At 38.4% G+C, this 288,358-nt stretch overlaps 8 protein-coding genes, 1 long non-coding RNA gene and 3 other non-coding genes across 18 annotated transcripts; 5 read left to right on the forward strand and 7 right to left on the reverse strand.

Annotated features, from left to right (window-relative positions):
- Positions 1-8,778: 8,778 nt before the first annotated feature.
- LOC125236908 lies at positions 8,779-56,262 on the reverse strand. Its single transcript, XM_048143828.1, has 13 exons — positions 56,217-56,262; positions 42,500-42,636; positions 40,772-40,918; positions 28,460-28,546; positions 27,309-27,414; positions 25,645-25,755; positions 24,954-25,127; positions 24,283-24,378; positions 23,187-23,309; positions 22,971-23,046; positions 21,826-21,998; positions 13,509-13,645; positions 8,779-10,779 (listed from the first exon to the last, which is right to left on the reverse strand). Exons 2-13 carry the CDS (start codon positions 42,634-42,636, stop codon positions 10,761-10,763), a joined length of 1,386 nt encoding a protein of 461 aa, XP_047999785.1. The 5' UTR covers positions 56,217-56,262; the 3' UTR covers positions 8,779-10,760.
- LOC125236903 lies at positions 13,988-21,396 on the reverse strand. Its single transcript, XM_048143822.1, has 2 exons — positions 20,955-21,396; positions 13,988-15,960 (listed from the first exon to the last, which is right to left on the reverse strand). The coding sequence occupies exons 1-2, from the start codon at positions 20,963-20,965 to the stop codon at positions 14,244-14,246; spliced, it is 1,728 nt and encodes a 575-aa protein (XP_047999779.1). The 5' UTR covers positions 20,966-21,396; the 3' UTR covers positions 13,988-14,243.
- On the reverse strand, positions 48,396-50,830 carry LOC125236914. Its single transcript, XM_048143834.1, has 2 exons — positions 50,751-50,830; positions 48,396-50,657 (listed from the first exon to the last, which is right to left on the reverse strand). Exon 2 carries the CDS (start codon positions 50,632-50,634, stop codon positions 50,167-50,169), a length of 468 nt encoding a protein of 155 aa, XP_047999791.1. The 5' UTR covers positions 50,635-50,657; positions 50,751-50,830; the 3' UTR covers positions 48,396-50,166.
- Positions 56,263-58,538: 2,276 nt separating the features above from the next.
- LOC125237484 (anoctamin-8) lies at positions 58,539-115,556 on the forward strand. Of its 4 annotated transcripts, XM_048144619.1 has the most exons (24): positions 58,539-58,953; positions 59,864-59,992; positions 74,565-74,694; positions 75,286-75,391; positions 78,217-78,355; positions 88,843-88,959; positions 89,846-89,952; positions 90,544-90,647; positions 90,946-91,027; positions 92,090-92,242; positions 92,895-93,012; positions 95,195-95,250; positions 97,186-97,260; positions 97,733-97,865; positions 98,172-98,329; positions 100,136-100,333; positions 104,457-104,588; positions 105,018-105,149; positions 105,550-105,695; positions 109,279-109,372; positions 109,756-109,884; positions 112,977-113,097; positions 114,506-114,654; positions 115,428-115,556. In XM_048144619.1, the coding sequence occupies exons 1-24, from the start codon at positions 58,836-58,838 to the stop codon at positions 115,515-115,517; spliced, it is 2,916 nt and encodes a 971-aa protein (XP_048000576.1). In that variant the 5' UTR covers positions 58,539-58,835; the 3' UTR covers positions 115,518-115,556. The 4 variants fall into 4 exon arrangements, with proteins under 4 accessions (XP_048000576.1, XP_048000559.1, XP_048000553.1 ...); XM_048144602.1 differs by lacking the exons at positions 109,279-109,372; positions 109,756-109,884; positions 112,977-113,097; positions 114,506-114,654; positions 115,428-115,556 and adding an exon at positions 107,906-108,061 and having other exon boundaries at positions 58,545-58,953; positions 105,550-105,708; XM_048144596.1 differs by lacking the exons at positions 109,279-109,372; positions 109,756-109,884; positions 112,977-113,097; positions 114,506-114,654; positions 115,428-115,556 and adding an exon at positions 107,906-108,061 and having other exon boundaries at positions 58,545-58,953; positions 105,550-105,704.
- Positions 115,557-118,756: 3,200 nt separating this feature from the next.
- Positions 118,757-118,827, reverse strand: Trnat-ggu. Its single transcript has one exon. It is a non-coding gene; the product is annotated as a tRNA-Thr (tRNA).
- An 8,955-nt stretch (positions 118,828-127,782) lies between these two features.
- Positions 127,783-149,768, forward strand: LOC125240716 (formin-like protein 3). Of its 2 annotated transcripts, XM_048148746.1 has the most exons (15): positions 127,783-128,431; positions 128,847-128,994; positions 129,350-129,479; positions 133,417-133,607; positions 134,416-134,587; positions 135,229-135,372; positions 137,030-137,146; positions 137,994-138,110; positions 138,656-138,726; positions 142,908-143,004; positions 144,276-144,365; positions 145,163-145,216; positions 146,602-146,693; positions 147,437-147,518; positions 147,633-149,768. In XM_048148746.1, exons 1-15 carry the CDS (start codon positions 128,145-128,147, stop codon positions 148,184-148,186), a joined length of 2,346 nt encoding a protein of 781 aa, XP_048004703.1. In that variant the 5' UTR covers positions 127,783-128,144; the 3' UTR covers positions 148,187-149,768. The 2 variants fall into 2 exon arrangements, with proteins under 2 accessions (XP_048004703.1, XP_048004711.1); XM_048148754.1 differs by lacking the exon at positions 145,163-145,216.
- A 4,202-nt stretch (positions 149,769-153,970) lies between these two features.
- LOC125242387 lies at positions 153,971-158,148 on the forward strand. The gene is made up of 2 exons (XM_048151191.1): positions 153,971-154,064; positions 154,335-158,148. The coding sequence occupies exon 2, from the start codon at positions 154,352-154,354 to the stop codon at positions 157,880-157,882; it is 3,531 nt and encodes a 1,176-aa protein (XP_048007148.1). The 5' UTR covers positions 153,971-154,064; positions 154,335-154,351; the 3' UTR covers positions 157,883-158,148.
- Positions 158,149-191,845: 33,697 nt separating this feature from the next.
- Positions 191,846-191,918, reverse strand: Trnad-auc. The gene has a single exon. It is a non-coding gene; the product is annotated as a tRNA-Asp (tRNA).
- Positions 191,919-232,087: 40,169 nt separating this feature from the next.
- Positions 232,088-232,161, forward strand: Trnas-cga. Its single transcript has one exon. It is a non-coding gene; the product is annotated as a tRNA-Ser (tRNA).
- A 10,161-nt stretch (positions 232,162-242,322) lies between these two features.
- On the forward strand, positions 242,323-248,427 carry LOC125242210. Of its 3 annotated transcripts, none has more exons than XM_048150936.1 (3): positions 242,323-242,449; positions 243,244-243,365; positions 244,645-248,427. In XM_048150936.1, the coding sequence occupies exon 3, from the start codon at positions 244,795-244,797 to the stop codon at positions 248,425-248,427; it is 3,633 nt and encodes a 1,210-aa protein (XP_048006893.1). In that variant the 5' UTR covers positions 242,323-242,449; positions 243,244-243,365; positions 244,645-244,794. The 3 variants fall into 3 exon arrangements, with proteins under 3 accessions (XP_048006893.1, XP_048006891.1, XP_048006892.1); XM_048150934.1 differs by having other exon boundaries at positions 242,330-242,701; XM_048150935.1 differs by lacking the exon at positions 242,323-242,449 and adding an exon at positions 242,748-243,081.
- A 13,844-nt stretch (positions 248,428-262,271) lies between these two features.
- Positions 262,272-268,042, reverse strand: LOC125234243. Its single transcript, XM_048140454.1, has 8 exons — positions 267,952-268,042; positions 266,953-267,009; positions 266,507-266,594; positions 266,006-266,071; positions 264,346-264,402; positions 263,616-263,771; positions 262,801-263,020; positions 262,272-262,430 (listed from the first exon to the last, which is right to left on the reverse strand). The coding sequence occupies exons 1-7, from the start codon at positions 268,020-268,022 to the stop codon at positions 262,868-262,870; spliced, it is 648 nt and encodes a 215-aa protein (XP_047996411.1). The 5' UTR covers positions 268,023-268,042; the 3' UTR covers positions 262,272-262,430; positions 262,801-262,867.
- Positions 268,043-277,602: 9,560 nt separating this feature from the next.
- On the reverse strand, positions 277,603-279,684 carry LOC125237534. The gene is made up of 3 exons (XR_007178342.1): positions 279,577-279,684; positions 278,968-279,024; positions 277,603-277,645 (listed from the first exon to the last, which is right to left on the reverse strand). It is a non-coding gene; the product is annotated as an uncharacterized LOC125237534 (long non-coding RNA).
- Between the last annotated feature and the right edge of the window lie 8,674 nt (positions 279,685-288,358).

Here is a 288,358-nt window from a genome sequence, read left to right on the forward strand (position 1 = left end):
CGTAGAGGATTGGCAATTTGGCATCCGCTAAATCGCAAAATATACCGCCGGATCAGCATCTCAATGTCACAGTATAAAGCAGTAATAACTCTTCTAACAAACTTCACTCCGCGCGGTGTGTCGAAAACTACTCTCCATATGCACCGAATACATGCGAAACTGGTAAGTATTGGGCTGGACAGTCGGGGCCGCGTTCGCGCGCTGTGTTGACGTGTTGAGTTCGGGAGAAAATGACGTCAGCACCGAAGACATATTTTCGTTACTGTAGTGTTTATGGGTGTATGGAGAACAGTTCTCAAAATGCGGAAATGTCAGAATGTTCTTTAGAATTCCTAGACACCCAGAAAAGTAAGTGGTTGTTATATTTTTGCAGTGTTAGGTACATTATTGCTTACGTAAATGGCGTAAAAGTGAGATTTAAAGCTAGAATGACACATTAAAATCAATAAGGATTTAATCTGTAACGACATTTAGGTAGATGCTGCGATCTATCTAGCTTGAAAGTTTGGTACCTACTTAAATATTATGCAAACATCTATTCAAACATTTTATGTAAATACGATTTCGTCAGTATTTAAGAAACAAACGCGTACTTGAATCTTTATTAGATAAAAAGGTAGAAAGAGCGTTGGTACTAGCATAGCGCCATACACAGTTACTACGAGTAGGACAGTAGCACAGGGTACAACCCTGCGTGACCTTGCGCAGTAGTTACGACCGCGTCGCCGCTGCCGGAGATTAACTACTGATTTATCCTTATACTGTGTCAATGTGCTGACCGCGATCATCGAACACATTGGAGCCCCTAGATGGGGGCAATAACTAAGATTCCTGACCTTTAGCACAACTTGCCTTATCGCGCGCGAGTCCATACATCAAGCGCGACTTCAAGTATGGACTCGCGCGCGACAAGGCAAGTTGTGCTAGAGGGTCCTGCTGGTTTCAGAACCTGTCCTATACCTAGTTAAAGATTTCAATTGTTGATGTTTCATGGTTCATAATGAAAAATAAGCAACAGTTTGACTGTCTGTGTCACACCTATACAGAAGAGCGATAGAGAGGGATAATTGCACTACGGAGAGTCAACGATTGTTATTCTTGGCTAGAGGGCCCGTAGTAAGAGCTAGTCAAGGGCGTCATCAGGAGGCGCAGCTGGATTATAAAACATTGCAAAACTATATGACCTTCGTCCTCCCCTCCGCTAGGCCTTCAGCGAAACCAACTTGCCCCGTCTGGCCCATCGACTGCTGCATCCTTTCAGGAATTTAGAAGTATCTACAATCCACAAAATTCCAACAAGAATAGTTTCATAGGGTTAGGTACTTTGACTTAGTTAACACCATATCGGTATAAATATTTACAATTAAGTATTTCGCATAAGAAAATCAAAATGCTTCGCCTATTGTTTTATCCAATGACACATGAAAGTTTTAAGGACGCATATTATGCGCGTTGACTCATGATGACTCAGGCAGGCTTCTACCTACCTAGGTAGGAATCTGCGTGATGGCACCCACAATTTGCGAAGCAGGTGAAGGTTCGGAAGATTGATAGTCTGATTAATTACATCGCGTAGGCTAGGTAAGGCCGGGAAATGGTATAATTAGGTATAGTGTGCTTGCATCGCTGGTAATAGCCGTTATTGTGATGTTGTGACCCTGATTATGCATGTAGGTTTTTACTTGTAGCATGCTAAGTATATTTTTTTAATCTGATACCATATAGTGGACCTAGTGCCTTGATCAATTTGGTAGGAAGAAACCTGAAAGGTGACAGCCTCAATCGTGCCGTCGGAAACTTTTTAAATTGTCAAATTTTCATTTAGGTAGAACATTTTTGAAGTAAAACGACACTGCAGGAACCTAAAATTTCCTTCAATAAAAAATGTGGTTATTTTGAGCGCCAGCGAACGTTACGTGTGTGTTATTTAGTGGTAGTTTCTACCTACTTATGTTGGGTCGAATGGAACGTGACAAAATGTCACCGGTAGCGTACTGTAGTTATTATATGATATGTGCCAGAGAACCGACGACCACGTAAGCTTAACTCATATTAGGGTTCCGTAGTCAACTAGGAACCCTTATTATAGTTTCGCCATGTCTGTCTGTCTGTCTGTCCGTCCGTCCGTCCGTCCGCGGATAATCTGTGACCCCCCCCTTTTTTTTCATTCCAACCCCAACGTGTGATATATTGTTGGATAGGTATTTAAAAATGAATAAGGGTTTACTAAAATCGTTTTTTGATAATATTAATATTTTCGGAAATAATCGCTCATAAAGGAAAAAAAAGTGTGGGGGCCCTCTAACTTTTGAACCATATGTTGAAAAAATATGAAAAAAATCACAGAAGTAGAACTTTATAGGTTTAGTAGTTTTTGAGAAAAAAAATACGGAAAATTACGGAACCCTACACTGAGCGTGTCCCGACACGCTCTTGGCCGGTTTATATTTTTTTATGCAGGAGCATAAAAACCAGAAAATATTGGGATCTTTTAGAAAAATAGTAGCCGTATTTTCTGAAATTATAGGTTGTTTAAAAATAGTTAGACGTATAATTTAAGTAAGGCATTCAAACAGTCAAGTCAACGCAAGCTAAAAGATGTCTACTTTTGAACTAAAATTCAACTTGAATGTACATACATACATATAATCACGCCTGTATCCCATAAAGGGGTAGGCAGAGCACATGAACTACTAAGTCTCAGTGCCACTCTTGGCAAAAAGGGGTTGAAAGAAATCCAAATTGTGACATTGCAGTGACAGGTTGCCACTTTTTCACCCATATGGGTGAAATTGTGGCGTAAAACTGTGGGATATCCCACAGTCGACTTCTACGACACCCACATGAAGAAAGGGGGTGGTGAAATTCTTAACCCGTCACCACACAGGCAGGCTACTTGAATGTGTTGGGAAGAATAATATTATAATTAGGTACACTAATCTAATATGAAGATAAAATAAAACAAATTTTGCTACACAGAAGAATATATTTAGTCATAACATACATATTATTTTAAGTAATGTCATATTCACGAAATACATCGAACAGTAACAAGAGAAGCTGGTATCGAATTAAAAATATCCAAATACATAACAGCATATATTAAAATCTAACGCTAAAATTAAGCGGAGTCAGACATATTTAAACAAGATATTTTTAAAGTTTTTTTCAATTTTTTTGAATACTTCGTCAATAATACTAACTATGAAACTATACTGAAGGCTGATATTACATTCTTCCTCATAAATTGCTCTAAATACATAAATAAAGTTTAGATATGAAACTGAGAACTATTATATATCGTGAAGCTAATTATTTTTTGTCTTTTTCACGCAAAATGAAAACAAAAAAAGAAAACAAATGCCAATGAGTACAATATGGATCAATTTATCTGGGACTGAGGCACTGGTCCCACCGCGAGCTAGTAAGCTATGAGCTATCGGCTATAAAAACGAACAAAAGATAAGCACTCCCTCGTAAATAAAAGAGACACGGCGATGTTTATAGTTACTCGCCCAGCGGTGAGCTATCAATATCGCCGTGTCTCTTTTATTTGCACGGGAGTGCTTATCTTTTGTTCGTTTTTATAGCCGATAGCTCATAACTTACTAGCTCGCGGTGGGACCAGTGCCTGAGGCTGGTCCATCAAATGCAAGTAAGCGACGGGCTATCGGTGATAGAACGAACAAGAGTAATTTATAGTTCATCGCTCAGCGACGAACTACAACTCGCTCGCGCTCTGATCGGGTCTCTTTTACTTACACGGAAGCGACTATCTTTTGCTCGTTTGTAACGCCGATAGCTTAGCTTACTCGTGTTTTCATTAATATTATGTATTTCGATAAGATACATACACCGTATAGACAAATACTAGCTCCACGACATAAATGTTATTTTTTCTAATATGTATCTAAAAGCATTGATATTTAATAACAAGATCTTACCTATAATGATACAAATTTCGTGAAAAAGATCTGTTTTTAACATAGTTGCCGTACTTAAGAATATGTCAAGGCAAGGATTGTACATGGTGAGAAACGCTGTCAAAAGATACTTTTATATCTATTACACTTATACGTTATACATATAGGACATAATATAGTGATTCTAGTACACGAAGCGAGATATACTGAATTGCGTCTTGTATAGATATAATTCAAGTAGATACAGTACAATCAGCAGCTAAAGCGCCAATATATTTATATACCACATATTTTTTGTTGCTGTACGTAGGCGGTTGTTGACTAACATATTTTGTATCTGCAGAATAACTTTGCATATCTTTGTTAGGTTGGCAGTTGGCACTAGGTGACTAGATACACGTCAGTTACTATATGACTTAGTTTGTTTAATTCTGTGTGCTTACTGTATGTAAAACATATGAACCGATTTCAATATAGTAATCATAAAACTATTAAAGGCGCAATCCAGCATTTTCTTCTCGTGCTATATCTATACTACTATAATAAATAATCATGAACGTCACATTTAAAACAACAAATTTTGACACATTTAAAACTCTTTAACATTTGAAAACAATACGTATTTTAAGATCTTTCAAACAAAATAAACTCTCAAAAAATATAAAACCCGCTTGGCTCAAAGGAACTCAAGGGTCGTCGCAAACACGTGTGTGTCGACAATAACAATTTTATTTCGCCTCCTTCTAGAACTTGTCAAAAAAGAGTAGAAACGGAACGCCATCTTTTATCATAGCAACACTTACAGTTGTAGTGCGAAGAGGGTTTCCTTCGTATTTTTCCGGAAACGTTCGTATTTGTCATGCTAGTTTAGGTTTTTTTTCTTCTATTTGTGTATGCATTGTATAACTGTGTTTTTATACTGAAATAAATCCTATTCTATTTTATACATATTGTACTGAGACTGCCTGAAATAGCATGACACGTTCGTACGTTTCCGTCACAATACGAAGGCAAATCTTTTCGCACTACATCTGTACTTATTCTCAAGTATACAAGTGACTCAATACTTGCTACATGCAAATTGATTTTCATAGCCGGTGGTGCCCCTCCACTGCACTCTTTTTTGCCAAGCTCTCTAACTCTTCACATTCCCAATATCACTATGTGATGATAAGTACGTTGATTTTACACTAGGCGATCAGGTGTAGCAATGCGGTTAAATGGAAGACAGAAATCATAAAGGTAGATGGGCATTTTCAGCACTTGGATCCCCCCAATTAGCGTAAGTTGTTAACAAAAATTAACACGCTGTCAGCTTTGTGACGACAACTAAGTATAAAATCTGTCTAAAAATTTGATTTTTCACATTCTGAATGTAGATTATCGCTTAAAGTTTATGTAATTAACACAAAACCAATATTTTTATACAAATTTCATGCTTAATTATCGTCACAAAACTGACAGTGAGTTAATTTTAAATTTGCATGTTTTTGATGTATACCCTACTTTTTAAAACATTTATGAACCTCCTCCAGGTCTTTTATCCCTTATACATGTTTACTACCTATGTTATTTGATATATGATTGTGTGTGTTCTGAACAATAAATAAATAAATAAATTTTTGTTAACAACTTACGCTAATCGGGGGGTCCCAAATTCTGAAAATTCCCATATATGTTTTTTATTCGAGATAATATATATGCCCGGTAGATACTTAATTTTTAACTGACCGAGCATTAGCGAAGGTCTCCGATTCAGCGTAGACAAAAATGTATGCGAGGGATGATCCTTAATCGCGTGTGATTCTAGTGAAATTTTCTGAACAGGGCACATGTATTTTCAGTATGGGTAGATGATGTATGTGAAGTAGGGTTATTTAATAGTCAGTATTTTAAGGTTCAAATATAGTTATTTTTTCAAATTAGCATTTTTATTGCCCGAATCTTCTCTAGCGCGGATTCTATTAATACCTAATTTATTATTAAATAATTTTATTTTTCAGAGATTCATTTTCTCATATTTCAATTTCGTTGTATGCTGGCGCCGTGCTACTTGGCATACCTAATTAATTACTAATAATGTCATCCAAATCACCAATCATTAAAATTACATTAGTTATACATAATAGTTTGCTTTTAAAAAGCGATACAAGTGAAATGAAGTTAAAAATATATAATTTTAACAGGTATATGTATTCATCATTGCCTCATTGGTAGCAAACAAGCCTACACTACAGCCTGCCTGATGATATCACATTGCCAAACCTGATCAGTTGTGTCACAGCCTTCCTGAAGTCTTGATGGTAATAAAATTTGCCATGATTCTCTGTCCTGGTAAATAATCTGCGTATTCGTCAAATATTATACATTCAAATTATCTTTACTAGAATAGATTACAGTAAGAAACTTTTTGTTGCCTACTAGTAATCAATGTAAGTGTTCATAAAGTTTCAACTTCTGACTACTTTCGCGATAACAGAAAAAAAATCACGTTATATTTTAAATGTCAAATTTCTGATTGACCTTATTATCTTGAAACTCAGTGATTAAAATACCAGGACAGAGCAAAGCGTGAAAGGTGATAAAACTAAGAGGCGGGAATGATGGTCTCACTATAAGATACGATGGAATACATATCATAGAGGTTTGCTATAGTTTGCTCTTAATACTATATGCCTGCGTTCGCGTTGAAAAATAGTTGCAAATATAATGGAAATTAAAAATATGTCATTTGTAACCTTGAGAGGAAATCGAGATATGTAATACTATGAAAGGGATTAAATAAGAACTCATTTTTAAAATAAACTCATAAATATCAATTTTGTGCCATTGTGTGATGTGATGATGCATTTTATTAGCCGGGTTTACACTGTAGTAGTATTTTAAACAGCTGACTGAGGGCCGCCATTTTGCCGGGCAAATTGGCTCGGGCAAGGTAAACGTGCGCATGGGATGTTTTGCCTCGCGAGGGTGGTTACTCAGTGTGGACCCGGCTATTACTTTAAATATTTAAAAAATAAAAATATGTACTTTTCTGAACGCGAACGCAGTTCAACAATTTATTTAGTTGTTATAAGTTAGCCTCTTCTATTCGTTTCTCAGTCTCAGGGAATGTTTGTTGGTAAGTCTCTTCGTTGCCTTACAAAATATATTGTTTTTTCCACGACAAACTTTTATAAAGATTCATAAAAAATATTTAAAGAAATTATTTTCTTCCAATTCTCTTTCCAGAGTATTTTCCAACACCCATAATTATTATCATATTTACTTATAGCTATACGAAGCATTTAAATTTAAATAAATTGGCCCTAAGAGTCACATATCTAAAAGAATAATTTTTATTACAATAAGATTCCGTAGTATGGAAATTTTAATAAGGAATAACAGGATAATTTCGAATTTACAATAATTTAATTAAGGAAAGTCGAAATACGTTTCGATCGATATAAGTACCCCTTATCGTTTGATAATCTTTGATCACATCGTTTGTGCGTCACTATCATGAGTAGTGTTTTAATTAATTATTTAATACTCATTTAAATGGACAACAATTTAAATGTTCTTTGAGCTATGCTTTCCCAGTTTCTGCATTGGTTAGGTAACAAGCATCTTCAGTCTATAAAGGGTTATTTATTAGTTACGTTCCAACAAAACTCACTTACATTTTAATTCAGCATTGCGTATCATTTATTGCTGTATAGATATTTACGAGACTCGATACATTTCGTTGTGCGCAATGAAGGCGGCACAGAAGGTCCCAGCTCAGTAAAACACCTAATAAAATCTGAAATTACTCACATTGAGTCCCAAGACACCTATATTATAACTAGGTATTAACATTACACCAATAATGACAACCTTTATCTGGTGACTTAATTCTTTCCAGTTTTGAAGGAACTCAACTAAAAATAAAAATTCGTTTACAAATGCACGCAAGTTTAGGGACGGATGTTTATTCATATATTTTATTGAAAGTAATCTCTAATAAATAAAATGTTGTATTGCTTTTCGCAGTTCGATTTGATTGGTTAGAACAGCGCTTCTAATGCAAGTAAAATTGAGCTTTTATAAATACAAACGTGATATTTTTTTTGTTTTATTGTAGCGTAAACCGAGGATACTATGATTGACGGTATTGAGTGGTGGTTCCAAGCTGACAGTCGAGCAATTTGAATCCTAGACCACTATAGAACCTTTTCTCAGTAAGCGTCAAAGTGACGTCTATGGTAAATAAAGCACAGTGTCATTAAGATATGGTTCTAGTATGGCTTTGGCGTAACGTTTTCGGATGAATTACACTTACAATGGGGCTCTTTTCAAACAACAATTTTTGCTTCTTCTGTAACCACTTTCTTACAAATTAATTTTCTAGTTTCATTTCATACCAGAAGGGCCAACATTTAAAACTAGTCGAAGTAACCTTGGTTTACGGCATTAATAAAACTTTTACACCAGAAAGATAAACGTTAACACGAACATTGCTACTCTTTACTAATAATCAATGACATTTTTAAGCTTTTATAGCCCCTAATTATGCACTCTTGTCATGATTTCAATGTGTCTAATACATATGTTTTTTAAGTGCTATGATATCGAGGCTCTTATCATAAGGACGTGCTTGCGAATAATAATTTAAATTATAAACTCCTGTAGTCAATCTTTATATATTTGTTTTTAACATCAAATTGTATCAGCTGTTTTACACAAATAAATATAACGAATTTTTACACAGTCAGAACAATAAATAAAGTTATTTAATAAATTTAATAATACTTAAGTCGCAGATATTTTGTAAAAATATGATTATTGACGTTTAAAATACATACATACATACATACATACAATCACGCCTGTATCCCATAAAGGGGTAGGCAGAACACATGAAACTACTAAAGCTTCAGTGCCACTCTTGGCAAATAAGGGGTTGAAAGAAAACGAAACTGTGACGTTTAAAATAAGATGTTAAAAAATAAATCAGGTACGTAGTACTCAACGCAAGCACGTCCATGCCAGATGAAATGTCACTGATCAACCAATGATAAATGCTGCCACATGATCTTCTATTCTACCTGCATTTATTAAAAAGTTTACACTAAAATATTAATAGATACCTAAAACAGGGCTCATTTGCAATTTTGGAAATTCATGATCCTCTTTGCAATAGCAGTGGCACTTGTGTATAATAAAATAACTGTATTTAATACAGTCATGAGATTTTTTCTCTTAAAGCTACACAGTTGATATATTTTATATGTATTTGTAATACTTTTGTTTTGCGCAATGTTGGGCCCGCTGTGGTATTAATGTGTAGATATTTACAATATGCAGGCCTTTGACTAGATGTTTAGCCACACCAAAAGATTTAACAACAGTTTTATAAACATATACATTCACGTCGCTTTGGCTAATATGCGACCCCAATCTTACTTCATTTGCTTAATGATATCACAATCTGTTATTATCACACAACTCACCGAATCGTCTCGGTTGTTTGGGCAAGTCGGAGTTTGGCCCCTTTTGGCGTGATATCTCAATGTTAACATTGCATTATTACAACTACATGATAAATTCGCTATTTTGAGAGATGTTGCCAGTAAACATATCATTCGGCTTTTCTCAATGTTCTCTAAAACATGGTGAGAAGAGAAAAGTAGGTCTCGACAAAAATTGCGTCATGACGCTCTTATCTTTTGTATATATGCAGTGACAGTATTGAGCGTCCTTCCATCGATGCCTTGCGATTCTATCCCGACATTCCCGATTCGTATTATGAACATCGCATAGAATAACAACATTTAAGAATTGTTTCACAATTCGTGAACTAAACGTAGCAAATAAATAAGATACAAGAGTAGCTACGAAATATTAGTTTTAAAAGTAAACCGCAAATGCCACTGAAGAGAGCCGTACTTTTCCCTTTCCATCATGTCTAATAATTACGCTACAATTTCTAGAAACCTCTTTTGTTATAGAAATTACGAAAACTGTATTCAAAACTCGTCATTTTAAAGCTTTTGTTTCCTTTAGTCGAGGTGGGGACTGCTGCATGAATATGAAATGATCTCGAAAAATCAACCCTACATGGTGACTTTGAAGTTTATTCTTCGAGTATCTATTAAAGTTAGTGCATACCAATATTCACACAGCTTATACTTATTTTTATATACTTTCTATCACACATAAATTCGATTCTTAGGACCAGTGATTGAATACAGTTTATTATGTAAGTAGTTTGGTGACAATTGACTTTGTTCTTCTTATTCCTAAGTCATTTCGTATGTTAAACGCGTAATTTTCATTGAAAATCTAAGCTGTGTTGAATTTTCTCAGAAATTATACTAGTTATAAAAAGAAAATGTATCAGGAACTTTGTTTCATTTTCTAACTATGCAAAGATTGCTTTGTCTATGATTTTAAAGCGATTATCGATAATTTGTCCCTTTATAAGAGGTACATTTAAAGGACTGATTTAGGCCCTTGAGTATTAAGTATAAATTTCTTTATAAGACATTTAAATTTCAAAGCGCTCAGGAGAGCTTTTATACAGGTTGCATTTTTATTCACCACTATTTTTATTTTCATTTATTACAGGTACAAGTTGATGAAGCCCGCTCACACCGGATGCGTATGCGTTGACGTGAGTGCGCGTTGTGATATACATAATCTTATAAGAGATGGCACACCGCCTGCGTGACGTGTGCGTGGAGTCTATGCACACGCAGCTGGTGTGATGGCATTGAACAAATACCTTTAGTAATTTTCGTCGATCGCCAATATTCGAATTTTCGTCATTTTTGCTCACATTGCCAGGCTTCGATGTCACGTTGTTTGGCACTCTCATTTGTGAGAATGCAACCTGTATAAAATTATAAATAATAAGAAAAATAAAAACAAAACAGTGCACATGATATTAGAGTGGGTGAAATAATAGTTTATCATTTTTTGTTTATTTTTTAAGAGATAATACTAAAATATTGTTACATATATAAGCATAAATATATATAATTACGTTGATTCTATAACACTATACCTATAATAATGATTTATTTTATGTCCAAAATACATGGCATTGCCTCCCCTACATGATTTCATCATAATTTAAAAGGATTAAATGTACAGCGGGGCAAATCTTGACTGGGGGGGGGGGCATTATTACACTATGATGATGAGTTGTACAGTCAACTAATTGGAAAATAATGCAAACATAGTAAAACATGGAAAAACTGGACCAGTTACATTTGCCCCCACTAGATTTTGCCCCGCTGTACCTTATTAATTTTTTTATAACCTATTTTCGTGCAAAAGGAATGAAATACACATGATACATGCAACCTAATGGGGTCCTGTACAATACTGAATACATTACAGTAATAGTGACAGTCGAAACACCTATTTTGCACCTTAAATTTGTGGTAAAAAATGTGTGCCATTGTTAAGCTGCGTTTTCACTTAGTGTTGTGAACAGTTCTGTTCGAACATTCGTTCGTCCGTGCGCAGATGAAAACACTTGACTTCCATACATTTCGGTGCGCTAACAAACGAATGCTCGCTCAGAACTGTTCAGAACACTAAGTGAAAACACAGCTTTATAAAAACTTAGCCATCTAGACCGTCATTGATGTAATGCTGGGTTTACATATTAATAGAATTATTTATTAATATTTACATACTTTCAGAACGATGTTATCATAGGACCCCAGGAGGGAAAAGTACACAAATTCGTTATAATAAAATAAGTCTATGCTTATACTAAAGCTATTAATTTTAAGACAATATATTCGTTTATACTTTATAAGTTTTATAACTGATATATTGCTTGACCATTTTATATGTTTTTACCAAGATTGAATATTACGAGTAGATACTATTGACATTTGTGTCAATTGATGTAAAAAAAAAATACTGTAGCAACCCAATATTATATATCTGTGGCAATTTTGATAGAGTTAATTGTTATGAATATTACACAAATTTAAATCTATTTGATTTACACGTGATTTTTATATGAAGCTGATTTTAAGCTCTATTTCTTTGAAATCTATTTTAATTAAATAATATAGTTTTCATCACACACGCACTTTAAATGTGCTATTGCACGCAGGCGGAGCGTGAGTTATAGAAAAATCGTTCTCCCAAGGGAATAATGAAATTCTTTGTACCGTACTTAACTTTTTTACATCTATTTACATATTTATTACATTGCGAGTGTGATGAAAAACATTGTGTGTACTCGTAACTCGGGGAGTATGAATATTACTAACTCGAGTCTTTAAATCGCTCCGGCAAGCCGTCGCGATTTAACTTACTCTCGTTAGTAATATTCAACTTCCTCCCCTTGTTGCACAATGTACTATTATCATCCGTATCACTAAAAAATAAAGTAATCCATGAACGAAATACGTCCTTTCACGGCTTCAAATTTTTTAAAGTAAAATCATATTTTCGTGCCGTTTTGTTTATTCTAAGACATTGTATCTGAATGCACAAAGATTGAGCCAAAATTTTTATAGGTGTAGCGATCTTACTTTTTTTAAGTCAAAAAATTGGTGCAAATATCCATATTCACGGTACTGTGTGCTGAACGTGGTCTTCAAAAATATACGAGTAAGTAACGGGAGATTCCACACTAAACTGTTTAAAGCGCTTTATAAGGAAGGAGTATAGACTCAGTAATCTAACTTCGAATATTATACAATAGGTGCTCGTTTCAAATTTAAAACCATTAACGAACGCTCCATAATAAACATGCTTTATTTATAAAGTGCATTTTTTTGTTCGAAGTTGGATTACACAGTAAAAGTCGCAATGAAGCCCTATAATGCTGACAAGTAGCTTATACTGGCTATACGCTATAAGCCGAGACCTATATCGATATTTCTTTATATGTATAGTAGAGATGGGCCGAATACGGATATTCGGCCGAACATTCGGTTCAGCTGTTACCGAACCGAACATTCGGTTCCGTCATATTTTAAATCCTGGCTTAGAGTTAAAAACTTTTCAATGATTGGTAATGGGTACTAAGGCTCTTAATTTTCCTACAATTTAGTGCATAAGAAAATTTTGGCTTTTGTTTCTTAAGCTACGTTATTTTTATTTTTTTACATAATTATTGTAGGTACTTATATTTGAATTCGAATGCATTTTTAACTCCCTTCGGTGGTTCCTTAGAATGCTGAAATAGGATGTCATTATCCAATGAATTACGAAACAACTTACGCTATTTATTTACTTTGTTTATTAGGCAAATATTCGGCAATGTAACCGAACTATTCGGCCGAATACGAACATTGAAAAACTTAACGAATATGCCGGATACCGAATATTTACCGAATATTCGGCCCATCTCTAATGTATAGGTATACGTACTACTCGCGTTTAGGTCTCGCTTCGGTCGGTGAAAGACAACGGGAAACTGATAACGCGAGCTCAAGGGTTTTCGTCTCATCAGTTCGGTCGAGGGCAAAGTGTAGTGTGGGGTCTCCGGACGCGGTCACAGTAGAGCGAGACAATATATATGGTAGAACGAGACAGTAGTGATCGCTACACCTCCTTGTCGTATAGATAGGACAGAAGGCAGCTTACGTGACGCCGAGCGGGCGGCGCGCCTCGCGCAGCACGTAGGCGGCGCGCGCGGCCGGCGCGGCGCGCGCGCGCAGCGCGGGGTGCAGGCGCGCCCACGAGCACGGCTTCCACAGGAACTCCGTGTACTCGTTCACTTGCTGTGCAGAATACGAGACCGTTACGAGTTACATTATGTTTTCGGGAATATGTCAGTAAGGGATAAATTAAAGGTAAATAACCTAACCACAACATTAACATTTTGAAAAAAAAAACCCCGACATAGTGAACCGCTTTTCATGAAACATGGCTAAGAACACTTCCGACTAATTCAGCTTTCAAAACAAAAAAAAAACTACATCTAAATCGAATCATCCGTTCGGGAGCTATGATACCACAGACAGACACAGACACAGACAGAGAGACACGTCAAACTTATAACACCCCGTCGTTTTTGCGTCGGGGGTTAAAAATACGGACGACACGAATTACGATAGCTACAATCGGAGGTCCGAAAAAAAACCAAAAACTTTTATTACTAATTTAATTAAAATCAAAGATACAAAAATTATAGCCTAAGTGCGATGACAATTGTTCGAAGTCTGAATCAAGAGTGCGTGCTAATAGAATTGCATTAGTTAGGTAAAGTCGTGTTATGCTGATCTTGCGCCTCGTGCGGCAGGTCGGTGAACGTGCGCAGCTGACTCGGTGGTTGTCCTTATGGTGCAATATGTAATTCCTCCATCCACAGATCGGCGATTATTTTCCCACGTTTAGTGAAAATATCGACGGGAGTTTATCCTGTGTTCGGTGTGTCTCTAAGTTTACTGAGGCTCCTTCGTTGAGTGTTCTGCTACTTGGCTCTGGTTTTGGTGAGATTTCAGTTGAACGGTGCCTGTAGAATTTTCTTAAGATTGCGAACGTAAGTGCGCCTGCACCTAGTATTAGGGTGACGTACAGCGGTATAGTTGTGTGGTATAACGTGTTTGACGGACTCGCATCCAACTGGAGAGGAGTCTCGAATATGAGGTTACTCTCGGCGTCGTGTAGTCCTTTGAGGTCCATGGATTTCAGACTGATGTGAGGATGTACCGTATTAGCTTGATCGTTAGCTTCGCGGGGGATGTCGGCTAGTTTTATAGGATGTCCTTTTATTACATCCTTGTCGTTGGTGATTGTAAACTCCGCTGTTCGTAGATAACATTTCAGTGGGATAGTAACTAGATAGCTTCCTTGTAGTGTAGTGAAATCTTCTCTGTTGCAGGATAACTGTATTTTCGTTGGTCGCGGAAGTGAGATGATATAATGTTGACCATCCAGTTCCTCCATGGCTGGCCTTGACAGGGATACTGTAGCGGGATGGCAGGATCCTTCCGTGTCTTCATTCTTGATCAATCTGTTGATGCAGTCTGGTGATGTCCGAAGTTGAAGGCTAGCTCCTTTCTCGCAGACATAGTGGTGGTTAAACTTCGGGCATTCTGCCTCCATGTACATGAATGAATCCTCATGTGTTGCTAGGAAGGGATATGGTGGGATGAGGACTTCTTGGTTTCGATTGGGTACAATGGACAGTCTAAATAGGTCGAAAACCTCCGACGCTATTATAGGAAATTGAAATGTAATTACTATTTCGCTATCGGTGTAATAGGATCCCGGGCGTATTATGTCATAATATTCTCGCAACTCTAAGTCTAGGACTCTATCGCTACCGTATAATAATTTTAACTTGTCTAACATGCTTCTTAGAACGCTAATCTCTATCATAGAATGATGAGCACTAGAACTACGGATAAATGCTAAACTATTTTCTATTCTTAAAAGCTCCTGGCTCAAATCTTCCACGTTTTCGCTTAAAATTATTAAAAGTTGGGCAAATTTTGCATATTTAATTAAACTATTTTCTCTGTAAGCATTACTATCTAAAATTACCTCTAAGGTGGCGTTAATTTTCTTTTGATTTTCCACCAGGGTGTCTAATATACTGCCTTGGCGACTTGCCCAATCCTTGCTTAGGCTCACGTGACTATTTAACTCTGAAACTATTTTATTCTGGTTCAGTTGTAAGTTTTTGATAAGGTTATTATAGTTAATGGCATCCGACTGGTCTAGGTTTCCGCTGATGCTTTTAATTACTGTCCCCAGTCCGTTCACGAGACCTCTCTTAACTCGTGCCGGTTCTAAGGTTTCAAGCTGACTTGCCACTTTCTGTAATTTATTTACTAGATATATTATTTGATTTTCATATAAAAGGTACGTGTCGTTAACTAGTCTAGCTTTGCATATCTGTAGCTGTCCAAAGGTTAAACTAATTTTATCTTTTATTTCGTCAAGTTGTATATATTGCAGGTAGGTATGGTAATGAGTCGTAAGTCGCATGGGTCCAAGTTTGTAGGGCAGAACTCCGGGTCCATCATCTAGGCTCTCAAGTTTTATCTCCGAGCCCTGCATCAGGGGAATTGTCAGCAGCAAAAGAACTCTGTAACAAGGGATGATCTCCTTTAGGGACGCGTTTTATGCGTGATTTAGCTACGGGTCCTCGTTTTTTGAGGTATAAATGTGTATTGGGAGATCGGCTAGTACTGTATCTTGGGTATAACGAGGGGCGGTTTTCTGTCGGCTTGCTAGGGGGTTTTTTATAAATACTTGTTGCTGCGGGGTATATTCTGGTTCGGGTTCGCGGCTTTTATTCCTACTCTCTATTAGGGAGGTTCGATTTGAAAGGGATGTATCATTAATTATATCATAAACTTGTTTCATTTGCATCTTATGGTTTTGGACATACTGTTGCAAGAGTCGTTCGGTTATGTCAGTGTCGAGAGGGTTTCTGGGGTCGAAATGACCTGTCAATAAGTCGAATGGTCTGCACTTAGTGAAGCTGTGAATAGAACTATTATAGGCTATGATAGCATAGGGCATAAGGTTGATAATAGGTTCATCCTTCTGTTTTAATTTTAGTATGCGGAGATGTTCGAGAAGCGTAGAATGGTAACGTTCTATGATACCGTTATCATTTGGGGAATGAGCCAAAATTTTATGGTGATTTATCTTGTGGAACCTGACAAATTCGGCAAAGAGCTGGTTAGTGAACTCAGTTCCGTTGTCAGTAATTATAGTGATGGGAACTCCATGATGCGTGCAATATTTCAAAAGGGCTTGAAGGATACTAACTGCGGTTCCGTCTCGTAAATGATATGCTTGACCATACTTGGTGAAAACATCCATGAAAGTTACGTATTTTTCATTGTGAACTGTAAATAGGTCCATATGAACTGTCTCAAAAGGCTTAGTCGCGGGGGGTACGATATTGAATTTAGGTCTTACCGAATTTCGGTCATATTTAGCCTGACCGCAAGTAGTGCATTCGTTAATGAATTTCGTGATTTGATCTTTCATTTTAGGCCAATAGAATTTCCGGGAGAGTGCTAGGTAGCATTCGGCAATGCCACGGTGATTGGTTTTCCCATCGTGGTAGTTATTAATGATTTCCTGTTGTCTAAGATAATCCTTTACATTTTCCAATTCTACTTTGGAAAGCACAATATTCATAGTGGAGCTTTTGAAACTGCTCTGGATGATGGGGATGATTTTATACATGGCGAGTGGGGGCTGTATAAGCAGGGCGGTTTTGACCTTCGGGTTGACGTACTCTTTGATAGCGTTAACAACGTCTGTCTCTAAATTGAAATTTGATACTTGGACGGATGCGCGGGTGTGAGTGTCGAAAGGTTTAGTCACGGTCGGTTTCCTTTTTACATCATCTACGACTGTAAGCACGATCTGTCTGTGAAACTTGTTGAGTGGCTCATCGGTAATTGGTACTTCCAATATGGGGCTCTCTTCGCTGGTATGCACAGTTTCTGTGGAAGAATTGCCTAACGTCTCCGGTATTTCTGTAGGGTTGGGTAGTATTGAGCAAAGCTCGTCGGCTACGATGGATTCGATTTCCTCATTGTGGATTTCCACTCTGGATAGGGCATCGGCGTTTGTGTTGGATTTACCTTTTTTATATACGACTGTGTAATCATATTCACTTAGCCTCAGTCTCCATCTGGTGAGACGTGAGTTTGGTTCCTTTATATTCATGATCCACTGCAAGGGCTTGTGATCAGTTAGAATTTTGAATTTACGTCCAAAAAGGTAGGGTCGGAAGTACTTTGTGGCCCAAACTATAGCGAGTAACTCCTTTTCAATCGTACTATAGTTAAGCTCACTCTCGTTAAGGGTTCGGGAAGCATAACATACTGGTCTATCAGACCCTATTGGGCCTTGGGATAAGACAGCGCCCAAAGCGACATTAGAAGCGTCTGTTGTCAGGATAAATTCTCTGGTAAAATCGGGGTATTGTAGCACAGGATCATTTGTAAGGAGAGTTTTGCATTTTTCAAAACAGTTAACATAGTCAGAGTTAAGAGTAATTTTGTTTCCTTTCTTTAGGCAAATAGTAAGGGGCTTAGTAGTATGGGCAAAGTCAGGGATGAATTTTCGGTAATACCCAAGGAGGCCTAAAAATTGCTTAATTTCCTTTGGTGTCTTAGGTATCGGGTAGTTTTGTATCGCAGAGATTTTCTCAGGGTTCGGCTTTATGCCGTCCTTGCTTATTATATGTCCAAGGTAAGGTGTTTCAAGTTTCAGGAATTCGGACTTATCCATCTGGATCTTAAAATTTGATTCTCTTAACCTCTGGAAAACCTTTTCAAGATTGGTCATATGTTCCTGTAACGATGTACTGAAAACAATTATGTCGTCGAGATACACGAGGCAAATTTCGTTTTGGAGGCCTCTCAGCACGTTGTCCATGACCCTCTGGAAAGTGCTGGGTGAATTACGGAGGCCCATCGGCATCCTGAGATACTCAAAATGACCTTGCTCTACGTTGAAGGCTGTCTTTGGTATGTCCTGGGGGTCCATCTCAACTTGATAAAACCCGCTGGCTAGATCCAGTGTGGTAAAATAGTGACATTTTCCCAACTTATCTAGCACATCCGCGATGTTTGGAATCGGGTACTTGTCCTCAATTGTTTTATCATTTAACTTGCGGAAATCGACCACAAGGCGCCATTTTTGCTTCCCTGAAGCATCCACCTTTTTGGGTACAATCCAGATAGGGGAGCTCCAAGCAGAGTCGGAGGGTTGAATTATTCCTTGCTCGAGCATCTTAGCTATCTGATCTCGAACCTCCTGTCTGTGTATAAATGGATACCGATAACTTTTCGTATAAACTGGTACCTCGTCGGTAGTCCTAATTCGGTGTTTAATTTTATTGGTAAATGTAAGGGCTTCTCCCTCAATATAGAAAACGTCGGCATATTGGGAACAAAGTAATTTTAAATTAGTCGCCTCTTCCTCGTTCAAATGTTCCGTGCGCAGGCGCGATACTACGTCCTCCGCGCGTGTACTAGGGCACAGTTCGGTGCGCATGCACTCGATACTATGGAGGTCAGCTTGAGCTGGCTGGTCGAGCGAGAAAATGACGTCATTCGGGGATTGGTTTTCAACCTCTATATATCCACGGCTGTTTTTAACCACTGTAAAACAGGCATGAATCATGCAATTGCTAATTATCTGGTCTCTTACTAAGACCTCACCGTCTGCGGTGTTAATCGGGGCTTTTATTATTTTCGACGTGCCTGCCGGGATTATTTCCTCGAAGTAATTATTTGCTTGGCTCGAGTGATATACTCGTATCGGATTGCTTGAAGTGCGGGTGAATAAAGTGTGTGTTTTAAAGTCAACATTAGCTTCCCAACTCGTTAATAAATTATATCCTATCAGACCATCAAAATAGTCGTGAAAACGATATAAAAATAGTTTTATATCACCAGTGTCATTAAGATCCGGGAAACAGGGTATCGTTAGCGAATAATCATTTCGGCTCACGGCGTGAACGTTGGTGACCTCGAAAGGGTCGTACTTAAGGGGAAAATTTGGGAAATAGCGTTGTACTGCCTCGGGGCTAATAAAGGACTCGTTAGCGCCAGTGTCTATTAAAAGTTTGAGTGGTGGGTCGCTGATCTGAATATAAGGCAGTTTCCTTTGAGACTGTAGATTTATCTCTATTTTGGCTCTCGTGAGCTGCTGTCCTTTTGAAAATTTGGCTGTTCACTAGTGCTGGCGGCAGGTAAAGTCTCGTTGCTGTACTGATAATCATAATACTCTGCTTCGACGTTGGGATCAACGGCGGGATCAGATTCCGTATAATCATCATATGTCACTGTGGTATCGTAACTATATTCCGGTTGCATGTAATAGTTATCATAGTATGAACCACCGGCATTGTATGAACATTCGTTCATGTGAATTTCGCGTGGTTTAAAAGAGGGCTGATTTGACATGGGCAATACCTTTGGAGAATAAGCCTGAACTCCACTCATAGGCTTAGGATTCGATCCGTACTGGGGGTTATTCCTAGGGGTAGTCGAAAAACGTTACTTTGAGGGTTGTAATTAGGGGGACGGGCGCCGAACATCTGTTGCGTCCTAGTGGGCATACGGTTTTGAGGGTACGCTTGCGTTGGGTTAAATTTAGGTGGTTGCGTAGCTTGTTGCGTCGGGCGCTGACCAAAAGGCAGTGACCAATTCGGTATCTGGGGCGAATGGAATGGACGTGGTGGCGTAAACCCTGCGGCTGGCGAGGGCAAAGCTACCCTATTAGGTTGATGCGCTTTAGCAGTATCTCCCCGCTGTTGCACATACATTACATTGAGTTCTTCCTGGACGAATTCTAGGGCCTTCTCAATCGTTTCTGGTCGCATGCACCTAATGCGTGATCCCAAGGGTTCCTTCAGGCCGCGTACAAAAGCTTGCATAGCTATCTTTTTATAAAGAGTCCGTTTAGCTTCTATAGTAGTGCCTAAAGTTTCGTGTAACGTAACATACGTCATCATTGTACTCAAAAGTGTCTGGCAATGGTCGTAAAACTCTTGGGGTGTCCTATTACCCTGGCTGGATATTGAGAGGTCATTGTATAACGCTGTCTCGTCACGTTGGTCAGAGAAATTGTTAACAAGGGCTGTCCTAATACCTAACCAGTTATCAGGAATGCCATTACTATTAATAATGCTTGCAGCAGTACCAGTTATTTTATTTAGTATTCCGTTAACAACAACATAGATTGAGCAATTCTCTTCCGGCTTCATTACGTACATAAGCGTCGACTACTTGATCACATATTTTAATGAATCGCGTAAGGATATTAGGATTGCCGTCAAATTCTGGGACTAGACGCAAGGTCTTGTAAACATCCTCTGGGGTCGCGGACATTACTGTATCGGACTCAAGTAAGGTTACTGAACTATCTAAGGGACTTCCTAACTCTAAGTTGTCTATATTCCTACGTAAATCTAGTGTTGCCCGTCGAACCTGACCCGGTGCAGGTTCTCGAGATCCCGATTTTTTGGGATGAAAAATTATGGAAAATAAGGATATACAGTATAGGGAAGCAAGCACACAAGAACAATTCAGGGGTACTCACATATGCTTCATTCTTGGTCCTTCACGGGAATCGATAGCTGGATTCGCCTCCGGTTTGCAGCTCGTAGATTCTGGATACTCGGCAGCGGTGCTTGATAGCCAACCCGGGTGGCTCGCGAACGCGCGGTCTCGATTTTTAGAAAACCCGAAATATTCGCGAAAACGACCCGCGAGTATCCTACCGACTGCGCCAATTACGATAGCTACAATCGGAGGTCCGAAAAAAAACCAAAAACTTTTATTACTAATTTAATTAAAATCAAAGATACAAAAATTATAGCCTAAGTGCGATGACAATTGTTCGAAGTCTGAATCAAGAGTGCGTGCTAATAGAATTGCATTAGTTAGGTAAAGTCGTGTTATGCTGATCTTGCGCCTCGTGCGGCAGGTCGGTGAACGTGCGCAGCTGACTCGGTGGTTGTCCTTATGGTGCAATATGTAATTCACGTCATCGGTTGTTTAGGTAAAGCGGAAGGAAGAAAGATGTTCCAAAATTTTCAGGCGCGTCCCCAACATGCACGCGCGCCATAGCCGCCTGCTGCGGACGCCGCTGTCGTCCATACACGGCAGATATTTCCAGCTCAGACAGCGATTTACGGTGATGTCAACACACGAGCGAGTCTAGCTGTAGAGACTTGTGTTAGATAAAGACAGAGATAGTGTATGACTCACTCTAACAAAGCTCGCGTCGACAGTATCAGGCGCGTCCTCAACATGCACGCGCGCCATAGCCGCCTGCTGCGGACGCCGCTGTCGTCCATACACGGCAGATATTTCCAGCTCAGACAGCGATTTACGGTGATGTCAACACACGAGCGAGTCTAGCTGTAGAGACTTGTGTTAGATAAAGACAGAGATAGTATATGACTCACTCTAACAAAGCTCGCGTCGAGAGTAGCAGGCGCGTCCCCAACATGCACGCGCGCCATATTAGCCGCCTGCTGCGGGCACCGCTGTCGTCTATACACGGCAGATATTTCCAGCTCACACAGCGATTTGCGGAGCCGCACGAAACCAAGTACGTCGTACTGCCATACCCAGTAGCCTGAAAGTTGAAAAACAAGATTTAGAACACAAATATACAAAGTCTAGGATTATTTCCGGGACCACAAACAATACGGCAATAGACCATATGCTAAACACCTTAACGAACAAAAGGTAATCGTAGTCTCTCCCGTGTAAAAACCGGCCAAGGGCGTGTCGGGCCACGCTCAGTGTAGGGTTCCGTAGTTTTCCGTATTTTTCTCAAAAACTACTGAACCTATCAAGTTCAAAACAATTTTCCTAGAAAGTCTTTATAAACTTCTACTTTTGTGATTTTTTTCATATTTTTTAAACATATGGTTCATAAGTTAGAGGGGGGGGGGACGCACTTTTTTTCCTTTAGGAGCGATTATTTCCGAATATTAATATTTTCAAAAAACGATCTTAGTAAACCCTTATTCATTTTTAAATACCTATCAAACAATATATCACACGTTGGGGTTGGAATGAAAAAAATATCAGCGCCCACTTTACATGTAGGGGGGGGGGTACCCTAATAAAATATTTTTTTCCATTTTTTTTTTGCACTTTGTTGGCGTGATTGATATACATATTGGTACCAAATTACTAGTTGACTACGGAACCCTAATAAAAGAGCTATCATCGCGTCTCTTTCATTTACACGGTAGCGACTGTCTTTTGTTCGTTTCTATTGCCGATAGCTCATCGCTTAGATACTCGCTTTTGACTAAACCAGCGCCTTAGTCCAGATTAAATCCTGTTAAACTTCTCTACCTGTCCTCACTAAAAGTCAAATGCCAAAAGAAGATGTTCATTGTTGCAAGCCATTGACGGTAGAATGTTTGACAGTTATCTATGTAGTGACAGAAGTCGTTAATATTTTTAACCCTTAAATGGATGACCTTGACAAGGATTTGTTCAAATTTCAATTTTGACATGTTGTCAATAGAAAAATACGTGATGCATATATACATCACTATGCATTTAAGGATTAATGACATTTTAAACTAACCATGTAACACAAGTCTTCTTAGTTGAGTACACTGCCAGCACATCAATATGATTGGATTCACGTTGCATGATTCATACTGAAAAATGTACAAATATATTAAACTATAAAAACCTTCAACTGTTATCAAATTAAAGAATCAGCAAAATCGTTAATGATTTATCAGTTCAGCCTTGGATTCAGCATGTGTTGCAAACATATGGTTTTTTCTGATCTTACCTCAGGAGCGCGCAGTGAACGTATGACGTGTGGGCACGACTCGTGAGGCGCGTCCACAACGACGAACTCGCGTAGCGAGTCCTTGTGAAGCCGCACCACATGCTTGATGAGGGGCGGGTGTAACTGCAGCAAAAAAAAAAAATAGGTAAAGCTAGGAACATACTACGCGGACGTCCGCGGTCGCGCGACCGCGACTGATCAGTATGCACGGTCTTCGGGACGTGGCTTCGGCTGACCAAAACATCCAGCGAGCCAGATTTCGATCGGACGTCCGTGCGCTCAAGGCCACGTCCACGACCGACGACCGATAGCGGTCGCGCGACGGCGGACGTCCGCGTAATATGTTCCTAGCTTAATGTAAGTTGATTGCTTGTGTCTTATCTTATTTATTTAATCGTATGGCAAATTATATCTAAAAGCAATCAGAGAGTAGCCTTCTCTTATCTTAGATGGCCTTCACAACTACAAAAGTTTTTGGCAAATATTTTGCCATTGCCAGCTTCATCAAGAAGTTAAGTGGTCAAATATAACTTGTAAGATTTTATGATAGCAATGGGACAGTGGGCTATTTCTCCACAGGGACATTGAGACTTGATACTGACAATTCTGTGCCTATTTCTGGGTTGATAAGTAACATTGTTACTCAGCGTCTTAAATATTTCCTTGTTGAAGAGGCAATGAACGGCGAAGTGTCACAGTCGGGCGACAATAGGCTAGTTTCCTATACTTGAAATAAAATATTTTATGCAGTGCACGAAATAAAGCACCACATAATTAGAAGAAAAATATGGACAGTAGTTATGTTTAAACATAATTTCTATTTAATAAGTCAAAGAGAAAGACAGAAAGTAATGAATTGACCGCGGCGTCACTCCTCAGTATTTCATAGTAATTCCATATTACCAAATCGTTTTGACAGTTCTTAAAAGAAGCTGATTTGACTAGTAGGAAACTAGCCTATTGTCACTATTCTGAAATAGGCCACATGTAGATGTAGCAGTAGATATAAAAGCTTGTAATAAATATCGCGGTACACGCGCACTGGAATATGAGCTGACATAGCTAAACTGTTCTTATAGATTGATTAAAAACTTACAGTTTTACAAAACAGCAGCTTGAGCGATGTGAGAGTCAGCCCCTCGACTAAAACTGTTTCCATGACTTCGTCGATCTTTTTCTCTGGCAATCCAATCTGAAATCATATTATACTGTAATAATAACCATAAATAAAATAAAAACGTTCCTTTGTGGATATTTTCCTACAGTAACGTAGAATTTATGTCAAATGCGGCCATACATTAAAAAATAAAAAATAAAAATAAAATAAATATTATAGGAGCGAGACACAGCGATGGGACTTTTATAATATATAAATACATTCGCACGTATAGCTGCTGTGCTCACACACAAATAAATGCTGTCGCGCTTAGACCAATGTCGTGGCCGGGCCGTTACGTTCTCGTGGTGAGCGAGCAACGAATGTTTCTACGAATTCCAGTACCAATATGCAGTGAAATCATGTGAAAATCACCAGTGTGGCAAGAAATTACTCAGGTCGCGGAGTGGAGCGACCACTTCATCAAAGGTTTTGGAATTGAATGGAGCTCCATAGCTACAATAAGTTTAATTCATTATACGCGATTTAATCCGTTTCCAGTTTTATTTCATGAGTTAGCTATCGCGGTAACCGAAGACAATATTATACAATAAGTTATTTAAAAAACCTTAAAAAGGAGTGTTTTTAGTATCGTGTATCGTGTGACTCACCAAGTTGACAGCGACGTCTAACCCGTTAGGGTAGAAGGTCTGAACCCGGCGCCAGTCCACGGAATGTGCTAGTTTCTTGTTGCATATGATGATGCTGAGCTGGCTGAATGATGTGAGCTGCGAGAGGGTTTCTAGAGTGTCTGTTGTCACGAGGTCGTAGTCCACTAGTATGTGCTGAAAAAAAAAAAATCATAATTAATTTCGAAGTTTACGCACATACAATACAGTCAACCAATTGGAACCCTAGGCCGCTCTACAACCATATCAAAATGACAAGCAGTAAGAGATTTCTTACAATCTGATTTATAACGCCACTATGACATAGTTCTACAGTGGTCTAGGGTTCCAATTGGTTGACTGTACAGTCGCCATTAGATGTATCGCATCGGCTAAGATATTCCCAAATATCTGAATACGCCTTCATTATCAAACCTTAAGTGTTCAGGTACTTTTGAGCATCTTGGGCGCTCCTATATGTCTGAGGAAGCCTACAATTCCTTCAAAAATGTACGTTGTTGGGCTTATAAGGTCAGTTATTTAACGTTAAGTTTCTAATGGATCGGCAACGCGCATGTGTCACCCCTTGAGTTGCAGGCGTCCATAGGTTGAGGTGACCATGTGCAGCAGATGAGGTGGTTTCCATCAGGCGGACCGTATGCTTGTTTGCCACCGACGTAATATAAAAAAATACCTGTAAGCTGGAAAACATCATCGCCTCAGCATTGAATCTGGATAAAACCGCGTCGGCAGGTGACGAGGGGTCAAAGCGAAGCCCGCGGGAGTATAGTTTCACATTGCCATGCTGCAAATAAGGTATAGGTACATTTCAATAATAGTCATGAGATTTTCAGGTGAAATCTGACGTTAACTGTAACATGGACACTGACCACAGACCAACCCCTATAGACATCTATTACAAGACGACTCGCGGTAGCCAGCCTTCCTAGTATTTGCACTGATATAAGCGCGGGCGCTCGCCGTGCCCGATCAGTATCGACCAAGTAACAGACCCGAAAGCAGCGCGTGTTTTTCGCACTAAAAAATTGGAAAAGGGTATTTTGATGCCTTAAAGATGTCCACCTGTAGTGTGAAATGGTGTGGAAAGGTAACAAGAAGCTCAAATTTAAAAACAGACGGCATTACATTCCACAAATAAGTCATATTTATAATTTATTCAGAGCCGGCATAGGTCAACTTACATTGGCCACTTACGCGTCAGTAGAGGGACGGTCATACTTCTGTCCCTTTTTATCTGGCGCGACTGCCCGCCGTCCTTGAAACGGCCAATCACAGCGCGCTTAACACATTCCCCGCCCGCTCCTCGCACCCCAAACACTGGTGACTCGTATCGCGAACAAAATATACAAGATTTCTACTCTATAGGAGGTTCTCTGTGACACTGACTGACTTGCCTAAGTACCGTATAATCGTTCTAAAATGCGGAGGGCCTTTTGAAACCTCTCGCACGGTATGTTTTAGTTTTGAGGCGTCCGCTAGCTGACTCGTGCAGCCAGTGGCGCCAGCAACGCTCTTAAACACATTTTTTAGTTTCTGTTCTATCATCGATTCTGAAGGGGCTTATAGTTTTATGTTTTTAATGGCAACTATCCGAATCATTACAAAGAAGCCATTGAGATATTAGGTTAAATCGGTGATCCATCTAAAATTCCGCGGTTGAATTTTTTTTCGGTGAAGTAACAGATGAAATATTTCAAGAATAAAGACTACCTAAAAAACCTCCATCTAGGCAAGCGAATATATCAGAATCCAAAGGTATAAATTAGATATGGGCCGAGGTTAGTTTTTCAATGTTCGTATTCGGCCGAATAATTCGGTTGCATTGCCGAATATTTACCGAATAAACAAAGTAAATAACTAATGAAGATCTTACGTATTCCATTGGATAAGAAACTCCTATTTTAGTAGCTTTCTAAGGAACTACTAAAAATAAATAATTGTCTATGCGTCAAAATATAAATACAAAGTTGAAAAAACCGTAGTTTAAGAGTTGAGAAGAGTTCAGAGTTGTTTTAACTAAGTTTAAAATAAATCCACTAAATCGTAAGAACATATGTAGTTCTAGTAACATATGTAAACATTATCAGTCATTTAATAGTTTTAATCTTAACATCCGCCTTCTAAATATGGCGTCACCGAATATTCGGCCGAATGTTTGGTTCGGTAAGAGCCGAATCGAATGTTCGGCAAAGTCCATATTCGGCCCATCTCTAGTATAAATCGCCTGGGGGTGTTCCTACACGCGCTTTTGAGCGGGGTTCCGAAACACGGCTATAGACGTCCCTTGCAAAACCTCCATCTAACCAATACCACACATTCAACAATATCTTTACTTACAATTTGTCTCGGCTTCTTGTCATCTACCGCGTCCATTTCGCAGTTGAGCAGCGCGAAGTTCCGTATGCTGTGGGAATGTTTGAATAGCAGGCTCTCTATCATTACTCTGGAACATAAAACACTTTCCTAAGTATTTATAAATGTATCCTAGAATACATTTTATAACCGTGTATTTTTTTATACTATGGACATTCTTACAAGGAAACTACTACTAGGTACTACTGTCCCCCTCCGATTTCATTAATTTTTATGTATGTTATAGAGTACTCAAAAATAACACATACGTATTTTTTTATAGCGGCCCAAACTAATTCTGTTGGGAGAAATTGTCCTTCAGAATCCTGAAAAGTGACAAAACCTTCTAATTTCTTCAAGGAGATTTGTTCAATCATATTTATATACGCAAAAATAAGGTACACGTATTTTGCGTTTTCATCTCAAACTCATATTTGATATAAAAAAGACATGTCAAAGTTTCATATTTTTCATTGTTTTACTCACCTCCTTTTTAGTACCACGATATCGTAAAATTATCAAACTCCTAACCACTTCTCATTAGTCCAGGCTCATCATCAAATCGGAGGGGGACAGTAGGGTACCTTTCCTTGTTAGTTCTTACACTGATCTACTAAGTCCCCGAAGTAAGTTCAAGAACTAGCCAAGTCAAATCCTGAACTTGAACTACTTTAAAAAAAAAAATTATTGATGTCAATTATTTTATCGGCGAAGTATATTGTTTAAAAAACTAGACTTTTTAAATTTATGTTTTTACGAGATTTAGCTTAACTGGAACCAATCATTTTATGATTTTTTTAATACATCATACAAATCACACACATATACTTTATAAACTTAAATAAGTATTAATCAATGAAAAAACGCCCAAGTCCACCGGTAGACGAGCCGGGAATTGAACCCGGGTCTTCAGCTTACGCGGCTAAGGATCAGATATGGTATTGCTCCGTAACCAGTGGCCCATTTCTCGAATCACCAAGTTACAAGTTAAAAAGAGATTCCGCTTATAACTTTTGACTTCGAGAAATGGGCCACTGGTTTTACTCTATGGAATTATGGTGCGATCGCCTGACGATTGATATATTTCGATAAGCGATTCACCCCGAGACTAGGCCGTGCCATATTAAATGTCATACCTGTCTAGTTTGACGTTGCTATGCGCCATCTGCACGCAGCCGGGTCCTATGAATACTATCTCTAGGAGCTTCAGTGTGTCGAAGAATCTGCAAAAAAAAACAATATTTTATTACAATTGTGCCCTATATAAAAATAGATTTAATATTTGAAGTTTTTATCGCTGACTGTATCCTTCAGACATTATTGCAATTTATGCAAGGGATTCGGCTTGGTGCCCATATCTAGTGATATTAAGGGTCGAAACGAGACGATGTCTTTGGACTTCCAAAGTTGTAGATCGCCCTTTTTAGGTTTGTTGCATGAAAAGCGTGTAAATAAATTAATCGATGAAGTTTTTTGCTCGATCCAACGAGACAATATATTTGATAGAGACATATCATGTATCTCCTGCAATTCATATTAAGCGAATACAAAATCACCATTTTTAGCCATCAGGTTCATTGATACTAGTCTTCTAATTTGTAATTCATCACGATACATTTAAATTTAGGTGCAAAGCATGCATATGAAACCGTAACGATGCAAATATATGTGCATACGTTCAGATACTTATCTGTATCATTGATCATATCGTTTTCTGCCACCATTTGAGACTTCTGTATGATACAAAAATGGATTTTATGAAGTTTAGCTTATGTTAAAAATTAGAAGTAGACAATGTACCTACACAAGGGGTGTTATAAGAAACTTAGTATTTGCATAATGTTCGATTGTGGGTAAAAAAAAATACATAAATCCATTTATAAGTGTAATCATTACGTGAGGAGGGAACATATTTCTTTTTGCTGGTTTCGATTTGCGTGCAAGTAAAAAAGTCGTGAAAGTTGGTGAATTTTTTAGGAAATTGCATAAACGGCTGTTAGTGGTTTAACTTAAAATATCCGTTTAATTAACTTTACGTAAATAACCACGATACAAAATTTAAATTTGAAATAGGGGACCGCTTTTCTGATGAAACTTTTTTGATTACATGGCTAAGAACACTCCCAACAAATTCAGGTTTCAAACAAAAAAAGAAACTAAATTGGTTCATCGGTTCGCAACAGACAGACAGAGTCTGTGACGTCTTTTCGCGTAGGGGACGGTAGATAGGTAAACTCGTTGGTCGATCGGTAATCAATAATTAGCACATTAGATACCTACGCAACTAGGTCAATAATTTAAAGGGTTATATGTTCTGTAAAACGTTGTACGATACATGTGCGAACCGCGATTACTGCGAATAGGTAATTCGCTATTCCTGTCGATTTAAAACTTATTTTATCGCTAATGTTGGAAAAGTTTAGTTTATATGATCACTTTGCAATTCTTTTGCCAGAAAGTCAGAAATAATCTATTTTTCTTAGACATAAAAGTACACAGTGACAGTACACATCAAAATAAAAGTTTTTTTCTCGAGGATGTCATAATTTAAGCCCTTAGAAGGACGAGCGTAGTGAGGACTATTAAAAACTGTTAAAAAAAATTCTATTATTTTTGTGCTTTGTCCGATTTTGACAAAAAATGTGTCAATTGAAAGGTATTGTTTAATGTAATCGAAAAAAAAATTTAAAAAAAAAATTGCTAAAAACGTGTAAGAAAAAATTAAAAAAACCTTAAATTTTCGTATCACGCTGAATAACTGCTAAGAACGACAGATAAGATATACAATATCGATATATGAGTTTTTAAAATCAAAGACAAATAAATTCATAATTATAAACTGAAAACCGAATCGAAATCGGATCAGTAGTTTTTAAGATACAAGTTGCCAAAGTTGGCTTAGTTTGTTTATATGGTCGCTTTTAAATTATTCAGCCAAAAAGTCAGAAATAATATATTTTTCTTACAGCTAAGAGTATGCATTGATAGAAGACATCATAATAAATGATTTTCGCTGAGGAATTGAATTTAGTATGCAAGGGCCAAAAACATGTTATTGTATGTGGAGATTTTAATGTTAACTTGCTCGAGTCATCTAGTAATACTGTTAAAATGTTCTGTTTGTTTAAATCATTTAATTTATTTAATTTATTTCTTGAACCTACCCGGGTAGGTGTGACTAGTGCAACATGCCTAGATAATATTTTTTGTAACTGTGAATGTATAGATAAGAAATTATTTAACTGTTTTCATTCCGATCACAGCGGCCAAAGGGCAGCTTTCTTAAACGTTATTCATGATACTCCACAAACAATAACATATAGACCCATTACTGGATCTCGCTTGGAATCATTCAAAAATTAAATTCTACATGGTTTGTCTATAATACCATTTTCGCATTATGACTGTAATCATTTGTATCAAGATGTTTTCAATGTAATTCTTAATCAATTTAATAACAATTTCAAAGTGAAATATATTAGTGGGTCAAAAGTTAAAACAAAGTTTAGTGAATGGGCTACTGTAGGTATTCACAAAAGTAGAAAAAGACTTTATGAACTTTATGGTGAGAGAGAGCTGAACAAGAATTCAGAATTCCTGGACTATGTAAGAAACTACTCAAGAATCTTCAAGAAAGTGTGTTTAACTGCCAAGAAAAACTTTATTAGTTCTAAATTGAAAGTGTCGGACAACAAAGTGAAAACAACTTGGAGTATTATAAATAAAGAAGCTGGTAAATGTAAATCACGCGATTGTCAAGTCAACATTGTATCAGATAATCAACAAATAGTGTCGAACAGCGATGTTGCCTCGGCATTCGAAGATTATTTCTCAAATATAGCCGTTAACACCACAAAATGTTTACATTCTTCTGCGGCTCAAGCCCATTCATTACTTTGTGCTAATGTTAAGAAATGTAATAATTCATTTGAATTTAGTCAAGTAGACTCTGTAAATATTGTTAAAACATTCAAGTCACTCAATTTAAAGAAAACGGAAGACTTATGGGGAACATCAGTTAAAGTAATTAGTCATGTCATAGATATAATAGCACCTTACTTGGCCGTAATATATAATATTTCAATTTCACAAGGCACCTTTCCAGATCTTATGAAATGTAGCAAAGTCATACCGCTTTTTAAATCGGGTGATTCGAGTGATATAACCAATTTCCGTCCCATATCAATACTTCCTGTACTAAGTAAAGTCTTTGAGAAGCTAATGTTAAATGATCTACTGGGACACTTCAACAGACATAGATTACTTACAAGCAAACAGTTCGGTTTCACAAGGGGCCGTTCCACGACCGATGCTGCTTCGGTACTCATTAAACATATATATAATTTTTGGGAAAATTCTTGTGATGCAATTGGCATATTTTGTGATCTTTCAAAAGCCTTTGATTGTGTGGATCATGGAACGCTCATTTTGAAATTAGAACACTATGGTTTGTCTATAAATGCCCTAAACTTTATGTCTTCTTACCTTAGCAATAGAACACAAACAGTAGTTGTTAACAAAACTCGCTCTAGCGGGACTGTAGTCCAATTAGGAGTGCCACAAGGCTCAATTTTAGGTCCATTCCTGTTTTTGGTTTATATAAATGATTTGCCATGTATAGTGAAAAACTTTTGTGAAATAGTACTTTTTGCTGATGATACATCACTGCTTTTTAATGTTGACCGAAAATCTACGGATTACAATGTAATTAATAGCACGTTAGCTGATGTACTGCAGTGGTTTACTGTCAACAATTTACTTCTTAATTCTAAGAAAACCAAATGTATTCGATTTTCTCTGCCGAATGTTAAACCAATCGATACAAAAATACTTTTGAATGATGAATGCTTAGAGATGGTAGATACAACACTGTTTCTTGGTTTAACATTGGACAAAAATCTACAATGGAGTCCTCATATAAAGAAACTAGCAAGCAAATTAAGTTCAGCCGCATACGCCGTTAGGAGAATCAGGCAACTGACTAATGTCGAGACAGCTCGCCTAGTGTATCATAGTTATTTTCACAGTGTAATGTCATACGGTATTCTGGTTTGGGGCAAAGCAGCTGACATACAGACTATCTTTGTATTACAAAAGAGAGCCATTCGTTCTATTTACAACTTAGGAACACGTGAATCAGTAAGAGAACTCTTCAAAGGAATTAATATCTTAACTGTAGCTTCCCAATACATTTATGATAGTATAATTTATGTTGTTAAGAATTTAGACTGTTTCACTAAGAATTCTGATATCCATAATTATAACACTAGAAACAAAAATAAGCTTGCCATAAAGAAGTTTCGTGTCCGTAAAGTACAGAAGTCATTTGTTGGGCAATGCATTAATTTTTATAATAAGTTACCTGACACTGCTTTGAGATTACCCCTCCCAGCTCTTAAGAACTACTTAAAAAAATCATTGATGTTAAAGGCTTATTACAGAGTCGAGGACTATTTGACAGACAAACATGCATGGCCCGAACCAGAAACTACAAAAAACGAATAGCAATTAAAATAATTGTATTATGTATAGAGGACACAGTTCAGATAAGAAAGCACATCAAATATTTTATATTTTATGTTGTGTAGGTAAATTACATATTTAATGATATTGAGATTCATATTATCTTTTTCTTCTATGACAATTTGATATGTTTTCTCTGAAGAAGAACGACGTATTATTAAGCAATAATATAATTGATTGAAATTGATTTCCATAGAGTACCTAGTCTGTTCATATTCTTTGATGAATACTTTTGCATGTTAAATTGTATGTTGTTATTTAATGCATGTTAATTATAAGATGTAATGTTTTGAAAAGAAGTTGCCCGCCGAGTTTCTTGCCGGTCCCATAGTGGATACCCCCCTCCCAACTGAGGGGGGACTGAAATCTTCTCGAGGCTGAGGCGTAGGGTTAGAGCCGGCGTAGCTTTATTTGACGTTCATATGCGCATTGTAATATGCCTACTTGAAAAATAAATATTTCATTTTCATTTTCATTTTTCAGGATATAAAAATTTCATCCCTTAGGAATCCGAGCGTAGCGAGGTCTGCAACGAAAAACAACAAAAAGCAAGTTTTTTTTTTATGTTACATAAATTAATTTCTTTCAACTGACACACGTTTTGTAAAAATCAGACCACCCAAAAAAAAAAACTTGTTTTTGTGTATCGACATTGTATATCTTATCTGTCGTTCTTAGCAGTTATTCAGCGTGATACGAAAATTTAAGTTTTTTTTTTAATTTTTTCTTACACGTTTTTAGCAATTTTTTTTTTATTTTTTTTTCGATTACATTAAACAATAACTTTCAATTGACACATTTTTTGTCAAAATCGGACAAAGCACAAAAATAATAGAATTTTTTTTAACAGTTTTTAATAGTCCTCACTACGCTTGATGTGTAGCTACTCGTTTCGAATTCTTATTTTTCCCCACTTGTAATGTAAGTGCGTTTTCACATTATCGTATCGGATGTCGGATGTATCGGATCATATCGGATGTAGGACCGATAACCGATATCCCATACTTTCAAGCCGGGGTCTTTAATTTTTGCCTTTGAAATCCTTCCGACGTCCCGATATCGGATCGGATAATGTAAAAACGGACTAATGTGCTACTTCCGAATTGCAAAACGGATACGCCATTCAAAGTAACAGTTGATAACGCTTAAAGGGAAAAACAAACTGAAACCCAAACATCCTATAGACTAAGAGCCCAGAGCCGCCAGCCTTTCCTCTTTTTCTCAAGGTTGAAATTTTGGGAAAATGAATAGTTAGTATCGACGATATTATAGCTAGTTCGGTCCAACGACCATCTTTTTGCTACAAGGTTTTTTTTAAACAATAACTTTACCTAAATTCTCAAGGCTGATTTTTATATGTGTTAGAACATACTGTTAGGAATTGATAATAAAAAAAATGGCCGCTGAGCTGAGCTAGCTAATACCTATGCACATATTAAACGTCGACAGATGTAGTGCAAAAAGATTTGCCTTCGTATTGTTACGGAAACGTAACTACGAACGTGTCACGCTATTTCAGTCAGTCTCAGTACAAGATGTACTGACATTGACTGAACTAGCATGACAAATACGAACGTTTCCGGAAAAATACGAAGGAAACCCTTTTCGCACTACATCTGTAACTCTTAAAGACTGTACACGATAAAATCCGGCCATGCATGATATGGGTTTTTTTTTTCCCCTCACTAGCTCGGAAACACGTGTTTTGTCCTTTAATACCAGCGGGTAAAAACGCATTTTATCCACTAGTGGGTAAAGTAATTTGACCTTGAATAACGTCAAATTAACTGCTTTAAAATTGATAAAAGTAGGTGAATCTAGTAATAAAGATGATTTACCACCTGTGGAACTACTGGAAACAGTGATAAACGCATTTTTTGCGTTGTAGTTTCCTCGTACACTCGGGTGCAAATGTATTTTACTTCTCGTGTGTTAAAAAACTCGCAAATTCTCGAACCACTCGCTTCGCTCGTGGTTCAACTATAGAATCCTTTTACTTGCTCGTTTTTCAATTCCACACTCGGCGTTAAAATACAACTTTGCCCCCTTGTATAACAAATAACTATTCCCGAATCCACATTTTGAAGTAATGTTTGTACTTTTATTAACCAGTATATCTTAAATTGTGTAATAATAGTAGCTATTCGTTGTAATGCATGAGTATGTGTGAGTTTTCGCCGAATACAGTCCATAGTAGATACATTTCATTTTTTGTCCAGCGTTTTTTGACACTCTTCACAGGCTTCCTATCCCACTTTTCACAATAGTAGATATATTTTTAAAAGCCGTTTTACACGCATTAGAATGTCCAGGCCCAAAAAAAAATAGTTATTGTAACTCATTTCGACATTTGGGAGTCAGGAAGGCTTTCTACTCCAAGCACTGAAAGTTGTTTTTGTATGGGTAAGCCAAAAAGTGTCAAAAAGTAGAACTCGGCAAAGTTAGGAAACCTCAGAACTTTCTTAATCTTATTACAACCAGAAAAATGTTTACTATTGTAGAATCAGTATATCATCAGGTATATTTTGGCTAATATAATTAAACATTAAAAAATCTTTTTAACATGAAAGTTTTGTAAAGTTTCCCAAAGTGTCATCTATCAAAAATGAGGAAGGTCTGACGGCTCTAGGCTTTTGCTCTACTATAACATTACTACGAAATGACTGAACAGTGCATTCATCTGCGCAACAATGATAGCGATTCATTACATAATGTTGCACAGTCACGTAGTTCAATAATTTTCAGTTTGATGCGTAATGGAGATAGTGTAGCGGATGAGGAAATCATAATAATTGTACTCATTGTTTTTAAATAACACAATTTATCAGATAATGATTGGATCTTGTGTTTATAAAGTTAGATTTATGTTTTCGACTTAGGTATTGGTTTACTGTCGATTTAGAGATTATAAATTGTCACTACTTTCAAAAAAACTTGTATCTTCGTCTGTCAATGAAAAGAAAATTGTAGTAAGAAATTACACTTAGAATAAATTTAATAGCGAAAAATCTTCGGTGAGACTTCAACTTACGATAGAATCGTTCGTAATGTCTGCCCGTTAAAAGAATTCGTCTACTGTAAGACCAAGTGTTCATAGTTATATTCGTTCCTACTAACCTAAAAACCGGCCAAGTACGAGTTGTACTCGCGTTGCAAGGGTTCCGTACACTACAAGAAGGGCTTAAGCGCCTCCTTTTTAGTAGGAACTTAAGTCATTTTTGCGAATAATCGATATTTCGAACAAAACGAAACAGAAATGAGTTTATATGCAGCGGCAGTGAGTGAAATTCGTAATTTGATTTTTTTTGTTTTAAGTCCGACTTACGCTTTACTGAAAAACTACAGACCCATCACGTGCTTGCCTACACTTTACAAGCTCCTTACATCCATTTTGAGAGCAAAAATTAACGCGCATATTGTCGCTAACAACATTCTGGCTCCCGCTCAAAATGGATGTAGGGTTGGGTCCCGTGGTACTAAAGAGCTCCTCCTCATAGACATGACCATCTGCCAACAAGTTCGGCGGAACAAGGGGGCCATTTCGGCCGCTTGGATTGACTATAAGAAGGCCTATGATTCGGTGCCTCATTCATGGCTGAGAAGGGTATTGGAGCTGTATAAACTTGATGCAGCTTTAATATCCTTCCTGGCTGCATGTATGAGGCAGTGGACCACAGTCCTTCGTCAACCAGGAGGCAGGGATGGCCCCCTGGCCCGCAGGACTTCATAAGGATTGAGCGAGGAATATTCCAGGGTGACAGTTTGAGTCCATTATGGTTCTGCCTAGCTCTGAATCCCCTCAGCACGCTGCTGAAGGATTCTGGGCTAGGTTGCCGGCTTCGGAGAGAGGGTGAAGTCATCTCTCACCTTCTGTACATGGACGATCTCAAACTATTTGCACCGAACACCCAAGACCTGATGGTGCTATTGAAAACCACAGAAGTTTTCAGTACTGCCATCAGAATGGAGTTTGGTGTCGATAAGTGTGCGGTCATGCATGTGCAGCGGGGGGAGGTTGTAAATTCAGAAAATTTACAACTTTCTGAGACGATGTCGTTCAGATCTATCTCTGAATCAGAAACCTATAAGTACCTTGGTATGTCACAGTCGTTGGGTATTGAGGATGTTGGCATTAGACGGTCGGTGAAGGAGCGCTTTTTCAGTCGGCTGACAAAAGTCCTTAACAGTCTTTTGTCAGGAGGCAACAAAGTGCGCGCCTTTAACGCCTGGGTAATGCCTCTACTCATATACTCCTTTGGCATACTACGGTGGACCCAGACTGAGCTGGACGCCCTGGATCGGAGGGTCCGCTCACTGCTTACCACACACCGTATGTTACACCCGCGCTCGTCTGTTATGAGATTGTACATCCCACGGAAGTGCGGAGGTCGAGGCTTCCTAAACGCCAAAGATCTCCACAACCGTGAGGTGTACAATCTCAGGAATTACTTCCTTAACAACGAGTGCGGGATGCATCGTGATGTGGTGGCAGTGGACGGAAACCTCACGCCGCTCTCCTTGGCGAAACAGAACTGGCGCAAACCTGTGGTACTAAGTACTGCGGACCGCAAGGCGGTATGGGAGAGCAAGCAGCTACACGGGCGGTTCTACAAGGCCCTCACGGGACCCGATGTAGATCTGCTCGCATCGGTGAACTGGTTACGATTCGGGGACCTCTTCGGAGAAACCGAGGGTTTTGCCTGTGCAATTGCGGACGAAGTTATGATGACGAACAACTACCGGAAATATATCCTGAAGGACGGTACGGTCGACATTTGTCGGGCATGCCGCCGTCCCGGAGAGTCACTCAGGCATATTATTTCCGGTTGTTCTCATCTTGCTAACGGCGAGTACTTGCACAGACATAATCTCGTAGCCAGGATTATTCACCAGCAACTTGCTCTTCAATACGGCCTTGTGGACCGCGAAGTACCGTACTACAAGTACTTACCTGCGCCAGTTCTCGAAAATGGTCGTGCCACGCTCTATTGGGATCGATCTATTATCACTGACAGGACTATTGTAGCCAATAAACCTGACATTGTGATAATAGATCGACTGCAACGCCGGGCAGTGCTCGTTGACATCACCATCCCCCATGATGAGAATCTCGTGAAAGCCGAGAAGGACAAGTCCAGTAAGTACCTAGACTTGGCTCACGAGATAACCGCCATGTGGGATGTTGAATCAACGATCATTGTTCCGATAGTCGTTTCAGCGAACGGTCTCATAGCGAAGAGTCTCGACCAACATCTTAAGAGACTCTCGCTAGGTGGCTGGATCAAGGGCCAGATGCAGAAGGCGGTGATCTTGGACACAGCACGGATAGTTCGACGGTTCCTCTCTCTGCAGCCCTAACCACCGGCAGCTTGGGCCCTGCCCCGCTGCTGGCGGCACCCTAGGTTAGGTTTTTTATAATGTGTTTATATGTGTTTTATATTGTTTTGTATGTGTTTTTGTATTTTACTTTTATATTCATATTATAAACAGCCTAGCCTAAGAAAGAAAATAAATAAAGAGTATAATAATAATAATAATTACGCTTTACTGTAGATTTCTAATAAGTTTTCCTGTAATCTATAGATTAAAAACTATTTCGTGTATTTTTTTGAAAATTTTACGCTTAGTAGTTTCAGAGATAAGGCCCGGGCCCCCTTGGTCATTTTTTGCCTATTTTCTTAAATTACATGAAAATTACTTTACTAAAAATGATTAAAAAAATATATTTGAAGTACTTATAAAAAACTCTTTCATTTGATATGTAACACAATATAGTTATAGAAACTTTGATTTTAAATTTTCACTTTTACACCCCAAAAGTGGCCCCTATAATTAAATTTTCTTAATTTAAATTACATGTCCCTTTGGGTCACAGGTTTACATATGTGTGCCAAATTTCAAGTTAATCGGTTCAGTTCAGTGGTTTCGGAGAAAATTGGCTGTGACGACGGACAGACAGACACACGAGTGATCCTATAAGGGTTCCGTTTTTCCTTTTTGAGGTACGGAACCCTAAAAAGCATATATTTTAATAATTAATCTTATATTTCGGACACTAAAGACACAATGCGAGAAAGTGGACCACATAAAACGTTTATACGCATACTTAACACTTGCGTAACATACGTAAAACTTGGCAGACTGTCGTGTTCTTTACTTAGTTTTATTTTTTCCGTCTGTTTCCTAAATAATCAATACGTGATATAAAACTTCATTACGCAAGGATTATAACATAACCAAATTAAAATTTTGAAAAAACCCCCGACCGCGACATAGTGGACCGGTTTTCATAAAACATGGCTAAGAACACTCCCGACTAACTCTGCTTTCAAACAAAAAAAAACGAAATCTAAATCGGTTCATCCGTTTGGGAGCTACGGTGCCACAGACAGACACACACACAGACAGACAAACAGACAGACAGACACGTCAAACTTATAACCGACGCAAAAACGACGGGGTGTTTTATAAGTTTGACGTGTCTGTCTGTCTGTCTATCTGTCTGTCTATTTGTCTGGCTGTGTGTGTGTCTGGCTGTGTGTGTGTCTGTCTGTGGCATCGTGGCTCCCAAACGGATGAACCCATTTAGATTTAGTTTTTTTTGTCTGAAAGCTGAGTTAGTCGGGAGTGTTCTTAGCCATGTTTCATGGAAATCGGTCCACTATGTCGTGGTCGGGGGTTTTTTCAAAATTGTAATGCTAGAACCGATTCAACGTTGATAGGTCTTGGGGAAACCCTAACAAGATTTTTCCGGTCGGAAAACGTCAATTTTCGGCGAGTTCTGCTGAATTTGCCGCTTTCCGGTTCCGTTGATTGAACAGAAAAACAAAATATCGGTAGCCGTTCTTCCTGTCAGACTTGTCAGCAATGTATGTATATTATAACCTACCTCAACCACTATTAATAGTACATTACTACAGAGGCCGGGACAAAGGGGGCGAGGCCGGATAGGTCTGAGGCGGGCAACCCCATTTCCCGCCGAGGTATGTATAGTGCTTTTCTCAAACATGGTATGAAATAAATAAAGTCTACTGAAAATAGTAACTTTGGATGGCTGTATCTCCTAAACGGTGCGTCGTAGCGCAAAAATAATCGAATTTTCGTTCCCCTTTGGTACCCCGTATACATACATACATACATACAATCACGCCTGTATCCCATAAAGGGTTAGGCAGAGCACATGAAACTACTAAAGCTTCAGTGCCACTCTTGGCAAATAAGGGGTCGAAAGGAAACGAAACTGTGACATTGCAGTGACAGGTTGCCAGCCTCTCGCCTACCCCGTATACGCTTATAAAAAAACAAAACGTTAAAAAAAACGAAAAAAATTTTTTTTGTATGAAAACGCACCCAAAATCAAATATTGTCTAGGGCCCGTACCAGTTGCAGTCGGCACGTCTATAAAGCCCCTTATAGTTTTTTTTTAATTGGCTAAATACCTGGATGTTATGTCACAATTATCTGTGTTTGGAAATTAAAAAAGAGGACTTTGCCGGCCTTGGCCTGCAAGGTTTGTATGAAATTCCATTATCTATCAATCGTCCTAGCCGCACCTGCAACGTCATACTTCGCTGCCAATTATAAGGCACATAACATCAATATTTCATACCATGTTTGAGAAAATGATTGTTATGCTATTAGTCAGCAAAATAACAAAATATATACACAGGACATGTTGACATGGTTCAATTATTAACTCTTGCATGCAGTCCGTGAAGTGTATTTGCAGTACATTTGTGTTTAATTCCCTTTTATACAGTCACCAGCATAAATAAGTGATGATTCCTGTACCTTGTCGCTTTTATTCCTTTGACAATTTCGTATGACATTTCAAACAAAACGTTAATGTGACAAGGTGTAGAAATCATCACATATTTATACTGGTAACTGTACAATAAAGTGCTATAAGTACAGATATTACTTACTGTGGCATTATTTTGTGCATGAACTGCGTGAGCTCGGCCCGACTGCAGTCCGCAACGTGTATTTGCAGTACGTTTGCGTGTTTCTTAAATATTCGCGCTAGGAACGCGCATTTGTCCAACTGCTTCGCGTTGAGTTTCAGAGTTTTCCTGTGGAAAAGATTTCGAATATTAATTGGGAAATAACTACAATTTGAAATATAGTTAAGCATGGATAACGGTACAAAAAAAAAAACCAAAACAGGAAAGATACTTTAACTTTGTTACTTAATTAGGATGTATTAAATAAATAATGATGACGAATTCAATTTAGAATTAAATTGATAATAATCAACTGCTTGCCACCCACATAAAACTTCATATTACAATAATTATAAAAGGTTTTCTGTGTTTTGAAACAGGAACACCAAAGGAATGTTGTACAATAAAATCAAAAACATAATAGAATAGAATAGAATAGAATAGAATAGAATAGAATAGAATAGAATAGTTTATTTTCTAAAAGTTTTACAATCTTTAGTTACCAGAGGCCCCCGCACTAGGTTACACCTGTATCGCGGGGAACCAATTACAATTTTGTATCTGAGTTTCGTTAGGTACATGCAAACTATATCTAAGTTAATACAAACATAATTATATTAAGGCTTATATTCAAATATTCTACACTAGAATTACAGATTGAAAGGTGAGTTGTTAAGTGACTCTATACAAAATTGCTTCTGTCTCTATGTAACTCAGTGACTGGAGTAGTTTAAAAGTCGTATATTTGGCCTCATTTACACTACTGCCTTTTATATCACAGTACTTGAGAATAGCGTTGTAGGCTGCTATCTTAATATAATCCCCAAATCGTCTAGCAAAAGCAGAGGATACCTTTGGAACCGGTAACGTAAATACTCGTTTCTTAAGGAGCGAATTGTAACAAGTCAAATGCTTGGAGGAGATATGTGCAAGCAGAACTACTTTATGCAGGAATAATTGACGGACGGTTAGAACTTTTGCTTCAGCATAAAGATCTGAAGTTGGGAATCGGAAGGATTTCTTTAACATTACCTTTAAGACGGAGCGCTGAGCTCTTTCAAGTTCTAGCATTGTTGTCTTAGGTGCTCCGCCCCAAACTGAGATGCAATAACTGATAATTGGTTGACACAGCGCGATGTAGACCATATAGAAACAGACACAGAATACAGAAACAGAAACAGATATAGAATAGAAACAGACAGCCTGGCGAAGGAAAAAAACAGGACTCGAACTTATTGACAGTAACCAAGGAGTGAATGGGTGACAACTCACCTCCGGCCCTCGTACATGAGCAGGCCACTGCGCCAGTGTCGGCTGGTGGACATGACTGCCAGAGCGTCCTCCAGGCTCAGGTGCTCCAGGATGCAGCCCAGAGGCAGCTTCATCCTACTGATAGCAGTAAACAGGAGACAACTCACCTCCGGCCCTCGTACATGAGCAGGCCACTGCGCCAGTGCCGGCTGGTGGACATGGCTGCCAGAGCGTCCTCCAGGCTCAGGTGCTCCAGGAGGCAGCCCAGAGGCAGCTTCATCCTACTGACAGCAGTAAACAGGAGACAACTCACCTCCGGCCCTCGTACATGAGCAGGCCACTGCGCCAGTGCCGGCTGGTGGACATGGCTGCCAGAGCGTCCTCCAGGCTCAGGTGCTCCAGGAGGCAGCCCAGAGGCAGCTTCATCCTACTGACAGCAGTAAACAGGAGACAACTCACCTCCGGCCCTCGTACATGAGCAGGCCACTGCGCCAGTGCCGGCTGGTGGACATGGCTGCCAGAGCGTCCTCCAGGCTCAGGTGCTCCAGGATGCAGCCCAGAGGCAGCAGCGGCAGGCAGCTCCATCCTACCGACATCTGCAAGGAGAACTTTCTTTCTTTGACAATGAAAATATGAACTGCCAGCGTATTATGCTTTCAATTTTATCACTTATCCACGTGGATAAGACATCTGTCACTCTTACACTGACATACTTGCCAAACCGTGACAGATGTCTTATCCACGTGGATAAGTGATAAAATTGGTAGCATGATACGCGGGCTGGACAAAATAATAGATCAATTTAACCCCAATTATTTTATTACCTAAGTAAAAACCTAATAAATAAGATTTGAAAATTAACATTGTCAATTTGTGTGTGTTGTTTACCTCTGTAATAATAGTTATTTGTTATACAAGGGGGCAAAGTTGTATTTTAACGCCGAGTGTGGAATTGAAAAACGAGCAAGTGAAAGGATTATATAGTTGAACCACGAGCGAAGCGAGTGGTTCAAGAATAGAATCCTGAACTTGCGAGTTTTTTAACACACGAGAAGTAAAATACATTTGCACCCGAGTGTAACACAAAACTTTTCCCCTCACTATAGCGAGAAAACTACAACGCAAAAAATGCGTTTATCACTGCTTCCAGTAATTCCACAGGTGGTAAATCATCTTTATTACTAGATTCACCTACGTTTATCAATTTTAAAGCAGTTAATTTGACTTTATTCAAGGTCAAATTACTTTACCCACTAGTGGATAAAATGCGTTTTTACCCGCTGGTATTAAAGGACAAAATACGTGTTTCCGAGCTAGTGAGGGGAAAAATTTATTGTAATGTATGTGTTCCTATGTACATTTCTGCGGTTGTGCAATAAAGTGGATTTGTATTGTATTGTACATAGCTCTAGTTTGGTACTTTGTAAATTTACTTGTCTCTCAGAGTGAAAGTCAGTGATGAGGTAATACAAAAAGAAAAAAATACTGTCACTATCTATCTGGTGAGTTTATAAGTATAATTTTAAATTATTCATTCATAAAATATATTATGCAAAATATTATGAAACTTTATTATTTTTTTCATGGAGTGGTTTTGTAACTGCAATAATTTGAATGCTGTAAAAAGGTGGAACTGAAAGTAATTTGACTATACTCATGTACTAGTTAAGTATAACTATGTGAAGAGAGGAGAAATAAAGATCAATAAAGGTATGGTACAATAAGGTAAAGGTAACTGGAGGGAGGTATACATAATCTTATGCAAATCAACCTGATCTTATAAATATACTAGCTTTTACCCGCGGCTTCGCCCGCGTAATAAAAGTATTCATTAAGATTTTCATTTGGATCCTTAGGTTTCTCTGGTATATTTATCTGCGATTATTTCGATTGCACATAATACTTTTGCTTGCAATGATTGTAGAAATATTACACATCGACCACAGCGTAGGTAATTCTATATACGCTGGGGAAACCTTTATAAACATCCCACATAGCCCGTATTTCGACACTATTAATCGGTGGGTAAAAAGTACTTTTTTCTATTATCCCTTACAATTTTTTACATTTTGCTTATACTTATCGCAAACGTAATCTTCAAGCAAGCAAATAACGATCGTCTTAGAGCACTTTGATTGTAAGAGACCGCCGACCGATTATCCGTATCCCTCTAACGATACCCATATTATCCGTATCCGTATCCGTTTCCGTATCCGTATCCCTATCTCTATCCCTATCGCTATCGCTATCGCTAACGCTATGGCTATCGCTATCCCTATCGCTATCCCTATCCCTTATCAAGATAACACTAAGTTCTCGCGCTTTGTACACATATTTAAAGTCACATACAGGTCGAAAGCGATTAAGAGCGTTATAACATTTCGGCGTCGGGCGAAATTAGGTATTTTACCCGCCGCGCGAGCCCAATATGCCGACCCTTTCTAGCACGTCTTATCACTCGCTCGCACTACAATAATGGACAAAACAATCTTGATCCTTTCTATGGAATTTTGATAACAACCACAATCTACTATCTCGATATAAACTTTTGGTTTCTAATAAACATTATTTTGTACGAAAATACGAGAATATAGCGCGAAATAATATCAATTATGTTAAAATTTATTTAAAAAATTAAAGTAATAATTATAAAAGTAGATCCCATCCCAAATATTTGCTTTTGTTATATGATAAATATTAGAGTAAAGTATAATTATATTAATATGATGATAAAATAAGACAAATACAATTCTAATTACTTCAAGGTGGTGCTCAGGGTCTGATGATGGAGCCAGATGGTGGTCACCAATACCAATGAACAATATGACTATACAACTTCGTGGTTTACATGTCATTCTAGCATTTTCACTTTCACATTTCAAGTGCATATACCACGAGTATAGGTTTTCGGGTGTGCTGATTTAAAAATTAATGACCGATTTGGAATCTGACATTGCTGACTGTCACTTTGACACAAAAGTCGTCATGGGTGTCGTAAAATAGGTTTTAGGGGTGCTGATTCCAAAATTAATGGCCAATGTGGAATCTGACATTGCTGACTGTCACTTTGACACAAAAGTCGTCATGGGTGTCGTCAAATAGGTTTGCGGGGGTGCTGATTCCAAAATTAATGAACAATGTGGAATCTGACATTGCTGACTGTCACTTTGACACAAAAGTCGTCATGGGTGTCGTAAAATAGGTTTTAGGGGTGCTGATTCCAAAATTAATGACCAATGTGGAATCTGACATTGCTGACTGTCACTTTGACACAAAAGTCGTCATGGGTGTCGTAAAATAGGTTTTAGGGGTGCTGATTCCAAAATTAATGGCCAATGTGGAATCTGACATTGCTGACTGTCACTTTGACACAAAAGTCGTCATGGGTGTCGTCAAATAGGTTTGCGGGGGTGCTGATTCCAAAATTAATGAACAATGTGGAATCTGACATTGCTGACTGTCACTTTGACACAAAAGTCGTCATGGGTGTCGTAAAATAGGTTTTAGGGGGTGCTGATTCCAAAATTAATGAACAATGTGGAATCTGACATTGCTGACTGTCACTTTGACACAAAAGTCGTCATGGGTGTCGTAAAATTGGTTTTAGGGGGTGCTGATTCCAAAATTAATGACCAATGTGGAATCTAACATTGCTGACTGCCACTTTGACACAAAAGTCATCATGGGTGTCGTAAAATAGGTTTTAGGGGGTGCTGATTCCAAAAATAATGACTAATGTGGAATCTAAGCGTGACCAGCTTCCTAATCATTTTAATGATCCCAATGTTATTAATGATAACTTTTTAAATGTGCCTGGTAGGGATAAGGTATCTTTGTCCACTATGTTGGACTTTGAACAACACCGCTTCAGTCAATCCATGTTCACATTGAAAACTGTCGACGAAGGTCAAGTGGGAAAATATATACTATCTGTTACCACAAATGCAGTTGGCGCAGACGGAATCAGTAGAGATATGGTGTTACTTACTCTCCCTCGTACTTTAACAGTATTAACAGCCATAATTAATCGTTCCATTATGACTGGTGAGGTGCCATCATTGTGGAAATATGCCCTAGTCACACCTCTGCCAAAGGTTGACAACCCAAGTGAGGTCAAAGATCTTCGGCCGATAAGTATTTTGCCTTTTCTTTCGAAACTACTCGAAAAAGCTGTTTATGAGCAGTTATACAAGTATATAGAGGAAAACAAAATCCTTCCTAAATTACAATCTGGATTTCGTAGGGGTATGGGGACTGTATCTGCTCTTATTGACGTAGTTGATAATATTATTTATGGTCAGGATTCAGGCAGGGGCACATGTTTAGTGTTGCTAGATTTTTCTCGAGCATTTGACTGCATAAATATCGACTTGCTTTTATCTAAGCTAATATATTATGGAGTAGATGTAGGGTCACTCTCGTGGTTTAAAAGTTACCTTTCTGGACGTATGCAATCTGTCAAGATATCAAAGTGTGATGGTACTTTATTGGTGTCTGATTCAAAACCTCTATATCGCGGAGTTCCACAGGGTTCCATTCTCGGTCCTCTGCTTTTCATTATATATAGCGCTGACATTGTTAACGTTATTGAGCATTGTCAATATCTTGTATGCTGATGATGTTCAGATGTATTACTCGGCCCGTCCTAGTGAATTTAGTGACTCAATTGAAAAAATCAATGAAGATCTCAACAGAATTTCTGTTTGGGCCGAAAAAAACAGTCTGCTGCTAAACCCTACGAAGTCCAAGTTCATGATTTTGGGAAGTAAAATTCAGATTTCGCGAGTATTAGATGGCAATCCTCAACTTAATATTAAAGGCTCACCAATTGAGCGAGTAGTAGAGGCCAGAAACTTGGGCATAATAATTGACAGTCAGTTAAAGTTTGAAAAACACGTCACACAATTGGTTAAATCATGTTTTTTTAGACTGAAGATATTGTACCGTGTGAGAAGCTTTTTAAATGAACAAGTTCGTCTGACATTATGTGAATCGCTCATACTGTCAAAGCTAAACTACGGCGATGTGGTGTACGGACCTCGTCTGCAGCAGAAAACTCGTAGATTAATTCAAAGAGTCCAAAACGCTTGTTATCGGTATTGCTACACAATTCCTCCAAGGAGCCATATCACGCCGTACTTGAACAAATGTTCGACTCTAAACATGGCATCACGAAGACATTTACACCTTGCTTGTCTTCTCTTCAGTGTTATAAATTGCAAATCACCTGAGTATCTATATTCTAAAATAAATAAATCTTCTTTTCATCATCGACACGGCACTAGATCCACTCGACGTTGCATTTTAGAAACACATCCTCATAGGACGATTGCTTTTACCGGTTGTTTCAGATATCTTGCGACCAAGTGCTGGAATGATATCCCCCACCTTTAAGAGAGCTTAAATCCAAAAAATCTTTTAATATTCGTTTTAAAAAATTCTCCTCGAAAAGCAAGCAAATGGTATTCCATTCGGGTACTTGGTTGCAGATTTCCGGATATGATTTGGTGGGAACAACGATAGTCTTAGGAGGCTTACAATCGGTCCACACGTGTGAAGTTACCTGCTACTTTACACCATACACATTTAACATTTACATCATTCAGAAAACAACTCATGATATGCACATAACACTTACACTATACACTATACATTTGTTCACATTTGTTTACGATTTAACGTTGGCAATAAAACTTAAATATAATTATACTCTGACGTGACCTAGGTTCCGGCAGAAAATCAGTGCTTTGGTCGAAAGAGCGAAGCGTATCACTGAGCCGAGACCCTTTTGTCCTGCTGCAACGCACACAGTTGTATTCTGTACTTTTATTTTTTACTATTGTTTGTTTGTTTTTTTCTGTCTTTTATTCATTTTATTGCTGTCTCTTTTTATTATGTTGCGATTAATTTGTGTGTCTCCTTTAATCTGTATATTGTGTGTGTTTGCAGTTTGCCAAATAAATGATTTATCTATCTATCTATCTATCTATCTAACATTGCTGACTGTCACTTTGACACAAAAGTCGTCATGGGTGTCTTCAAAAAGGTTTCCGGGGGTGCTGATTCCAAAATTAACGATTATTTTGGAATCTCACAGTGCTAATTGTAATTTTGACACAAAAGGAATCATGGGTGTAGTCAAATAGTTTTTAGGGGGCACTGATTCCAAAATTAATGAAATGATTTAAAAAGTAATGACCGATTTGGAACCTGACATTGCACATTACCCCTGGAAAGGAAACCTATTTGACGACACCCATAACGACTTTTATGTCAAAGTGACAGTCAGCAATGTCAGATTCCAAATTGATCATTAATATTGAGATCAGTGTTAGGCACTGAATAAAACATAAAATTATTATTGAATGAAGAACTGTATTTCCACTTTTCTAACTACTACAACTTTTATAAGCTTAATCTATTAAGTTCAACCGCTAGCACGCTGTGCTAGGTATGCGGTAAGTTCTGTACTGAACTCTTTGACAGATGTCATTACATATAATTATTATGTACCGTCTCGTACATATTCCCAACCGCAAAGGTTTTCTTATAATTAAAGGGCTATGTAATTAAACTTAATTAAATATCTATTGGCAGATCACAAACTATATATATGCTTGTACGTATGACAGACCCTTTAGGTGTCCTAAATTTCTTTTAATTATGATACTCTTCATTTTATTCAGACTTGCCGCAAACCTTTTCATCCCATCATTGAGGTGGTCGGGCAACTGAGAGTTCCAATCTAGTTTTTCCAACCATGTCTGCTGTAAGAGCAGCTTTGCATTAACTATGGCCGGCCCGACCAAGCCTAAAGGGTCAAAAAGTCTGCTGACAAATGATAATAAACCTCTTTTTGTGTAATTGTCACAAACATCATGTCTAGGGGCAACCATTATAATAGTGTCAGAAGCCAAGTCACATTGAATGCCTAAAGTTTTCACAATTGGGTCCTTTTCATTGGAAAAGTCTACTACTGCCTTAGTTCGTAAGCTAATTGGGATATCATCCAATAAACCATCAACATTTGAGCACCACTTGTGCAGTTCAAAGCCACCTAACTTTAGTAAGGCTATCAATTGTGTCTTGGCTGCCAAAATTTGGTTCATATCATTGGCTACCAGGTTGACATCGTCAACATATGTGTTATATAACAAGGCTTCTGCGGCCAGGGGATAAGCATCTTTATACCTATTTACTAACTCTAATAGGCACCTAGTGGCCAGAAACGATGAGCTTTTTAAACCATAACTTACAGTTTGTAGCTGAAGGCATTGTATGTCTGAATTCTTATCTTTACGCCACAAAATATTTTGTAAAGGCCTGTGCTCTGAAGTTAACGAGATAGCTCTGAACATCTTTTGTATATCACAATTCAAAATGAATTTATATAGTCGAAACAATACTATAATACTAAATAGATCATTTTGCACAACGGCGCCGTTTAATAAAACATCATTGAGTGAGATTTTAGCCAAAGTGGGCATTGACCCATCAAAAACAACCCTCAGAGCAGAAGTTTTGCTGGAGGGGTTAAAAACAGGGTGATGAGCTAGGAAGTAAACTGCTTGACTATCCAAGTTATACTGTGAAAGGTCAATATATTTTGCGTGACCTAATCGCACATACTCATCTATGAAAGCTTTATATTTTAAATACAACTCATCATCTTTTTTAAATCGCAACTCTAAATTCAAAAATCGTTTCAGAGCACATGACAGTGAATTGCCTAAGTACAAGTCTTTAATATCTTGCTTAAGGGGCAACGCCACTTCAAATTTATTATCATTTAAGACTACAGTGTCTTGAAATATTTTTTCAGCTAACTCTTGTTCAGAGCTGGCCTCTGTGAATGTCTCTGGGACCTTTTCAGTAGACCAAAATTGAGATACAATATTATCTAATTTACCTATGTCACTGTTGTGTGTTAGCTGTTGACAGCAATAATTTGATACTAAGTTGAATACCGGGGCTGTGTCGGAAGCACCAGCCAATCCAGCAACGTTAAACCCAAAGCGTGTATTCTGCAGGATCAGCTTGCTAGGCAGGGCTGGCAGCTGCTCCGGCAAAAGCGCATTTGTTTATACCCGACTTAAGCGGCTTGGCCACTTTAACACTACTCGCAACTAAACTAGACCGGCGCCCTGAAGGCGTCCGCTCTCCCAGGGACTCCAAGGCAGCAGCCCGTTGCTCTCTCCCGCGAACACTTTCAGATTTATTGGAGGCAGCCTAAATGGCGAGGCATTACAGCCTCCAGGAGACGAAAAGGATGGTTGCGGTGAGACGCTCGACGTAGAGGCGTCCAATGCCTTGTTTACTACACCCGCATAGAACGATTTGAGCAGATCATATTTCTCCTCGAAGTCCTCAACACGTTCGGAATCCGCAGGGTCCAACAATGAAATTTCAAGGTTGAGTTCCTTATATTCTTGAAAAGTCTTTTCAAGCCTATCATTCTTCTGCTGGTATAGCAGAGGGTCCGCATCGCTGCTAGAAGCAGCCTCCGCTGTCGCCTTAAAGGCCATCATCCTTGTAATGGCCGCCTTTGATTGTCCCCTGGCCGCTCTTAACCTTTTGAGATCGTCGTCGGCCATATTGTGACACACAACACGACTTCCTGAAAATTGTTAGTAAAAGCTCGAAACACTGTGCAAACAAAATGGCGAAGATGCAAAGCTAAAGAGAAACACAAGAGTTTATTTATAATAACTTCTATGGCGTCGCCGAATGAACGATGCGGAAGTGAAGTGAATGAGCTCAGGAACAATCCCCGCCCGGCTGCTATTGGAACGGAACGGGTGAGCTGCGTTGCGCAGAGCCAATGAGCGCACGCGCTTTCCACACGAAGTTGGCCGCAGACCGGCCGCTGGCACCTGCGTTTCGTTCTTGCAAATTATGCGCACCGGAATGAACCTTAACTGCTCCGGTTAATTTTCGTGCACCACACTTGCTAGCAAATAATTTTGCATAACCGAAACGCAATATCGTGAAGTTGCATGAAGTCAATCACCATTGGTTCATTTCCACCGGAAACGTATATACGGAAGTGAATTAAATTTAAGCACTTAAGATAAGAGTTCTCAACGAGCACTCAATAGTCCCAATACACTTGGTACCAATATTCATTCAATATGGCGCATATGGAAGCCAGAATGACTTGTAACACAAAATTGTCTATATAGATAGTCTTACACTGAGACCAATGTTAACGCAACTTGCGCTGAACACGAAGTGGTAGTCCATAAAGTTCACTGAACTATGAAAACACTAAAATGTAACTAAACAAAGTTAGTTCATACGCGCACTGCACGTTTGAAACACGCTGTTCATTGAACACGCCCCGAAAATCGCATTCGGTATTAAATTTAAGTCCCATGGAGCATCGCAACCGGGAAGAGTCTGATGACAACTTGCCACCAGTATATAACTACGTGTACACGCACTGCGGTTAACGTAGATGTATTTGCAACTTGCAAAAAAGTTTGAGCACAGAACACCACATACACGCATCAGTCCAGAAAGTTCGCGCACTGCACGATGTCGACAATATTGAGTCAACCGCTGACACTTGCACAGTCACTGGCCACGTACATAGTTCGCAGACAGCCTATTGAGTGCTAACGGCCCTTCGAAGGACCAATTTATGTTAGGCACTGAATAAAACATAAAATTATTATTGAATGAAGAACTGTATTTCCACTTTTCTAACTACTACAACTTTTATAAGCTTAATCTATTAAGTTCAACCGCTAGCACGCTGTGCTAGGTATGCGGTAAGTTCTGTACTGAACTCTTTGACAGATGTCATTACATATAATTATTATGTACCGTCTCGTACAATCAGTACCCATGAAAACCTATTTGAAGACACCCATGATCACTTTTGTGTCAAAGTGACAGTCAACAGTGTCAGATTCCAAATTGGTCATTAGTTTTCAAACACCTCCGGATACCTATTTGACGACACCCATGACGACTTTTGTGTCAAAGTGACAGTCAGCAATGTCAGATTCCAAATTGGTCACTAATTTTGGAATCAGCACCCCCTAAAACCTATTTTACGACACCCATGACGACTTTTGTGTCAAAGTGACAGTCAGCAATGTCAGATTGAACATTGGTCATTAATTTTGGAATCAGCACCCCCTAAAACCTATTTTACGACACCCATGACGACTTTTGTGTCAGAGTGACAGTCAGCAATGTCAGATTGAACATTGGTCATTAATTTTGGAATCAGCACCCCCTAAAACCTATTTTACGACACCCATGACGACTTTTGTGTCAGAGTGACAGTCAGCAATGTCAATTGAACATTGGTCATTAATTTTGGAATCAGCACCCCCTAAAACCTATTTTACGACACCCATGACGACTTTTGTGTCAAAGTGACAGTCAGCAATGTCAGATTCCACATTGGTCATTAATTTTGGAATCAGCACCCCCTAAAACCTATTTTACGACACCCATGACGACTTTTGTGTCAGAGTGACAGTCAGCAATGTCAGATTGAACATTGGTCATTAATTTTGGAATCAGCACCCCCTAAAACCTATTTTACGACACCCATGACGACTTTTGTTTCAGAGTGACAGTCAGCAATGTCAGATTGAACATTGGTCATTAATTTTGGAATCAGCACCCCCTAAAACCTATTTTACGACACCCATGACGACTTTTGTGTCAAAGTGACAGTCAGCAATGTCAGATTCCACATTGGTCATTAATTTTGGAATCAGCACCCCTAAAACCTATTTTACGACACCCATGACGACTTTTGTGTCAAAGTGACAGTCAGCAATGTCAGATTCCAAATTGGTCATTAATTTTGGAATCAGCACCCCCTAAAACCTATTTTACGACACCCATGACGACTTTTGTGTCAGAGTGACAGTCAGCAATGTCAGATTGAACATTAGTCATTAATTTTGGAATCAGCACCCCCGCAAACCTATTTGACGACACCCATGACGACTTTTGTGTCAAAGTGACAGTCAGCAATGTCAGATTCCACATTGGTCATTAATTTTGGAATCAGCACCCCCTAAAACCTATTTTACGACACCCATGACGACTTTTGTGTCAAAGTGACAGTCAGCAATGTCAGATTCCAAATTGGTCATTCATTTTGGAATCAGCACCCCCTAAAACCTATTTTAGGACACCCATGACGACTTTTGTGTCAGAGTGACAGTCAGCAATGTCAGATTGAACATTAGTCATTAATTTTGGAATCAGCACCTCCTAAAACCTAAAATCAAGTAATCGTGTAATCCGGAATCGATTACGATTTCCCCATCTCTGGGTTTAGTTATATGGTTCATTGGTACTGGTGACCACCATCTGGCTCCATCATCAGACCCTGAGTACCACCTCTTGTCAAAGGTCTTGTTGAGACGAACCCAACGAGCCTAAACACGAAGTCGTTTACTTACATGGTTCACTGGTACTGGTGACCACCTTCTGGCTCCATCATCAGATCCCGAGTACCATCTTGATGTGTCTTATCATCTTGACCGTATTGTAATTTTCAAATTTTTATCATCACATCGTTGTAATACTTTAACATTTAAACATAACAAAGTATTACAAAAGCAAATATTTACGGATCTAGGATCAAATTCGTTGGTCGCTGTTTACACACACACAATGCGAGGATAGCCCGTGTAGAAACAAGGCGTCCGACCCACACAACAATAAATATTCTCGACGTTTGCGATGAAAACTCGGAGACCAAAGTGACATACGTCTTACCTCCTCGAGCTCCGGCGCGGCACTGAAATCGCAGGCGTCCGTCGCCGGTAAAATAGCGACAGGAAGGCTAGTTTTCAAAAAATTGGCAAAAAATCATGATAAAATATTATAACGACAAATGGATAACAGCAGTTTAAGCACATTGTGCAGATTATTTATATACTAAAATAACTTCGATAACATGTAGATTTTCGGAGAAATGATCACTTGTTTCGATGTATTTTCAAGACAAAATTGAGTTCGTTTTACTTTCAATTTCTCAATTTCAAAGGATTAAATGATAAATATTGTTTAATGGGCCTTAAGTACAAGATATTTGGAACTTAAATTTACCTCATTTATGAGAGTGATCTTATCAAATTGTACATAATAAGAGCTCCGAATTCTGTGCTTCACGCGGTTTTTCCTAAACGAGCATCAGAAAAACAATCATTACTAATTGAAAAAGCGTTTTTTTTCATATGTTTTTTATTTAACCGACAGTTAATAAGATGTTCTAACTGAAACAAGTACTTTCACTGTCTTTTAGTATGAGTAAAGTGTACAATTTTGTCGATAAATATTGTGCATTTTACAATATATCGCCTTTTTTTGTCATAGCGCTCTTAATTAACATTATTTTTACCTTTTTTCCCAACGTTTCGGCCAGGTTGCACTGGCCGTGGTCGCGGAAGACTGACGTCCCAGCAAAATGTCACCGGAGATGTAAACAACACAAAACTACCCGATATTAATTTATATAAATGTTCGGGGTAGACAAATAAATATAATCTACCCGCATGTAATTATTTACGACATCACATTAGAAACCTCAAAAATAACAGTACTTCTCCACTATTTAATGGATGTTATTATACATATAAACCTTCCTCTTGAATCACTCTATCTATTAAAAAAAACCACATCAAAATCCGTTGCGTAGTTTCAAAGATTTAAGCATACAAAGGGACATAGGGACAGAGAAAGCGACTTTGTTTTATACTATGTAGTGACATCGCTATCCCTATCGCTATCCCTATCATTCATTCATTCATTCATTCATTTATTCCTTTATCAAACATAGTTTTACATGTCAACAAAATTACATATAAATACAATTATTCTTCTTTGTTATTTTTTGTTATTAAGTGTCTACAGTCGGCACTTATAAGTTACATAGTTAATGCAAACATGCTGTCGAAGATACATTTCAATTTTATAATTCAAAATGGTTGGTATAGTGAACCAGTTCAAGAGTGCACGTCGTTGAAAAATTCGTCAACAGTGTAATACGCTTCAAGCATAAGTTTATTTTTAAGTTTATTTACGAATTTACGATTATCGCTATCCCTATCGCTATCCCTATCGCTATCCCTATCCCTTATCAAGATAACACTAAGTTCTCGCGCTTTGTACACATATTTAAAGTCACATACAGGTCGAATGCGATTAATTAACATTATTTTTACCTTTTTTCCCAACGTTTCGGCCAGGTTGCACTGGCCGTGGTCGCGGAAGACTGACGTCCCAGCAAAATGTCACCGGAGATGTAAACAACACAAAACTACCCGATATTAATTTATATAAATGTTCGGGGTAGACAAATAAATATAATCTACCCGCATGTAATTATTTACGACATCACATTAGAAACCTCAAAAATAACAGTACTTCTCCACTATTTAATGGATGTTATTATACATATAAACCTTCCTCTTGAATCACTCTATCTATTAAAAAAAACCGCATCAAAATCCGTTGCGTAGTTTCAAAGATTTAAGCATACAAAGGGACATAGGGACATAGGGACAGAAAAAGTGACTTTGTTTTATACTATGTAGTGATTACCCGCGGCTTCGCCCGCGTAATAAAAGTATTCATTAAGATTTTCATTTGGATCCTTAGGTTTCTCTGGTATATTTATCTGCGATTATTTCGATTGCACATAATACTTTTGCTTGCAATGATTGTAGAAATATTACACATCGACCACAGCGTAGGTAATTCTATATACGCTGGGGAAACCTTTATAAACATCCCACATAGCCCGTATTTCGACACTATTAATCGGTGGGTAAAAAGTACTTTTTTCTATTATCCCTTACAATTTTTTACATTTTGCTTATACTTATCGCAAACGTAATCTTCAAGCAAGCAAATAACGATCGTCTTAGAGCACTTTGATTGTAAGAGACCGCCGACCGATTATCCGTATCCCTCTAACGATACCCATATTATCCGTATCCGTATCCGTTTCCGTATCCGTATCCCTATCTCTATCCCTATCGCTATCGCTATCGCTAACGCTATGGCTATCGCTATCCCTATCGCTATCCCTATCGCTATCCCTATCCCTTATCAAGATAACACTAAGTTCTCGCGCTTTGTACACATATTTAAAGTCACATACAGGTCGAAAGCGATTAATTAACATTATTTTTACCTTTTTTCCCAACGTTTCGGCCAGGTTGCACTGGCCGTGGTCGCGGAAGACTGACGTCCCAGCAAAATGTCACCGGAGATGTAAACAACACAAAACTACCCGATATTAATTTATATAAATGTTCGGGGTAGACAAATAAATATAATCTACCCGCATGTAATTATTTACGACATCACATTAGAAACCTCAAAAATAACAGTACTTCTCCACTATTTAATGGATGTTATTATACATATAAACCTTCCTCTTGAATCACTCTATCTATTAAAAAAAACCACATCAAAATCCGTTGCGTAGTTTCAAAGATTTAAGCATACAAAGGGACATAGGGACAGAGAAAGCGACTTTGTTTTATACTATGTAGTGACATCGCTATCCCTATCGCTATCCCTATCATTCATTCATTCATTCATTCATTTATTCCTTTATCAAACATAGTTTTACATGTCAACAAAATTACATATAAATACAATTATTCTTCTTTGTTATTTTTTGTTATTAAGTGTCTACAGTCGGCACTTATAAGTTACATAGTTAATGCAAACATGCTGTCGAAGATACATTTCAATTTTATAATTCAAAATGGTTGGTATAGTGAACCAGTTCAAGAGTGCACGTCGTTGAAAAATTCGTCAACAGTGTAATACGCTTCAAGCATAAGTTTATTTTTAAGTTTATTTACGAATTTACGATTATCGCTATCCCTATCGCTATCCCTATCGCTATCCCTATCCCTTATCAAGATAACACTAAGTTCTCGCGCTTTGTACACATATTTAAAGTCACATACAGGTCGAATGCGATTAATTAACATTATTTTTACCTTTTTCCATATGAAATATAATATTCATCAGTACATAAAATCGTATTGCCATAATGTTGCAATGAAGACTCCAAGACTTTGGTATTGATAACAGACATATTTCATTGATCTACATTTGCTGGCATTGTCTGAGGCTAAAAATAGATTTACAAGGACACTCTGAAGGTTGTTAGCAAATGAAGAAGGAAATCAAGGACTTGATATACTTTTGATTTCCATCTCTTTAAAGAAGAGGATACGAAATCAAATATTCTTCTGCAGTTTTTTTTTATAAAAAAAAATATATTTCGCAACAAATCTGCATTCGAAATGTAAACAATATTAATGCAAAACGAGTAATAACGTCATATACCAATATAACTCGCGCGTAACTAACAAACCATAAAAAACTAGCACATTATAACTCTCAGCTGGCGGACAAGGTGTGACGACATAGAAACAGCTGTTTATGAAAATATGCCAATTATTACTCACAACAAAGCCAGAAACTGCGCACAAAACTATTTACGCCAAAGGAAGGAACCTAAAAAAGGTGTGTTAAGGCCAATAATGTGATATCCGTGAAATTAATTAATATTAACGAGAGAAATTGCGACGAATTAAATCGAGAACAAGAAAAGGTCAATAGTGGTACCTTGATTGTATGTGTTGTTTTCCTCCTGTCTTCGTTGGATACAAGCTTAAAACTGTATGACTATTCAATAAGAGAATGTTTCGATGGTTTTTACAAATTATACTTCACTCTTTAACGCGCAACGCAAAATAACGACCAAACTCGAACTCGAATGATATCAAATGCCTGGGAACATGGTAAGCGTTTTTTGTGTTCGCTACCAAGGTGAAGTTGCTATGTTAAATGCTGTTGTTTTCCGAGCAACTGAAGTTCATCGAAAAGTTATGCAAATAGTTCAAGAGAATAATGCTATAAACTAAAAATAGTTTTAATGTAGTATGTTTTGTATCACACTGTTATAATCAAAAAAATATTTTATTCAATCACTCGGCACTCCAAGCATGCTTTTCTTTGGTTATATATGAAAAACTCTTTACCAAATACTCGTTCGAATACCTAATTTGATTTTTTAGGACAGCAAATTTAAAACATAAGGTGCAGTAAATTTAGTAATAGCTCCTAAGTATACTAAAATTAGTAATTAAAATGTCATATTTATTGTTTTAGAATAGGTTGGCTTTTTTGCGTTATTAACTAAGTTGACTTAAGTATTCGGTAGTAAATTTAAAGTAAATTTCTGAACGCACTTTCAGACAGAAACTTCAAAGATGACAGCTGACTATAAATGTTGCAATGGTCAAAAATAAAAAATATAAAAAACATACAAAACTTTACATTATCAGGAAATGAATAAAAATAAGCAATATTTTATTAAGAGTTTATGATAACACATTGTAAAGGAAAACCATTGCAAATCTGATTATAATCTAAAACATTTTTATATAATATTTATTCAGTTATAGCAATACATGTAAAGACGTAATGGCGGCCAAAAATCAATTTTGAATGTGACATGACAGTCGAGGTCGAGGTTGCGGAGTTTTGTCGCAAAACAAAGCGAATAAATAATTTATCAAGTAAATAAAGCACATAACAATTTTTGTTTTGGACGATTACGGTGGCATGACAATCGATATCGTTTTATTATAATGTAATTGGTTTTTCCGTGTTAAATTCTTTCGATGGTGCATTTTCTATGTTAATCGATGATGTAAGAAACTGAAGGTCTCATTAGTGCGTACTTTGTTTTATTGTTTTGGGTGACTTGTGGTGAGTTTTCGAGATGGAGGGCGAGGATGGGGGGATGGGGAGCCCGGGAGACGATTACGAGAGCAGTTCCCATTCTACGCCTCAGGAACACAAGTCGTTTGCTGAATTCGCGAAAGATAAATTGGACAGTGGTGAGTGATTCCGGCTTATTGGATTGTTTTTACCCCTTTCTTTTGCCGGCATCCTGTGTTAGAGAGTTATTAATTGCCGGCTGGATGTAATGTTGAAATAAAGTCATTTCTTTGCTTTTTGTTGATATTTTGTAAATGTTTAAAATATTCTTGTAAGTTGCTTAACATACATACATACATACATATAATCACGCCTGTATCCCATAAAGGGGTAGGCAGAACACATGAAGCTACTAAAGCTTCAGTGCCACTCTTGGCAAGTTGCTTAAAGTTTTGCTTATCCTAATATTTATATTATGTATACTGGATGGAGAAACAAACACATTTTTATATGACTTATAAATAAAAATAACTTTTAAATTTAAAACAAAATCAAGTTTTAAATTTAAATAAAAATAAAATGGTGTGGAAGTTGATCAGAAGACATAACAATAGTATCAATGACCTGTATGACTTTTATGATTTTTGTTTTTCTTTTACTTAATGTTTATATTGACATTCAAATTAGAATTAGTTTAGAATTAATACTGACAATTAACGTTTAATAATGTTGTATAATTAATGTGTAAGTGTTTTGGTTCAGCGCTGTAAACTTGCATGTGATTTATAAATAAATAATAATAATAATAAATAATAATCAACTCCCACAAATAAAAAAAGTTTAATAAATCATTAAAAGGCTTATTTTTTTTGACAGTTTATCATTTCAATGACTGCTTTGGCGTAAAACACCTTTTTTTTTTGTCGGAGTAGGGAATGCATTCACGCACTGTCCCCCCGACTACGGGAAGGAATGGGGGGTGTGTGGGACTCCCAATTTCGGCCCCCTCTCCTATTGAGAGGGAGGGGGCATAAAACACCTGAAAGGAAACTATTACAACTGAGACCTAATTCTATTTGTCATTAACAGCCAGCAGGGAGCTCCGTCGCCGCCTCCCCATGGCGGGGCAACTGGGGGCCCATCTGATGCATCCCCGACGCCTGCTACTGCACTCCACCCCCACACAGCATACTGATGTGGTGCTCATTTTTCCTAAAGGTATGTTTTATATTCATGAAATGACTTGGATAGTCAGCTGCTAGAGCAGTGGTCGGCAAAATACGGCCTGCAAAACAATTACTAGCTAGGGTGGGTCATTTTCACTTTTTTTTTATTTTCTTAGGGGACACAGTCACAAAAAGGTGCCATTTTGTAATTAATTAGTGCACAATTTTTTTTTTAATTTTTATGTTTCATTTTTTGCCTCCGGATTTCAGTTGAAGTTTTTGTATTTTGTATGGAGTAGGGTGTAAAAAAGGTTTTAACTTTTGAGGTTTTTTTGTTCATTTATTTTCTTTGAACCTTTAGCATGCTATTACTATGCCAATAATGGTATACCTTTATAGCAAAATTTTAAATTAGAAGACAATACATAGATATACTCCGCACACCACACAAAATGTATTAAAAAATATATGAAAACTTCAAAGTGGATCCGGAGGCAGAAGATGAATTCCAATTCCAAAATAATTTGAAATACTGTTTATTTGCATTAGTTGGCAAGTTTTTGTAACTGTGCCCAATGAAAATATAATACTTTTTTTTTCTCCATACAAGAGTGACCCACCCTATTACTAGTCCCGATGCAGAAGAGTTCATCTAGTAATACAGAAATATTTTGTTTATTCTAATAACATTTACACATGTAGGTATATCACGACCCAGTAGTGAGAAGTGTTAAAGTACTCTAATATAGTTTATTTTGATTGTAAAATAAAGTTGCATGTCACTTTTATTGTTAAGAAAAAGAACTTTAAAAAATGTCTTAATCACATTCTCCTCTCCTATAGCAGTTCTGCACGCATAGGCTTTAAGATTTGTTTTTAGTTTATTAGCAGAACTTAGTTACTTTCCTTAGGCCACCTTACATCAGTCATGTCTTATAATACCCTTTGATAAAATATAAAATAAAAATCGTCATTTTCTTCCTTTCAGTATCAATAACATTTCTTGTATTTACATTTAGTTATTGTACAATACTGCCATAAAAAAAAAAACTAGATTAGTATTAGTATTAAACATTAATGATTTTTGAATTAAGACATTATTTTTGTACAAAAAGGAGAACCTCAAAAAACGGTCCGACTAGATGAAAACATATGCATCGGGGCTAGTATATCCAGAATGTGTGTGATAAAATTCCTTCATTTCTTCATTATTTTGGTCCTGAACGAAAAAAGTTTGCCCACCACTGTCAGTGCCGAGCCGTGCGCTCGATCAGAGTAGAGCGAGTTTGAGTTTCAGTGCTCAAGGTAAAAGTTGTCCTGTATAGAAAAAAAATCGCGAGCGCAGCGAGCTCGAAATTTTTTCCTTAGGCAGTTATTTCGGTGTTTTGTCAAGTATGAATGCCCTTCGGTTTCCAAGTGCTTTGAACTTTTCTCATGGTCACGCTCACGTTCCTTTGATTCATACAAAGTTGCGCATCTCTTTACGATTTTGGCGCCCCTTTACCATTTGGCGCTTAGAGCGGCCGCTCCACTCGCTTTACCCTTAATCCGGCCCTGACCACTGTACTTGAGTGTGTGTGGAAAGGAACATCACTGAATGTGTAGAGCCCCATACATTCCGTGACTTCTCATTCCAAACTAACTCTAACAGGAATGCTTTAACCCTTTGACTGATGTGCATGACAAGCAATGCACTCAATATTAACCATCATGTATTCTGACAAAGTTTATAATGATATGTTACACACTACAACTGCAATATCTGTTGGTGAGCCTTTTCTCTTTAAAATTATATAAATTAAGGATGATGTTGCAGATTCATTTTATTCTAATAGTATGGAAAGTAATTTGTAGCATAAAAAGTATTATATTAAACTGAAATATATACCATATACTAAAGAAAAGCGATTAAGCCCACTGGTGGCGAAGCCGGGAATCGAACCCGGGTCTCCAGCTATCGCGGCTGACATGCTCAAACGACTACACCATCAGCGTCAATTGATTAGACTTACTGAAATTGAATAGACCTTTGACCTTCGGTAGTTGTGTTCAATAAAATTGCCTTTTTCGTTAAACAGGAAACTTTTACGTTCTGAACAAATCCGAAGTTTGCCTTTTCAGCATAATGCTTTAAAAGTTTGCCAAAGAACACTGTTGCCAACAATTTGTCGATTCGGTAATACAATGCTAGTTTTAAAACATGAGATTACTTTGACTCTTGTTTTTCTTCCATTTGCGCTATGACATGGGGTTCTTCAAGAAGCAGGTATTTAGGGTTCTCAAAGGTTGGCAACGCATAAGTGGCTCCCCTGATGTTGCTTATGTCCATGGGCGGCGATGACTGCTTACCATTAGGCGGCTCGTCTGCTCGTTTGTTGCCTATTTCATAAAAAAAAAATGGCACTGGTCCCACCAAAAGCGAGTAAGCTATGAGCTATCGGCGATAGAAACGAACAAAAGATAATCGCTCCCGTGTAAGTAAAAAAGAGACAGCGAGCGATTTATATAGTTCATCGCTCGGCGACGAACTATAGCTCGTTAACGCAATCATCGCGTAGGGACTAAACTCTGTCAAACAAGTCTGTCAGTAAATAAGAACAAAGAAAACTATAGGTATCCTTTTCTTTAGCACCCTAAAGAGAAGGATGCATATAGTTTTCTTTGTTCTTATTTACTGGCAGACTTGTTTGACATAGTATATTATCTTTTTTAGGGTTCCGTAGCCAAAATGGCAAAAACGGAACCCTTATAGTTTCGTCATGTCCGTCTGTCCGTCTGTCCGTCTGTCCGTCTGTCCGTCTGTCACAGCCGATTTACTCGGAAACTATAAGTACTACAGTGATGAAATTTGATGGGAATATGTGTTGTATGAACCGCTACAAAATTATGACACTAAATAGTAAAAAAAAGAATTGGGGTGGGGCCCCCATACATGTAACTGAGGGATGAAAATTTTTTTTTCGATGTACATACCCGTGTGGGGTATCAATGGAAAGGTCTTTTAAAATGATATAAAGTTTTCTAAAAACATTTTTCTTAAAGTGAACGGTTTTTGAGATATCAGCTCTCAAAGTCGTAAAAAGTATGTCCCCCCCTCTATTTTTATAACTACGGGGTATAAAATTCTAAAAAAAATAGAGGTGATGCATGCTAATTAACTCTTTCAACGATTTTTGGTTTGATCAAAGTATCTCTTATAGTTTTTGAGATAGGTTGATTTAACTGTAATTTTTTTGCTGCTACGGAACCCTTTGTGCGCGAGCCCGACTCGCACTTGGCCGGTTTTGTTCGTTTCTAATAGCTCATAGCTAACTTGCTTTTGGTAGGATCAGTGCTTATAGCAGTCGCATTCGTAAGTCAATGCTTGCGCCAATTCCTTGAATTAGATTACCAAATGCGGACCCTAGCTCCTTTAGTATGCCACTGAGAAAGGCTTAAGGCGAGGAGGAAATTATATGTAGATGCAGCCATTACAATGAACGATAAAAGAGCAGCCTGGTTTTCGCAATTATATAAATTATACTATGAATAATAAGGCGGTGGACTGGATGCACGCGGCAGGCGGCGCGCCTCCATAACAGCTCCATTCTAGTTACATTTTGATCGTGCCGGTAACGGGCCGAGTGAGCGGTGGTTCGCGCGACACGGTCGAAATGTACCTATAGATAGACTTGTATGGAGCCGGGTTGTGAATGTTGTGATGTGGTTACCGGGTGCGTTAATCAAAAAGACATAATTGTATTATTGAGTTGATCTGATGCTGAAGACAGGAGATGGATTGGAAATTTGTGATTAAACTACGCAACCTTATTTAGTATGAAGCTGTTATGGAAATTTGTGATTAAACTACGCAACCTTATTTAGTATGAAGCTGTTAAAATTCTCTAGATGCGGAGTATTAGTTGTCCGTAAAAATTACAGGAGACAACATGACAAATTAATAATAGACATAGACTAACCAAACTTAGATGAATATTTATATTGAACTATATGTAACTATATGTAGTACTAGCCTATAAGGCTAATATGGCTAAATGAACAATAATACTTATAGTTCAATAACCACTACAATGCAGTACATACCTACAAGTAACACGCTTAGGTAACAAGAAGTTTATATCCTTACGGCTGAACTTTTCTTGGCATCGTACCAAACATAAGTGTAGGCGGCATGTCCAATTTGGTTGTGTAATAAATTTAGTGCTAAGACCTAATAAAAACTTATGTCCTCTTACTTAACCACTGTCCTTGTCTATTTAGGGTGAAGTCACATCTTACAATGCTTCAACATCATGAGAACGCTTACGCATCGGAAAGCTGAAAAGCATGCAACTAGCGATTTCTCAAACATAAAATGCGGCTCAATGCCCTTGGTGGAAACCCATTACACCATATCATGCTATGACCGTGCTATGAACGTGTCAGACAAAAAAATATTCTTTGTATTACAAAGTATGATGCTATGCATACTAGCCCGTTCCGTCACCGATCATACCCGTAGCGTGCCATGCACGGACCGTCAAATATTGTCGGCGAGGATATTTTGCCGGTGTCGAAACGCTCCGTGAATGGCACGCAACGGTGATTTGATTTGGAACTGCGTTGCTCCACCTAGCTCTTCTCAAACGTCCCCCCAAGTTCGGTTATGTCATTACCGACAAGTACTGATACGCCTATGCCAACAAGTCCGTACTGGAATGAGCCAACTAGCCTATCGAACAATCCTGACTGGAATGTTGATACTGAAGACTACAAAAGTTATATTATTTTTTTATTCGCTTTGTTTAGAATTTTTTTTTGTTTATAAAGTAAAATGTGATATATTATTTTTGGCTAATAAGCTGTAAACCGCTAAAATCAGTAGCTAAGTTACCAAAATAAAAGAAGTTGATTCTTTTTCAGCATTTCAATGTAATTTTGTGTTTCATCCCAAGTAGAACCTTTAAAAAAGAAGCCAAATTATAGTATAGTAGATTGTCACAAGGAAGCAAAATGAGATATTTCACTACACCTGTAACACCATTATTATTAATTAGTATTTTACTTACCGCAAACACACTGCTAGCTTTTCTCTTGATGTAAGACTTTCTCTAAATGTGGTGTTTCTTCTTTTGATAATATGTTACATTTGTTTAACAATTCATTAAATTGATATTGCGACATGCGAAAGTACATATAAAATTTTTCTTCGTCATCCACTAGGTGTTTAAATAATGTCCAATATTCTCCTTCGACTTTTCTTTTTTTCAAAGAGGTGTGGACCCAGTATCTTCGTTGTTGTCCTCTGTTGTTTTCTTGATCTTCTAAGTCTAATATAAAGGCTATCATTACTAACTCCCTCACGGTAAGTTTTCTAATGGGCATTGTAATTGATTGATCGGTAATTGATTTGTCAAAAGTATTCAATTGCTCTTCCAGATAGTCTCGATCGCACGAAAACACACATGAAACTACATAGATCTGTAACGCTGGGTATGAACGCTTATGCTACGGTGATGATACGCGGACACTACAGTCACTATACTCGCCTATGCTACGGGGATGATACGCGGACACTACGGTCACTATACTCGTCTATGCTACGGGGATGATACGCGGACACTACGGTCACTTAACTCGTTATGCCCGGATATGAAATGATGTGGACACGTTGTAGTGGGCATAGCCATCCGTGTCGCGTTACATTCCGTGCCTGACACGTTCATAGCACGGTCATAGCATGATATGGTGTAATGGGTTTCCACCTTAATGCGCAAACAAATAACCAGAAAAAGCTGGGGATTATAGTACACAGTGAAAACTGTTTGACTTATATTTTGGAAGCTCTATTGCCTATTATATCCGTTCGACATCGACACTAAACTTTGTTTTTATATCCCAGATAAATTGACAGTCGATTGCCCCAATTTGTCTACCCGATCCGTAATTTAAGGGCGAAACACGGGATCATTGGGTAGTAGATCGGCCAATCGAATTCGAATTACTTTTCGATAGAAAGCGAATGTATTCCAAGCTGCCTTAGAAAAGTCGCTTGCTTTTGTATGCCTGAAATGTTTTCGAGACTAGGTTTATAAAATCACGCATGCAGAACGTCCGAAAATCCCCTTTATAAAATACTCAATCATCATAAAGAAAAGTCTATCTAACGTTCCTTTCTCTATCATTTATCATCTAGTAGCATCAAAGGGTAATCTGAATGTCAATGGCCTCACAAAGGCGGTTATGGAGACGTTCCATGTAATTCACAGGATCTATAATTGACACAATTTAGATATAAACCTTATGCAGACTACATAAGGCTTAACTTGTTTTTAGTACATAATTCAGCTGGGTTTCAGTCCACGCTTTGCCAGGGCATTACTCCTACATTTGTTATGCGATACATTAGAGAAAGCGAGGTTAGGTACAGTAAGCCAAGAAAGTGGTTTACCACTTTTTGACTCTATTTCAAACTCATAAGGTCGAAAAGTGGTAAACCACTTTTTTGGCTGACTGTACGGGTGACAGACTTTTCATTAGATACAAAACCGGCCATGAGATCTACATTTATAATATTAGTATAGATAGAACTGTGCTCAGTTAACAGCCGCATGGCCTTGGTATTTGTGGGTGTCGTGGAATTTGCTACTTCCATACATAAGTACAGTAACTATAATTAAGCTATTCGACTGTTTCCCTTTTAGCGCGACACGTCATCACAAATATTCGCCAATCCTCTTTTTGGTGGCAGCATGCACAGGTCTCGTAATGTAAGCAAGGACCTCGCTAAAGATACGGGCGAGCTTTGCTTATGTGCATATCTGCCGCCAACAGTTTTCCCTTATGACTCAGCCACAACATTGGTCTAAGCGCGACAGCGGTGAGCGACGGCCGTACATTGGAGCGAGACATAGCGATGGGACTTTTCATTCGCACATATGGCTACCGCTCACCGCTGTCGCGATTAGACCAATGTCGTGGCTAGGCCGTTAGTTGCCTTATACCTTATACGACACACACGGGACGAGCTGGGGTGCTTCTATTGTTTTCTAATGCCGGCACCACACGGCACGATCCTCCTCTACATGTTCGAATTCACCTTTGGAAATTTAATAAAATGTACATATCGTCACTACTTTTAAAAAATCTCGTATCTGACGCTGTTCCTCAAAGTTAGAATGCATTCCATACATACTTACTACAATTTTCTTTTCATTGACAGACGAAGATACATGTTTTTAGGGTTCCGTAGTCAACTAGGAACCCTTATAGTTTCGCCATGTCTGTCTGTCCGTCCGTCCGTCCGTCCGTCCGTCCGTCCGTCCGTCCGTCCGTCCGTCCGTCCGTCCGTCCGTCCGTCCGCGGATAATCTCAGGAACCGTTAGCACTAGAAAGCTGAAATTTGGTACTAATATGTATATCAATCACGCCAACAAAGTGCAAAAATAAAAAATGGAAAAAAATATTTTATTAGGGTACCTCCCCTACATGTAAAGTGGGGGCTGATTTTTTTTTTCATTCCAACCCCAACGTGTGATATATTGTTGGATAGGTATTTAAAAATGAATAAGGGTTTACTAAGATCGTTTTTTGATAATATTAATATTTTCGGAAACAATCGCTCCTAAAGGAAAAAAAAATGCGTCCCCCCCCCTCTAACTTTTGAACCATATGTTTAAAAAATATGAAAAAAATCACAAAAGTAGAACTTTATAAAGACTTTCTAGGAAAATTGTTTTGAACTTGATAGGTTCAGTAGTTTTTGAGAAAAATACGGAAAGCTACGGAACCCTACACTGAGCGTGGCCCGACACGCTCTTGGCCGGTTTTTAAAAGTAGTGACGATATATCTTCTTATTCTTGTATTCGAATCGAACCCAACTCAAGCGAGCAGGTTTGTCCTTAGAGGGTTGTTCTATCTGGGTCGCAACATTAGAGAAGCAAGCAGCAAATGGAGTAAGACGAAAACGTGAATACATTGAGACGAACCGTATCAGACCAGAGTAGCATGACAAATCCAGGCTTAACTCAAATAATGGCTTTAATAAAGCACATAAAGTCTGACAGGCTTTATTTAGTCTGTACTTAGTATGGCGCGCGTAGAAAATGAACTGAAATGATTTATAGACTTAAGAGATAAGATAATTCGTTTTTATTAGCATATACATGTCTGTAGAATCCATTTTCAAGGGATTGTATTCTAGGGTTCTTTCAGAAAGGACTGTAGTTACCATCTCTATCTTATTAGAATGAATGTTTTCACTGTTACTTGTCAACCAGAAATGCCAACTTCACTTAAATTGGAAAAACTTATTCGATAGCAAGAAAGTCACTTCGATAGCGTCAGCCATCTAACACTTCGGTATAATGGGTTCTTGGCGTTGCCGGCGGGCACGATAGCTCAAGAGTCACGACACCTTTCAGAGTTTTGGCGATCGAAGGGATAGTAACACTTACACGTTCTTTTAAAAATGACACAGAAAAAAAAAACAATTGGTGTTAGTATATAACTATAACATTCCCGCAACTGATAGGGGTATTGTAACATATTTTTTTGGTATAATTATACTTGACCTTGTATGGTGTAAATGTCCGGCCATCTCACGAAAAATCTCGCGTGATGACTTGATGAGTCTAGATTTCAAAAAGTCTCATAGTCGAGGGATGAAAACGCTTTTTTACTGAATGCCCCAAAAGTACGTTGACTTAGTTTATTACTCCTGCATTTTATTTGAATTATATTTTGTGGAGATATAGATTTATATTATGTATAAGAAATGCGGACGTTCATGTCGCTCCCGGATAGGTCTTTATAGTCACGAGAGGAGTTGTCTCTCACATTCAGACGCTGTTTAAATCATCTGTCAAGATGTACGAGGCCTTATGATAATGATGATGATATTTTGTAAAAGATGTGTAAACAAGATTAGAACCCGAAAGCTATGAAATGATTTGTGAACCTATTTTTTATAAATTAACATTTACGTTTGTACTAAGCCTACCATAAGAATATTGGTGACTGAATAGCTTTACTCTTACAATATAATATAACGTAGCAACTCGGGTAAACATGTATATCGCATTCCATATAAAATGTTCGCGGAAAAGTGGATCCGTCTCGCTATCATTTGCAGTTTGCACCTAGACGGTTTTCTGCGGAAATGCTACAGTGATGCAGTGGTGCGAATATAGGTCTGGCTTTGGCAGGGGTTTCAAGGAAATGCTTATAGCACACCTCGGACACTGGCGATCAAATATATGAAAGAGGCGCGTTCTTAGCACACAGTCTAAGCTCGTGTAGGTGAACGCGTACTATGCTTGTGTGAGTCAAATATGACAGGTCGACTGTTCGCGTTTTTGACAGGCATTAACTGTCAGGTAACCGAGAGGGTATGGGAGGCACTTTCAGCGGGGAGCGGGAGTGGCCATACTGTACGATAGTACTTTATTATACTGTGCTTATAGTATGAATTTTCTGAGATGAACTTTTCGCTTTAGCCGTAATCTGTTAAACAAAGGCCTTTGTGTCTATTGTTTACGGCGGCTAGCTCCCGTTTAAAGTCTCAGTGTAGTTAAAAAGCAACTATCATGATAGTAATAAGGTTCAAATCCATAAAAAGCCCTTTCGGAGATAACACGTTTTGTCATCTTCAAAAAAAGTTACCTGCATACTGCAAACTGTTTAATAAATTTGAACCTTATTGCTATTACGATAGTTGCTTTTTAACTACACTGAGACTTTAGCACGTGCTGTGGAAACGGGAGCTAGCCGCCGTGAACAATAGAAACAAAGGCCTTTGTTTAACAGATTACGGCAAAAGCGAAACGTTCATCTCAGAAAATTTATACTATTATGAGGGCAACTGCATCTGAGCATAGATTGAGGGCCAGTTGCATCAACCACATTTGACAGTCAGATCATCGTCACGCAGCAGACGTCTATGGAACTTCCCATACAATAGAATTTAACGAACGCTTTAACGGTGACAGACGGTTTGATGTAACCGGCCCTGAATATAAGAAGATTCCCATACATTAAAATGTGACCGCCTAAGAACGTGCAAAAAGTAGATGGTGCCACTAAAATGCCTTGTTGCCATCGAATACTTGTAGATTGGCGTTAAGAGTCACTTTCGAGCCATAAATTTCTGTCGAATGTGACACTTACCTAACGCCATCTACAAGTATAATCGATGGCAACAAGGCATCTTTTTAGGCGGTCGCATTTTAATGTATAGTATGATAAAATCTTCTTATATTTAATCTTATGATCTGAGGCTAACATTTTATAATAAATGCGCAGCTGTGCTTATTTCAAAAGCATTATTCGTTCAGGTCGTCATTCATCGTTATGTACCTACATTTTCTTGAATAAAATGAGCTTAATTGCACAAGTATTTGATGCGCACTCATCCATACTAATATTATAAATGGGAAAGTGTGTGTGTCTGTTTGTTTGTCCGTCTTTCACAGCAAAACGGAGCGACGAATTGACGTGTTTTTTTTAGGTGGAGATAGTTGAAAGGATGGAAAGTGACATAGGCTACTTTTTGTCTCTTTCTAACGCGAGCGAAGCCACGGGCAAAAGCTTGTATTTCATAATCTTTGAATCCGCCTAACTTAAAACTGAGTCTGATTCCAAGGCAGTGCACGCTCGGTAGCTCGCTATAGTGTATCATACGATCACAGGGGGCTAGGTCAGGGGAATATGGGGGGTGGGGCAGAATAGTGACGTTTTTTGAGCTGAAATAGTCAAGTGTTCTAGCGGAAGTGTGCGGGGCAGCGTTGTCGTGGTGCCAGAGCAGGTGCCGGGTTCCTGACTTCGGCCGCTTGTCACACCAAGCTGACAGTACTCTTGGGGCACAAACTGTCACATACCATTCTGAATTAACTGTCTTTTGATCTTCTAGCACTATTGTAGCAATATGTCCCGTCTTGCAGAAAAATGAGGCAACCATTTGTTTTTGTGTACTTCGGGTTCGGCGACATTTTGTTGGCGTCGGTTCATCTACAAAACACCATACTGTGGACTGTCGCTTTGTTTCGGGATCGTAGTTATATAGCCATGTTTCGTCACCTGTAAGTATATCATATACGTTTTTTTTCTCGCCTGCGTCGAATTTATCTATCATAAATTTGCACCAATCCATGCAACGGGGTTTCTATAAATCGGTGAGCTTGTTGAGGTTTTAAACCTTTTTTAAAGTTTTCATTCTGCACACGTAGCGATACTAGATGCAATCGTAGAATGCTGTATTTTAGTTTTATACGCAATAACGTGCAATACAAGTTTGAATAAATAAATAAAATAAAGATTAGGTATATGGATTATTATTACTCAATGAATGTATGGTTTTATGTTGTGTCTTTATCGAACTCCTATTCTCTAATTGACAATGTTTCAAAATTTTCAATGTCCCTAAATCGATAATCATTTTGAGATATATGCCTGTAGATCACCAAAATATATTTTTTAGTATTTTTTTTCCGTATTTTTAGTAGAAAATCTTAAAAATAGTTTAAAGGGGAAGTAACGTCACATAGCTGATTCAGAGCTGCCACTATAACCAAAAAAATCTTCCGGTTGGGATGTCACTTGTTTGACTGTGAGTGTGACACTTATCACCGCTCGTAGATAGCTCGTAGTTATTCAATATTTGTTGACTGTGACACTTGACAGTCAGAGATCTCGGACTGTTAAAACTTTTTTTTAGGAATGATTTTGTCGTTTTCTTAGATGTATGAAACAACACATGTGGCGTCATTTAGATGATTTTTGACGTTTCTATTTAAGCTCTTTCTGCTCGAAGTAGTAATAAAAAGGGATTTTCGCACTAAAATAGCAGTTTTTTTGGAAAAATAAAAAATACGTGTATCTTCTAATATTGAGTTCTTTAAAACGCTACGCTAAATTGCTACAAAATGTTGAACGGAACGCACGTAATGTTTACAAGACAATTGGCTTAGAAATTAAGTAGGTACTCCAACTATACGAGCACAGTGCTATTGTGTAACATAAAATACTTCTTAACTCAACTATTTCCCAACTCCCCATGATTTCCCCAGACGACGTCCTACAACATTAGTCCATACCACCACCACAATCGCAATTTAAAATAACGCTTTGCATGTTAAGTCATGAAGAGCTAGCACTAAAAAGATCAACGATTTCAAGAGCAACTAAACTCGTCTGCTGCATGTAGCGTCTTTGCGCTGAGCCAGACACCAAAGGAGAGATCAAATAAAACACGCGAGATTCAACCAATAAGTTGTAACTTGTAATCGAGTGAGAGAATAGAAGACCATATCTACAAGAATCACAACCAATATTTCAATAGTACCTACACGGGAAACGTCCACTTTGAAGTCTTACAAAAGATGAAAAAATTTGGCGCCCAACGTGGGACACAAAATTGTCACAACATTTTTCCTGCTATAGATTTGACTAGCTCGAGCCTTCTCACGTATAAGAGGAGGCCTGTACCCAGCAGTGAGACGTATATAGATAGACTATATAGGCTCGACTATTTAATTTGTTACAGTTTCGTTATCAATGTTTTTTTTTATACTACGTCGGTGGCAAACAAGTATACGGCCCGCCTGATGTAAAGCGGTCACCGTAACCTATGGACGCCTGCAACTCAAACAATGTCACATGCGCGTTGCCACCCCATTAGAAACTTGTACATTCCCTTTTGCTGTGTTAAGTGTGTACTCCTTTTTGCTGTGTAGCAAAAAGGAGTGCACAAGCTCCAAGGAGGGTTCGTGTTGCCGACGACTCAAAGGACAATAAACGGAACAAGTTAGTTCCGTAAGTCCTCCCGTCTCATGTTATCATTGATCTTGATGTTGTCTATTTCCCGGAACTAACTCCTTGGTTAGAGCTTAGAGCAGTTTTACTTTGAATATCAATAGCGTGTTTAGTCGATATTTGCTTAGTTCGATTCTCGTTATCGTACGTAAATGTACCCGATGCCATAACTTTAGTGCCAAGACCTTTACATTAGTAATGATAAACATCTAGGTTGACATTTTGGAGTAAGCTCTGCGATAGAATCTGAAATAATGTTAAGGTCGTACGAAGATATAGTTATTTTATCTTATTTGGTCGAAGACTAAGAAAATGTAAGAAGACTCGGTAAAATTTTGTCCTTGAAAAATAGTCCCCGTAGACCTCATAACTGACACTTGTCTGAAATATATGGCAAAAAGTTACATTACTTCTCCTTTAATATTTGCATATCCTACTTCTGGCATGTTGCAGAATTCTTCTTTCAAAATTTGTTACACTATATTTTCCAGCTGTATATAATCCAGCAACCTTCAAATCTAAGGTGCCTGCCTTCTGGACGAGCCCGCGCGCTCCACCGTAGGCCACGTCTTTGCCGCCGCCATGAGTAGGCCCAGTTATAATAATAATAAAAAAAACTTCTACTACTCGGTGTGCCGTGTGTATAACTTTTGTCACTTATACTTGATGCATTAGGTACTTCCAATTCCGTATGGTCATAAAAAGTTATGATCCCATGACATAGCTACTAGGTTAATGAGTCCTTTAGGAACTGACAAGTCACTTAACGACCCGACCCACACAATAGTAATTAATTAAACTTTTTGACGAGGGTTGCTCTGATTGAAGCGGAATGCTTTCAGGGGTTGAATGACGACCACATCTATTGAGTGTGATATGTAATCATTGGATCGATAGGAGGTATAATCCTTTGAGTGATTGATGGTATGATTATGAAGTACCTTGGGTACTCGTTGTATCTGACTATATCGCACTATTTGTAATAAGAATGAGCTTTCGTTCGATATTAACGTGCAATCGGTGCAATGCTCATTTGCTCAACCTTGATATTCGGAAAATTGCGGGGCACTTCTAGATAATAATACAGAAGAAGTGGCGTATAGGAAGAGAAGCCAATATTCAGATGTGGACGATTAAAGGCTAAAATGATGATGAATGGTATTGTCCCAGTAGATATTCTAAAATTAAAAATATCGTAGTATGTATATAATTTTTAAATTTCCTGTGTTTGTATATCCTGTATTTATCACAATTTTCCACCGTTTCCATCAATATTTATTCAAATAAAAGAATACAAGAATGATAATCTGGCAGAGAAACGTTATGGGTACCACGCCACGCTTAGCCTCTCTTTATTAGCATACGTTAGTTAAAGAAAGCACACTCAAGGAGAGAAAAGCCTAATTGTTGTACAATTTTCCATTAAAGGTTGTCGACAACACACAAATCGATTACGGCGTCAAAATCGCTAAAGATCTGAAATAGAAAGAAGAAATCAAAGAGTCTTTTCTTATATACCTAAGTCCAGCAGTCTTAATTATAAAATAAAAAAAATTATATAGGACATTCTTACACAGATTGACTGAGTCCCACGGTAAGCTCAAGAAGGCTTGTGTAGTGGGTACTCAGACTACGATATATATAATATACAAATACTTATATACATAGAAAACATCCATGACTCGGGAACAAATATCTGTGCTCATCACACAAATAAATGCCCTTACCGGGATTCGAACCCGGGACCGCGGCGTAGCAGGCAGGGTCACTACTGACTGCGCCAGACCGGTCGTCAAAACAATTATGCTCAACTATATACATTTCTGTTACACAGGTCTACCAGACAGCATGCTGCTATGGCTGCTCCAGAAACTTCGCGGCAGCAGACCACGGCTGCGTGTCTGTGTGCGCCAACACGCGTCTTCAGGCTGTTCCGCCTTCTACATCACCGCTGATGATGACGTGTAAGTGTCTCGCTCTCTCCTATACCATAACCATACGTATGATATGGATGGTAGACCTGCAATAATACGTTATACAATACAACGAAGTCTATTTTTTTTTGTAAAGCCATGAGTACGCGCTACATTTTTTCGGACTTCGAACAATATTGCAGGTGACAATGACAAGTGTATGCGCTGGCTGAAAAATCTCTTCTAAAGCCTAGTCCAGCATAGCTAGCGTGTCCTAGGTTACCCTACAAGACCAGTTCTAGCTCAAATAATATCGGGTATACTCGTATAGTCAACCAATTGGAACCCTAGGCAACTCTACAACCATGTCAAAGTGACAAGCAGTAGTAAGAGATTTCTTACAATCTGATTTATAACGTCACTATGACATAGTTCTATGACAGTGGCCTAGGGTTCCAATTGGTCGACTGTACCAAGCCCCCTAGTTCTTCATCCACTCCAGCTATATCCGCTGAAAGGATCGTCTAGATACCTGCTACGTACCTACAGCTACCTATCTACATCTCCCGTCATTCTGCGGTATTCTACAGGCATTTATTTGACTCGGTAAACTCTTCTAAAACAAAATTGGTTGTTTGGCAGGCTGTTACAAACGGCGGAAGAGGTGCACCTACCCAAACAGTTGAAGCCCGAATTCGGAGGTGGCTACAAGGAGTTCAATGTCCGGGACATGCACTGCTTTCAAAAGGTAATACCAGATACCGTGTCACAAATGAAAATAGAGTCCCTTGTTCCGTTCAGTGGTGGCATGCCTGATTCTGTGGCTTAGTGAAAAGGGATAGAAGTCTTGTGAAATCAAATGTAAAAGGGTGTAAGTTCCACATAATGACTAGAGCTCGGACGTAGGGAATTGCCTTATCATAAGGCCTGATTCGTAACGGATTTGTCAAATTCAGAGTGCTTTTTCTTGTATAATTTCTAGCTTACTTTATATATACATTACACCATTCAAATTGCCAGATTCACAAAATTATTATGTTAGAATCATGTTTAAAAGCAATTCTCAACTAACTAGATAGATAAAATTAAAGTGATCGCTGAAAATAATTCGGCGACAAATTGCTGTCAAAAACTTGATTCCTGTTGACGAAACTTGCATTTAAATCATTTTCAACACTACCAGGCAACCAACATTATACCTTATCTGAAAGGCAATTTCTTTACGATTCCTATGAAACAATGATAATGTAGATGAGTCTCCAAATATCCACTTTACTAGGAATTCAGTCGATGCAGTGTCCGTTACTAAGCATTTAAAGCAAAGTAACCACTTTTCGATAAAAAATCTACAACAAAAACTGCTGAACGAAGCTGTTCGCAGATTTTATTTAATAATATGATCTTTCAACTTTATTCTGACAATAGCTGGATATCATCCACCACAGCTATGAAGCCAGCAGCCTGCTAAAGCCAACGCTCTTCAAATCGGGTAAAAAACTTAATTTAACGAAGTCTCATAGTATTCACCTATTAACCGGAATAGGATGGAGTGTCTAAGAAATTCATTCGTTTAAATGACACCAACCATAAGCCACCAAAATATTTAAAAAAAGATAGTCCTTGATAGGACTAAAACTAAGAATGTGTCGAAAAACACTGTCGGATGTACGATGGAGGGCATACAACAAAACTTACAACATGAGCGAGGAGAAATGGAGAATGATGAATTTACTAATAAATAATAAATTTTAAATACATTTTAAACACATTATAGAAAAACATACTTTGATTCGGCCGGCTCTGGTACCGTTAAAACAGTTTTGAATTTGACAAATCCGTTACGAGTCAGGCCTTATGACGTCGGACATGTCATGATTGAAAGAAAAATGGCTACCCCTCGCCGATGGTGATCTCTGATAATAACACTTATGCCTTTTCACTAGGGCCAAGTGCGAGCTAATTTTTATTTTCTTTTCTTGATTTTTTTACGGATTGCCCTTCTGATTGTAAGCAGTCATTGTGTTCAATGGACATCAGCAATTTGAGAGCCATGCAGAGAAACAAACCAAAAACGTGTTTTACATCCTAGCCCGATATGCTAATGGCTAATAGATGCGATCATGCACCTCTATTGATAATCCTTTAAGTAGGCATTGATAAGTAAGTACCTACTTAAGTTTAAAGACGGCTAATAGCTTGTTAAAAAAAAAACCCCTAACCCCTTATTTGCCAAGAGTGGCCCTGAAGCTTTAGTAGTTTCATGTGCTCTGCCTACCCCTTTATGGGATACAGGCGTGATTGTATGTATGTATGTAATAGCTTGTACTAGAATATCGGACACTTCCTTAATTAGTTTGTATGTTGCTTGTGGCAACCATGCGTTCAAAATACTTGCTTTCGAGTGCTCAAATAATTATATACCTAATTTATTATAACTACAATGTTTTACTTATTGATATTCTCACCAAATGACAACATAGTGAGATCATTATAGTATCAGACAAACTTGTATTGTATATCTCAAGGTTGTATACAATCATGACTCACTTAAGAGTTTTGAATGATTCACGGTTATTTTCATTAGACTTATATTGACCGGGATATAGACCGTGATTACCTTTTTGATTTTTGTCGAGCTCCCGATATTTCGACGCAGTTGCATGCATCATGATCACGGAAAACTGACGAAGGCGGGTGGATGTTAAAGTTGCATAGACAGCGCGCGATCTACCCTCCTTCTCGCGCGTTTTCTGTGATCATGATGCATGCAACTGCGTCGAAATATCGGGAGCTCGACAAAAATCAAAAAGGTATTCACGGTCTATATCCCGGTCAATATAAGTCTCATGAGTCTCATGACTCACTTCTATTAAATAAGTTTTCTGACGTGATATGTCGTGTGATGCAGCAATATAAGCATGGTTTTCAGAAGTTCATGCTACTAGATAATTTATGTGTAGCACGACATCTCCAACGACTTTATGTTTGAGTATACAATACATAATTATATTAAACAAATATAATAATAGAATATAATAGAATATAAATTTTATAAACAACGTCATTCAATGATTTCATTCTCAATTGAAATCAGATCTAGTGAAAACCGAAAACAAACCCTGAAGTCAGTTGATTTCCGAAGATAGGACAGTCATCGACGAAACAAAAATATGTCTTATCGTGTAGACCTATAAGGGTCGGTTGCAATAAAACGTCCGTTACCAAATTTAGTCGTTTTTTTTGTATGGGAATTTCCATTGACTTCTCTTGCGTGACGTTGATGTATCTGTTAACTGTGGTTGATGCAACTGGCCCTAAAATCGGGGCCTTCGACGAGTAACATTATTTTTCACAACCCCGACTGGTAAAGGCTCTCTTAATACTTCAAAAACGGATGAGAATATTGGAATCTTTCGCTTTCTCGGGTATCAATTATGGCACGTGCGGTTAAACAACTTTGCTCCCTTGTTAAATTAATAACTACTTATTATTTGTGTGTTCTCATCTAAATATCGTCATTTTGTTTATAAAACTGTCTAAGTAATTTATCCAATTATGTTCTTTGCCTATCAGGGATCCTCAGCCACGGAACTTCTCAACTCACAAGAGCGTGGGGCTCTAGTCAAGCATGTTTTAGAGTCAGCTCGCGCAGAGCCGGGCGACGAACATGCATTAGAACCTGCGTTGACATTGCGACCTGGACAGAGCATTGGTGAGTGGACCTTGTTTGTACATCTATCAGGTCGAGTATAGAGCAACCTTGGTACTTGGTACTATTATTATAGCTCCTTCTGGCAGGTTCATCAACAGCCTCAACTAGTGCCATTTACGTCTGTCCATCAGCCCGTCTCGATTCAAAGTGCCGTCCGGCACAACCATTACTTCTAGATTCCGTTTTCCCCTTCCACGTCAAACACGTTTTTCATAATGTTGTCATACGATAATTACCATTTACCTCGAAATCTGTCAGTAAAGTACTATATTTTAGGTAATTTCTTTAAACATTATTTACAAAATCATGACATTCGGCCATCCGACAGCGTGCAGTCGCCTGACGCACGCCCCACACAACCAAAATCTTACCAGGGTGGCTAGCCGAATGGCACAATCGCTCACGAAACGCTCACGAAACGAAGCGCTAGTAGATATCTATCTCTATCGCGCTTGCGTATTGGCGCGACAGAGCCAGCGGCGTATCGCTTTCGTTTGGCGTCGGAGAAATGCCATTCGGCTACGGGGCCTGTTCTAGAATATATAACTGAAAGACTTGAATATAATTATGAGGCATCAATTAATCAAGTATTACAGATTTTTCACATATACATTGAACACATTTATTTATACTAAACAATCATGACATTCGGGAGGTTAAGTTTTTGTTTAAGTATCCGACTCGGCATGTCACTTTTGTGAAATTGGAGAAAAAGATTTCATTTTATGATTTTCGTAATTTCATAATAAAATTAATTAACCAGTGTGAGAGACCCTTAGGAATAGGTACCATTCAAGTTAGTGTCAAGCAACTGACGTTACGTCATAACAAATTAATCCTAAGAAGAAGTACCTTTAGGCCGTACAACACTTATTAAGTCAATAAATTATTTCTTTGAATAACTCGATAACAGAGTTACGACACTAGTTTCTTAGAAAACTTGATTCTACTTTACCTAAAGAATCTTCCCTTAAAGTTAACGGAAATCAATAAAAACACGGTGTACTTTCACAAAACTATCAAAAAAAACATTAACTTCACACGTGTATCCACGAAAAGTCAGGAAATTATACTTCTTGCCTTGTTAATGAAATAATGACATATTGATTCTTAAAGACGTGTTTACCTCACGCAAAAAACAAAATGTCACACATAAAACGGTCATTGCGTCATACAAAAGACATCATCGTATCACATACAAGACGCCTCTGCGTCACACAAAGGACACCTCTGTGTCACATACAATACGCCACTGCGTCACATAAAAGACACCTCCGTGTCACATATAAGACGCCACTGCGTCACTCAAAAGACACCTCCGTCTCACATATAAGACGCCCCCGCATCACACAAAAGACACCTCCGTGTAACATATAAGACGCCACCGCGTCACACAAAAAACACCTCCGTGTCACATATAAGACGCCACTGCGTCACTCAAAAGACACCTCCGTGTCACATATAAGACGCTACTGCGTCACACAAAAGACACCTCCGTGTCACATATAAGACGCCACCGCGTCACACAAAAGACACCTCCGTGTCACATATAAGACGCCACTGCGTCACACAAAAGACACCTCCGTGTCACATATAAAGACGCCACCGCGTCAACCAGAAGACACCTCCGTGTCACATATAAGACGCCACTGCGTCACACAAAAGACACCTCCGTGTCACATATAAGACGCTACTGCGTCACACAAAAGACACCTCCGTGTCACATATAAGACGCCACTGCGTCACACAAAAGACACCTCCGTGTCACATATAAAGACGCCACCGCGTCAACCAGAAGACACCTCCGTGTCACATATAAGACGCCACTGCGTCACACAAAAGACACTTCTGTCTTTGGTACGTGACGGTGACGGTTATACCATGCCGACCAAAACTTTTCAGTGTACATTTTTTTGTGTGTAAATCCCTAATAACAATCGATCACCACCACCCATGTATTCCCGAAACATTAAACGAGTTGTCGTTGATTTTAATTGCATGGGGATTATCGCAATGGTTGGGATGTTTGGCACAGCAAATATACTAGGTACGTATTTAAAAAAAAATGGATGGAAATTAGAACTAGACGAGGAGACAGTAGCGGTTATGATTAAAATGCTATCATTACTAAAAAAGTCCACTGTTAGTTAGCTACCCTCAAATATTTTAAAATACGAGTTGGTATTCTAGGTAAAGCATTATTACAAACAATCGAAACAAATAAAATAACACTAAAAATAACCGTCACTCAGTCAAAAACGGTTAGTTAAAAACGGGTAGGTACGTGTAAAAATATCAATAGGTACCCATAGATTTAGAATATATTTTTGAATTATACTTTTTGTTACACGTTTTCATTATTATAAGACTATATATGCCACTAAACTATACTAAACATCCCATTGAACCACTTTGAACGTTAAAATCTAAACCAAGATGTAGGTAATCACAAATCACACAAGAATTGAAACACATTGTTTTTATAGACCGACGGTTATGAGCGTGAAGATCTTTAGACACTTCTGAGATATTATAGCTCCTTCTGGCAGGTTCATCAACAGCCTCAACTAGTGCCATTTACGTCTGTCCATCAGCCCGTCTCGATTCAAAGTGCCGTCCGGCACAACCATTACTTCTAGATTCCGTTTTCCCCTTCCACGTCAAACACGTTTTTCATAATGTTGTCATACGATAATTACCATTTACCTCGAAATCTGTCAGTAAAGTACTATATTTTAGGTAATTTCTTTAAACATTATTTACAAAATCATGACACTATCGTAGTAGCAGACGCAAGAGCGAGGGGCTAAAGTAAAGCATCGATTGGATAGGAGTGGGTGCTCGTGAGGTGATGAACTCGCACTAGATTATTAACTACATTTAATTATATTAAAATATATTTATAAATATTGACTGAAATCGAAAATTGTAGAAAATTGTAGAAATTGTAGTAAATCGAAAGTTATGTATTCAACTAAACAATTAGAGATGTTTTCCTTAAATACGTGGGTCAGCGATATAGATTTAACCGAGATTTTAAAGTTTGATATTCCTAACATAAATATACCTAAACGTCAATGTAACCGCGTTAGTTTGAAAAAAACATGTATTGACTTTATTAAAACGACCTATTCAAATTATTATCACATATATACAGATGGTTCTAGGGATAAGTGTGACTCTGGTCTGGCCGTATTGGATCCTCAGACAAATAGTAGTATTAAATTGCAGCTCAAGGTCAAGACGTCATCTATGAATGTTGAATTGCTGGCAATCGCAGAAGCCCTCTCTTATATTGAGTCGTTCGAAACGGGCAGCTTCGTAGTATTTACAGACTCAAGAAGCGGTTTACAACACTTGGCTCGATGCACCTCGAAGTATCGAGGCGCACCGATAGCCTATAGTATATTAAGGTCAATTCGTAAATTGCAAGCAAATAAAATAATAATAGTTTTACAGTGGGTACCGTCACATATTGGAATACAGGGTAATGAGGAGGCAGATCGACTCGCTAAACAGGCGGTTACGGACGGGCTTGTTACTAGGTGGTTACCATGTCATAGTGATCTTTTGTATGGAGTCAAACAAAAGTGCTTTGATATGTGGAAAGAGTATTTTAACGAAAGGTCACTAAGCAAAGGTATCTGGTACCGAACTATACAGCCAAATTTGCTGCGTATTCCTTGGTTTGTAGGTTTAAATATGGCTAGATCAGATGTCGTTAGGGGCCGTCCATAAATTACGTCATTCTAAATTAGGGGGGGGGGGGGGTTTGGTCTGCGGATGACGGTAAATGATAGATGGGGGGGGGTGTTTCGAAATTGACGTCATTCTTATTTATTTATTTATAGTTTATTTTTCACGTACAAAAAGATTATTTCTAAAAAGAAATTTCTTCCAGCACACCTAGTAAGTGAGACTGCAAATGTGAGAGGCGGCTAAGGCGCATACAATACTAAAATAACTCATAATAAACATACATAAGTAATGCAACATAGATGTACACAAATACAGTAATAACTACAGATAAAATACTCTAACAATAATATTACATATAATACTAGCTGCCCGCCCCGGCTTCGCCCGTGGTACTTAAATGTATTATACATATAAACCTTCTTTAAGAATCAGTCTATCTATTTAAAAAAACCGCATCAAAATCCGTTGCGTAGTTTTAAAGATCTAAGCATACATAGGGACAGACAGCGAAAGCGACTTTGTTTTATACTATGTATTGATAATAAACACAATACTTAAATAATAACTACAACATTACATAATTAATAAAAGTACATAAATACTATACTTATACTTAAATACATGTCTCATACTAAGGAAAGATAATGTTCTTGTGATATTTTGCAAGTCGCCGCGCGCACTGGCCGCTAATGGTATTAATTATTGAACTCATTATTTATTTATTTATTTATTTATTACAAGGTCAAGGCATGTCTACATTATTTTTTTAAACTATAAATAACATCGTACCTATGAAAATAGTTTGTATGCGACACTGTGTTTATTAAACGAAGATTGGCGGCAACTCGGCGAATAAAAGAAATCGGCGCTGTTTAAACAAAGTCGGCTTTCGGCGACAGGAAACTGGAGGTCCTGCGGCCCCTCGTCGTAGTGCTCGAATCTTGGGACGGCGAGGAACAGAAGTCCTTCAACAGTTGCATGACGGCGTAACGGGACAGGCACTTGACGTTGAGTGGGTTGAAGACGTGGATGAATCGAGCCAAAACGAATATCGGGAGGATACGGAGATATTACCCGTGATCCAGAATTTAAAAGAATGGGTGAAAACTCCGTGGGAGTTATCCAAAGAAAAGTAAAAAATAAGTAGTTATATTATATCAATGATTATTGCCAAAGTAAAAATAATAAAAGATGATTCTATAACCAAGTGTTTTAATCATATAATACCCTATTTTTCTCAAATCTGCAATGTTTTATTTTGTCAAACTGGTAATGACGTCAATTTTGGGAGAAGGGGGGGGGGGGTCATTAAGATATGACGATAGGATGATTATAGGGGGGGGGTCTAAAATCTGAAAAAATCGATGACGTAATTTATGGACCCCTTACTGCTCTCAGCCCCACATACCGCTAAATAGTTTCGGATTTATAATGGGTAAGAACCAGTCACCAAACTGTACTGAATGTGGGTTAAAAGAGGATGTGCTCCATATATTGGCGGAATGTGTCCGAAACGAGGCTGAGAGGATCCATTTCATGCAGAAATATGGATGTGATTTATATAATATAGGTGAGGTTAACACAATTTTGGCCTACCCACAATCGGAAAAGGCAATAAATTTGTATGAAGTGGTAAATATAGGTATTAAGCGTAGAAATTAAGAGTTTACATGTTTTGCTATGTCACAATAAGGGTGACATTTTCATTTGTGAAAAAACCCTTTTTTTTCAATAAAGATTAAAAAAAAAAAAAAACTACATTTAATTATATTAAAATATATTTATAAATATTGACTGAAATCGAAAATTGTAGAAAATTGTTATGTATTTTGAATTGTATAGTGATCTTTTGACTTGGTTAAATTTCATTTGTCTAAATTTTAATTGTATTTTATATCCGACAGTACTATTAATTAGTTTATTATAATAATATGTTGACATTTATTTACTTTGTGTATGAAATGCGACAGAATTTTTGCACACCAATAATGGTTGAATGTAAATGGAAACTACCTTATCATCTTTAACATCTTGTAACTATGTACCTACATTCTTGCAAAATAAAGGTTTCTTTCTTTCTTTCTTTATTTCGTTGATCGCGTTCGTGTAACGGCGTTGGTTGCATGAAACAGCCTTGCGCTTAAAAGAAATATTGTGTCGAAATGACAGATACTAAGTTAAAAATTTTACGCATTGCAAGAATCGAGAATTGCCATCTTTTGGGGGACACCGGTCCATGCGCTGCTGAAATTTACCAGCCGGCGCAGCCGAAGTGACAATCGTTGACGGTATGTGGCGATTGAAACGCAGTCTGTTCTGTCGCGCTACTATAGAAGAGCGATAAGGAGAGCTAGCTACGAAACGCTTACAAACCGTGCGTATTTATTGTCCTAAATTCGCAAGCTTAACGGCCCAGCCACGACATTGGTATAAGCGCGACAGCGGTGAGCGGCAGCCATACGTGCGAATGAAAAGTCACATCGCTGTGTCTCGTTCCAATGTATGGCCGCCGCTCACCGCTGTCGCGTTTAGACCAATGTCGTGGCTGAGCCGTAAAGCTTCAGTGGCTTAGTTGATTAAAAACGATGAACTTGCGATCCAAAAGGTCACAAGTTCGGGGCACGTCAAAAGCGGTAAGCTATTCCATTTATTTTTTAATTAAAATACCTGCTTGTTTCCACACAAATTTCAGTAACAATAAGGCGCTTGCTTGCTACCCGTCTTTCAAAAAGGTCACGGCCAACTGCTACTTTATAGGGCAGTCATTACACTCACTTGAAATAGAACACTAGAATAGGAAACACTTTGGCAGAGTGCCATTTTAAGTCGTAAATTAGCATTTGCTAACTATCTCATTTTTAGTCTACTGGAAGCGCTGTGATTTTATCAATCTGTGTTTGTATGTACATATATGAATACTGTGACGAGATTTTTATTTGCTCTAAACTGGTTTGCGGGTTTTTAGGGGTACTTATTTAGAGGTATTTTATTGGTCTTTTGGCACAGCTGCGTATTATCATTCACCGATGTAATAAAAATTCCGTATTCTTATAACTCATATCATGCGAGATATCATTTTGTCAATTTAGCATTCAAATTTTGTTTCGAATGTACAGTTGTTGACATGGAAATCATGTGCATGTATTGCGCAATACCCCAACAGGAGCGTCCATTTACTGGTGTAGTGGGTTTAAGAACTTGCGACAGGTGTATTGAATACAAATCGCCCGCCATGTCCGATCTCCTTCCTTCCTATATCTGTGATGTGTCTGTGATCAAATCTGACCCATTTTTGGTGTCCCATTTGCTTTTTAACCCCCTACGCAAAAACGACGGGGTGTTATAAGTTTGACGTGTCTGTCTGTCTGTCTGTCCGTCTGTCTGTCTGTCTGTTTGTTTGTGTGTGTGTGTGTGGCATCGTAGCTCCCGAGCGGATGAACCGATTTATATTTCGTTTTTTTTATGTTTGAAAGCTGAATTAGTCGCGAGTGTGGCTTAAGATATATTTCATGAAAATCGGTCCACTATATCGCGGTCGGGGGTTTTTCAAAATTTTAATTTTATGGTTCGGTTATCAAAATCAGTGCGATGTTTCCCAATCAGGTCAAAAGTTCTAATGTCGCTACTTAACTAGGTCACTGTTACCGAACTAAATGAATTAAGGAAAAGTGGTCATTAACATTATGTCCAGTTCTTTGATTGCGTGTTTTCCACATTCCCTGTCAAAAGTAGTAGGTAGTAAGTGACTTAGAAAACTCATTCTTTTGTCTCTTTTGTTGTTACTTTTGGGTTAAGCAAACTAAGCTTTTGTTTTCAATGACCGATATTTCTTTGGAACTGTTTGTTTAACTTGACTTTATAGTCACGCATGGGTTTGTGATAGTAATCTATTACTTGTCGTCAGGGCTGTGAGGTAGTAATAATACTTTATTAATTTATTATTTACACTTCATACCCGATGTAGGAGCCATTTGTCACTGCCGGGCGACAATTCTCACCGTTGTGAAACAGGCCACAGTAAAGGAAGAAAGGAAGGTTTATATTGCATGTCAGGTTGTTTTCAAGTTATACCAAAGAGGATCGAGTATTATAGTCTATAGAGAGTTACTGTCAAAGTAAAATGTGTAATCACAGTGCATAGACTGCCATCTCTCGACGCAGGCTTAAAACTTTTGAACCACAGTTTTGACAATTTGGCCCATATTCTTAGCTTGATATGTCTTAAAATGTCAAATATTAATATTAGCGCCATCTAGCCGAGCGTTCCCCAAAGGTGTAATGCCATCTAGGCCAACATAGTACCTTTTTCTATATGGTTCTGAAGTAGGTTTTTTTCTTAGACTTTATCTGTCTATATCTATACGGAGCTCGGAGTTACATATTATGTCGTTGGTTATAATAAGAAACATCAGAAATCTTGAATCATTTCGAACAAACTGTTTCAAAACTGGAGCAACAACAACCCTGTCTAAAATGTTTTACAAGTTAAATTCTTCAAGTGTTAAAATTCGCTACGTTGACGAGATGTGTTGAAAATACTTTGCTTCCCATTAAAATGTTCTAACAAGTCTAACAACCAAGAGAATTCATTAGTGATTTCCTGATTTCAACTCTGAGTCTTAGGTTGTAAAATTCGAATATCTTTGGTCCGAAAATGTTCATTAAATAATATTGCCACTTTAGCTTGAAAGGCACTCGAAATGTTCAAAAGTTACCTGCGTAGCTTTTTGACGGTTTTCATGGTACTTATTACACGTGGCGTTTTAAGCCTACTTGAGTAATGCCGCTCAGTCAAATAACTTTTCATCGGCAAATGCTGAGTGGCAACCATTTTGGGACATATTTTTAAACGTTTCTTTCTTTCTTTCTTTCAATTTTTTTATATGACCCCTTTCCAATTTGTGCACCGTGATGCACAAAAGCGTCAGTTGACATATTCTTTTTTTTATGCAATAGGAGGGAAACGAGCAGACAGGTCGCCTGCTGGTAAGCGATCATTGACGTCCATGGACACCCGAAATACTAGAAGGGTTTTAAACTCAAATAATTTTTCTTTGAACGCTTTAACCCCTAAATACATAGTATGCTTAGACACGGATATAGTATAAAAAAGAGTACTATCGTGCAGTAAGGTCACTCCTGCTCCCTGCTGAAAGTGCCGTCCACCCTTTCTCGGTTACCTCACAGTTACCTCTTGTCAAAAACGCGAACAGTCGACCAGTTATATTTCAGTCATACAAGCATAGTACGCGTTCTAAGACCAAATAAATTATTTCATAGGAAATATTTTTAATTTGTGTTTTTTTTAGGACACACTACTATTATTTAACTATAAACTGAAATGTCATATACAAAGAAAAAATGACCAAGGCCTTCAAGTGTCCGTGTGTGACATTTATTTCAGTTTATAGTACGCGTTCTCACCTACACGAGCTTAGACTGTAGGGTAAGATGGTTGACAGTGGATCACTCTATTTTTCAGAGGCCATATCTCAGGAAAGGTTTGACATATTTACATTTTGTGTGGACTTTTATATACATAATTTATTTAAGATTTATTGTGTTGTAGTTTAAAAGCTGTATTATGAGCCATGTCGGGTCACTAACGCTTTAAAAAAAAAAGGAATTTGATCCACTGTGCAACAGGGGGTGTGAACAATGAATATACCAGTGGTCCACAGTGGACCAAAGAGAATCGTATTAGAAAGACAAGGGGAAAAATAATGAAACAGAACATGTATTATTTTTTATTAAAATAGTCAATAATAAATATCAAACCTAGTAACATAGGTGTACTGACCATCTAACTAAAAGATCTAATTTCTATGAATTTTCAGTTTCGGCCACTACAAGCTGTCAACCGCCATACAATAAAACAAAAATAAATATTGGTTGTTATCTAACTTAACTTTATAATGTAAGAAAATTAGACCAATAATTATTATGCGTATATAAATAATTAACTACTCAAAATGCTTTTATGAGATCAATATTTCTGAAATTAACATTTCTGACCATACAACATAAGTAAGAGCCACATAAAAATAGTCTTCCAAGATTTTCTAATGGCAGCCAATGCTTTTTCCACTGGTTCATTTGGTATTCCGCCTTCTTTTCTACAGGTGACCCTTTTTCGCAGCAGTCTGTAACATAGCAGTGTGTACTAAATCTAACCCATTGTGTACTTGATCCATATGACCCAGTGTCAACCCACACGCCAAAAAAATTAAATAATTTAAAACAAATACAAAAAATTATTTACAGCGGAAAATGTTAAAGCACACAATAACTTTTTAATCAAGGTAGTAATAAAAACGATAACAAGATATTCAATGACACATAATTCGAAATTATACGATAAATTCCAGCTTACGTAAATATGTTGCCCGCGGAGTGATATCACGTTCACACCTGCACACGACGTTCTGTTCGCGCGGTCCCGTGGGCACTGAGCTAGTAGGTACGTGTTGGCCAGAGGTATCCATGGCGCGTAATAAATTAATAATAGTGTATTTGGATTCGTCGTAGTGTGCGTGACCTATTGTGCACCAGCGACCCACTGTCAACCACCTTACCCTATGCTAGGAACGCGCTTCTTTTATATATTTGATCGCCAGTGTCTGAGGTGTGACACGGATTCAAGAGTCAGATTCTAACCTATCGTGTTAAATGTCATGGTCACTATTACAATTATCAACTTGTCTATAAGTGCAACTGAAACTTGAGCAGTTTCATGTGTTCTGCATACCCCTATCAGGAATACAGGCGTGACTTTCTGTTTGTTGCAGTGCCGGCGTGCGTGTCCCGAGGCGTGGTTCAGGGCATGTTCCCACTGCACGAGCGAGGAGCCCTAGAGAACCTGAGACGCAAATGGGTGAAGACGCTCTTCGCGCCGCAGCCTTTAGGTGAGTCATTACACTAAATTAAAGCTCTCAGCTATCGAACTCTCTCGTTGTACATTAAAAAAATCCTTTGCATACCTACATACCCTTCAACAGCATAGCATAGCGCCACAGTATAATAAACTGTACTATCGTACAGTATGGCCGCTCCATGTGCCGCCCACCCGCTCTCAGTTACCTCACAGTTACCACCTGTCAAGAACGCGACCAGTCGACCTGTCATATCATATCTCACTCCTACAAGCGTGGTACGCGTTCGCCTACACGAGCTTAGATTGCACACAGTCACACGTAGGACTATGAACGCGCTTCTTTCATATATTTGATCGCCATTGTCCGGGAATGTTCAGGAATCAAAATTTTTAATGTGTGGTAGCAACCCCTAAAATGTAACAAAAAATTCTGAAAAAAAAATACAACCATTGTTTTGTGGCAGACAACATTTTTAGGGAGTGCAACATAGAACATGAACACCAAACACATGAAAGTGAAGTTTCGTCCTAGACTTGAGGTTGTTGCACATTCCGCTGGTCATCAAGGCATATGTATTTATAACCGGTTGCCTACTGAACTCAAAACAATTACAGATTGCTCTTTATTTAATAGATAATTAAAAAAGTTCTTATTGAGAAGTTGTTTCTACACCGTAGACGAAATTTTTTATAATGTATAGTAGGTATCTAGATTTAGCATTTTTATCGTACCATCATATTTAGTTTTAAGGTTTCAAACACAATACCTGTATTGTTTCTTGAATAAATATATGAGTATGAGTAGAAAATTATAAATGTGATAAAGTAAGAAGCACCATATTACTCACCTAACCCGATCCTTACATGGCGACCCTGGCAAACCTGCTAAAGTTGTTGAAATGTCGTTTGTCTTGCAGATGAAATAAGCGAGTACTTCGGAGTGAAGATAGCGATGTATTTCGCTTGGCTGGGGCACTATACACGCTCGCTGACTGTACCTGCTATAGTCGGTTTTGTGTTTTGGGTGAGTGATCCTATTATTACTCCTATTTTACGAAGCTTCAGGTTTAAATTTCATACGCGTGTTTAGTTTCGTTTGCAGACTTTTTGAATAAGACAGTTGCGACAGTTGCGACCAATAGGCGAGACGACTAAAAAAAAGTAATTAGTCCGTCAGTTACATTATCAAAGAATTTTAGACACGTATTTTTTCTTTTTTCTCGTAAACGAAAGATGACGACGGTACTGTGCGTTGAAGTTTCGCGTGACGTCACGCCTAGGTACAATTTTTACTTAGAAGTGACGTCACAATCCCCCACTCCGGAACTTTGATGCTCTATATCTTTGTATTTTTTCATTAATTAGAAAAAGCCATTTTTTTTTACGTAGTCGTCATACCTATTCAAAGAATTGATTCAAAACTGCGATTTATTTCACTGTTTTCGAATACTTGTGACGCAGAGACCGAAAAAGAGTCTTAGTCTTTGACACGTGCCATTTCTGCTTTTACAAATGCATGAAACTACGAGTAACATCATGAAATGTCGATTTCTCCCTCGTTTTTGTGTGAAACCTTATGTTGATGTGATGTGTATTAAATTTCTTTCGTTTTCAGATTTGGTTGGGCACAGCCAATGAGAATTGGAAGGATATCGCCCACGTTTTATTCTCTTTGTTTAACGTATTGTGGGCTTGCGTTTATTTGGAGACTTGGAAGAGGTAATATGTCGATTATCATCAATCATCATCATCATAATGATTTGCTATTTTATTTAGGCCTGCGATACACATGCCTGTACCTTGCACAAGTGGCTTGCCAGCCAAGAACAAAATACTTGCATGCTAGTCCATTTGCCAGTGATTTTGTATGCGGCTGGCATGCCAGTTATAAAAATTCAACCTATGATATTAATCAACCTTTTTGCTGAATGGCATAGTTTCATAGTTTGTTTGTTTATCAATAAAATATGATTTGACTGACTACTACTACTATTACTGATAATTTGTATGTTTTTAGGTATTCTAATGCGCTGGCGTATAAATGGGGAACATTGGATCAGAGATCTGAACTTTTAGTAGAACCAAGACCTTTATTTCAGGTAAATATTATAAAGATAATATACAGGGTAGGGATAGGCTTTTCAATATAATCAACTTTTAAGTTTAGTAAGGATGTTACCATTGTTACCATACCAAACGGTCGATTTGTCTAGTTACGAGTAAAAACTATAGATCAACATCAAATAGGTATCTCATAGGTAAGCGTGCTCCACCGTAGACCGCATCATCACTTACCTATTCAAACTAAATTTAAAAGAAAAAGAAAGAAAGATCAACTGTGTGCGTAGCTGAATGCACAAACGCTCACGAAACGCTCACGATAATATCTCTTTCGTAGCTATCTATCTCTATCGCTCTTGCGTATTGGCGCGACAGAGCCAGACTACCTTTCGCGGCGCTTCGTTTTCGTTTCGCGTCGTAGAAATGCCATTCGGCTGCGGCACCAGTTTAGTGATCGACAGTAATATTTCCAAAAGGAAGACCGCAAAAGGAGTGAGAAGAGCGTGTCAGATATTTATGCAGCCTTCTTTTTGTACGATGTTATTGCCGGTGACACTTCCATATTGTGGTATTGGTGTGATAACAACCTTAAAAGTCCTCTGGTTTTAAAATATTCTCATATAGCTTTTGCCCGCGGCTTCGGTCGCGTTAGAAAGAGACAAAAAGTAGCCTATGTCACTCTCCATCCCTTCAACTATCTCCACCTAAAAAATCACGTCAATTCGTCACTCCGTTTTGCCGTGAAAGACTGACAAACAAACAGACACACACACTTTCCCATTTATAATATTAGTTTTAGTATGGATTTCTAATCATGGTTCCTTATTTCATTGTAGGAATCTTTTTTTACAACTAGGGAACAAATCAAATTATTTTATTGAATATTTTTTGATTTGTTCTTTTTCCAAGTAGTCACAATACTATATATAAGTTATAAATTGAAATAGATATCATACACGAAAGAAAAAACGGCAAGGCCCACTGGTGGCCGAGCCGGGAATCGAACCCGGGTCTTCAGCTTACGCGGCTAACGTCTTTACCACTAGACCACACGCCCGAATTTTTGGAATCTTTCTTTACCTAAAATGTTTCTTCACCAGGGAGAAATGACTATAAGTTCAGTAACAGGGCGGCCAGAACCCGAATACCCGGCTTGGAAACGTCGTCTATGGCGGCATGGTGTTTCATTTCCAGTCACACTGTTGTGCCTAGTGGTCGCTACTGTCATCACTTTCACACTGTTACACATGCAGGTATGTTAGAGAGAGAGGTAACAGGGCCAGAACTCTCTCTCACTCTCACACTTAGTTCAGAGAGACAAGAAGACTTTGGTAGTCATCACAAACCTTTAGCACATTCAGTGCTGCTGATCCGATATCGGGTTCTCTACGCTACATGCCCATTTTCCGCATTGGAACTAAGGGCCAGTTGCATCAACCACATTTGACAGATAAGCCGTCTGTCACCGTTAAAGCGTTCGTTAAATTTTATTGTATGGGAAGTTCCATAGTCGTTTGCTGCGTCACGATGATGTGTCTGTCAAATTTAATGTGGTTGATGCAACTGGCCCTAAGTGTGTTGAGTCTAAAGAAAGTTTGTCTCCTTATGTCTGTTCTACCGTTTGCATAATGATGTGCGCTGAAGTTTTTTTTTGACGACCGGTCTGGCCTAGTGCGTAGTGTCCCTGCCTGCTACGCCGCGGTCCCGGGTTCGAATCCCGGTAAGGGCATTTATTTGTGTGTTGGGCACAGATATTTGTTCCTGAGTCATGGATGTTTTCTATGTATGTTGTATAAGTATTTGTATGTTATATATATCGTCGTCTGAGTACCTGCAACACAAGCCTTCTTGAGCTTACCGTGGGACTCAGTCAATCTGTGTAAGAATGGCCTTTTTTTTTTGTAGGATTGGTGGGAAAACAAAATAGGTTATTTTAATTTCGTGCCCCGGGCATTCTTGGCCATCATAATATTTTTGGAGGAGGAAGCTTACGCCCGGATAGCCAGGTGGCTCAACGACAAAGGTACGATGAAATACTTTTCTAGTGTGTTTTCTTTTTTGTGCATAGATAAAGAAAACCTGAGACAAGTAAAGTAGAGCAAAATATTAAAGCTATTTGTAATGGGAATTAAATACTATGTCAGACTCGTGTTCAGATTTTTTTTGTCTTAATAACGCGATAACTGTAAGATAACTCTTAGATGCCAATTTCTTAGAGAAATTGATTGTATTAATAGACCTAAAGAACCGTCCCTTAAACTTAACGGAATTCAATAAAAACACGTTGTATACCTACGGATTACACTGTCGTCAAAGTAATGGCTATATTTTGCAAAACTTTTACTTGTCTAAGTACAGTCACAGTCACCATCGAATATATTGTAGTGGCCAAGGCTCTGAATAACTCTGAACTCGCCTTGACAATAGATTGCGTGTTCAGATGTTTTTAGTATGGCAATTGGCAACTATACATATTCGATTGTTGAGGTATTTTCCCGGAGCTGTAAGTTCACATTTTTGACACATTTGTTTTGAAGTATGTTGCGATGTGGCTAAGACGTATCGTTTGCCAAAGCGATTATTTACGAATTGGTTGAATCGATTAGGCCCTATTTACAAGGAGGTGCTTAAACAAATATACGATTTCTATCAACTTACTGAAATGACTCTGCCGCAGCACTAATTTAAAAATAAAAATGAATGATAAATGACATAATAAATAAATGCTGAGTGATAAATTAATATCGTAAAATACTAACTAACGAAGATCCGCAAAAATATGTTTAAAGTAAGCGAAATATTGTTTTTAAATACTTTATTTTTTTATATTATTATAAGATTTTATTTAAAATTTCATTAGGTTGCGCGAGTTTACGTTTTGTGGACGCTGTCATGTGTCAAAAAGAGGAACTTACAGCCCGGGACAATAGGAGATGATTATGTATTAGTATCCACAATAATTATGGGGATAGCAAACACATCTCATCATAAGGTGAAAATACTAGTGTTCGACACTAAACCCAATAGATGACACCCTTCTGTCACTTTTATTGACACTGACAGGATTGAAAGTGGCAACTACTGGTATACGGTCGAGCATAGGCAGTCGCTATAGTTGAACCAAACCAACTATCAACCATAGATTAGTCATGCAAGGAAATCTCATACAAGTAACCGTTTTTGCATTTTATTTGGCCATCTTTACGTTATTATTGGGCTTGGAAAAAATCTGAAGCACTAATTCTAGATGTTTCGCTATGAAACAATGATGCCATTTCACTAGCTTCAAAGCAAAAATTATTTCAATTTCAATTTCAATTTATTTAATAAAATATAAAAATGTAACATTACAGGAGACCTAAATCATTACATTTCTTAAAGTAAAGTAGTTCTTAAAGTAAAGTTCTTAAAGTATTATGGAATCATTATCTGATCATCATCCTCCTTGCGTTATCCTTGCTACGGCTCGTGGCAGCCTGGGGTCCGCCTTGACAACTAATCACAATATTTGGCGTAGACACTAGTTTTACGAAAGCGACTGCCATATAACGTTCCAACCCGAAGGGTAACTAGGCCTTATTGGGATTAGTCCTGTTTCCTCACTGTGTTTTCCTTCAATATAAGTATATCGTCGCCTAGCACCCACAGTACAAGCTTTGCTTAGTTCGGGGCTAGGTTGATCTGTGTAAGGTGTCCCCCAATATTTATATTTTTATATTTTATTATCTTATATTAGTAAAAGAAGTGTGGATATTCATACATAATTATCATCTGCTGTTTGGTTTTCGTGTGGAATTCATTTGAAAGTGTGGAATTGTTCGATTTTATCTCAAACTTAGTGTGATATTTGTGATATTACCTTTCTTTACCTTATAGATTAATGTACCCTATAGAATTAAAATTTTGTGCATGTTATTGAACTATACTTTGTCTACGATTCTCATTTCTTTTAAATTCAGTATAGCTATTACAAAATTAGCACCACTTTTCAATAGACTATGTATCTTAAATTTTATTCTAAGTAGTTTAACTACATTATGTACCTAAATTCATAGTTTTTAGTATTATAGGAAGTAATGTACAAATAGAGGGAAACTTACAGCGTAAAATTTTCTTTTTATTGCTTACCAAATGGGACTGGACGTCAAAAAAAAAACAAAAAAAAAATGGTAACACTGAAATGACATCCCGATTTTTTTGAACAGAAAACTATCGTCTCGAGACAAAGTATGAGAACCATCTGATTGTGAAAATAGCATTGGTTTGTATTTAAACGCTGTAATAAACGCCATGCTAAAGACGAGCTAAATCACCACGCTTTGCTTGACGTAGGCGAAGGTTATTAACAGATATATCATTTATGCACAGGGTCTCTGGCAGCACGCGGTTGTTGCATGTACTGGCCGAGTTTTGATTTGTATTTTGTTGTCTATTCAAATGCCCTGTGCTGATCACCACACCTTTTTTCCCATGGGTTCCGTACAAGTTGATTGACATGTACAGTTTGAGCTCTTTCTAACGGGTATTACTTGACCTAGTAATTTGACATTTACAGTTTGCCCCCCCTTCCATTTTGGCCATTTTCTATAATTACTATTACTAAATTAAAAAAAAATACTTTCAACTTGTAGAGGTTAACAATATCCCATCAAAAACATAAATGTGAAATGAAAGCCAAGTTCAATAATAATACATATGCCTCTGTTGTTAACTTCAACGAAAAAAAAAGTGAAATCTAAATGAGTGCCAAGTTCAATGGTCCGTCCTGAAATTTATTTATAACAAGATAAAATATCATTTCTTCATATTACTTAGGATAATCTATTATAGTCTGAGGTCTGACTTGGCGAGTTCTCATATACGAATTATTATGTTCGATGGCTAGTTTCTGCCAGCAAGCCCAATTTTGGAATAATATAAAACCGCCTTCAAAAATAAGCGCGTTACAAAACACGGAGAAACTAAAAAGCAAAAAATAATAAACCTTTGAATTCAGATTTCTTATCGGATTGCAATAATCTAAACATCCAAATTATAAACAAATCAATTATTTTTGTAGTCGGTACCAGACCTGTTCGTCGCCTTGCTATTTTCTGTTTGCCCCCCCACCCAACCATACGCAGGCTGGCCCCGACTCCAAAAATAATTGATTTGTTTATAATTTGGATGTTTAGATTATTGCAATCCGATAAGAAATCTGAATTCAAAGGTTTATTATTTTTTGCTTTTTAGTTTCTCCGTATTTTGTAACGCGCTTATTTTTGAAGGCGGTTTTATTTTTTGTTAAAAAGTTTATTTATTTGTTGATTTTTAGTGGTCCCTATTGATATTATATATATCAGTCCGAATATATGTACAGTAGTGAAAGAATTATTCTTTAACTCCTAACCATTGAGGAGTTGACCTTCCATCATCAGCTCAGCCACATAAAATTATTACCATCAGGCGTAAATACTGGTGTACCTTTGAAAAATACACTAAGAACATTACTTGTGCCTATAACATTTGAAGAGTTCCCTCGATTTCTCCAAGATCCCATCATCAGACCCCGACTTGGTGCCAATGGCACCATCTCGGGGTTATACCTGACCGATTAAAAAAAAATTTTGAAAATCGGTCCATGATTCTCTGAGATATCGAGTAACATACATACAAAAAAAAAAAAACATTCAGTCGAATTGAGAACCTCCTCCTTTTTTTGAAGTCGGTTAATAACATACATACAAAAAAAAACATTCAGTCGAATTGAGAACCTCCTCCTTTTTTTGAAGTCGGTTAAAAATAAGAAGTAACAAGTTTAGAACTTGCGAGGGCCATAATATAATTTGTATTTGTATAGGAGTAAAAGAGCACCTGGGCATGAGCAAGTAAATAATAAGAAAAGTATGGGAAAAACCATAGAACACAGTAACGATCTTCATCATAACAATTATGTAACTATTGAAAACCGTGAAAATGCTGCTGCGTTTTTCACAATCAAAACTGGGCCAAAAACATCTTTTAAACGCTTACTAAATCTGGCATGCAAATTATAATCGGTAAATATAGCTTTGTAAACTATTTAAAATTGTACATTGACTAGATTTCACATTATTTTTCATTTAGAAACCACAGAAAACATCAATACACGCGTGGTACGCTTTTACAGTGTATGAATATTTTTGACTGTTTTTAAATTATTTGTCTTTCATTTCAGTTCCAATTTGTAAACTCGTTCATGAGTTTGTTCTACATTGCGTTTTATCTGCAGGATATGGATAAATTAAAAGAGGTAAATTACAAATTGTACAAGATTGAGATGATTATATGTCATATTTCATAACGATTGAACCCTTATAAAGTGAATAGGGTTTTAGTCTTTTTAGTATCGGGAGAAACTCATACTCATACTCATCTTGGGATGAATCTCATATAGGCAAAAGAATGTTAGAGGAATGTTGAGGGATGGAGCGCGAGGGTTAAACCCAAACAACGATGGATGGATCGTGTGAAAGAGGCTATGAGAGAGAAAGAAGGATGTGAGTGCTGAGATGACGAAAGATAGAGAGGAATGGTAGAGGAACTTATCCCACATAACCTGGGATAAGGGTAGGAATAGGAACTAGGAAGCAGAAAAAGAGGAGTATCGGAAAAAACTGAACAAATGTTGGGATTTAACCAATCGCTAATTTCTAAGGTTCTTATGGAAGTGTATATTGTTTATAAGTTTTATATTAATTCTGAAAGTATTTTACATATTTCAGCAACTGGCAGTTTTGCTAATAACGAGACAAATCATAGGCAACCTGAAAGAGTCGGCATTGCCTTATTTGATCGAGAACCTGAGGTTGGCCAAAATCTGCGTCGATGTGTTTGGAGCGCTCAGTCCTACAAAAAGTAAGTGTCAAAAAGTAATGAAAAAAATTGATTATTTGAATTTCAGATATATAAATCTGGCGTGGAAATTATCACAGTCACGAGTGGGACTTGAACCCCAGTTCTTCCAATCGGAGCTACCGAGACTCCAACTAACACTTAGATCCTTGCGTTTATTTAAGACATTCAATTTCTGCCCAAGTCAGTGATTTTTTTCACTTAAATTTATATCTATATACTTATTTATATCTCTATTTGAATTAATTTACTGGTTTTGCATATTAAACGTGCAATTGTTATATTTAGCTATATGCTTGATCGTTTCAGCACCAACAGCGGCTCAAATAACCGAGTTGTTCGACAGTAAAAAGACAGACACACCAACACCGAGCCATGTCGCTAACGGTGAGGAGAGACGGGATTCTGAGACCAGCGTCGGTCAGAAAGTCATACATCAAGCAGAGCTAGAGTCGCAGCTGTTTAAGGTACGCGTTCAGTTTACATTTACTTTATGTCAGCAACAACAGGGGGAGCCTTGAGACTAAACTGCAAGTTCATATTATAAAGAAATAATAACCGTTGGACCCTCTTAGTTAAAGGTTACTCGGTCGATTAGGCGAATTTGGCACATTTATATAGTGCGATTAAGTGTATTAGGGCCACTTGCATCAAAATGGAGGGTTGACCCGAGGGTTAACCCACCATTTTATATGGAATTTGACAGATGTCAGCCCACTAATCCTGAGTTAAGTGGTTGGTGCAAGTGGGCCTAAGAGATTACATATCATTGTAGACTGATATCATTGTAGCTGCTTTATCATAGCAGCTTCAACTGTTTCTAGTCTAAAGGAGTCTTCATTTAGTACCTTTTTTAGGGTTCCGTAGTCAACTAGGAACCCTTATAGTTTCGCCATGTCTGTCTGTCCGTCCGTCCGTCCGTCCGTCCGCGGATAATCTCAGTAACCGTTAGCACTAGAAAGCTGAAATTTGGTGCCAATATGTATATCAATCACGCCAACAAAGTGCAAAAATAATAAATGGAAAAAAATGTTTTATTAGGGTACCCCCCCTACATGTAAAGTGGGGGCTGATATTTTTTTTCATTCCAACCCCAACGTGTGATATATTGTTGGATAGGTATTTAAAAATGAATAAGGGTTTACTAACGGCCTGGCCACGGACTTGGTCTAAGCGGCGAGCGGGGCGGCGCGCGGCGCGGTAGGGAAGCGCGGAGCGAGGAGCATGCCACGTACTTCGCAGTCGCGGCAGCGGCATCGAGCGGAGGGGACGGATTTAAAATGGTGTTATCCAAAATTGCTCGTCTGTTTCTCGAAAGCAGCACATATTTCAGGCAGGATATTTTAAATCTGAGAGAAGGAGTACACGAAACTAACAGACGTACACATGGCGAATTTACAATTTTGTATGAAGAACACAGAAAGTACCCGGAGAAATTTTACGAGTACACCAGAATGAGCATCGAACCCTTCGATTACATATCTCAATACTAAAACAACTATAAAATTCTCAGTATCAAATATTTAAAAACACTACTCTCTGTATATAATAATTAATGGCACTTACTAGTATGAAAAACAGCCTTTTGGTAACGTCAAAATCACATTCAAAAATGTATACCTAATCATAAGTTACCCATCTAATATTTCCGGGAGCGCTTCCGCGAGTCCATTTCGCGAGCGAATCGTCTAATATTTTTTGGTCGGAAGCGAACCGCCCGATACGTGCCGCTAATATCGCTGGTCGCGCCGCTGTAAGTCGTGGCGTCGTCCACTAGCCCGGTACGTTTGTTTCCCCCGCGCGTCGCACCGCGCGCCGCTGCCGCCCGCCGCTCGACAAAATTCGCGCGCGTTGTCGCCAGCGGCGGCGGTTCGTGGCATCCTAAATGCGTTTTTAGGCTTTTGTTTCTCCCGCTCACCGCTCGCCGCTGCCGCTGCCGCAATTCGCGCGTGTCCGTGGCCAGGCCGTAAGATCGTTTTTTGATAATATTAATATTTTCGGAAATAATCGCTCCTAAAGGAAAAAAAAGTGCGCCCCCCCCTCTAACTTTTGAACCATATGTTTAAAAAATATGAAAAAAATCCCAAAAGTAGAACTTTATAAAGACTTTCTAGGAAAATTGTTTTGAACTTGATAGGTTCAGCAGTTTTTGAGAAAAATACGGAAAACTACGGAACCCTATACTGAGCGTGGCCCGACACACTCTTGGCCGGTTTTTTAATTTATAAAACACCGTATGTCCCAGCTTTTTATTTTACTCTTTTTATTTCCAGTACGAAGGCACGTTCGCGGAGTACCTTGAAATGCTAACGCAGCTCGGTCACGTCGTGCTATTCTCCTCTGCATTCCCATTGGCAGCGTTATGCGCTCAACTCAACAACGCGGCTGAAATCCGCGCTGACGCCTTCAAACTGTGCCACGTCGCTCAGCGGCCGTTTGGCGAGAGAGTTAGCAGCATTGGAAGCTGGCAGGTGAGTACTGAGTACTGTCTCACTCTACAAACTAACTCATGCTGTCGTGAGTTTCCGCTGGCAGCGTTATGCGCTCGACTCAACAACGCTGCAGAGGTCACTGTGTTGACGCCTTCAAACCATTGCCACGTCCCGCAGCGGCTGTTTGGGAAGAGACTAAAGAATTCTGTTATTCTCCGCGACATTCCCGCTGCTCTGCAACAGCCGTTCCTCGCCACGTGACGCAGCGGTCGTTTGGCGAACGGATCGGCAGCATCTCCAGATAAAAGCGGATTCTTTCGTTCTTCTGGTATTGCGAGATCCCGCGCCGTTTTCCTTGTATGCAAAGTCTGCTGCGGGGCGCAAGCGGCGATTTTATTGTCAACTGACCATCATTTGTCCGTCATCACTTTAAGCTATAACCACAGAATATATAATAGTACAAGTACAGAAGGCTCACTCCTTTGATATTCACAAAATGCCGCCATTCTAAATTCTTACCTACGGAAACAAACGGACCGAGCGCGAGCAGCCTTCTTCTTCTTCCTTCTTCTTCCTGCCCTTAATCCCAACTTCATTTGGGGTCGGGCCTTCTTGTGCATTTGCGCCAGGCCGGTCTGTCCCGGGTTGTCAACGGCGGGATATTGTGGGTTTTTAGGTCCCTTTCGACGGTGTACCACCAAGTTGAAGGTCGTCTGCCTCTACCTCTCGCTTGCTGCGTGCTATTAATGTTCAGCACAGTTTTTACGGAATAGCTATCGTCTCGCCTCATGACGTGTCCGTACCATCTTAGTCGTCCCTCCTTGACCTTCTCTGCTATCGGAGCAACTTTAAAGGAACCTCGTACATATTCGTTTCGTACTTTATCCAAGCGCGTCACGCCACCCGCCCAGCGAAGCATTTTCATCTCCGCTGTGTGGAGCTTCTGTTCGTGCTTCTTCAAAGTTGCCCAGCATTCAGAGCCATAAGTCATAGCAGGTCTGACGGCTGCCTTATATACTTTGCCTTTAGTTGTGATGGGCATTCGGGTATCACATAATATGCCGGACAGCGTTCTCCATTTAAGCCAGGCCGTATTAACTCGATGGTCTACATCTTCATCGATCTTTGCGTCATCTGTCAGCATAGAGCCGAGGTATTTAAAACGTGACTTTTTTGGGATGCTATTACCGTCTACTATAAGATTACAGCCAACCTGCTCAGTTCCACCAAAGTCGCACTCCATAAATTCTGTTTTAGTGCGGCTTACTCTTAGACCATGTTTTTCAATTTCAGCCACCCATATGTCCAGAACTTTTTGGAGTTCCGGTGCGTTGTTCTCCACGAGCACTATATCGTCTGCATACAGTAAGCTCCATGGGATTTCTTTTTGGATGCTTCTTGTGATATAGTCCATACTCAGGTTAAATAGTAATGGGCTTAAAGCCGATCCCTGATGTACTCCTACTTCTACTTTAAACGGCTGAGTTGTACCAGCGGTGCTACGGATCTGGGTGGTGACGTCCTGGTACATGTCTCGGATCAAGTCAATGTAAACTTCGGGAACTTTCTGTGATCGCAGCGATTGAAATACTAGCTTCCTTGGTACCCTATCGAAAGCCTTCTCGAGGTCGATAAACACCATATACAGATTTTCTCTCCTTATTTTATATTTGTCCATAAGTATTCTTAAAGTCTGTATAGCCTCTATGGTGGATCTTCCTGCAGTAAAGCCGAATTGGTTTTAGCAATCGCTGTTAACCGTGCTCCAATAACTCTTTCCCACAGCTTTAGGGTATGCGATGTTAACTTTATACCCCTGTAGTTGTTACAATTAGCGACGTCTCCTTTATTTTTGTATATGGGGCAAAGATAGCTCCTACGCCAAGAGTGTGGTATTTGTCTCTGAATTAATATTCTATTGAAGAGATCTGTGAGCCAGGGTAATGCATCCTCTCCCAATATCTTCCAGATGTCAGCCGGAACATTATCAGGTCCAACGGATTTGTGGCACTTCATTCGACGCAATGCGTGTTTTATTTCTGTTGGTGATATACAGCATATAGGTCCCTCACAAGGTGGTAGTTGGGGTAAGGGCTCACTAGCATACTCTTCGTTGAGAAGTGTTTCATAATATTGTTTCCATCTACGGTTTATTGATGCATTATCTGTCAGTAATATACCTTGATCGTTCTTGATGTATTTATTACATTTGATATCCAGTGATGATTTGTGGCGTTGTTTTGCAATTTTGAATATGGTAGTTTCATCAGGAGCACTTTCTAGTTTTTCATAGAACTTTTGGTTGGACATTGCTCTTGTTTGCGCGACTGCACTTTTTGTAATGGTTTTTAACGTTTTGTAGGCCTCCCGGTCTTCATCTAACCCAGATTTTTGCCAAAGTTTGAACGCATCGCGTTTAGCTTTGACTAATTCTTTTATATCGCTATTCCACCATGAAGTGTCTTTTGCCATAACAAGGCCACCTTTGGATACCCCGAGGGACTTTCTTGCCGTTTCCTGGCAATATGCTTCAAAATCTGTCCACATTTTGTGCACCGGCTTTTCCAAGTCATCGATATCTCTTTTTAGGTAGGCTCTCATATATTCGATAAAATGTTTTCCGTTGGCGCTGTGTATATTCTTCCACTTTATTCGCTCGGTTTTGTCTACGTGGGTCTTGACTGGTTTCGGAAGTTCCATGACTGCTACTAATAGTCTGTGCTGCGCTGTTAAAGCTTCCCCTGGGATGACTTTGCAATCACGGTACCATTTTATCGTTGATTTTGGGGCCAACATGTAATCGATTTGTGTTGCAGCTCTTCCGCTTTTATAAGTGATAAGGTGCTCCTCCTTTTTCTTAAATAAAGTATTAATAATTTTATAGTTAAATTTACTAGCAAAGTTCAGAATGTCTACTCCCTCTTGGTTTTGTTTTCCATATCCGTACCCTCCATGTGCGTCTAGGTGTGCATCGTTTCTGGCTCCCACATGCCCATTCAAGTCACCTCCGATATGAACCGTCTCTTCCACTGGCACATTAAGCACAATCTCGTCGAACTCTTCCCAGAAGGTCTCTTTTTCCTTAGATGTACATCCGGTCTGTGGTGCATATGCCGAGATTATGTTCAGGGCCGGCTGATTATCCATTGCTAACTTTATTGCAATAAGGCGATCGCTTTTCCGTTCTACACTGATGATTCTTTGTTTGAGGTTTTTGTCGAGTGCTATTGCAACTCCGTTGCGTTTTGCTACGGTTCCGTGGTAAATAAGCTGGTATCCATGTCCAATGTCACGGGACTTTGAACCCTGCCATTTGGTTTCCTGAATGCAACATATATTTTTGTCTCTGTCATAAAGTATTCGGCTCAATTCTGCACTGCGTCCGGTCATAGAACCTACATTCCATGTCCCGAGCCTTAAACGAGTGCACTTCTTGGTGGTTTTTGGCGAACTTTTGTCCTTGTCTTTTACGTCGCTTCGGGGGGACGCCCTAGTATATTCGCATCTTATGTTCGCATTTGTTGCATTCACGTCGCTTGCGGGGGACGCCCTAGCCATTATCGTTTTCCCTTTTGTTGTCTTTATCATTGCACAAGAAGAAAATATTGGTTATAAGTTTTACGGCCGGTTACCACCTGACGCCAAGACCGTCGCCTTCTCAAGGCGTGGGAGCCACCGTTGACTCAGTTCGAGTTCGTCCGCTGCCATCCCTTCTGTAAGCCTGGCCAAGCCTACAGCACTATCATGACCTTCTCTTCGGATATTTCGAAGCAGCTCGTGACAGGGGTTTGTTACGGAGTGTCCTTCTCCGGCCTGTTTGGCCCGCGGGAGGTATTTTATTTCCCTCCTACCCGGCATATCTGCCGAGCGTTCCCCTATCCGCCGCCCGGGGAGCGCGAGCAGCCGACATTGAATATTATTGCGCCGCAAGAAGGTCGTCACCACTGAATGGGCCGCGAACTCGCGGCCCCCGCCATGTACTTGTAGCGCGGCAATAGAATCGCGAAGTGAGCCGCCCCTGCTATAACACTTGTTCAAAGTGATCCTGGCATACAAAAGGAATTCCTCCCACTAACATGTGCACCAAGATACATTTTCGGTGGCTACTCTTTTTAGATATTATCTAAATGTTTTTTCTAAAGAAATTCTGTGTATTTTCCAGAGTGCAATGGAAGCGATGGTTGCTGTGGCCGTGTTAGTGAACTGCGCTCTGATTGGCTTGTCGGGACCCGTTCACAGGCTGCTACCAGATGCTACGCCAGCTCAAACCATACTGGTCATCGTGGCGCTTGAGGTATGACAAAAAAACAGCATTTTTGAAGTGAAACTTCTAATGCGACTTCCAACTCGAGTTTTGAAAAAAATGCTAGACCGATGCCAGAATATGCCAATTTTTAAGTGAAACTCTTGACATAAACTTTTCTGTATTTTTCATCGCTTGTTTTTCCAATAATTAGAGCAAGTAGCAATGTAAAGTATTTAAAACAGTAAAAATATGATAGTAACTGAACGCAAAAACGTGACAGTCACTTGACAGAATGTTTTTAAAGTTATGTTACGAAGTTTCACTTCTTTCGCGCGGATGGGACTCCACGCACAATTTTTTTGACATTGATTTGAAAATGTTCCCAGTTAATGATTTTTTTTGTCTGTAACTGAATATTTTTTTAACCGACTTCAAAAAAAGGAGGAGGTTCTCAATTAGACTGATTTTTTTTTCCAGCATCTGATCCTCGTGATAGTATTGGCCCTACGACTCGCGATCCCGGAAATCCCCGGCTGGCTCGCTACAGAGATGGCTAAAGTGGAGTTTCAGCGACGAGAGGCTATTAAAAACGCCCACGCACCGCTCATGGTAACTACAATTTTTAACGTGTATCCTACCGACTGCGCCAATAACAATTGATAAGAAAAATGTAGTTGACTTGCTACGTTGACGCCAAAGTGGCGTTCTAGCGTCGAGAGACTATTAAAAATACACACGCACCGCTTATGTTAATTTTGCCTTTGTGCTTGTATCCTAGCAGACTGCGCCAATAAGAAAACTCTGCTTTACTTGCGGAGTTGTGTCCAGAGTGTAGAGAAACCATTTAAACGTATACTGCGCCAATGGTTCAATGTACTAATCCTTTAATAGTTTATTTAAACTGTCATAAAAATTTGCCGCTATCTTTCTACATTGTGGCCAGCCAGTTGTAGCGTGGACAGCCGATTCAGTTTCAAATGTATTCTAATTTTAAACTATCAATTCCCAGTCGGAATGTCCGTCAGTCGACGACGTGCGCCCCTCGTCCCGCAACACGCCTCGCACCATCACTCCAACCACGCCCAAACAGCAGGAAAAACCGCCCGAGAAGAAGAAGATCAACATCGGCAAGATACCTGAGATCCCGCCCTTCAGGTCAGATCTGTGAGTGAGTTGAATGGGAATGATTGAATGAATTAGAATAGAGAATGTAACACTCCCGCCAGTCGAGCAACAGGCCAAGCCTGGTTGAATGACTTAGCTTAGAGTATGTAGTCGGAATGTGCTCCCACCAGTAGAGACCACCGGAGTAGATCAACACCGGCAAGATACCCGAGATCCCGCCCTTCAGGTCAGACCTGTGAGTGAGTTGAATGAGAATGATTGAATGACTTAGGCACTGGTCCCACCGCGAGCTAGTAAGCTGTGAGCTATCGGCTATAAAAACGAACAAAATATAAGCACTCCAGTGCAAATAAAAGAGACACGGCGATATTGATAGCTCACCGCTGGGCGAGTAACTATAAACATCGCCGTGTCTATTTTATTTACGCGGGATTACTTATCTTTTGTTCGTTTTTATAGCCGATAGCTCATAGTTTACTAGCTCGCGGTGGGACCAGTGCCTTAGAGTAGACAATGTAACACTCCCGCCAGCCGAGCAACAGGCCAAGGCTGGTTGAATGACTTAGCTTAGAGTATATGCTCCCACCAGTAGAAACCATCGGAGTAGATCAACATCGGGAAGATACCCGAGATCCCGCCCTTCAGATCAGACCTGTGAGTGAGTTGAATGGGAATGATTGAATGAATAAGCGTAGAAAATGTAACACAGTCAGCCGAGCAACAGGCCAAGCCTGGTTGAATAACTTAGCTTAAAGTATATAGTCGGAATGTACTCCCACCAGTAGAAACCATCGGAGTAGATCAACATCGGGAAGATACCCGAGATCCCGCCCTTCAGGTCAGACCTGTGAGTGAGTTGAATGAGAATGATTGAATGAATAAGCGTAGAAAATGTAACACAGTCAGCCGAGCAACAGGCCAAGCCTGGTTGAATAACTTAGCTTAGAGTATATAGTCGGAATGTACTCCCACCAGTAGAAACCATCGGAGTAGATCAACATCGGGAAGATACCCGAGATCCCGCCCTTCAGGTCAGACCTGTGAGTGAGTTGAATGGGAATGATTGAATGAATTAGCGTAGAAAATGTAACACTCCCGCCAGCCAAGCAACAGGCGAAGCCTGATTGAATAACTTAGCTTAGAGTGTATAGTCGGAATGTGTACCTGCCAGTAGATATCATCGACAAGATACCCGAGTTACCTTTAAGTCAGACCTGTGAGTGAGTCGAATGGGAATGATTGAATGAATTAGCTTAGAGTAGAGAATGTAACACGCGGGAGTGTTACATTCTCTACTCTAGTCTAGCAGGCACGCCTTCTGAATGACAAAGTCGTAATGTACTTCCACTAGTAGAGACCACCGGAGTAGATCAACATTAGCAAGATACCAGAGATCCCGCCCTTCAGGTCAGACCTGTGAGTTGATGAATGGTTGAACGACTTAGCTTAGACACACCTCGGACACTGGCGATCAAATATATGAAAGAGGCGCGTTCCTAACACACAGTCTAACCTCGTGTAGGTGAACGCGTACTATGCTTGTATGAGTGAGATATGACAGGACGACTGTTCGCGTTTTTGACAGGCGGTAACTGTGAGGTAACCGAGCGGGGGTGGGTGGCGCTTTCAGCGGGGAGCGGGAGTGGCCATACTGTACGATAGTACTCTTTATTATACTGTGGCTTAGAGTAGTCTCCCTAACTCTCCAACGAGACACACGAAACATGACGGAATGTAACACGCTCACGCTCAGCAGCATAAGGTCAATGCTGTGACTTGTCGAAAGTTTGTGTATTATTGAACACCACATGTTTGGTAATGTTAAGCGCAAAATCAACATTGCGCTTCCATTTTAGACCATAAAACTTTGATTTAAAATGCGCATTACTAATTTTATACAACAATAGACACCCCTCTGGAAATGCATTACTAGTCGAACGACAGTACTGTGGCCTGTTTCTCCACAGTGACAATTGTCGCCCGACAGTGACACTTTGCTGTTCATTGCCTGTTCAACAAGGAAATATTGACGCTGAGTAACAATGTTACTTTTTTCAACACAGAAATAGTCACGGAAATGTCAGCGTCAAAACAATTTTGTAAATGTCACTGTGGTGAAAAGGGGCACCGGGTATTTTTGTTTACATATAAGCCCAAATTACAATATTAGCTATCGCATGTATTAGATCAGGCAATGTTTTACAGCAAATTTTTAATTTTGGTTTTATTTTTGTTTTCAGTTAATTTGGTACAAGTAATGCCTGGATCGGTGTGTAGTTAAGGACAATATTTTAACTAATGATCTTATTTTACCTCAATTTCAGTATTCAATTGAAACGCTTGTATTAATTATTTTTTGTTATTATTAATTTGCAATAAATATTTTTAACTACAGACATAGTTTGTTTAGACCCTGAACGTTGAAATACACCCCAAAGTATACAAATCTACGAACAAAGGTAATTTTTAGCTTATATTTTGAATGGTCTTCTTGTGGTTCGAAGTACGTTTTTCTGATCAGGAGTGGCTTCTTTGCTTTTATTTGTCTTTTCCTTTTATTAATAAACTTATTATATTATAATTAAATATTCTTTATTTACTCTACTTTTCCAAATCGCTAATTGTGTATATTTCTTGTTCTTAGCTTTGAACCTCTACTGAAAGTTTTACTAAATTATCTTGACACAAAATTAATATTAACATCTCTGCCCTACTTTTTTTCAAAGCTTATTTTTTGACAGGGCCGCATTATCCCATAATCTAAAGCGTATTCTTGAGATGGCATTTATCTAAACTTATCCCCGAATTTAGAAGTCCTTCAACATACCTATAAATAATATTTGAGTTATGAACATATAATACATCATTTATATTTTCCATTCCGGTATAATCCGGCCCTGTTGTCTAATTGGTGCACGTGAAATATTCTACTACTTACACTCTTTTATGGTTTTATTTAAATTTAAAACTACAATATACCGATACTAATTGTAAAATTTGTTGTTACAATATCAACCGACTTCAAAATATTAGATACAATTTAATCCATGGCTTGCTTTGGTTACTTGATCGAGATTAAACTTTCAGACATATTTTAAGTATTAAAAACACGGGTAACTCACGTTTAATAATCGCTGTGGGCGATCTGTTTCGAATCCATCAAAGATTCTTCAGAAAGGAACGATCCCGGACGGATTCGAAACTTTTTAACATTTGGTTATCATTTTCATTTGATTATAAACAGTAGGTACCTATTTGAAGTCAGTTGAAATTTAACACATTCAGTGCCAGCGTGCTACGCGCTACGAAACTAGCCGATAAGGCGCAGGCCCCGCCAAAGAGACGCGATGAAAGCGAGAGCGAGTATGTAAATCGCTCGCTCTCTCTTTTATTTACACGGGAGCGACTATCCTTTATTCGTTTCTGTCGCTAATAGCTCTTAGCTTACTCGCTTTCAGTGCCTAAAGTATGCAATGGTACGAACTGACAGAGACAGAACAGGGAACCCGACTATCGGGTGACTGGCGCTGAATGTGTTAAGCACTCTTCAAGCTAACCTTTTTCCGAACAAAATGAAAGAAGTATCTAGAGCTGTGTTGACGGCATGTTGTAGGCCCAAGGCGGCGTCCATCGCCGAGCCGCCCGTGATCACGGGCTCGTTGCAGCTGCTCCAAGATGTCAGTCCTACCAAGCCGCTACGTCGAAAGGTAATTATGTATGCGTAGTGATTTGACGACCCCATCGCCCAGGGGTGTTGTTTCGACGATCATTGTCCCGATATTCAGCGAAGAGTCTCGATCTTGAGACTCTCCCCCCTTGGACCCGCGGATCCGGAGCCTAGGTTGGCCCTAGAAATAGACTACGTGACCCCCCTGGGGCCTGGGCCTTTACCACGTGACACCCCTCCCCTGGGCACGAAGCTGGACCCGCGCTTGGAATATGGGGCCGAAAAAAAGTCACGAAAAAAAGAAAAAATATTAACTTTTTTAATAGATTATGTCCTGTACTACAAGTTACAATCTTTTGTGAATTTGACTGCTACTCAAACTTTGTTCGTGACTCCTGGTTAGACGTGGTTCTTGTTTTGCAGGAGGCAACACCAGGCGCTCCATTATCGCTGCTCGGAGTCAGGGGGCTTAGAGATGAGCCACTGCATCGTTCTGCGCACTGCATTCCTCACCCTACGCAGCACCGCCCGTTGGTCAACCCTACACTACAGGTATTGTGACTACAACTATTGTAGGAGGCATCAGCCGTTCCGCTATCGCTGCTAAGAGCCAAGAGGGCTTAGAGATGAGCCACTGCATCGTTCTGCGCACTGCATTCCTCACCCTACGCAGCACCGCCCGTTGGTCAACCCTACACTACAGGTATTGTGACTACAACTATTGTAGGAGGCATCAGCCGTTCCGCTATCGCTGCTAAGAGTCAAGAGGGCTTAGAGATGAGCCACTGCATCGTTCTGCGCACTGCATTCCTCACCCTACGCAGCACCGCCCGTTGGTCAACCCTACACTACAGGTATTGTGACTACAACTATTGTAGGAGGCATCAGCCGTTCCGCTATCGCTGCTAAGAGTCAAGAGGGCTTAGAGATGAGCCACTGCATCGTTCTGCGCACTGCATTCCTCACCCTACGCAGCACCGCCCGTTGGTCAACCCTACACTACAGGTATTGTGACTACAACTATTGTAGGAGGCATCAGCCGTTCCGCTATCGCTGCTAAAAGTCAAGAGGGCTTAGAGATGAGCCACTGCATCGTTCTGCGCACTGCATTCCTCACCCTACGCAGCACCGCCCGTTGGTCAACCCCACGTTACAGGTATTATGACTACAACTATTGTAGGAGGCATCAGCCGTTCCGCTATCGCTGCTAGGAGTCAGAGGGCTAAGAGATGAGCCACTGCATCGTTCTGCGCACTGCATTCCTCACCCTACGCAGCACCGCCCGTTGGTCAACCCTACACTACAGGTATTGTGACTACAACTATTGTAGGAGGCATCAGCCGTTCCGCTATCGCTGCTAAGAGTCAAGAGGGCGTAGAGATGAGCCACTGCATCGTTCTGCGCACTGCATTCCTCACCCTACGCAGCACCGCCCGTTGGTCAACCCTACACTACAGGTATTGTGACTACAACTATTGTAGGAGGCATCAGCCGTTCCGCTATCGCTGCTCAGAGTCAGGGGGCTTAGAGATGAGCCACTGCATCGTTCTGCGCACTGCATTCCTCACCCTACGCAGCACCGCCCGTTGGTCAACCCTACACTACAGGTATTGTGACTACAACTATTGTAGGAGGCATCAGCCGTTCCGCTATCGCTGCTAAGAGTCAAGAGGGCTTAGAGATGAGCCACTGCATCGTTCTGCGCACTGCATTCCTCACCCTACGCAGCACCGCCCGTTGGTCAACCCTACACTACAGGTATTGTGACTACAACTATTGTAGGAGGCATCAGCCGTTCCGCTATCGCTGCTAAGAGTCAAGAGGGCTTAGAGATGAGCCACTGCATCGTTCTGCGCACTGCATTCCTCACCCTACGCAGCACCGCCCGTTGGTCAACCCTACACTACAGGTATTATGACTACAACTATTGTAGGAGGCATCAGCCGTTCCGCTATCGCTGCTAAGAGTCAAGAGGGCTTAGAGATGAGCCACTGCATCGTTCTGCGCACTGCATTCCTCACCCTACGCAGCACCGCCCGTTGGTCAACCCTACACTACAGGTATTGTGACTACAACTATTGTAGGAGGCATCAGCCGTTCCGCTATCGCTGCTAAGAGTCAAGAGGGCTTAGAGATGAGCCACTGCATCGTTCTGCGCACTGCATTCCTCACCCTACGCAGCACCGCCCGTTGGTCAACCCTACACTACAGGTATTGTGACTACAAGTATTGTAGGAGGCATCAGCCGTTCCGCTATCGCTGCTAAGAGTCAAGAGGGCTTAGAGATGAGCCACTGCATCGTTCTGCGCACTGCATTCCTCACCCTACGCAGCACCGCCCGTTGGTCAACCCTACACTACAGGTATTGTGACTACAAGTATTGTAGGAGGCATCAGCCGTTCCGCTATCGCTGCTAAGAGTCAAGAGGGCTTAGAGATGAGCCACTGCATCGTTCTGCGCACTGCATTCCTCACCCTACGCAGCACCGCCCGTTGGTCAACCCTACACTACAGGTATTGTGACTACAAGTATTGTAGGAGGCATCAGCCGTTCCGCTATCGCTGCTAAGAGTCAAGAGGGCTTAGAGATGAGCCACTGCATCGTTCTGCGCACTGCATTCCTCACCCTACGCAGCACCGCCCGTTGGTCAACCCTACACTACAGGTACAGAACTACAATATTAGATAGAAGAATCAAATTCCGCTATCGCTGCTATAGAGTCAAGAGCGTTCAAGATGAGCCACTGCATTGTTCTGCGCACTGTAATTCCTCACCCTATGCTCACCGCTCTTGATTGTTCAACCCTAATTTTTGTATTGTTGCAATTGAATATCACGTAACGAGGCATTTTTTATGTTTTGGTTGACTTCAACTTACAAAAATTGACGCCCGAAAGCTGCAAGCTGCGAGTAAAGACGGACAACTCAGTGGATTTCATTTCCTCACCCTACGCAGCACCGACACGCTAAGTAGATACGTTTGCTTGATCTATGGTATATATGACATCTGTGCTACAGGTATTGTGACTACAACTACAGGCACTTTCATTATCTTAGTCTATACGATTATCCATAGTTATATTATAAATGGGAAAGTGTGTGTGTCTGTTTGGTTGTCCGTCTTTCACGACGCGAATTGACGTGATTTTTATGGAGATTTGTAGATGGTGAGTGACATAGGCTACTTTTTGTCTCCTTCTTAAATCTGCATCAGTAGTTCATCATCATCATCATATCAGTCATAGGACGTCCACTGCTGAACACAGGCCTTCCCTTTGGACCTCCATTTATACCGGTTGGAAGCGACCTGCATCCAGCGTCTTCCTGGGTGGACGTCCTACGCTGCGGTTGCTATATAATTATAGTCCGTCTCCACTAGAGCACTTTTCGACCCCATCGGCCATCTGTTCTGCGTGCAATGTGACCTGGCCATTGCCACTTCAAATTGCTAATCAGTAGTTACTGTTAAGTAAAGTGGAGACCACAAGAATATAAGAACAGAAGGCAAATCCATACGGGGATGACGTGAGCGGTATCTTTTGCCTCCATTCATGCCAATCTTTAGCTATTTTTTTTAGCCTGTATTTCTATTTAAAGTCTCACTGCTGGGCAAAGTTATTATGTATATCGTTTCTTTTTTTCCAGGAGTTGAGTGGGAGCGTGAGTGCGGGAGGGTCAGAGCCCGACCTAAACGCGGTGCCGTCGGCCGCGCCATCTATTGACGCCAGTGCGACATCGAGCGAAGACGACAAGCCTAAGGACAAAGGTAGACCATTATTTTCTCAATTATATGTTTCTTCGTGCATATAAAACTGCCTTCTCACTATTTTATAGGGGCTCAAATTTTTAAGTTTAGGTTAAGTACACTACATAACTATAAGAAATACTTTTTTTATTTTATTTTATTTTATTTATTAAGGTCTGCCAACAGCGGTTACAATAATACATGGTTAGGTATACATGCATTAGCATTTTAAGCTTATTGCACAACTAATTATAGGCAAACACCACTTGTGTAATCTTAAATTAAATTAACATTGAGTAGTTTAAAAAAAAGGAAACTGAAACATGCTGTAATTTTACAATTTGGAAACATAAACTGCACTGAAGTACTTATTACATGCATTGAGACAAGAAAAGAAGATACAATTAGCATAACTACCTATATATCTATAGTGATTTAGTGATTTAGTCCTGGGTGCCAGTCCGAAATCTACTTAAGGAGTCGAAGTATACATCAGAACGGTCACAGTTTTCATTTAACAGTCTACTTAAACGGGGTATTGGGGAATTTTTACCGAGAATAGTTTTGCGAAAAGGGGGGGTTAGGGGTTTGATTGAGGTGCGTGGATATCTGTTTGGGGCTCTGAATCGATTTTTTTCTAATAGTTGGGGGCAATCCATTTTATTTCTCAATAGCTTGTATATAAACGATAAGTCTAAACTATCCTGGCGTTGTGACGCAAAGTGCGGTCGCCAAACTACGCTAATAGAATGTTGTGCTTTTTTTTTCATCTTAGCTTTGAAAGAAGGAGGCCTTTTTTCATCAGTGAAACACAATAGGCAATTTGTAATTTACATATTACTACGTAGTAAGGTACAGCGGGACAAATCTCGACCGGGGGGCAAATGTAACTGGTCCATTTTTTCATATTTACAACGTATGCATTATTAAATTGAGTGTCCACCGGTTATATGCTAGGCGTGTTCGGTGGATGCATGTAGAACTCAACATCATAGTGTAATAATGGAAAAATAAATCAGTTACAATTGCCTCCCAGTTGAGATTTGCCCCACTGTACCTTACTTTACTTTGTGCAATAGATGCTTTGTTTTTATTATTTTTCTCTTCTCTCTCTTCTCAGCATATTTGCTTCCACTGCTGAACATAAGCCTCTTTCATGGATTTCCATTCTGTTCTATAAGGCCCTGCCGTCTTTTTGATATGGTCCGACCATCTGGCTCGTGGTTTCCCGTCACCTCGGCTTCCCAGTCTAGGTCTCCACAGCAATACTTGCCGGCCCCATCGATCGTCATCCCTGCGACAAATATGACCGGCCCATTCCCACTTGAGTTGCGCAATCCCCTTAGCGATGTCGGTAACTTTCTTGCGTTGGCGAATATCCTCATTTCGGATTATTATTTTTATTAACCATAATCTCATTTACTTGTAGGTCGATCACGAGCCAAAGCGTTGCTAGTGAAGCGCGTACGCTCCGTGGCAGTATTCTCACTGGGCCTGCGGAAGGCGCGCGAGGCTGCGGCCGAAAAACTTGGATCTGCGAGCAATGTACCCGCGGTCACGCCCGACAAATATGGCTTGGTAAGTACTGTTATTTTACCTGTAGAATAATTCTGGCCGTATAATTTAGATTACTTTGTCACATTATTAAATTAAAACAAGACTTAGGGTCGGTTGCACCAAACCGTCTGTCACCGTGAAAGCGTTCGTTAAATTTTATTGTATGGGAAGTTCCATAGACGTCTGCTGCGTGACGATGATGTGTCTGTCAAATGCGGTTGATGCAACTGACCCTTAATCGCGTAAAACTTACGTTTATATTTAACCCGACGTTTCGGACATGACATTACGTCCGTGGTCACGGGTAGACTGGCTTTTACTTTGACATTTCCTCAAAGACTGTGGCTGCAATATCGAGCCAAAGTATTGTCGCTGAAACACATGCGCATAGTAGTATCCATTCACATTGGGTATCATGCACCTGCTTGGTGGGTAAAATCATGCACCTGCGAGCAATGTATCTGCGAAAACACCCCCGTAAATTATAGGCACTTTGATAGGTTCGTTTGTGTTCACAAAGAGACAAGGAACTGTTGTTGACTAAGGGCCGGTTGCATCAAACGGTCTGTCTCCGTTAAAGCGTTCGCAAAATTTTATTGTATGGGAAGTTCCATAGACGTCTGCTGCGTGACGATGATGTGTCTGTCAAATGTGGTTGATGCAACTGGCCCTAAAGTACCTATTGTTATCGAAGCGCGTACGCTCCGCAGCATTTTTTTTAAGCGGCTGCCAAAAAAAACATATGCCTGCAACCAATGTAAATCAACGTCTTGATAATTTTACGTATTTTTCAGGGTGCTGCGGCCCCGATGCTCGGCGGAGAGCTGTCACTCATCCCTATCGAACAACTCATTCAAGTCGACGACGTCAGGCGTCCCACGTAGACACACTGGTTGAACGTTTGTCATTGGGAAAAGGTAGCGAATCGTTACAATGTCGATATTGTCGATGTTTCAGGAAAATAATGATGTACAGTCAACCAATTGGAACCCTAGGCCACTGTAGAACTATGTCATAGTGACGTTATAAATCAGATTGTAAGAAATCTTTTACTGCTTGTCATTGTGACATGGTTGTAGAGTGGCCTAGGGTTCCAATTGGTTGACTGTACAGTCTAATTAAAAAGAGTGGAAAAAGTGGCAACATCGTAGTGTCGTCCCATTTTATCACACATATTGATTTGAAAGGGATGACACTACTCTACTCTTTTTGGTCAGACTGGAGGGTATCACTGTATGTGAACATCCCTATACAATTTGGATTTTATTTTTATTCATTGTTTGTTATGATTGGTGTATTCAACTACCGGTAGATAAGATGATTGAACCTAAAGGGAAAATAAAGAAATTTCGTTTTCTCTCAAATAGGTAATAGTCAAATCGTAATGGAATGGGGACCTGTTCACAGATGTAGTACGAAAAGAGTTTCCTTCATATTCTTACGGAAACTTACGAACGTGTCATGCTATTTCAGTCAGTCTCAGTACAAGATGTACTGACACTGTTTGATCTAGCATGACAAATACGAACGTTTCCGGAAAAATACGAAGAGAAATCGTTTCGCACTACACCTGTACACCAACCACACATTTTAGTTCTAAAGTACATAATAAAAATACGTGTTGTTTGTCTGATCTTTGACGTAAATGCGATACTGATAAGATTATTGTTTTCCAAAAATAATGATGTTACTGTTACCTATCATTAAACTTCTTAAGAAGGAAAAAAACAGCCTGTGTTTTGACATAGCTCTCGCAATTTACAAACAAAATATGCTTAGAAGTTATTTTTGGGAAATCAGTATTTTTGACAATTTTGAGTATTAATTACTATATCTGTTGACAACGTGCCCTAACTGGCCCCGTAGCCGAATGAAACGAAAGCGATACGCCGCTGGCTCTGTCGCGCCAATACGCAAGCGCGATAGAGATAGATATCTACTAGCGCTTCGTTTCGTGAGCGTTTCGTGAGCGATTGTGCCATTCGGCTAGCCACCCTGGTGTTACCAAATATCAAATGAGTATACGCATTCATTCCGTTCTTAGCGATTTCAATTCATACTTAACGCTTGTAACACTTTTATGTGTAAATGGCAAAGTGTACTAAAGTAAGGGTGCTACGCACAAAGAATTAAGCTAGGAACATACTACGCGGACGTCCGTCGTAAATCGACCGCGACCGCGACCGATCAGTGTGCACGGAACAAAACATCCAGCGAGCCAGATTTCGATCGGACGTCCATGCGCTCAAGGCCACGTCCACGTCCGTCGACCGATAGTTTGCACGGTTATGCGTAATTTCATTGTCCAGATTCCCGTCCGCGGTCGATTTACGACGGACGTCCGCGTAGTATGTTCCTAGCTTTAAAGTTCATTATCTCACCATTTTCTATCTCTATTACTCGCATGTTATTGTATTGCTGGCTCACTCGTAAGATATCGGCGTCATAAGCGAGACAACAATAGAAGTTGCACGCGTGCGATAGAGAGAGGAAATGGCGGGTCAATGTACGACTTTCTTCTTGTTTAACGTCCTTATTTTACATGTAGTAACACCGCAACCATAGATATAATAAAAAATAGACTACTTTAGACTATTGTTAGAATTTTGTATGTAATGTCGACTAGGGGATGCTATGGAACCAATGAATATTTAATTTATGTTAGTCGTCAGATATAATGTTTGGTCAGTATTTAAAATTGTGAAAACCTTCTTTTAAAAATGTTCGATTTTAGTTCCATGGGCTTCTGCAAATATGATCCAAAAATAAATATGTATTGTATTGTTCTGTATAAAAATACGTTGTCATATATCACTGAAGAAACATTTTATATGGAAGAACACAAATTTTGTTTGTTATGAGCTTTACTTTGTGAAATATTAATTTATCAAATTGAGTATTTGATATAATCGTTATGTTACGTAGGGCAAACTAATGACTCGAATAAAATTCTATGAACCGACGAAGTTCATAGCGAGTCGTCCTTGTCACTTTTTGAGCGAAGGAGCAAGTAAACGAATGGATATGTTAACTAAACTGTAATAACTAAATGACTCCGAGCTGAACTAGTGAATTAAGTAGAAAACATTAGCTGAAGGCCGTTTTCACATTATCTGATCCGATATCGGATGTCGGAAGGATTTCAATGGAAAAAATACCAAGATGGCGCCTGTAATGTATGGGATATCGGTCCGACATCCGATATCGGATCGGATAATGTGAAAACGGACGAAGTGTCATTCGTGAACTACTCGTGTGTAACTCCTACATGATAATGACATGTTTGTCTTGAAAGGGCAATCAGTGGTTAGTTTACCCTAGTTGAGTCATTTTAGTATTGATATGGATTTGGCACTTTTGAGTCTACGTTTACGATCTCTGTAAGTGTAGTTGAAAATACTTTGTTAAGGGTCAAAATTTGTAAGAATTGAGTATATAACAACCAAAGAGGATCGAGTATTATAGAGAGTTACTGTCGAAGTAAAATGTGTAACCACAGTGCCATAGACTGCCATCTCTTGACACAGGCTTAAAACTTTTGAACCTTAGTTTTGACAATTTGGCCCATATTCTTAGCTCGATATACTGTGTTAAAATGTCAAATATTAATATTAGCGCCATCTAGCTGAGCGTACCCCAAAGGTGTAATGCCATCTAGGCCACCGTACCTTTTTCTGTATGGTACTGAGGTACGTTTTTTTCTTAGACTTTATCTGTCTATACGGAGTTATATGTCTTTGATAACAACTAAAAAATTACAGTCGCTTGAAAACATGTCGAGTTCTTAAAGTGGCTCCAAAGTATCGAATCCACCACCACTACTCATTTTCGAAGCATTTATTACATTTTTGAATGTATTTTTAAATGTTACATGTTCTTTGCAATCGTCGCGTCGTATAGCAACTGAAGCAATCGACAATAACTTTGTGTTTGTTCATTTGGGTGCATGTTCAATTCCTACACAGCTAGACACTTGTTAGTATAGTTTAGTTTACATTTAGTCACGTTATGCTCAGGTTTTGAAAGTAATCTTAGAGTTACCCCAAATTAAAATATACAATCGAATTGAAGTAAACATGAAATAAATGTCATATACAAAGAAAAAAATACCAAGGCCTCCAAATGCCCCGAGCTGGAATCGAACCAGCGTCCTCCGTTTACCGGACGGATGCCTAACCGCTCAGCCATCAGGTCGCAAAGGCGAGGGTCGAAAATTCCAAGTACATATATGACAATTTCCGAAGGCTCGTGGCGCCCCCTGCCATCTCTGAGGTAGAACAATATGGTTCGACCTCCTAGCTGAATCAACTCAGGTTACAAGCTAGCTAATTTAAGATTTTTTAGCCACACACGCGACGTTATTCAATTCCAAATATTCCAAAACGAGGTATTCATTATGGAAAATTTGGAATACAAAACATAACAGTTACCTTTCACGATACTTAGCATACCTACTCGTATTATCGCTAGGCGTGCTATGGGACAACAGGTTAGAGAAAAAATAGTTTTCTTAACTTTTTTTGAAATGGTCCTTAGTCTGGGATAGGTCTGAAAACCAGCGCCGGGCATCTTGTCCCGGCACACGCTGGGACCGAAACCCTTTGCCCAATACAAAAAAAAATATCCCTTTACTCACTATGATAATAGGTATAACTCATCGGTAATAGTTTTTAATAATTGCATGTATTTTGTTGTAACTGTATGTATAAGGCAATAAACTTATCTAATTCTTATTCTTAAATGTTTTGTACAATTTTATGCATTGAGTAATTATTACTTCGTATAGAGGAGCTATAGCAAACAACGAACGTGTCACAGCCTGTAAGCTGAAGGCGGGGCGAGGGGGCGGGGTGTGAACCAATGGCCTGCTTCCGTAACGTCGCAAGCGCTACGATTTTACTCGGCGCTTACGACCTTTCGGTCGCGATGATGAGCCCTGCATAGAGTGCATAGATTAGAAGTCGTAGTATAGAAGTGGCATGGGTTTACATGAGCATTTTTTTTAATTTATGACTCTCAATTAGCGTGAGTTGTTAACAAAAAACATAAATCGCTGTTAGTTTTGTAACGACAATCAAGCTTGAAATCTGTATTTAAAACTAAACTTTTTTCACGTTCTGAATTTAGATTATAGCTTAGTGTAATTTACATAATTAAATCAAAAACGATGTTTTTATTGAAATTCTATGCTTAATTATCGTTGCAAAACTGACAAACTGACAGCGATTTAACTTTTTTAACAACTCCGCGAGTCCCAATTTTTTTAAATGCCCACATATAAAGCTGCATACGGACTGAGCGTACATGTGTACACGTAGCCGCAACTGGATATTAGTTATTTATGTGACATTTGCATAATGGTAGGCATTGAAGCATGAGTGTTGTTTTTGTTGTGTTAATAAGATAATATGAGTGTTTTAATGCCTAATTATGTATAGTCGCATACATAACTTTATATACATCCATGTATGTATGGGCGCGGGTTTATCGTCCCATAGAAAATTTGAATTTCGCGCGTTTTTATACTCTCATAATTTGCTTGACCGTCTACCTACCCAAATTCATTCAGGCAGGTTAGGTACTGCACTTACATTTACATACTCACATGAAATTCGACACGCGTATTGAGAATCTGTTATAGACCGACATGTCGGAAAACTGTGCAATTCTGACAATAATAATTAAATAACCTTTTTTGCGTCGATAAATATTAAATATATATAATTTAATGTATGATAGGAAACTTGAACTAACTTGCGATATTGTCACGTCTGCTTTTGTTGCATTTTTTACTCTTTGGTTTCAACGAAACATGGCCGCCGCAACATGGCGCTTCGGCATGAGTTTATATTGATACATTTTTTTAAAAGTAAGCGTGTTTAAACAAAAATGCAGTACACCTACGTATGAAAAGTCACTCCTTGGCTTTTGTTAGATTTTCCTGAGCAGTTTGTACGGTACCTCACTACACATGACGGCATTATTTCGACGAAATATTTTTCATTGCGATACGTCAATCTACCACAGCCGTTCGGCACAGACTAAGCGCGTTTGTGCCGATCGGCTCTAAGTGTTGTTACACAAAATCAAGTTGAGGTGCCCTCTCTAGTTAACATAATTACTCAAAGATTTTATGGGACTCGTTTTGAGCCATACGCCTCGTAATTATCGCTGATTTATTTCAATAATGACATAACTCAATGTTTCATACTTTTCATCGTATTCTATTTTTGAAACCTGAGTATTATGTGATTGAAGGTATAACACAGGTTATAAATATGCAATTACTCACCACAGAGGGCGCTTTGGAGGAAGAGTCTTATTATTACAGATGATGGGATTTTTATTTCTGTTTTATATTTTCTGATATTTTGTGGCGTAATTAATAAAGCTGTGGCATATATGTTAGATGGAGTCATTAGAGTCCTGTGCTCACGGCCACATCGTCAAACTACTGATACAGACACTACTACCGATTGCAAAAAAAACTTGTCGACAGTGCCACTCTTGCCACTCTCACTAACCACTCACATGATTCCAGTAGTTAGAGCTTCGAGCGTACACATCTCTGAATTGCATGCAGTAGCTGTTGCTATATAACGGAGTATTGAAATGATTGACTAATTTTATGTCGCAATTTTGTGTCCTTTTACGAAAACCCAAATCCCGGGAGTAGGTAAACCTTAAAGTTTGGGGTAATTCATTCACGTAAATGAGGCTTTCAATCCTTACCTCTACCTAGTAGTTTACAGTGAGCTGCGAAATTGCATGGACAAATTATGACTTCAGTGATGAATTCACCATGTACTTTTCCAGCTCACTTGTACCTTGTGTGCCCGTACCCAGTTTGAGGCATGCGGTTGGCCCAGCCAGTGGCGACGCGTGAATTTTTTGTTGGTAAAGCCGGAGGGGCTTTTGGAATCTGTTTTGTATGGACTTCTACCGATACTGCAGAATTTTAGGAAACCCGTTGGGAATCGAGTTGTATCGACGCTACGCCACCGTGGCCCACTGATATCTAAAGCCGAGTATCCATTATCTCCACAAGCGCCTTCTGTATAGAGCCTTGCGTATTTAAACTTTGATGAACTATCGTATAATCGCGAATTGTTATAGTTAGGTAACTGGCCAATAATATGGCGTAGACTAGCAAAGGCAGCTGTTTCACTTTTATCATACATGACGACAGCCTATCGTAAGATTTGGCAGGTCGTGAAACTTCTAACATATCGTTGAAATGTGAATATATTTAATATTATTGCCTGAAGGCTACGAATAGGGATGACGACTACATAAAAAACTGGCATTCTGTTTAGTCCGTCAGTTAGATCGTCCAAAAATACTGAATAGGTACATATTTTTCGCTTTTTCTAATTAATGAAAAAATACAAAGATATAGCGCATCAAAGTTCCGGAGTGGGGGCTAGTGACGTCACTTCTAAGTAAAAATTGTACCTAGGCGTGACGTCACGCGAAACTTTAACGCACTGTACCGTCGTAATTTTTCGTTTACGAGAAAAAAGAAAAAATACGTGTCTAAAATTCTTTGATAATCTAACTGACGGACTAATTAGTTTTTTCTCTGTCTGGCCTATTGTGAGCTATCCTAAATGACAATCATTGACGTTCGATCGAATCGCAGTTTGGCTCTGTCGCGCCAATAGGGGAGAGCGATAGATATTAAGATAACGATGTTATTGTAAGATTTTGTGCATTTGGCTACGTACTTTGCAGCAACTTAACGAATCTATCCTGCCTTTTAATTTTAAATTGTAAAAATATTACTGAGGAAATTTACGACCTGCCAAGTCTTATATCGGCCGCGGACGTAGGTACCTCAGAGTATATAATACCAGAGAACGGACAAGCCGCCGGCGAACGTGTCGCAGTTGTTAGCTCATTGAGCATATCGTCACTACTTTTAAAAAATCTCGTATCTCACGCTGTTCCTCAAAGTTAAAACGCAGTAAGTCTTTATGCATTCCATACATACTTACTACAATTTTCTTTTCATTGACAGACGAAGATACAAGTTTTTTTTAAAGTAGTGACGATATAGTTGTCGTTGTGTGCGTGCGCGATGACACGACTCGCTGGTCGTTCGCACGTACAAAGACGTGGAAATTATGGGCATTTTCAGAATTTGGGACCCCCCCAATTAGCGTAAGTTGTTAACAAAAATCACTGTCCGCTCATAAACATTGAGCGATAATCTACGTACGAAATGTGAAAAAAGTAAATGTATAGACAGATTTTATGCTTAATTGTCGTCACAAAACTGACAGCGAGTTAATTTTTAACAACTTACGCTTATTGGGGTGTCCCAAATCTGAAAATGGCCATACGCGTGATGTATTGCGCAATAGGAGCGTCCATCTACAAGTGTGTGGGTTCAAGAGCTTGCGACAGACGTGTTCAATACAAACCGCCCGGCATTTCCGATCTCCTTCCTTCCTATATCTGTGGTAGTAACCACTTATCGCAACACCTGATTTTGTTTCTACTTGCTCAATATAAATACAAACGCTGTCAATTAAGGATGATGATATTCCGTTTTTGAAAATAATAATTTTAAGCATTTAATCTGGTCTTATACATAAGCATCTGAAACCGACGTATAAAAGCGGAACTCTAATAGGTGCAAAAACAACCTTGTAGAGTCGGAAATAGGGTTGCATTTCCATTTAAGGTGATTGTAGTTTAATCGTATTGTGATAGTTAGGAGGGTTTCGCTTCTACACGGAATGTTAAGTTTTACCATCACACTGTACAGTCAGCAACAAAGCTATGAATACAGCCAAAGTGCCAAAAGTATATATACAGAACTTTATTGCTTGTACCATCCGATGCAAAAGTGCATGGAGAATTTATCAATGAATTCATTCATAAATTCTCCGTGCACTTTGCAGCTGATAGTACATTAAGGTATATATACATATTTTTGGCACTTTGTCTTTATTCACAGCTTGGTTGCTGACTGTGGTACCTACTAAGTTTAGTTAAGATTAGTTGTAATACATATATTGAGTAAATTGACTACTGTGGTTATCTTTCGGTTTAAGTTTTTGAACTGCCGTTATTCAGTGATAAATTTAAAAAAGAAAACAACGCCATTCTCTGATTGACTTTAAGTTTGGTGAAAATAAAATCATTTGTAATCTGAATAGTATTTTAAACAGAGCATAAAGTACTCTATAGACGGTCAAGCAAATCTTGGCTCTAAAAAGGCGCGAAAATCAAATTTACCTTCGCCTCTATTTTTTTTTAATTTGCCACTTTTTTTTTGTATTTTACTGTGTATATCCGACATTGTGGGTTTAGATTTCTATGCCATATTTTCTTATAAGACTGTGTCTTTAATTTTTTTTTTCAAATTAGATCGCTGCAGTTCAAAAACTGAACACCATAATGGGAAAACCGTAAGAGAAATAATAGATAATCGATAACCATCGAAATTGTGTTGCAAAAGTACAACTAGTTTTCTAATACTTCTCTTAGGGTAGTAGGTTAGGTCTTTCTTCAGAAATCTAACTTTCGTAAGGGTCTACTATCTAATGAAGTAATGACTTACCTATGTAATTTGTTATAATTCGTGAATGTATTAAAATTGTTACTTATACTTATTATATTATAGATAAAAGAATACTAAGGTGGATATAGTAATGCAAAACATTGATGATCAATTTGGATAGCGGACATCTTATGGCGCTCCCACACTGACTAAAAATGTTATATAACATTGTGTAACAGGGACAGCGTGATGGCATTGACATTACGTGTGGGAGCACCATAACAGTGTTTTGCACTACGTACTTTAATATGTAAATGTATCGTTATTCTTTTAAGTAAGTACATGCTATTGGTAAAGGCTTTTCTCAGCCCATGTACTTGTTACTTTATCTAATACGAACCTTAATGTTATCGTAAGTTACATTTCTGGACAACGCACATACAACGCTTGGAGGATTCCTGAAAAGTGCTAAGCTAAGCAATAACTTGATTTAGCAATCATAGCTTTATTTAGCGTAATTTATTATCTATAGAGTACTTGAGATAACTTTTTATAGTTTAGGTAAATTGATGTACCTACGACCTACGATATCTACTGGTTATGAAACATATACCTAGCCATAAAAACTTTATACAGTCCGGCAATAAATAGTTCAAAATCAAGCTACATATGTTTGTGGTCCCATACATGGGAAGTGGGTTTGCCAGAGTATATTTTCTACTCTTGATTGTCGGACTGTACTAACGGTATTGCTTGCAGTTTTGAAGTAGGAGACTCTTTTGTGCTAGAGTGAGATAGCAGTATTTAGTCCTGTGACTGTGACTATTATATCACGCCTAAACAATCATGAAATACGTAATATACTTTATCCTAACGCAATAGGTATGTTAAGTAAGATAGTAAATATGACTACCTCTCATTCTAACAAATAGCGTCTCCTTTGCTCTCAGGGTGCATCCACAAATATAGGGATACGGCGAACATTCTTACTGGGATCTCTAAATAAAAGTGAATCCTGACGTCCACAGGCAGAATCGAGTCCTAATACATTTGAATGCGATTCGACGAGTCGCTAATGGACGTAGTTTCATAAGAAACCAGACCGTGCCGAAGGCGCAACGGGCGTCCGCGCCACGCCGCTTCAGTGTAATTCAAAAAACGTCTCGTACATTTTGTATAGGAAAGACGTAAGACGCGCCCCAGGTGGAGTGGCGGCGGCGGGGCGCGCGCCGCGCCGCTTGTGGCGCGCCTTACGTCCTTCCTATAAAAATGTACTGAGGAGACGCTTTTTGAATTACACTCAGGTGGCGTGGCGCGGACGCCCGTTGCGCGCCCCGAGACACGCGACGGTCTGGTGTGGCCGGTGCCTAAGAAATGCCGAAGGCGAATTAAGCTAGGAACATACTACGCGGACGTCCGTAGTAAATCGACCGCGACCGCGACCGATCAGTGTGCACGGACCAAAACATCCAGCGAGCCAGATTTCGATCGGACGTCCATGCGCTCAAGGCCACGTCCACGACCGCCGACCGATAGTTTGCACGGTTAAGTGTATATTCATTGTCCAGATCCCCGTCCGCGGTCGCGCGACGACGGACGTCCGCGTAGTATGTTCCTAGCTTTAATGAGACTCGACGCGGCGAGCGTAGTGGACGTCAGGTTTGGCTTGAGCCACCCACGTTCGCTGAATCCTGATATTTGAGGACGCAGCATAAAGCTAATAGCTCCCACTTCATCGGAACACACTCGCTTGATCTAGTCTCTGCTATTACATGCGTCCATTCATTCCGAACCGAATCGCTTCATTCCTATCGTTAGCTCTGTGTTGTAGCGTATTAAATATTCGTTGTTAATTATTTTTTATACGGAATATTGATGAACGTTGCATTTTGTGTAGATTTTAAATTATAAGTTTGCAAAATAAAATGTTTTTTATTACTCCTGTAACCACTCTCGTGTTTTAACCTCCTGGGGTCCGAAGTGATAATACTAGGACAAAATCAGTTTGCAGTGAAAACCCAAGTATCAAAATGTATACTTAGAGCAAAGACCCAACGTGATAGTACTAGAACAAAAATTTACACCCCCCAGGTGCGTTTGAATTACCCGCTATATCACTTTTACGTTACTGGTTAGTCTGTGGATATATTTGGCATTGTGGCAGCACTGCTTAAAGTGAGCGGGAAGGGATATTTTCGGATTTCTGTCACAAAACGTTGCAGCAATGACACGTGAAACGAGAAGAGGTTAGTTTAACTTATTATTATCTTTGAAATCTTTATATTATACTGACTGTAATTATGAAATAAAACTATGGAAACGGATTAAATCGCGTATAATGAATTTAAAATACATCCCGACGTTTCGAACTCTTTACAGCGTTCGTGGTCAACGGGTGACTGAGGAAAAATTAAAATGTGCAAAAGCTACCCACTTACAAGAAATATTAACGAACCATGACCACAAATAATATAGATTTCTAAATAATATAATATAGTTTTATTTCATGAGTATCTAACGCGGTACCGATGACTGTAATTAGTTTTATTTTCGAGAAAAAGAAATAAATAATTCGTAAATACTCTTATTTTAACTTAATTTTGTATATTTTAATATGAATTTTGTGTGAAAATGTATTCGTACTAGTACTAGTACGCTGGGCGGTTATACCATAATTTGCCTTTAATATTGGTTTACTATCCTTCTTACTCTAATGAGTTTATGTGCTCGTATGATAAAGAAAAAGATAGATTTTTACACAATAAAACAACATAAATTGTACTAGTATTAGGCTGTCAAGCTCGGGCTTATAAAGTTATTTATAGCTTTAAAATTACACATGTGTTGGAACTACTCCAGCCGTCTGATTTTGAAGACGACGAAGATAATCCTTTTGGAGGAAATGATACAGATGACGAGTACATTTCTGGTGGGGACAAGGCCAGCGAAATTGACAGCGATAGACATATCAGTTCAGAATAAGAGCCTGTCAGTCTGAGCCCTCCACCGGCCCCGCAAATTTTTCAAGGACGAAGTCGAGGTGGCGATTTTAAATTTCGGTTGTAAAACATGCTATTTTTTGTATCATAAATGATAAAAGTGATAACTTAGTTGATCTCTACTAGTAAAAAGTGTTAAAATTATGGTTTTCTATAAGATTTTTAAGAGTGATTGATGTGCATTTATCATAAATAAAAGCCCAATGTGATAAATATAGAACAAAAGATTTTGGTGTTTTTTTTTATTCCCTGGCAAGCCTAAACCGTTATTATAACACCCCTAAAATATGAGACTTGTATTTGTTACGGTTAATCAGATATGAACAATTTTTGGTCTGGGCGTTCAGTACTTCATTAATTAGTTCTAATATTAGGACATTGGGTCTTCCTCGGAAGTACCCTCTAAAAATTTGGGCCGTAGGAGGTTAAGGACGATGATGATGATAACAGGTATTTCCTTGTTTTTTTTTTCTTAGCCTTGATTTTGAAAAGCACTCTTGGGTGTAAGCGGCTGTGGCAGGCTTAACCACTCTTCTTTATATCTCTAAAAGTCGGAGTGCAATTCGGACTTCTGTCAGCTTGCAGACCATGTGTAAGGTCCTTTATTGTCAATTGAATTTTACTTTATCTGTGGGCGCCTCCATTGAAGAAAATGGCGGTTGTTGTATAGTAAAAATGGTTAATCAAATGATCATGTTTCTTTGACCACATTTCAATACCATCGTCACACAGAATACCTTAAAGTATTTATCCAACATTTATAGGCAAAATAAGTTTTTCTGATTCACTAACAGTTGCTTGTGACGGAGTTATAGTTCAACGCCATAACGCGGTTTTCGGCGGCGTTTTGTTAGTGAAAAATATTGTTAAGTGTACAAATGTGTAGTTACTGGTGTAGCAAACATGCCTTAATTATATTTAGAGACCCAGTTGTGAATGATCTTTATTAAGACTTTAAGATCGGAGTGATTTGTCAGTAAAAGTAATGAACTTAGTTTACAATGGGTGAAACGGAAGAATTTAATACGCTAACCTTTGAGAAGAAACTTATGCAGTTGAAAGACACTCAGGAGAGCATCCAAGGACTTTCATCATGGTGCTTGAAGCAAAGAGAGCACCACAAGAAAATAGTGGCTAGCTGGTTGAATGTTCTGAAACGGGTGAAGGTAGAGCAAAGGCTCACGCTGTTCTATCTGGCGAACGACGTGATCCAGTACAGTAAGCGGAAAAACTACGAGTTCGTGGAAAGCTGGGGCCTCAATTTGCAGAAAGCCACTCCGCTAGTGAGGTTAGTTTGTTTACATCTTATCTTCCAAGGTCTATGTATATTACTGTTTTAAACATTGCTAATATTCTGAAAGTTAGAATGTACTAAATGTTTTATTCCTACTAAATTCCAATGAAATATTTCGTGCAGCTATCCAGTGTCTGTTACAATTAAGCTGTTGGACAACTGTCACATAATTTGGACTACTGGTTTGAAGCATTGATGTATCATAGGTTTATATTTAGTCTAAGGTTTGAAGAGATCAATAATAAAAAATAACCTGCATTAATTCTTACATTTCATGATTTTAAGTCATACAAATTCAGATTAAAAGATTTTCAGGATTAAGTTTCTGTGGATAATGAATACTACTAAACAGTTTACTATCCAATTAGATTCATTGTAATATCTAGCTTAATTGGTTTACATTTTACAGAGAAGAGAAAGTTCGTCAAAAGATTCTTCGGATATTCAAAATCTGGGAGCAAAGATCTGTGTATGATGATGAGTTTCTTTCGGACTTGACCGGGCTGTTGAGTGCTGGCGCTGTTAAAAAGACTGATGATGAGGCTTTGGACTTTCAAGTAAGTAAAACTATGTGATAAACTTTGTCAGTAAAACTGAGGTATGTCTTTGTACAGAAGTCAGTTGCAGATTTGCCTTAAGAACTTGGGCAACAAATGAATATGGGTGGCAACAAATCAGCATTCTTTTATTATGGTTGCTGAGAAAGGATTGGCTAGTAGCTACTACACCCTAGGGCCTCCGGAAGCCAAGACTATGTGCCACCTACAACTGTTAACAGAAATAAAAATTTGAAATTACCATAAAGTTATGTGTGTTCTAACATTTTCCTCTTAAGGTCAGTGCCACTTTGGTTTGGGTAGGTTGGCACTTATGCCTAGACAGAGAAACTCAACTGTTTTTTTATTGTTTTAGCCTCAACAACTAGTAAATAAAATAAAGCAATGTGCAGTATTGGAAGCAGACACAGACTTGAGGTTGAAATATATCCATGAGAGTCATTTGCAGCTGTCCGATGCTGATGCCTTATGTGCTAGTCTTAAGGGTAATTAGTATGTGGCATTCGTGATAAGGATATCCAAAAGCAGTTGTTGCAGCAGACGACGTTATCATTCGATCAAGCGGTAAAATTGGCGTTAACGGCAGAAACAGCGGACGCCGGAGTGATAGTTATGGCGGCGTCGGCGACGACGGCGACCTCTAGCGTGGCGCCTGCTACAACTAGCGGGGATGAGCCAATGGAAGTTAATAAAATTAAAGCAAGACCGTTAGAACCGAATAAGGAGAATAAGGATTGTTGGCGGTGTGGCAAAAAACATGGGAATTTCTGTAGGTTCAGATATAGTAGATGTTATGTATGTAAAAGAATGGGCCATATCGCAGAGGTATGTTCGGATACACGAGACAAAGGTAGGTCGAAGGAATCAAGTCGACTTAATGGATTGTATGAGGATGTCTTGTGTAACTGGGTGTCAAACAAAGTGGTGGCTCCGTTTTATGCGGAGGTGCAATTAGATGGTCGATTAGTAAACTTGGAAGTCGACTGCGGAGCAGCATATACCATGTTGAGAGAGAGTACAGCGAGGGAAATTTGGAATGGTAACCTGCCAAGTTTGGATAAGTCAAAGGTTAGGTTGACGACCTGGACTGAAAATCAGGTAGAGTTGCTGGGAGAAGCTGAAGTGGATGTAAAATTTAAAAATATACATACAAAGTTAAATTTGCTGATTGCAAGAGGCAACGGACCAGATTTGTTAGGCCGGGATTGGTTTCCAAATTTGGGTATAGGCATTCATGGTATTAATAACGTACGGATAGAAGATGCAGGTATAGATACGTTATTGGGAGAATATGAAGAAGTTTTCCAGTCTGGTTTAGGAAAATACACCGGGCCAGTAGTAACCATACCTCTGAAACCTGATGCGAAACCAAAATTTTTGAAATGTAGGCCCGTGGCATTTGCAATTAAAGAAAGAGTTTTACAAGAAATTGACAGATTGGTTGAAGAAGATGTGTTGGAACCTGTGAGCCATTCGGAGTTTGCCAGCCCAATAGTTCCAATTATTAAGAAGAACGGGAAAGTCAGACTTTGTGGGGATTACAGAGCGACAGTGAATATGGCTACTGAGACTGATACTTATCCTCTGCCAACGTTGAACGAAGCTTTTGCAGTGTTGCAAGGTGGGGTAATATTCAGTAAGATAGATTTGGAGCAAGCTTACACCCAGGTGGTTGTAGATGAACCTACTTCAAAATTGCTAACATTGAATACTCCTAAAGGTCTATTTAGATGTAAGAGGTTAGCGTTCGGGGTTAAAGCCTGCCCTGGGATATTTCAGCGCATGATGAGCAACTTATTGGCGAGGGTATCGGGAACAGCGGTGCTGTTAGATGATATTGTGGTCACTGGTCGCACAATACAGGAGCACAGGGATAGACTTCAACGCATCTTGCAAATCCTGAAGGAAGCAGGGTTGAGAGTCAACAAGGAGAAGTGCAAGTTTGGGAAGGCAAGTGTAGAGTTTCTGGGACACATGATTGATGCTAATGGGTTGCATCCTTGTGGAGACAAAATAAAGGCTATAATGGAGACACCAGCGCCAAGGAATGTAAAGGAGTTGCAAGCTTTTCTTGGATTACTGAATTTTTATGACAGATTTCTAGCACAAAAAGCAACAGTAGCGGAACCACTGTACAAGTTACTGTTGAAAGGAGCCAAGTGGGTATGGTCTCCAATTTGCCAACAAGCATTTAGTCTCTTAAAAAGAATGCTGACTGCGGGGGATACATTAGTGCATTATGATTTAAAGAAACCAGTGGTTATTACATGTGACGCCTCGCAGTACGGTTTGGGTGCGGTTCTGGAACACAGGATGGAGGATGGCTCCCTGAGGCCAATCATGTTTGCTTCCAGGACGATGAGCTCTCATGAGCGAAATTATTCGCAGATTGACAAAGAGGCTGCGGCAATTATTTTTGCGGTACAGAAATTTTACGCATATATCTTTGGCCGTAAGGTTGTCATACAGACGGATCATAAACCGCTTTTGGGTATATTTGATCCGAAGAAGCCGATACCTAATGTGATTTCACCCAGGATGTTGAGATGGGCACTATTGCTAAACTCATACGATTACGAGTTAAAATATGTTGAAGGGAAAAAAATAGGGAATGCTGATGCACTAAGTAGATGGCCCGCACCTGAAAGTACTGAAAAAGAAGAAGAACTGCAAGAGGTAAATGTTTTGTTCCTCAATGAGACACCAGTTGAATTACAGATGACAGCTAAAGAGGTAGCTAAGTTGAGTAAAACTGATGGTGTGTTAGCAAAGGTGATGTTCTGGATTAGGAATGGGTGGCCAAGTACAGTTGAAGAGAAATATAGAGACTTTCATGTAAGGAGAGATGAATTAACAGAATACAAGGACTGTATATTGTGGGGAGGTAGAGTAATTGTGCCTCTGAAACTGCGTGAAAGTGTTCTGAAAGAGCTGCACAGCAATCATGATGGCATAGTCATCACCAAAGCAATAGCAAGAAGTTATTTCTGGTGGCCAGGACTTGACAGAGATATAGAGAGTTTGATACAGAATTGCCAAACTTGTAAAGAAGTAAGGAATATGCCAGCCAAGGTGACTCATAGATGGATTACGCCACCAAAGGCTTGGTCTAGGTTGCATATTGATTTTGCAGGACCTTTCATGGGCAAAGTCTTCTTGGTACTAATTGACTCTTACTCAAAATGGCCAGAAGTCAAAATAGTTAGTGACCAGAGTTCAAGTATGGTAATTAATAAGCTAGATGAGATATTTGCTGAACAAGGGCTGCCAGACACAATAGTGAGTGACAACGGGAAAGCGTTTGCATCAGAAGAGATATGTCAGTATTTTAAAAATAATGGTATTAGACACATACTAGTACCTCCATATCATCCAGCTTCTAACGGCCAGGCAGAGAGAACGGTACAGACCTTGAAATTAAAGTTAAAGAAGATGTCACATATCCCATGGGCAACCAGGTTGCATAAGATATTGTATGGGTTGCGGACTACACCTAGCTCTGTCACCGGTAAGACACCTGCAGAACTCCTCAACAATAGACGTTTTCGGACTAACTTTGATAGGCTTCACCCCCTTTCTATTCAAGAAAAGGAGACTGAAGATATCCAGGAAAATGAAACAAAACGAGTGAGAGAGTTCAGAGTGGGAGAGACAGTCTGTTTCAGGAACTATAGAAAGGGGCCTAGATGGTTAGAAGGAATAATAGTGAAAAGGATTGGAGTGTTAAGATATAAAATTAAACAAGAAAAAAAAATATTCATTAGACATGTTAACCAGATGCTAGGTTTTACTAGGAGTGAAAGAGAAGAAGAAATACAGACTGATGTAGGAATGCAATCGTCAAGTAAGGGTAAAGAATCAAAACAAGTGGAAGAAGGGGGAGACGATGAGGGATTTGGCACAATAAGAATTCCCCCGCCGAGCCAGTGGGCAGAGATGATTGGGGTTAAAGGTCCAGAAGAGTGTGTAGTTCGGGATTCCAATGATTCATATTGACATGTATCAAAGTAATTTATGAACAGAGATCAGACAACTGGACGTTATTCTAAAACAAGGTTCATTATTCCGAAAACGTCAAACAAATGACGCCCAACTGTCCGATCTTTGCTTATGAACCATTTTTTTTAACTTTTGTTAATTTTAAGTCAGCATTCTTAAGCTTAAATTTTTCAACATAATCAATTATTCAATTTTATCAATTAAGCCCCCTGTATCTATGAATAAATAATTGTGTATTTATTTGATGTGAAACATACACTATTTTGAACTGCTGTTCCTGCTGTGATTGAGGGCCTCCATATTGCTGTGCGAACGGACGTTTTCCTCGTGAGGCAATTGCCTTGCGAGTCAGCTTTGTCAGTTAAAAAGCTAATTAACTCAACCCATAACCCAAGTTTTTTACAACTACTGATTTTTCCGCAGAATCTATATCGGAAGATAAAAGTAATAAAGAAGATGTGGAAAAGGAGCTAAATGAGGGTATCGGATGTGTAGAAAGGTACACCCAAGCCCTGCAGAGAGAGATTGTTGCTCGGGAGGCCTTGTTGGCACTCCTTGCTTCAGCTAATCAGTACTATTCAACACAGAGAGGTGAAGTCAAAGTAGTGGCTTATGTAAGTATATTTTTATGTGTTAAGTAGTTGTTGTGATATGTTTATTAGACCAACTTAAGTGAGATTTTGTTACTTAGAGTTTCAGCTGCATTATAATCGATTTTACTGTGCTTGGTATAATGTTCAACATAATTTCTGTCCAAGTTAATGATTATTATATGTAGAACTGAATGGAAATTCATGAAAGAGGAATATGTTCAGCAGTGGTCGCGAGTATGCTAAGAGAAAATTAAGTAGCTTTGTCAACCTTTTCTTTATAATATGATTGTTAAGAAAAGGTTTTTATAAAATATAAATATAAGGGTTTTTCGGTGAAGGAAAACATCGTGAGGAAACCGGACTAATTCCAATAAGGTCTAGTTTAGTTTAAGGTCTAGTTTGGAAGGTCAGGTGGCAGTCGCTTTCGTAAAAACTAGTGCCTACGCCAACTCTTGGGATAAATAAAAATAAATATTATAGGACATTCTTACACAGATTGACTGAGCCCCACGGTAAGCTCAAGAAGGCTTGTAATGTGGGTACTCAGACAACGATATATATAATATACAAATACTTATATACATAGAAAACGTCCATGACTCAGGAACAAATATCTGTGCTCATCACACAAAATAAATGCCCTTACCGGGATTTTTAGCAGGCAGGGTCACTACCGACTGAGCCAGACCGGTCGTCAAAGCGGACCCCAGGCTCCCATGAGCCGTGGCAAATTCTTGGATAACGCAAAGAGGATGAATAAGGGTTTTTTTTTAAATGGATAATTGTGTATGATGATTCTGAAAATAAAAAATATTTTTATCTCATACAGGCATACAAAAACTTCGGAGCCCGCGTGCGAGCCCTAAAGCGGAAGCTAGACGAACTAATACCAACTCTGCCTAGCGCCGCCCCGTCGCCTCCTCAGAGAGATGAGGACGTACCCTCGCCCGGGCCTGATGAGGACCTGGATCTGCCCAATGTTGGTGACGAAGATAATGATGGTAAATAGTCATTATTTTGGTAGACATGTTCTAAGGGATTTAAGTGTTGTAAAACTAACTATGAATAATTTAAACCAGTTAAACTTTGAATAGCAATAATTCACTACATGATTAGCCGGGTCCACACCGGCCACACGCCTCGGGAGGCAGTGCGTCCGTGCTCATGCGCGCATGTTTGCCTCCAGAGCTTATTTGTACGTCAAGATGGCGGCCCTCGGCCATCTCCTCAAAATAGTTCTGCACTAGGGCACATTTTTTGCCGTGAATCGTGATTGATTTACTTTTTTTAATCCTTATTCAAAAGAAAATGCGAAAACCGTGTCACGAAAATAAATATGTGCAGAACTATTTTGAACAGCTGACCCTGGAAGGTACCACTTCAGCATGTTGTTCCGAAGCATACGCGTGGTGTTAATAACTTAATATGCACATAGCCACATGGCCGTTGTCTCACTGAAATTCTGGACAACGTGCGAGTTGTATCTAAGGTACTAACGGAACGAACAATAAATTCTAGCAATAAACTGTTTTTGATTCCTATGCTGTGGCCTAGGCACCCTAGACTTCACGCAGAGACTATACTGTAAAGACTGGGCGACAGTTTAGTGGCACTAATCCTTTAATAATTTATCCTATTCCAGTGTCCTACAATATCGACAAGACCTTCAACACATCTCTCTCAGCGGACGGCTCGCTATACAACATGGGTCTGTCGTCGTTTCTCAACTCTGACAACGCGCTCGCGTTGTTCAACGAGAGCCCTCCTAACACCAACATCAACAGTAGTGAGTACCTTTGAGAATACAATGTGCAACTAAGGGCCAGTTGAATCAACCACATTTGAGAGAGACACATCATAGTCACGCTGCTGATGTCTATGGAACTTCGAACGCTTCAACGGTTTGATGCAACCGGCCCTAAATGTGTATTATTAGGTTGCCATTCACGAGGACTCGCGGCATGGTTCGTATTGTCATGGTATTATAGGTTAGATTTGACAAATTTGTGCGTCATTATAAACGGCACGATCTGTATGCCCCTCCCTCTGTTCAAACAAGAATCCGGCAAATCGGCAATTTCCATAACATTTTAAGTTTATGCGTACACATACTTGCGGGTCGAACGCGTTTACCTTCTTACCGACATTTACAGTCGCGCTGGCCGTGAAGAAGACCAGTCTTCGCGTTCAACCCATAAGACTTGAAATTTTTGGAGAAGTGTTTGCCTATTACATTTCGGTTTTTTTTGTACAAATCAAATAGCTCTTCGTCTAACAAGCTGAAATGATTAATCTGTTGGTTTCCTACGGGTCCCAAACAGAGTGTTTGCACCTGTATAAACTTACTTAAAATCTAACTATTCTGTGTAAGGTTTGAATTCGTTTGTCATCAAGTAAGAGGTTATCCAGCTATGCGTATGTCGCCCATAAACTTTACCTTGATACGACTGCAATTATTCTTATCTGAAAAGTCATCAACACTCACTGTTTCTGATAGATTTTATGACTCTTATCATTTTCATCGAACGTGTAACTTAACCTCGTACAACACGCGAACACACACACTCACACACACACACACACACACACACACACACACACTCACATCTCAAATCTTTAACTGTGTACAAATAAATGTAGTTGAAAATTGAGGAAGAGCGGGGCTTCCTGTCACAGGTATTATAAATACTTACTAGGAAGTCTCAACCTGCGAGTGTTATGTTGTAAATTGATTTATGAAATAAATGCTTTTTGATTTTTTGATTTTGATTTTGACTCGTTAAGGCCTGGTGTACCTGTACTCGTAGGAGTGCGTGAGGTTTGGACTTTTATAGAAATAAAAGAAGGTTCTAAATGCAAAAACACTTAAATTGGCCTAGGTCTGATGAGATGCTTTGATACATACAATGTATCTTTTCAATGGGCCAATGGGTAACCAATTTGGAATAGGCCCGTTTTGTGTTTGCAAGCAGATTTTTTAGTGTAAGTTCTTAGACGTGTATTGTGTTTCTTATCAAAATCAGTTTGTTCGTTTTATGTTTTCATTTTAATATTTTGTGTCTTTTCTATTGAAAAGCGCTGGTGGCCTAGCGGTAAGGGCGTGTGACTTTTAATCCGGAGGTCGCGGGTTCCAAATCGAACCTCGGCTCGTACCAATCAGTTTTTCGGAACTTATGTGCGAAATGTCAGTTGATATTTAGGAAAACATCGTGAGGAAACCGGACTAATTCCAATAAGGCCTAGTTACCCTTCGGGTTGGAAGGTCAGATGGCCATGGCAGTCGCTTTCGTAAAACGTAATGCCTACGCCAAATCTTGGGATTAGTTGTCAAAGCGGACCCCGGGCTCCCATGACCCGTGGCAAATGCCGGGATAACGCAAGGAGGATGATATGTATTTTCTATTGAGTGTAAAAAGTTAAAAACCTTTGGTTTCCTTTTGCAGCTAATAAAATCGAAGTGATAAGTTCGCGGCCGAGTGAGAATCAAGACTTCAATATCAACGATTTCCTAAAAACGTTGGTGCCCAGTGAAAATGCTCAAAATTCAGATAACAATTCAGGTAATGTCATCTCTGCTATTATGAAATTTACCAGTTCGATGGTTCTGTAGTATTCCTTCTGGTATCCCTTGACTCGTTTCTGTGTCTTTTAGATCTTCTATATTTGTGTTCAAAACAATTGTTTCATAATATTAATTTTGAACTAATTTGAACCATACCTAAACTAAATTTGCTTGCTCTTATTATACGTATCCAAAAGCATCTAAAACGGAAACTTTAATTACCTAATTTTGAATCTAGTTGTACTTCAAATGGAGTTGATATTCATTTGTTCGAAAAATTTTAGAAATAAGAGAAACGCTACTTTATTTGTTTACATGAAAGTTAAAATTCTATTGAAACCAAATGTACATCTGAATGTACATTGGGCCTGCATGATTCAAAAAGTTAAAAGACTGATCAAACTTACATAACAGCTTTTTTGGGTCGTACTGACAAGGTTTTTATTTTTAGAAAATCTTGTGTTTAAATTTATTTTACTTAATTAGATGGTTATTCCTATCACCAGAAAAAAATCACGCCACTTTTAAAAGTTTCAGACATCCCTGTTATGTTTCTGTCTCGTTTGTCTGTCTGTCTAAGTCTGTGGACATCGTCAGCTTTTCAAATGGATTGTATTCGATTTTTCGATTTAAGTTTTTTTTTGAAATAAGAAAATGCTGAGTTAGTCGTTTCATGCCATGTTTCATTGAAATTCGGTCCATCTGATGTCGCGGTCATGGGAATTTATCAAAATTTAAATTTTCCATGGTTACTTATTTTAGTCATTTATACGAGTTTTTTGCCTGAATTAAAACTGATTCATTTATTTATTTTTATTTTATTTTAATCTGAGTCTTCATTACAGTGGCGAGCGGTACGATGTCTCAAAAGTCTCAGGACGCGTTGCCGGGCCTAGACTTATTGTCGGACAGCAACCCGCCACCCCCTACCTCCTTCTATGGCAGCATAACTAACAATATTGGTTAGTATATTATACAAGTATATTGATAATTCGTAACTTCAATATCCCTATAGAGAAATATATAAGTAAGCCATATATCAGTTGTTAGCAAAGTTTTATTATTATATACTCGCTACAAGTAACACTAACGGCCCAGCCACGACATTGGTCTAAGCGCGGCAGCGGCGAGCGGCAGCCATACGTGCGAATGAAAAGTCCCATCGCTGTGTCTCGCTTCAATGTATGGCCGCCGCTCGCCGCTGTCGCGCTTAGACCAATGTCGTGGCTGAGCCGTAAGTCCGTTTTCACATTATCCGATCCGATATCGGATGTTGGAAGAATTTCAATGGAAAAAATCCAAGATGGCGCCTGTAATGTATGGGATATCGGTCCGACATCCGATATCGGATCGGATAATGTGAAAACGGTCTAAGGCGTTAGATTTTGTTGTTACGAAAATAATAAGCGTTGGTAAGAAAAGCGATGTAACAAGTGATCACTGATCACTCCATGTTTCTTTAAATTTAGTTTTTCATCGGGTATCATTTATTAATTACCATGCTTAGTTTCAGAAGAACCCGAACCTTACCGGCCCGAGGCGCCAAGTCAATGGAGCACAAACTCATGGAATATGGTTGTAAGTTGAAATCGTTTTGTAAAATAATAAAAAAAAAATAAAGGAAACTTTTGTTATAAAAAGACAATAACACAGATTTAATCTCTTTGCCACACAAAACAGGCTTTGGGTATCAAAATCGGTATTCAATGAGGAGGCACACTGACATTTTATCCCGTCAGGCGGCGCCTATGCAAGTGTCTAGGCATGTCACTGTCATTCGTATAAAGAAAAAAAAAAACTTATTTTCGCTCTCACTTATGAAATTCTTTATCTGTGCAATGGACTAATAAGGTAACACCATTTCTTTGAGTGTGCCTCTCATTGGGTATTTATGATGAAGTTGAAACTCAGGGAATTGCTTTGATTTCTATGGAAAGTTGTTCATGAGTTTTCAATTACGAGGGGTCGACGGTTTGCGACTCAACTGCAATTCTTTGATGCATATCAGTAGTTTTTCGAAGCCTCCTTCGATATGCAGATATCAGGTGATGGAATAGTTTTCCTCCTTTTTTCAGCAAATAGCAAATTATTTTAAGTTTAAAAGGATTATGCTTAAATATTAAGGAACGCCTCGAGCTCGATTTTGAGACACTGATTATTGTAAGACCGGCGTTAAGCCGGGGTTACATTAGAGCCACGCCGCGTGTCGCACGCAACGCGTGGGTGATCGTATTCGGTTATACGGCCGCTCGGCGACACGCGTGATCACGTTCGTACAAAATGTATGGCTTTGATGTAACTCCGGCGTTTAATCGGGTCATGTTACAGTTGTTTTATTAAGTTTTTTCAATACATAATGTAGAGAAGGAAACGGTTTAGTAAAAGTTGTTGACAAGTGAATAAAGTGTAACAATCTTTTACTCGTTAGTACCTTGTATATTTGTATATTTATCCGTGGCGGGGCGTCGATACAACTCGATTCCCTAAAATTCTCCAATATCTGTAGAAGTTCATGCAAAATCGATCCCGAAACCCCCTCCGGCTTTATCAACGAATATCACGCCACGCCACTGATATTTATCGCACGCTTTGATAAGTTAATATGGGACATAATGTATACTGTAAAAACTTGTTTTGTGTACCACATTGTTGCAAATGAATAAATGATTTTTGATTTTGATTTTTAAAGACACCTGTTTTCGTACTAGCCGACGCCGGTCCCCGCGCCGGTGCCGGTGCCGCCGCCCGCGCCGGTGCCGCTGCCCGCGCCGCTCCCGCTGCCCGGTGCGGGTGCGGGCGCGGGAGCGGCCCCGGGAGCGGGCGCGGCGCCCGGCGCGCTGCCCGCGCCGCCGCCGCCGCCGCGCGCCTTCGCCGAGGCGCCCGAGTCCCCGCCGCACAAGCCCGTGCTCATACCGGAGAACCCTGTCTACCCTAGGGTGAGTGCTTACAAATATTAACAATACAACTATTCTTTATTGCTCACACATATATCAAGATGATATTTAAAAAAATAAGTAAGTAACTAAGTAAGTAAGTAAATATTCTTTATTGCACCATAAGGATAACAGATTACAAATAGCAGATAATTTTATTTTTATTTAACTATGGTAGACGACGGGCGGTCTTATCGCTTTATTAACATACTTAGACTAGTACTTTTTGCCTTTCACTGCCGTTGCCGGTACACAGCTCTTTACCTAAAAAAATCTTCACTTAAAAAATCCGTTTTGCCGTGAAAGACGGACAAACAAACAGACACACACACACACACTTTCCTATTTATAATATTATTAATATTAGTATGGATTTGAGTTTTGACAGCCCACTAATCTTGAGTTAAGCAGGTGGTGTAAGTTGCCCTTGGAACTCTAAAGTTATCTGAACTACTTTATCTTTAGTAGTCTTAATCATTAATAAATTTGAAATGTGTTCAATGCCGAACCCCGTGAATCCATGAAATAAATAATACGTGCATTTTGGACGCCTACTTATAGATATCCAGACGACCCTCGATACTCGAGCCGGATCAAAATTAATTACGTACGAAAAAAATAAAATTCTTGAGGAATAACATATACCTAAAAATTCTAGAAATAACTCCAGATTCATTGGCGGCCAAAACGAACTAATTTCATTGTCCATATCTACATGACCATTACTATCATGCGGCGGCAAGCAGCCAAAATTAAACTCAACTCTGCATTCTACATCCAAAAGGAATCAACGCCCCTTCCTTCCTTCAAATCAAGAGTGAACAGGCATCTTCTGGGCGAGCTTACTCCATCGTAGGCCACGTCTTTGCTTTTGGCTTCTATGGCCAAGAGTAAGCCCATTTATAGTTAAAAAAAAAACGCTTGCCGCCACACGATGTTATCAAGTCCAATGAAAGCGTTGCGAATGAATGAATGAACGTTATGAATATATGTGGTCCCGCAGCCGGCGCCGGTGCCCGCGCCGTGCGTGCTGGTGGACCTGTGCGAGTCACCGCCGCACGAGCCCGTCATTATACCGGAGAACCCCGTCTACCCGAGGGTACTGCTTTACTTTTGTTGGACAGTCTCCGTTGACGACTTGCGATGCGATGCGAGATGCGACTCGTCAACGGGGAGCCAAGTTAAATGCTCTAGATCCGTAGACAAGTGGCAACCGCTCACGCTGGCGAATGATACACAGATCTCTCTCCATCGCTCCTCTGTAATTGCGTATCATTCCCTGTACCGTAAATCGCTTAACGAGTGGCTAATAGATGCAATGGACTGGTAGAACGATGGAGATGAATATTGTATGTCTTTTTTATGGACGGTGTAACATGTCACAGGGCTCAAATATTACATTTTAGTGAAAAAAAAATGTTTTTACTTATTTAGAATGCTTCAGCTAAAAAGTAAATGTTATACTTATGTATTTATTTTAAATTTGCTTTGTGCAATGTGTTGCTTGACATTTTTTGACATCTATCAGTAAGAACAATTAGGGAATCATAGATTCTAGCAATTTCATAATTTGTATGTATGGATAAAGGATTCGTCACGTTCTGGCAAGTATGTCACTGTGAGAGGAATAGATGTCTTATCCACGTTGATAAGTGATAAAATTACAACCATCACAGCCCGACCGATCACATTTCAAGACAAAAATGTCATTCAAACTTTTTAACAGTTAATTCTTATTTTAATTGGGGCGTCCATCCATAGCATCTGTTAGCCTCCTATTAACTATTCAGTATTTAATCTAGTAGACTACTTTTCCACTGTGCCGGAGACTAAGTGCGTTTTCACATTATCCGATCCGATATCGGATGTCGGACCGATATCCCATACATTACAGACGCCATTTTGGATTTTTCCTATTGAAATCCTTCCGACATCCGATATCGGATCGGATAATGTGAAAACGGCATAAGGTTCGGTTGCACCAAAGCATCTGTCACCGTTAAAGAGTTCGCAAAATTTTGTTGTATGGGAAGTTTGGTAGAGGTCTGCTGGGATACGTTGATATGTCTAACTGTGGTTGATGCAACTGATCCTAAATGAAGCAGAAAGATATTGGTTTCCTTGGTTTTGGTGCTTTAGCTTGAAGTTAGATTAGTGTACAGGTTATTAGTTAGTTATGTAGTTATTTGTTATAAGTAATAGTAATAGCATAATAAATTTAAATTGATATCATATACGAAAGAAAAAACGACAAGGTCCACTGGTGGGCGAGCCGGGAATCGAACCCGGGTCTTCAGCTTACGCGGCTAACGTCTTTCTTTACCACTAGACCACCCGCCCGCCGTGGTACCCGACGAAATTTCTCTAGTGTATGTTATCTCTGATAAGGCTAGGCGCCTTTTGACCAACTCTAAGGGCGAGCAATTAGTGCTTGCACCTCCTATATGAATCCTTTGCAGGATTACGATATAGCGAGAGAGATGGTGCTGCCAACTATACAACTAGGGAACAAATCAAATTATTTTATTGAATATTTTTTTGTTTGTTCTTTTTTCAAGTAGTCACACTACTATATATAAATTATAAATTGAAATAAATCAAAAAATATTCAATAAAATAATTTGATTTGTTCCCTAGTTGTAGTAATAGCATAAGTTAAATAAACCCTTTGATCACGGCAATCGTGTTGACACGTAATACCTTGTCGCAATACTCGAAGATTGATTTTTACTTCAGTTGCGCGCGTTAGCGTTTTAGCGGTCATAGGGTTTATTAAATGTATGTATATAAATGAAATCACATTGTTATTCTGTCCTATGTTTTCAGAATATCCCCCAAGTGCAAGACATTCCCCCCGCGGACGTGGACCACAGAGGTATCCTGCCCCCTCCGCCGCCACCCCCTTCTTTACCTATCATGGGACGTAAGTACATTTTTTCGTAACATTTTATTTTTAAGCCAATAAACATAAATTTAAATAGATATCATACACGAAAGAAAAAACGACAAGGCCCACTGGTGGCCGAGCCGGGAATCGAACCCGGATCTTCAGCTTACGCGGCTAACGTCTTCACCACTAGACCACCCGCCCTCCAATAAGCATAGTTTGTCCCTTTCTACGACGTCTATTTAATACGTCGGAAAAAGACAAACGATTATTAGTGGATCATTCACTTTAGTAAAGGTTTATGAATAAGAGGATTAGCTTTTACTTTTGCGACTTGTGACATGATATCACGTCAATGAAGAATGTGTTTTTTTCATCATTCAACAGAGTTAAGCGATTTGAAACTTCAAGGCTTTAGATAAAGGTTCACATCCACTAACTTAAAAAAAAATGTGTATCCGTATCATGGAAACTGTTAATTGTAGCACATAAGTAAGTAATGTGTTCTTATTTGTTATATAGCTAACCAAACTCAAAATCCGAATGGTAAGATTGCAGCCATAGGATCCATAAATATCATTAAAGTCCACATTTTATTTTTGAAATATATCGTCACTACTTTTAAAAAAACTTGTATCTTCGTCTGTCAATGAAAAGAAAATTGTAGTAAGTATGTATGGAATGCATATAGACTTACTGCGTTTTAACTTTGAGGAACAGCGTGAGATACGAGATTATTTAAAAGTAGTGACGATATACTCTTTTTATAACTAGAATATTTTAGCTCAATGTTATTTCATTCATTACTTCTGTATTATGCTACAAGTTGAGTTGGCTTCACTGATTTTGTTTGCTGTTCACTAACATATTTGTTTGTAGCAGCGGTCTGCCTTTGCTGCCGAATCGAACCCGCGAGTCCTATTCTATGTACAATCTAGCTTGCAAAAGGAAGTTGAGTTGCCCGTAACCCCTTGTTTTAAAAGGGGAGACCCTTGGTACAGGTTAATTCACAGAGTTGGCACAAATGGAAAATATCTATGTGTGTGACAGATTAACCAATAAAATAGTGGCTTTTGACAGTTACCGATGCAAGTGTCACAAACGTTTCGATCATTCCCTTCGTGCCATTTCTTGTGAATTAACCTGTATAAGATAAGCCATGTAAATGTGTAAGGTGCCTGCACCAAACAATGCTCTGATCTAGAGTCTTCTTTGGCACAGGTAACTTATTCAGTAGTTATTATCATTATTTTGTGTTGACATATAATAATATGGAACAAAAATGCTATCAATGACTATAATTTCAGATATGGAAGACGTCGACCACAGAATGCTGCCCCTACCTCCTCCCCCTATGCCTGTTACGACAGTGTCGAGCAGACATCCCGTACAACAAGGTAATTTAAATAAAAGTAATTATTAAAATATTATTTCTATTTAAATTTTCTTCGGAGGTAAGAATATCAAAAACGAGTCTTTAAATTCACGACAGCCGGAAAGTTGTCCGTTTGTTTAATATACTATGTTTTTCTTAATGTTGTGCAAAGATATATCCATGTGACTTTAAACTAGGCCTAGCCTAGATCTTGGATGTCTGCGAGAGCTATTTACAACAAATTTCATTTTTTAACGCATAAAAAACCTCAAGCTATCTTGAACCATATGTATGTATGTATGTTATCGCACTTTGTACTATAACCGCCTTATTCATAAACGCTTACTATAGTTAATAAGCTGATAATAATAGTTTATCCCTTTCCGACGTATTAGTATGATACATAGATAGGGATAGGGTTCAAGTGGGAATGGGCCGGTCATATTTGTCGCAGAGATGACGATCGATGGGGCCGGCAAGTATTGCTGTGGAGACCTAGACTGGGAAGCCGAGGTGACGGGAAACCACGAGCCAGATGGTCGGACCATATCAAAAAGACGGCAGGGCCGACCTGGCACAGAACCACCGCTTACCGAACAGAATGGAAATCCATGAAAGAGGCATATGTTCAGCAGTGGACGCAAATATGCTGAGAAGAAGAAGATAGATAGGGACAAACTATTTTTATCGGCTTGTCAACTTTAGTGAACGTTTATGAATAAGGGAGTTAGCAGTTATTGCTTCATGTTAGCAGAAAACATCTCTAAAATAAAAGGTTTGAAGTATAAGTCGTAAACACAATATTTTGTTTTTCGCCAGACGCAGATTATATACCATTTGCCGGTGAGATCGACTTGAAAGACTTATTTATGGGTGAAGATTATTTTATTACCTTTTACTTACTTCATAAACAAATATTATTGCATCTTTTCTGGGGAAATAAACACGTCATAACTATTCATTTTGTGGTAATTTCTTATTGGTAATGGTCCCTATAAATAATTGATATAGTTTCATCGAAAACACTATCTCACCTGAGTTTTAAGACCACTTATTTTTTGGGGATTGTGTACATACATAAGACCTTTAAATGCATGATTTTTGTACCTGGGTTTAATAAATATTTATAGCCAAGTATAGATATTAAAATAATTATGCATATGACTATGACATTGTGAGTTTGTGATACATAACATATAAAATCCTAATGCTGGCCCCATATTATAATCTGCATTTAAGGGTTAAACGTTTTTTTTTTGTAGCGGGGAGCACCATGGGTTTGTGTTATTTATAATAACTTCTATCCCTTCCATCGTCCATAATAATAACTAATTTCACAATAAGCAAATAGACACAGAACAAAATAAACTATACTAGGTGTTTCACACAGTTATTTCTATAGGTGTGTGCAAATTTTGGAAACTTTCCAAAAAGTTACACTTTTGTACATAAGAAGTTTAAAAGTAAAACCATGAGGAAGTAACGCAATTTTGGAAATGTTCCAACGTCAAATCTGTTTCCTGTAGCAATAGCATAATTTGTTGTCAATTCTCTATTTTTTCTTTGGGCGGCAAAAATTCACCTTTATTCACAACCGATTAGATTGCTCATTAGAGGGATTGAGTTTTGCAATAAACTGACTGGTGGTGATGTCTTATGGTCTGCCCTCATTTACCTGCCGCTTGCATTAATGTTTGATGTTCCATAAAATTACTTGTATTTGCGATAACGAACGCCACTCTTCCACGCACCCTGCCTATTTTAAACTTGTACTACTGACTCATGACATAAATACAATCACTAGTTCTTTGGATCTTTTTCATGTTTGTCTAAGAACTAAGGTGCACGACCTCGAAAGTGATCAGTAAGAGCCGGTTCACATTTGTCGGGTGTCTGGTCCGGATTTTAATCGGACGTTCTGGTGGCTGAACATTTTATATGAAGCTATTCACACTTGCCCGACACTGATTATGTGTCGGAGCTGACAAGAAATGTCGGCCGTTTTGACATCCGACATTTCTGGATAAAAATCGGGTCGGGTTTCGCTCGCATAGGAAGTATGGCGCTATTCACACTAGTCGGGACCTCCTACCTCGCACCCCTCGTACCGCCGACCGTACCGTTTGAAATACGGGCCCGACACCCGACATGTGGGAATAGAGGCGCCGACACCCGATTAAAATCATGATCCTACATCCGACATAGTGGGAAGGAGTTCCAAGGGTTGGTGTGATGTTGGTTTACTGTTGAACTTGCAGACGTGGACCACAGGAACCTGATCTCGCTGACGCACCAGGCGCCGCGGCCGCCCGCGCCCCGCCAGGTGGCGCCGCCTATCAGTTTAGACCAAGTGAGTCTCACATTTATATTAATGACATTATTTTTTGCTAAGGTTTGTGATTGTTACTTAATTTGACAATCGGGATGATTTTTTTTTTTTTTTTTTTATGGGATAGGAGGCAAACGAGCAGACAGGTCGCCTGATGGTAAGCGATCACCGCCGCCCATGGACACCCGAAACACCAGAGGTGTTGGGGGTGCGTTGCCGGCCTTTAAGATGGGTGTACGCTCTTTTCTTGAAGATTTGAAGGTCGTATCGGTCCGGAAATACCGCAGGCGACAATTCATTCCACAGTTTAGCTGTGCGGGGCAGGAAGTTTCTGGAGAAACGCACAGTTGAGGACTGCCAGCCATCTAGATGATTTTCGGAGATATGCTGGCAGTTGACAATTCGAGTCGCTCGTCGTTGGATGCGGTCCAGAGGGAGAAGCTGGTACTGAGGTGCCCCTGCCCATAGATGAGAACAGTACTCCATGTGTGGGCGAACCTGCGCCTTAAAGAGCCAGTTTGGCCTTACCTTCTAAATGACCGCGAAACTGGACTGCACTCGAAATGTCAACGCCTAGAATTCCTATACTGGCTGTGGCAAAAAAAGGGTGATGCAACAAACTTGTCTTTGAATGTTTTTTTGACCCACTTAACGAGCTTTAATGTGTGATTGTGTGTACGACTAACTTAGTTGCGTGTCTAAGACGTTTTTGTTTAATATGTAATCAGTTGTGAGACGTTTATGTTTGTCATGTTTATTTGCAGGACTACAGAGTGCCGCCGATGGTTCCACCGACGGACATCGTGGAAAGTGTCGACATGGATCTGTCCGAGGATGAGGATCAGCGTAAGATTTTTATTTCGTTACCTCATTCTACCACCACTGCTCTTATCTTAATATATCATTTATTTTATGGCTTCGGTCGTATGGCAAACTTAAATTCGAATCGTACGTTTGCAGAGGGCATGTTCCCCGGCCAACCCGCGAACGACCGGCGCAACAGCTTCAACAACAACAAAGTGCTCGTCGGCGGCGACAACGGCAAGCACAACTTCGTCCGCAACAACAGCTCGGGCGACCGCGATCTCCGCGGGCCGAGCCCGAGAGAACTCCACCCCCCGCACTCGGCGCCCGCGCGCCCCATGCGGAACCCCTTCGACAACATGCCGCCCGATTTAAAATACGACGCGCCCTTCCAGAAGTATCCGTCGGAATACGACGACGGCACCGACGGTCGGACCGCGGAAGACGACGCGTACGAGGAAGACCTGCGGAGTCGAGGCCTCGAGAACCCCAACATGCGCAACCCCTCGCCGCCGTTTGAAGAGTTCCAAGAGTGGAACGCGCCCCGGTTCCCCAACAACAGGTACCCGCGCAACTGGAGCCCGCGCGAGCCGCGGCCGCCGCCGCGCTTCCCGCCGCTCCGCGCGCGCCCGCCGCACGCGCCCCCGCACGCGCACGCGCCGCGCTGGCCCGCGCCGCCGCGCCCGCCGCACCCGCCGCGCTTCTGGTGAGCTGAGCGCTGCGGCACGCGCAGATAACTGTTGGCGCGCGTCTTACACTGACGGTGGCGAGTGAGAGCCGGTCGCGTCGACCGCAATCGTCACGAGACAGAACACTGGAAATTTCCATATTAAAAAATGCGAACTCTAAATTCGGAAAGCCGCATTTTTGACGGTGACTGAAAACTATTTTATCACGGTTGACGGACGCATCGATGTCGCGCGACAGAAGTCTCGCCGTCTCTTAAGACTTTGCGAACACTAAAGCCGGGAACGAATTAGCAGACGCGGCCGTCCGACTTACGGGTATCTATTATAATGAATAAACACTGAATGTTTCGGGCGCGCCGGATGTTTTTGTCAGCGACAAATCACATCCCGAAAACCGCGCACTTATCAGTCGCGGCCATGAACGAGTTCGTCAGGGTCCGATAATTCGTTCCCATTCGGCAACGGACGATTTGGTGCAACCGACCATGTGTTGAACTAAGATTGTACGAAACGGTAATGTGAATCAGTGAAAACCGGTGGTATTGTGGAAAGAAATTACAATGCAATAGATGTCGAAAAATGTATTTTCTCCTGGTGTAATATGTGGCCTTATACTGGTTGCGATCTAACTAATTCAGATAATATCGGTAAAAACATAATGGTCAAAAGTATGTTTAAAATGTCTTAAATTATGAAAAGGGCTTCGTAAATTAGTACAAGAACTTAATTTTTTTTTATGTAGATTGTCAGATGAATTTTAGTATGTCTGTTGTAACAAATGTGTTTAAATCAACAATGATCGTTAATGTATCAATTTTTTGTTTGTAGAATACTAAAGATAAAATAGTATACTCAAAACAGACATGAAACACCAAATCAACTTTTTAAATAAATCAAAATCAATGTCTTAGTATCTCGACGCACATAGTGAAATTGGTCCTATTATTTTGAAATACATATTTTCAATGTAATAACTCAAAAATAGATAGAGCTGATTATATTATGTAATTTTTACCTCGCGTCACTTGCAGTTTTAATATTTAAACATGAATTTTTATTTTTAAATTCTTGATTCAAAATTTGATTTCATTCCTATACTCAATGAAAATCGATTTTTTGATTGAATATATCTCGCGAAGACTCGGAGGACCATTACAATTATTCTAGTGAGCAGTTTAATTAACACCTGTAACTTAAGTATCTTTCTAACAAATATATTTGTTAAATAGTACTTCATCTGATATACTGTCACAAGTATTAATAAAACCGCCGCTAGAAATGTAAAACAATAATATGTACAGATCTTATGGAATACAGTAGGACCTAGCTACCTCTGCATATATTTTGAAACGAAGGTATAAATGTCAAATTTCTATGAAAATATGACGTTTTATACCAATCTCACGTCACGTCAATATCGTTGCAAAGTTAGTTTAGTCGAACTATTACCACCTTGTAAATAATGTCATTTGACGTACAATTTTGACTTGAAAATGTGTAAATAGAAGTTAAGCACTGGTCACACAAGTGAGTAAGCGATGAACAGAACTATCGGCTATAGAAACCAACAAAAGATAAGATTAAGATAAGATTAAGGGATAAGACCGCCTACATTGTATATAACTGACTCTGTAACTGTGTCTCTTTTGTTTCCTTTATGTACAATAAAGCTTATACATACATACATACATGTAAATAAAAGAGACGCGATGATAGCTCGAGCGAGTTATAAGTTCGTCGCCGAGCGATGAACTATCCCTCGCTCTCTCTATATTATTTACACGGGAGCGATTATATTTCGTTTGTTTCTATCGGTGATAGGATAGCTCATACTCTTACTCGCTTTTGGAGGGACCAGTGTCTTATGCAGTCACTCAACTTTGTGAAAAACGTTATGTAAAATACGCGCCAAGTTTATTGGAATACGAATGTGTAAATGTTTATAGGAGCGAATGTAAATAGTTATTTGAAGAGTTTATTGAAATCACATCTGTGGTTTTTGTAATTTTATGTATGATGAAACATACACGACTTGTTTTCAACTAACATGTTTTCTTCTAGTCTGTAACACCCGCTATTATTTTAGACTTAAAAAGTTTTATTTTGTGTTGAAAAGTAAATACATAATATAGGGGTTAGGTGTGGGGTTTATGTCATTAATTGTTGATAAACCTTGTTTTTAAAGGGTTTAAAACATGAAGTAAAATTAAGAGTTGGTTTCTTTACAAACTATTAGTTTTCTATATATTTCTGTAAATTTTACTTTATGGGTTTCGCTTTAATACTTAGATGGGGTTCATAAAGATAATTGTAGGGATAAACTATATCACACTTAGCAGTTTCAATTCGTCAAACTGAATTTTTTAATACCCCAGTACGATTTTTAAATAAATTAAGTATATATTTCCCTGGAAAGCGCCGCTATAGAATGTAAAATAGAAACTCGCTGTCTCGTAAAACATAGGTAGGATTTAAAATAAAGTTTGCTTCTGCTTATAAAAATAAAGCTTAACAATAAGGTTGTATATTATTTTGTCTCTGTAGATTTTTATGGGAACTTGGCCTGACTCTTCACGTTTTTGTTTTTAAATTTGCCCCTATTTTCTCCTTGGAATACTTTTTTAATTTGTCAAAATTTTTGATTATAAAACCTAGCTACAGTCAGTATGTCTAATATTTCTATTATGTTGGTTTGGCTATAGTAAGGTAAAGCGGGGCAAATCTCGACTGGGGGCCAATTTTAACTAATCCATTATTCCCATTAATACACTATGATGTTGAGTTCTACATGTATCCACTGAACACGCCTACCATATGTAACCGGTGGATACTCTATTTAATAATTCAGACATTGTAAAACATGGAAAAAATGGACCAGTTACATTTGCCCCGCAGTCGAGATTTGCCCGCTGTACCTCATAAGAAAAATCGATGAAACAGAACTTTAAGCTCAAAGAGCGTAACTTCTTTGCTGACCTACATCTAAGGCCCAGATAAAACTAGAATTTATTGCCCTGTTTACCAAACCTAAAAATATAAATTATGTTTGCCAGCCAAAGTCTCCCTTCATATCGTATTAATTAAAAACAATTTTAATCTACCTAGTTACGAAAACGAAGGTTTAACATTTTTAACGTTCATCATACTGACTGTATGTAATGTTTTGTAACATTATTGTATGGTTTTCGAGTTAAATTAATTATTTCTCCGCGGAGTTACGAATAGTCTTGTTTTGCTGCAGTCCTTATCAAAATGGTATTTTAATCGCTTTAGGCCTCGGTCTTTCTAACCCGCCGCGGGCCGCTCTTCGTCCGCTCTCTATTATACCTACCCCCTTATTCATAAACTAAAGTTATCAAGCCGATAAAGTTCGTTTGTCCCTTTCCGACGTATCAGTGTGATAGAAAAGGACAAACTAACTATTGGCTTGATAACTGAAGTGTACGTTTATGAATAAGGGAGCTAGATAGTGTATTAGAAAATGTCCAGATATGGTACAGACGAACGACCGCTCTCACCCGATTTTTCATAAAAGCATCGTATTAATATTAGCTAGTATCCCTACCATGTCTCTATTGTACAGTATCTATTCCTGCAGGCCTAGCATATGATGGCCGCGAGAGTATGTCGCCGCGAGATAGATGACACGTCTTCTTCTAACTGTATTAATGACATAAGGACGGGTAGTCTATCTCGCGGCGACATACTCTCGCGGCCATCATGTGCTAGGCCTACTGGCCTGGCAATAATTTGAGCTAAATTGTTGCCGAATGCAGACTATCCTGTTTTCGAGACTTTAGTATCAAGACGTTATTACTGAACGCCTACCTCGAATACCCAAAGTAACTACATTGTGGGCATATTTGTTTTTCAGCATAATAGGTGTCGTAAAAACATCAATTTCGCGATGTTAACACACTTGTTTTATTAGCTCCATTTCTAAAATGAATGTTTCTTTTGTTTCCTCAAATTTCCCAGAGCTTTCCCACTTTTTGGATATTGTACGATGCACATCTGTAGACTGGTAAGGTGGTTGTGGTAACAAGTTTGTTATAAACAAACATATTCTACAGGCGTGCGTGCATACTTTTTTTTTTTTTAATTTCACTCGCACTAATACCTACAAGCAAGATGTATAGAAATTAAACCACGAAAATGCTAGGGAATAAGTCAGTTTTAGGCTACAGTAGTCACGATAGAGTCCATATTATAAGCTACTGAAGATCAGGTCCAACACTTCCGAAAGCTGCAGAGGCAATTTGATATATTGTAATTGAAACTAGTTTAAGTTCGTATGTATTATTTTAATTAATGTAAATGTTACATACAAAGAAAGAGTGGCAAGGTTTTCTGTGGCCCAGGACAGGACTGAACAGCGTCCTAGGCTCTCGCGGTAGGTGCCTAAGTCCCTCGGCCACCCGGTCACTGTGACATGAGTAAAAAATTCTATATTCATAAGTACATTCGGACTCGATGTTGTTATGAATATTATAGAATTCTAGTTTTACTGATATTATTCAAAATAATTAACTTAGCTAGCGAGACAAGTGAGTGATTCTAATTTATTATACAAAACCTGCAGAAACGTATGCGAATAATGTTACATACCTACTAAGTTCAGGATAAATTTAAAAATGAAAAACAAAAAATATATACTGCGCTGGATCCAGGAATCCAGAGGTCGTGAGTTCAACTATCCTCCAAAACTACTTTTAAGGTCTGAGTTCAGTACCTACAGCGCTGGAATAGTGATCACGAAGCTGTGTGTAGTGTGAGTTGAAATCTCACCCAAGACAGCAATTTTTACACTTATTAATTGATTCTATTTTAGAATCATAAGTGTAGCGAGAGATTGCAAATTGATTGATAAGATTGAGAAAGCAAAAATTATTACAGCATGAAGTAATCAATGAGGAGGCACCATTTTATCCCGCCAGGCGACGCCTGTGCAAGTGTCTAGGTATGTCACTGTCATTCATGTGTGTCTTTATCTGTGCAATGGACTAACAAGGTGGCGCCATCTGTCATAACCTTTGAGTGTGCCTCCTCATAGGCATCGATTTGTTCATCGGCCCGCAAGAAGGTCGGTTGAAGCCGTCTAAAGTCGGTAAGTTTCGGTGGGTTGGTGTTGAGAATTGAGATGCGTTTTTGTTTTAAGTATGATGGCAAGTACTTTGCTGCTACCGATTAAAGGGTTAAATTAAAAGGTGGTGACATCCTAGTGTCGTCCCTTTCAAATAAATATATGTGAGAAAATGGGACGACAGACACTAAGATGCTGCCACTTTTTAATTTCTACTTATTTTGCCAAGCTGTATAGTCTAACAGTATTCACTTGGACATAGGTATCATTTATTCCGTAAAAGGACGCACAAAATTCAGTATTTTATGGACAGTCTCTGTCTTTGTGCTTCATTGTTGTCAGGCAAATAAGTTTGTTACTAGAAAAAGGCGCGAAATTATTATTTTTTATGGTACTGTAAATATTTGCGACAACAAGTGTATTAGCAAACTGAGTTTGTTGTTTTACAGGGTAAGACTGAGTAAGTATAATGCAAAAAATTCGTTCGTTGCGGGAAAACTGCGCCAGTCAGTGCTGTGCAACCTTTATGAATTTTATGTTAAATGATATCCGAACGCTTTATAAATGTCAAACGTCAAACTTGTCAAAGTCTTGTCGTCCCAACCGGAAGTCCTTATGATATAATTATGATATCCGAACGCTTTATAAATGTCAAACGTCAAACTTGTCAAAGTCGAGAAGCCGCCGAAAATGTCAACAACATGGTCAAACGTCAAACTAACTTGTTTTGGATGCAGACTTTACGAGTGGTGTTATTTTAAGATGAATTGAAATTAAATAAATATCACGAGTTACTTAAACCCAACGATTCAAAAGGTAATTTCGTCTACGTCTGTATTTTCATAAGTTTTGCCGATAACCCTGAATAATAGTTATCTACTTACGTACTTTGTCCAAAACTTCGACAAATTTGTACAGGATATTTATTGTTATTGTATCGCTTGAATAAAATACATTTTGATGTTAAGTAATAGGCCTTTGGCATTAAAACATTTTAGAAAAGAATAGCAAGTTACTGTTTTTCCCCATGAAACCTGGATTAAGGTTTATTTCTATCTATTAATTAATTGAATGCTTACATTACAGGTACTTCCTTGCCAAAGATGATCAAGTTACAAGGTAAGAACCTCTGTGAAAGACACAAAGAGTTTAATATAAAAGTGAATGAAGCGGCTAAAAGTGATGTAGATTTTAGAGTGTTAAAAACTATTAAAGAACATTCTGATGTTGACCGTCTCTTCAAGATAGACCTTGCATCAAAATGCAGAAACATTGATTTTATTATAGACCAACTGAAATGTGGTGACAGCTTGTATATCACTAGAGCTCTCAGATGTGCATGGATGTATGGCAATGAGTATGCTCATATATTCAACCCAAGTTATTTACATGACAAAATATTCTCTTTAATGTCTGTAAAAATGAAGCACAAGACATTGACTGCAATATCTGTTAATGTTAGGAATGAATTCAGGGCACAAGTTTTTTATGAATACTGTATGAACCAGAAAATGACAAAACATGCTTATAAATTTTTGATGTTTACATCCGAGTCCTTCAAACAAAAGTTCTTGAGTAATGAAGAGAATTTTAAAAACACAAAGCATCAGCATTGCATCTCCTTAATCGGCAATTCGTTTTTATTGGCTGAAACATATGGTAAAATGGGAGGACATATTAAAAATATCTCCTATTTGTATTCTATCGATGAGGACAAGTACCTAGACCTTTATGAGAAGTACACCACACCTCTAAATTATATGGAACATGTAAGAGTAGGAGCAAAGATGTCGAGAAGTATTTTGAAAAAACACAAAAACAGGATACTGAAAGACCCTCTATTGTATTTGAGCATGCTAAAAACGAGTGAAGTGATAAAGTGCAGTTCACCTGAAGATGCACAGGTTTATGCTACGGCTCTTCTACCAAATGATGTCAAAGAATTCTGGGAAACAAATTATTATGTCACATACAAGTACATTTTAGATTTAATAAAAACAGATCTGTTTAAATTCATAAAAGAAATATTTAACAAGAAGTATCCCTCTGAAGAATTTGAAATGAGTAAAGAATTCTTTATCTTAGGCTATTATGATTTATTTAATGAGAAAGATAAAGAAATATGGGCTTTATTGCATTTGGAAAAGCAATTAGGGATTGTACCCGAATATGAGTATTACCGCTGGTTTGAGTTTGTCAGCTTCTCAAAAACTTTTGAAGTGATCAAGAAGAGGATTTTGGATGCTACGGAATGGCATAAAAAGTTCGAATTGTTAATGTTTTTAGTGAAATCCGCAAAAACCTACAAAGAAATATCAAAGGTTCTAAATTATTATTATGAGACACATGCAGATGAAAAAAAAGAAAGGACACAAAGTTTTTTAGAATATGTTGTTGAGCAACATAATGTGCTTGATTTTCCTGATGCTTGCTGGACTGTGTTTGATAAACTCTTGAACAGTATTGGGTTATATGCATCCTTTTGCAAACACAATATACTCCTTGACATTTCAATTCTGTACCACATTATAGCGAATGAGCCTTTTCCGCATTTTGATTTGACTGACTACATGAGTGGGACTTTCTATTATTGTTTGGAAATGTTGCCTTGTAATAATAAACTGAGCAAAAGAAAACGAGAACAAGTCTACGATTATATGTTGAAATTTTATATTAACAAAATTGCATTTTATGAAGCACAGGATTACAATGAGTCAATAAAAATTGAAATTCGACCATATTTGAAAAACCTGGCAAGTTTGAAATATTACTTTGAAAATAAAGACGAATATCCGAGCTTTGTTATAAAATTTATGAATTTAGATCATGAAAATTTCAAAAATAATTTACAAATCAAAGACCTAGTTATTACAGAGGGATATTTAATTCAATGTTTAAAACAGGATCCCAAAGTGATCATTGACCAGTTTAATTTAATTCAGGAGAATATAAAGTGGAAAGGAAAATCTATAGCTAGCAGATTTCACGATAAAATGAAAATTTACTTTTCGGAAGACCTGGCGAAGGTATATTTAAACTTGTGTATGAAAACTCTTGATAATATCTCAAGAGAATACCCCACGGCTGAGAAGAAGAAGTTAGTATTTGTTAATGTTTATGCGATATTTAAACTCGGCGGCGAATTTCTTAAATCTCATTTTATGGAGATGCATGCACCTGTAGGCCCTAGAATAGGTTGGAGGAGAGATAGTTATGAACATTTTGTCCGAATGGCCATTTGTGCTTTCCAGGGTTGTTCTCGACCACCAGTGCCATTCACTAAAACTCGTCCTTACATCAGAGGGGATTACTTGCGTCATAGTCATGGCTTAATTAACATGTATCTCGTGCAGTTGACTCCGGACTTACTTGTCGCATTTATAAGATTACTACTGATTTCACCACTATCAATTCAAAGGGTAGGATTATGGTTAGCTTTCTATGTTTCAAAAACAAGCGGCAAGACAAACCTAGTCGTATCTGTGTGGCAGAATACGAAATACGTTTCAGTGCGAAAAAATCTTTACAAATTAATTATTGAAAGAATCGAGAAAAAACCTAAGCAACGTCAAGAAACATTCGACGTTCTGCTGAAGCTTACGTCCAGCGTAAAAAATGGCGATAATGATGAAATATTTCAATATTTCGACGGAGATGAATTACCTGAATATCTACGAAATTCATATTTACAGACTGCCTGGAAAGCTGTATCGGCACTGCCGGAATCTCAAGAAAATGATAAACGTAAAGTCCTGGTTATAAATTCAATGATAATTAAAATAAGATTGTTGGGCGAAGGGTTTGTTTTATCTTTGATCAAAGATTTCCTTCAAAAAATATGGATTGATCTAAAACAGAGTTCGAGAGAAAAATGCATGGCTAATAATAAATTGTCTATCGCAATGTGGAGATTTATATCTCAATATATTCTTGATATTCCGAACGATGACAAAGAAAGTAAAACTATGAAGATTGTAGAAACTATCATAACTAAATGCTTTCATCACTGGAACGAAAAGCATGATGGAGAATATCCATTCCAATTATTTTTCAAAGATTTTGTAAATAAACTCGATCTAGAAGGATCATGCACCAAAGCAGAATATAAGAGATTAACTCATATTTTCGAATACATGGTTAAATGTTTTGAAGATAGGTTCGGTATAACTGAAATGTATTCATACTTTTGGGATTGCCAACTGTTGTTGTTAACAAGGATAGCTATAAACGGAGAAGAGGAACATGATAGAGATGTTCATATCCGTTTCGGGTTAGAAGTCGGAAAATTTATAAAAAAATTGAAAGAAAAGAATTGTTACTTCGTTTCATTCTTACGAAAAATTGTCGGTAAAATAACGAAATGTATGGAATATTTGTGTAAATATAAAGCTCTGCCATTGACTGATCGATATGTTAAGATTCTTGTAGCGTATGGACTAACTATTAATGGGATGCACGAGGCAAATGTTGTTGCACTTGAGATATTACCTGAAGACCTGTCGGATGGCCCTATAAATGAAGCCGAATTGCAACAAGTGATCACGAGAATTAAAATACAAAATAATGCAGAACTCAACGCCTTAATGAACGATAAGTTTGTGTATAACAATTTAAAATCAAGTAGAATGACATGATAATTAAGTATATGTAAGTTTTAGGTATCTTGGACATTGAACATTGAAATCTGTGATGTTATTGTGATTTAGTTACTACTTAATATAGATATAAATAACGTGATTTAGTGATTAAGATTTATGACAAAGGTAATACCTCCTGTTTAATTTCTTGTTTAGTATAAAAAGTAAAAACTGTATTGACTGGTCAAAATATTCTTTAAAATGTTAATCCATATTGTGATCATTATTGTTAACTGATTTTTCCCCTCACTAGCTCGGAAACACGTGTTTTGTCCTTTAATACCAGCGGGTAAAAACGCATTTTATCCACTAGTGGGTAAAGTAATTTGACCTTGAATATAATCAAATTAACTGCTTTAAAATTGATAAAAGTAGGTGAATCTACTAAAAAAGATGATTTACCACCTGTGGAACTACTGGAAGCAGTGATAAACGCATTTTTTTGCGTTGTAGTTTCCTCGCTATAGTGAGGCGAAAAGTTTTGTGTTACACTCGGGTGCAAATGTATTTTACTTCTCGTGTGTTGAAAAACTCGCAAGTTCAGGATTCTATTCTCGAACCACTCGCTTCGCTCGTGGTTCAACTATAGAATCCTTTCACTTGCTCGTTTTTCAATTCCACACTCGGCGTTAAAATACAACTTTGCCCCCTTGTATAACAAATAACTATTGATCTGAGATCATTGTAATGATAAGTAGACATTGCATTAAATTAATGTAATATCCAAACATTTCTTTCATTTATTGTTTATGTCATGAACTTAAGCTTAAGTTAATTAAATATAAATCAATAAATAAATAATTATTATAAGACATACACAGATTGACTGAGGCCCACGGTAAGCTCAAGAAGGCTTGTGTTGTGGGTACTCAGACAACGATATATATAATATATAAATACTTATATACACAGAAAACATCCATGACTCAGGAACAAATATCTGTGCTCATCACACAAATAAATCCCCTTACCGGGATTCGAACCCGGGACCGCGGCGCAGCAGGTAGAGTCACTACCGACTGCGCCAGACCGGTCGTCGAAAGATTAAGATATTATTACAGGAATCCGACAAAATCTACATAGGTTACCTGGCCCCGTAGCCGAATCCGACAAAATCTACGCAAGCGCGATAGAGATTACCTGCACTGGTTATATGCGTATATTCGCAAATTGCGCCTCGAACTTATTAGATCGACTAAACTGGTCTCTTCAGTGCTCGGCCTCACTCCACCTACTTCATAGTCATACCTAGTTGTCAACTTGTTATAGGTACGTTCTCACATCACTACACAAAGTGCCTCGTCGCGCCGGTCTGAGAAACTCAAAAACTATTGAACGGATTTTCATGCGGCTTTCATTTCACCTATGAATAGAATGATTCTTGAGGAAAGTTTAGGTAGGTACTTATATAATTTGTTAGATTTTTCTTTTAAATTGATTGAAATATGACGATAATTTTAGTTAACAAATGGCGTGCTTAAGGTCTATAATGGAATACGCTGCCCGTACCGATTGAGATATAAGTTTGGCGAAATTGTTTCTCTCTTACAGGTCTACAAAAGTCCGCCGTGGCACGTCTATCTTCAACGGATAATATTATATTTTTTTATATATAATCCTTGCGCGAAACCGGGGCAGGTCGCTAGAGTAGTCTTATAATATCGACGTGAAGCGAACTGGCAACCGCTCTACAAGACATTCGAGAAACTTGGATAGCCAAGCTGAACTGCTAACACAGTTACGGACAATTTCAATGGGCTCTATTAAACGGTAGAGTAGCTGGAGAGTTCGGGATTACTGAGATCCGGGAGGTAAAGTTTTGGAAAATTCCTAAAATAAATTTTAAATGTAGGTAGACTTAGGTAGGTTTGGGCAGTTTATGTAGATTTTTTTAATAAGTGTGAAAGTAATTTCGTATTTAGTTTAATTTAACGTATGTAGGTATGCAGGTAACGGATACCGACTTGAGTTTTAGAGACTATCTAATACAGTTACCGGCCAATAATATGTAGGTACGTAGCACTACGTACGTATATTCATGTTTTCCATACTACTATTTTTTTACATTCGTTAGTAGTATATATTTTTCCTATTTTAGATATATTACGACCATTTTTGAGCATGTTGAGTAAAATAACTTTCCCAATATGACGCAACCCGTTCGTTAGATCGTGTATGCCGGTCGCGTAGACTCACTTTTTTCATCAAAGTTCGCAACTACCCTCTCGGTAATCATAATGTTTTTCTTGCGAAACTTTTGATACCTAATAATACAGGGATGCTGGCAAGGTCGCATACCCATACATACAAATGAGATATTTGGTATATTTTACGTAAGCGTTAATTTAATACATATTTCGTGCGTAGGTTAAAATATAGGACGTGGTACGCGTACTGACTAGAGAAATATGATGGATTTGTTAAGAATTCAAGCATAAAGATTAACCACGTTCAGATACAAGCTTTTACTCAAAAGTTACCTAATGATGGGTACGTATCACAATGTCTAAAATTAAAAAACCTAACGACGCATAATTTATCTAGGCATATTTTTGTTTGTTCGAATATATGTTGTGCATAAAGGTTTTTCGTCGAATGGTTTTTATGCATAACATTGTTTAGTCGAAATTTATCATGCAGAATTTTTATCATAGCTAATACTACTATATTGATGTTGCAGTTATAACCTACCCTAACCTAACCGACATTCGTTCATTCTTAACAAAATATTGTATTTCTTGAGGTCGCAGTTCTAACTTAACCTAACCGACTCTCTTGACTGCATTTAGTATGGGTGGTTATTCTGATTTTAAGAAATATCATCATCATCCTCCTTGCGTTATCCCGGCGTTTGCCGCGGCTCATGGGAGCCTGGGGTCCGCTGCGACAACTAATCCCAAGATTTGGCATAGGCACTAGTTTTACGAAAGCGACTGCCATCTGACCTTCCAACCCGAAGGGTAACTAGGCCTTATTGGAATTAGTCCGGTTTCCTCACGATGTTTTCCTTCACCGAAAAGCGACTGGCAAATATCAAATGACATTTCGCACATAAGTTTGGAAAAACTCATTGGTACGAGCCGGGGTTCGAACCCGCGACCTCCGGATTGAAAGTCGCACGCTCTTACCGCTAGGCCACCAGCGTTTCGGACAATTAAAGGTATGCCAAATAGAGGGAGCCCGATTGGTTTAAATCCTATATTAGAGTAGGTTTAGGTTAGGTTAGAACTCCGCCCTTACACAACAACTAACGGCTTTTAAAGTAGGTTTAGGTTAGGTTAGAACTGTGACCACGTGCAAAAATAAACGGTTTACAGATTAGGTTTAGGTTAGGTTAATACTGTGACCACACACAAAAACAAACAGTTTACAGAGTAGGTTTAGGTTAGGTTAGAACTGCGATCACACAGAAAAGAACGGCTTACAGAGTAGGTTTAGGTTAGGTTAGAACTTTGACCCTAGAGTCACTACCGACTGCGCCAGACCGGTCGTCGAAAGATTAAGATATTATTACAGGAATCCGACAAAATCTACATAGGTTACCTGCACTGGTTATATGCGTATATTCGCAAATTGCGCCTCGAACTTATCGACTAAACTGGTCTCTGCAGGGTGGCTAGCCGAATGGCACAATCGCTCACGAAACGCTCACGAAACGAAGCGCTAGTAGATATCTATCTCTATCGCGCTTGCGTATTGGCGCGACAGAGCCAGCGGCGTATCGCTTTCGTTTGGCGTCGGAGAAATGCCATTCGGCTACGGGGCCAGTGCTCGGCCTCACTCCACCTACTTCATAGTCATACCTAGTTGTCAACTTGTTATAGGTACGTTCTCACATCACTACACAAAGTGCCTCGTCGCGCCGGTCTGAGTGTATGCGTGTTCGCAATAAACTCAAAAACTATTGAACGGATTTTCATGCGGCTTTCATTTCACCTATGAATAGAATGATTCTTGAGGAAAGTTTAGGTAGGTACTTATATAATTTGTTAGATTTTTCTTTTAAATTGATTGAAATATGACGATAATTTTAGTTAACAAATGGCGTGCTTAAGGTCTATAATGGAATACGCTGCCCGTACCGATTGAGATATAAGTTTGGCGAAATTGTTTCTCTCTTACAGGTCTACAAAAGTCCGCCGTGGCACGTCTATCTTCAACGGATAATATTATATTTTTAACCGCCTTCCAAATCTCAAAGGAAGGGGTTATCAAGTCGTCTGTATGTTTTTTTTTTTTTAATGTTTGTTCCTCGATATCTCCGTCGTTACTAGACCGATTTTGAAATATATTTTTTTGATTGAATGTATATGCATACAGATTGGTCCCATTTTTCTCAGAACCCAGTTCTGATGATAGGATCCTGGAGAAATCGAGGGAACTCCTCAAATCTGAAAGGCATACATATGATGATTTTTGTATTTTTAAAGGAACAGCATGCATTTACGTACGAAACAGTGACATTTGGTGCAGTGGAACTCCTGATGATGGTCAGAATGGAACTCCTCAAATCTGAACGGCACACTTATAGTGACTTTGGTATTTTTATAAGAACAGCATGCACTTACGTCCAGAACAGTGATATTTGGTGCAGTGGAATTGCTGATGATGATCAGAACGGAACTCCTCAAATCTGAACGGCACACTTTTGGTGACTTTGATATTTTTATAAGAACAGCATGCACTTACGTCCAGAACAGTGACATTTGGTGCAGTGGAACTGCTGATGAAGAGTGAGCCGCCCCTGGTTAGAGTTCCGTTCTGATAATCATTCTCATCTGTAAGTACTTCAGAATCATCCAGATTTCAAAATTGGTTCAGAAATGACGGAGATATCGAATAACAAACATTAAAAAATATACAGACGAATTGATAACATAATCCAACATTTGAAAGTATTTATCACCAGAACCCCAAAGGAAGGCGGTTTTTTTTTCTTAAAAATTATTTTATATATAATCCTTGCGCGAAACCGGGGCAGGTCGCTAGAGTAGTCTTATAATATCGACGTGAAGCGAACTGGCAACCGCTCTACAAGACATTCGAGAAACTTGGATAGCCAAGCTGAACTGCTAACACAGTTACGGACAATTTCAATGGGCTCTATTAAACGGTAGAGTAGCTGGAGAGTTCGGGATTACTGAGATCCGGGAGGTAAAGTTTTGGAAAATTCCTAAAATAAATTTTAAATGTAGGTAGACTTAGGTAGGTTTGGGCAGTTTATGTAGATTTTTTTAATATGTGTGAAAGTAATTTCGTATTTAGTTTAATTTAACGTATGTAGGTATGCAGGTAACGGATACCGACTTGAGTTTTAGAGACTACCTAATACAGTTACCGGCCAATAATATGTAGGTACGTAGCACTACGTACGTATATTCATGTTTTCCATACTACTATTTTTTTACATTCGTTAGTAGTATATATTTTTCCTATTTTAGATATATTACGACCATTTTTGAGCATGTTGAGTAAAATAACTTTCCCAATATGACGCAACCCGTTCGTTAGATCGTGTATGCCGGTCGCGTAGACTCACTTTTTTCATCAAAGTTCGCAACTACCCTCTCGGTAATCATAATGTTTTTCTTGCGAAACTTTTGATACCTAATAATACAGGGATGCTGGCAAGGTCGCATACCCATACATACAAATGAGATATTTGGTATATTTTACGTAAGCGTTAATTTAATACATATTTCGTGCGTAGTTTAAAATATAGGACGTGGTACGCGTACTGACTAGAGAAATATGATGGATTTGTTAAGAATTCAAGCATAAAGATTAACCACGTTCAGATACAAGCTTTTACTCAAAAGTTACCTAATGATGGGTACGTATCACAATGTCTAAAATTAAAAAACCTAACGTTAAATGACCTACGTTCAAAATACCTAAAATCAAAATACCTAATGATTTTAAATACCTAAGCAAGTTACACCTACGCACGAATTACCGAAATTTAAAATACCTATTGGACTAAATACCTAATGTTTGAAATACCAAAAACTATGTCACCTAAATTTTATACACCAACATTTGAAATACCCTATGGTCAAAATACTTAAAATGATTAACCGGTCAAAATACAGAAGTAGTAGTGTAGGTTCCGCGAGCGTAAAAGAGGGTATATTGAAGTATTCATTTTAAGAATAGTATAGTTACGCATAATTTATCTAGGCATATTTTTGTTTGTTCGAATATATGTTGTGCATAAAGGTTTTTCGTCGAATGGTTTTTATGCATAACATTGTTTAGTCGAAATTTATCATGCAGAATTTTTATCATAGCTAATACTACTATATTGATGTTGCAGTTATAACCTACCCTAACCTAACCGACATTCGTTCATTCTTAACAAAATATTGTATTTCTTGAGGTCGCAGTTCTAACTTAACCTAACCGACTCTCTTGACTGCATTTAGTATGGGTGGTTATTCTGATTTTAAGAAATATCATCATCATCCTCCTTGCGTTATCCCGGCGTTTGCCGCGGCTCATGGGAGCCTGGGGTCCGCTGCGACAACTAATCCCAAGATTTGGCATAGGCACTAGTTTTACGAAAGCGACTGCCATCTGACCTTCCAACCCGAAGGGTAACTAGGCCTTATTGGAATTAGTCCGGTTTCCTCACGATGTTTTCCTTCACCGAAAAGCGACTGGCAAATATCAAATGACATTTCGCACATAAGTTTGGAAAAACTCATTGGTACGAGCCGGGGTTCGAACCCGCGACCTCCGGATTGAAAGTCGCACGCTCTTACCGCTAGGCCACCAGCGTTTCGGACAATTAAAGGTATGCCAAATAGAGGGAGCCCGATTGGTTTAAATCCTATATTAGAGTAGGTTTAGGTTAGGTTAGAACTCCGCCCTTACACAACAACTAACGGCTTTTAAAGTAGGTTTAGGTTAGGTTAGAACTGTGACCACGTGCAAAAATAAACGGTTTACAGATTAGGTTTAGGTTAGGTTAATACTGTGACCACACACAAAAACAAACAGTTTACAGAGTAGGTTTAGGTTAGGTTAGAACTGCGATCACACAGAAAAGAACGGCTTACAGAGTAGGTTTAGGTTAGGTTAGAACTTTGACCCTACACATCAACGCACGACCTTTAAAATAGGTTTAGGTTAGGTTAGAAGAAGGTTAGGTTAGTTGTGACCAAACATAAAAACAAATAATTTACGAATTGTCAAATTTAAGAAAAATTAACAATTGAAATAGGTTTCCAAAATTGAAATAATATTATGCGTAACAAATTTTTCAGTACAGATGGTGTTTTATTTACGCACTAGTGCGAGAAGTGGTTCATTTTATGCCAGGTCGAAACTTCGGAGGGCCATCTGTACTGAAAAACGTCGTACGATACACGTGCGAAAAAAAATTCGTAACTCGTGTCGATTTAAAACACTCCCTTCGGTCGTGTTTTAATTTATCGCCACTCGTTTCTAACTTCCTTTTTACGCACTTCTATCGTAACGTAATGTACTATTATTTAATGTAAAACAAAATGAAATGACCTAATGATATATAGGTATTGTTATTGTTAATTTTAATCGTCTGCTATCTAGTAGTCTTAGGCCTGATTTAGACGGTGTGCGAACTCGCATGCGATTTTAGTTACATTGCGGGCTGTTGAGGTTACATAAAATTTTGCACAGCCATCAAATACCGCAATGTAATTAAACTCGTATGCGAGTTCTCGTACCGTCTAAATGGACCCTTAGTAGTCCTTGTTTATATTATGTTACATACATTTTCTATATGATTACGTTAAATTAATGGTGCATAGTTTTCAGAGAACAGACGTTCTGAAGAGTAGGTAATTATTACTTAACTGGACTACACCACCACTACCTTAGTCTTTCTCGATCTACTTAAATAATTGGCATGCGGAAGCTTAGTAAGCCTCATCCAAAAATAAAATTAGACATTAGAGTAAAAGTTTAAAAAGACAACCCCACGCTAAACAGACATGAGTAGGTTCCGAAAATAAATATACCCTCATTAAGTATGATAGGAAAAGTTGTAAGGTGAACTAAAAGTGGGTCTAGTATAATTGTTCCAGTGTAGAAGATAGCGTTATTTACAAGGTATTAATTCGGGCGAGCACACTTGCTTCTGACTTAATGTAACGTGCAAGTTAAACACTCGTTCCGTGTGCTTATGGTGTGGCCACGAAACTAGAGGTGAAAGATATTTTTCACCACAAAACAGAAATAGGTAAATAGCCAAATTGCATTTTATCCACAAGAGTGCAAAGTAATTTCATACAAATTTTAATTTGATGTCTTAAGCTAACTGGTAGATTTTACCTATACTTTATTATTGATTGATTAAATAAATGATGATTTTGAATTATAAATATTGTTTAAATTAATGGATTTAATTTAATTTGATGTTTTATACTCAGTATTCTGTTCGTGGTGGTGTGCTGAAAAATGTTGTGTTTCACTCGGTGGCAAAGTTTGTTTAACTTTCGTGCCTTGAAACCCTCGCAACGCTCAAGATTCCACTTTTTGAATCACTCGTTATGCTCGCGGCTCAATTTTGGAATCTTTCGCTTGCTCGGGTATCAATACTGGCACGTGCGGTTAAACAACAACTTAGCCCCCTTGCATGTTAGAATCCTGATGTGTATCCAAAGCTTCGATATGCCCTTTTTGTATATGTGAGAGTTCATGCATTTGCAAATAACAGGCATATACATATACCTCTCCACCTCCCAGCTGTCATCTATCTAAACAAAACTACTACCGTTGAACCAGCGGCTGGATAGCCGCTACTTCCGTGGCCCCTACGTAATTAGCACCAGCATATCATACGTACTTTGCAAATGTCTTCCAATTTTGCCCCAGCACTCTGATGTAGTCGAGCACTGACTCAACTGAATAAAAGGCATTTTATGAGTTATACGCCAACTTTATGAGCTGCCGTGACTTTAGTCAAAGACCAAGTCTTTTGAAAAACTCAGTTAGTAGCTTAAGTTTGCATTTGTGTAGACTTAGTGCTCGTGTCGTGCTCAGGTGCTTAAGTTTGTTAAGATGCTGAAGTACCTACAATGTGACTGTAGGTACCCCTAAACTAGAGAAGTTTTAATTAGTTTCTCTAAAGTTAACTAATATCCTTTCGTATAGTGGAAAATTCAGTGAGGAGCAGCTGTCGTCAAATGAATTTATCTACATATTCAGGTACGAGTGTGAGGAACATGATATACTTATTTTACTTAATTACAATATGCGCTTTCGAAAGATTCAAATCTATAAGTAGGTACCGTATTGTCCCTAACCCGCGATTTCCCAATTTGCTGGCTTTTGTAATGGCAAGATTTACTAAACCAACTGTAAGTAGTTTTGATTTGCCTGAAGGCACTTCAATTCTAAAATAAAAAAAAAAAAACAAGAAAAAGCGCTACTTTGTAAACTCTGCATAAGAATTCATCAAGCCTTTTGTACTTCATTTTCCCAGTACCTACTCGTACTTAGCATGCATTGTGTTGTTGTTTTAAAAGGTCAAACATCCAATGCCCTTAGACTGGAAAGCATAAAGTTACATTTGGCAAAACTTCGAGATTCGCAACTCTTACCATTTGTCTTTTAAAAGAATCCCAAAATAAAACAAAAAGGTGAAGGAACCCCGATAAAGAATCCGAGAGAAGGGAAAAGGGAAACCCATAAAAACATTCTACCACAGACAATTTATATGTCTAATCTGGGAAGCAGTTAAGGTGAAGTAATTAGTGGTGTTGAAAAACACTTAAATTCACCGCCTAATGTGTTTTTGTGACACCCCTAATGATCGGGGTGTTGTGAACAAACATCTTTTGTTTTGCGTGCTACAGATGTTTAGAATTCAGAGCTTTTGGGCCTCGTTTGATGTGTGCTTGGGATATAAACGAGTTTGAATTTACATGTCTTGCGGATTTGAATGCAAACATTGAAAAGTTTTATTATAAGTAAGGCGTTTCGTTTTACCGATGATAAGAGAACTTTTGAGAGTAAAACTTGCAGTTAATATCAGGGCTAAGTAAAAAAAATCTTCTTCAAAGATAAGTATATACCTGTAATTATTAGATATTAATACTAGTTAATATTTCGTAATATTTTTAAGAAAATACGAATTTGCTACAAATCTATAATCGGTCGGCCAACGGGCCAAGAACAAGATCTGAAATTCTAATCGAAAAGCCTGCTCCTAGTCGTATTTGCCTCCTTGTAGAATAAAAATCGTACATACGCAGCGTGCTTATTAGTTTCCGAACCCATTTAATTGAACGACGACATGCCAAGATAACATTTGCTCTAATCCTTAACCCATTCAATGGCAACGCGACCCGAGTACAATATAGCGTTCCCGTCCACAACAACGCATTTAATTACGACCTACGGACCGGGTAATCCGTGGACGTAGACGGGCCTCGATTGATTCAAACCGTTATATCATATTGCTGAATCACAAGAGTTTAAGATGCTTAGTCAATCAGTATAAGCTGCTCTTGACCTATGTTATTTCCCACCGGAAAACTGGTGGCACTATGGCAGTTAATGTGTTAAGATCTCGTTACACGGCCATCTGGTAATTTTGCCTGAGTTTTAACTAAAATTAACGATCTCAAAATGTCAGTAGACCTGATATTTGACGACCTCTTAGTTCAAACGAGGTATTTCCAGAAAAACAAAGGTCATTATTTAATTAACTTTGCATATTTGATACATGCCAATAAGAGTGGAATTTAAACTAGTAAACCGAAAAAAAGTAATACAGTCAGCATCAAATAAGAGCGTTTTCTGACTATCCGATCCGATATCAGATGTAGGAAGGATGTCAATCCTACGTCCGAAGTCAGAGCGGACAATGTGAAAACGCACCTAGCGAAGATTGGCAAAATACTTAGTATACTACTAGTTCGCCATCGGTATACTCGAACCTTGGTCTTTAGCCTCTCCAATACCTATATTCGACGTTGACTGTACTTACCTGAGAAATGATAAGGTGACACTACAGTGACATCGCCATTTACTCGTATCACTAAACTATTTATCCCTTACCCATGTCACGCCCTGTCACATTCTCGTGTTAAATAGGTTCCCCGTATTACCTAAGGGTTTGAAGCTTAGAGCATATCTGGAGCAGGTTTAGGTATATTATGTCTTACGATTATGATTTTGTACTCATGGCGGCGGCATACACGCAAAAGACTAGGGTACTCAATAACTTACCCATGCAAAAAATCTATCATCTGTGCCGTAAAACGAAAGGTAAGTACTTTAATAAATATTTACAGGCATTCTTATTTTGACGCACACAAATAGGTATCGCAAAATCTTGGAAATATCACTTACAAGATTTACTTGAACTTATAGGATTTTTTGCGCTTATGGTTTGGTGCAAGATTTCAGAAGGGTGAGTTACTGAAATTGGCTCCTAGCAGCACCATCATCTCTTTGAATAACTAGGGAAAAAGATTCTCCTGTTCCCCATAATCATAAACACACATTTTCTTCTCTTTGGTCTTTGCTAGGTATCTAGCCAATCAGCAGTTACCCCCACAGCTACAGCTTTCAGATCAGCTATTTTAATGTTCGAAGCGATTGGAATCAGAATGCTAAGACCACCCGAGCGTTCATGTCGTGTCCGTAATATGAGGCATTGAGGTACCATTATACGTTCGGTGGAGCGAGCATTCATCGAGTTAACCTATAGACAATGAAGGCAGAGGGCAAATTTAAGGGGCGTTCATCTCCCGTATATGTAGTTGCTTTTGAAAAGATTTCACTAGCAAAGCAACCTGTGCAGCTGTGTTACTAAGTAGTTGTGGAAGCTTTACAGTAATTATTTATCAGAAACCTACTTAAATAATACTTTTTAGCAATTAGAATAGGTACAAAAGTTTCAAGACAATTTAGTAAAGCTACTTACTTACTAGATTTTTTATATTTTTAAGAGAGTGGAGTACCTACCTAGTACTTACGTAAACTTTATTTCTATTTTGTGGTTTCGTAGTTTCTCCACTAATTATCTGGCTAGAAAAATAAAACAGAAATCTCCGTTAAAAATATTTCCAGCGCAGCGATGTTCACTTGAAAAACATATAATTTCGCAACAGAACTTGTTCGTGATTTGTATCCAGCTCAGACTTTCATCTCGAACCAGGGTTGCCTCTTGTTAGCGGAATGTAGTATGTATGCGGCACCGCGATACAATACATTTGGTAGAGACAGACTAAAAGCAGAAGAACTCAAGGATGTCGAACTAAAAGATGTCCTTTTGTTCTGCAGGAAAACAAGAAGATTTGAAGAAGGAAGTGTGGGAATGCTGCCGGAACAGTAACCTGCAGCTCCAACTCCAGGGAATTGGGCTGAATGAACACAGCAAGTGATCGACAGCCCGCCTGTCTCCGGCCGGGCGTCCCTACACTACATCTACATCTACATCTGCCTCTTGTTAAAATAAAGTTTCAAAATTATTTTGCTGACACGAGTTATTTGTTTGGCATGAGGGCAAAATTGATGTTTTGCTCCGCTCGTGCCAATATTGATATAAGAACATTCCGAACAAGGGATAAATTCAAAGAAGTGGAGGAAAGTGGATTTTGCGCGTTGCGAGGGCTTTGAGGCACAACAACAAGGTTAAGCAATGGTTTTCCCTGAGTGATACCCAAAAGATCACTACAACAACCCTAGGAAAATAATATACCTACTTATCAAATCTAAATAGACATCATTAAATATTTATCATTGTGTGAGATGTCATCATCCTCCTTGCATTATCCCGGCACTGGCCACGGCTCATATGGAGTCTGTGTCAATTAATTATAATTGTGTGACATGTAACACCACGATATTGTGTTCCAAATTATGTTTTAAATTAACTTGATAAATAAAAAATACCTACGCAAATAAGGCTTTCATTTGCACCAACCAAAGCACTTCTCACAGTCTAGTAGGTATGTGGATACCATCTGTAAATGAAGATATTTGAGGCAACCCTCGCATGTCCCCGCGGCGTCGCGAATACAAACAACATCCGTCCTGATAGCACGCATCCGCCGCTGGGACACTCGCGTAGCTTTACCCAGCTGGAATGAGCACTGGCTCACTCTGTACAGCTGGCTTGACCTGTGACAACTATCATCATAACATCTACTAACAGGTAGGTGCATAACATTCAGCCATCATCAATGAGAACTACTGATGTGCCGACAGAAAGTTTCCAAAATTCTGAAATTTTCACATAGGAAAACTTCGGAAACTTTCCATACTTTATATGGACAATTGTACGGATGGAAACTTTCCATTTCATAAATTTAAGTTTCCTTTATTTTTCGTGAAAGTTTCGTGACTTAGAAAGTTTCCGAAACTTGCACATCATTAATGAGAACTGTAGTTCTCATAGCATAATAACGCAAGGAGGATAATGGTGTACCCCATCATCATCCTCCTTGCGTTATCCCGGCATTAGCCACGGCTCGTGTCCGCTTTGACAATGAGAACTACATCCCATCCGAACGATAAAGGTCGGTACATGCCTACTGGCACCCAACTTTAGCCTATATCGGAACTCCCTGCGGATCGCTGACTGTTCTAGGAGTTCCCTCAACTCTTCATGGATCCCATCATCAGAACAGCTCCAGATCAACTGCAATCAGTTGGATGATATCTGTCACTTGCGTCACCCAGCTTTTGTGGTCGGATCAGACGAGCTGCAAAGTGGCTGCAATTTAGGTACAGTCAACCAATTGGAACCCTAAGCCACTCTACAACTATGTCAAAATGACTATGACTACAGTGGCCTAGGGTTCCAATTGGTTGACTGTACAGTTAGAGTACGGTTGCCATATAAATTGCCTCCAGACTTTCGGTCTGCAGAGTCTGAGCCCGTAATTGTCATTACAACTTGGAAAACTTTTGAGAAATATCTAACATCAACTGCAGCAAAAGTCATCAGTCTCAGAATTGCTAAGTCAAAAACGTTGATTACTATTTAGGCTTTCTTCAAACTTATCCTAAGCTGAAATCAGACGTATTTAAGACGATGCAAGCTTTGATAATAACGCTCATCCCGCGTCACTATTAAAATATGTACGTACTGGATATTTTCCTAACGAAAAAGTATGAATATGGAAGAATGTATGCATATAAGTCATAATTGTACCATATTGTATGAAAAATAAACTATAGGTAAGGTGATCATAATAATTATGTATGTATTTATTTTGTAAATTTAGGGGAGTTTGTTATGAAAAATACTTTTAAAAATTACGCAAAGTGCTTTGCATCATTTTATCCTCCAGTATTAAACGCGGAAAGTAAAAGAATTACCTTTTAAATGCCTTTATTCTCCATAATGCTGTTTCGGCGTAAGTAAGTAGTCCTCCTAATTTATTTCTGACCCCCGGCATGTTAATTTGCACCGAGCAAAAATGGCCGCTCAGAGGGATCCGGGGCTATTCCAAGCGAAAAAACTGACGTGTCCTGTTGATTCTCCGATGATGCCAATAATATATTATCGTAAGTTGTTGAATAAGTACAATCATCTGTCAAAAGTAGACATTTGCAATCCACCGTTAAGTGACAATTGTGACAACCAAACAATACACAAAGTTGATTTTTGTTACATTATGTTTTCAATTAGTAAGTAGGGATACGTGGAGGAATTTGAGGAGGCCTTTGCCCAACCGTTGGACAATATGAGCTCTTAATAAGAAAAATATTTAATTTTCAATTATTAAGAGTATGTTTTGTCTGCACATTTCAACGAATCATGACTTGATATAATTGACATGCGATAATATCTCTGATTTCCAAATTGATGCGTTTTTTGAGAGTTCAAGTACGTCGAATAAGGTCCGGAAACGTCGAGAAAATTTCATCAAACAAAGTTTAATGTCACCTAATTACGGATACAAAAGCTTATTTGTCAAAATTAGAAGGAATAATTAATATAGCAAGTTGGCAACTTCAGTACTTAGCGTTTCAAATAGTAGTTCCGAGTAATTTCGCCGCATTGCTCTGTTAAGTCTTCAGTTTAATTTAGTTCGGTCTAGCATCTCTATTCATACCTCACGTTAGATACATGTCTCAATTTTACCTCCATTCATAAGTGATTTTAATGGTATTTCATATCTTAGAAGCTGTTTGCTTCTACAAGGTCTACAACTAAATTGTTTGGTTATCTTTTCTAATTTTAATACAATTTAAAAGAAAAGCGGTCATGCCTTTCTTTTAATAGTCTAAATTGTGTCTCACTGCTGGGCAAAGGCCCCCCCCTTCCTTTCTCCACTCCTAACGGTTTGATGCCCGCTCTTGCCAGTTGTTGCAAAATACGTCGAGGTCGTCCCGCCATCTCTTCTTTGGTCGTCCTCTGCCCCGGCTAATTTGCGGTAATCATTCAGTACATTCAGTAGGTAGTCACTTTGGTCCACCGTTCCGAGTGCATTCGGCAATCATGCCCTACCCAAACCCACTTGAGCTTGGTTTTCTTAGCACCCACATATAAGGCCGCTGTACAGATGGTGCCAACGGTTGGGCCAATCTTATGACCAGCCCCTTGGACAAGCGAGTACTTGGCCGTATGTTGCCAGTTGGCGCCAGCGCTGACCGGCCAACCGACTGGTGTCGGTTTTTATCCACACATCAAAGGATCTTGGCGCCAATGGCCAACTGTGTTCACACGTTGGAGCCTCATTCAGTTTGTCGTCATCCGTCAGAAAGGACAGTAGTGAAAGATTTACGAAAATAATAAGTTTATCTATGCCAATAATAGTGTTGATTTTAGGAAATAAAATACCCTTGCAAATGTTTAATGTGTTGCCTAAAAAAGATAAATGTGCTTATCAGAATATTTAAAAAACTGTTAATATCTCAGATTATTATTATTATTTATTAATTAAATTTCGCTGACAATGTAAATGTCCTTGAATTACCTAGCCTTTTCCATTCTACGTCCATCTTTTATGAAGAGCCAATGCCAAGTGATTGGTTCACCAATGTGTAAACAGCGACACTTATCTTGGCCAAGGGGCTGCTCCAAGGGTTGGCCCAACCGTTGGCCCCATGTGTACATTTTATAGCGTAGTTCGTTGTTAACACGAGAATTCTATAAATTTGCAGTGTAGCTCGAATAAGCCAAGGTTGTATTGCTAAACGCCTACAATTTCGCACTTTCCTTACCCTTTGACAAATTGGTTTACCAGACTGCAAAAATTACGTTTTACCCCAACAAGTTTTCTGTTAAATATTATTACCGAAAGGATCATCAATCATTAATCATTATTGCTTACCAATCATATATAGGATCATTAATCATTATTGCTTACCAATTTAGCCAACACAACGCTAGAAGTTACCAAATAAACGAATCTCCCTTTTAACCCGACTACGGCAACGCAAAAGGTGGGTTTTTAATCCTGACACCGCTCGGGCAAGAGTCACGTCGGGCGTTCCAAATTCTAAATACGCCTTCGCGCCACGAATATTCATTTCATATTTCTTTGTGCGATCGGAAACCGTTATTCCCGGGCCGACATTTCTAAATTGGAATGTTTTGAATTGCTGAATTCCGACCACAGGTGCTTTCAAAGGAATCTTAATAAACCATTTGCCTGCAAAAAATGTAAGCGAACGCATTAACTTATTTGGGCGAGGCCCGATTTTCAGAATATAAATTGGGAAATGTAAATTGTTGTCGCGAATCTCGAGTTGATAGACGCGACGTGGATGAAAAAGTGCTCGATCGTATCTTTTAATTCGAGCAGGCTCCGAGGTGAGGTAATGCATATCAAAATGTTATTAAAATTAGGTTTAGCTTACACGTGTTGCTAAAAAGTAGAAAATACACAAAGTCGCGTATTTGTAGACCTAAATAAGAATTCTCGTTTTCGGTAATTTACATAACACTTTGAATAAATGTAAGGGTATAAAATATAGATGTTTATTTATCGTATGGCGTATGTAATTAGAACCGTGAGAAAATATTATAAAGGTATATACAAAATTATTTCTGAAAGAAAATAAGAAGGTAACAAAAACCGGCCAAGAGCGTGTCGGGCCACGTTCAGTATAGGGTTCCGTAGTTTTTCGTATTTTTCTCAAAAACTACTGAACCTATCAAGTTCAAAATAATTTTCCTAGAAAGTCTTTACAAAGTTCTACTTTGGTGATTTTTTTCATATTTTTTAAACATATGGTTCAAAAGTTAGAGGGGGGGGGACGCACTTTTTTTTCCTTTAAGAGCGATTATTTCCGAAAGTATTAACATTATCAAAAAATGATTTTAGTAAACCCCTATTCATTTTTAAATACCTATCCAACAATATATCACACGTTGGGGTTGGAATGAAAAAAAATATCAGCCCCCACTTTGCATGTAGGGGGGGTACCCTAATAAAAAAAAATTTCCCATTTTTTATTTTTGCACTTTGTTGGCGTGATTGATATACATATTGGTACCAAATTTCAGCTTTCTAGTGCTAACGGTTACTGAGATTATCCGCGGACGGACGGACGGACGGACGGACGGACGGACGGACGGACGGACGGACGGACGGACGGACGGACAGACAGACATGGCGAAACTATAAAAAAGACTCAATAGTATGACTGGTCTGAAAAAGGAAGTTTAAAACTACCTACTGCCTTACAAGAACTACATCATGTCATCAAACTTAAAACCTATTACTGTTACACCATCAAGCTCCATTGCTCGCATAAATAATGAAGTAGGTACTGTTTTATTAAACCTACAAGACTTTATAATCCTTGGTTTATTTATTACTTAGGTATGTAATAAATAAACCGATTATAAAGTCTTGTAGGTTTAATAAAACTTACATATAATATGAGTACTATGAGTAGGTACCTACTCATATTAATGTAAGAGCTATAAGAAGAAAGAGTATATAATTATGTGCCAAAGGGTATGATATTTTACAGATAAGAGTGTCTCTGAGGCCCCTGAATTCAATACAGGTGCCTAGTGTTAAGCTCCACAAGTTGGCACAGTGACAATGCAGATCACCTAACATTAGATGGAATCCGTTAAGGATTTTTTTTACAATGGGGCAAAGTTGATGTTTAATCGCACGTGTCAATTATTAATACCCGAACAAGCGAAAGATTCCAATATTAAACCGCAAGCGTAGCGAGTGGTTCAAAAAGTGGAATCTTGAGTGTTGAGAGGGTTTCAAGGCAAGAAGGTTAAAAAATCTGTGCCAACAGGCAACAAGTGAAACACAAAATTTTTCACCGCACCAACACCAACAAAATACTAACTATAAAACATCAAACTAAATCAAATTCATCAATTTATTCAAAATCATCCAGCCCGCTTAAGACATCAAGTTAAAATTTGTATCAAATTACTTTGCACTCTTGTGGATAAAATGCAAATGTCGCTATCTGTTTTCGAATAGCAAAGAAAGTCTTTACAAATTGGTGTGATGAAATAAATAATTTTTCCCCTCACTAGCTCGGAAACACATGTTTTGTCCATTAATACCAGCGGGTAAAAAAGCATTTTATCCACTAGTGGGTAAAGTAATTTGACCTTGAATAAAGTCAAATTAACTGCTTTAAAATTAATAAAAGTAGGTGAATCTAGTAATAAAGATGATTTACCACCTGTGGAACTACTGGAAGCAGTGATAAACGCATTTTTTGCGTTGTAGTTTCCTCGCTATAGTGAGGGGAAAAGTTTTGTGTTACACTCGGGTGCAAATGTATTTTACTTCTCGTGTGTTAAAAAACTCGCAAGTTCAGGATTCTATTTTCGAACCACTCGCTTCGCTCGCGGTTCAACTATAGAATCCTTTCACTTGCTCGTTTTTCAATTCCACACTCGGCGTTAAAATACAACTTTGCCCCCTTGTATAACAAATAACTATTTAACCTTAGCCTTAGCGTAGATGGGTTAAGAGAAACGGTTGTGAAGAATCCTCATCGGTTCTATTCCTCTTTCCCAGACAAAATTGTTTCCCTTAGGTAGTTACTGTTTATTACTCAATAAACTCGTACCTTTCTTTTATTATGTACTCGTATACATGTGTTTTTAAATGTGTCCCAATAAAAAGTGCACCTAAAAAAATACCTAACTAGAGTATGACCATGACCAAGCTAATTTTCGCAAGACATTACAAATGAGAAATTGTATCTGCGTTTTTACAGTATCCGAACCGATATCGGATGTAGCGATGACCGATATCTAATATATTTTAGCCGCCATCTTTGGTTTTCGCCTTTGAAATTCTTCCGACATTCGATATCGTATCGGATAATGTGAAAACGCATTAACAATTATTATCATTTTATGACACTACAGCACTGCCACATCTTGTTATGTTCGTGTCGGTACAAAGTTAGTTTATCTTGAAGCTCTTCCTCATTCATTATCAAAATTATCGGCCTTCTATCGCCCACTGCTGAGCATACGTCTATCTGGGCCATTTTTTTCAAAGTTGTCCACCCCACTTTTTTTGTAACATGGGTATTTTTTACGCGATTCATACTCAGACTCGAGAGCTCTTTCGATCCTGATAAAAATGTCCCAAGATTTCCATACATTTTTTCGAACCTTCCATTCAGTTACCGCCATACAAAATGTATGAAAAAATGGTAATGGAATGGGAAAAAACCTTGGGACACTGTTTTTCTCCTATTAGGATTGAAAGAGCTCACGTTTCTGAGTGGAAAACACATAAATATTTCCAAAACCAAAAAAAAGTGGGATGGACAACTTTGAAAGAAATGGCCCATCTTCTACCACGCCACTTGCCCTGTGCGAGTCTCATCCAGTTGAAACCCGCATTTTTCCGGATGTCGTCCGGATTCCGAATGCTCTATCTACTGAGAAGCAATGATCTGCGGTGAAGATGTGAGCAAAGATTTATGCGAGCGTGACTGTACTCGGATACGACGGTAAAGCGAATAGCAAAATATTCTGCATAACAGGTGCTACTCGTATTTGTATGTTACCTACTTTGTAGGTATGAATGTAGTAGACGTTTAAAAATGAGATATTAAAGTTAGTCACAAAAAATACGTTTGCAATATTACCGTCTGACCAGAAATATATGAATAAGTACTAGCTTTTTCCCGCGGCTTCGCTCGCGTTAGGAGACAAAAAATATATAGCCCATGTCACTCTGCATGCCTTCAACTGTCTTCACTCAAAAAATCACATCAATTCGTCGCTCCGTTTTGCCGTAAAAGACGGGCAAACAAACAGTCGCACACACTTCCCATTTAATAATATTAGTATGGGTTGTCAGGAGGGCGCTGTTATTCTGATGTATGGAGTGACAGTTCAGTTTAGTATGAAGAAAATAGTTCTAATGAAATTCCGCAAGATGGCGCGTTAGTAATGTAATCATACTTCAATTAAGTATGATTACTCATAACCATCATTTAATACGAACTACTGGGCGCATCGCTTAGCTCTCTATTTGTCCCACTAATACGGAAGAGATAAGCGATAATTGCTAAGTAGCGCGACCGATTGACCCCTTATCTACGCTTCCCGTGATGTGACATGTCCATTCACTTTACGACGTCCGACCCAAACGGAGCAGAAATATCTGGCTACGTAGCCAAATGCACAAACGCTCACGATAATATCTCTTTCGTAGCTACGAGTTATCTCTCTCATTCTTGCGTATTGGATAAAGCCAGACTACATTTCTGCGGCGTTTCGATGGCGTTTCGCGTCGCAGAAATGCCATTCGGCTATATACGGGGCCGGTACGTACACAAATACACAAACGCTTACGGTAATAGCTATTTCTATCACTCTTCCGTATTGGCACATCTCGGACACTGGCGATCAAATATATGAAAGAGGCGCGTTCCTAACACACATTCTAAGCTCGTGTAAGTGTACGCGTACCATGCTTGTATGAGTGAGATATGACAGGTTGACTGTTCGCGTTTTTGACATGCGGTAACTGTGAGGTAACCGAGAGGGGGTGGGTGGCGCTTTCAACTGGGAGCGGAAGTGGCCATACTGTACGATAGTACTCTTTATTATACTGTTGTATTGGCGCGACAGAGCCAGAACGCGTTTCAATCGGCGTCTCGCGTCAACAATTGTCATTTCTGCAGGACCGGCTAAGTTAGGTATACTTGGTTTTACTATCGACATGTTGTCAGCCGAACATAACTGCCGCGGCCGTAAACCCACTGATTTATCCAATAGCGAATAATAGTTTTCTGGGAAAAACAGTTTTCGGTCAGAGCGTAAATGCGCCTGGCTTATGCCGGTGCCTGACTTGGTGATTTTGGCGATATCGAAATAATCTAATGTGGGCAGAGGGCATAAGCATCAGATATACGGGGTGGGTTCTGTAACAAAAGCAATAAATTAAACTGTAGGCTATACTCCTTAAAGTGACCAACATTTGTTCAGCGACTTTATTTTTCTAATTTTTCATACAAAATAAATATAAGCTTCAATGTACGCCATTATTGTTGTCATTGACTGTTAGTAGTGTTAGTGCGCTTTAGACTTGACCGAATTCGCAATACATTATCTCTTAGGAAAAACTTTCAAGGGTGATAAGGGTGGTTCTTTTTAAAACTCGTTGAACAAAATATTGGTCAGTATAAGTGCGTTTTCACATTATCCGATCCGATATCGGATGAGGGACCGATATCCCATACGTTACAGGCGCCATCTTGGATTTTTTCCATTGAAATCCTTCCGACATCCGATATCGGATCGGATAATGTGAAAACGGACTAAGGAGTATTAAAGGAAAAATGGAAAAATTCACACGTCCGAATTCAGGGAAGGCATGGATAAATAAATTCGGACACATCCAGCAGGCCTCCGTGGCGCAGTTGGGAGCGCGGCTGCCTCCGGCGAAGCCAGAGGTCACAGGTTCGAGTCCTGCCGGAGGTGTGAATTTTTCCATTCTTCCTTTAATTCAAAAATATCGTTTGCAGAAGTTTCTGCATTATAAAATACAAAATATAGTAGAAAATTGTATTTTTTTTTAATATTGTATAACTAGCTTTATTAACAGTGTGTGAACCAGCCTTTAAAATTTATAATTGTTAGTTATGGTTCATTAATATTTCTTGTAACAGTTGTCACTCTGTGGGTAGCTTTTGCACATTGTAATTTTTCTTCAGTCACCCGTTGACCACGAAAGCTGTAAAGTGAAACGTCGCGATGAATTGTAAATTCATTATACGCGATATAATCCGTTTCCATAGTTTTATATTTCATGAGTAACTATCGCGGTAACCAAAGACAATACAATGAATGTAATTTTTTTCATGACGTTAACGCTTTAACGAGTCCGAAAAAAGTGGCATCATTGTAGTGGCATCCTTTTCTAATCAATACGTGTGAGAAAACGGGACGACACTGCGATGTTGCCACTTTATATGTCAAAATCTCATATTACAGGCTTAGTTTAGATAATGCAGTGTAACACAAGTGTGGGACCGGCGCAGTCGGTCGGGGATCAATTTTACGATGGTGTTGGTCTCCGGTTTATAGCCGCTCTTAGCACGTCGCTCGATGGACGCTTCGGGATGGACAGGAAACTAGCCATTCGCGTTTTTACTTAAATCATAGGCTTATAATAAGTTTTAATGACAATAAGTTATAAGTAAGTAATAGTATCAGCATTTTAAATTAAAAGTAATTTGAAATAAGAGTAGGTATGCTCTTTACAACGAACAAAATATTGATAAAAGATAAATCAATTTATTCTACCGACCCTGGCCGGGAATCTGTCATTGAATATCTCTTAATATTTAGGGTCACTGTTACTTAGCAAAATACTATATGGTGTTTCTAAAACCAACGCCAAAATGGGAAGGGGTGATAGGACTTCTCAGTAGCTAGCAAGCACATTATGCGAATTTGACCTTAATGAAACTAAATAACTTAGCCCCAAACTAAGCAAAGCTTGTACATTCAGTTACAGAGAAAAGTAGACCCCCTTGCATACAAATTTGTATGGCAGGGGGTCTCCTTTTCTCTGCAGCTGACTGTACTATGGGTGCTAGGCGACGATATACATACTTAAATAGATAAATACATACTTCAGGAACAAATATCTGTGCTCATCACACAAATAAATGACCTTACCGGGATTCGAACCTAGGACTGCGACTCAGCAGGCAGGGTCACTACCGACTGAGCCAGACCGGTCGTCAACGAAAATGTCATGGTTTTCGAGATATCCAATCACCCGTTTTCGTTTTGGTGTTGGTTTTAGGGACACCCGGTATAAATAACTAAGCGGACACTCCCAACCTCCGTTTTCGTGGCCACACCCAAAGCTACTACCAGTACTTACAAAGATGGCCGACGCTTTATGACACCAATCTTCGGCGATATGTAATCGAGCTTACGTTGTCCGACCTCTAGCACCAGCGATTTTGACACTTGTATTTATGACAGAAAGAGTCATAATAGAGTGATGAAACTTGATGGATGTGTTGATTGAATTATGCAATTAGTGGATAGGCTAATGGCGCTGGAAATGAGAAAGGCATTTGAAAAGATTCGAAGATATTATTGCGACATTTCTAAGTTAGTAAGATTTTTATTTGAACAGTCTAGTTCAGTACTTATCGGCAAGGACGATATATAGCGGGAATGAAATAGTCATACAAAAAAGTGTACTTAAATACCCCTGAAATGGCCCACAATACATGGCGGTGTTTCGCAATCATATTTTTACCAATATTTTTGCGTGTTTTTAAATTATTTTAAGAACAAATGACATAATTATGTATTTCTTTATTTTAATATCACTTCAAAAGGTAAAAAAAATGTGGGTGTGTAGTTTTAATAGTATTTAATAGGTGGCGGTAACAAATGGAGGTATTACGATTCTTAGTATGAAGATTGTCAATCCCTTATAAATCACCAAAGTCGTGGAATATAAAATTATTGCCACAAATCGTAGATCCAGTAATGTACGCCGCGGTTAAATTAGAGGTAATTCGCGTGCCAGCAGTCCGTTACACGGCGCGGTATCGCCGCTTTATCGCAGCGGGATCGCGGCGGTATCGCCGCGATATCGTTCTAATCGCTTGTTACGGGTAATGTGGGTTATTAATTCGGCATTGTTACGGGTTAGCTTTTTACGTGCGGATGAATTATATGTTTATGTTGTTTTGTGAATGATTAGGTTGGGTTGAACGATGAGAGAGAGAATTGACTGATATAACTTGAAATGAACAACTTTTACTGACACTTAACGCCAATCCACGAGTAATCGATGGACACAAGGCATTTTTAGTGGCGCGATCTACTTTTTGCGTGTCTTTAGGCGGTCATTTTAATTTAATTTAATTTCATTTCTTTGTTAGCTTTAATAAGATACTAGTATAATAAGTAATGTATGAAATGTTATAATCCATACTTTATAAATGGGAAAGTGTGTGTCTGTTTGTTTGTCCGTCCTTTACGTCAAAACGGAGCGACGAATTGTCGTGATTTTTAAGTGGAGATAGTTGATGCAGGTGGCCGATTTTTGAGTCTCACGGCGTTCGAATTCAGAAAATTGTCACTGAAAATAGTAGGCAATTCACCGTTTTCAATCGGTATTTTAGTGACAGTGAGACTCAAAAATCGGCCCCCAGGATGGAAAGTGACATAAGCTACTTTTTGTCTCTTTCTAACCCCTCACTTACTTCTCTATAATGGGGGGGGGGGTGGAATTTTGTATAGACAAAGTGCATTCCGCAATTTCCAAATTTAACGCGGGTGAAGCCGCGGGCAGAATCTAGTATTCTTATATTTGATTTATGGTTTCGATGGGTATCTTCATCGTCATCGATCGGCGATAGCGTCGTCTCGGCTACGCCGGCAGAACTTAGGAATACGATCCCGTCTTCGAAACCAAACTTTTTAAGCCGACACGCACCAAAGCGCAATTTTATACAAATGAACGTAGAATTTTCTCCAAAATTGCATAGCGTTCTCAACCGCGGGTTGATCTTATTAAGCGGTCCATTTTACAAATCCTATTAAGACGAAGGACGACCGTCTTGTCTTGAAGCAAGATTTCATACACAGGTAGGCCCCATTTTCTTCTCAAATTCAAATTTCAAAATTATCTTTATTCTTGTAGGCCTAATTACAAGCTCTTTTGAATAGTTCATTACATATTTATTATCTCATACCTTTAAATGAGCAATTCTTGTATATTTATTTATTTATATATATACCGACGATCTCGAAAACTGCTCTAACGATTTTGCTGAAATTTGTCATGTGGAGGTTTTCGGGGGTGAAAAAATCGATCTAGCGTTGCCTTAGATCCCGGAAAACGCGAATTTTCGAGTTTTCATGCGTTTTTCTTTCGCGTTAGTAAACGTAAAATATGGTCGTTAATTTCGGCGGCTCCGCATAGCTCAGTCGTACGAGGTCGGTCCAATGTTCGCAGACAGATCGCAGGTTAAGTTAAGTTTTTTTTTGTATTTATAAGAGTTTTTTTTATCTAAAGACGTGATATAATAAAATAGAACCTCCCAGATAATAAGTACGTTTAGTAAAACGTCCCACTTTGTCGGTTACCATTAAGGTGAGATTTACTTGTATCTTTATATGAATAAACTGACAAAGCGGCTTTATAGCAATCGACAAAGTGGGACGTTTTCCCGTGCACACTCAAAAATATTCTCAAAGTTCGTGATTCGATTTATCGCCACTGGTTCGAATATCTCACATTTCGGTCATGTGTCGTAAAGTACTGTTGTTCTACAATGTCAATATCCAGGAGAAAACGTTTGTACGGAGAATCTATTGTCCTATACTCGCCGCAATACTAACCGGCGACTGAAATCATATTGCATCTCTTTTATGCTAATGGAGACTCAGGAAGATAGAAAGGGATAGTACTACATCAGTGGCCACTTCGTATTGCAGCAAGTATAACTCCTATCTTCTGAAGAACAACACAGTTATGTAAAGCGGTAAACCTCATTTGTGCTCGGCAGTGCTGCGCCAAGTTCGTGAGTTGTGGCCGCGGCTTATGGAACTCGGCCGGTTCGCACCTGCGCTCGGAGATAGCTCTAACGTACGACGCAGATCGTATTCTGGTATGTAATTTAAAAAAATCCGGGTAAAAACTTGATTGTAACGTGTGATGATAATTTTAAAGAGAAAAACGGACTTAGAATTTCAACTAAATGTAGCCGTACGTAGAGAGGTTCTATTGATCAGTACAGTGTGTTCAGTTTAGGTCCCGGTCCGGGCCCGGATCTTAATCTGGTTCCGGGTTCAGAGTCCATATCCGGGTTTGATCCGTGTCCGCATTCGCTTCCTAGTTCTACGAAACTGTAAATATTTTCTTAGACTGCTAGTTTATTAGATACCATTTTATACGTATAAAATCTACAACGATTTCAAAGTAATCATTAATAAATTATGGCCTGCTGAATAATGTGGTTTCGGAGTAGACTATTAAACCCTGTGACTACCATAAGTTTTCGACGCGACGTTTCTGTCGTTACTCGATAAACATACATACAATCACGCCTGTTTCCAGAGGGGTAGGCAGAGATCACGGATTTCCATTTACTACGATCCTGACATACCACTTTCGCTTCACACACTTTCATAACGTTTCTCATACGCGCTCGTCGGTTTCGTGTACTTCTGACCTGTCCTTTTTGCAATATTTCCCCGATTTGATCAAGAAAAGTTCGCCTAGGTCTTCGATATGGTTTAGGAAATATACGGACATGTACGCACGTCAATAGGGTGCATTGGGGTAATTTTGAAAGTCGTCAAATTTCGAAAGTTACATAAATATCATCATTATTTCCATCGTATGATGATAGATGGCTGAGATACGCGTCATACTCGTGAACGGGTGCTATCTGTGAAGACCGGTCTGTTTAAGCTTACTGGGGCCATTATAACTAAAGTAACTTTAATACTGATTTATACACTATGTAACATAATTGCCGAAGATAAATCCTACGGCTTATACATTACCTTCTATAGTACCTTTAATTTTCATGGTGTTTATTTTAAAAAAAGGAAGTGGTATTCGTAACCGCTATTCGATACCGGTTATGCTCTTAAATGGATCACCAGCATTAATGTTACATCCTGTATTACATTAGGACACTTTGTTCGGTTCTCGTTTGTTTCCTTTCTTTTAGTGAATATTTTAAATAATATATGATTTTGACTCTTGGAGACCATATATACATCTCTAAGGAGAATTAGATTACTTAATCTACTCTAAATGTCACAACTAAAGATAAAATGTATACTTATACATTTTATCTTTAGTTGTGACATTTAGAGTCATTTGCACCTCTAAAGTAATTTTAGACTTTTTTTTGTATTTAGTGTAGTTCTTAGTTGTAATTCGACATTTAGAGACCTTCTACATCTCTAATTAATTGTAGTAGAGTTATACTTTAGTTAGAACGTAGAATTAGTAGTACTTATCAATTGTAATTTCAATTCAATTTTAAATATTTTCTAAATATGTACAATGTCAGAATTTAGATTTCTTTCAACCCCTTTTTGCTAAGAGTGGCACTGAAACTTAGTAATTCATGTGCTCTGCCTACCCCTTTATGGGACACAGGCGTGATTATATGTATATGTATGTATGTACATGTGACGTGTAAAAGTGCCTCTGTGGCCTATTTGCTGAATACATTATTTTTTTCATTTTTGTGTCAAGATTCCCTTTTCGAACGTTTAAAATGCATAGTAGGGGATCCAGCCCATTATTCTACGATGCCTCTTGTTTTTGTAAGTATTATTTTAGCCCTCGCCGCGGCCTCGTCCGCGTCAGGTTTTCCTTCGCGGAAATTGAGCAATTTTGTAGTGCAGTGAATAAACTGATAGTTAATTAAATTCACCGTAACCTTAGAAAATAGAGCTAGTTTAAGGCTTGTCCGATTTTTTACTTAAATCAGAGTCGATACTATAGCGTACGTGTTACTATAGCGTACTTGGTCTTAGAAAAGCGGAGAGACTTTAACTTTGTGTCAAAGTGTGGAATTAAACATTAAATAAATGTCATATACAAAGAAAAAAGCCAGCTCGGAGCACTGGAGGCTTTGGTCACTTTTTCTTTGTATATGACATTTATTTAATGTTTAGAACATAATAGTAGTGTTACTACTTAAAAAATAACAAGTTAAAATATTTTCTATGAAAGTAATTTAATTTGTTCTTAAAGTGTGGAATTATTGAAGATATGAAACGTGTAGCTATTTTAGAGCAGAAAAAATAATGAAATGTAAAGGAGAGAGACAAGTGGATCTATAGTTTGCGACTTCTGTCATAATTAGCGATGTAAGTGATTGATTGATAGTGCGAATTTCGGAAAAAATATTGTATATAGTAAATAATAAGTATGATGTGATACTTAGTTATATGTATACTTACGAAACGATTACTAATGGACAAGGATACATACTTCATATCGTACCTTATTTTTTAGCGCCACCTATTAAATATTATCATAACTAAACTGATGATGCCTACAAATTTATTTTTTTCAAAATGTATTGATTTTAAAAATAAAAACCCGCAAAAATATTTGGGGAAAATATAATTTTGGCCACTTTCAGGCTGCGGTACAGCGCCATCTAGTTTTAAGCCCAAAAGGCCCATACATTTCAGGGGTACGTTTTTTTTATATGGGCTTTGTCAGACCAGTATTAAATCGTTCTTGCTAATGGATCATATTATTATCATATTTAATATAGGTATGTGTTTACATAATAAACACACTGTGTACGTCCTTGGTGGTTTTACGAGTAAACACGTGTAACGGGTGACACAGACATGTTCGCATCCGTTTGAGGGTAGTATTACAAGTCAGCGCGGCAGAGAACGCTTGACTTGGGAATGGAGCGTGCTTGAGATGCTCTGAGCAAGTCGCGTTAACCTGTGCCCGCGTCATAAAGGTGCATTCACACAGCTTTTAGATTTATTGTATTGTAGGTAAGTAAGGGTAACATGAGTACATGTTTGAGAAGAATGAATGCGATAACTAGTCTTTAAAAAACTAAGTTTGTGACGCTCTGGTGTAAGCTGTAGGTTGCAAATGGAATTCTGAAAAACAAATAAAAAATAAAAATGAGTAACGATTTTATGGCATGTTCCATTTATTCACGACGCAAGTTCAAGTGATGATCTATCTGTAAATAAGTGTTACTTTCCCGATATATCCATAAATCCTTTCATTTGCAGCTGTAGTTCAAATAAACACTCAAATTGTGCAACGCTTTTACGTGGATTCACCCATAACATTTTAAGTTCTCGCGCTTTGTACACATATTTCAAGTCACACACAGGTCGAACGCGTTTAATTAACATTATTTAAGATTTGGCGTAGGCACTGGTTTTACTAAATCGACTGCCATCTGACCTTTCAACCCGAAGGGTAACTATGCCTTATTAGAATTAGTCCGGTTTGTTTTTTTCTACTCGTCGACTTTAATCTGTCAATTAGGACACCACATACTAAACTATACGTGCTGACTTTTCAGTGTTGTATAGTCTTTGACACTTAGTCAACTATAATATTTCATTAGTTTCATTACACTTCACTTTAGTTAACTGGAAAAAAAAATCAAAAATAGAACTTCATACAAGTTCTATACTAATTTGCTATACCTGGCAAATTTTTGTGCATCTGAAACACATTTTTTTATCTATCGCGTTATCGACCAATCAGAGACGGTTATTACAAACAATTGGTTGCCAGGTAATTCGATGTTGATACAACGGTGAACGACGCTATTAACATTAATTTTAACTTGAATGATGATATTTTTCGTCCATTGATGATGATGATGATGACTCATAGAAAAAGTATTGTATACAATAGTGATATAATTAAGCTTTTCACTCTCGTACCGTACTATTAGGCCACTCAGCATGCTCGTGGCCTAAACATGGTACTCGACTGAAAAGCTTTGTATTATATCACGATTGTATAAAATACTATTATAATATTGCTAAATAAACACCCAGTTAAGTAATCTATGCTGAACGCAGGTCGTAGCTTGCATTGTGTTGTTTACATATTTGCATGAATACTCCTGACTTGTTTCCTACTGCTCCGTTTTAGTTTCGTTGATTAAAATTACTTATTCAATTGAAACGCCATTTCATCTCTTACATCTTGTAAAGGTTTTCAATTAAATGCTCTGTTATAACAAGGTACCGTATTAGAACATACAAAAGACAATTATGATTAATATCCATACTAATATTATAAATGGGAAAGTGTGTGTGTCTGTTTGTTTGTCCGTCTTTCACGGCAAAACGAAGCTACGAATTGATGTAATTTTTTAAGTGGAGATAGTTGATGGGATGGAGAGTGACATAGGCTACTTTTTGTCTCTAACCCCCCACTTCCCTAAAATGGGGAGTGGAAGTTTGTATGGAGAATTCCGCAATTTTCGAATTTAACGCGAGCGAAGCCGCGGGCAAAAGTTAGTATTTATATAATGTTGAGTATGTTGAGTGTAAATGGTTCGAAACAGCAAAATGTCTAATAAATAATAGTCTTTTATGCAACCGGCGATTAAAGGAGGTCAAAAAAGACGAGTGGCGTGGGTAACAATTTGAGGCGAAGCCGAAAACTGTTAATAAAGATATCACGAGTATTTTTTGACTTAGTTATAACACGTTGCATACAAAACTTTTTCTACGACCATGCACTTAGTTTTCAATAGTTTTCTAGAATAACTTTCGTGAAACTCAGACTGTTCCCTGTATTTTGACGCAAAGGTTTCCTGTATTTTGACGCAAAGCGCTCGAGCCAGCTGCCCAAAGCCATCCTCCGACAGCTTCCCTTCTTATAACAATGCGTTGCCATGGTTACATAGCCAATGAATGCGTTTTAATTTTTTTCGTTACTGCGCGCGTGCGTTGGAAGCGGGCAGGGGCTGGCGTTGGGGAATAGACTTTTATGTAGGGTTTTAAAGATTGCACGATCCTCTAATTGATAATTGAATGTAGTTAATTTTAACTAATAATGTTATAGGTATAAATCGAACGTAGTCAGTTTTATCTTGCCAGTAATAGTATTATTATTTTTTTAGTAGTAGTTTATAGGATTATGATAAAATTTACTAATAATAACATTATTAGTTAAATTAACTACGTTCGATTAAAATTAACTCAGTAACAATGTGGCTCTATGTATAAAATTTGTAAAATGTTGGTACATCTGTATAAAAAAACATAAAAAGAACTTAAACTATTAAACTTCATCTAACACAGAATAAATACATACATACATACATACAATCACGCCTGTATCCCATGAAGGGGTAGGCAGAGCACATGAAACTACTCAAGTTTCAGTGCCACTCTTGGCAAATAAGGGGTCGATAGAAAACGAAAGTGTGACATTGCAGTGACAGGTTGCCAACCTCTCGCCTACGCCACACTTTAACCCATATCCCACAGTCGCCTTCTACGACACCCACGGGAAGAAAGGGGGTGGTGAAATTCTTAACCTGTCACCACACAGGCTAAATATATGTCACCACACAGAATAAATATACTTATGTACAAAAAAAATATATTTACAAATAAAAATAGGAGCAAGCTCGGCGCCGGATGGTAGAAGGCTGGTAGCATTGCCACGCTGGATCGCGATGCTTATTCGCTTATGTATAAATAATTATATTGACTTCGAAACTTTTTTTATATGACGACTCCACGGATTTAAGAACCACGGTATGCGATAAAAAGTCCTAAGCCTACAGTCATGATCTTGAAGTGTAGCTGAACTACTGTTTAAAGACTGCGTAGGCACAGACGACTCAGATTATAGCCGTGACACGAATAGGATTGACAGTCTACTATATTTATCAGTCTCTGAATTTACGTAGTTTACCCGGTCAAAAGCAGTGTTACTGTCCAGTGCTAGTTGTTCTTTCTGAACTTTATTGAATTTGTTAAACCCGGAATGGCTGCTCTGGAGCGATATCGATAAAATTGGAACCGGGGTAAACTGGGAAAACGAACTATTTTACATACAGAGTGCGTTTGATAATATATAGATTTTACGAAATCTAGTAGATACGTATTTGTGCTATTCTAGACTAATATTCAGAATTTAGACTTTGACTACATTTTTATTCCATCACACAAAGACAATTTTGGCTTGTATAATAAATGTCTATTGCCAGATAAGTAATGCTTTCATACTTTAAACATAAAATTATATTGTCATCCAACTTATATTTTTTAATCCCCGACGCAATAACGACGTGGTGTTATAAGTTTGACGTGTCTGTCTGTCTGTCTGTTTGTCTGTCTGTCTGTCTGTCTGTGGCATCGTAGCTCCCGAACGGATGAACCGATTTAGATTTAGTTTTTTTTTATCTGAAAGCTGGCTAAGAACACTCCCGACTAACTCATAGATAGGGTGTGTTCTTAGTCATGTTTCATGAAAATCGGTCTACTATGTCGCGGTCGGGGGTTCTTCAAAATTATAATGGACTGATTCGATAAGATTAGGTCAGAAGGTAAGTTAGAATATGGTTAGGTAGGTAGGTAGGTAGGTATGGTAGGTAGGTAGGTTTGAATATGTAAGGACAAGTGAAATTTGATATAATTTATTAAAATGACAATAATTTCGTTGAACCTCGATTGTACTGTACATAAATTAACATGTTTACATAAATTAATTTGAAAGGGACGCCTAGTGCCTAAGGCGATGGCGTAGCATAGCGGACGGTGGTATGCGCACGTAGATGCTCTACGACGAGCCGTATCAGCTACGGGCTACGAGCTATGAATGGAGCTGCAATGGTGATGAGCTTCTTGCTTAGAGCGTAGTGACTCTGCCTTCTAAGCCGCGGTCCCGGGTTTGTTCCTGAGTCATGGATATTTTCTATGTATATAAGTATGTATCTATATAAGTAAGTATATCGTCGCCTAGAACCTATAGTACAAGCTTTGCTTAGTTTGGGGCTACATTGATTGTGTAAGGTGTTCCCCAATATTTATTTATTTTATTTTATACGTATTTATTTATGACTTTTTGACGTTTCAGAATACGTTACTCGCTAGCGTATTCGTCATGGAAAACTAAATTCGCTCTATGGAGAAAGCGAATAGCGGCAACTGAAATCAAATAAAATTCAAATTTCCCGTCATTACAATGAGACAAGACAAGACCAAACTTTGTTGTTGTTGTTGTAGTTCTAAGGCACCCCAGAGATACAAGGGCCTTCACAAGCTCGCGCCATGCCTTCCTATCTTCAGCGACCCTCGTGGCCTCGCTCCAGCTCAGACCAGCCGCTCGTAGCTCATTTTCGACGGACCGCTTCCATGAGTGAGCCACGGCTTAGGCATAGATCAAACTATGGATAGTCTTAAGTATTTTAACTTCTGATTAGCATACACGTCTACAATCGATTTCACTAGGCTTTAGAATACATTTTAAAGCGGAAAATGTCTGCCTTGTGTGAGACTTGAACTCACGGTCAGTTGGCAGAGCGCTGGAGTATCGACCCAGTGGCAGACATTCCACTCTTGAAATTTAGTCTAAGTATTTTCCGCAAATAGACTGCAGAGCTGATAACAAATAAAATTATCTACAATACAATACTCTAAATTTTAACTTCTGATTAGCAGAAACGTCTGCAATCGATGCCCTTAGGCTTAGAATAAATTTAAAAGTGGAAAATGTCTGCCTTGGGTGAGACTTGAACTCACGGCCTCTGGATCGATACTCCAGCGCTCTGCCAACTGAGCCACCAAGACTTCAACCAAGCCAGCGAAATTTTCCACTACTAAGGTCAATGGGACCCGTAGCGACATCTACCGTAAGAGTGTTAAACTTCTTAAACGGCAACCGGAGTTCCAAGTCATATTGGAAATTCACCAGTTACGATGCGTTAACCATGCTAAATTTTAACTTCTGATTAGCAGAAACGTCTGCAATCGATGCCCTTAGGCTTAGAATAAATTTAAAAGTGGAAAATGTCTGCCTTGGGTGAGACTTGAACTCACGGCCTCTGGATTGATACTCCAGCGCTCTGCCAACTGAGCCACCAAGACTTCAACCAAGCCAGCGAAATTTTCCACTACTAAGGTCAATGGGACCCGTTTAAGAAGTTTAACACTCTTACGGTAGATGTCGCTACGGGTCCCATTGACCTTAGTAGTGGAAAATTTCGCTGGCTTGGTTGAAGTCTTGGTGGCTCAGTTGGCAGAGCGCTGGAGTATCGATCCAGAGGCCGTGAGTTCAAGTCTCGTCCAAGGCAGACATTTTCCACTTTTAAATTTATTCTAAGCCTAAGGGCATCGATTGCAGACGTTTCTGCTAATCAGAAGTTAAAATTTAGCATGGTTAGCGCATCGTAACTGGTGAATTTCCAATATGACTTGGAACTCCGGTTGCCGTTTAAGAAGTTTAACACTCTTACGGTAGATGTCGCTACGGGTCCCATTGACCTTAGTAGTGGAAAATTTCGCTGGCTTGGTTGAAGTCTTGGTGGCTCAGTTGGCAGAGCGCTGGAGTATCGATCCAGAGGCCGTGAGTTCAAGTCTCACCCAAGGCAGACATTTTCCACTTTTAAATTTACAATACTCTAAAATAGGCAAAGTGCCTGGGAGGTGGTTGATTGAAACACGGTAGTCAGTAGTTGTGGGTCATGTGTAATCTTCTAACAATCTCCTAACATTCTCCCTCAGTACCAAAGTACAGTTTTTTATATATGCATAATCTACGTGACAGAGGCAATCCCTTATCGTATGGAGAGGTGGTTTATCTGTATTCGATCACTATTACGTCACTCAAAAAAAATATTTTAGTTAACTAGGCTTTTACATTTTACAATTGAAATAGAATGCTTTTATAAAGATAATTTTAATAAAAGGAGTTACCTCAACTAGGACTAACCATAACTCTTCCCGTCGAGTAGACTCCTAAATAATCTTGTTGAAAATGTCAGAAACCGAGTATTTTCAACTGAACGCGACGCCTTTTCCCTGTCCTGCATTTGTTTGTTAAAATAACCAAGCGCTCTAGCCAAGAGTACGACCGTTAACGCTCCGTGTTGAACGAATGGTCTTTGCACCAGTACGGAAGAGCGAAGGGCAACATTCTTACACAGGTTGACTAACGCCCAAAAACGTTAACAACAGTTAACGATATATATAATATACAAATACATACCTATACATAAAAAAATATTCATAACTCAGGAACAAATATCTGTGCTCATCACACAGTAAATAAATGCGCCTACCAGGATTCAAGGCAAGGCAAGGTCACCCGCAAGGCCAGAGCGGTCGTCAAAAATCGAAGCAATAGAGAGAATAATAGCGATACGCACTAATCGCAAACGATTGTATTTTTGGCTACAGATTCAGTGCGCTTAGTTATCGCTGTTTCTTTAAACATTTATCTCGGAGTTGTTGAAGTATTTTTCATAAAAGAAAACGCAAAACTGAACTGAACTGTTGAACAATTTTTTACTGTTGTTCGATGAACGAACTATTTTTAGAACTAGTCTTAGTAGCAGATTCTTGTATATATTTACTTATTTAGAGAATGGAGCAAGAACATTTTGCTTTGTTATGAAAATTCATTTTCCAACTGATAAGTAATTATTAAACGCTTTTAAACGTATTTGAGTCATATGTGTGCTGGTAACGATGTTGAATAAGATTGAAAATAGGAAACCATAATATATTCCACTTACAAACCCAAAACTCTTAAACCTTCTTTATTAAGTTTAGTCAGGAAAACTATTTAAAAATACAAGTAAACTTATATATATATGTTTCTTAGTTGTGGTTAGGTTGTGCTGTGTTAAGTACACTAAGGTTACATTTAACTAAGTCTAAACGACGGAACCTTTAAGATGAAGTACTGCCTGCACCGTGTATTTTTTTTAAATAACTACATTTTTATTCAAATGACACTCTTAGTGACATCTAGCGACATAGACTGACGGGTGCTAACGAGGTACGGTATTTAGTATGGATTCTGTTGGTCCTTTGTAATCGTCCTTGGTTTTAGCTACACTGTGTCTGTTTTAATTTTGTGGTTAGGTTGTGCTGTGAGTACACTAAGGTTACACTGAACTAAGTCTGAACGACGGAACCTTTAGGATAAAGTACTGCCTGCACACAAAGCGCTTACTCCTGACGCAGGGCATTAGGGCAAAAAATAAACGTTTGTACAGTCGGGCCCATCCTAATTACAGTGCTCTTTGTGCCTAATGCGACCGCTAATTGCCCCGCCATTTATCAACGCGACTGTACTCTCACTGACGAGCTTTAAATACAATACATTTTCTGAATTACTGTACGCTTCTGATCTTTTTTGATTAACATGGGCTTTGCTTCTGAGTAGAAAATGAATGTGAAGAATTTTAATAAAATGAGGCTTAAGTTTCGTTTCATGATCGTTATATTAGGGTCGAGTAATTTTAAATATCAAAGTGAGATTTTTTTAGATTATAAATGGGCCTAGGTACCTACTCGTGGCAACAGACTAGCCGAGTTGAAGACGTGGCCTACGATGGAGCAAGCTCGCCCTGAAGGTGACTGTTCACCCTTGAATTAAAGGTTTTATAAAATATTATTTAATTTTTAGTGGTTGTGTTTTTCGGTTTAGGTTTAGGTTTAAGGTTAAACTTAAACAGCATTTTAACTTTACATACACTGTATATTTTTGATATCGCCGCATATTTAAAGAGTTATTATTTAGTAAAGCCCTACGGAACATATTTTAATATGATAGAATTAAAAAAATACTACTTTTACTTTTTCATACAAAATAATTCAGCACACAATTTTAGCTTGACTTGACGTAAGAACCGTCAATTAGGTAGTAGTTCCGCGTCTTCCATATGTCAAAATAGGTGCACGCAATACCTTTGTTGCTCAACATTTCACAATTAGAGGTAATTACGCTCTGAAAGTTAGTACCAAACTTGACCAAACTTATACTTACTTATTTTATGGGTGACATGTGGTGACGGGTTAAGAATTTCACCACCCCCTTTCTTCCCGTGGGTGTCATAGAAGTCGACTGTGGGATATGGGTTAAATTGTGACGTAGGCGAAAGGCTGGCCACCTGTCACTGCAATGTCACAATTTCGATTTCTTTCAGCCCCTTTTTGCCAAGAGTGGCACTGAAACTTGAGGAGTTCAAGTGTTCTACCTACCCCTTTAGGGATACAGGCGTGATTGTATGTATGTATGTATTGTATGGGTTCTTATTATCACTCAAACCTTGGTCTGACTAACTCAGCTTTCAAAGTTTGCGATAATGTCAAAACATACATATACACAGACAGACAGACAGACAGACACGTCAAATTTATAAGACTCCGTCGCTTTTGCGTCCGGGGTTAAAAATACACACTGTATAACCCAAAATCAGAAATCTATAAGTGAAAAATATGAAAATGTTTACCGCCGTGGAAACGGGCCCAGTGTTTTAGAAAATAATCCTTCAATTTTCCCGCGCAGTCGCGCTGTAAATAATTTCAGCGACGGCTTTACTATTTCACGGCACGGAACCGGGTATGTAGCCAAAACACGAACGCTCACGATGATAATTATCTGTTTCGTACCTATCTATCTCTATCGCTCTTGCGTATTGGCGCGACAGAGCCAGACTGCATTTCTGTCGGCGTCTGGCGTCGACGATTGCCATTCGACTACACCGGCAGCAATCAGCAAAAAGGTTTTAGCGGGAATTGCGGGAAGTCGCGGCAACTATAACAATGTGGGTACTTGTATCGAAAGTACAATAGGAAATCAAATTACAATTTTAATTTTGTGTCGGAAGGTGGAAAATGTTCAGGAGAACGGGCGTCTCTCTCTGATGATAATATCTGTGAGTACTATAAGCATGAAGCTTCAAGATTAAGTGAGGAATGTCGAGAATCCGACGCCGCACCAAGGTGCGGGACATGGGTGACGTCATTTCCAAACTCAAATGGAATTGGGCGGGGCATGTTGCCAGGCAGAGTGACGGCAGGTGGACCAAAATGTTGACCGAATGGTGGCCGCTATGAGATGTAAGAAGCGCCTGGCATCCGTTGGCTCGTTGGGTGGACGACATTCGAAAAACTGCGGGGCACTTCTGGATGAGATGAGCCCAGGACCGGGATAAGTGGCGTACACGAAGGGAGGCCTATGCTCAGCAGAGGGCGATTAATGGCTGAAATGATGATGATGATGATGTGAGTAGGTACTTCGCATGTAAGATGCCTACATACAATAAGTAGCAAGCACCTATTCGCATTAGGCTAGCGTGGGGATATAGCCCGAGCCCTCTCATGCATGAAGGAGGCCTGTGCCCAGCAGTGGGACGTATATCAATTATTTATTTATTTTATTTATATACGTATCAAAAGCCTTCAGCCCCACGCATAGCTCGGCCTTCGGCGACGTACAGCTAAGCTTTTCTTTTCATTTACTGCTAAAATTGGGTATGTCTGTCACTTCAGTGAGAGCTCATGAACGTCGCTCTAATAACCAGTACTGTTTTAAACAGTCGCCGTGGTCACACCTCGGACACTGGCGATCAAATATATGAAAGAGGCGCGTTCCTAGCACACAGTCTAAGCTCGTGTAGGTGAACGCATACTATAATGCTTGTATGAGTGAAATATGACAGGTCGACTGTTCGCGTTTTTGACAGGCGGTAACTGTGAGGTAACCGAGAGGGGGTGGGCGGCACTTTCAGCGGAGAGCGGGAGTGGCTATACTGTACGATAGTACTCTTTATTATACTGTGCCGTGGTCGCATTCGGCAGAACAGTATGATGATGATGATTGTCATTTAGACACCTAGATAAGCTAATGTTCTGTGTTTGAAACGTCTTTCTTCGATGGTTCTGATTTTCATTTCTTTGAGGACCTCAGCTTACCATTCAGATATTTAGATAATTTGAAAGAAACGCGCACCTGTCGTATAATCACCTGCAATAATGTGTTTTGCCTCTTCGATGGCTCTAAATACACTGTATAATTTTTTCATGTTCGGCAATTAAAGCTGAAAAGTCTGCTATAGTAGGTCACTACCTACACTAAAACCTATACTAAAATACACTTATCTTTACTCCTCATTTGGCTATATTAATATAGTGTGTTCTCTGTAACGCCACTCAGCTGTGTTTTCACTTAGTGTTCTAAACAGTTTTGAACGAGCATTCGTTCGTTCATCCGCAGATGAAAACACTTGACTTCCCTTTATCGGTGCACGAATACTCGCTGAACTAACTATTCGGAACACTACGTAAACGCAGCTTTAAAATAAAAGGTTGTGTTACCAAGTGTTAACAACGTCTTAAGCTAGGAGGTTTGCTCACTATGTAAATAACACATTCATTTCCGTGAGGCATCTGTTTGTCCTGCAGGGATTACGCAAACACACATGTTAAGCGTTTTATTGTCACTTCTACTCCGGCGGCCATAGAAAGGTTACTAAGATTTCACTTGTCGCTAGTAAGTCACTTCGTTTCTTTTAGCATTAGAGAGACCTGTCAAGAACGAGATATAAGGTTTTTTATCGGGCACATTCTGCGGATCTAACAGTCAAGTCGAGTTAATAAATATCACGTATTTATTATCATGTTTTAATGCATTACTCAGCGTTGTGCACAGATAAGAAACATAATAAAATATTAGTTAATTTATATTCTAAGATGAAAACCTAAGAATTTTAATAAATTATCTTTGCAATTTTTCGTGGAAAGGTTGTACATTTAAAAACCTAAAGAGGCAGAGTTCTCACACAATGCTCTATTTTTAAACGTCACTGTCACTATCTATAACAATATCTACAATATGTACATAAGTTCCGAGAAATTCAGTGTTATCAGCCGAAATCGAAGAAGGAAGGTTTACGACCTGATGGCGTGAAACGGAACGTCAGTGAGAGAGAAGTGCGGAAGGGATGGGCAGAACGATTTGAATGGTGAGCGAGCGAACGTGCAAGAATTTATAAACCTTTTTTAATAGTATTTCTTCATAATAGAGGCATAACAATCCCACAGTATTTTAGCTCTTCAGCGGTGAACATAATAGCAAATTGATTTATGTTTACGATTTGTTATTTTCTTTGAAGTTTACTTCGATGAATTCGCAACTTCTAATTGCATGCACCAATTAATGCGATCTTCATGTTTGTATCAAAAGATGATAAAACATTTTTACAAATATAATCGACGCTGGAAAGGCTAATTGACTAACGTGCATTTTGCAAACTTTACAGGAGAGCCAATATAAACTTTTTTTTTTGGAAAAAAAATCATAACTTTTTGTTTATTTATTATACAATAAAATGATGTACTACGAAGTTGGAGGTATTTGTGTTGTTTATTTGATCAATATGATTGTATTCCGATATATGTACGTATTTACGAAATAAAGTCCACGTTAGACAATTGACATTTTTTCAAAGTCAGGATAAAGGTCTAACCACCATATTCATAGTTTCTTAGGGAACGGATACTTAACTTATGCGACTATTAGCTTTAAAACCCAACCCAAAAGAACATATAATAAGACGTTTCAAACAAAACTAGAATCGAAGAAAATGCATAACAGCCACTAGCTAACATTATGAAACACTGGTATAACAGCTTAAAAGGCACTTCACCAAAAACTAACACCTGTTTTTAGATGAGATGTCATACTGAAAACTATTGTATTTCTCATGAAAGAATCTTTAATTAAGTTAAACTTATTTGTGCAGGCAACAGCAAAAGTAAGTGATCATTATTCGATTGTAGACCTTATTATATTATGAAAAGGAAGATGGTCAACACTTACTTTTGCTGTTGATTGTACGAAAATAGACATAGGTTTCTACTGTTGCACCTTCGACGCTCTGCTGCCACCATGTAGTGAAAAAGGCGTAAAAATGTGTGTATGTGAGTATGTATACATTTTAAATATTCTGGGGGCAATCTGATACAAATCAAAAACCGGCCAAGTGCGAGTCGGGCTCGCGCACAAAGGGTTCCGTAGCAGCAAATATAATAAACCAATAACTTAACCAAAATTACAGTTAAATCAACCTATCTCAAAAACTATAAGAGATACTTTGATCAAACCAAAAATCGTTGAAAGAGTTAATTAGCATGCATCACCTCTATTTTTTTTAGAATTTTATACCCCGTAGTTATAAAAATAGAGGGGGGGGGGGGACATACTTTTTACGACTTTGAGAGCTGATATCTCAAAAACCGTTCACTTTAAGAAAAATGTTTTTTAGAAAACTTTATATCATTTTAAAAGACCTTTCCATTGATACCCCAGGTATGTACATCGAAAAAAAAAATTTTCATCCCTCAGTTACATGTATGGGGGCCCCACCCCAATTCTTTTTTTTACTATTTAGTGTCATAATTTTGTAGCGGTTCATACAACACATATTCCCATCAAATTTCATCACTGTAGTACTTATAGTTTCCGAGTAAATCGGCTGTGACAGACGGACAGACGGACAGACGGACAGACGGACAGACGGACATGACGAAACTATAAGGGTTCCGTTTTTGCCATTTTGGCTACGGAACCCTAACAAAGCCCCAAACTAAGCAAGGCTTGTATTAAGGTGTGATGGGCGACGATGTATATAGGTACTTACTAATGTGGATAAATGTAGGTAAATACGGTACCTACTTATATACATACAAATAAACGCCCTCACCGGGATTCGATTCCAGGGACCTCCAACTTAGTAGGCAAAGTCACTAGTCAAGGTCAACTAGGTCAACAAGGTAACCGTATTCACTACAAGTATCTACTACAACATTGAATCTCAAGATCTCCATACTATCTGACCCGTTTCCTTTGACTAGTGAGTTATACACGGGACAGTATAAACACAAACTTATAGGTACTTTCAAAATAAACAATAGAAAGGTACTAAATATCGTAAATATTATTAGTAAGCTTAGCGTTTGTGTTAAAAAGAGAAAGGAACATAAATAATACGACTTATTACTTAAATATAGGTTCGAGTATCATTATTACTTTATACAATTAAAATTACGTATAATAATAATTAAGGAATACACAAAACAAAGACTTGAAAATGAAAATGAATTATTTATTTTTCAAGTAGGCATATTACAATGCGCATATGAACGTCAAATAAATCTACGCCGGCTCTAACCCTACGCCTCAGCCTCGAGAAGATTTCAGTCCCCCCTCAGTTGGGAGGGGGGTATCCACTATGGGACCGGCAAGAAACTCGGCGGGCCACTTCTTTTCAATACATTACATCTTATAATTAAAATGCATTAAATAACAAGATAAAATTTAACATGCAAAAGTATTCATCAAAAAAAATTAATAGACTAGGCAGGTACTCTATGGAAATTAATTTCAATAAATTATATTGTAGTTTAATAATACGTCGTTCTTCTTCAGAGAAAACATATCAAATTGTCACAGAAGAAAAAGATAATATAAATCTCAATACTATAAACAAAAATTCTTTATTACCAAAACATACAAACCATCATCCAAATCCTCAGCGCAGGCTTCGTCAAATCAATCAATCTTCGTCAATCTCAATATCATTAAATATGTACAAATTCAAATTCAAAATATATTTATTCATGTAGGCCTAGTTACAAGCTCTTATGAATAGTTCATTACATATATATTATGATCTTACAAAACATAAAATATTTTATGTGCTTTCTTATCTGAACTGTGTCCTCTACACATAATACAATTATTTTAATTGCTATTTGTTTTTTGCAGTTTCTGGTTCGGGCCATGCATGTTTATATTGTTTATCTATTAAATAGTCCTCGACTCTGTAATAAGCCTTTAATATCAATGATTTTTTTTAAGTAGTTCTTAAGAGCTGGGAGGGGTAATCTCAAAACAGTGTAAGGTGAACAAATGATTTCTGTACTTTGCGGACACGAAATTTCTTTATGGCAAGCTTATTTTTGTTTCTAGTGTTATAATTATGGATATCAGAATTCTTAGTGAAACAGTCTAAATTCTTAACAACATAAATTATACTATCATAGATGTTTTGGAAAGCTACAGTTAAGATATTAATTTCTTTGAAAAGTTCTCTTCACGTGTTCCTAAGTTGTAAATAGAACGAATGGCTCTCTTTTGTAATACAAAAATAGTCTGTATGTTGTAATACAAAAATAGTCAGAATACCATATGACATTAAACTGTGAAAATAACTATGATACACTAGGCGAGCTGTCTTAACATTAGTCAGTTGCCTGATTCTCCTAACGGCGTATGCGGCTGAACTTAATTTGTTTGCTAGTTTTCTTATATGAAGAGTCCATTGTAGATTTTTGTCCAATGTTACCTCTAAACACTCCGAAATGAATGATCGCCACAATTACGCACGACAGCTGTCACGTCTTAACTCGAGTAGCACTAAGCGTTGACTAAAGAGTCGCCCGCCCCTTTCCCCCTTGTAAAATGTTTACGCTCAAGGTCAGTTTTTGGTTTTAAAATACCTAATACGCATTACGCTATGACTGAAGAGTTCATTTAAATTCACTAACGTAAATTAAAATATAATTATTCGGTCAGGATATTGGACTATTAAATGTAATTTTTATTTACCAAAGACAAGTAAAATGGATTAAAGGAGAATGTTGTGTTATTAATTTCTAGGATATTTGCTTAAACCACCTAAACCACTATTTCGCCGGTTGGGATAAACGGCTAACGTGCAGTTTTTGACTGCCGCGGTTCTGGATAAACGGGTAACGTGCAGTTCTTTACTACCGCGGTTCTAGATAAATGGTTAACGTGCAATCATAACATTTTTTCATTCTGGTAAAATGACTTATAAACTAAAACACATAAAATTACATTAAACGACATTGACTAACATCCAAACAAGTGTTTCTGGCGTTAACATATAGCCAGTATCTCAATAATTTGTCAAAAAAAGTGGCTTGTTAGAGAAAATGTTTTTAGTAAATTGCCTTTTTCCAAATTGCTAACAAGCCAAAAAAGTCTTCAGATCGTTTTGAAACCTGGCTCGTTAGACGCAGAAAAAATCGCTGATTCCAATGATGTATATAACTCAATATGCCCAAAAATGGTCTGTTAGTCAATTAGCCTTTCCAGCGTCGATATCATTGAAATCGGAATCTAAAAAGATTTCTTGGTTCCATTATGACATGTTTCCATGTTTGACGTGTCTCCGTTTTGTTAGCTTGTCGAATTCTGTTTTTCTTGACAATTTCATGATGTATATTGGTACAGTCTGAGCAAAAAGATTAGAAATTAAAAAAACCGGCCAAGAGCGTGTCGGGCCACGCTCAGTGTAGGGTTCCGTAGTTTTCCGTATTTTTCTCAAAAACTACTGAACCTATCAAGTTCAAAACAATTTTCCTAGAAAGTCTTTATAAAGTTCTACTTTTGTGATTTTTTTCATATTTTTTAAACATATGGTTCAAAAGTTAGAGGGGGGGGACGCACTTTTTTTTCCTTTAGGAGCGATTATTTCCGAAAATATAAATATTACCAAAAAACGATCTTAGCAAACCCTTATTCATTTTTAAATACCTATCCAACAATATATCACACGTTAGGGTTGGAATGAAAAAAAATTTCAGCTCCCACTTTACATGTAGGGGGGGTACCCTAATAAAACATTTTTTTCCATTTTTTATTTTTGCACTTTGTCGGCGTGATTCATATACATATTGGTACCAAATTTCAGCTTTCTAGTGCTAACGGTTACTGAGATTATCCGCGGACGGACGGACGGACGGACGGACGGACGGACGGACGGACGGACGGACGGACAGACAGACATGGCGAAACTATAAGGGTTCCTAGTTGACTACGGAACCCTAAAAAGTGGCAACATTGTAGTGTCATTGTCTTCTACACTACATCTCTGATGTTGGCACTTTTTAATTCTACTCTTTTTGATCAGACTGTACCTGACTTAGAAATTAAAAACTGTACGCCTATGAGTTTAGGAAGCGTGTTTTAAACTATAACCCCGGCTATTTGTGGGGCAGCCTGCTTCACACCGGTTCTAAGCTGTAGGTAATGCTCCAGAATTGCAAGATTAAGGCAAGGTGTGCAGCGACACTATCTTAAACAGGCAAATTGCCTGACATTTTGTTGCCTGCTTATTCTGAGACGCAGCCTGCAGCGTTGACTTGTAATTATATGCACATTCGTTTTTGTCCTGACACTTGCAAGCATTTTGTTGCACGAAGACAAATTAGAATACTAGAAAATGGTTTAACAATTATAAGTATAAATAAATAAATATTGGGGACACTTTACACAGATCAACTTAGCCCCAAACTAAGCAAAGCTTGTACTGTTGGTGCTAAGCGACGATATACATACTGAAATAGAAAAAATAGGTATTAAATTCGAAAGAAATATAAGCACCACAGTAGTTACCGTCATCGAATGACGGGTGACCGTTGACCACAAACGTTCGAAAAGTTGGAATAAAATGAATAACTGGCCCCGTAGCCGAATGGCATTTCTGCGACGCGAAACACCACCGAAACGCCACAGAAATGTAGTCTGGCTCTGTCGCGCCAATACGCAAGAGCGATAGAGATAGATAGCTAAGAAAAAGATATTATCGTGAGCGTTTGTACATTCGGCTACGCACACTGTACGCAGTATAAGTACCTAGTTAATCCATTTTCATAGTTTTATTTCATGAGTATTGAGTACCTACAGCGCTAAACGAAAACAATTACTAGGTATACATACATAGAAAATCTAAAAACTCATTTCGTAAACATTCATTGTTACCTACCAGACTCATACATTGACTACAAATGAAATCATGAGTGCTTATTATGTGTCTCGAAGGAATAATTCAGTAAAAGTCTGCTATTTCGTATTTTTCGCACAAAAGACTTCTTAAAAAATATTTTTAGCATAAATGAACAGAAATCTTAACATGGAAGAGTATGAATATTACGAAAATAAACCCTGCATTCAAAGGCTAAGGTTAAGAGTAAGGTGACGGTGAGAGGCGTAGCGTATTGCTACACGAAATGATGGCCAGTCTGGCCTAGCGCGTAGTGCCCTTGACTATTATTTAAGCCACGGTCCCGGGTTCGCATCCCGGTAAGGACATTTATTTGTGTGATGAGCACAGGTGTTTGTTACGGACAAGGAATGGTACCCAGCTGTTCTCCTCGGGTTTGATTGATTTTTATATTTATGTTATAGAACTTATAGATAAGTCTAAAATAACAAACACAGTCATATTTTTTTAAATAGCGGCCCAAACTCATCATGTTGGGAGAAATTGACCTTCAAAGTGATCAACCCTCTAATTTCTTCAGAGAAATTTGTTAAATCATATTGATGATAAATAAATAATAAATAAATAAATATTATAGGACATTCTTACACAGATTGACTGAGGCCCACGGTAAGCTCAAGAAGGCTTGTGTTGTGGGTACTCAGACAACGATATATATAATATACAAATACATAAGTATTTATATAAATACATAGAAAACATCCATGACTCAGGAACAAATATCTGTGCTCATCACACAAATAAATGCCCTTACCGGGATTCGAACTGCTGTTATATGTTAGAGAACGTGAAAAGATACTGGATACTCATATTTTACACACAGTTTCACCCCCAACATGTGTTTTTCGCTTTCCTCATGGCTTTCCGCTAAGCCTGTCACTGTAAGCGTAGCGTACCTAAGGTTTTCTTGGCGTATTTATATTTTATTTATTTATTCCCTCGCAGACAGTCGTTTTAGATAGCGTCACTCATGCTTTGCAGGTCGGAATAGTTAACGAAATGATGGAGGAAATGGGAATTACACTAGAAAGCTTTGTGTCATGTTGGTATAAGGAATTGTACATTGACTTTGAGACCTACAATTTTTTTTTTCAAAATGTGCATTGAGCTGATATCATGATTATAAAATAAAGAAATATGTCAATTGTTCTTATAAAAAATAAAAACACGCAAAAAAGCCCATACATTTCAGGGTTACGCAGGGTAAGGGGGGGAGGGGGAGGGGGTGTAAATCCTATATAAATAATCCTTGCTTTCAAGATAATGTACTTGTTTTGCGTTTATAAACCAACTGGGTCCAGGGTACATATAGAGCAATATATTAACGCAAACAGTGAAATTTAAACGAAAAACCAGCTTTATGACATCGCCCTGACCAGCACAACATAATTTATAGCCATTTACACGTTGCCAAGTGCTGCCCCCTAGCCGAATGACAATCGTCGACGCTAGACGCCGATCGAAACGCAGTCTTTCTCTGTCGCGCCAATACGGAAGAGCGATAGAGACAGGTACTACGATAACGATATTATCGAGAGTGTTTGTGCATTTGCCTACATACCCTGACCCTACCTTCAGGGAGCTTGGGTCCCTTTTTAATTTAAAAGTGAAATCGAAATCCCGCATAATCTAAAAGGGCTTCAAATTTCTAAATAGAAAGAACAACCTTATATAAAAAGGTTACAACTTTAAGCTATATCTCTTTGTTTTTCGGTTGACATTTGTCTTGGACATTAGAAAACTTTTTTTCGTGTTTGATGGAAATGTCGAGGTAGAATGAAATGTCAAATATAATACATATCAGGTGGGAATACAGTGTGATCTTCGGGTTGTTTCGGACGCTGTTTAGTTTGTTCGTTTAATCATAACCTGCAAAGGGACTGGACAATTATTTTCGAATAAATTTAAATTTTGAATAAACAACGACACAAGCTCGAATACGCTTTATAGGTCACGAGCTAGTGCAGTGGCCATATCATGGTCGTGTTTGTGTTACTTATCGTCTTTGTGTCTTGCGTCACTTTCGTACTTACAGATTTGTTAGAACGTGACAGATATGGTGACAAATGATAGACAGACGTCCCTTTTAACCCTCGGTTTTCCATGACTTCGTCTCTCGGACGATACTTTGTATAGTGGTTATTTAACGGCCATCAATAATGATGTGGACGTCAGCTGCCGCTTTCTTGGTGGGTTGAAGAATGGCAGCTAGCGAAGCACATAATTGGTGATCTGTATTGCCCATCTTATATTTACATAATCAAAAGAGCACAGACTCCGTAGCCGAATGACATTTCTGCGACGCGAAACGCCACCGCTGCAGAAATGTAGTCTGGCTCTGTCGCGCCAATACGCAAGAGCGATAGATATACGAGTAGATAGGTACGAAAGAGATATTATCGTGAGCGTTTCGTGAGCGTTTGTGCATTAGGCTACGCACACTGGGTTTTAAGGTTACCAAAAAATTTTGATGACAACAGCAAATAAAGTTTTCGAGCCATTTTAAGTAAGTAATAAGATCAAATTAAGTCATCAATTAAAGTCAGTTAAGTCAACCGTGCCAATCAAAATACGGTTGGTTCAGATTAAAAGACAGGTAATTAGTAAATAAGTAATTAAGGTCCATCAGAAAGGCGTAATCAATCACGTCGCGTCGGCCAAAGGTTCCGCAGATTACGAAATATTACGGAAATCAAATATTTCAATATCATGCTGTAAATTGTAAATGAGTGAGATATTTGTTGGCATTTTCACGAACACTCAAGAACGAGCTTGCTATTTCAGCCGGGCTACGAAATACTAAGGCACTGGTCCCACCAAGATCGCTCTTGGCATCGAAAGCGCGCGTAACCGGTAATAAGGAGGCATTTTTAAAAAAATCGTCAAAATTTTAAATTGCATTTAATACAAAACTTTGGATAAGATCTGTTTAAGTAAGCTTTGCAGATTATTTTACTCGCGTATGCTATGAGCTATAAAATATATCGGCTATAAAAAACGAACAAAAGACATTCGCTTCCGTGTAAATAAAAGATACGCGATGATAGCGCCGACAAGTTATTAAAAAATAAAACCGCCTTCAAAAATAAGCGCGTTACAAAACACGGAGAAACTAAAAAGCAAAAAATAATAAACCTTTGAATTCAGATTTCTTATCGTATTGCAATAATCTAAACATCCAAATTATAAACAAATCAATTATTTTTGCAGTCGGTACCAGACCTGTTCGTCGCCTTGCTATTGCCTGTTTGCCCCACCCAACCATACGCAGGCTGGCACCGACTCCAAAAATAATTGATTTGTTTATAATTTGGATGTTTAGATTATTGCAATACGATAAGAAATCTGAATTCAAAGGTTTATTATTTTTTGCTTTTTAGTTTCTCCGTGTTTTGTAACGCGCTTATTTTTGAAGGCGGTTTTATTTTTTGTTAAAAAAGTTTATATTTGTTGATTTTTAGTGGTTCCTATTGATATTATATGTATCAGTCCGAATACATGTACACTAGTGAAAGAATTATCCTTTAACTCCTAACCATTGAGGAGTTGACCTTCCATCATCAGCTCAGCCACATAAAATTATTACCATCAGGCGTAAATACTGGTTTACCTTTGAAAAATACACTAAAAACATTACATGTGCCTATAACATTTGAAGAGTTCCCTCGATTTCTCCAGGATCCCATCATCAGACCCTGACTTGGTGCCAATGGGACCATCTCGGGGTTATACCCGTTCGATCAAAAAAAAAATTTTGAAAATCGGTCCACAATTCTCGGAGATATCGAGGAACATACATACAAAAAAAAAAAAAAAAATTCAGTCGAATTGAGAACCTCCTCCTTTTTTGAAGTCGGTTAAAAAAATCATTTATTTCAAGCCAATTTGCTCATACAGTTTGACTACATGTTTATAAATCCGAGCTATGAGCTACAAATCACTCCCTCTCTCTTTTATTTACACGGGAGTGACTATCTTTTGTTAGTTTTTATAGTCGATAGCTCATAGTTTACTCGATTTTGGTGGGATTAGTGCATAACGTTGGCCGAACTAACATGGCAAATACGAACGTTACCGTGAGAATACGACGGAAAACCATAAAACACAACCTCCATATTCATAAATATTCACTAAAGTTATCAAGCCGATAATAGTTATTTGTTATACAAGGGGGCAAAGTTGTATTTTAACGCCGAGTGTGGAATTGAAAAACGAGCAAGTGAAAGGATTCTATAGTTGAACCACGAGCGAAGCGAGTGGTTCGAGAATAGAATCCTGAACTTGCGAGTTTTTTAACACACGAGAAGTAAAATACATTTGCACCCGAGTGTAACACAAAACTTTTCCCCTCATTATAGCGAGGAAACTACAACGCAAAAAATGCGTTTATCACTGCTTCCAGTAGTTCCACGGGTGGTAAATCATCTTTATTACTAGATTCACCTACTTTTATCAATTTTAAAGCAGTTAATTTGACTTTATTCAAGGTCAAATTAGTTAAAATGCATTTGTCCCTTGAGGGGAAAAGTTCATTTGTCCCTTTCCGACGTATTGATGTGATAGAAAAGGACAAACGAACTTTATCGGCTTGATAACTTTAGAGTACCTACGTTTATGAATAAGGGGGTATGTCAGTACAGGTTTGTTTACCACAAATAAGATAATACTTGTTATATATTAAGATAACAACAAATCTTTTTTTTATTATGGACTGATCGGCGATTGACCTATTCACTCTTAGTTTAAAGAGACCGAGGTCGTATTTTATCTTATCTTAATATTGTCTTCGGTTACCGCGGTAGTTGGTTACCCGTTTCCATAGTTTTGTTTCGAAAGTTATCTCAAATTAGGTAATTATCTGATAAACTGTAATACAGTTTTCTGGCATCGGCATCGGAAGAAAAACTCATTTTTATGTTGGCGTAGTTCTTTATTCATATGTCAAGTCGATTCATTTTTAAGTCACGACTGATAAATATATACTTTTTCATCAACAGTAAAAAAATATACCTACCTAATGAGAGCTTTAGCCAGCAGCAGAACACAAAATAGGCTAAGTAAAAAAAAGTGCCTATTCAGGTTAACATAGCATAAACCACGTTATTTCATAAATAATAAATATATCTAACAAAAAACATTCTTGTTGTAAAACAATCCATTCCCAAACAAGGGCATTATCAGAATTAGGGACCCCCCAAGTAGCGAAAGTTGTTAGCAAAAATTAACTCACTGTTAGTTTTGTGACGATAATTAAGGACGAAATTTCAATAAAAATATTGTGTTTGTGTTAATTACATAAACTTTAAGCGATAATCTACATTCAGAATGTGAAAAAAGTAGTTTTAGACAGATTTTATGCTTGATTGTCGTCACAAAACTCACAGCGAGTTAATTTTTGTTAACAACTTTTGCTTATTGGGGGGACCCAAATTGTGAAAATGCTCACAAACAGATAAGTGTCAAAACTTAGGCCAAAAGTGTCAATATACGCAGAAAGTATGGGCCTAGCTGAGCTTATACACGTGCCAGTCTATGAAAGGGTTAACATCCCTAAAGCCGCAAAGAATGTTGCTGCCTTGCCTCAAAACCCTCAGTCTTTAACTCGAGAAGTTTTCGAGAAGTTTCGAAACTGCCATACAAAGCATTTTAATTCAGTACACAGTAAATCCGGCTCGAGCACCGTCCGTCGCCTCGGCGCTTATAAATGTTTCAACTGCTGTATTATTAGGGTTCTGGTGGTCTACTAAAGATTTACCCCCTTATTCATAAACGTTCACTAAAGTTATCAAGCCGATAAAGTTCGTTTGTCCCTTTCTATCACACCAATACGTCGGAAAGGGACAAACGAACTTTATCGGCTTGATAACTTTAGTGAACTTTTATGAATCTGGGTTAGTGCCTGTGTGATTCGATTTTGCTGTAATATTTTGTATTTGGCCAAGAGCTTGGTGAACTTTTCTCGTACACTTATCCGTATTAAACGTATGTATTGCTCCTGTAATGAAATGAAATTATGGATTATTCCAGAATGGGCGACGGTTATAACGTAAAATCATGCCACTTCATTTGATGTTTGCCCGAAAACCGCCAGAATGGTAATTAAGATCCATCATCGCCAATCATGGGCCACTGCAGGCAATTAAGCCCTCCACACGGTAATCAATAAGTACTTTTTGACGCGTCCGACAACCCTTCTGTTTCTACAGCGTGTAAAGCAAATACAGGCAAATGTCTTAACGATGGTTAGTTGGTTACTATAGGATATAACAAAATTTTAGATAACATTTACTTAAAATTAAATAAAAAAAATTGCCGTTAAAAAATAATTTGGCCCGCAATGTACTTAATGCAAACACACTCGTGTAACGCTCGTCGACAGTAAAGTTGTCATTGACAGACATAGCAACCATAATTATGTTTATAGTAGGTAGATACATTAATGCTGAGAATTACAATATTTCAAAAAATAATTATGGGATTGAAAATTAAGAGTCACTCAAAAACACCTCTTAATTAATTAATAATACTAATGAATTCTATGTCTGGTTCAATTTATCGCCTGGGGGGCATTTCGACTCGGACAACGTTTAAGGTTTTGACGTTTTGACGTTTCATGTTGACTCTCCGTTTATGCGACCCGGATTGCTACTTGTGATAGGCCTGCTGTATAAGGCTTACAAACTATATGACTGTATAGTTAGGTAGGCAAATATGTGTGACTGAAGCAACGGACTGAACCCTATGTAGTTCTGACAGACTCCAGACAGAGTTCATAAATATCGCTCCTCTCAGACTCGGCATTTCAAGCACTGTTTATATTTTATTAAAACTTGCGTCCATTCACTAAAGTTTTTTCTTGAAGTATGTCCACAACAGGGCTGCCACCTGAGACTGGCTTTAATATATTTCTGCGTCGTTACTGGAATTCTTTTTTGTCCTAAATAAAGATTATTTGATTATATTGTCTGGATAAAACGTCTGGAAGAAGCACTTACTTAGTGTCGACTTCAAACGAAAGTTATTTATGTTTTTTTAGTAGGTTACAACTAAAATAGTACTTAAGCGTTAATTACTAGTACCACTATATAAGGTCCTAATTTATTAGTTGCAGATATTTTAACACATGATACTTTACATTAAAATAATTAACTTTAACCCTTTATAGGGCACCGGTCTCAAAAAAGACCACCCTGTATGACTATCTTTTTGTATTTTTTTCTTGTAGAGAATTTTTTGTACTATAGGATGGCGATGAGGTTTGAACTCACGATTTTTTTTGAGTCTTGCCCGTTAAAGGGTTAAATATAAATTAAGAAATCTTTTCATGTAACTTTTTTGATTTCATTTTCCTAACAAAAAAATTAATTATAATTTCGTCTAAAAAAATCATCATGTGCATTATCACATGTCACAATAACACTGTCTGTCATGTCAACAATTGTTTGTTGTAAATGTCGTAAGGTTCGGCGGGAAAACTGCACATGTCATTGAAGTGGCCAGTTACAGTTAAGTGGTACGTAAAAGAGGTACTAGAATCTGTTCAATGAGTTTTCATTTAATAATCACATAAACAGGGTGTTTTTACGTAGCAAATTTGTTTTTCCGTTTTCTCCAAAAAAACATCGTAAAAGCTATAATGTTTCACGGTTTAATATACTCCAGAGACCGAGTACTATCAGCTGTAAAAATATCTGCATCTAATAAATTAGGACCTTATATATCACTAGGTTTATTGTAATGTACAGCGGGACAATTTCGAGTAGGGGATGCAACTGATCCATTTTTCACTTGTCCATCGGTTATATATGCGTGTTCGGTAGGCGTGATCAGTGGATACAACTGGAACTCAATAGTGTAATAATGGAAAAAATGGATCAGTTGAATTTGTCCCCCAGTGAAATGAAAATTTTAAATATATACATGTACGGTAACACTATTTAAAATGCTGATGGTACTTGCGTCATCATTCTATCGATGTTGATTTATAAAATCTAAACCAAATGCATCTCGTCAAACCGTCCTTTCCACCCGTGGGTGTAGTAGACGTGTGGGTGAGTCGAGTGTGGGATATAATTCCAATGTGTTGTGGACGACGAACTAGCATCTTGTCACTGCAATGTCACAATTTATTTAACTTCCAACCCTTTAAATTTTGCTAAAAATGGCACTGGATTGATCATTTCATGGGCTCTATGTACCCCTTTTGCTTTAAGCATGATGAGGTCATATATGAAATCTTTACTATTCATAATATTACGAACCAGTGTGCATAGCCGAATGCACTAACGCTCACGAAACGCTCACAATAATATCTCTTTCATATTAGCTATCTATCTCTATCGCTCTTGCGTAGTGGCGTGACAGAGCCAGACTACATTTCTGCAGCGTTTCGGTGGCGTTTCGCGTCGCAGAAATGCCATTCGGCTACGGGGCCAGGAGGGCGATTTTTGAATCTCGCATACGGGATTTTGTCACTAAAATACCGGTTGAAAACGGTGACTTGCTCATTATTTTCAGTGACAATTTTCTGAATTCGAACGCGTGAGACTCAAAAATCGGCCCGCAGAAGATGTGTCTTCATGAATGCCACGATCAATAATGATTATCAATACAGTCTGTTCGGAAAGTGAAGAGTCGTGGAATGTATTACCAATACATTTCAAGACTTCACTTTCCGAACAGACTAACGACTATGCACTTCGCGCCACCTAGACATTCTAGACAAACGACAACCCTAGCAGACTTCGAGTTCGAAGTTATGAAAGTTGTCTCCACGTTGTACCGTCCATAGATTGTAAAAGCCCTAGATAATGGGTATGTGACGTCATCATGGCACCACTTTTCCATGACAATGTGTGTCTGATAGCCAGTTGCTCACAAAAAATCATATATTTCTGATAGTTAGAGAGAAAAATTAGTACCACGGCCACGGTAGTCATTGAAGATCGACTAGATACAGAAAGAGACAGATATAGAAATATCTGTCTCTTATTCCAGATATTCTTATATTATATTCCAGATGTTCTTATATTATATTCCAGATATTGAAACCTCAAGGTGACCTCATCGAAACATTCAAGATCATACATGACTATTATGACTTACCTGAACTTATTGTTTGTTATGAATCACCGTCTGCACTCGCAATCCAGGAAGCACTTCCTATCAAACCGTGTCGTAGACTACCAGAAACAGTGATAAGTGCTCCCTCATTTTTCAAAAACAGACTAAAACCAAAATATAAACATTAACTATAGAACAACAAGTAATAACACAATCATCTATCAAATAATATAATAATATAATAATAATAATATTATATGGTATGCTGATGACTGGTTATTGTTTAACGCAGACAGACGCGGCTATTTGTAAACCACTCAGTAATAAACGGTCATCTATCAGAGCCGGTTGTTTAACTTAAGTACTTGCAAATACCTCAATGATATAAGGTTATGTAGATCCCGCTTAAAACCTTCCGTCTATATTTTTTCTTTGTCTATGGTACAGTCAGTGTTTGTGACAAGCTCTGCGTTTCCTAAAACTTAGTAATTAAACTTACTCGAGCTAAATTTAGAAGGTCTTCATTGAGGACCATCTAAGAGATATCTTGTTCTTGTTCTTAAAGAAGTCGTTGAAAACTTTCAATACTTCTCCTTTGGGTTGAATGTACTGAAATCCTGTCTTAGTAATGCTTTTACTTTACAAATTTTTATTTTGAAGATTAAGTTTCTGAAGAAGGACTTACATCATTATATGCTACTGGACAAGACGAGCGATATCTCCAAATAAATGCTGAAAATGCTGAAATATATATAAATATATATATATATATATATATATATATATATATATATATATATATATCAGAGATGCGATTTATTTGAAATAATTCTATTTAAAATGCAAATACAAAATGCAAAATACCTATTTTGTATTTTGCATTTAAATGCCTTTTAGTAAAAAACATTTTGTATTTTATTTGAAATACTGTTTGAGATGTATTTTGCATTTTGAATATGCATTTCAAAATGCAAAATACTTTATGATTAAATTAAGTTTAGCCAACATTACCAGTGAAACAAAATGTGAACAAATGACGCTTGTATTGCCGAATTTAACCGATAGAGGCGCCTGCTAGCCATGCGCGCCTGACTAGTTTCAATTTGACACTGTCAATGTCAAACGAAAACTTATATTATCTATGGAAAGCGACGCCACTGACGCCGACGATTTAACGGATTTATTGTTTGCTGGACTGCTGGTGCTGAGTGCTAATGACTGATTTTGATTTAATTACCTACCTACTTTTAAGTGTTGAGTTATTATTCCTATTGTAAAAATCCTAAGCTGTAGAATGAAAATAAATAAAGAGCATTTAGGTGATATAGGTATGAAATATAAGAACTGGATGCACAATCAACAAAATGGGGCTCCATGGCTATGGCGCTCTTTTCGTTAGTCTAGTTTTTTACATTATTTAAGTGAGTAGGTATAATAGGTATAATAATACCTAAAAATAGTAGGCGATCAATAAATTCTGTTATGTTATTAATAAATAAAATAACATAACATAATTTATTGATTGCCTACTGATAAATATGACCAAAATGTCATTCATTACTTTCATTAGGTGCCATGTTATTAGACGTTTTTGTTCGGCATTGTGACTCTATTTCTCATGATTACTAATACCGAAAATAAATAAAAATATCTGAGATTTGGTCAAAAGGTATTTTATTTTCAAAACGTATTTTGAAAATACCTATTTTGCATTTAGCATTTGAAATACAAAACTCAAAACTATTTGGTATTTTGCATTTGAAATAGTAAATCTGAAAAGTATTTTGCATTTTGTATTTAAATGCTTTTTTAAAACCATTTTGTACATCTCTGATATATATATACAATACAATACAATACAAATACTCTTTATTGCACACCTCAATACACGAAACAACATAGCAAGTATAAACAACAACTTAAGAGGTAAAACAAGAGGCGGTCTTATCGCTAAAGAGCGATCTCTTCCAGACAACCTAGGTAGTGGAGAATAATAAATTTAACCTTGTAAGTAGGTGTACTAAATGTAGACTTAGAGGAAATCTAGCACAAACTATATATACTACGCAAAACAATATACTACACACATAAAAATAAAATACAATACATAAACATACAAATACATAAATATATAACAAATTACATGCCAGCTATAGGGGACATAAGTCTATCAAGGTATATATATATATATATCTGTATATCCAACATTTGAAAGTATTTATCACCAGAACCCCAAAGGAAGGCGGTTTTTTTTTCTTAAAAAATATTTTAATACTTCATTTCGCAGCTTATTCTCAGCATCTCGCAGCGTATCATAGTTCTCTCTCCCTCTCTTACGTATCTGCTGGTGTGACGTAACCATGCACGCCCCGGTGCGTTAACCATTGTCACTTTGGCTACCCCGGCTGTTAATTACAAGTAAATTCCATATTCTGCGTTCAGTTAAAGGTGTTTGTTTCGTTTTCTGTTGAAATCAGTACAAATGCGTTGTTTTCGCGGCGCGCAATTTAAACTGAAGTTAATCCCCGCTGAGCAATGAGGCTTTAACTATTGTTTATTAGATCTAAATGAAACTGGCGATGGCGCGCCAATTGTTCGGGTGGGTCGTGAGTGTCGGCGGAAGAAGGAAAACAATATTTTAGGTATATCAAATCGTCACTTTAGTACGTAAATGGTCATTAAGAACTCGGTAGCGCATACAGCTTATTAAAAAATAGGCTACTTGACTTATATGGTTGAGTACTGTCCAATTAACCGAAATCGAAATTATGTCAATGATTATTTTGACATGAAGTACGTTAGAATTCGATGACGTCACGATATCACTGACAGCGTTTTCAGTGGCCAAAAAAGATACACACATTTTTACTCATCATACTTCTATAATATCCAAAATATATAAATATTGGTTTTTTAAGTTAAATACTACAGAAGACAACCATTTATTGTGCCAAATTCGATATGAGACTAGTAGCCTGTTGGCGCTACGTTTGTATTGTGACAGATACACAATTACACAAGGGGTGAAGCGGTGACGCTAATTGTTAAATAGGTAGAAATTTAGAAGTTGTAACGAAATTTCCTTAAATTCTCTCATGCAAGTTGCCATTGAGAACAATGAGAATATTCTATTTAAAATTAGGATTTATTACGAATTCTTTTCAACAGCTTACGATCGCTTCAGTTTTTTTTTTTACAAAAAACCGGCCAAGAGCGTGTCGGGCCACGCTCAGTGTAGGGTTCCGTAATTTTCCGTATTTTTCTCAAAAACTAATGAACCTATCAAGTTCAAAACAATTATCCTAGAAAGTCTTTGTAAAGTTCTACTTTTGTGATTTTTTTTATATTTTTTAAACATATGGTTCAAAAGTTAGAGGGGGAGACCCACTTTTTTTCCCTTTAGGAGCGATTATTTCCGAAAATATTAATATTATCAAAAAATGATCTTAGTAAACCCTCATTCATTTTTAAATACCTATCCAAAAACATGTCACACGTTGGGGTTGGAATGAAAAAAAAATATCAGCCCCCACTTTACATCCCAAGTAACATTTTAGTGCTATAATTTTGGTTTTCGACGCCAAAAGCTACTATAGATGTCATATAAAGGTTTTCGGCGTGACCGCCTGTCGTATAAAAGCCTCCAGTAACACCTTTTAGCTCTATAAGCTTATACCGCTAAAAGGTGTTATTAGGAAGTGATGTAAACGTTTATATCGCCATTTTATAGAGCCGCTATAGGCCTGGTCTATAACAGGATCAAATATGACTACTATAGATCTATATTATTGTATAATGGTGTTAGAAATCACTGTTATGCAATCAATTTGCGCTATTAAGGTTCCCGACAAGCCGCTATAGTTGTTGCGTTATACAGCTAAAAGGTGTTATTAGGAAGTGATGTAAACGTTTATATCACCATTTTATAGAGCCGCTATAGGCCTGGTGTATAACAGGATCAAATATGACTACTATATAACAATATTATTATATAATGGTGTTAGAAATCACTGTTATGCAATCAATTTGCGCTATTAAGGTTCCCGACAAGCCGCTATAGTTGTTGCGTTATACAGCTAAAAGGTGTTATTAGGAAGTGATGTAAACGTTTATATCACCATTTTATAGAGCCGCTATAGGCCTGGTGTATAACAGGATCAAATATGACTACTATAGAACAATATTATTATATAATGGTGTTAGAAATCACTGTTATGCAATCAATTAGCGCTATTAAGGTTCCCGACAAGCCGCTATAGTTGTTGTGTTATACAGCTAAAAGGTGTTATTAGGAAGTGATGTAAACGTTTATATCACCATTTTATAGAGCTGCTATAGGCCTGGTCTATAACAGGATCAAATAACCTACTTAAGAACAATATTATTGTATAATAGTGTTAGGAATCACTGTTATGCTATTAATTTGCGCTATTAAGGTTCCCAACAAGCCACTTATAGTATTTTTAGTAGTCGTATTTTAACAGAAATTAAAACCTAACTATACCACTATTTTGGGATATAGTGGCTTTGGAAAACACTGCTACAGTATTTAAAGTGTTAAATACTGTAGCAGTGTTTTCCAAAGCCACTATATTCATATCACTACAGTGTAGTAGTGATATGAATACCATTATAGAGCTATTTTGCTGTATAATGAAGTTTTCAGGATACGTTTATATAGCTTTGAAAAGCGTTAATAGTCGTTTTCTAATGCCTTTTATATCTCATCGCCGTATACGTCACAATGACTCTTTTATATCACAGAACTGTGGAATAATGGTTTCGGTATCTCTTTTAAAACACAATAGCGTTATAGCTGAGTTTACTATATGTTTTATAAAAAAAAACTGTTTAGAAGATCTTTCTATAGTAAAACATTGAAAACAAGTATTGTTTTCTATATAAAGAACTTATAAGTTAAACTGGATCATAGTTAAAGTCTCATGCAACCCTAATTGAATCCACAATGGCGGGCTTATGGCAGTGAATGCGTATGATAAGTGACATAGTCGAACTATAAAAGCGTATATTTTACTTCTTGGATCCATAGTAGAAACTATGGTGCCAATAATTTTATTGTATTAAATTATATTTATTTATTTTATTCAAAACAGGTATAAATCGAGGGCGCACTTAAAATACTCCATTAAACTAATATTCTTTTAACGGTAAAATTTCCATCGCATACCTTTTTGCAGTAATGATGGAATAATACGAAATCCAAGTTATTTTGATTGACACTAAACTTCACAAGTTCACACGCCACTTTTCATAAAGTTCCTCGTTTAGAACAGTTTTTGTTAAATATTACACAAATTATTTTAGAAATTTCATTCATTCGCTCGCATTAAAAGGGACGGCAACTGCTATTACAGAACAAAAAACCTGTATAATGGAATCTCAAATGCTACTATAGCATAAATTGATACTATAATAGCGTTACTGTGTCCTCTATGTCAACAAATTAGCACAATAGTCATCATCACATCACCATTATAGACCTTAAACGTCACGGATGATACTGCTATAGCCCTATTATATCACTAAATGGCTGCATAATTGCGCCAAATCGGCTCTACAGTACCAATATAGACTATTTATAGGACCATTTAATGTGATTTAATTTGGTGCTCTCGACCACTATAGGACCAGAAATTGTTACTTGGGATGTAGGGGTAGTTACCCTAATAAAACAATTTTTTTCATTTTTTATTTTTGCACTTTGTCGGCGTAATTGATATACATATTGGTACCAAATTTCAGCTGTCTAGTGCTAACGGTTACTGAGATTATCCGCGGACGGACGGACGGACGGACGGACGGACAGACAGACATGGCGAAACTATAAGGGTTCCAGTTGACTACGGAACCCTAAAAACGGTACATGCCTCGGTATACAATTTTAAATTTTCGCCAAACTGTAAGCCAAACCAAAGTTGCACACTAGTGTTTATTATTAACTCATGAAATGCTATAGAAATCGAACCTAAAGCTTGGCCATGTGCGAATAATGCGAATAACAATACCTACCAAGAACATTCACAATTTAGGAAACTTTTTTCTGTGCATTCTACAAGTAGGTACACGATGGAATTTCAACTGACAGTGAACGCATAAAATGAATAGAATAGAATAGAATAGAAAACGTTTATTTGGTGAAAATATACAAGTAAAACAACAATAGCCTTAATCTATATACATCTTAAACTAAAGTCACCAAAAAGGATGCCACTCAGCATATGCCAATGGTAAATGAGTATATTGTATGTGTTATACTTAGTAAAAACCTACTTTTATCGCTGGCACTGAGGCCCCGCCTGAGTCCCGACAATTGTTTTTGTTTGGTTACTTGGCCCATGTTATTGTTCCTAATTCTTGCATTAAGCCGCTGGGGAGATGATGTTTGTGTTAGATGTTAATGTTGGCAGAACCCCAACCGATGGGGTGGGTTCATGTAAAATAAAACCTGGAAGACCGGCGCCTTTTATTTTGACCGTACCGTAAGTAAAAAATATTTTTGTTTCTCTTCTTACTCGTTCCCTCAATGGTGAGGATCGCGACCACAAGTAGCGTGTCTCCACTGAATGCGATCATAAGCCGTGTGGACTGCACGGTATCGACTGCCGCCACTTCTTCATAGAGTCAGACCATATCTATGCCCCAATAGTTATAGTATGTGAGAAGACCGTCAGGCTGAAGTGGGACTGGGTAGGTCACGTCTGCCGCATGCGTCAGAATAGGTGGGCTAATATAGCCACTAAGTGGATGCCCCAAATCAAAAGAGGACGTGGCAGGCCTAGGCAAAGACAAGTGAATTTATTAATTGCCAGAAATGTGAATGAGCTTAAATTATGTTTTCCCCTCACTAGCTCGGAAACACGTGTTTTGTCCTTTAATACCAGCGGGTAAAAACGCATTTTATCCACTAGTGGGTAAAGTAATTTGACCTTGAATAAAGTCAAATGAACTGCTTTAAAATTGATAAAAGTAGGTGAATCTAAAAATAAAGATGATTTACCACCTGTGGAACTACTGGAAGCAGTGATAATAGTTATTTGTTTTACAAGGGGGCAAAGTAGTTGTTTAACCGCACGTGCCAATATTGATACCCGAGCAAGCGAAAGATTCCAATATTGAACCGCGAGCGTAGCGAGCGGTTCAAAAAGTGGAATCTTGAGCGTTGCGAGGGTTTCAAAGCACGAAGGTTAAACAAACTTTGCCACCGAGTGAAACAAAATTTTTCACCACACCAACACGAGCAAAATACTGAGTGTAAAACATCAAAATAAATCAAATTCATTAATTTATTCCATATTTATGATTCAAAATCATCATTTATAGGTAAAATCTAGCAACCAGATTAAGACAATGAGTTAAAATTTGTATGAAATTACTTTGCCCCCTTGTGGATAAAATGCAATTTTGCTATCTGTTTTCGAATAGCAAAGAAAGCCTTTACCAGTTGGTACGGTGAAAATGCATTTTTTGCGTTGTAGTTTCCTCGCTATAGTGAGGGGAAAAGTTTAGTGTTACACTCGGGTGCAAATGTATTTTACTTCTCGTGTGTTAAAAAACTCGCAAGTTCAGGATTCTATTCTCGAACCACTCGCTTCGCTCGTGGTTCAACTATAGAATCCTTTCACTTGCTCGTTTTTCAATTCCACACTCGGCGTTAAAATACAACTTTGCCCCCTTGTATAACAAATAACTATTACATGTTCGTTAGCTTAGCACCACTTTAGGACAATGCCTAGATGTGTACCTAAACAAAAGTGGGAGTTTATATATGTCTAAAAAACAACTTTTTTCACATTCTGAATGTAGATTATCTCCTAAAGTTTATGTAATTAACACAGAAACAATATTTTTATAGAAATTCCATGCTTAATTATCGTCACAAAACTGACAGTGAGTAAATTTTTGTTAACAACTTAAGCTAATTGGAGGGTTTCAAATTCTGAAAATTCCGAGCTATGGCACACAAACAAACCTTTGTTTTAAAAAAAATCCCAGTAAAAAACGTATTTTACGCTACTAATGAAACAAAATTTGATTGTAGATTGATTACGGTATTATTCAAAACAATGTTTTCCTTTCCTAATAGCGCCTTGGGTCCGTGTTTCGCCTAAGAAGCAGAACCTCTACCAAGATTTATGAACCTTTTTGGAATAAGTTAGAAGATAAATGTCGTAAATCATCATGGAAAATAAAATGTATGGAGAAAGTGAAGATCGCTGGTCGTTCGCATATACACAGACATCGAAATGATGCGCAATAGCCCAATAGTAGCGTCCATCTACAAATATGTTCAAGAACTTGCGAATCGTATTCAATATAACCACAAAATTAAAATTTTGAAAAAATCCCCGATCGCGACATAGTAGACCGATTTTCATGAAACATGGCTAAGAACACTCCCGACTAATTCAGCTTTCAGACAAAAAAACTAAATCTAAATCGGTTCATCCGTTCGGGAGCTACAATGCCATAGACAGACACACACATACACCGACAGATCAACAGACAGACAGACAGGCACGTCAAATTTATAACACCCCTTGGTTTTTGCGTCGGGGGTAAAAAATCACTCGGCATGTCCGATCTCCTTCTTTCCTATATTTGTGTAGAAAACTCACGGTAGAGGCCCGTGAACAACAGGTATTAAGATTGGGGCGAATCCTCGAAACAATATCGTTATTATAACGGCGGCCCTTACAAACGACGCCCTGTCTAAATTTCAATCAGGGGCTTCGTGACCTGTTTGTAAATTACTGTAAGCCTGGTGGACATAAATATTTATATTTTAGAAAGGTACCTGGCCCCGTAGCCGAATGGCATTTCTCCGACGCCAAACGAAAACGAAACGTAGTCCGGCTCTATCGCGCCAATACGCAAGAGCGATAGGGATAGATATCTACTAGCGTTTCGTTTCGTGAGCGTTTCGTGAGCGTTTGTGCCATTCGGCTACGCACCCTGGTACCTATAATTTTATGATAGATATACCTTACATAACTAAATTTTACACGAGTTTAAAATACGTTATTCTATAGCAAGAAAGGCATGGAAAGACATAGATTGTATGGAGAAACTGAACAGCGCCCCCTAATAACGCGCGGTTACTTACTAGGACCAAGACGATATACATTTTGTGACGTTGTCGAATCTATTTTGAACTCACTATACCTAAACTGTTTAAGAGGGGGTAGAGCAGGGAGAATTTTCAGAATCTGTCAAATTACCCCATTACACACACAAACACCCTTCACTCACACTACCTCAATTTACTGTGAAAGGTCAGTGACCCTTAATTTTTTTCAAGAGTGTTATTTTGAGTTTGTAGTCAACTACTGACCTCCTTTGAAAAATTAAAACTGTAAAAAAGGTAGCATACAAGAAGACAGAGAAAAAATACGCATCATCCAGCTTTCCTTCTCTGTTCATGTCTCATGTGACTTAAATTTACCTAAATATGTAGATAACGTTCCTTATTCAATTGATTTTTTATCTAGGTATATTTCAAATTACTTAGCACTTCATTTTGCGTTACTTTTCTATACTTAGATTAAAAATCGTCAGCCTGCCTATCCCCGCAAACATTATTCAAAGTCGTGTGTGAAGGCCGATACCTCTAGGCAGACAATTATGGTCGCGTGATAAATGATAAAACATTCAGCCCTATCGCACTATTTGTAATTGCAATAGGGACGGCCCGATGTTTTATCATTTATCGCGCGACCATGATTGCCCAGCCGGCGTATCATGCTGCCAATTTTATCACTTATCCACGTGGATAAGACATCTGTCACTCTCACACTGACATACTTGCTAAAGCGTGACGGATGCTTTATCCACGTGGATAAGTGATAAAATTGGAAGCATGATACGCCGGCTGCAGGTCTTCAGAGGCCTGGCCCCGTAGCCGAATGGCATTTCTCCGACGCCAAACGAAAGCGATACGCCGCTGGCTCTGTCGCGCCAATACGCAAGCGCGATAGAGATAGATATCTACTAGCGCTTCGTTTCGTGAGCGTTTCGTGAGCGATTGTGCCATTCGGCTAGCCACCCTGATGTGCTGTGCATTACGTATATGTGGGTTGTATTTTAGACTATCAGATATTTTCTTTATTCTTTTTGGTCGTTAGGTTTTTTTATCATTTAGTTTGATACAAAAATAAAGTGTGTGTATAAAATAAAAAACCTAATGAATACCTAGAGTACAGCTGGCAGCAGTCAGGTCAGAGACACAAAGAAAGACAGGGAATATCGACGCATATCTTATCTTATCCAATACCGCCATCGCCATCTGCATCAGACTCTTGATCTTACCCAATTTCCGAGTCTCTTCTCTTAATTTCAGTTTCTTGAGTTGAAAATGTTGAAACTCATACTTAGTATGTATGTATTAAATAAAACACAAATACATATAAAAATCACAATATAATTTTAAATTATGGCTTAGGCGTACCAGTTGCAGTCGCTACGTCTGTAAAGTCCCTTGTAGTTTCTTTTAAATGGCTAAATACCTAGATGTTATGTCATGAACATCTGTGACGTGACTGAAAATTAAAAAACATCGCTCAGAGATAAGGTTCAAATTAGCAGGGCAAAAAATACAATAGTGCAGTCAAAATACCATCAAAATACGAAAAAGCAAATGTCAATGTCAATATCACTGCCGTATTTCAGGCAATAAGGGCTATTTTCTCAAATATGAAAAAATCTTAAAAGCAGGACTTTATAAAGACTTTCTAGGAAAATTATTTTGAACTTGATAGGTAGAACAATTTAAAAAGTTGTACAAAAAAAATTCAGAACTAAGTTTGTAACTATATGAAAAGCATTTTTAGGGTTCCGTAGTCAACTAGGAACCCTTATAGTTTCGCCATGTCTGTCTGTCCGTCCGTCCGTCCGTCCGTCCGTCCGTCCGTCCGCGGATAATCTCAGTAACCGTTAGCACTAGAAAGCTGAAATTTGGTACCAATATGTATATCAATCACGTTAACAAAGTGCAAAAATAAAAAATGGAAAAAAATGTTTTATTAGGGTACCCCCCCTACATGTAAAGTGGGGGCTGATATTTTTTTTCATTCCAATCCCAACGTGTGATATATTGTTGGATAGGTATTTAAAAATGAATAAGGGTTTACTAAGATCGTTTTTTGATAATATTAATATTTTCGGAAATAATCGCTTCTAAAGGAAAAAAAAGTGCGTCCCCCCCCTAACTTTTGAACCATATGTTTAAAAAATATGAAAAAAATCACAAAAGTAGAACTTTATAAGGACTTTCTAGGAAAATTGTTTTGAACTTGATAGGTTCAGTAGTTTTTGAGAAAAATACGGAAAACTACGGAACCCTACACTGAGCGTGGCCCGACACGCTCTTGGCCGGTTTTTTATCTTAATGATATGTAGAGATAATAGAAAATTACACCTCCCAATTTATAGTAAGTTTTTTTCCAAAAAAAATCATTTTTGGCACAAGCTTTACCTTAGCCGACTGTACCTTTCTTTCAACAATCATCTATTGCTCTCCGAGATGTTTCTAAACACCCCTTACTCAATGGGGATATGACGTTTCATAACAGAGTTCCTCTGACCACCTTTCTGCTCCATCATCAGATCATCTCCAGGATACCATAATATTGCATTGTCACGCGATTTACATATGTGTGCAAAATTTCAGCTCAATCGGAAACTGGAAAGTGGGTCTTTAGCTTCTGCGTTTTGACCCAAACTAAGATACTAACAAGGCAAGTTGAATAAAAGCTTGTAAAAAGGCTTCTGATATCAGCTTTGTAATAAGTTTACTTGTCATAGTTTAAGAACAGATGGGACAGACATATGCAATGACATTTCTGCACGTGTTTCGTGAGATGTCAAATCACCTCATACAATTTACCGCTCTAAGGCAACTAAGGTAGGGTTTGTTATTGCACTATAATTACATATTAATGATTTCTAGCCCGTAAGATATATATTTGCTTTAACAATAGATAGATATTTATGCGAGTGAGAGCGTAATTTAGATTTTTACAAGGAATCAAATATTTTTAAGCGACCCGATCAGATATTTATACGGATAAGGACCCTCCCACATCTTTACCGTCTCGCGATCGTAGCGTCGGGCCAACTGTATGGCTAAGCCGCGCCGACGCGACGCGGCGTCTTTTTCCATACACACGCCCGACGCTACGCTCGCGAGACGTTAGAAAGAGAGACGATGTTTTTGCCGGTCACGAAGCATCACTAATTTTTGCCGGGAATATGTCGTCATATACTTATCACCTATAGAGAATCGGATATGTTGTCACGGCCGTTCATAGTCATATACTCGTACTTATGCTGGTGACTGTTCCATGAACATCTGTTCTAGTTGAATGGAGAAGTGCCATTCAAAACGAGCGTTAACTTTCTAAACAACGATCAACTTACGGTTACTTACGTGTTCGTAGTATGCACAGAGTAATCTTTAATGAAATTGAAACATTTTTTTATATATACATTTGAACCGGAAGCACACCATACGGAATACTGTATTTAATAAATAGGTACTTATACCCGCTCGCATTTCCCTTTCTTCTATTCTAAGTAAGAATCGATTAATAAGTATCTGAATATGTAAAAATAAATTAAATTGTAATTGTTTACATACAACCTGTGAAGTTTGATTGACAAAATTTGACGTAGGTGCTGTCATATATATTTTTAAAATGACGTACTGTTAATACCACCGTAATGAAAATTTATTCCAACGAGTAAAAGAAACCATGAAACTTTTTTCAATTTAACCGAACTAAAATGAAATCATTTATACTCATTCGGTTGTAATCGTTATTTTCTTTAATAATGTGATATATTTTTATATATTTTTCATGCACAAGCTATGCACCTTTCAACTTTAAATGACATTGGATCTCCACCTGACATTATTGATTTACCCTATTTATTTTGAGCACAGTTTTACACTGGTATGGTTTTTCGTGTACGTACACTATTTTCTGTCAAAATATTTGTCAAATTTAAACGTCAACGCGGAGCGACCGGCGACACGTCTGCCTCCAATGAGCCGCTCACGGCATCTAATCGAAAGGAGAATTCTGACAGCAATGGCGAATGTATGGAAATTTTACGATAGTTTAAATTTAAGGTAAAATTTCTTTGTTGCCTTTGAGAGGAAAAATATAAAAAATCTCAAAACTTGTAGTCCATTTATCTGGCTTTTAGAATCACTTAATGTTATAACTAAAGTATTGAATTTTTTTAACAAAGTTTACTAAACGGCGACATACGTTTTTTTCATTTTAGGTCAACTTTGCGTGGGTTTATTTATTACACCGTTAATAATTAAAGATTCTGAATAGTCAAAAGTTGTAGACACACTCTTTAAGATAATAACTACATTTATTTTATTTCATTTTATTGAGAAATGTGAGCAGCATTTGTTAAACGCCGAATGCTCTTTTCGAGGATTTCGTACGACCCCCTCTTAAGTACATTTATAGCTTGTCTAAAATGGTTTATGACATTTTCAATGTCTGGGTTGTTTGTCCATTTTTCACGGCAAAATGTAGCGGCGAATTGACGAGTTTGTATGCGGCATTACACAATTTTCAAATTTATCGCGAGCAAAGGCACTTCTTCGTCCTCGGTTCCTCATGGCTGAGGGTCGCGACCACATGAGGTCGTTATTTTTCGCACCAAAGCTTTCGGCACGGTCTTCTGCAGTCCTACTAATAGGCGCCTGTGTTAATCCCTAGCAGGCCTTCTTAACGCTGTCCACCCAGCGGGTTGGTGGATGGTCACTTCCCCTTTCTCCATCCACCATGCCAACTATAATGGGCAAAATCTAGTAGATAATAAATTATTTAGCACTCGACTAAGGTTTCTCATGGACGACAACAAAGGGTCCACAATTCCCGAATAAACCAAGCTTTCAATCTTGCATGTATCAGACTGACGTGTATGGATAGCGCAAGCGTCGCCACTCTTGTAACGAGTTTGTACCACAGCGGGGACAAACCGATCGGTGTGATGTCCAGAACAGGAGGAACCAGCGATTTTTAGCAGCACTAAACGAAAGTATGAGCTTATCACATTCTTACCATGCGAATGAATGACTCGCAATTCCCGAATAAACCAACTAAATAGTTTTCAATCTTGCATCTTTTTAACCCCCGACGCAAAAACGACGTGGTGTTATAAGTTTGAAGAGTCTGTCTGTGTGTGTGTCTGTCTGTGGCATCGTAGCTCCCGAACGGATGAGCCGATTGGGATTTTTTTTAGTCTGAAAGCTGAGTAGGTTAGGAGTGTTCTTAGCCATGTTTCATGAAAATCGGTCCACTATGTCGCGATCGGGGGTTTTTTCAAAATTTTAATTTTGTGGCTAGTTGTTAATAAGTACCTAGAGTAGTGTAATACTAATACGCTACATGTTGTCATCTAGGCCGCAAGGTAGAGTAGTTAGCGAAACAATGCGAAACGATAAAAGTTGTGGGTGCCTATCATTAACCCTACATAAGTAATGATAATGACGACGGGTTAAACCTTGGAAGCAAGGGGGCCATGTCGTCAGACGATGTGTGTGTACTTATGTAGTTATGTTTCACTAATAATAGCTTGTGTCTCTGTGTTTAAATCGTGAAATTTAAAAATAATATAGACGTAACGGTTGCACCGATTTTGATGATCTATGAGTTTGTATTGAAAGGTTTATTTATTTAAAAGAAATTTAAAAAAGTAACATGACATGGGCGGACTCCTACTCCTACTGTGTCATCTCAAATGGGTACAGCCGTTATGTCTATATGTATATCTTAGCTACGCGCTGCCGATACTCGGAAGAAGAAATTAGCGACCATATTTTGCGTTTACTAATGCGAAAGAAAAATGCATTCGCGTTTTCCGAGACCTAAGGCTAAGCTAAGTAGATCGATTTTTCACCTCCGAAAACCCCGACATAACAAATTTCAGCGAAATTGTTAGAGAGGTTTCGGAGATCGCCGGTATAAATAAATAAATAAACACAAGAATTGCTCGTTTAAAAGTATAAGATAATATCGCCGTAAGCTATACAGCTATAACGAACCTAACGACGAGTCTAATTTAACACGGTGTTTAATAAAGTAGATTTTATTATTAATATCGGAATACACCTGAAAACCGCGTGCAGAGATTAGCAATAATAAAATACAATTGCTTTATCACAATTTGTGGGCATCCCGTCCCCGCCATCAGCAGAAACGTGGAAAAATGCGTCAAAGGATATTTCTGCAAAATTCTTCTCGCTTATTCCAAATTAAATCATGTCAAACAAAGCCACCCTACATAATAATAAAACGGTCTTTATGAAAAACTCGACATTGAGTCGGTTTTCATGGAAATGGCTTTAAATGGAGACACGTTATTAAGTCGTTTTTCCTGCTTTAGAAAATAATGTTTAAAAAAAATTACCTTACACAGATTGACCGAGTCCCAAGGTAAGCTCAAAAAGGCGGGTGTTGCGGGTACTCAGACAACCATATATATATGTCGGAGAATGACCAAAATGTGGTTTAAGATATCTTTTATGACGCTTTATTTGACAAATAGAGCAAACAAGGGTTTTACAACTTTGTACAACCTGGCTGGTATTCGACTGAGTTCTGCCAAAACGTCACAGAGGACGCTACTGTCTAAAATAATAGAATCGAAAAACAGATGATGAACAGATGATTGGAGGCTGTCAATCGAGCTGCAGGGGAAATGGTTGAGGAGTGCTGGCGTTGTTGGAGATTCATCGGTCTAATCCGGCAGTTTGCTCGAAATATTAGGCGGAATGTATTACTGTGATGTAATTTAATGTGTTATCGGTTTTGTGCAGTAAATTCTATGATATGGACATGGTATTTCATTGAAAGCTCTCATAAACAACTACAACGGGTCCTGACAACGGTTCTGGTATGATACGCCCACGATCTGACATATATAACTTTTGCCCGCGGCTTCGCTCGCGTTAGAACTATTTTAAGTGGAGATAGTTGAAGGGATGGAGAGTGACATAGGCTACTTTTTGTCTCTCTTTAACCCCCCACTTCCCTAAAATAGGGGGTGACGGTTTGTATGGAGCATTTTGAAATTTTCGAATTTAACGCGAGCGAAGCCGAGCGCTAGTAATATGTATGTTTCACAAGGTTTTCTTGTCTACTCCTTCCACTTACGTAACTTAAAGAGACTTGGGGAAAGCGTCCCAATCTTCAAAAGTGTTATGTTTCATCCTTTGGAAGTTTGCCTTTTACTCAATCTACACTGTCTACTAAAATGTTAAATACGAGTACTATATACATATCCATCTACTTACTCTTATACCTATGTACATAGTTACAAAATTATCTATAAGCCTGACAGATTTTATTTGACCCTGGAAGAGTGTCGCTACAAACCGCTTTCATTTGGCAATAATGTGCGGACGTCATATATAATGGGGACAGCGTGTACTAGCTTCGCGTTAATATTTGAAACAATTAGAAAATTAAAACATAGTTATAGAGGTTTAAAATACTCGCTACTTGTTTCCGCACAGCTTAAAATCCACGAATCTTGTGCCTTTATCGAAGTCGTCGATGTTTATTTTCTTTTTGCATGGGACCTTGTCGACGATGTAACGGCCTCCTTATTTCTATAAATACTTTTCACAGCAGAGCTACAGACACCTTAAATAAGAACAAAAAATATATTAAGCTAAATCGAAACCAAATAGTCAGTACAGGAGAACCGCACTATAAATTGTCAGTACCGGACATGTCAACAACCGATTTCGGAACATTGTTATCGAAATACTGTGAAATCCTTCATCCTTTTTTGTTGTAAGTTATTTATCACGTTAAATATAATTATTTTCATTTTTTTTTAAATATTATTTTGGGCATATTTGCGATGTAACCGTTGGAAAATTTAAAATATTTACTTCTCGTTTACATCGCTGACATTCGATGACTTTCCAGTAACAGTAATCCTTGCCAGTAAAAGAAATTAGTTCAGCTGACAAGTACATTTGCAACGTAGCGAGGGTCAAATAAAAACTTGTCAGGCTATACATATACATGTATATTATATGACAGACTGTTAGTTTGACTGGACGTTCGTTATAAACTCAAAAACTACTGAGCCGATTATCACGCGGGTTTCACTCAATCACTGATCACCACTATAATTTGGATCTTTTTAAATCAAGAGTGAATAGACATTTTTTGGGTAAACATGCTCCATCCTAGACTGCATCGGCACTTTCCATCAGGTGAGATTGCGGTCAAATGGTTTACCTGTTCCTCATAAAAAAAAACACGATTATCTACGGAGGTTAAGGCGGTTTATAGTTTGCACGGAGTAAATAATCCTGTGGGAAGCCGGGGCTCATTATTAAAATATCGTCGCCTAGCACCATAGTACTTACAAGCTTTGCTTAGTTTGGGGCTAGGGTGACCTGTGTAAGGTGTCACCCAATATTTATTTATTTATATGAAACATTATAAAGGGCTTCACACTTCCATAGCTTACGGATCTCGGGGCAGGCTCGAGGACTCATTTGTAAACAGTGCGCGCGGATTATTCCGCTGTCCGTCCGTCTAATGCCGCGACGAGCGGCAGGTGAATGGAGGTGGCAATGTAAGAATAACTTATTTTACCCACTTAGACAGTGACTGTTTACAGATTTTTTTTTAAATTAACTGTCGTGTTAAACATGAAAGGCCCTCGCTAGGAATACGGGCGACCATTCACCTTGAAGCCGTGGAAAATTACTCTTTTCACCTCACTAGCTCGGAAAGGACTTTTTTATTCTTTAAAAACAGATAGCAAAATCGCATTTTATCCCCAAGAGTGCAAAGAATATTTGAAATCCGAACGTGTCATTAGTTACTTTTTTAAATATAGTTTATTGTAAAGGCATGTCCCAGACAGGACAATTTTCTCCCTGTGCTTAAATTGTCTTAACAAATCATGTGATGCGAACGTAAAAATAATTTCATATCGAATTGTATCCGACTAAAAACATTAAATTCAAACAATTTTATAACATGATTTTACCATAAAACACTTGAAATCGTACAAGAAATTGTATCTTTGACTCTTCCATTGTACTTATTCAGAACGCACCTTAAGTAACATTGAAAACTCAAAACGTGTGAAACGGAACGCACCCAAATAGATTTTTCTTCTTCATTCTTAATTTGAAACTTTTGTGGTGTCGGTCGGTACATCGTGGATATTGTAATAAACGCAAATTGACTTATTTCTGTGCAATTATGTTCCAGTTGTTTTTATTACGTGTTTCCTCGCTTTAGTGAGGTGAAAAGTTATGTGTTACACACGGGATGCAAAGTTATTTTACCTCGTGTGTATTGCAACACTCTCTACGCTCAGGATTCTATTTTTGAACTACTCGCTTCGGTCAGGATTCTATTTTCGAACCACTCGCTTCGCCCGTGGTTCAACCATCGTAGGCCACGTCTTTGCCTTTGGCTAGTCTGTGGTCAAGAGTAAGCCCATTTATAATAAAAAAAAAAAAAACATAGAATCCATTCGCTAGCTCGTAGTTCAACCCTAGAATCCATTCGCTAGTTCGTGTTGCAATTCCACACTCGGTTAAAATACGACTTTGCTCCCTTGTATAACAAATAACTATTAGGTGTTATTGTACTTTTTTAGACTATTGATAATTTTGTTGATATGTTTTGTGAACGATTCTGTTGATGATTCTTTTGTAGTGACGCTTGATATTTCATATGGGTTGACTTTCAAAAAATCACAGTTGCTTTCATGGCGGTGGATACGACTATTGGTGAATTTTAGGCATTCTTTTAAAAGGTGGTCAATAGTCTGACAACTAACGTTGTTATATTAAGATAACTGAGATAGAGAGAGATAACCACTATAAGAAAATTATGTGCATTAAAAAAATAATTTTCCTTATTTTTTCGTAAGTATTAGTCGTATGAGTAGGTATTTAGGGCCGATACAGATGGATTGTAACGGACTGCACACCAATTTCAATGTCGGCATGCAGTTCCCATGCAAGTTAAACTTTGACTGCATTCCGCCTGTACCGGCCCTTGCCTATATAACTTATCTCAAAAGTATAGGATCTACGTATGGTTTAAGTAGCTGAGCTGTGATGTGAAAAAAAAAACAAATCAAAAAATATTTAATAAAATAATTTGATTCGTTCCCTACATCGATAGATGGCAGCACCATCTCTCTCGCTATATCGTAATCCTGCAAAAGGATTCATATAGGAGGTGCAAGCACAAATTGCTCGCCCTTAGAGTTGGTCAAAGGCGCCTAGCCTTCAGAGATAACATACACTACAGAAATTTCGACGGGTACCTCGGCGGTCGGGGTGGTGTAGCGGTCGAACACGTCAGCCGCGATAGCTGGAGACCCGGGTTCGATTCCCGGCTTCGCCACCAGTGGGCTTGATCGCTTTTTCTTTAGTGTATGGTATCTATTTCAGTTTATAATTACCTACAGTTATTTTATTAGGTATTTTGGCAAAATACCTAATAAAGTTAAGTAGGTGTAAGTATAACTAGGTAGACCTAATTATACTTACACCTACTTATAAACATCTATAAGAGCACATTACACAATATTATTCTAATTGAGATATAGGTAATGATGTTATTTGTTGAATTTTGCATATAAACTTGTTATTCCGTTATTCGTAGCGGTATATATTAGTCCCTGAATTTAAAACAGATATCCGGCAATCAATATCGGGTTTGCTTGCAGACTCAGTCATACAAAAAACTTTGGCCATATCCGCCCGAAAATTTGCCGTGGACGAAAAGTTTAACAATAGGGCAATCTATTTCAGACCAAAATGTCCGGCTTTTTCACGAAGCCATAAAAATGGTTTACGTATGAGCATGAACACCCTATGTGCATAAAACTTGCACTTCATGTACTCATTGGATTAGCGTTTATCGATATAGTATTTTAAGGTAGATATTCAAATGTTAGTGCACCCATATCACAGTATAAAAAAGAGTAGTTTCGTACAGTATGGCCAATCCCGCTCCCCGCTGAAAGTGCCGCCCACCTCCTCTCGGTTACCTCACAGTTACCGCCTGTCAAAAACGCGAACTGTCGACCTGTCATATTTCACTCATACAAGCATAGTACGCGTTCACCTACACGAGCTTAGACTGTGTGCTAGGAATGCGCCTCTTTGATATATTTGATCGCCAGTGTCCGAGGTGTGCCCCTATAGTGTATAATACTTCAAACCTCCTTCAAACGGTTTTCTGTGTTGTGTTACAGGTTGTATACGAGCAAACAAACCCATCGTTGAAGGCGCCATCTAAGCGCCGAAGATGAACATTAAAATTGACATGTGACGAGTTTCAATTTATTTTCAAAAATCCAGTTTTTGGTATGTTGATAAACAGAGTTGAGTAGATTCAGTCGGGCTTGAAATTGAGTGACTCAATCATATTTTGTAGACGTTTCATTTCGTACCCACACATGGTAAGGGAGACCGAGGTGAAAGTGACAGAGGCGAGTTGTGACAACGTAGATTTTTTTAGGGACTTATTTACTATCAGCAAGTTCGCAATTAGTACGACGTTGTCACTTGTCACAACTCGCCTCGATCTCCCCTATTTATATAACACTAAGTTCTCGCGCTTTGTACACATATTTAAAGTCACACACAGGTCGAACGCGATTAATTAACATTATTTTTACCTTTTTTCCCAACGTTCCCTATTTATGTTGACTTTAGCATATCAATTCAAGCTTCGTAACTCTGTCCCAAATAAACCCTAAAAACTCGTTACACCCGTATTCCGAGCGACAACGGATTAAGAATTCATAAAATGTGCGCCGCGGATGACGGCCATTAGATATTATAAAAGACTCGGGAATTATTTAAACACGTAGGTAAACAGTGGATGCTGAAATCTGAGGCGCGGTTCCTCGTGACTTTGTGGTGAGGTAATTCATAAATACACGTCATGACATTATCACTTTCTTACTGATATGACATTAGGCCTATTACCAAGGACGATTACAACATATATTACTGTGGTGGCGGTCAAAACAGTTAGCCGATTTAGAAGAGTTCTTTTAGCATTCCGTTTTTCCGGCGCTATTTGAGACATCTAAGCGTTCTAACTGGTACTCAAGTCATTCTAATGACATGTAAAACAAGTTGTTTTGTGCGCCTTTATAGCACAGAATATATAATAGTACAAGTACAGAAGGCCCACTGCTTTGATGTTCACGAAATGCCGCCTTTTTAAATGCCTACAAATTCTAACAAAGAAACGAGCCGCACGTGCGCAGCGTCGGACGATAGGGTTGCCTATGGATTAAAACGAATTCATACTTTGATAAAATGTTATATTTACTATTATATTCAAGTCTTGGGTACTTTCTAATTTTGTTTAAGTCCCAACATCACTAGCCTTACTGAACTTTTCCGTGGGACTTAATCAATAGTAGATCTGTGTAAGATTGTCCTATTTTATTCACGATGTCTATTTAACTAAGCATTATTAGCCATCAACACGCGGACATCGCAAATGCACCTTAAAAAATACTGGAGACGTAAAGTAACAATAGAAAGTGCGAAAGTGAATTCCGTGAGAACGCGCGCCACCCCTAATTAGGCTGCGAACTCGCGGCAGCCAGCGTGTACTTGTAGCGCGGCGATAGAATCGCGGAGTGAGCCGCCCCTGTTTATAGGGGCATTCCACGAGAATGTCGCTAACGACATGCAATTCTTCTAATACTTCTGAAGACGCTAAGAAAGCGAAGTTGTGTCTGACAACCTTTCATGACTTGGTTAACCAATTGGCAGTATTTTCTCGAGCTTTACGGATTTGATTGATATAGCTGCCATACAAGGCAAAAGCATGTCGTAAGCGACGTTCTCGTGGAATGCCCCTATAGTAAGTGATAGCCCCTATAGATAGTAAAGCCTTTTTGTCACAAATGTACAGTCAACCAATTGGAACCCTAGGCCACTGTAGAACTATGTCATAGTGACGTTATAAATCAAATTGTAAGAAATCTCTTACTGCTTGTCACTTTGACATGGTTGTAGAGTAGCCTAGGGTTCCAATTGGTTGACTGTACAATAACATTGTGTGAAAACTGGAAATATTATTTTGATGAATCCGTAAAATTCATTTGCTTTGTGTGGCAGATTAAATTAGCAATCACGTCTGATAAAATACATTTTGAAATTAATAAAACACATTTATGTTCACATTTTGTCGTTGGGTAGTGGCATAGGTTTTTTTTTATGGAATAGGACGCAAACGAGCAGACAGGTCGCCTGAAAAAAGCGATCACTGCTGCCCATGGACACCCGAAACACCAGGGTGGCTAGCCGAATGGCACAATCGCTCACGAAACGCTCACGAAACGAACCGCTAGTAGATATCTATCTCTATCGCGCTTGCGTATTGGCGCGACAGAGCCAGCGGCGTATCGCTTTCGTTTGGCGTCGGAGAAATGCCATTCGGCTACGGGGCCAGGGTGGCTAGCCGAATGGCACAATCGCTCACGAAACGCTCACGAAACGAAGCGCTAGTAGATATCTATCTCTATCGCGCTTGCGTATTGGCGCGACAGAGCCAGCGGCGTATCGCTTTCGTTTGGCGTCGGAGAAATGCCATTCGGCTACGGGGCCTGAGGTGTTGGAGGTGTACGAATTTTAGGGCAAAGGTCGCAGGTTTTACTCCGCGTTTTAGTTTATTATTACTATTGAGATTTAATTATTATTTTTTATAGCATAGAAAAATATAAATAAAGAAAGAGTTACTGAAACGCAAACGTTATCGTTTATTGATCGACGTTATTTTTAAAAGTTTCACTTGTGATTTTACTTTCAATTTGAAAAAGGATATTTTCTAGGACTGAAGAGAGAGTAGTCCAGAAATCAATTCAGCAGCCATATTTCCATATTAAACAAGATCCTGTGAGTCGCAGCGCCGGGAAGAATAAATTTCCCGTCCCGCCGCTAATTCGCCTCGAAAGAGATATATCCCGGCCTTGTACTCTAATCGAATGAGCGAGATTGATCGGACCCAGAGGAAATGTGTAATTATTTATGCTCGTGTCTGCCGAACTTGCTACCTGATCCACTATATTCAACTGTATACAAATTTAAATTTATTTACAAAATATTTTTCACCACACCAACCGGTAAAGGCTTACTTTGCTATTCGAAAACAGATAGCAAAATTGCATTTTATCCACAAGAGTGCAAAGTAATTTCATACAAATTTTAACTTGATGTTCAAAGCTGGCTGTAGGAATTCACGTATAAATAAATGATGATCTTAAATCATAAATGATAAATAAATGGATTTAATTTAGTTTGATGTTTTACAGTTAATATTTTTTTCATAGTGTTGGTGTGGTGAAAAATTTTGTGTTTCACTCGGTGGCAAAGTTTGTTTAACCTACGTTCCTTGAAACCCTCGAAACGCTCAAGATTCCACATTCTGAACCACGTGCGTAGCGTAGAATATTGGAATCTTTCGCTTGCTCGGGTATCAATTTTGGCACGTGCGGTTAAACAACAACTTTGCCCCCACTTGTAAAACAAATTACTATTGATTCAGCGCCGTCCTTTTCGCACTAGGTATTTGTAAGGTAGGGACGCATCGATGTGATAAAGTTCTATATACTGTGCTATGCTACGCTAATAGTTCGATATAGTTAGTGTGCTATGCCCGCTGATCAGCTCCATACTTTCCCGGTGTCTACATACTGTGTGAGCCAAATATTTTACTTATACTCGTAAGTATATGTATCAAAGAGGATCGAGTAATATAGAGGTAGAGAGTTACTCGAAGTAAAATTTGTAGATAATCACAGTGCATAGACTGCCATCTCTTGACACAGGCTTAAAACTTTTGAACCTCAGTTTTGAAAATTTGGTCCATATTCTTAGCTCGATATGTGTTAAAATGTCAAATATTAATATTAGCGCCATCTAGCTGAGCGTACCCTAAAGGTGTAAAGCCATCTAGGCCACCGTACCTTATTCTGTAAATAACCTATTCTGTATAAACCTATGGTACTCAACATTTTTTTCTTAGACTTTATCTGTCTATACGGAGTTATATATGTCTTTGTATGTATGTACTAGACAGACTCAAAACAATTACCATAATATAATAACTTGAAATCACATAAGATGCCTACAAGGGTATTAGAAGAGCCGAGGAGCTTCTAAGCTGATTTGTATGAGTAATAAATAACCTCCCGATTTTCCTTTGAGCCATATATGTATTACATTAGGTAAGAGTTGGTAAGAGTAAAAACTTGCAATATTTATTATTATGTATGTGTAACTTATTATTTATTTATTTTTTTAAACTTTATTGCACAAATTATAAAAAAAAGTACAAATGGCGGACTTAACGCCTTAAGGCATTCTCTACCAGTCAAACATTGGGCAAAACAGAGATAGTTTGGTGCACAAGATTATAAAGCCAGTATCCATCCAGTATGATATTGTAATGATTAAATACAAGTCGATACCTCTACTATTATAAAATAAACATACACATATACAATAAATAAACTTACAGATTACTTATATTAGTATAATATACCTATATATAAATAAAATACACACATACATAAATAAATAAATGTACCTAGTGCGAGACATCACGTAGACTTTAGTCTCGAAACTTACGTACTTAGCTTCAAATCAATACCACAAAATATACCTACTAGTAAATAAAACTCTAAGTAATTTTATTTCATCTTAAGAAACTAACCAATATTGAGTGTAAATAAATAAAAGCTTGCAAAATACAACACGAAGGCAATATATTACTTGCATATAATAAATAATTGAATGTACTTAAGTAAGTTTGGAATGAGAGAAACCGTAAAAATAAGTCTTATTTTCGTCCACGTTTGCAACGGGCAAAGGATCAAGTTCAATAACTTTATTGGCATACGTATTTGTCTACGATGAATAGACTACGCAAGTATTTGCTAGCATGGAAAATCGAAATTCGTGGTTTACCATCGCTGTCAATCCAATGCTGAAAAGCGATAATTCACGGTAAATTTTGTACTTAATGTTGATTCCGTAGCAAAATTTTGCCGTCGTTGTTTCGAAAGAAAATAGCTAAATATATATTATAATTTATAAACCTACTCGTATCGTAGATTAAATATGTTTATTGGCAGGGTGCAAAGCGGGTGGAGGGAATTGTTCCTCTTTCAACCCCGTCTTTTGTAGCTAAATTGGCAGGGTGCAAAGCGGGTGGAGGGGGTAGCTAAAACGATCACAGCGCTCACTACGGCCAAAATTGACATCTTAGTCGCTGACTTACGCTGTCAAAACCATATTGCAGTAAACATTTTCATATCGTTTTTGAGATAAATTTAATATGGGCCTAGTAAAATTTGTTATGGTGAATTGTAATAACTTCAAGAAAAATATCGACTAAATTTTAGCTATTTCCAAGACCGTGGTGGAAAGGAAACCACCGTTTAAGTGAATAGTTGCCGTAAGAAGAAAAGTGTCGTCCAACCTCTGAAGTTTTACTTAAAAGTGCGTAATCTTTTGATACAAGTATTGAATTGAATTTACGGTGAATTTATAGTGCAAATTTTATTGGAGGTAGAAAAGCCGACGTGGAAGCCAATCCCAGTTATGTTCGAAAATCATTTTATTTGTTTCCTCATCTGTGCTCCTGTTTACAAATCGAAACGGATTGACGAAAATGCGTAAATATCGAGGTTTCAATCGGACGAAGGAGCACGAGAACAATCTGAACAATAAAAGCAGAAGTAGTCCATCCGCTAAAGGCTTATCACATTTTAAATAAAATGCCTGAAAACTTATTTCATCGCATTGATGATTACATATTTGATGTGATATCTGCTAAACCTCCAATATTTTCAAGTAAATGAAACAAGTTTTTGTAATGTATACTATACCTTATTAAAAGTTATAATAGCTAGTTTGTTTTTATTTTACAATAAACCCTGTACCCTGTAAATGATATTTATAATACCTATAGTTAGCCTATGAAAATGACATAGCATAGCAGTGAACTGATCAACAATTTCAAAAGCCAATGATTTATTAATACTTTATTGCACATAGGTACAAATGGTGGAAAAAAGTCTTCAATCTCTAGAAAATGCCCAGCTAGCACCAATTTCTTGTCTTTATTCATCGTCTTAGGTTGGAAAATAATTTCGTGAGCGATGACACGAAACCCCGTTTTAGTCACCAGTTTGTTAATTTCTCACTGAAAACAACAATTTTAATGTTATTGGCGATAATGTTGTAACCACCATCGTCCAAAATTGTCTAATATAGTAAAATAACACAAGATTTCATTAATTTTTTCACAATGTTTACTTACTTCTCGCTTGAGAGCGGCGACAATATTGTCCATAATGGTCACCTGTCACGTGGCGTGTCGTCGCGCACGGTCCCAATACAACGACGGGTCTTATATATTTGTCTGTCTGTGTGTGTGTGTCTGTCTGTGGCATCATAGCTCCCGAACAGATGTACCGATTTAGATTTAGTTTTTTTTTTGTTTGAAAGCTGAGTTAGTCGGGAGTATCTTAGTCATGTTTCATGAAAATCGGTCCTAAAAGTCGGGGGATTTTTCAAAATTTTAGTTTTGTGGTTAGGTTAGTTAGTGGTAATAGTTATTTATTTTACAAGGGGAAAAGTTGTCGTTTAACCGCTCGTGTGTGAAAGGTTTCAATTCACAAAGGTCGAACCATGTTTGCCACCGAGTGAAAAACAAAATTCTTCACCACACCAAAATATACTAGTGTAGTGGAATTTGAGTTAAAATAAGTATGGGCCATTTTTTTTCAAAGTTCTCCGACTGCACTTTTTTTGTATCATGGGTATTTTTTACGCGATTTATGCTCAGAATCGCGAGGTCTGTCGATCCTGATAGGAGAAAAAAAATGTCCCAAGATTTCCATACATTTTTCAAACCTTCCATTCCGTTACCACCATAACAAAATGTATGAAAAAATGGTAACGGAATGAGAAATAAACCTTGGGAAACTTTTTTTCTTCTATTATGATTGAAAGAGCTCGGGATTCTGAATGGAAACCACATAAAAAAATCCAAATCCAAAAAAGTGGGGTGGACAACTTTGGAAAAAATGCCCCGTATCAGGATTTTCAAAATTATTTCTTTGGAAAAGTTGAGAAAATTCCCACATCCCTAGCACCGACCACCGCGGCTCTATACAGAACCGACTTTATTTCATTTGAGTCCGCTCTTAGTTTTATTAAGTTGCGACCTAACTAACCTTGCTTGGGAACTCTGAGCTGAGTGCTTTCTTAGCTCTTGTAAGTAAAAACTTTGGTTTTAAACTTTTAAAACTACATTATCCCATACAAGGTCATTGAGGGAATAGAAATGTTATGTTTAGTTAAATAGTGCTAGAATTGAAGCTCTTAGGCACTGATCCCAGCAAAAGCGAGAAAGGTATGAGCTATCGGTGAAACGAACAAAAGATATTCGCTCCCTAGTTAAGACGATACGGTAGGTGTCAATTCTCCATACGTTGGTATGTAAAAACCAGGGAGGAAATAGTCGAGAGAGTTGGCTCTCGACTATTTCCTCCCTGGTTTTTGAAGATAGAGCAGCAATGCACGGTCGAGAAGTTTCCAAAGTTGCAAAACATTCCTCATGAGAATTTTCGGTAACTTCTGAGAATGTTCTCGAGAACGAGAATTTATCAGAATACTTAGTAACTTCGTAGTTTATACCATAATTTCGTCGAACTCAGCAAGTCAAGACGTAGTCCCGTGGTAGTGCGCTGGCTTCGTATGCCGATGTTCTCAGGTTCGATCCTGACAGCGATCTTTTTGTTTTTATTTTGTTTGTTTTTTTTTTTTATATATACATATATTGGCATGACCAAAAACAGGCATCAAGAAATGATAGTTCAGTACCTAATTTAAAAAAGTCAGGACTAAAACTGTGAAGTCTGAAAGTCGAAATGTTCCCTGAAGTATAGTGAGAATTTAAGCAACTTATAGTGAGAATTTAGGTAACTTATCACTTATCAACAAAATAGCTAACTGTAATAGACAATATTATACATATAATAACATATAGTTTTATATTATGCCCATTTAAACATTATTTCAAGTATATTATCTTGTTTAAATAATAAATTGCATGTTGCAAGAATGTTCTGCGAACATTCTCAAGAATGTTTCCGCTTTTTGGGAATGTTCTGCAATTTCTACATTACTAAGATAGAGCAATGATTTTTTCAACACAGATTGTTATTATTTTTATCTGTGTTAAAATTTCCAAAAACGGCTTTTTTCATTGTGGCGCATCAAAAAGGTGTGATATAACCAAAAAAGCTAAACGGTCCGACATAGATTATTTCATTGTTATTCAGATTCTCAAATTTAGTTCCGATTGATTAAGTTTTGAAGGAGGAAAGAGTCGAGAACGGAACCTCGATTTTAAAGATTTTTTTGTAATATCTTTTGACTAAGTTGTTCTTAATGGACAATTTTTTTTCGATAAATCTAGTTAATAACACTTGTATATTTAACTAAAATTCCCAAGTTGAAAGGGGGGCTCCTTTCCATTTTAGCATTTTCGCTACCGTATCCTCTTAATATAAAATAACCACAAAAATAAAATGTTGAAAAAAACCCCGACTGCGACATAGTAGACCGATTTTCATGAAACATGGCTAAGAACACTCCCGTCCCGACTAACTCAGCTTTCAGACAAAAAAACTACAATCTAAATCGGTTCATCCGTTCGGGAGCTATTATGCCACAGACAGACACACACACAGACAGACAGACAGACAGACAAACAGACAGACATACAGACAGACAGACAGACAGACAGACAGACAGACAGACAGACAGACAGACAGACAGACAGACAGACAGACAGACAGACACGTCAAACTTATAACAACCCGTCGTTTTTGCGTCGGGGGTTAAAAAGAGACGCGATGATAGCGCGAGCGAGCTCGTTCGCTCTTTTATTCACACGGGAGCGACTATCTCTTTAACCCCCGACGCAAAAACGACGGGGTGTTATAAGTTTGACGTGTCTGTCTGTCTGTCTGTCGGTTTGTCTGTCTGTCTGTCTGTGTGTGTGTGTGTGTGTCTGTCTGTGGCATCGTAACTCCCGAACGGATGTACCGATTTCGATTTAGTTTTTTTTATTTGAAAGCTGTATTAGTCGGGAGTATTCTTAGCCATGTTTCATGAAAATCGGTCCACTAGGTCGCGGTCGGGGGTTTTTTCAAAGTTTTAATTTTATGGTTAGGTTATCTTCGTTTCTACACTGAGAGAAAATACAACCAGTTTTCATGTTCGTTCAACAAGTTTTTTGGTTAAAATAGCGCCTACGTGCTCTTTGGTTCAAACAACAAGCTACTTGTCATTTGAATCGGCAATATATTTGAATCAACAAGTCGATTTTATAAAAACAACCTGACACATATTGTTTTAAACATACGTTTGGCTGATTCAAACGGATAAACCGCAACAAGTCGAACTTGTTAAATTCACAATGCAAATTTCTCTCAGTGTATCGCTGATAGCTTATTGTTAACGCGCCATCGGCGGTCAAACCAGTCCCGGAGAAGTGAGGACTGCGGGGGCATGACGTCACCGGCGCGGGGAGCACCAACCGGCACATACGACACACACGACTCTCGGCTAGCGCCTCATACGTACCTACTGTTGTACCTAAATAATTGTAATTTAAGTAATTAAAATAAGTATCTTGAAGCAGGAGTTTTCTTGGAGAGTAAACCCCTCAGCTGAGCTGTACATGATTACCAGCTCCGACAATTGGCGACCGTACGACAGGACTGTACCAAAGTCCACATTCCAATCTAACGGGACATCGACGGGCAAGCGGAATATTCCATACCTACGGATTGCACCTGCATTAGTGATCGTCATCGCAATTAAACAGGAAAGTAGCCCATCCTACATTTTCCTTAGTAACACCTGTGATCCATTATCCCCTTAATTTGTGTGAATATAGTGCTTAGCCCTCAGCTCCGTCTAGATCTTGAAGTGCTCATAATTTGTGATAAAATAATAAATAATCAGTGCTATAACTATTAAAATCGCTGCTTATTCGTTACTGTGCATTAAATTAAGAGAAGCCTACTTGCATTCATGAACTACGTAATTTGCTAGCTTAAAGGTGTACCTACTCAGTGCGATAAGCGAGCGTCCATTTTGTGCTGTATCATTATCTTTGCATAGCAACTGCATTTCTTTCGCATAATTCTTACAAAATCTAATATTTCTTCCTCACTTTATAGTTTGCTACCGCCTGTATTCTATTTAGGTAATAAAATAATTACGCATTACAGCTTTTTAAACTTCTCAGTACGTTAAAAGTAGAATAACAAGCACGTTAGGAATTTCGATTAAAATTTTAGATTATTCCCCAAATTAGCAACAAATTAGTGTTTCTTTAAATTCATATGGTGCTAACCGTGCATTCCAGTGATAACTAATCGAGATATCTGCGCGCATTCCTGTGCCAAGCTGGGCGTTTCCCGTGCACGGTGTACCTACTTCGCTGCCATTCAACGTGCCATTGGACCTACTGCCGAGACATTTAATTGGGTTTGAGTGCACAAGTTATTTTACCTAATTTTTTATTCGCCCTTGATTGAATTAGTGTGTTTTGATTAAATAGGTAGCTTAAAATGTCAGAGGAAGCTATAAAAGAATTAGTACGTCAAAGAGGTACCTATAAGGGTCGTGTGACGAAATATAAGGATTACCTTTCCGTTATACAACAAATTGACCGTTCAAACATAACTTTAGTACAAATTAAAGAGTTAAGTCTTCGTTTGGCTAGATTACAAACATTATTTTCAGAATTTGATTCCGTTCAAACACAAATTGAAATGAAAAGTAGTAAGTTAGAAGAACAGATGGAAGAAAGGGACAACATGGAAACGCAGTTCATTTCTCTCATCTCAGCCACCCAAGAAATAATTGATTCCCATCCGAGTAATAGTGACCATGGTTCCGAGGTTGCCCGAACAGCCCAATCGAGTCTCGAAACGGGCTCTGTCAGTAAAATACGTTTACCAACCATTTCTCTCCCGTCTTTTGATGGAAACTACTTAAAATGGTTGGAATTTCGCGACACCTTCGAAGCCATCCCTGACATAAATAAATATCATTATTTACGCTCCTCTTTAGAGGGCAGTGCCAGTGTCGTAATAAAATCGCTTGAGTTTACGGCTAAGAATTATAAAATGGCATGGGAATATTTAACATAGATCAGCAGACTCGTGAGTCACATCGGTCAATTCGGTATCTTATTGATCACGTTACTAAAAACCTAAGCGCCCTTAAATCTTTAGGCCGCCCGACTGAGTCATGGGATGACGTCATCATATACTTAGTCGCTAGTAAATTGGACCCCACTACGTCTAGAAAGTGGGAAGAATATAAGGCCGATTTAGCAGATATGCCTACATTACCTGAGTTCTTGAAATTTTTACGCTGTCGGGCCGATGTACTTGAGACAATGGTAGCTTGCAGGAGCGATAAACCAGCCGAAAATAAATACCTACAGCCTAAAACTACTAAGGCGTTTGTCGCTGCTGCAAGTACATCTCAAAAACAAGAAACGCACTCTAATAAGAGCACTAAGTCGCCGCCGACATGCCCAGTATGTCACGGCGCGCATAGGATCTCGGAGTGTGTCAAGTTCAAGGCCATGAACGTTGAAAGTAGGTCAAACGAGGTCTTGAAGTTAAATCTTTGCTTGAACTGCTTGAGGCGTGGTCATAACGTCGAGCAATGCCGTCTAGTAGGTTCGTGTCAAGTCTGTAAGGAAAGACATAACACATTATTACATAAATATAGTCAATCATTATCCTTACAGGCAGATAACAAAACAGCTGGGCCGACGCCCGTCATTAGCGCGGCCAGCGCGTGCGCCGCGAATGAGACAGCTGACCGGGAGGTATTGTTATGCACAGCTTTAGTTAAAATAACAAACATTCAAAATAATAAATCTCAAATTGTTAGGGCAATGTTAGACCCTGGTTCACAGAGATGTTTTTTAACTGAACGCATGAGAAATAAATTGGGATTTTCTAATAGTAGAAAGCCGGCTTGTATAAACGTCTTAAATAATTTATCGTTTAATGTCTCTGACCGGTGCAAGCTCACTTTAAGTTCGTTAACGAGCCCTTATAAAATTGATATTCGTTGTTTTGTGGTGGATGATCTCGTAGACTGTTTACCTAATAATTATGTAGATACCTCAGACTTGAACATACCTGAGGATATGCAGCTAGCGGATCCTGGTTTCTATCGTCCATCTCAAATTGATCTTCTACTTAGTGCTGAATTTTTCTTCAATATCACGACGTCGGAGAAAATCGAGCTCGGACCAAATAAACCTGTTCTTCAATCTTCAAAATTAGGTTGGTTGGTCGCGGGACCCCTCGGTGACCTTGACTCTGACGACGACGATGACGAGATTGTACAATGTTGCTTCACGAAACAAATCTCACAAGATCTCACTCGGTTCTGGGAACTTGAAGAAATCTCATTACCTAACGTCGCGAAAATCGATGAGGAAAATATTTGCGAAAAACACTTTGTAGATAACACGCGACGTTTAGACGACGGTCGATTTTTAGTTAAAATGCCGTTACGTGAAAATCCTGAAAACGCGCTTGGCGATAGTTTTAATATGGCAAAAAAACGGTTCTTGAATTTAGAAACTCGATTGGATAAAAATCCAGTTCTTAAAAAACAGTACTGCGACTTTATCAAGGAGTACGAAGAACTAGGTCACTTGAATAAAATTGATAAACCCGACTTTGGTTACTACGCGCCGCATCACGCAATTATTCGTGACAGTGAAACTACGAAATTGAGGGTAGTTTTTGACTGCAGTGCTAAATCTACCTCCAAAAAATCATTAAATGATTTGCAATATATCGGACCCGTTATACAGGATGAATTATTTGATATCCTCATTAGGTTCCGGCAGCATGAATTCGTTTTGTCCGGAGACATACAAAAAATGTACCGGCAGATTCTCTTGGATGAATCGCAGCGCCATCTACAATTAATTCTTTGGAGAGACGATAAAACGGGGCCGCTTGATGTACTTCGGCTCAATACGGTGACTTACGGGACCAGCTCAGCGCCTTTCTTAAGTGCTAGGTGCCTTGTACAGTTGGCAAATGAATGTCCCGACAAAACAGTTTCCGAGATAATGAAGCATGATTTTTATTACGATGATTTCCTGAGCGGCGCTGAAAGTGAAAGCAAATTAAGGCACATATACGAGCTCGTTAAAAAAACGCTCGCCTCAGCTTGCTTTCCCATTCACAAGTTTAGAACTAACTGCCCACAAATATTCGAAGATGACTGTACGTCAACACAGTCATTAGACTTAAATAAACAGGCCAGCGTATTAGGTTTAATTTGGTTTCCTGATCATGATAACCTACAATTTTCAGTGAAATTGGACAAAAATACTTCTGCCATTACAAAGCGGGTAATTTTGTCCAATACTTGCAAAATATTTGACCCACTGGGTTTGCTCAGTGCATGCACAATCAAATTGAAAATACTGCTTCAGAATTTATGGACGCTTAAATTATCTTGGGACGATGCAGTACCAAGTGATGTCAAGAAAATATGGTTAAAATTTTTGTCGAATGTGCATGTTCTGGCAGGCTTAAAGGTTCCTCGACACGTTTTGTGTTCCAGCCCAACTTCAATTGAGATGCACTGTTTTGTGGACGCTTCACAAGCCGCTTATGCTGCGTGTATCTACTTGCGGTCCACAGATGGCGCTGGCAATGTAGCTATTAATCTTTTATGTGCCAAAACGCGCGTGGCCCCATTACGTACTTTATTGACGATCCCGAAGCTTGAGTTGTCGGGGGCGTTATTAGGCGCGCGATTAGCTGCAAAGGTCACCAGTGCGTTGCGCTGTTCTGTGGAGCGCAAGGTTTTCTGGACTGACAGTTCGGTGGCGTTGGGCTGGATACGAAACAAACCTAAACTATTTAAGGCTTTTGTATCAAATCGTGTTAATGACATACATGAATTGACTACGAGAGATTCCTGGCGACATGTGCCGACTGCCTTGAACCCTGCAGACTTGGCCTCGCGAGGAGTCGAACCTGGTCAGTTACCGGAACTTAGTTTATGGTGGCATGGCCCATCCTTCCTATTGCAGGATGAGAATAACTGGCCGCAAAATATAGGGTCTATAGATACCAACTTACCTGAAAGGAAAAGCGATTGCCCAATATTTGCCTTGATTAATATTGAGCAATCACCCTTGATAACATTTGAAAATTATTCTAAGGCTAATAAATTAAAAAGGATTGTAGCATATATTTTTCGCTTTATTCACAACTGTAAAAACCCTAACATGAAGACAAAAGGAACCTTAAAATTAGATGAAATTGATAATGCCTTAACTTACTTAGTAAAACTATCACAAAAACAATCTTATGCTATAGAATTAACTGCACTTTTACAGGGAAAAAGGCTTAAAACTAAATCCTACTTATTGCAATTAGCTGTCTTTGTTGATGGCGACAGCGTGATTAGAGTAGGTGGTCGCCTACAAAATGCCGATTGCAATTATGAACAAAAGCACCCCATCCTATTGGATGGCAAACATTATTTTACACGGCTCTTGATGGAAGGCGAACACCTACGTCTACTGCATGCTGGCCCTCAGTTGCTTCTTAGCTCCATACGCGCCGAGTTCTGGCCAGTAGGCGGACGGACTTTAGCTCGCAGCGTCGTTCATAAATGCATCACATGCGTACGACTGCGAGGTGAAGCTATGAAGCCACTGATGGGCAATCTACCTGCGGATAGGGTCACTTCATTTTACCCCTTCCAGGTGTGCGGTCTTGATTTTGCGGGACCCTTCATGATTTCCAGTAAAAAGGGAAAAGGTAATCGCATAACAAAATGCTATTTAAACATTTTTGTCTGCTTTGCGACCAAGGCCGTACACCTGGAAGCAGTCAGCGATCTTAGCACTAACGCCTTCATCTTAAGCTTACGTCGGTTTGTGGCTCGAAGGTCTAGACCGCATACAATTTATTGCGACAATGGCACTAACTTTGTAGGGGCGAATAACGAATTAGGTAGAATGCTAAGGTCCGCTCAAAATTCAGTTTATGAGTTTGGCAATGAAGAAAACATTAAATTCATTTTCTCCCCCCCCTACTCACCTACTTTCGGTGGGATTTGGGAAGCAGCTGTCAAATCAGCCAAATTCCACTTAAAGCGAATTATGGGTAATGCTAGTCTGACGTTTGAGGAGTTGAGCACGTTATTTTCCCAAATTGAGTCTATCCTGAATAGTAGACCCCTTACTCCTTTCTCGTCAGACCCTACTGATCTTTCCCCTCTGACTCCAGGGCACTTTCTGGTGGGACGGCCCATGACTTCACTGCCGTCACCCCCGTTTGTCTTAAAAACCCTGATAGGTACCAGCGTATCGAGCAGCTGCGCCAGCATTTCTGGCAAAGATGGCGGAACGAGTACTTGGCCGAGCTGCAGCAACGTACCAAATGGCGCCAGAGGCAGAAGGAGCTTAAGGTTGGAGACCTGGTGGTGTTCAAGGAGGAGAACACCACACCACTTAAATGGAGGCTTGGGAGAGTCCTGACACTCTATCCAGGCGCTGACGGAGTCTGCAGGGTCGCAGACTTCACCACACAGAAGGGCGTCGTTAGAAGAGCACTCAACCGAGTGTGCCCTCTACCCTGCATGAAGGATCTTGAAAGCAGCAGCTTTCAAGGGGGGCAGGTTGTTAACGCGCCATCGGCGGTCAAACCAGTCCCGGAGAAGTGAGGACTGCGGGGGCATGACGTCACCGGCGCGGGGAGCACCAACCGGCACATACGACACACACGACTCTCGGCTAGCGCCTCATACGTACCTACTGTTGTACCTAAATAATTGTAATTTAAGTAATTAAAATAAGTATCTTGAAGCAGGAGTTTTCTTGGAGAGTAAACCCCTCAGCTGAGCTGTACATGATTACCAGCTCCGACACTTATCGATAACACGCTTTTGGTGGGACTAGTGCCTTATCGTAGTTGTGAGATTACTATTCATGAGATTTGAAAGGTGAAGTTAGAATGAACTCTCTAATAGGTTTATTAGTTTCTCGTTTTTGCAGAAAAATATCCGTTTTTAGTTAAATTCAATTCGTGTACACAATTTTATATCTTTATCGGAGTTACTAGAATCAATTTCAATATCAAATATTCAAAGGCAGAATGAAGATTGAAAATAAAATAATTACGATTTAAAGTATGTAACAAATCAAATTATTGTATTAAATATTTTTTTATTTGTTTTTAAGTAGTAGGACTACTATATATAAATTATAAACTGAAATAGATACCATACACTAAAGAAAAAGCGATCAAGCCCACTGGTGGCGAGCCGGGAATCGAACCCACGTGCGTGTGTGTGTGCGTGTGGTTTAGTACGTCAGCCGCGATAGCTGGAGACCCGGGTTCGATTCCCGCCTTCGACACCAGTGGGCTTGATCGCTTTTTCTTAAGTGTATGGTATCTATTTCAGTTTACAATTACGATTAGTTACAAATGAAATAAAAATTGTGATATCAATTATTGATTGAAATAATGTTAATATTTTGACGTAGGGCTTTTCAAAATCTATGAAAACTTAGCTTAGTCTGAGTCTAGACATTATATTTGTCGTATATTACGTTTGAATCTAGCTTTCAATAATTGTTTGCTTTATTATATACTTGATAACACAGGTACCCCCAAAATCCGGGATATAATACGGCGACAGAATCATGAAATTCGCTGAAATGTCAATAAGAATTATTATAGTTATTACACTCGAAAATGTTCAGTGAACCTCGTTACGTTAACAAGTTTCACGGTACAAAGTCATTTTTACGGTTTTCCTTTAAAGAAAGAGAGTAAAAACCAGGCCCCGTAGCCGAATGGCATTTCTCCGACGCCAAACGAAAGCGATACGCCGCTGGCTCTGTCGCGCCAATACGCAAGCGCGATAGAGATAGATATCCACTAGCGCTTCGTTTCGTGAGCGTTTCGTGAGCGATTGTGCCATTCGGCTAGCCACCCTGCTCAGAAAACAAGTCAGGTAAAGTTCAGGAAGTTAAAGTCCATAAAGGTTTAGGATAGACGCTAAAAGTGCTGAAACTCAAAGGCATTCCTTGATTTGTAACCTAAAAACTTTCACGATTTAAACGCTTAATACTTCTAGTGTAAAGTTTATACGGAAACGTTTCGGTGAGACTCAGTTTATCAATAATACAAAAATACATTTTGTTTTATATTGTCGATAAAAAATTACGGAGGAAATTAGAACCTACCTATATTCGTATTATTAATTTTTCCCCTCACTAGCTTGGAAACACGTGTTTTGTCATTTAACACCAGCGGGTAAAAACGCATTTTATCCATTAGCGGATAAAGTAATTTTACCTTGAATTTATTCAATATTTGTTGACAGTGACACTTGACAGTCAGACATCTCGGACTGTTTAAGCTGACTGTTAAAACTTTTTTTTAGGAATGATTTTGTCGTTTCCTTAGGTGAATGAAACAACACATGTGACGTCATAAAGCTGTGTCTTGACGTTTGTAACTTACGCTCTTTCTGTTCGAAGTAGTGATAAAATAGTACATTTCGATACAAGTGCGAAAAAGAGGAAGTCCGAAACGAGTGGCGATAAATTAAAACACGACCGAAGGGAGTGTTTTTAATCGACACGAGTTACGAATTCCCTTTTCGCACGTGTATCGAACGACGTTTTTCAGTACAGATGGACCGCCGAAGTTTCGACCTGCCATATAATGAACCACTTCTCGCACTAGTGCGTAAAAAAACACCATCTGTACTGAAAAGGGATTTTCGCAATAAAATAGCAGTTTTTGGGAAAAATAAAAAAATACGTGTATCTTTAAATATTGAGTTCTTTCAAACTAAACAATAAAAAGCAGTAGTCGAAAATATGAAATGTTGTCAATTATCGGTGGCAGACAAGCATAAGCCAAGAAGTCTACGGACGCCTGCAAATTCCGAGGAATCCAATCCAAGGTGTTCTTAATACACACACGTTACCGTTACTAATATTCCGAAGCCTCGTTGAGCTCTGACAACCTTATACACCGGTAACCCTTACTTTATATGAGAAGGGGCTATCAATAGTGTTGTGCTGTATTTTATTAGGTGAATAACACTATTAGTACGAAGAAGTGGTCACACAATTAACGTCTCGAGTGTTAAATCAAACGGCTATGTATGTTGACATTACATAACGCTAGGTTTAGGTCATAAACTAGCGTATGATAACAAAGCCTGGACGTCGAGTACTTGCGGCTTGCCACTAAGTGCTTTGCCGTCATTTGACCCTTCATCTATGTACCAAGTGAAGGCAGCAGGCATCTATTATATAATTACAGGGAGCGTACTTTTCATGCCGATGACATTAATCTGACATCACGCTCCGTATAGGATGATCACAAATAGTTTTATTGTAAATTATTAATCATTAGTCGTCAATCATTTTAATCGTATACAAATTACTTCAAATACAGTAGTCCATTTACATGACTGTGGCATAAATAATACCTACTTGAAATGTGAAACGTGAATAAAATTATTTGATTTGTTTTTATAAATAAATTTAATTAAATAGTATTGTTAACAACACATTACAAGAAATACGTAGAAAGGAGAATTTCTCTCTAACGTAAAGGACATCACCATCCTCAGCGCCGGCCCGTGAACTCGATCAGGGTAGAGCGAATTTGAGTTTCGGCGCCCCTTGGTAAGGTTTCACTGTACGCAGGAAAATAAATCGCGAGCGTAGCGAGCGCGGAATTTTTTTTATAGTAATGCCGTAATTTGAAGATTAACGTAATACAGAATCCATGGATTTCATCATACAGATACAGAGTACGAAAGGGACAAATGGTTGGGACTTTCGTAGTCGCACCCTAGTATAGTTACGTGTGGCTGAACGTGGATATCATATGTAAATACATAAAATAACAAACAAAATGAAGCACTGTAGTGGCTAAGTCAGGAAAGCAGATTCCGATTTTTAGGGTTCCGTAGTCAACTAGGAACCCTTATAGTTTCGCCAAGTCTGTCTGTCCGTCCGTCCGTCCGTCCGTCCGTCCGTCCGTCCGTCCGCGGATAATCTCAGTAACCGTAGAGCACTAGAAAGCTGAAATTTGGTACCAATATGTATATCAATCACGCCAACAAAGTGCAAAAATAAAAAATGGAAAAAAATGTTTTATTAGGGTACTCCCCCTACATGTAAAGTGGGGGCGGATATTTTTTTTCATTCCAACCCCAACGTGTGATATATTGTTGGATAGGTATTTAAAAATGAAGAAGGGTTTACTAAGATCATTTTTTGATAATATTAATATTTTCGGAAATAATCGCTTCTAAAGGAAAAAAAAGTGCGTCCCCCCCCCTCTAACTTTTGAACTCTATGTTCAAAAAATATGAAAAAAATCACAATAGTAGATCTTTATAAAAACTTTCTAGGAAAATTATTTTGAACTTGATAGGTTCAGTAGTTTTTGAGAAAAATACGGAAAACTACGGAACCCTACACTGAGCGTGGCCCGACACGCTCTTGGCCGGTTTTTTTCCTAAGTAACTAAAAGAGAACATATAAATAGTAAGCGCGAGCGAACCGAGCGCGATTTTTTTTACTCGATTTATTAAGACTCAACCCGCCAGCGGGGAATCCGCGAACTTTCAAGCTTTTATTTTCTGCAGAGCTGCGGTCTTTGACATATTTTGGGGTATTTTGACTTCACAGGGCGCCTATGTTCCCGACTTTTAGGCCTTATATTTCGCCATCACTATTATTTTTATAATACCCTTGATAATACTAAGAGTTAATTAAGAGATTCACTGCGGACTCGATCGTCACCGTCGAGATGCCCATTTCGTTAGTTTGCCACTAAGTGATCTTAGTGCTTTGAAGTTCGCTCACCATCTGCTGTGACTCACAAAATTGCGCCTCTCTGAAACGTTTTGCGCCTTTGGCTTTATGAGGAACTCCGCTTTGGACTATCGGGTAGACTCATATTTTTGCATTTGGATAGCGACGTAACTTTGTCGTTCGCCGCACAATAATGTAGTTCGTCAAGGGCTAGAATCCTCCTTTTACGGCGCCCTAGTAACAGCGCCCTTATGAATGTTGGTATATGTTAGCAATGTGGTGCAACTTTCCACTTAATCTGAATTACAAATCTAGATTTTCAATAGTGGCTTCATTTCCGCCTCCTCTCGCCATTTTGTGATATGTGCGCGCCCACGCAACGTATAATTATTTTGTATGGATTTTTCCACATTCTCGATTTTGGCGCCCCCTTACCATGTGGCGCCTAGAGCGGCCGCTCCACTCGCTCTACCCTTAATCCGGCCCTGACCATCCTTCTTGCATTCATTACCATGCAAAGAAATTCATAACTTAAAATGATTGATGACTAATGATTAATAATTAACAATAAAACAATTTGTGATCACCCTATATGGAGCGTGACGTCAAATTGATGTCATCGGCACGAAAAGTACGCTCCCTGTATATACTACACTACTGTACCTGTACTAGCTTTTGCCCGCGGCTTCGCTCGCGTTAAATTCGAAGATTGCAAAATGCTCCATACAAACTTCCACCCCCCATTTTAGGGAAGCGGGGAGTCAGAAAGAGACAAAAAGTCTATGTCACTAAACCCCCTTCAACTATCTCTAGGTACTTAAAAAATCACTTCAATTCATCACTCCGTTTTGCCCCGAAAGACGGACAAACAAACAGACACACTTTCCCATTTATAATATTTGTATGGATAATAAATAAAAAAATATATAATAGGAAATGCTATAATGATAATACGGCGAATAAAATGACAGATCGGAACAGTGTGCCTGTGCACTTGTGCGGTGTGTGAACGATAATTATGCTAGTATTTTTATTACACTAACATGAAATAGTGTATTATGGTACAATTGCGGGAAAAAGAATATTCGAAACCAGTGGCGATAAATTAAAACACAACAGCAGGGTTAGCAGATGATGCGCGAGAGTATGTCGCCGCGAGATAGATTACACGTCTTGTTCTAATTGTATTAATGACATAAGGACGGGTAGTCTATCTCGCGGCGACATAGGTACTCTCACGACAATCGACAGGCTTAGCTCATCCTGCTGAAGTGAGTGTTTACAATGAGGAGGCACACTAAGGTTATGACAGATGGCGCCACCCTATTAATCCATTGAGCAGATAAATAATTTCATGCGTGAGAGCGAGATGATATGTTTTTTCTCTCTCTCACATATGAATGACAGTGACATGCCTAGGCACTTGCACAAGCGCTGATAAAATGTCAGTGTGCCTCCTCATTGACACCAGTTACAAATAAATTCGGCCCCACGTGTACCGTACGACGTTTTACAGTACATTATGGCACTTAGAAGTTCCGATATGACAAGTGACGTCCTATTTTGTGAACTAGTACAGAAAAAAAAACACCATATATACTGTAGGTAAAAGTCATTCAGAGAGATAAACTTTTCTTTCGCTACACTGCAAACCTTTGGCGCGTTTGCCAAACCAAACGGTTTGGCTAATAGACGTTATTCGTTAAAAAGAAAACGTGAAATAATCATGGGGAAAAATCTGAGAAACAGGAAAATTTCCCAAGTCGCTTCGGCGAATTTCCACTTCTCTTCAAAGTGAATTCCATAAAGGAATTATTTATAAAACAGGCCCGTAATAACGTGGTACGAAACCGATTCAGTCAGCGATATGTCAGGCCGCGTTACGTTCTTACCTTACATCACAGACCACTTGGCGAGTAGACGCAACATAGTGTCATGCCACAACACACCACAAACCTTGAGCTTAAAGTTTGTGTGTAAGAAATGTAAGAAACTAAGAATGTCCTATAATATATTTATTTTTATATTTTTACGATCACCAATTGTTGTCGTTAGAAGTTACTAGGCATAAATTGGGTCTATAATGTAATTTTATTGTAATCTATTCTAATCTTAATGTACTCGTGATTAGCAGAGTTAGTCCAAGATGATGATGGCAATGATTTTGACAGCCTCGCCGGTGAAAATGTTGTTTTAAACGTCAAACTTCTATTAAATTTACCTAACCCTTGAGGAGGCGGAGTATCCGTTGCCAACTTATGTTGGTCTGTCTGACATCAGTGTGAATTTAAAATTTTCACCTCACCCTTTCTTCCCGTGGGTGTCGTTGAAGTTGTATATGGGTTCCATTGTGGTGTGGGCGATGGGGTAGCAACCTTTCGTTTCCTTTCAGCCCTTTTATTGTCAAGAGTGAATGTAATGAGAATTTAAGTAAGAAAATATTTAAAAAAATATTTTTTTTCTAAATGGGTGCGATTCCCTACCATGTATCTGCATTTCGACCAAAAAGAGTAGCATTGTAGTGTCATCTCTTTCAAATCAATATGCGCGAGAAAACGGGACGACACTACGATGTTGCCACTTTTTAGAATAAGAATAGTTTATTGTTAATTAGAAATTATGACAATAGATACATTTGTCCTGTGGCCTCACACTAGGCTAAGCCTGTCACGTGGCACTCGTGGCAGCCAACAAATTTCTACTCTTTTTGGTCAGACCACATGACTTATACCAGTAGGGTTAGCACATGATTGTCGCGGGAGTATGGCGCCGCAAGATAGACTACCTGTCCTTATGTCATTAATACAATTAGAAGAAGACGTGTGATCTATCTCGCAGCGGCATACTCTCTCTGGTGGGTAAAGTACAGCCTGCAGGCCATGGCGAAGGGATGATAGGCCCGCCATCGGCCCTTCATAATAGTGTGTGATATGACCACTTGACCAGCACTGTTATAGTCAATGTGGAGATTGCGGAGTCTACCAGGGTTGTCTATACATTACACCCACCACGCAACAAAATAAGCTATCCATAATGCATGATGTGAGACGAGTCGTGGTTTACAAGTAGTAAAATATACATGTATATTTATGATACGATGTTAAGAAGTGTTATGAAATTGCAGGCTTCATTTGCTACTGCGTTCGTCAGATTTCCTTTGAAAGCCAAGCTAATGTCTAAAAAACCGGCCAAGAGCGTGTCGGGCCACGCTCAGTGTAGGGTTCCGTAGTTTTCCGTATTTTTCTCAAAAACTACTGAACCTATCAAGTTCAAAACAATTTTCCTATAAAGTCTTTATAAAGTTCTACTTTTGTGATTTTTTTCATATTTTTTAGACATTATATGGTTCAAAAGTTAGAGGTTAGAGACACACTTTTTTTCCTTTAGGAGCGATTATTTCCGAAAATATGAATATTATCAAAAAGTAATTTAAACCCTTATTCATTTTTAAATACCTATCCAAAAATATATCAAACGTTAGGAATGCAATAAAAAAAAAATCACTCCCCACTTTACGTGTAGGAGGGGTACGTAATAATAGTTATTTGTTATACAAGGGGGCAAAGTTGTATTTTAACGCCGAGTGTGGAATTGAAAAACGAGCAAGTGAAAGGATTCTATAGTTGAACCACGAGCGAAGCGAGTGGTTCGAGAATAGAATCCTGAACTTGCGAGTTTTTTAACACACGAGAAGTAAAATACATTTGCACCCGAGTGTAACACAAAACTTTTCCCCTAACTATTAGCGAGGAAAACACAACGCAAAAAAATGTGTTTATCACTGCTTCCAGTACTTCCACAGGTGGTAAATGATCTTTATTACCAGATTCACCTACTTTTATCAATTTTAAGGCAGTTAATTTGACTTTATTCAAGGTCAAACTACTTTACCCACTAGTGGATATAATGCGTTTTTACCCGCTGTTATTAAAGGACAAAACACGTGTTTCCGAGCTAGTGAGGGGAAAAACATTTTTTTCTACTTTTTATTTTTGCACTTTGTCGGCGTGATTGATATACATATTGGTACCAAATTTCAGCTTTCTAATGCTAACGGTCACTGAGATTATCCGCGGACGGACGGACGGACGGACAGACATGGCGAAACTATAAGGGTTCCTAGTTGACTACGGAACCCTAAAAACATCAAAATTCAATAAAATACGACAATTTTTAATCACTGCACAGCTTGGTTTACCATGGGTTTACCCATCAGCTTAGCACTGAATTATATAATAGGCTAGTTTCTTATACTTAAGATAAAATATTTTATGTATTACACGAAATAAAGCACCACATAATTAGAAGAAAACATGGACAGTAGTTATGTTTAAAAAACATAATTTCTATTTAATAACTCTAAGAGAAAGATACAATGTAAATGAAATGACCGTGACGTCACTCCTCAGTATTTCACAAGTAATTCCATATTAGCAAATCGTTTTGACAGTTCATAAAAAGAAGCTGATTTGACTAGTAGGAAACTAGCCTATTGGTAGCACTGACCTGTCATTTGCCAACCTAGCCGAAATAACAATCGTTGATGCTAGACAGTTGACGCCAATCGAAACGCAGTCTGAAACAATCGAAAAAAAGAAACCGGCCAAGAGCGTGTCGGGCCACGCTCAGTGTAGGGTTCCGCAGTTTCCCGTATTTTTCTCAAAAACTACTGAACCTATCAAGTTCAAAACAATTTTCCTAGAAAGTCTTTATAGAGTTCTACTTTTGTGATTTTTTTTTCATATTTTTTAAACACATGGTTCAAAAGTTAGAGGGGGGGGACACTTTTTTTTTCCTTTAGGAGCGATTATTTCCGAAAATATTAATATTATCAAAAAACAATTTTAGTAAACCCCCATTCATTTTTAAATACCTATCCAACAATATAGCCGGCGTAGCTTTATTTGACGTTCATATGCGCATTGTAATATGCCTACTTGAAAAATAAATATTTCATTTTCATTTTCATTATCACACGTTGGGGTAGGATTGAAAAAAAAATTCTGTCCCCACTTTACATGTAGGGGGAGGGGGGGGGGGGGGGGGGTACCCTAACAAAACATTTTTTTTCCACTTTTTATTTTACCACTTTGTCGGTGTGGTTGATAATACATATTGGTACCAAATTTCAGCTTTCTAGTGCTAACGGTCACTGAGATTATCCACGGACGGACGGACATGGCGAAACTATAAGGGTTCCTAGTTGACTACGGAACCCTAAAAAAGTGCATGTGGTCCGACCGTTAGGACAAGTGCGGTAGGACTACTTGGCCAGAGGGAGAATTTCAGTGTCATGGTACGCAGCCAAATGCACAAACGCTTACGATTTACGATAATACTGGGGCAACTCAATAGATGTACAGACCACTTTCATTTTGCAAAAGAAGTGCTTAAGAATTATTTTTCGCCTTCATCATAGACACTCATTAAGAAATGTTTTCAAGGAGAAAGGTTTTCTAACCCTAACTGGCATATAATTATATATATACGAGCTTTTTCTGAAGAGCAACAAGAATTATTTTATAACATTAGCTTCCCTCCGTGACAACCTCCGCTCTCAATATAAGTATAATTTAAAACTGCCTCAAGTCAATAATAAAATCTTTGACAAAAGCACATACATCTCTGACATTCGAGTTTTTAATCAGCTGCCAGATGAATTAGAAATGTTAGATAACTCCAAATTTATCCCTAGTTTAAAGAAATGGTTAATTAACAATGAATTTTATACCTTAAAAGACTTATTTGAATGATATGACTGATAATTATGATTCGCCATGACATGATTGCTAATAATGTATAGTTTTTTAGCTTTAAGTGATAATTGTATACCCGAATTGGGTCACCGTTGTTACCTTACTAATGTAACGAATTAACACCTGTGTAACACGGTTGAACAATAAAGATCTATCTATCTATCTCTATAGCCTCGTTGCTTTGTAGAGTGCGGGCCAGTACCAACCCCATCCAGGCTACTGTAGCCAGTCGATATGACTCACCTATGGCGCGGCACTTTGAGTGCGTCAACGATTCTCTTTCGGCCAGGCAGGCAGAAACTTACATACATACATACAATCACGCCTGTATCCCATAAAGGGGTAGGCAGAACACATGAAACTACTAAAGCTTCAGTGCCACTCTTGGCAAATAAGGGGTTGAAAGAAAACGAAACTGTGACATTGCAGTGACAGGTTGCCAGCCTCTCGCCTACACCACAATTTAACCCATATCCCATAGTCGCCTTCTACGACACCCACGGGAAGAAAGGGGGTGGTGAAATTCTTAACCCATCACCACACAGGCAGAAACTTATTCGTAACATTCAAGTTGCCGCAGATCTTATCAAAGAAAACAGACTGCTCAGAATGTTTTGCAACATTTTGTAAACAATGTTATCACCGTAACTGAGACCGTTTACCTCCTTAACGGATCCCGGTTGCTCCATCAGTCTCTGGAATTTATGGCTTCACCATACCCTTAGAGCGTTTTCACACTTTCCGATCCGATATATCGGGTGTAATCTCCTATTTGTTACCTACTGTCCTAGAAGCGGAACGTTGCCTTTAGGAGTATTTGAAAATGGAAAGATTTATACTTTATACGAAGTCTTTTTAAACAAAATCCTTTTTTAAGCAATGGGGTGCTGGTTGTAGCTAGATGTGTCTCATCCGAAATCGGATTATTCAATGTAAAGACGCTCTTACCCGGGTGATTATGCGAAATACCCGACAATCGCAAATGGAAAAGGAGCGAATAGCAATCTATTTGCCCTTATTGCTTGTCCGTATGCCATTTGCTTAACGCCCTGGTCCTCTAGCCAAGAGTACTGTCGTCGACGCTACGTATATTGTCGCAGTTTTCTCTTTATCTCTCTTCCGTTTTTACGCGAGCAATGTCCTGATGAGAATGTTCTAAGAATTCCTTTTCGAACAAATTTCCGGAAAATTTATAACTTGCTTGAGAGCGTTTTCCCTGACTGCAAAAAATAGTGCACTATCTTACTTTTTAAGTGGAAATGTACATATTTTCTTTTCTTTACTTCACATTTGCGTCTAGGTTTTCCCGATAAGGTTTTATTGCCAGTCTGTAATCAATTATTATATTTCTTTAACATTACCATTAATTATCATGGTGGTTTTTATTATTATTATTTTTTAATTGTCTAAGCGATTAAACATAAGCATTCGTCGAGTTTGTGACAAAATTGTTGTAGCTCCGAACTAACGAAAATAGATTTCACTTTTCTCGGGATATTTTCGGGAATGGCACATCGCTGATTCTCGTTTGAGTGGCGGCCTCAAGGAGGAAAGCGAGCCCGCAAACGCCCCGTACACACCTGGCCCCGCAGCCGAATGGCATTTCTCCAACTCGAAACGAAAACGAAACGCCGCGAAAGGTAGTCTGGCTCTGTCGTGCCAATACGCAAAAGCGATAGAGATAGATATCTACTAGCGTTTCGTTTCGTGAGCGGTTGTGCCATTCGGCTACGCACCCTGGAGACGAAGCGTAAAGAACGAGCTGCGGGAGTTCGGACTGAGTTGGAACGAGGCCAAAGCGGTGGCTCAAGATAGAAAGGCGTGGAAGGATCTTGTGGAGGCCCTATGCACTTATGGGGTGCCCTAGGACAATCAACAACATCGCTGATTCGCTGCGCGACAGAGCCAATTACGTTTCGTTCGCTACGGAGTATCAATGATTGTATTTAATTGTACGTTTGGCTAGAGCTTGGCTGCGCTTTCGATGCGTGGAAACGTTTTTTTACTCTCCATTAAGGGAACTATGTGTGCTTAGGCGTAAGCGATTGTTTCATTGATCGAAAAGAGGTGAGATGTTTTTATTTAAAGACCGTTTTGTGTGATGACTGCGTAGCTTTTTGCAAGTGCGACGCTTTGTTTGACGCTTTGAGGATAGTGAGTTGTAATTCATTGCTGAGTGATATAAATCGCTAGCTCTCTCTTTTATTTTATCTACACGGGAGCGATTACCTTTTAAAATAAATAAATAAATATTATAGGAAATTCTTATTCTTACACAAATTGACTGAGTCCCACGGTAAGTTCAAGAAGGCTTGTGTTGCAGGTACTCAGACAACGATATATAATAATATATAAATACTTATATACATAGAAAACATCCATGACTCAGGAACAAATATCTGTGCTCATCACACTAATAAATGCCCTTACCGGGATTCGAACCCGGGACCGCGGCGTAGCAGGCAGGGTCACTACGCGCTAGGCCAGACCGGTCGTCAAACCTTTTGTTTCAATCGCGGATGGCTCTTCGATTACTCGCTTTTGCCGGGACCAGTGCCTATTTTTTTTATACCAAGTCGGTGGCAAACAGGTATACGGCCCACCTGATGAAAAGCGGTCACCGTAACCTATGGACGCCTGCACATGCGCTTTGTCGACCCATTTGAAACTTGTACATTCCTTTTTTGAAGAACCTCAGTATAGGGTTTTTCAAAAAAGGAATGTGTAAATTCGTCTAATCATCCTGTATTTTATAAGTTATAAGCGTTGGTAATAATACTCCTGCAGGTGCAGATGTATCTGAAGTCGTTTGTCATATCTTTTGTTTCTCTTTAGCGCCTTTGTCGGTTAATTACACAGATTTATTGGCTGCGTCGTTTACTCCATTCAAGATTTAATACAGCGATTCTGATCTTAATATCAAAGTTAAAGACATGACAGAAAAACTAACAAAATTCTCCCGGTTTTGGCAAAATTAGAACTTGCTTTTATATAATATTCTGTGTAAAGACTAGTATATAATGTCAAATAGTTAAAAAAGATAAAAAGGTAAAAGACAAAAAAATATTTAAAACAAATATTATTTTATGATGTATGAAACAATAACATACAATAATTGTTTGTAATTATTACAAAATTAAAAAGGTAAGCATATAACATAAGTCGCGTAAGCATGTCGAGCATTCGAAAGTTTATCTTAATATACCAAGTTTAAATGTTTTATGTATGGGACTGGCATAATCTTAAGATTAAAAGTCCCCAAATAAATAAATGAAAAAAAAAAAAAGTTTATCTTATAGGTACCGAGGTTGAATGTTTTACGTTTTGTTCTACGTTTTTTTGGTAATTGTAAAAAAAAAAGTAATAACACAACACTATTTCTCAGCTTCGGTGTTTTACTGCTAGTCGAACAATAAATCACGAGCTCTTTCGATTCTATTAGGAGGAAAAATGGAGACCCAAATGTCGATATGTTTTTCATTTCTTTCATTCTGTTATCGTTGCACAAATTCTAAAAAGAGATGACGATAGGGAATGAATTCTTAAGATTTCTTTGTTTTTCTTGATCGTTAGAGTTGAGGATTTACTAGAAAAAAAAAACATCCACTTTTGTACAAATGTCATCGCCCTTTTAGTTTTTCTATCTATCCTATTCACCGAGAGCTTGAATCTGTTATGTTGTTCATTTTCCCCTCGTATCTTTAGATATGTTTTTTTTTTTTTAAATATCAATATCAGAAGTAGCACACGAGAGGTTAAAATATACGGCTAGACTATTTTAGTCGTCACTCGTCACCCACAAGTCATATATTTAATTGTTACCAATAGTTTTACTTTCAGCTTATCATGGCTACGCATCATTCATTTCCAACTATGGCCCCATCATTTGGGGTAATTCTATAAAGGTTTATATAAGGATTATAACGATTCGTCCTGTAGCGGTAACTCGCTACCCGCTTCGCTCCGCTCATGACACTTAGACCGCCGGCTGGGCGCGCAGTCACAAAGCAGCGGCGCATACGTCACACGCCCCGCGCGCCGCGCGCATCACCCGCCGTCGCCACGGGGGCCGGATCGACGGGCCCCGCCACTTGCTCTCGGACCGCGTTCATATGCACCCGCGCGCTTGGTTTATATAGCTGCCGCTTACGCAAAAATCCAAATTGTAACGTTTAGTTTTATTTTTATTTAAATTTTAATATAATTTGAAGTTAACGTTGCTTTGCTTATTTATCGCTTCAACGACATCGTCCCTGCTTCGCAACAAAAGCTACGTGTAGTGACCTACCCGGTTTCTACAGTCCCTTAGACAACTCGGAAGAGAGTCGACATTCGCACTATTTCCCTTCTGCCGTCTTTTTGGATGCCTGTCAGTCCTCCATACCCATTGCCACCATTAGAATCATGTTGATAAAGAGCTGTATGACGGACGTATATAACATGTATGCTCCTAATGCATAATCTTCCTCGCCCAACTCTACGGATTTACCTCCTAAAACCATTTGTAGCTCTATTATGAACATCTGCAACAAAGAAATAAAAGGTAATGTCAACCTTAGATAAATAAAATTGTAGTTACAAGTCTTACTTAGCTCCCTAAGTAAAAAAAAAAGTATTTATAAATGTGTAGGTGCACAAATGTACAGCGGGTATGACAGAATCCGAAAACTATTTGATGTACAGTCACCGGCTAAAATATATTATGTTATGTATATTTAAAGTTGCAAACGGGACTTCATCGCGTATTACTATTTTTTAAACACTAACCGACGTTTCAAGGATGGCATTGTTCCCTTGGTCTCGGAGCAGGTTTAAAACATAGTAATACGCGATTAAGTCCCGTTTGCAATTTTAAATATGTGTAAAAATCGTGAAAGTTTAAATCAGTATATTATGTTACTCCTTCGAAGGCCGTAAAAATATGTGACATCTTACTGCTCTACGAATAAGATCGTAAATAAGCAAGGACGTATAAGCGATTTTTTCTTATAACTAGTACGTTAATTGTAGCAACTATTTCCGTAGATACCTATACCTACAAATAATCTTGAAATACTTTTTTTGAACTCCTTTAAATTGCAACACAAAAAAGAAAGAATATTAAAAACGTGTTCTTACCACAACATTGACTAAAGTCATGAGAAACGTAAGTGCAAACATGAGAGGTCTCGAATGAATGTCGAAGACTAGCATCATGACCATGGCTATTATACCGACGAGGCCCAGTGCTACGGAGATAGCTATTACATATATTATCCATTTTGTGAAGTCGAACTGAAAAAAAAAACAATATTTTGTTCAACTCGTCAGCCAGAAATCGAGTATTCCATCGACTGTCCCGTCTCGTACAAAATCATTATTTTGTGTGTTGCGATTTTATTGGCGTTTAAAACAGGTGATTATTTTACTGTAATTACTGTTGTAGGTGGGTACATCATATAATTCTGCACAATGCCAAAGTTCTTCTTAATGTCCTATATCGTCACTACTTTTAAAAAAACTTGTATCTTCGTCTGCCAATGAAAAGAAAATTGTAGTAAGTATGTATGGAATGCATATAGACTTACTGTGTTTTAACTTTGAGGAGCAGCGTGAGATACGAGATTTTTTCAAAGTAGTGACGATATGTTGGAATATTTCCTAAATTGAGATTTCTCATAGTTTTTATTATAAATCGGGATCTAAACTTTTTGAAAGATTCTTAAATTTTTTGTAATGATATTCTTAAAACGTAATTTTAAATTTTTGGGAACTTAATGCACATCTTACAGATACGATACATGCGAGCGAAACCTTAGGAAACTTTACTGCTAGAGTTATGAACGTTTATGTAAATTTTATAACTTACACTAGTAAACGCCAGTGCCACGCAGACTGCTACCACCCCGAGCGTTGCAAGCAGAGCCTGGATAAAACATGTGTTATCAACCTTTTGACTGCCGTAGTCCGATATAATGTACGAGGCATACAAAATCAAGCTCATTTTTAACCGACTTCAAAAAAGGAGGAGGTTCTCAATTCGACTGAATGTTTTTTTTTTTTTTTTTTTTTTTTTTTTTTTTTTGTATGTATGTTACTCGATATCTCCGAGAATCGTGGACCGATTTTCAAAATTTTTTTTTTGATCGAACCGGTATAACCCCGAGATGGTCCCATTGGCACCAAGTCAGGGTCTGATGATGGGATCCTGGAGAAATCGAGGGAACTCTTCAAATGTTATAGGCACATGTAATGTTTTTAGTCTATTTTTCAAAGGTACACCAGTATTTACGTCTGATGGTAATAATTTTATGTGGCTGAGCTGATGATGGAAGGTCAACTCCTCAATGGTTAGGAGTTAAAGGATAATTCTTTCACTACTGTACATGTATTCGGACTGATACATATAATATCACTAGGAACCACTAAAAATCAACTGAGCTGATGATGGAAGGTCAAGTCCTCAATGGTTAGGAGTTAAAGGATAATTCTTTCACTACTGTACATGTATTTGGACTGATACATATAATATCACTAGGAACCACTAAAAATCAACAAATAAATAAACTTTTTAACAAAAAATAAAACCGCCTTCAAAAATAAGCGCGTTACAAAACACGGAGAAACTAAAAAGCCAAAAATAATAAACCTTTCAATTCAGATTTCTTATCGTATTGCAATAAGCTAAACATCCAAATTATAAACAAATCAATTATTTTTGGAGTCGGTACCAGCCTGTGTATGGTTGGGTGGGGCAAACAGGCAATAGCAAGGCGACGAACAGGTCTGGTACCGACTCCAAAAATAATTGATTTGTTTATAATTTGGATGTTTAGCTTATTGCAATACGATAAGAAATCTGAATTGAAAGGTTTATTATTTTTGGCTTTTTAGTTTCTCCGTGTTTTGTAACGCGCTTATTTTTGAAGGCGGTTTTATTTTTTGTTAAAAAGTTTTGTCGAAGTCTGATAAGTAAATAAGACAAATAAAATTTTCATATGACTTTGCACCATATGACACGAACACGATCGAAGAAAATCTAAGCGGCTAAGGGCCACTTGCACCACCCGCTTAACTTAAGGTTAGTTTGCTGTCAACTGTCAAATTCCATGTAAAATGGTGGGTTAACCTCGGGTTAACTCTCCATTTTCGGTGGTGCAAGTGACCTTAAAAGGTATACATCATGTAAGTAAAAGTTTAAATTATGTTTAAAATATGCCTCCATAACCTTGTCGAAATGAATAGGTAGACGTTTGGCCACGATCACACCTGATGGTAAGTGATGATGCGGTCTACGGTGGAGCACGCTTACCTATTTAAACGGTCAGCTGTGTAAGCTTGGTCGCTTGATAAAATCTCCTAGCGCGTCCCTGCGTCCTTTTCGCACTTACAAACTTCTTAGAACGTGATAGGGCGATAAGTGATATGGCGTAAAAACTGGTATGTCGTAATGTATTTATAAGAAAATGGTGCAGCGTAAGTTGATTCTAAAGTTTTCAAAATAAGGATTTTTGGTAAAAGTTACTTACAATGATTATGATATGAGTTCTAAACCGGGCGGTGTAGCAGGCGCAAAATAGAGAATACAGTATTACCTGAAAAAATAAAAACCGGCCAAATGCGTGTCGAGCCATGCCCTTGCCTAAGGTGGGTTCCTTGCTTTCACTACCATAGAATAGTTAATAAGCTGTGGAGCATTTACGTCTTCTTAACATGGTATTTTTTCTTTCCTGAATATATTTCAGTCTTTAATATAATGAACGGTAAAATCTCGTTTCGAAATTGACATTGACATAAATTTGTAATATAACACTTTAAGTTCTCGCGCTGTGTACACATATTTAAAGTCACATACAGGTCGAACGCGATTAATTAACATTATTTTACCTTTTTTCCCAATGTTTCGGCCAGTGAAACCTGCAACCTGGCCGAAACGTTGGGGAAAAAAAAAGGTAAAATAATATTAATTAATCGCGTTAGACCTGTATGTGACTTTAAATAAATTTGTAATATGGTAAAACGTTACTTACAACTATTAATAAACATATGTAGTTTGTAGGAAACGTTCGAGCACATGCTAGGGTCGACATAAAACAGCCCATCACCGCCAAGATGATGCTGTAAAAAACGTAAGAGTAAACGTCAATATCTATCCAACGATATATCACACGTTAGGATTGAAATAAAAAAAAACCCACTATGCATGTAGGGGGGAGGGAGGTACCCTAATAAAACATTTCGTCACTGAGATTATCCACGGACGGACGGACAGACAGATATGGCGAAACTATACGGGTTCCTAGTTGACTACGGAACCCTAAAATCGAGGTCTGAATGTGTATTAATTTCATTTAGAAACCGTATTTTATAGAGATAATTAAAAAAATTTATGCCATTAGGACCATGATAATTATTAGCATGGCAAAAGTCTATGGTCCGTTATAAGAGTGCATAATAAAGTTAAAAATACACTTACAGGCATGGTATCATTATAATTAGGAACCACTCTCTGAAAAATTCTCTTAAGCCCTCGCTGAAAACATACGAAAGTAAATAATTATTATAAAATGTTGATCATTTTAAATGAAACTTAATTTGTTAAGGTTTTTTATAAAATTGCGAATCATAGTGAGGCCTATCGAGTTTATTTACATTTTTTAGAAATAGCAGTTTTATTTTGGTTTCAGTTGGGTTGGGTAATCGTAACTATGAAGGTCTGGTTTAAAATTTTGACTACTGTACTGTAAACTTACCAGTGCTCGAAATACCAGTGGCGGCTGGTGAAAATTTCTGCTAGGCAACACTGAGCCAAAAGAAACCTACCTTAACCGTAGGTACTTTACTAGTAATCAATTTTAGGCAAGCCGGTGGGAATCGGCTTGTATGGACCAGCTGCTGCGAAATACTATATATTATCCCAAGCTGGTCATACTGGCCGATGTCGCGTAGAGTTACTTCTAAAGATCTCTTATTTATTTATTATTTGGAGAACCAATAGCTTACAATTCAGAATAACAATATAATCCTAGTAAAAAAACAGCCAATTATAGATTCCCACCAATAGCAAGATGTAAAGAAAATGTCACACGCTATCGAATATGGTAACGTCACTTCAGAGCGGAACAGGAGCAGAGAGTGTAACGGCCCGGCCACGACATTGGTCTAAGCGCGACAGCGGTGAGCGGCAACCATACGTGCGAATATAAAAGTCCCATCGCTGTGTCTCGCTCCAATGTATGGCCGCCGCTCACCGCTGTCGCGCTTAGACCAATGTCGTGGCCGGGCCGTAAGGCGGTGGACGCTCGGAGCGGAGCGGTCGGTTCGGCGGGGCTTGTAGCGGAGCGGACGAGCGTGCGTCCAACCTTTGTAGCGTCGACTCAGGACACTTGTATGAGCTTCAATTGTTTGACATGCACGCCGCACGCCCCGCCCTGTTGCACTCAGTTTAGTGTAATATGTGGGTATTTATACTCACTTTATCATTACCAGCAGATTAAATGCAAAGGTGATGAGTAGCATAATAAATAATATGACCATAACTTTCATTACGAAATCATTTCGATCACCACCGCTGTAGACATCTGAAAAAAAAAACCTCTGGAAGTTGGATAAATTTGTAATTGTAGCTTTGCTATATCAACTGGTATAGTATTATGTAGACGACTCAAAGTCAACAATTTGATACGAATCAGACACAGAAGAAGAATAACATGTATTTGTTAAATTAGGTATGACGCCATGAAGCGTTATACTTACATACGGTACGAACATAAGTAGGGCGCTAAATACCAAATAGATTGGATGTTTATTAGATACATGGGTTAGGGTTAGCAATATTTTTGCTTTTTTCATACCTTCCGTGTTGGATACACTTTCGGATTCAACATACTTGTATGACAACCTAACCACAATATTTTGATAAAACCTCCGACATAATGGACCGATTTTCATGAAACATGGCTAAGAACACTTCCGACTAACTCAGCTTTCAAACAAAAAAAAAACGAAATCTAAATCGGTTCGACCGTTCGGGAGCTACGATGCCACAGCCAGACACAAACACAGACATACAGATAGACAGACAGACAGACACGTCAAACTTATAACACCCCCTCGTTTTTGCGTCGGGGGTTAAAAATGACCCTTGTGATTAAAATATCCTTATAATGGTTGGGAAGGATTTAACTCCAAAATACTTAGTTAACTTGTCAATCCGTAGCTGTCACTGCCGCATAATATGGAAAGGTGTTAGACACACAAAGCGTTACATTATCGTTGCGCGAGCGTTTTTTACCGCAGCTAACAGCTGACCTAGCCAAATGACAATCGTTGACGCTAGACGCTGATCGAAACGCAGTCTAGCTATATCGCGCCAATACGGAAAAGCGATACTGATTCCTAGCTACGATATAGTACATTACGATACAAGTGCGTAAAAAAGGAAGTTCGAAACAAGTGGCGATAAATTAAAACACGACCGAAGGGAGTGTTTTAAATCGACACGAGTTACGAATTCCTTTTTGCACGTGTATCGTACGACGATTTTCAGTACAGATGAGCCTTCAAAGTTTCGACCTGGCATATAATGAACCACTTCTCGCACTAGTTAGTGCGTAAAAAAACACCATCTGTACTGAAAAGGATATTATAATAGGCGTTTGTGCATTTGGCTATCCTGACCCTTTAGCAGAACTTGCCTTGTTGGGTGCGAGTCCATACATCAAACGCGACTTCATGTATGGAATCGCGCGCGACAATGCAAGTTGTGCTAGAGGGGCTGGAGTGAATGAGAAATACTAGATTATTACTGACCTCCAGGTCCATCGCTTCCGAACCACGACACGAAGTATTCCCGATTTTTCACTGTAACAAAATATCTTTGATAGCATTGATAAATAGCTCCAAATTGCCTACAATACATAATATTGGGGAAAAAAAAATCTTTCTAGGATCAAAGGCTTGTATGGGACAAAAAAACATTCTGGCTAGAAAAGCTATAAATCGAGTAAAACTCATAATTAATGGAAATTTAGAATTTTATTTTCACCTACTATTTTTTACGTCGATTTTTCCTATTCGGTATCAATTATTTCCAGGCCCCGTAGCCGAATGGCATTTCTCCGACGCCAAACGAAAGCGATACGCCGTACGCATTTACCTACTAGCGCTGTGATTCGTGTGCGTTTCGTGATTAATTACAATCATCATCATTATAAATTGTAAATTATGTAGCATGTAAGCGTCTTGGTTTTAATACTGTAAGCTTGTATGTTGAGGTCTTGGTGTCCAAGCTTCTTAGTAGACACACAAAACTACGGATCTATAAGACCGTGATCCGCCCCATTTTAATGTATGGGTGTGAGGCTTGAACACTAACACTCAAGGAGGAAAACAGCCTCCTAGTAACAGAACGTAAGGTGTTCAGGAAGATTCTGGGACCCGTGAAAAGTGAGTGACCCGTGAAAGTGAGACGATGGCAGTTGGAGAATTTGAAAAAATTCCGAAATTGAACATCTTATAGCCGAACCGAATATAATAGGTGAGACCAAGGCACATTGTCTCCGCTGGCTTGGCCATCTTATAAGGATGGGTGAGGATCCGGCAGTCAAGAGAGCCTATCTGGGTTGTCCAACTGGACGCCGTCCCGCTGGCCATCCTAAATATCGTTGGGCAGATAGAGTGGAAGCAGATCTCCGTGAACTCGACGTTAACGAGGGCTGGCGAGAGGTCGCTCTGGACCGCGTAAAGTGGCGTTCTTTTGTGTTGGAGGCCAAGACTCACTTTGGGTCGTTGCGCCAACAAAAGTAAGCTTACTAGCTTGTATGTTGAATGAATAAAATAAATGAAATGAAAATAAACGAAATTACCATAATCATCATTATCGTCATCAATGTCATCATTGGCTACAGTATCTTTGCAGATGATAACACAGCAACTCAGCAGGTATTTTGACGATACATAGCTTACTATATTTTGCGTTAGCGTTCATTTTGCCTCTTCTCTTCTTATGTTTTTCTTTATGTAATACAGTTCCGCGTACATTTTTTTCTTCATCTTCATCAGCATACATATCAACGGAAGTATGAGCACCTTTTTGTTGAGATAAACTACTTTCTTCGACATCCTTAGCATTATCATTTTGTATAGGATCTTTGTCACTCATCTAGAAATAAACCAGAATAATTTGGACTAAAATTAAGCTCTTACGTGCTTCAATATACTTAAGTAATTTTAAGACTTGTATTTTGCTACACTCTTATCAGGGTCCATGTATGTATAATATTATCGATACCTTTGGGTTCAATTGGCGTAAAGGACAAAATGCAGGTTTTCAGGAGAAGCAAAAAACAACTTTTTTTTTAGAAAAATGTTTATATCTTTTTTGTTTTTTGACCTATATTTGTGACGTATATAGAAAAATATGTAGATTTTTAGTATCCTTCACCTAGTGTAGCAACCGTAGTGATAAACTAAACGGTTTAGAAGTTAGATGGTTGTAAAGGACACGTCAAAATGCTATGGACGTCCTTTACACCCACGATTTTTTTGAACAATTAGAGTTGATAGGGTCGTAAATGACGGTCTTAGATGATTTTTATACAAATTCGGGGCGTAAATGTAACCGGAATGGTACAAATGGCAACTGTTTTTAGCTTAGTTTACAATTGAGAAACTTGAAAAATGTATCAAAACGTAGTTAATATGGCATAGAATAGCCACATTAGTGTTACAGTGTATATTTATCTAAATATTTAGCAGAGACAAAGAACAAGACTATTTTATATCCAGTTTTGCAATAAAGACAACATTTGCTTAAAAACTATCTAGTATTTTGGAAAGTTATTATTTTAGTACTCGCCGCTGTCTCAACTCTCAATAAGTTACGCATTCAGTATTTAATTCTAGCAGGGAAACGCTTTCGTAGTTTAAGTAAATATAAAAACACTAATGGTAATCACGTAAACTTTAATCAGCAACTGTGAACAGTAGACTATATTAATACGACAGTAATTTTAAATATAAAGTACAAAGAATTTCTTCACAAATATAGGCCAAAAAAACAAAAAAGTGGGTTTATCTTTCTCTTGGAAACCTGCATTATATGTCCTTTACGACAATTGAACCCAATGATATCGATTACAGTTGCGGATAAAATATTTTTAGTGCTGGTCGTAAAGGACGAAGAACAAAAAAACTTGTCCTTTACGCCCAACTTTACCACACTACTATAGAAAGTGATCCTTAAAAAGTAAGGGCTTAAAGGGCAATAATATATATCAAGGTGACTTACGACTATATTTTTATAAGAGATATCGAAATTTTAACTACACAGATCGATAGCGCTTGAAATTCTGAACAAAACTGTATATATAACTCATTTTCGCCAAAATGTCCTTTACGCCAATTGAACCCAGAGGTATCGATATGGTAAGCAAATCAATTGTATTAACTTATCTTATCTACTTAAATTCAAATTGGAACCATTCGATATGCTTTTGATATGCGTTAAATCATCACAAAATTGCAAATGAATGTCTATTTATAAATAAATGCGTGGAAATGCTGCTAGTGTGATGGGAACCTTTGGGCCCGGTACGACTCGGGCGGGTCCTAGTTAGTTTGCGCGTATGTTGTTGTTGCAATAACCCACATATGGGTAAATGACGAAGCCTGTTGCGGATAGCTTTATTGTTTGTGTGTAAGGACGACGCCTGTTGCTGATTTAAGGCTGTAACCTCATGACGAAGCCTGCGTTGCGGATAATTGGTTGTAAAATATTTAGTGTTATTTTTGTCCAATAAATGTTTTTATAAATAAACATAATATTAATACTGGAATACGTGAAACACTAACTATTATTAGGTAATTAAATGAAGTAGGGAAAAGATTTGTCTAACAACCTAAATAACCAAAAGCAAAGCAAAAAGTAAAGTAAGTAAAATTTTAAGCAAAATAAACTTACAAATATTATAAATATAATAATTTACAAATCACCGTAAAATAAATCTCAAAATCGAAAATAATATAGAAAATAACACATTATAGACACATTACTGACATGAAGCAATAAGCAGAAATGTCAATAGTCATAGACAACTTTATAGCATTTTAGTGTATGTTCATAGAAATAGAAAATAAAATGCAATCTATGGTAGTGTCACAAAGAGGGCAATAGTATAGTGATGTACCGATGCCGGTAAAAATTACGTTAAGGAAAAAATAAGAAAATTATCTTAAACTGAAGAGTAGGTATAAGAGTATTAGTAAATCAATCAACTCGTAGCCCCCTATTATCTTTAAATACTTATGAATATCAACACAGCGTATGCTGTTTTGATAGGTATTCGTCCTCAAAAGTAGATAAGTAAGTTCCTCGGTTCCCTACACTCCTGGAAAAAATACCATTTTTGTTCGGAATGGTTACGCGCAAAAATTGTCTTGTACTGTACCTATTGTATCTTTATAAGAGTTATGCTAAAAGTGATACAAATAACTACAGTTACGTATGTAGTTTAAAAAACTGAAATACGTAGCTGCAAAAGTGCACGGCAAATTAATTAATTAATTAATTCATCATTTCTTGATACAGTTTCGCAGCTCACTGTAGGCAAGTATTACATTCAAAACTACATTAAATATGCGTCGATTAAATCTTCCAGCTTGCGTTTGCTTTCGTTTTTGCTACAGGGATCGCAGGCGTTCATCGTTGAATTGACTGACAACCGTCAAGGTTGTAGTTCTGTTACAAAATGTAAATCAATTATCCTTCTTTGTCCTATATATTCTATTTAGCCAACATACTCCCTAATGAAGTAAAGAAAAAAATAAAATTTAAATACAATATAAATTTATTAAATTAAATATAACTATGGACCGTGCATATAACATAAAAGAAAAAGTTTATTTATAAAACATATATTTGTGGCGTTTGACCAGAGAAGGGTTATTAGGCACAAAAACACTTCTCTGTTGTAAAGCCTCAAATTTCAATGAAAATTGGATACCTACCCTATTATTTTCAGTGCCCGGAATTTTCCCGTCGAAACAAAAGATTGTCGCAATCTGTTTAGAGATGGAAACATTTTTATCGATATCGAGTATTACTTCATGTAAACAATCATGTCAATATAATTAAAATTGACATTATTAACCCCCGACGCAAAAACGACGGGGTGTTATAAGTTTGACGTGTCTGTCTGTCTGTCTGTGTGACTGTGTGTCTATCTCACTGTATCTATACAAATACAAATAATTTGTATAGATACAGTGAGAGTTGTATAGAACTGTATCTGTGTGTGGCATGAGGGCATCGTAGCTCCCCAATCGATAACCCGATTTATATATCGTCACTACTTTTTAAAAAACTTGTATCTTCGTCTGTCAGTGAAAAGAAAATTGTAGTAAGTATGTATGGAATGCATATAAACTTACTGCGTTTTAACTTTGAGGAGAAGCATGAGATACGAGATTTTTTAAAAGTAGTGACGATATAGTTTTTTTTATTTGAAAGCTGAATCAGTCGGGAGTGTTCTTAGTCATGTTTGTCCACTATGTCGGGATTTTTTCAAAATGTAAATTTTGTGGTGAAATTTCTTTTGTTACACAACTATCGATATCGATAAAAAATGTTTCTTTCTAACTACGACAGTCTTTTGTTTCGCCGCGAATATTCCCGGCAGTGATTATTTTGAACAGCGTGACCAGAGTCAACATTTCTCTTAATAGTAAATAATGTCTTAACCTGAAAATGTGTAGGTTACAAGTTGATTTACGAACATTAATTTATACATTTTACATAGAATTTTTACAAGAATGTTTTAAGTAAGTTTACACATCCGAAGAATATAGCCAAATTAAAGTGTCAGTCAAACCCTGAAATATTACTATTTTTGTATTAGATAGGAGGCAATCGAGCGCATTGCCTAATGGTAAGTGTTTACCGCTGCCCATGAACACATTTAAGACGTTCTTTCGGCTCTTTTCTCGAAGGCTTAAGACCCATTTACACGGCACGCGTAGTTGCATGAGCCACGCAATCAAATTCCGCATTACAGCATTTGCAACATATTACCGGATCTCATACCGTGTAAATTAGCTTCAAAACTAAGTGTCCAAGCGTAACATGGCATTTCTTAAGCTTTCTCAGCCCTAAATTATAAAATTTCTAAATAACAAAGTCAGGCAGACTAATTTTAACTAAATTAGGAATCTGCAAGGCCCAGGAGTCCTATAATGTTTATAAACAGTTGTATTATGGAAGTGTAGAGCATGTACGCGCCGAGAGCATAGTCTTCTTCGCTCAACTCTACCGATTTTCCTCCGAGAACCATCTGCAGCTCTATTATGAGCATCTGTAAACATATATGCAACAATTAATTAACATCACATACAAAAAACACAATGGGGAATAGTTGCTATACTATTTTCCACCTTAAATGAGTTCGGTGATACTTCCCAAAATTCTAAATTACACATACTATGTTTGCAAAATATTTTTGAAAAATAATTTATACTTTGACGAAAAATAATGATCGGTAAGGTCGCGTGACACTAAAACCTAAGATTAGGAATAACTAATCTTACCACAATGTTTACTATAGTAAACCCGACGAGGATCACTATCATCAGAGGCTTCGAATGGAAATCGAATGCGAAGCGAGCGATCATCACCGCTAGGGCCACAACTGACAGAGCCACCATCACGCAAACGATGATCAGTATACACTTTGTGAAGTCGAACTGAAAGAAAATAAGGCTAGGTTCAGATGACCGTTAGGCTAAGTTCAGATGAATGTACGGCGACGCGCGGTTTTCTCGCCGCGCGGTTGATGATTGTAACAATCAATGGTATTGTTTACATGACCGATTCTGCGCGGCAACGCGCGGTCATGTACATCTGAAACTTAGCCTTAAATATTGTAACAAAATCAATGGTGTTGTGTACATGACCGCGCGTTGCCGCGCGTGATCGTGCGCACCGCCGTGCACCGCGCGCAAAGTCCATGAGCGTCAAGCCGCCGTCGGCGTCGATCTGTGTGCGTAGCCAAATGCACAAACGTCCACGAAACGCTCACGATAATATCTCATTGCTCTCGCGGATTGGCGCGACAGAGCCAGATTACATTTTTGCGGCGTTTCGGTGGCGTTTCGCGTCGCAGAAATGCCATTCGGCTACGGGGCCTATACAGATTCAAAGCGCGGCAGCGCGTTCATCTGAACTTAGCCTAAGGTCAACAGAGGTACGTATGTCATAAAGGGGAAATGGGTCTGCGGTTACGTTAGGGCCTTTATTTGTATGATGAGAACAGATATTTGTTCCGAGTTATGTTTTGTTCTGAGTCATGGATGTTTTCTATGTATTTGTGTATTATATGCATACACCGTGTTTTTTTTGTTTTCTGTTAAATTCGACACGCAGTTAGGTTCATCATCAGGAACCACCCTGTACATCGCTTTTTGTTAAATTCGAACGTTTCCATACAAAATAAATGAATTTATTAGTGTGAGAGGACCTTAATCATAACATTAAAGTCATTGTCAAGTGTTTGACGGCACATGTCAAAACAAATAATATTAGGAAGTGTAAGGGATGCCATATAATTAGGTATATAATCAAACTAACCATTCTAATACTAGTAATTAAGCAAAATATAAATAAAACAAAACTGAAATGAATTATTCTACCTACTAACCACCTTAAAGTAAAAATTAGTTATAGATATGTAATATTTACAGCAGGAAATAAAAGGCTTTTTATTTTTTATTTTATTATTTATAAGGGATGCCACACACGTGTACAGTAATTTTTTTTTTTAATAATTCGATAACTGTAAGAGTTAAGAGGCTAGTTTCTTAGAGAAATTGATTGTATTTGAACTAAAGAATCTTCCCTTAAAGTTAACAGAATTCAATAAAACAGGGTGTATATTGTTGTCTGGGTACCCACAACACAAGCCTTCTTGAGCTTACCCTGGGACTCAGTCAATCTGTGTAAGAATTTCCTATAATATTTATTTATTTATTTACATAATATAAAATAGTAATTTGTTTAAAGGTATTAGATATACATTTACTAACCTTTGTAAAAGATAACATGACACAGACAATCACAACCACCACCGTGGCCAAAAATGCTTGTACTATAATCTCAGTCTTGTATCTCGCGGACACTCCTGCGACTACCAGAGACTCTAATATCACCTGCAAGTTCATTGTTTTGTAAGAAAATATTGCAGCGCACTAGCCAGAAAATACATTACGATACAGGTGCGGAAAAAAGGAAGTTCGAATCGAGTGGCGATACATTAAAACACGACCGAAGAGTGTGTAAATCGACACGAGGTAAGAATTTCCTTTTTTTGTTATCGGTTCCGTAGTCAACCACTAGCTGGGGCGGAATGCCCGTCGCGTGTGAACGCTCGCGGGTCTCGCCAATATGTAAAGTCCGAAAATGCTAAAATAAAAAGGAGCCCCCCCCTAAAAGTTAAATTTATCGAAAAAAATGGTCCATTCAGAACAACTAAGTTAAAAGATATGAATATCTAACTTAGTTGTTCTGAATGGACAATTTTTTTTCGATAAATTTAGCTGGTAACACTAGTATATTGAACTAAAATTCCCCAATTGAAAAAAAAAACTTTAAAATTGAGGTTCCTCTCTCGACTTAAAACTTAATCAATCGTAACGAAATTTGAGAATCTGAATAACAATTAAATAATCTGTGTCGGACCGTTTAGTTTTTTCGGCTAATTGTACCAATTTTGAATACCATACACCTTTTTTGCAGCATAATCAATAAGGACGTTTTAAAAAATCTTTGATGGGCTCTAGCGTCTTTGAAAGTAATAATATCAAAAAAATCAAAACGGTCCGACACAGATAAAAAAAAAATGTGATGAAAAAATCTTTGCTCTATCTTCAAAAACCAGGGAGAAAATAGTCCAGAGCATTTGTATGGAGAATTGACCCCTCCCGTATCGTCTTAAGCGCTGTTCATACAATTTCTTATCAGATAGGCGTCGAAATCCGCGTCAGCTAGCGGTGGCCCTAAAGTCTATAAAACTATACAAATGTAACTTACAACAAGTACTAAACACAGGTAGTTCGTAGGTGTGACGCGTGCGCATTTCGAAGTAGGCATGTAGCAACCCAGTACCATTAATCCGACCCTTCATAAAACATAACACAAACGTTAGAGACAAATAAAACCATATAATACTATAGAGGAATAAGTATGGGACTTGTAACTCCATAAATCAGTAAATGCGGCTTATTTGTATAGGCATAGTTAAGTGACATCTAGCGACAATCACGCGTCAATCACGCGTCAACTAGCGTAAATTATCAGTACTGCTACTTGTCAATAGATGTCACGACAAACGGAAAGTCTAATGCTCACCAATTTTTAGCTAATTTTACAATAGTATTATCAAATACTATATAAACTCAGAGTTAATACGTGCAGCTTGGTGCCAAAGTTGGCAACACGCGATACTAGTTATACGGCATGAGTTGATCAAATAGTTTAGTTCATACAGTTTAAAATTTTAAAAAGTCACACACTCTTATTTCTTTGTTTTATTCCGTCTAAAAATGTTAAATTAAATCAAGTAATCGCATTTTGTGTTGTTTTATGTATTACGCCTATACTGACAAACTACTTTGAACAACTCGTGCCGCTAGATGGCGCTGCTAAAATCGTTGCCGCTTCATTGTATGGGAAACGTCACAAGCTGCACGTATTAACTCTTAGAGTTTATAATAGTATTTGGTATTATTTATAAAATGGTAATTAATCTTGAAACATATTTGTTTATTCATTATCATTACACATACGAGTCCACATGGTAAGGGTCAAATGCACGTTCCAGGGTTAGCAAAATAACCAGAATGCGTAGCCGAATGCACAAACGCTCACGATAATATCTCTTTCGTAGCTACCTATCTCTATCGCTCTTGCGTATTGGTGCGACAGAGCCAGACTAACTTTCTGCGGCGTTTCGATTTCGTTTCGCGTCGCAGAAATGCCATTCGGCTACGGGGCCTGGGGTCCATTTCTCGAAGCTACTAGTTAAGTATAATTTACAAGCGGTAGTCAGTGTCTAATACGACAAGTTGGAAAGAGACTTCCGGTTGTAAATTGTAACTTTCAGTTTTGAGAAATGGGCCCCAGGGGTTAGACGGACCTTAGGTTTTTATACATACATACAACATAAATACAATCACGCCTGTATCCCATAAAGGGGTAGGCAGAGCACATGAAACTACTAAAGCTTCAGGGCCATTCTTGGCAAATAAGGGGTTAAAAGAAAACGAAACTATGGCATTGCAGTGACAGGTTGCCAGCCTCTCGCCTGCACCACAATTTAACCCATATCCCATAGTCGCCTTCTACGACACCCACGGAAAGAAAGGGGGTGGTGAAATTCTTAACCCGTCACCACACAGGCAATACAAATACTTACAAGGAATTAAAATAATAAATACTTACAAGGAAGGAATAACTATTATCATAGAAAATCTTGTAAAAATCTCTTTTAACGTCTCCCTGAAAATAAAAGGTTATTACTGTAGATATACGAAAACCTTATGTTTGGATATAACGGCCAGTTGCATCAACCATATTTGACAGACACGTCATCATCACGCAGCAGAGGTCTATGGAACTTCCCACACAAACAAATTTAACGAACGCATTAACAGTGACAGACGGTTCGGTGCAACTGGCCCTAAGTATAGCGCTTTGTAAACTGTATACACTTTGTAACATAACTGCCGAAGATAAATCCTACGGCTTATACATTACCTTCATAGTACCTTTAATTTTCATGGTGTTTATTTTAAAAAAAGGAAGTGGTATTCGTAACCGCTATTCGATACCGGTTATGCTCTTAAATGGATCACCGGCATTAATGTTACATCCTGTATTTAAAGTCACATACAGGTCGAATTATTTTACCTTTTTCCCAACGTTTCGGCCAGGTTGCACCGTGGTCGCGGAAGACTGTAGTTCGCGCAAAAAGAGGTAAAATAATGTTAATTAATCGCGTTCGACCTGTATCACCTGTATGTGACTTTAAATAAGTATGTGTACACTTACACTAATAGAACCACCAGCATAAATGCTACTGTGACCAGTAGCATAACCAACAAAATCACCATGACTTTCCTCACAAATACATTTCGATCCTCCTTGTCTGGGCTGTAATCTATTGTGGCTGGACCGTGAACACAGACAAGACAAAGAACACATAATAACAACAAGACAGAAAGTAATGAAGCTGCCTCATCTCACGTGTTGCTGGTGACTTCCAGATACAAAGTTTTATTTTCTACTCGTCGACTTTAATCTGTCAGTTAGGACACCACAGACTAAACTATAAATGCTGTCTTTTCAGTGTTAGATAGTCTTTGACACTTAATCAACTATAATATTTCATTACAGTTCACTTTTAGTTAACTGTAATTATTTCAAAAATAGAACTTCATACAAGATCTTTACTAATTTGCGATACCTGGCAAATTGTTCTGCATCTGAAATACGTTTTTTTTATCTGTCGCGTTATCGACCAATCAGAGACGGTTATTACAAACAATTGGTTGCCAATAATTTGTTGATAAACGGTGAACGACGCCATCAACATTAATTTTAACTTGAATCATTATATTTTCTACGTGACCATTAATGATGATGTTGACTCATATAAATGTAAGTGTTTACAATTAGTCCCGATTTAAAATTATGAGTGCAAATCGTGTTAGTCTGAATCAATATAATTGGTTGCCAAGTAATTCGATGTTGATACATCAACATTAATTTTAACTAGAATGATGATATTTTTCGTCCATTGATGATGAAGACGACTGAAAAGCTTTGTATTATATCACGATTGTATAAAATACTATTACGACAACCGGTCTGGCCTAGCGTATGCTGCCTGCTAAGCCGTGGTAACGCAAAATGCCGGGATAACGCAAGGAAAATGAGTTATTTAATTTTCATACCTGGATGCCGTGAAAACCATCCTGGTGCATGACCTTGGTCCTGTGGTGGCCCTTGTGGAAACCACCCTTGTCCCTGCCCTTGACCTTGTGGTGGCCCTGAGTACCAACCCTGTCCTTGCCCTTGGCCTTGTGGTGGCCCTTGCGGATACCAACCCTGCCCCTGACCCTGTGGTGGCCCTTGTGAAAACCATCCTTGCCCTTGCCCTTGGCCCTGTGGTGGCCCTTGTGAAAACCATCCTTGCCCTTGCCCTTGGCCTTGTGGTGGCCCTGAAAACCATCCCTGCCCTTCGCCTTGTGGCGGCGCTTGTGGTGGCCCTTGCGGAAACCAACCCTGTCCTGGCCCTTGAGGTGGCTGGTTGTAACCAACTATGTACTCTTGTTCTGTAATAAAGTAGCGATATTAGAAAAATAATATTATCCTCGTAAGGCCCAATGTACAGTCAGCCAAAAAAGTGGTTTACCACATTTCGACCTTATGTGTTTGAAATAGAGTCGAAAAGTGGTAAACCACTTTCTTGGCTGACTGTACATTACAATGCACATAGTTTTTGCAATCTAATTTGAACCTTTCAAGAACTGAATAAAGTAGAATTTCCATTGTTACACTGATTTTGGAAACAAACGAAAATCTTACCAATTTATATTATATAATAAGGTTCAACTTCAAAATGGGAAAACTAACTATCGTGAACCTTACGAGGTTATGTAAGTAATGATGTTGATATAAAGAGATTTGCAGAATCTTGAGTCTTACGGTTCAGCCACGACATTGGTCTAAGCGCGACAGCGGTGAGCGGCGGCCATACATTGGAGCGAGACACAGCGATGGGACTTTTCATTCGCACGTATGGCTGCCGCTCACCGCTGTCGCGATTAGACCAATGTCGTGGCTGGGCCGTTAGAATTACATTATTTTACTGTAAGTACAGATGTAGTGCGAAAAGGTTGTCCTTGATATTTTCCCGGAAAATGTTGTATTTGTTATGTTAGTTCAGACAGTGTCAAAAAGCGCTGGTGGCCTAGCGGTAAGAGCGTGCGACTTTCGATCCGGAGGTTGCGGGTTCGAACCTGGCTCGTACCAATGAGTTTTTCTGAACTTATGTGTGAAATGTCATTTGATATTTGACAGTCGCTTTTCGATGAAGGAAAACATCGTGAGGAAACCGGACTAATCCCAATAAGGCCTAGTTACCCTTCGGGTTGAAGGTCAGATGGCAGTCGCTTTCGTAAAACTAGTGCCTACACCAAATCTTGGGATTAGTTGTCAAAGCGGACCCCAGGCTCCCATGAGTCATGGCAAATGCCGGGATAATGCAAGGAGGATGAGTTCAGATAAAGGGACAACCGAAAAGTCATATAGAGAATTACGTCATAAAATCGTAATCTTACCAAAAACTGTTTTGTTATTCGCAGATTTACTATATTCTACATCTTTCAATTCGTCTCGTCCCGTCTGACGTTCTTCTTCTTTATGTAGTACACTTCTTCGTACATCTTTTTCTTCATCTTCGTTAGCATGCATATCAAGGGAAGTATCCAGACTTGCCTGTTCAGGTATATGGTTTTCTTCGAGATTCTTATCAATATCATCTTGGACTGTGATTTTGATGTCACTCATCTGAAAGTGAGAAAAAATGTTGTTTCCTTTGTGAATGTGAGTGAAGAAAACATGTAATAAGGTCTTTGGATTGTTCTCACCACTATGTAGGTATTGAATTTGCTGAACAAATAGCAAATTTTGACACTGAACAACTTGTGACGAGCAATAAATATAAACGAATTCAAGCTTATAATGTCCTATTTTGACTGATTCGAAGAGTGTAGCTTTTGTTTAACTTATGTTTGTTTTATAGGGCAAATGTTGGAAGTTGAATTTGACCTATTTTTACATTATTACATTGAATAGTATATGTAAATCGGATGACAATATTGACAATGCCATATTATAGTGACATACAGCTGATCTGATGATGAAGCCAGAGGAGATAACTGTCTTTAATAATAAAATGTAAACTTATGAAGCTTGTGGTTTCTATTATTCCCTTATCGAGTATTATGTAGTTGTTTGTCAGCTAAAAGTATAAACAAAGAAAACATTTTGAACAGAAAAGGATGTTTTGGACGTTAACACTAATTAGATCACAGGACCGTTACAATAAGGCAAAAAAGTAATATGTTAATATTTGTATATGGGAATATATGTACGTTATACTCACAAATAATAATAATTGATTAAATCAGTAATTCTCTAAAAATAAATTAAAATTATTATCAAACATAAATCTTCTAGAAAACAAGCCTACGGCTTACTTCAATATGACTGACACTAAATGTCAAACATAGACTCGTTTTTTACTGAAATAATAAAAAATACATATACACATGAAATAAGGTCGTTAAACTTCTCTGAAAAACTTATTTCTTGCAGTTATCTACAAATTATAAACGAATCTTGTGTAAAAAAAACTTTTTTATAAGTATTTCAGCAATCAATAGTGCCTTTATCGGTTGTCCAGAAACAAGTTGCGATCATTTTTCTGAGCAATGGCAATGGCATCTTTTTTTTTCCACTCGACCCGGTCGTCGGCGTTTTCCTACCATTTTAGGTAGAATGAGTCTAGTCGGTAGGTACGTATGGTCGCGCGATAAATGATAAAGGGCTAGTTTAGACATAGCGAAAATCGCGCGGATGCAAACCGCGCGGATCTACAGCGCGGATCTCATTTTAATCACCAGCACGGGAAGCATGGTCGCGCGATAGACGATAAAATAGCAGGCCGTCCCTATCGCACTATTTATAAGTGATATTTTATCGTCTATCGCGCGACCATGCTTCCCGTGCTGAACGTTCACACTGCATACGCGGTTTGCATCCGCGAGATTTCCGCTATGTCTGAACTAGCCCAAAACATTTGGCCGTCGTTAACGCACTCACAAATAGTGCGATAGGGACGGCCTGATGTTTTATCATTTATCGCGCTACCAGGCTTGCCAGCCAGGTCATCCCGCCATCTCCTTTTTGGTCTGTCCTGAATTCCGACTATTTCCGACCTGCACCGTTTATGGTGTTTCGCTTGCCCTTGCTAGAAAAAAATATCGAGTAGGTACATGTTCCGTGATGTTTACTCAAGTAAAGTATTTCATTCTAAAGTCATTTACTCATGGTAGAATGTCTGTTAACTGAGCCGGTTTGTGATACCCTCAGAGGTCTTAATTCGCCAAGCACCGAAGTTGAAAAGGGCGGCCATAAACAAAATTCACAAGATAATAAGAACAATTTGAGAGCGGATTGTTCCATAGTCTTCAAGTTTACTTTGGAACAAACAGCTGGGCCATACAAATGTAAACATTAGAAGGCGTGTATTTTTAAACTCCGTTTTTGCAGAGCATGTTTTTTTATGCGATTGGAGGCAAACGATGACACCCGAAACGACACAAGCGTTTGTGCAATGCCGGCCTTATGGGTGTCGTAGATATTGACTGTGGGCTACTGGTCAATGAGGAGGCACACTGACATTTTATCCCGCCAGGCGGCGCCTGTGCAAGTGTCTAGCCTTGTCACTGTCATTCAGAATATGTGAGAGAGAGAACATATCATCTTCTCGCTCTCACGTATGAAATTCTTTATCTGTGCAATGGAATAATAGGGTGGCGCCATCTGTCATAACCTTTGAGTGTGCCTCCTCATTGTGATGTTGGCGATGGGCAAGCAACCTGTCTCTGCAGTATCATAATTTCTTTCAACCCTTAATTGTTAAAGTTTTATAATAAACTTCAATTTTGAGATAAATAAAACCTTCTGAGGTTCATAGGTCTATATATGTAACTATACTTTAACTGTAAAAATAATATATGTAACTATACTTTAACGGGCCGGCCACGACATTGGTCTAAGCGCGACAGCGGTGAGCGGCGGTCATTCATTGGTGCGAGACACAGCGATGGGACTTTTCAAACGCACGTATGGCTGCCGCTCACCGCTAGCGGCCGCTGTCGCGCTTAGACCAATGTCGTGGCCGGGCCGTAACGCGACTCAACTCAACATACCTAAGACGCGTTGGGATAAGCCACGTCACGTGTTCATCACTATGAACACGTGACGTGGCTCATCCCAATTTAAGTTTAATTAATAAGGTTCAATTTAAGTAATTTAGTTAATAAGGTTCATAATCCTGTTACTATCTGTCTATATATTTTCCCGTTTGCCTCCAATCGCATAAAAAAACATCCTCTGCAAAAACGGAGTTAAAAAATACACGCCTTTTAATGTTTACATTTGTATGACCCAGCTGTTTGTTCCAAAGTAAACTTGAAGACACTTGCGGCCTTTAATTAGCTTCAACAGACATTAATTTAGCAACAAAAGACAACAAGTAACAATAATTAATCCCTTCTGCTGAGTTCCGTCATCGCCCTACGCGACAATATTTCCAACTTCATCATTTACATGGCTGGCAGTCCTCAACTGTGCGTTTTTCCAGAAACTTCCTGCCCCGCACAGCTAAACTGCTATACTTCCGTTCCGATACGACCTTCAAACCTCCAAGAAAAGAGCGCACGTACACCCATCTTAAAGGCCGGCAACGCACCTCCAACACTTCTGGTGTTTCGGGTGTCCATGAGTGGTAGTGATTGCTTACCATCAGGTAACCTGTCTGCTCGTTTGCCTTCTATCGAATAAAAAAAATAACATTTTGTATGGCGGCCGGCGTCGGATAAAATTCATTTTAAAGGGAATATTTTATTGCCGTGTTCTTGAAAACTTGAGGAGGTTTAAGTGGTTTTTCAAATAAAATCAGTGAAGAATATAACAAGAGAATACAAAAACACGTTTTCTCTTTTTTGTTTTAAATTAATTTAGAAAGAAATATCGCTGTGTTACCGCATATTTCTGTATTGTACCTCTTATTATTCAAATTATTGTGCATTAGTAATTTTATGAAAAGAAAAGAACGCCTTATTAGACAGATAAAGTCTAAGAAAAAAACGTACCTCAAAACCATACAGAAAAAAAGGTACGGTGACCTTCAAATTATTATGCATTAGTAATTTTATGAAAAGAAAAGAACGCCTTAGTAAGTGTAGCCAAAGACATATGTAACTCCGTATAGACAGATAAAGTCTAAGAAAAAATAATGTTTAGTTAAATACCTCAAAACCATACAGAAAAATCTGCTATTGGTACGGTGACCTAGATGGCGATACACCTTTGGGGGACGCTCGGCTAGATGGCGCTAATATTAATATTTGACATTTTAACACATATCAACCTAAGAATATGGCCCAAATTGTCAAAACTGAGGTTCAAAAGTTTTAAGCCTGTGTCGAGAGATGACAGTATATGCACTGTGATTACATATTTTACTTTGACAATAACTCTCTATAATTCTCGATCCTCTTTGGTGTAGCTTAGATTACTGAGAATTGGTTTATAAATTATACTAATAAAGCCTTAATTAAACTGTAATGACATTATATTTCAAACAAAAGTGTTATCATTAGCAAATTGTAATTTCGGCTTCAAAAAATAATAAGGATTGAATTAATTCCTAAGCAATACTTTGAACTGGGAATCGGTTCTTATTTATCGATTTGAGAAACATATCATTATAACGAGTATTTTGATAGGTTAGAATTAATCCATGATAACGACTTTGGCTATTTTAAAAATTCACATCTAATTTTGACGTTTACTTGCACAGGCGTGGCAATCAAGATTGCTGCTAATCTTGGAATTACTCTAACAAACATTCGTATAATTTTCAGATAGATATTCCCCCTTATTCATAAACGTACACTAATATTATCAAGCCGATAAAGTTCGTTTGTCCCTTTCTATGACACAATACGTCGGAAAGGGACAAACGAACTTTATCGGCTTGATTACTTTAGTGAACGTTTATGAATACGGGGGATTGAATTTACGGAGAAAAAGTGGTACCGCGGAACAGTACTGATTGTAGAACCAATATGCTTTTGATTGTAGGTACAGGATACATAAGGTTCATAATCCTGTTACTATCTGTCTATATATTTTTCTATGTCTATGGTTTGAGCCATAAAAGTCATATCAAAACATGTAACTGGAACTATGCACATTGTTAATGCAAAATCGTCCTCCCAGATTTATCTGTTCCAACGTTCAAGCCGCAAATTTAAATTTATAATTTTGTATAAATTGAAATGTATAAAATTTGAATAGATTTATCCCTTCGCGTTAATCGTCGCGGGTCAGGTGACGCGATATTTACCACTTTATTACTGTTATTAAATGATGGAAGATCGTCTAGAACCACCTTAATTAAAATTATTAAAATAAGCCAGTTACAAATAGCGTGGCTTTGAGATATTGTTACCAAATTTTCAACTTTATCGCTCATTAGAATTAGATTTGATTGTATCTTTAAAAACAAAAAATACCCCGCCAAAGCATGCGTGGACACACATATTGAAAGCATGACAAGATTTTGTGTAATCCTAAAAGTGCTGAATACACGGGCAACACAATTGCAATTCACATATTATTGCCGCGTTTGCTCCATAGTTAGTTGGTGCGTATTGAACAAACGCGCAATGGTATGTGAATTGTGTTGCCCGTGTCACAGCATCGTAATGGTGTGAAAGTCGTGTTAAGGTTTCTCAAGTAGGGGAGACCGAGGTGAGTTGTAAAACATATTTTGTTTGGGAACTTAATAACATAATGAACTATCAGCAAGTCATCAATAGTGCGCGTTTGCTAGCCCGAGACTTGAGCTACATCAAAAACCAGCTAAACTGTGGAATAAATAAAATTGTCGCCTACGATACGACCCAAACCCTTCAAGAAAAGAGCGTACACCCAAAAGGACGGCAACACACCTGAAACACATCGGGTGTTTCAGGTGTCCATGGGTAACAGTGGTCGCTTACCATCAGGCAACCTGTCCGTTCGTTTGCCTCCTGTCGCACAAAAAGCCGAGTTGAGAGCTTGCTAATAGTTAAGAAATTCCCAAGAAAACTTTGTCACAAGTCACAACTCACCTCTGTCACAACTTACCCCGGTATCCCTAAATGATACAACATCGAATGTGGCATGCGAGCGAATTGTTACACTTACGGGTTCCGCTGTTTGCCGGCAGAGGGCTACCCGGATTGTTCATTAACGGAGGGTTATTCTGATCAGTGTACATACCACGAGTTTAAAAAATTTTAATACGTTTCTTGATAACATAAGGTAACGGAATGACATTCAAAAGTGAACATCGCTCTCCAACAGATAGGTAGGTAAAAAATACGAAAACCGAAAATTACATATTTTTTATGACGTTTGTGTTATTTGTATTTTTAACGGTTGTCTATTGTTTGCCCGACAGTTATTTTACATAATATTCATGCCCGAATCTAACTTGCCTGAATTTCATTTGCCCGAATGATTTGTTTACCATAAAAATTGTATGACATACTGGTTGTTTATCCGAACATTACCTTCCATAATCATACAGTGCCATACTATTTGTTAACTAGTATGTTATTACATGTCTGACAGGCTCCCAATATGCGTTTAATAGAATATTCCCAAACGCAAAGGCTAAAGCAAAAAAGCAAACAAGCAAAGCAATAATAAAGTTTAATAGAATATTTAAACGCCATAAGCAATTATTATTAAATACAATTATTGCATTCTCTCGGTTACAATTCTAACCGAACCTTCATTCTGAAAGCAGTTTCATTTTCTACGGAGTCAGTTCTAACCTAACAGACTCTCCAAGCAGTTTCATTTTGTGGGGTTACAGTTCTAACATATCCTAACCTACTTTTTGATAACAGTTTCATTTTCTAGGGGGTCACAGTTCTAACCTAACCTAACTACTTTCTGCTAGCATAACAGTTTCATTTTA

Source organism: Leguminivora glycinivorella, chromosome 2 (genome assembly GCF_023078275.1).
Source record: "Leguminivora glycinivorella isolate SPB_JAAS2020 chromosome 2, LegGlyc_1.1, whole genome shotgun sequence".
In the NCBI taxonomy this organism is placed as follows: domain Eukaryota; kingdom Metazoa; phylum Arthropoda; class Insecta; order Lepidoptera; family Tortricidae; genus Leguminivora; species Leguminivora glycinivorella.

Excerpts from the sequence above, each read along its gene's own strand:
- LOC125236908 (XM_048143828.1), bottom strand. The coding sequence starts at position 42,636 with ATGTCGGTAGGATGGAGCTGCCTGCCGCTGCTGCCTCTGGGCTGCATC. Across the intron at positions 25,128-25,644 it reads TGATGTTTTCCAGCTTACAG|CACATACTAGTGGACTACGA; the intron begins GTATTTTTTTAT and ends TTTTTTTTTCAG. Across the intron at positions 23,310-24,282 it reads AGCTGCTGTTTTGTAAAACT|TTACACCCGCCCCTCATCAA; the intron begins GTAAGTTTTTAA and ends TTTTTGCTGCAG.
- LOC125237484 (XM_048144619.1), top strand. The coding sequence starts at position 58,836 with ATGGAGGGCGAGGATGGGGGGATGGGGAGCCCGGGAGACGATTACGAG. Across the intron at positions 98,330-100,135 it reads TAGAGTCGCAGCTGTTTAAG|TACGAAGGCACGTTCGCGGA; the intron begins GTACGCGTTCAG and ends TTTTATTTCCAG. Across the intron at positions 100,334-104,456 it reads GCAGCATTGGAAGCTGGCAG|AGTGCAATGGAAGCGATGGT; the intron begins GTGAGTACTGAG and ends TGTATTTTCCAG.
- LOC125234243 (XM_048140454.1), bottom strand. The coding sequence starts at position 268,022 with ATGAAAGTTATGGTCATATTATTTATTATGCTACTCATCACCTTTGCA. Across the intron at positions 266,595-266,952 it reads ATTATAATGATACCATGCCT|CATCATCTTGGCGGTGATGG; the intron begins GTAAGTGTATTT and ends CGTTTTTTACAG. Across the intron at positions 264,403-266,005 it reads GAACTCATATCATAATCATT|GCTCTGCTTGCAACGCTCGG; the intron begins GTAAGTAACTTT and ends TGTTTTATCCAG.
- LOC125236914 (XM_048143834.1), bottom strand. The coding sequence starts at position 50,634 with ATGGCCGACGACGATCTCAAAAGGTTAAGAGCGGCCAGGGGACAATCA.
- LOC125242210 (XM_048150934.1), top strand. The coding sequence starts at position 242,551 with ATGATTACCAGCTCCGACAATTGGCGACCGTACGACAGGACTGTACCA. Across the intron at positions 242,702-243,243 it reads CATCGCAATTAAACAGGAAA|TGATAACTAATCGAGATATC; the intron begins GTAGCCCATCCT and ends CGTGCATTCCAG. Across the intron at positions 243,366-244,644 it reads CTGCCGAGACATTTAATTGG|GCAGATAACAAAACAGCTGG; the intron begins GTTTGAGTGCAC and ends TTATCCTTACAG.
- LOC125242387 (XM_048151191.1), top strand. The coding sequence starts at position 154,352 with ATGATCAAGTTACAAGGTAAGAACCTCTGTGAAAGACACAAAGAGTTT.
- LOC125240716 (XM_048148746.1), top strand. The coding sequence starts at position 128,145 with ATGGGTGAAACGGAAGAATTTAATACGCTAACCTTTGAGAAGAAACTT. Across the intron at positions 134,588-135,228 it reads TGGTGACGAAGATAATGATG|TGTCCTACAATATCGACAAG; the intron begins GTAAATAGTCAT and ends ATCCTATTCCAG. Across the intron at positions 146,694-147,436 it reads CGCCTATCAGTTTAGACCAA|GACTACAGAGTGCCGCCGAT; the intron begins GTGAGTCTCACA and ends GTTTATTTGCAG.